The sequence below is a fragment of the Ambystoma mexicanum genome, chromosome 5q (assembly GCF_040938575.1).
Source record: "Ambystoma mexicanum isolate Mex_15411 chromosome 5q, UKY_AmexF1_1, whole genome shotgun sequence".
In the NCBI taxonomy this organism is placed as follows: Eukaryota; Metazoa; Chordata; class Amphibia; order Caudata; family Ambystomatidae; genus Ambystoma; species Ambystoma mexicanum.
Genome location: NC_090933.1, coordinates 90103490 through 90347282, shown reverse-complemented (window position 1 = coordinate 90347282; position 243793 = coordinate 90103490). Strand labels below are relative to the sequence as shown.

Sequence of the window (243793 nt, the reverse complement as noted above, 5' to 3'; positions counted from 1 at the left end):
GCCACCTCACCTTCCTGTGGATCCCCAGGGCCTCCGCCCTCTTGTCGTCCGGTAGGAAGTCCAGCATGGGGGGGCCCCCCATCTTGTACCACAACTCCCGGTCGTAGTGGGCCACAATCGCTAGGGCGTTGGCCGCCTTAATTGTCATCGCCGCGGACGAGATGACTCATCGTCCCATGGCGTCCAGTCTCTTTCCCTCACCGTCAGGTGGAGAGGTTGAAGTCGAAGCTGTCGCCCCCGCGCCTTCTTCTTGGTCGCCGCAAAGACGACCGAATCCGCGGTCAAAGGGGCGGAATTGGGGGCCCGGTACTTCTTCTCATACCGATCCCTCTTGGCAGGCGTCGTGGACGTGTTCTTCAGGAGAGCAAGTCCCTCGTCCCAGATGTCGTCAAGCAACGGCACCGCGAGATAGTCTTCCTCTTGGCCTCAAGCCGTTGCTAGAGAAAGTCTTCCTCCTTCTGTTCTTCGGGGCATAGCTGGAAAAGCTCGGATGCCCTGGAAATCATGGCGTGGAAGGAGCCAATTTCGTCGGGCGGGCAGGGCGGAGGGGGTGGTGATCAAAGGCCCATCCTGTCGTCACCACTCATCATCCGTCCCCGTTGTGGCCACATCTGTTCCCGTGTCATTCCTAGGATCAGGGGAAGGAGATGAAGGCTGAGCGCGCCGTAAGGGCTGGAAAGGCGGGGGCAATTAACTCTCCTCTGCTTGTTTGGAGGGCTTTCCGACAGGCCCGGTTCTGCTGGGTCGTCCGTTGGGGGTAGAGGCAACCACGTCCTCATCTCCGTGCATAAGGTTTGGATTGCCATCAAAATGGCCGCTGAGTTGTCGGGCACTGGCTGCGACGGGCGCGATGGTTGCTCCTCCTCAGGAGCCTCGTTGGCACCACTGTCGCTCTTCCTCCGCCTCCCCGGGATTCCTCCCGTGGAACCGGACCTCCTCAAACCTCTTGAGGCCGTACACGACTTCAACCAGCTCCTCCTCAGGGGTGTATCCGTATCCGTGATGGCCGCCGCCCCCCCTTTTTCCACCAGGTCTTATCGATGGACTGCAAAGAGGATTCCCTCTGCCGTGGCAGGGAAACTCTGGGGCCCGAGGTGGCCTCCACTGGGGTAGCCTCCACAGGCTTCGCCAGGGCTGTCACAACTCCCTCGATAGAATCAGGGCCTTCACGACCTTTGGCGTGCTTGAGGCCTTCCCCTTGGGGGGGCGGGACACTGTCTCGCTCCCCCTCGGCTGTTTCCGTCGGGATCGACTGGGGCTTCTCCAGAAGCTTACCCGGGATCTCAGACTTTCTCTTCCCCAAGCCAGAGCGTTGGCTCGTGGTTGATGGAGTCAGTGAAAGTGCGCCCTGCCTGGCAGCTGAGGAGCCCGACCATTCGCCGCCCCTGGTGCCCGCAAACTCGCAGTGCTTAGCCTTCTGTTGGGCCCCCGTCGCTGGAGCGGCCTCAAAGGACTTAGAAGACCACTCGGACCTCCTCTTCTCCTCACCTACCACTGGGCTCTTTCCTTCCAGCCAATTGGTGAGGCGGATCCGTCGATCCCTAATGGTCCGCTCCGACATGTTCTTGCAAGACGCATTCCTTCTCCACGTGCGTTTTGTCTTCGTGAAGGCAGTAGAGGCATCTAGAATGCCCGTCCTCCTTGAACACATTCTGCAATCCGCATCCAGGGCAGTTCCTGAACAGCTTGGATCTGGGCATCGAGCTTCCCTTGTCCTGGGACATGTCCATGGGGTAGGCCTCAAGGTCTTCTGGAATCCTCCAAGAAGCGTACTCGACGAAGACTTCGCCCTTGAGGGGCGTAGAGAATTCCGAAACTAGTCCCCTGTTGATCGTAAGTAGAAATGGTAGAACTTGAGGCTCGATTGACCGAAAAATGAGATGAAACTCTGAAAAATCGCAACATCCAGTAAAAGCTCAAGAGCTATAGCACGAGGACTCCCAACACTTGAACATGCGGTAAAAATCTGAGGATGGCTGCCAGGGTAGGGGTTTAGGGAGAGGGCAGTCATTGGCTGGGGGCAGTATGACCCTCAGACCAGAGATTGGTTATTAGGAGAAAGACAGTTCAGAAACGAAACTGATACTGATTTTTTTCTTTACCGAGGATTCCCAGCCTGACGACGGGGAATATTCATGAGCATGTGAATCCATGCCAGACCCCATGCTGGAGAAGGCTCCTTCCCTCAGTTTTCCTCCTCTGTCATGGTCAGAGGGCACGAAGTAGGGCCAAGTTGGCTTTCCAGCAACTTCGACCAACAATCGCCCTGGAGGGGCACGCAACTTCAGACAACAGATCCCTGTTGCCGGCCGATGAAGATAGGAGCACATGGGCTCAGATGGAACAAAAATTGAACTTTTCTGCAAAAAACTTGCAAAAAAAGTACAAAATAGTTTCAGAGAGCAACTCGAGGACTCCCAACAATGAAGCGTGCAGTAAAAATCTGAAGATGGCTGCCAGAGGCAGGGCTTAGGGAGAGGACTGTCATTGGATGGGGGGGCGGGCAGTAAGACCCAGGACAGTGATTGGTTTAGAGGAGAACACGTTACTTACCCCTGGTAACGTTCTTTCGACTGGATGTTTCTCCCACATATTCCTCATCTTTGATATTCAAAATCCAGCTTCAGCTGTTCGGAAACAATATTTCAGCAGAGGGCGCTGTGAGTCTTCAGTCAACTCCATGGCCCTCGAGGGCCTCCGTCTCGAGAATGATTTCATCAAAGGCATATATAGTATGCGTAGCGCCTGTTGACTTCAGTTCTGTTTTTTTCTTTCAGTAGAACTACCCGCATCAACACGGGTTTGACCGTACTAACAGCATGGGAAATTCTACTGTGGGGGTAGGCTGGGAATACGTGGGAGGAACATCCAGGCTAAGTAACTTGTTCTTTGAATGGATTGTGTCCAACCACGTATTCCTCATCTTTGATAGACTCCCAAAGCACTGTTTGTTTTGGTGGAGGGAGTAAAAATCCTCAATGAACAGAATGAAGGACAGCTTTTCCAAAGCTTCCATCCTGACTTGGGAACGAATCAAGGCATAATGCTTCGTTAAAGTGTGTATTGCAGACCACGTAGCTGCCTCACAAATGTTTTTAATCTGAACACCTATTGGCAGAGCCGAAAAAGGTAGCCTTGCCCCTGGTGGAATGGGCCCGCAAGCCTTCTGGAGGATCTTTGCCTGCCAGCCTGTAGCATTCTGAAATTGCTAGAATGATCCATCTTGATCAGGTCTGCTTTGTTACAGCCTTACCCAGTTTGTGACCTGTATAACCTATAAAATGTTGATCATCCAGACGAAGTTTGGACAATCTAGAAATGTAGAAGCTTAGAGCTCTATGTGGATCTAATCTGTGCAACCTCTCTTCCTCCTTGCCTGCATGAGGTGGAGGATAGAAAGTGGGTAACACAAACTTTTGCCCTACATGAAAATCAGAAATTATCTTAGGCAAAAATGAAGGGTTAACCCTCAGGACGACTTTGTCCTTGTGGAATACTGTGAAGGGTGGTTTAGATAGTGCCTGCAACTCACTATGGGCTGAAGTTCGTGCTACCAACAAAATGGTCTTGAGCGTTAGTAACCATAATGGACATTAATGTAGTTCAAATGGTTCAAATGGCGTACACAAGAAATTTGAACACCAGATTAAGGTCCCAAACTGGAACCTGAAAAGGAGATGGAGGGAACACATTGAAGAGCCTCCAGAAATTGTTATTACCAGTGGTATCTTAAAATATGAAGTTTCTTTAGACAACCGCTTAAAGATGGATAGCTCTGCCAAATAGCCTTTAATTGTTCCAACCTGGAGCCCCAGATTGGCTAGGTACAGTAGAAAAGATAACACCTCTGGTGTTTTGCATAATAAAGGGTCTACATTTTTCACCCTGCACCAGCTGCAGAATTTGTTCCAAAGGCAGTGATACAAAGACTTTGTTGCTGGCCTTCTGGCCGAAAGCAAAATCTCCATTACATCATTGGGTTAGGAAGGATAGCTTGGGGGCAATGTGTTTGTCTTGGAAGCAAGAGAACGCTTTGCAACACTGGTTCGAATCCAGATCCTGCACCTAAAACCACTCACTGGTATTAAACAGGCGTTATAAATTAACAATATAATATAACTACCCGAAATGTCCCAATCCTTATACCGCAGCCTCTCAGAAACCATAGTGTCTTGACCTCTGGATGGAGAACCCAACCCTCCTCTCGCAAGTGAAGGTCCTCTCTGTGGAAGATTTATTGAGGGAAGATAGACATGTCCAGAAGGTCCGGGTCCAATGTTCTACTGGCCCAATCCGGGCAATTAGGATCATGCGTTTCCCAAGATTTCTAAACCTCCTGATCACGCGAGGAATGACAGGGACTGGAGGAACAGAGTGGAAACTCCCAGCCAATCACAAATGCGTCTCCCAGAGCTCCTCGAGGGTAATTCCCTGGAGCAGTACAGTTGCCACTTCCTGTTGACACTCGTCATGAACAGATTCACTTGAAGGGTTCCCCAAAGGGTGAAGATCTCTTAAACTTCCTGAGCTAGTTCCCACTCATGGGAGACTGCTCTGCCTGTTCAGAGCGTCCGCTGCTGTGTTCTCTCCGGATAGGTGAACGGCCGACAGGAGATTCAGTCTTGAATTGCCTAGTACCAGAGCTGCATTGCCTCTCCGCACAGTGGTAGTGACCCTACAACCACTCCCTTGTTGAGGTAGTATATGGCCACTGTGATGTCCGTCATCATCAGGCCATTCTTTCCCCGAACAGAGGGCAGAAAAGCCTTCAGCGCAAGTCTGGACGTAGTTTGGACTCTGATGGAGACCAACGCCGCAGATTGTCAGATTGTTGGCGTGGCGTCACTTCTCTCCAGCCATGGTTGCCAAAAAGGTTCTCCCTTCATAATGTCCTTGCAGGCCCACCACAGGAGATGCTGTGCAACCCTGCTGGGAACCTGAATGAGGTATAATTGAGACCATTTTGTCCCGAGAGCCCATTGAAGCGATCTCATTCTCAGGCCGAGCAACCTCAAAAAGTCGAAGGCCCGGGAGATGCTGGGCAGAGACAATCTGCAGAATGTCTTGAGCCCTTTCCTTGGGTGGAGCGCTCTTTCCCAAGGTAAGCCTGAGTCAGTACGGCCCCAATGAACTGGAGCTTTTGAGATGGTGTCATATGGGACTTCTTGTAATTGAGGCAAAAGCCCAGTCTGTGAATAGAGTGGCAGGTGAAGTGAGATGATCAGGACTTGTTCAAGAGAATGTGCCCTGATCAGCCAATCATCCAGGTAGGGGTAGACGTGAATTCCCTCCACCTCCACCTCCCCCCACCCCTCTCATGAGACTCACTGCCACCATCCGTTTGGTGAAAATCCTTGGGCGGAGGAGTCAGCCCGAATGGCAGAACTTGAAACGGATAATGAGAAGCTCCAACTGTGAACCTCAGCTACTGCCTGTGCTTGAGATGGATTGGCACATTAAAATAAGCGTCCTGAAGGGCCAATGACACCATTCAATCCTGGAGTTGGAAGGCCTGAATTATCTGAGAAAGTGTGACCATCTTGAACTTGTCCTTCCGGAGATACTTTTAGTCCTCTGTCCTTCTTGGTGATTAGGAAATATGGAAGAAAGCCATCCTTTGTTCCTCTGTAGAGGTACCGGCTCTATAGCACCTTCCTCTAGCAGGGTCAAAATTTCCTGCACACCGAGCGGATCAGGATCTTTCAAAGAATTGCTCCCCGGTGGATGTTTGAGGTCTTTGAATAGAGGGAAGGCAGTAACCATGGGCTATGGTTTATAATGCCCAAGCGTCCGAAGTAATGTCTCGCCATTCTTTGAGATGCTGAGACGGTCTGCCTTCCACTGGGGTGTCGTGACCCAAGACCTCAGAGGTTTTGAGGCAGCTGAAGCAGTGCCTGTTGGTAAATATTCCCCTGCTTGATCGGGGTTTGCACCTCACCCTTGTCCACCACGAGGGAATCTTTGGCCTCTTTGACCATCCATTCCTCTTGCTCTTCCAGCTAAGTAGTAGCGAAAGGATCTACCCCTCCAAAAAGGGCCACTAAGGCGAAAAGGCAGAGGCTACCTAATAGCGGCACCCAAAGATTTGGCTGCCGCCTTCGAGGTCTGCAGCTTTCTCAAGGCTTTTGTCAGCCTTGCTACCAAAAAGACCAGTCAAAAGGCATGTTAGAGTCTCTAGACTGCATGTCTGGGGGCAAATCCAGATTTTCTTAACCACGCAAATCTGCGAATTACGGTGCTTGCTGCCATGGCTCTGCTGATGCGGTCAGCAGAATCCAGACTGGACTGAAGCGATGAACACATGGCTTCCTTGCCGTCCCCAACAATGGCCAAGAAACCATCTCTTTACTCCCCTTTGGGAATATGCTCAGCCGCAATAGACATGCAGTCCCATAGAGTATGAAAACTTTACTAAGGCACATATGGAGTTGGCTGACTTAAGAGCCATGCTCTGCGCAGAAAATACTTTCCTTGCCCATGCATCTACCCTTTTGTTATCCCTATCCGGTTGGATGGTTGGATAAGCTGCTTGTTTTGAGGTTGCAGTTGTTGCCTGCACCACCAGACTTTCTGGGGTGGAGTGTTTTGACAACTAGTTGGGGTCACTACTAGATGTGCAGTATTTTCTCCACAAGTTCTTGTTTACTGCTGGACTTGACTCCAGCTTCTCCAATTGGCACTCACCCTTTTCTGAAGAGCAATGTGAAAAGGTAAAATGGGACCCTTTTGTGGACCTTTATCAATGATGTCCGTTAGATCATCCTGCTCGAAGAGGAGGGTAGGTCTCCTCTATCCCATGTAATTTACAACCTTCGACATCAACTGCCTGTATGAGGCATCTGCATGTTTATCAGACTCAGGCTTACCAAATTCTAATTCTGGTGAATTGTCCATACCATTGGCTGTTTGCAAATTTTCATAAAGGTCCTTTAGCCTGGATTCCTCCGATATAAAACTATCAGGGACATTTGGTGCACCATACTGCAACCCAAATGATGCATCATTATCAGATGGCTCATTGCCCTCATAGGGGTTAGTGACCTAAAGTAATCCTTTCTTGGTAAAGGAGTGAAAGTTCTCATTGGTAAGGGCATCTAAGGTTTCAAAAATGTTGACCTCGACGCTCGAGGGGTCGTTGAGGTCTTCAATGAAGACGTTGGACTTAGATGGTACTGAAGGTTTCAATGACATTGGTGTCCATGGGCCGGCTGGCGCAGCTGGTGTCGAGTGTGCAGACGCCCTCAACTTAATTTTTGACTTGTGACTCGAAGGATCCTTTGATTTCTCGTGTCAAGGCATTGACGGCTCTTGATATGGATCTGGCTTTCGTCCTGGGCTCGAGTGCATGCAGGATTTGGCTCGAGCCCTTCCCTTCCCTGCTTTAGAAGGTGGAGTAGGAGCATGGCTTGTCGAGGGTTTTTGTTTTTCAAAAGTTGAGCCTTTCTAACCTGAATGCTTCCCATTCGGCAGTAGTGGAGGCCTTCGTGGGACAGGATATAGCTCTCTCAAAAGTGGACATTGAAGTGGGCGTCTTATGGTACCTCTTCGAGTTCCACAACTAGTGGTGGTAGCCACTTCTTGACCTGGACCTTTTTGCCTTCTTTCATCAAGGAGCATTGCCTCTCGCATCATTAGAGAGATTCTTCGCAGAGTAGTCGATGGGGATTTCTTAGGGTTTCTACCTACTGCCAATTTCACCTTACGCTCCTACAGAGCTTTTCCAGTCATCGATTGACATTATCGAGCAGGCCGAGGTCTTGTGCTCCAAACCAAGACACCACAAGCATACTCTATGCAGATCAGTTAGCGACATCTTGGAACCACAGTCGTGCCACTTCTTGAACCCGGTCTTCGGGGTAGACAGTGTCAAAGGTGAAGACATTTTCGTATACTTCACAAAGTAAATACTGAAGGATGCCATAGTTGAAGTGTAGGCTTACTCAAAAAAATCGGAACTGAAGCCAACGGGTACTGCGTATGCTATATATGCCTTTGATGACATCCGAAACGGACGCCCTCGAGGGACATTGAGTCAACTGCATCGACGCACAGAGCCCTCTGCCAAAAATTAATTGAAAGCAGCTGAAGCTGCGTACATCAAAGATGAGGAATACTTTGGAGGACACAATCCATTTGAAATACAGTTTAAGTGAAAGTTAAACTTTTCTTTTACTGAGGATTCCCAGCCTGACAGCGGGGGAATATTCATGAGCATGTAAATCCATGCCAGACCCCATGCTGGAGAAGAAAAAATAGACAATCGAATATGTAGAGGAGAGATCTCCAAAAACTTAACATGCAATAAAAAATAAATAATAAAAAATGTGATGGCCCCCAGGGGTGGAGCTAAGGGGATCTAATTGGCTGTGGGCATTATGACCCAAAATTACTCGGCGCACTAAAGTGACAAGCAGTTTAGAAATCTAAAGGTGCACTGCTTTTTCCATTACGGAGGAGTCCCAACCGGACGACGGAGAATATTCAAACACATGTGAATCCATAAAGGATCCCATGCTGGAGAAATTGGCACAGGGTCCAGGAGCGATTGCCTGCAGACACTGTGGAAGACAGCAATAACTGCATGCTCCGGTCTGAGCCTTTATTGCTGTGCGTCCTAATTTTATGTCAAACTGTTGAAGCATGCTGCTTTCCACACTCAACTTCGTAGATTTCTCTTGAAAGCCAACCACCTACTTTTCTGTTACACCACTCTGAAATAGCATCAATTGCTTGCTATACAATAACCTGTAAACATACTTAAATTCACTATGTAGGAAGTTTCCACAAGAATGTACGACTTGTCATAAGTGTGTAAGCATTGAACACAAGTCTATCATGCTTGCTACCCCCATTTAAAATCTCCCAGAACCTGTAAATCTGCACAAGACGTCAAGAAAAAGTATTGGGTAGAGTCCTCTTTTGTTACAGGAAGGGGAGGGCTGACTCAAGAGGGACCGATACATTCTCACGTCAACACCATTGAGCGCAGGATACATCACACAATATGGTTAGGTACCAACCTACAATATCACAAATGTTAACATGTCTAAAAACACAGGGTAGTTATTATGGGTGTTATTCTAAAAATCTGTCATATGTACAACGATTTCAGTGTTAGTAACAGTGTGATTGAGTACACTACGTTGGTCACCAACATCACTGATATCTTTGTACATATTTTTTGAGAATAACACCCATAATACGTGTTGTATTATTAACTATCCTGTGTTTAGACAGGTTAACATTTGTGATATAAAGTGTGAATACATTTTGTTGTAATGATTTTCACTGATTATAAACTAAATGAAGGGGAAATGTATACTCCGGTCTGGTTGTAGGTTGGTACCTAACCATATTGTGTGGAAGGGCGGGGTATCCTGTGCTCAATTGTGTTTACATGAGAATTCATCTGCACAACAGATGCATTAAAATGGTGTGAAAACTTTCGACTCAACAAACAAAATGACATACTATGGAATCATCTAAATGTCCTTGTAACAAGAAAAAGGCTTAATGTATTAATTCTTTATTTATCACGTGTGCTCCTAAAAACAGCAATATACAATAAAGAAATAATGGAACTCTAGGGCACACATTTGGAATGGTTCATTTGAGGAGCTGCGTAACAGTCCAAATTATTATTTTTTTTAACAAAAAATTACTTTCTGCCACATACAAAAAAGTTTTAATACAAAACAGTAAAAAATAAAAACATGAAAAGTGGAGTGAAAAACCTTATAAAAACAATACTATTGCATCCTTGTTCCTATTAAATCTAGGCTAATTATGCAAATTAGGATGACAAACGTAAACTTCTGGTACTTCTTAAAACCAACGTTTTTTTTCCAGTAGATAGTCCAGGTGAGGAAGAACACTGAAGGGAGGATGAAAGCAATCCAAATCGTTGATCTGAACAATATTCAAGGCACTGTGTTAACAAGCGGAGAGGATACACTGGCACGCGAAGGCTTGCGATCACGCATGCAGGGCATTCATTGGGCGTAATACTTCAAGACTTTGCTGCACATCTTCCAGAAAGCTACCCTTCAAAACAGAAAAAAACGACCAAAGCCCACATCCACCAAGTGGTTTACAGCACACGCTGTCTTACAACAACATTTCAGTTCCTTACAATCTATTTTAACTCACATTTTTGTTCAAGAAACTGTACACAAACATAAAAACACATGTAGTAATACAATTAGACAGTAATAATAACTGCCCCATAAATATTCACTTATAAAAAATACCTTATTTTACTTAGGGGTACCGGGTTTAGTAGTGATAAAGACAAGTGATCCTCTTTTCCGAATGGACATTTTCAACTAGGATTCTAATAATTATGCAGAACGGGGCTTGTAAGTGAACCACGTGGTGTGTAAGGAGGTGCAGCGCCAGTCAACGCAATACCATTGTTGGAGAGTAACACGAGGATTGGAGGTGGGGAAAACTGCCTGACCCTGCCTTGTGTGAAAGTTCGCATGCAGAAATGCAGCGGACCAGCAAGTGGCGCCAAACCTAAAGAAATATCAACCAGTGTCTCTCCATACGCTCCTGGCTCGCTTTCTTTCGAAGACGACATATTTAACACAGTTAATTTGGTCATAGTTTGTATGGCAAAAGCAGGGTAATTCTTTTCCATAGACATGTTTTGCTTCAAATTAAATTGGTCTGAATGAGACAAACAACTTTCAAAAACTGTGTAAACATACTGAACGCGTTAATGTCATGAAAAAAAAAACCATGGTGAGTGATGAGGTCCAAGCTTGGATAACTATAAAAGGACAGTCTTTCCCTGGGATAAACTCGTCTCTTGTTACCAAGTTAATTGAGATGCCAAGCTGGTATTAGAACCACATGACTGCCTCTATTTTTTTTATTGTGGGGGGCGGGAGGAGAGAGAGGAGACGGCAGGTCAAACAATTGTCGCCTCCCTTGCTTTTTCTTTGGCCACGAATACCACCAGTTTGGAATGCATGGTGACAAAAACGAAGCCATGACAAACATAGAATGGGTCACTACAATAATGGCCTGGGCCACACGTAACAGTAAATCCATTTTCTAACAATAGTGTAGGAGTGAATTATTTTCATTACAATGCACCTTAGGTGGGTGACGCACCGCATCAAAACCCACAATTTAGTGATTTTTAGGAATGAGATTTAAAAAAAAAAATGCACAAATAAAAAGGAACACTTCCATTGTCAGTTCTTTTAAAGCATGGGTTCTCGTACTGCTATTGAAACCATCGCATGTTTTGCATAACTTTCCCATCTCGGCTGGTTGAAGTCCAATGCAGAACTGGGCGCACCCCGGGAACCAAGACGAGTTCGACCCACAAACAATTGCCGAGAATCCATTTGCGTCTTTGTGTTCATAAAAGTATCAGGATTGTAATGGCACCCAGTTTCAGCACACACTATAGGGTTATCACCGTCCCATCCTCCTCTACGCCTCCTCTGGGGATAACCAGGCTGTGTCGTGGGTCAGATTTTAACGAGTTTAGTATTTTGTGGATACTACCATTGCTTTCTCGTCCCGAAAGGTTGCGCGCCAGTTCTCTCTGTAGCCTGTGGCTGAGGTTGCTGCCGTTGAGCCGCGTAAGGCTGTTGGAAGGAAGGCTGTGTGATTTTGGAATGTGCAACGGCTCTAGGCAACCCTCAATGACAATGTCCGCTTCTTCGTCACTCTCCATCTCATCCGGGTGGAAGTTCTGCAGAGCATGTGACGACGGCAAGCTGTGATGGCTGGCGGTGCTGTCCGTAGACTGCCCAGAGCTGCCGGACATCCTACTGCTTCGGATTATATTGTTTCTTTGGTTTGCTGGCTTGACTGTTATTATGAGGTTGTGACTGTTGGCAATCATCATGTCCGTCACCTGGTCGAGGGTTTTCCCGGCCACTTCTATGCCATTTACTTCCAACACCTCATCGTTGACAGCCAGAAGACCCGTGCTCTCCGCCAGGCCCCCGGGAACCATGCGAGAAATGAAAATGCCTGGCACTTTCTCCAGCCCCTGCGGAGTCACCCGGACGCTGGTTCCGTCCCGGATGTAGAACCCCAGCGGCTTCTCACAGCCGTGCCTGTAGAGGCGCACTCTGCGGTGCGTCTCGGGTAGGATGTCGACGTCAATGATGGAAGACACGGGTCTGAAGTCATGAGGCATACTGATGTTGATGTGAGGCCGCCTGCGTAGGTTGTCATTGCGCAGAGTTACCAGTGCCTTCTTCCTCCTGGTCAGGGTATTTGTCCCAAAATTACTGTAGTCCACTTCCTCTGCAAAAAGAAAAGAAGACCAACGTTAAAATGATGGTACTAAATACAGAGATTTATTCTATAGCAAGCAAGGCTTATAGAAAGCAGATTTGACGAGACTTGCACATTAATAAAGCCCCCCGTTGCCACCAAACGTCCACCAAAAGTACGTTAGCTTGACCAATTCTTAACTGCATGGCTTTTTTCCTAAAAAGGGTGAACCTCACCCATTAGCAGTGCATTTGCTGCCAGCTTTGTTTACTGGTTTCGCTTGAGAGCTACCAGCCACGTAGCAGTAGCCGCTGTAAACCCTTGATTTGTTCATAAAGGAAAACTAAAGGTGCTCTAATAAGAGCAGGCACATTAACTAACGTGAAGCTTTACAGAACGTGAACATAGGCATGTCATGTACAACCCACAGCAGCGAGATCGAAGGCTTTCACACACATCCACATCGAGGGGAAACGGGGACATAGCAATGTTGGGGAGAAAAAGGCCAATTAAAGGGCATACAGGGCAGCATAAAACCAATATACAGATTGAACCAATGAAAATAATACCGGATCAACACAAGTCTGCACACGTTTAGTAACTAGTATCAAAACGCATACTTGGAGGAAATAATTCTTACAAGAAGCATACAGATTCATGAAAGTTAACATCTACAACAGAGTTCTCTACATGATAATTAGAACTAGTAGATTATTTTTTTTTAACGAAAGCGAGCTTGATCACAGAGAACCTTAAATATGGTCTTGGTTTGGTGTGGTCAGATTCAGGAGGTACAAATGTAATAGGTAGTGGAACTGCAGCCCACCCTAGAGGCACAAAAAGGGTACAACATTTTAGGAGGCTAGAGGTGGGTGGGTAGATTGCCAATTGGTTGGGATGATTGTCATTTTCGGTGTAAACAGATGTCAAGTTGGATGCAACTACTTAAAGGGCTTTGGGAAGATATTTGCCTGCAAATTCTACCAAAAGAAACAGATGGCCCTTTAAAGGTTTCCTTCATGGTCACCCCATACTTGGCATTTTATTTTGTTCAATAGTCTTCTACACGCTTCAATTTATTATAATTTCATCTAGTGTTCTCCCACATTCTCTTTTCTTATAAATACATTTTCAATTGCAAGTGTATTCATAACAGACGGATTTAACCACATACTCGCCCAGTCACAGAGAAGGGAGTGGATGGCAGCGGGTCATTAAAATGCACGTTTTGAGGAAGAAGTAGAAAAACGCATTTAATCATGGACTCATTCTTTTTTTTCTTCAAACTTTTATTATTCATTCAAAATACCAAACACAAAATAACCAATCCCCTACCTCCCCCCACCCAAACCCCCAACTGCAGACTCACAACCATGCCATCCCAGAGCATAACCCATTCAGTGTCCATTTTAATACCACCTTAAGCCAACTTTACACTGTCTTATGTTGGCCATCAAATACACCGGACATTCCCCAATTGCTTATATATTCCGCCACCCTCTCAGCCGTCTGGAGCAGAATCAGGGGAGCAAACCGTTAGAGCCGTATCCATTTGATATTGTCTATAGGGGGTCCAGTAATCCAACGGCCGACTTACACCTGGAAGTGTAAAAGCGTACATGGTTTCCCGTCGTTCACATAAGTCCATACAGTCCAGCCATTTAGCGAAGGTGGGGGGGGCGGGGGGGAGACACCTTCCCCATGCTCTAGCCACAAGATATCTAGCCATCACAGATGCCATACCCAACAGTCTTTTTCTAGTACGAGTACCCCCTTCAATCAATGCCAAAAGCCACATTTCAGGAGAATATTCATACATCGATGGCAACATCAGCGACATGGCCTCTTCAATATTCCCCCAGAAAGTCCTAAGTCTTGGGCAGCTCCAACACACTTGATAGAAGCCTGCCCTCTCCGACCCACATCGTTTATATGCCGAGGAATGCTCCGGAAAGCATTTACTAAGAGTGAGCAGAGTGTGGGAGGCCTGGTGTATGTACTTGTAATGGATGAGACTATACCGGGAGTTCAACGAGATATGTCGCGTTTGTGTGCAAATATGCTTCCATTGCCCCTCCCCCAGAACCTTCCCAAGAGCAGCCTCCCAATTGGTTTTGACTGAGAGCTCTCGCATCACCCTCCCTTATCAGTTTATAGAGCGTAGATACTACCTTTACATATGTTGCTGGGCAAACTATAGAGCACAAAGCAGGATGGCGACGCAGAGCTTGTGGAAAACTCGGCCATTTAGCCTTAAGAATACTCTGCAGCCTATAGTACTGAAGCAGGGTCACTGCATCCATGTCACCTCTAGCCACAAGTTCGTCCCACAGTATAATCCGCCCATCCAGCACCAAATCTCCCAGGGTTTGCACTCCGAGTGCCTGGAACCGCTCCTTAAAGGATATCTCAAACGTAAGCGGAATCCCTATTACATTATACACTGGCAGCTCAGGCACACAATGCGGATCGGATTGCAATAATAAGATGATCCTTTCCCAGGCCCTAGAGGTAATCTCCACCGGCTGAACCTCCCCCCTCGGCACCGCGTCCCTGTTACCCCACAGTATACCCAAAAGAGTGGATGGATGAGCCAAAGCCTTGGCAAACCTAGCATGCAGAACCGCATTGTCCGGGGGATCCCAACCAGATATATATATATTGCACCTGTGCTGCTAAATAATAAAGATATACATCAGGGTATTCCAAGCCCCCTCCCCCGTAGGGTCTAGCGAGTAGCATATGCAATCCTGGCCTGCTTGCCCGCCCAAACCAATTTTCTCAGTAATTTCTTAATACGAGCCCAATAACTAATTAATTAATTCCTGTAACAGCGCCTCTATGCCTGCGGGCTGTGTGAGCGCTTTATAAATGTAAAATAAATAAATAAACTAGCAGGAGGCCATATCGGCACGTTATTATACACGTAAAGAAGTTTGGGCAGTATCACCATTTTCGCCAATGCGATCCGAGCGGCCTGTGACAAAGGGAGCCGTATCCACATCTCCGCTTTCTGTTCCAAGTTCTTTAACGGACAAAATTAGTTATCTTTATATAGCTTCTCCTTGACCAAGGACACCATAATACCAAGGTTACGGATACCATCTGGACACCACCGTAATTCCTTGCTCACCTGCGCCCTCTGAACCTCCTGGGTGAGAGGAAGCACCTCCGATTTCTCCCAATTAATCCTAACTCCAGATAGTTACCCAAACCTAGCCTCTTCCTGCATCAATGGGGGCAAGCTCTGTTGCAAATGCTTAATAGAGTAGAACATAGTCGGCATACAAAGATATAACAGACAGGTGCGTGTATGCATATATACCCCTCTGGGCATGAGATTCTCTAACATGACATGCAAGAGGCTCCATTGCCAGTGCAAATAACACCGGGGGGAAAAAGGACACCCCTGCCTCGTGAAGGCTATATCACCGCTGAGACTAGACCATTAGTGTATACCGCCGTCCTAGGCGCCGAGTACAGGAGCTTAATCCACTGAATATACCCGAGACCCAGGCCAGGCCACCGAAGGACTTCAAACAGAAAAGGCCACTCTACCGAATCAAACGCCTTTTCGGCGTCCAAGGCGGCCACAACCATTGGTATGTCCGGGTTAACGTTATGCATCAGGGTGATTAGGCGCCGTAGATTGTTTTGAGTAGACCACCCAGGGATAAATCCCGCCTGATCCGGCAATACCAAGGCAGGCATATGAAGAAGTAACCGCCTAACGAGGACCTTGGCCAGGATTTTGTTGTCTGTGTTCATAAGCAAGAGCGGTTGGTAAGATGATAAATGCTGGGGGTCCTTCTCGGGTTTCAACAGTACAGTGATCAGAGCAGATGTGGTGGATTCAGGAAGAGTACCGCTGGCCATAGGCCGTCATACATAGCCAGGAGATGGGGAGTAACCAAGTCTATGTAGGCCTTCTAAAACTCAGCCGTGATGCAATCTATACCCCGGAGCCTTCCCGTTGGGGAGCGACGTAGCCTCACAAACCTCCTCTTCCGTGATAGGCTCGGTAAGAGTGCCACCCTGTTCTGGATCCAGCCAGCCCAAGGCCACTTCATCTAAATACTGCAGTAACGCATCATGTCCTGGAGTGGGCCGTGACCTATATAACAATTCATAACACCACTGGAACCTCATTTATCCCCTCTACATCCCGTATACAACCCCCATCACCCCCTCTATTTCAGTTATACAGATAGATGGACTCTCTTTCCTAATAGCCCATGCCAGTGTCTTACTAGGTCTATCCCCTTCCCCAAATTTCAATGCTTGTATTGGGTCCCCCAGGTATCTATCCTCGCCAATCGCCAACTCCTGTAGTCTCTCCCTAAGTCGCTTCAGCTCCCTACTAAGTTCAGGAGTATCCCGGGTGCTCTGCTTCATTTCACCCTCCCTAATCTCACACTGTAGCTTCCTCATGGACCTTCTGATGGTTTTCAACACTCCCCCCCCCCCCCCTTCCTTAGAAATAAAGAACCCCCCGTATATAGACTTTAAATGCTTCCCACACTATGCCCTGATCTGGGACGGACCCTACATTGGACTGAAAAAAACATGTCGACATCATTCTCTATCTCGGACCGAAATACCCCATCTTGAAGCGCAGCTGTGCGGAATCGCCAGCGCAAGGAATTAGGTGCACGGGCCACGAAGTTAAACGTGACCACCACAGGAGAGTATTCCGACAAGGTTCGGGGCAGAATACGCGCCTCAGGCCGCACCCAACATGTGCCCGGAGGCCATCACATAATCTATACTGGTCGAGCTCCCATGCACTCCAGAATAGAACGTAAACTCCTTATCAGTGGGATGCAACTTGCACCATACATCATGCAAATCATGAGTCAATGCAATATTATTCCATGCACTAGCCGCATGCGGCAGGTTCCGCTGCATCAACATGGCTCTGTCCATATCTAGCGTGAGTGCCATATTAAAGTCACCAGCCCATACCGTGTCATACCCAGGAAACTTATGGAGATGACTTGCACACGTATGAAAAAACTCTGGAGATTCCATGTTTGGGGCATGCACATTCACAACCAGAAGCTTCAACCCCATTACTTCCCCTGCCAGTATTAAAAACCTGCCCTCCTCATCCAATATCAGATCATGAAATCTTTATTGCAGCGACCCATCTATGTATGTAGCAACTCCCCTGGAATGAGAAGAATAAGACGAATACCACCTATGAGAGCCCCAACCCGCCAAGCTCGGAGGTGTAATGCCTCTAGCTAGATGGGTCTCCTGAAGACATAATATATTCACCCCATGATTCCTACAGTAATGGCCTATCAACCGTGTCTTCTGGTTGGTGAAACCCCGGATGTTCAAGGACATCACCGCCACACCATTCCCGGGGCTACTACTTGTTGGAGCCAAAACCAAGCATCCAATATATAAGAAGCAGACCACTCTTTCCCGCATCAAAAACAATCAACCCCGATACAGCCTTTCCTATACCAATTACTTTCCTCAAGTACCCACCAGAGACCAAATACCACATGAACAACCACTTCCAGGTGGCTAGCCCCTGCAAACAAAGTCGCAGTCTCCCCCCCCCCCCAACCAACAACACTGGTAACCCACAACAAAACTCCCCTCCCTATCCCACACACGCCAGAAACAACCTACTGGCACTCCGACCCCTCCCCCCTACCAACCCAACTAAACCCAACACACCGCAGCATCTGCGGTAACTGGGGCACTGGGGGCAACTCAAGCGCTCCTTATGGCACGACCGACAAACAACTCATCTTCCCTACATCCCCCGCCACTCCAAGTTAAATCATGCAATAGCCTCCCACACATGCCAATTCACAAGCTGCAGGATATCAAAACCGTATCAAGGCGGGCGTCGTGGCGACCCCTTAGACTCGGGCAAATTCCTCGCAAATTGTTCCGCAGCCTCTGGTGCAGTAAAAAACACCACAGTCCCATTGTGCTGCACTCGCAATTTGGCCGGGTACATCATAGAGTACTTTATTTCTTTACGCCTCAGGGTACTCTTGGCCACTTGAAAGGATCCTTTGATCCTGAACTGCCGGACTGAAATCTGGAAACAGCCATATGGTGGAGCCCCCCCATTGCAGTGCCTCTTTCTCTCGGGCTGCTCGCAATATAACATCTCTATCGCAGTAACAAAAGATTCTCGCAATGATGGGGCATTGCGGGGCGCCCGGGGGCGGTCTGGCTGCCGAGGAACGATGGGCCCGCTTTACCATATACATATCAGACAGCGAAAGATTGTCGAGCACATCCAGCAACAATTGTTCCACAAATTTCTCAATGTTATCAATTTGTGTAGACTCCGGAACACTCACAACCCTAATGTTATTCCTCCTCGAGCGCCCTTCCAAATCCTCATTCTTGGCCGCTATCTTCTTCACCACTTGCTGCAGACTGGAGACCTCGCGCTGAAGGACTGCCACAGTATCTTCAGCGGTCCCGATTCTCTGCACCGCCTCCACCATACGCCCGCATAATTTCTCGATTTGCACCGCAGAGATATCCACCTTGCAAGTGAGGGCGTCTATTTTAACCCACCCCCAACATGTCCGTGCTCCCCGTAAGTGCCAGCAGGGACTGATTCAGGGCGGCCGCATCCACCTTTTCAGTAGCTGGCGCCCGTGACGCGGCAGCCTGGGCCTGGTCTGCGTGGGCGAACATATCCATTCTCACCCGATTCTTCTGATTGCCCATACCTCCCCCATGCAGGGCACAGCTGGCAGCCCCTCGCTCCGGACCTCCGTATACCTGAGCAATCACCCTACTGGGGCTGTGCCCAAGCGTACCTGTGCCTCCAATCAGGATATATCATAAGCCGCTCCCCGTGCCCCAAACGAAGAAGCCCACCACTGTCCAACCCCCCCGGCACTCCAAGTTATTCCGCACAACTCTCCCTGCTGTCCAGGGGTAATATCCAACAGGAGGCAGAGCACCCACCAGGGCCCACCCCAGTTCTTAGGGCAGTTAATCCTCTTTTAGAACAGAACGCTATATGGGCGCCAGTCCTGCCACCTGCCACTAATTCAGCAATCCATCACCAGCCTCCCGTCCATACAATGTTGCTGCCTGCAGTACCACTGTTCCCCCTCGGCCAACGATCACCGTTTCAAGCAGTTATGATAGCTTCTCCACCATCAATATTTGTCTCTATGGTTGTTTACCTAATAGCCATGCACTGAACACAGAAACAAGTGCTAAATATGGGAGGCGTAGTTCAGTGAATGACACTGCAGTTCAATTACCTCCTCGCTCAGAGCCAAGGTTGTATAATGTGGCCTGCAGGCACCCAGAGTCCACTAACACGTCACTTTGCGAGTCCTACTATCCGAAGCCCCATGGATATGCTGCTCCTCTGCGCATTAAGGGCCCACCTTCAACAACATTCTGCTCGTGAAGACGCTCCGCTACTCGCCTCCGTCCAGGCAGCCAGCAAATGCCCACCTGCAGGTTCGGAACAGACAGGACCATCTCAGATCCTCACCTGCACTATGGACTCCTTTTCAATTTTTTGACAACAGATTGTCAAAATGTTGAGTTTAACTGTTACAGCAGGACATCTCTCAAATTAAAGTTTTCACAGATGTCGCAAAAGGTAAATGTCAGAAGGGATGGAAACACTGGTAAACATATGGTGTTTGTAATGTTTGCTCTGAGTAAAGTATCTTCCTTTTGAGCAATGTCAGAAGGTCACCAGGGTAAAATAAGTTGCGAGCTCTCAGTTTGAAAACCTATGCCTTTAAACTGTATTGGTCTCTTTTTTGCGATTGTTTTATTTACCCCCCCTTTTTATTAACCCCCCACATCAGCGTCCACGGCTTTTCCAGGTCATCTGTCCTGATGTCCAAGTAAGTACAATTCTGTGCTACCCCTGCTCTAGGTTTGTCTTTGTCAAAGCGGTCATGAATTCTATGACTAATGGCATTCTCCGTGGGCATGGATGTATGAGGTATGTTCAGGTTTGATACCTCGTTGCTCCAAACAGACTCCATACCACTGCAAACTATCAGTTCCAACTCGGTTTACCCTGCTGATAGTTTGAAGCCTAGATTCGAAGATCTTTCTTTTCAGAGCATTTTGCATACCATAATGAATGCTTGCTCACTTCCCCCAAGTGGACTATTCCTCACTGTCCCCTTCCAGTTCTAAAAGGTCCATAGGCCCAGCAGTGCCGCTCCCCTCCCCCAATTCAGTTCTTTTAGGTGTACCTCATCTTGGCTACTAACTTTAAATAGGCTGTACTGCACCCAAGCCATCCAGGAAGGGGCTCAGACTACAGCAGAATCCTTCAGCTCTGTTGTTGCCGTTAAGTGATATATAACACTGAGATAGAGACTAGTTTAACAGTTCAAGATACTGGCGGCGAGGTTGAATGGTAATCCTTTGAGTTCTAATCAAACTGAACAAGAAGCCCATTATGTTGTGAACCTAATACATGTGTGTATACCTAAATTGAATTCACCATCGCTGATCGTTGTAACACAATCTACTAAACCCAAGTGCCTTGTATTTTAACATGGGTATGTATTTTAATAATTCCTTTTGATGTTTTGCGTTAATACATTTTATATATACACTGAAGGATTATCAATTAACCTTGCCAGTATCTTTAACTGTCAAACTAGTCATGGTTATATATAAATGCTACCACCCAGAAATAGATGGCGATAGCACTTAGTAATTAGCTCTACAAGTGCAGACCGGGTAGTTATCCATATCCAGTATTGGCATCGCTATGCACTAAATGCTCACAGAAGACCCCCCTCGCCTCACCTGCTCCCAAGGTTGCTATCATCATGCAATCAATATGAATAAGTGCCAATAACTGCAGTATGTTCATCTGCTAGCAGGCGCTAGGCTCTGGCATGTGTAATGGTGCAGAAGGAGGACAAAGGTGGCAGTGATTGTTATGGACTTCTTCACCGCGAAAATAGAGAGAAAACCTAACTTTCCTTACTTCCATGAGGGGTTTCCCTGCCTCAACTAAAATACTAAAGGGGACCGTCAGAATGTCCTTGTAAACTCAAGGGTCCACCGTCCTGTGCCAAATTCTCCAATTCTGTCCCTCACACTTATTCTCTTGGACCAAGAACTTTGACACAACCATCTAGTTTAGTTATGACTCCCTTCTCCTGGACTGGGTGGCACAGTTTTGATGGCAAGTTCGTAACTAGGGAGAATGATTCATTCCCCATGTTCCAATACTTCACAAAGGATTGCCTATCCTAGAACACACCATCAGAAAGTTCACAGTTTCTGCCCTACAGGGGGATTTATTCCTTTCCCCTGGTCTCAATGTTTGTACTCCATTCTCTTGATTGTCAAGAGAAGGGCTCCCTTCTCTTGACTGACTATTCTCTAACCTGGGGGAATGACTCCCTTCCCCAGGCATCTTGGCTTTTCCCTGTGGATGTAACGATACCAGGAGAATTACTCCCATCTCCTGCTATCTTGGTTTTACAGTCACTTTACCCTCAGCTATACTCGGGTGGAGGGGTGGGGGGGGTGTGGGGGGGGGGGGGAATGACTCCCGTCCTCTGAGGATCCTTGTTTCACCATTTTCCTTCCTTCTCAACAGTTCATGTACAAGTATGATATTTAGCCCAGGTTTCCCCAGTATAGCCCACTTGGTTTCCTACTTGCCAAGTGCAGCCACAAGGAAGACGGCTTGCATCTTTCTCCTTGTTTGGGTGCAGGTACCAAACCCACCTTTCTCGGTCCTTGTAGTTTGGTAGACTTGGTTCACTCTCCTGCCAAGTACTGCCACCAGGCAGATGGCTTGCCTCCAACTGTTAGGGTCCCAGACCCTTCTCCGTTAGGGTTTTCCCTACTCGCGTTAAATGTCCCACGTGCAACCTTAGCGCCTTTTTGCCTCTCCGGTGGGGCTATAGCCACCTGCTTCCTACTAGGCCGTGAGGGAGCCGCTTCCGCCCGCCTGGTGACGGTCCATGTGCCCCCTCTGGCTTTCCCGTACCGTCCTTTACCTTGCTTCGGGACTCGGTACCTTGCCAGGGATAGACTTGTGTCTGCTTCACCAGGCTCTTGTCGGCAGTATCTGTGGTCGCCTGGCTTCTCCTGTTCTCAGGCTGCTCAGCTTCCCTTCTTCTGAGCAGTTGACACGCCTCCACTCTGAAAAATTCCTCCAGGAATTCTAGCAGCTCCCCACCTGCATCCTCTGTTCCTGCGTCTGTTCCCAGACAGGATTGGATTCTCCCACACTTGCGATCCCTTGCGCCCGATGGCTCCTTCGGCTGGATTCGACAAAGGGTCTTGTCCTTTTTCGACCTTTATACTATGTTGCAAGCATACTCTTGATGAGTTAAGTCCTTCCGTTTCCCGGATGGGATCTTCATCGTTCCGCAGGACCAACTAGTTTCAATCCTAGACTGACTTGCATCGAGTATGTTCTTTCGTCCTAGTACTTCCCAGATAGACAAGCGGTTACAATAGTACATGTTTCTACAAGGTACCAAGCGCTCAGAAGGAGAAAAGAGTGAGTATGTGTGGTTGTGGTGTGCTGTCTCGGGCCATAACCTAGATGAGTGTCCCTGGTCCCAGGGGGAGGGTCTCTCCCCATGACATCCTCCCACTGTGCACCCCTCCACCCCCTAAGAGAATTGTTGGGCATCGGCCTTACCACCCTGGTCCCATGGGAAGGGGCTCCCCCTGGGGAGAGGTGACAGGATCTACGGATTCGCCACATGTGTTTAGTGCTGCATTTTTCCACAATTTTTGTGGTGGTGCTAGCCCTGCATACCCCTTGGTCTTCCTCCAACCCCTCTTTCCTAACACCTACCTCTTACGCTTTACCCACCTGTGGCAGTTTGCCATCTGGCAAGAGTGTGAAAGCCCTTGCTTTTTTTATTTGTATTCAAATAAAATGATGCTGGTAGTTCCATTTCTGAACAGGAGGCTTGCTAACCAGGCACCATTTTCATAAATGGAATTTTGATCTCGGGCCGTGTCTCCATGTTCTCCTTCGCCCTGCGTGCTGCCTCTGCTTCCCGACTCCCTCCCTTCCTCTTCCCCTCCCTCCACCCTTGATTGGTTGGCTCTCTCCTCTCAACTGAACCCTCGCATGGAAGCTATCTGCCTGGGAGCCCCAACGGCTAAGGGCCCAAGGCAAAGGGCGGCTCCAAGAAGTGTCTGCAGGGGAAGCCAGTGGCCAGCCAGCCGTCGACCAGCAGCAACTAGCATGATAGGACCAACCTATTGGGGGGGCGGGGGGGAAGAGTCATACACAAGTTGAATTACGAGGTCACTATGTTCAGTCTTGTACACAATCTGCGCTGTCAGGTGTAGACCTCTCTCCCACTATACGGGACTCAAATCTAGCTGTGTTTAGTCTTGCACACAAATTGCATTATGAGTTAGCTGTGTTTAGTCTGCTTATCATACGCTGATACCAGCTACAGCAGGTAACCTAGGCCCATCGTTACAGGACTTCCAACTCTAGACCCGGACAAACAAGCAATTCTCGCAGCCTATGGTACGTATAGCTCACACCACTTGCGTGGGCGGCCAATCCATGCACGCTAGAACAAGTCTACGGCTAAGCACATCTGGCCTAGTTTCACATATAGCCGTCCAGACTGAAACACTGGACTTACAACAACATCTCTGCCACTAGCATACAGCTACCACCACCCTGACTCTGAACAACAGCAATCTCTAACCCCAAGAGCACCCACGTGTCTCACCTCTATTTGGGCTGCTTAGTCGAGCGTTGCCAGCCACCCAAGTCTTAGAATGGCAAACATGCACACACGCATCTAAGCTCATCCCCTAGAAATGAACCACATCAACTTTGGTCACTAAGGGCGTTCAACCAAGGAAAAAGCACATCGAGGCCACACAAGTGGGGAAAGAGCACTATATAAATAACAAAATACAATAAATACTCCAATGCCGAAATTACAGTACAAACATGTGCCTTTACTGAGTCTCTAGAAACTTATAGATTGGGTGTTCCATGCGCTAGGACACCTGGTGAAATGAATAAGAATCTGCAAAAACAGTGTCTTACAACGTTATAATTCTTTAAAAATGAGTGAAAATATCCACAGGCACTCTGCTCTCAATGCGCAATAAATGTATTAATAAAATTAGACAAAATACCTAGAAAACAGAAATAAATAAGCAAATGCTTGTCAAAAATACAATAAGAAAACTTCATTAAATATAAACACAGATGATAAATTGCTTTATCTATGCAATTTTGTACAATGTGCAAACATCAAAGATTTGCAAAGTCGCATCATTGTGCAAATAATTGTAGGTACTATTCATCTGCCTGCAACTCAAAATGCTGAGTATTCAACCTTACATAAATATGCAATGTTGTCATAATCACCATGTGCAAAACAATTCCCATGTGCAAATATACATCTAAAGATAAAAGTCAATCACTCTGAACAGTGGTAGACTAGAGGGTGTTTCGAGCAACAAAAATTGCTTCTCAATTGTTCCCCATAGCATTATCTGGACCATCCCTTTTTCTAGTTCTACAGATTATTCATCTAGATATCGCTAGAACTGATGTCCGTCTTACTCAGGACCTGACTGTACCAGCAAATGATCCTTATATATTTCTTTCAGCACGGGTATATTATCACCGATCAAACATTATCTGTGGGTCATATTTAATGAAGTTCTTCTTACATTTTCGACAAGTATTTATGTATTTCTAAATGTTCTAGATTTTATTAACCCATTTATTGCGCATTGATTCACCTGCCCAAAATAGTTCATTGCTCCTTTTCAAACCCCAGTGGATATGCAATTTGAGAGAAATTACAAAATGACTCGTGAAACACTGTCTGAGGATTCTTTACTGAGTCCAGATGCCCTCGGCCCTGCTGTGGCACACAGAGGAGGTTCAAAGTGCCTGGTTGACTGCTGCATGAACACAGGTCAGGTGACTAATGATCTGCCACCCCACCTCTCTACCCCCCCCCCCCCCACCCCTGATCTAAATATAAATGGTATGCCCTCGTCTGGTGACATGTACATCTTTAAATTTAATAAACAACAAGGGGGTCCTGGGAGTCCCTCTGCCAGACATTAGTCCTTGTTACGAGAGCCTTACCCAGATTCTTTAGCTCACTATCTTTCACAGAGGAGAAATATCCAAAACGTAACAGTCTTAGTCCACCTCCACTCCTTCAGCCAGGGTTGGCAGGCCTAGCTAGTGGTGTGGAAGCCAGGGTCCCACCCTAGAGAGGTAATGTAGCAGTTGGGAGGGCCCTAGTTCCTGTGCCCCCCCCCTTTGTGGCTACATGAATGTAAAGAGTAAGATTTTTTCTTGCCAAAAATATTTCAACCAAGAAGCTGGCCAGTTTCTTTCTCCATTTCACAGGGAACTTCAAGGGCAGGCAGAGCAGCAGCAGCAGCGCCAAAACATCGCTGCAGCGAGCAAGAAGTCTGGGAGAATCAGTCATAGCGGGCTGGCATCTTCAACATCCTACGCGGAACAGATTTGGAAAATACTAAGCTGTAAGCAAAATGCATTGCACTCTGCTCTGCACAACGCCGAGCAAACAGTCTTACTGGCGACAAGTCTCCAGAGCGGTTCAACCCACTTGCTGGATGAGACACCAAATGCTCCTTGCACAAACTATGTTCTGACACGCCCCCTCAAGAGAAGGGCTACCAAATGGTCTCCACAACTAACTGGCAACATGCACCAGAGGACTAACACTGGGACACTACCATCAGTATAGCAGCCACCATTGACCAGACAGCAGGCCCACGTATGAAAAGTGGGTGGGGTTTAAACCCCTTATTGATTCTGATCATTGTAAACTGGCTCATGCGAGGATAAAAATGACAGTTGGCCCCAGGAACCAGAGGAAGGGTAGAGTCAACGGGTAGACAAAAAGGATGGATAAAGGGAAGTCAGGAAGCAGGAGGGTTTGGGTGAGGTCTTGCGAGGTGGAGGCAGATCAGGGGGAAGGATGGTGCAGAGGCGCGTGGAGGTGGATTATTAAGGCAGTGTGCAAGGCGAGGTATTGCTTGGTCAGAGAAATTGACACTTTGGTTCAAGTGGGTGTGTGTAAAGGGAGCAAATGAGAGGGTGATTGTGTGAAGGAGGGCGATTGAGGGAGAAGGTGTGGGCGGAGTAGCAGTAGTTGTATGCAGGAGGGGGCAGTAGTAGTGTGGAGGCAGGAGTAGCAGTATTGATTAGGATACGGAGGACGAAGTAGTGTGGTTTGTACAGAGGAGGAAGAAGTCATGCAGATGAGGGATAAGTAGCAGGAGTGGAGTGAAAAGAGTATTAAGGAGTAAGACCACAGGGTGAAGTAGACAATAGAGAGGCACATCAGAGGGATAGAATAGGGAGAGAGACAGACACGGTAGAGTAAGAGGGAGGAGGCAAGGGGGAGCAACAGCTAATCTAGGAAGAGGAAGAGTTTGGCATGTTAAGTGGGGCCCGAGTGTCTCAAGGCACCAAACCTACATCTTAACTCATTTGGGGGGTCTTTAGAATAGGAACCCCTAGATCGTTCTCAGAGTGAGTTTTAGACACACAAGGCTTTTGAATTTAGGCCATCACCTTGAGTTGGGCAGTTTTATTTTTTAGATGTAAGGGGTTACGGGTCTCTAGTCTACGGCTTGAGAGATACCTGGGTTACGGAGCAACTGCCCATTCCTAGGTTAGAGAGGAATGGGCCTTAGAGCCAATCTACTACAAAATCAAAATTACAAAATCCAAACCCTTGAACGTCTTTGTGAGTGTCTGTGTGTTGTTGAGCAATCTGCGAAACCATGTTGTAACCATTCCAAATTTGCGCAGTCGGGTAAATTTTTATAGCGAGGGAATCCTTTTAATCTGCAGAGATCATACCCAAACCTGGGGTTTCAGTATTCTGGGACTGCACTGCAATTATGAGAAGTTGGCCAGGTTTTCTCAAAAATGCCTGTGCATTTGAGAAACCCATTCGATATACGCGAGTGAGGCGGAAGACACGTTTCACGCTACTTTTAGCAAAAGTAGCGTGTACATGTTAAGGTTGGGGCCATCTCTGTAGTACGACCAGGGAGTTGAGGCCGACAGACGACCAACACTCCCCTCTTTCCAGCAGATCTTACATTCGCCCTAAGAAATGGGTTGTCTAAAGCAAATCAGAAAAATTGCACTTAAGCGTTATTTTCCTGCCGAACTGACCTTTACACAGTGGCTACCCACACCATAAAACTAGTCCTCGACCCAGTTCCTGCCGCTGCCCAAATCGGGTCCGAAGAGCAAAAGCAAAGTACAAGTTGCAAGTACTCTGCTGCATACCTACCAAATTAACGAATATTCTGCAGTTGCGCCCTTCGGCAAGCTCAATATCGGCTGACGAATCATTGAAGCAGCGAGGTGAACCAAAACATACTGATTAAAGAAGACATTTCTATATAGCAACCCATCAGTTACTTACAAATGTACTTTAAAGATTTTGTTTTAGAAAATATATGACCCGACTGAAGAGTGGGGGTTGCCTTGCACGGTATAAATATCTGGAGTCAGAGAACGAATAAGGCTGAACGACAGCTTCATTCGGTTTAAAAAGGATGACGGTCCTTGCAAGCCGCACTTTACCCAAAACAGCCGAGTTCTGCGCTACTTTAAACTCACATGAAAAGGAGAAACGAGGCACCAGGAGCGCCACTCCCATTGCTTGGACAGCTGCTTCCCATAGGTCCTGTCTGCCAGATGAAAATACCAATGGGTAGCCAGATAAGATTATATAAACAAACTGAATTCCTCAGAGAGGCAGGCTGCCAGACTCCTGCAGAACGGTTCATTTTGGACCTTTTTCCAGCCATGTGCACTGGGCCTTATTTCCTATGGGAACCGTGGAACATTCATTGACAGCTCTTGAAAGTACTTCAAAGAGAGAATTACTTCCACCAAGGAGCGCAGCACTTTGCACCAGCGTGACCTATTGTGGCAGTTCATCCAGTGACGTATCTACCCTTATTATAGATTACTGAAGTAATGGCGGAGGCAGGCAAGGCCTTTATTTGCTTGTGCAGACACCGTGCCCACACCGCTGAACAGATTAAAATATACTTCATGGCGGCAGAAGCACACACACACACACACACACACACACACACACACACACACACACACACACACACACACACACACACACACACACACACACACACACACACACACACACACACACACACACACACACACACACACACACACACACACACACACACACACACACACACACACACACACACACACACACACACACACACACACACACACACACACACACACACACACACACACACACACACACACACACACACACACACACACACACACACACACACACACACACACACACACACACACACACACACACACACACACACACACACACACACACACACACACACACACACACACACACACACACACACACACACACACACACACACACACACACACACACACACACACACACACACACACACACACACACACACACACACACACACACACACACACACACACACACACACACACACACACACACACACACACACACACACACACACACACACACACACACACACACACACACACACACACACACACACACACACACACACACACACACACACACCCCCCCCCCCCCCCCCCCCCCCCCCCCCCCCCCGACAGGAGGTACCCACACCCTCAATGGACGCACTCTATCACTATCAGATGCCTGAGGATCAAATTCCTCGGATGCCACACTCGCTCCATCCTCACGACTGTCACCAGCAGACACATCGTTACCTCCCACTTCCAACTCCCCGTGGACCCACCGACTTGCTGTTCCACAGAGAAATCACTGAACTGGAGATTCCAAATCAGAACCACCCTTAACACAACAACCCTTTTCTTGCTCCACCTTGTCCCATCGTCTAGACTCTAGAACCACATATGTCCCCACGCTCACCACCACACACAGGGACAAATGCACTCCCCTTTTGGGACAAACCTATGGTTCTTCACACAACGATCACCCACCCGACCTTAATGGGTCCTTCCTCACTCTGCTGTGCTCTCAAGCGATCCTGGTGTGCATGCACCCTTTGCAACACCCGGCATGTTCACATTCGTGATTACACCCCCACCAAGAGCAGCCGTCCTCAACCTTGAGCCAACCTTCCTAACCCTCATGCGTTCAAACAGTGATTTGCCCGTAAACATCGAAGGTGTCTGCCTATATGATGTCAAAGCCTCTGAAACAACCCTCCTGCCAACACAAACCATTGGCGATGGCCAGCTCAAAAGCTCTCTTCACAAAACCACTCATTCTTTCCACCAACCCATTGGCGCACAGATTACACACGGCTGTCCTATGGTGCCCGATACCATTGTTTCTCAGGAAATTCTGCATTTGATGGGACACAAATTGCACCCAGTTGTCTGTGACCATGCTCACGGGTACACCTTCCCAGTCAAATATCCTTTTGAGAAAAAGCAATCACCTTATCCGTGATTACGGTCTCAAAAGCAGCAACCTCTATAGTCAACCAGCACCACCATAAACTTCAAACATCCTTCTGAAACACTCCATGGGACCCATAATGTCCAATGCCTCCAAGGACCACACCTCAGTGGGAACATTCACTGGGTACACCGGGCGTACCACTCTGGTCTTATCACTCATGGCATATGCCACACTCCTTCACCACCCCCTACACCTCTTCATCCATAGCTGGCCACAAATACACCTCCTGCAACCTCCCTTTTGGTCAGGGATCTACCTAAATGCCCCTCATGCGCCAGCTCAACAAGTCTTGCTCTCACACTAACAGGAGGTACCAACATCTCTCCTCGTGTGACACCCAATGGTCCCTCTGCCAATTCACTGAAACCAGCATGTACCCCTTACCTTCCTCGCTACCCACCCGTGACCACTTCACAGCCATCACGCAGACCATCTCTGATCCACGCTAATTCCACATCTTTGGCCGATGCCCCCTCCCACTCAAACTAATCCACAGCAGGAAGCACACAAGCCACCTCAGTGCTTACATCACCCTCCCCCTGCACTTCCGGTGCCTCCACCGGCAATCGTGATACAATCTGTTACCACATTCTGTTTGCCTGGTAAGTACTCCACCCCAAAATAAAATTCTTGCAGATTCACCATCCACCTCGCAATCCTAGGGGACACCGACCCCACACCCTCGGGGGTGAGTACAAGTGGTTTGTGGTCCATCCCGATGACATATGGAATGCCCCACAAAAATGTCCCAAAATGCTTTCAGGCCCAAGAAGCAGCAAACGCCTCCCTCTCAATGACTGCATGCCGTTTCTCAGCATCCCCAAGCGCCCCGGACACAAATGCAATTGGCTTGCACACACCATCCTGCCACTGCTTCAAAACTGCCCCCAAGCCAACATTACTGGCATCCACAGTGAGCACAGTCGTGTTCTTTGGGTCAAACAACTTCAAAGATGGCTCCGTGTCTACATCCTCTTTCAATTGAACAAATTCATCCCGACACTTCTGAGACCATTCAAACCTAGCATTCTTCTTCAACAAAGCACGCATGCCCACACTTCTGCGCATACAGAAAGGTATGAACTTGACGTAATACTCTGTCATAACCAAGAATGACCCGAGTTGGTCCTTATTCACTTGGAAAGGGGCCTCCCTCATAACTTGAAGCAACCCTTATCTGGGCTTTATGCCACTGGCATAGAGTGTGTGCCTAAAATAAGTCACACTGGGCATCCCCACCTGACACTTCGAAAACTTAACCGGCAAACCACTCTGCTGCAGAATTTGCATGACCCGAAGCACCCTCTCATGTTCCCTTTTGTTCTTACCCCACACTAAAATGTGATCTTGAAAGTAGCTCGCACCGGCACACTTCCAAATAATTCCTGCATCAAACGCTGAAACACTGGAGAAGCAGATGCCAAACCGAATGGCATACAACGAAACCTGTAGGCCTTAAAAGGTGTCACAAATTAAGTCAACGGCCTCGATTCCTCATGCAGATTAATCTGATAAGCCGATGACAGATCAAAAGGGGAAAACCACTCTGCGCGTCCCATTGTCAACAGCAATTCATTGATGTTGGGGAGCAGATGAGATATATATGAATTAAGCTCCCCAAGGTCCACACACGTCCTTCAATTTGCACCTACTCATACCCCAATACCCTTATGGGTACTTGACCATACGCACTGGAATTAATGTCCGGAGGTTTGAGGGTAGATGCCTCTTTCCCAAAGTTCTCGCTATACACTTCTGGGGACATCATGGTATGAGGGGAACCAGAGTCCACCAACATTTTCAAACGCACACCATTCACCGTAAACATGTCCCATGGCCCTCTTCTTGGCACCCCCAAATCCTTTTGATATGCAATATCACCCCTTCCCTCAACACTGCTGTCCAGAACTCCAGCGCTCCCCTGACCACTGTCAGCTTCAATCATCCCGTCTTCCTTGGACATTACCCTCGCCTGCGTTCATTCTGCACATCCTGGCATAGTGTCCTTTTGTTTTACAACGCCTGCACTCAACTGCCCATGCAGGACACTCTTTGCCACAGTGGGATGACTCGACCAACCACATTTTTTACATGCCTCCCCTCACACCACCCCCATAGTTCATTCGACTCGGCCTGTTGGACTGCCCCTCAAACCTCTGACTTTCCCCAATGTCACTGCTACCCTTCTTGAATGGTAGCAACACTGCTTGAATTGCCTCTCCTTGGCCATGCCTGTCCGTCTTCTCAGTGACAACTTGAACGCTGGCACGTGACTCCTCTATGGCTCCCGCAATCTCTATTACTTTGTCCAAAGGTGGGTCTCCTATCCATAACCTTTGCCTGACTTTGGAATTGCTAGTTTTCATCATTATCTGGTCCCTGATGTACTCCTGCACACCAGTACATTTGCATGTAGCCAAAAGGGCCTGCAGTGCCGGAACATAGGCATCAATGCCTTCCCCAACTCCTTGTCCCATAGAAAAGAAATGGTATAGCTAGAGTACCACATCGGGTCTCTTCCCAAACTATCCTTGTTTATTGAGAGCTGTTTCATATGCGTTCAATACTCTCTCCCCTTCTCTGCCGCCTGAACATACACCTGACCAGGAAGATGTCTAAGACAGAGTCCCTCAGTGCCAAGAGAATTCAATAACGCCACCTCCTTTTCATCATCACTGTACCTCACTCCACCAGTTGCTCTCATGTAAACTTTGAATGTGTCCACCCATAAATCCCACAAAAAGGGGGGGGTTTAGGGGGGATGGATGAGTCACCTGGGGACATTAAAACTGCTGCAGGAGGCCTGGCGTTGCTGTGTTTTATGATGGCTTGGGGCCCCTCACAATACTATGAATCTGCAACACACCCACAGGTGCACTGTAGGTTAGTGCAGCTCACTGGCATCTTACAGTACACTTATGCGTCTCAAAATATGTTTCCGTTGTCACAATGCTTTCACTTAGCACTCAGATTCTGTAAATCATCACAGGCTATAGTGACTGTTGCTCGTGTGCCACCTTGTAATGCAGCGAAGAGAAAAAAAAAAAAAAAAAACGCTTCTCCTGTAGCAGTACCTACACTTCACTGCATGTAACATACTCCCAAAGCTGGCAATTAATAGGTTCCAAAACTGTTCCTCCACCTCTTGCAGCTATGGGATAACATTAAAATGCTTTTTAACAGTACCTGCACTAGTCAGTGGATATGACAAATCCCAAAGTCTGCTATTCACTGATTCCAACACAGCTTGTTTCGTCTGCCGTGCTCTGTTCAGACGTTGTTGAGATCTAAACAAAGCGTTGCCTGCAACCAAAAATGGCCACCGGGAGGGTCGACGTCGCTAGGTCCTTTCCTCTAGCAGTATTCCGTTGGTTTTCGGCTCCGATGACTTGGGCTGCTTGGTGTGGCCTGAAATTCGCCCCGTGCCCGGTCGCTGCCTGTTGGCCACCCTGCCTACTCCCTCTGCCACTGTCTGAGAACAGAGGAATCCACCAGAATCTGGTTGTGGCCGCCTGACTTGCCGGTGTGCTGAATCCCTGCACGCCTGAGTTTCACAGGGTCTGTCCCTCGCCGCCAGTGAAGTATTTTTGTCTGTGGAACAGCGTGGGTGGGTCCACAGGGGAAGTGGAAGGCAACTATGTGCCTGCTGGTGACAGTCATGAGGATGGAGTGAGTGTGGTGCCCAAGGAATGTGTTCCTCAGCCATCGGGTAGTGATGGGGTGTGTTCACATGAGGGTGCGGGTACCACCTGTCAGAAGAACAAGTTACTTCTTACCTTATAACGTTCTTTCCTCCGATGTATTCCTTATCGATGATACGTTTCCAGCTTGCTGGCCTTGGAAATTTTTTCTGTAGAGGGCGCTGCGTGTCGATGTCCGCCGAGTCGATGTCCCTCGACGGCCACTGTATCGGCGCCGACGTCACCATGCCCATAAATAGCCACGCGCTGCGTCCGTTGCTCAGTTCCGTTTTGTAGCATAAGAAAAGTCATGTCTGAATTGGTTATTGACCTTGAAGGAGCGTAAGCTGCAACCACAAGGGAAGTATCACTGCGGGGATGGATGGGAGGGGCAATAAGGAATACGTCGGAGGAACATCCCCTCGAAAGAACGTTACAAGGCAAGAAGTAACTTGTTCTTCGAAGGGATTGTGTCCTCCGACGTATTCCTCATCTTTGATAGACTCCCATAGCAGTGGCATGTAATTGGAGGTGGGAGTGAGAATGTTATGTATCCCTTTAGGGATGGACCGAATGTAATATGGCCTTGCCAAATCTGGTCTATTGACTAGTGGAGGAATCCAGATTGTAAAATTTTGTGAATGTATGTGCGGACGACAATGTGGGAGCCGCACATATGTCTCGGACCGGTACCCCTCTTTGGAGAGCCGAAGAGGCTGCGATACCCCTGGTTGAATGAGCCCTGAGATTTTGGGGTGGCTCTTTCCCTGCCAGTTTGTAACATTCCAGATTGGCCAAAATAATCCACCTGGAGTTGGTTTGTTTTGTTATGGGTAGTCCCAACTTGTGACCCGAGTATCCTACAAACAGTTGGTCTGCTTGCCTGATCCTAGCCATTCTGCTGATGTAAAAGCTGAGAGCTCGCCTTGGGTCCAGCCTATGTAGCCTTTCTTCCTCTTTCCCCGGATGGGGAGGAGGGTAGAACGAAGGTAAGGTAATTTTCTGAGTAATATGAAATTCAGAAACCACCTTTGGGAGGAAATTAGGCTTCATCTGTAGGACAACTTTGTCCTTGTGGAAAATTGTATGTGGGGGTTTATAGGAGAGAGCTTGTAGCTCGCTCACCCTCCTAGTAGATTTTATTGCTACCAATAGGACAGTTTTAAGCGTGAGAAATCTCACCGAGCAAGAGTGAAGTGGTTCGAATGGAGTGCCCATTAGGAAGTTTAAGACTAAATTTAAGTCCCATAAGGGAACCTGGAATGGTTTTGGAGGATAAACATTAGTTAATCCCTTGAGAAATTGTATCACTAGTTTGAAATATGATGGTTCCTCCGCAGTGCGCTTGAAGATAGAAAGCGCTGCGAGATAGCCTACAGTGCCAACTTGAAGGCCTGAGTTTGCCAAGTAGAGTAGAAATAACACAGTTGGTGTACCACATGAAAAAGGGTCGATATTGTCTTCCCTACACCAGCTGCAAAATTTGTTCCAACGGCAGCGGTATAAAGACTTTGTTGCTGGCCTTCTGGCCGAAAGCAACACCTTCATGACATCATCAGGGAGATCCCAATCCTTGTACCTCACCCTTTCAGAAGCCAAGCGTGAAGGTTGAGGGTTCTGGTGTCTGGATGGAGAACCTGACCTCCCTTCTGCGAGAGAAGATTCTCTTTGAGTGGAAGACGGATTGGAGGACAGATGGACATATCTAGAAGGTCCGGGTACCATGTTCTCCTGGCCCAATCCGGGGCAATTAGGATCATGGTTTTCCGGAATCTTCTCAACCTCCTGATCGTTTGAGGAATAACAGGGACTGGTGGGAACGCGTAAAGGAGTGGAAACTCCCAATCCACTGCGAACGCATCTCCCAGAGCTCCTCTCGGGGGAAATTCCCTTGAACAGAACAGATCACACTTCCTGTTGGTGCTTGTGGCGAACAGATCCACCTGAGGGGTTCCCCAAAGGGCGAAGATCTCTTGAAGGACTTCCTGAGCTAGCTCCCACTCATGGGAGACTGTGCTCTGCCTGCTCAGAGCGTCCGCTGTCAAGTTCTTCTCTCCGGCTAGGTGGACTGCCGAAAGAGATTCCTTCTTGGATTGCCCAAAACCAGAGCTGCATCACCTCTCTGCACAGTGGCAGTGATCCTACGCCTCCTCTTTTGATGAGGTAGTGCATGGCCACCGTGTAATCAGTCATTATCAGGACATTTCTCCCCTGTACTGATGGCAGGAAAGCTTTCAGCGCTAGTCTGATCGCTCTCAGCTCCAATAGGTTGATGTGTAGTCTGGACTCCGATGGAGACCAACGACCGATGATGGCCCAGTCGTTGGCATGGGCTCCCCACCCCGTGAGTGAGGCTTCTGTGACTACTGTTATCTCCGGCCATGGTTGCCAAAACAGTTCTCCTTTCAAGATGTTCTCTGGATAGGCCCACCATTGAAGGTCGCGGGCTACCTTGTCCGGAATCCGGAGGATATATGTCATTCTCCCTGAGAATTGCGACCACCGACTTCTCAGTGCCCACTGAAGAGATCTCATTATCAGGCGAGCCTCTGGCACAAGGAAGATGCAGGATGCCATGGGGCCTAGCAAACTCAAAAAGTCGAAGGCTGGGAGACGTTGGGCATTTTGAAACTTGGTGACCATCTGTAGAATATCTTGAGCCCTCACCTCTGGTGGCGAGGCTTTTCCCAGGGAAGTGTCCAGGACCGCTCCAATGAACTGGAGTCTCTGTGATGGTATCATCTGTGACTTCTTTAAATTCAGGGAGAAGCCCAGTTTGTGAAGGAAGTGGCAGACATAATTAGCTGGGCCTGGGCTTGTTTCGAAGATATAGCCCTGATCAGCCAATCGTCCAGGTAGGGGTAGACGTGGATCCCTTCCCCCAGACTCGCCGCCACTACCGACATCAGCTTGGTGAAGACCCTCGGTGCGGAGGTCAGCCCAAATGGCAGAACTCGAAATTGATAATGAGTCGCCAATTGCGAACCTCAGGTATTTCCTGTGTTTGAGATGGATTGGCACATGGAAAGAAGCATCCTGAAGGTCCAGAGATACCAGCCAGTCCTGGAGCTGGAGGGCCTGAAGGATCTGAGAGAGTTACCATCTTGAACTTGTCCTTCCTGAGGAACTTGTTCAATTCTCCTAAGTCCAGGATGGGTCTCAGTCCTCCGTCCTTCTTTGGTATGAGAAAGTAGGGGAGTACCAGCCCTTGTTCCTGTCCGCTACAGGTACCGGTTCTATGTCACCTTTCTCTAGCAGGTCTATAATTTCCTGCAAGAGGAGCGGATCTGGAACTTTTAGAGAGCTGTTCCCCGGTGGATGACTCTGAGGGATGTGTAGAAAGGGTAGGCAGTAACCCTGGGCAACTGTCTCCAATGCCCAAGCATCTGACGTTATAGCCTGCCATTCTGTCAGATGGTGAGTTAACCTGCCCCCTACAGGTGTATTGTGTGGAAAGGCCTCAGAGTGGTTTGGGGGTGGCTGATGCAGATGCCGAGGGTAAAGAGGCACCTCCTGCTGCTGCGGCCTTAGTACCTTTGACCCGTCCACCTCGGGTGGATCTCCTTTGGCCTCTTTGAGCTGGATGTCCTCTGCCTTTCCCGAATGCGGAATAATAGCGAAAGGACTTTCCTCTCCCAGAGCTTCCTGAGGGGCGAAAAAGAGTTTGGCGGATAGCAGCTCCTAAAGATTTTGCTGCTGCTTTAGAAGTCTGCAACTTTTCCAGACTGTCATCAGCCTTTTTCCCCGAATAGTGAAGAGCCGTCAAAGGGCATATTCAAAAGTCTGGCCTGTACATCTGGAGCAAAGCCAGACTTTCGCAACCACGCATGCCTGCGGATTGTTGTACTTGCCGCCATGGCCCTGCTGATACTGTCAGCGGAATCAATGCCAGTTTGAAGTGATTCGCACATAGCATCCTTTGCCATCTTTAATAATGTTAAGGAAGGCTTCCTTTTCCTCTCCTTCGGGTATGCAGTCAGCCGCCGCTGATGAAGCACACTCCCACAGTGTGTGACAACCTGGCGAGCGTACAGGTGGCGTTGATGGACTTCAACGCCATACTACAAGCAGAGAAGACTTTCTTCGCCATAGAATCATACCTCTTGTCATCTCCATCCTGTGGGACAGTAGGGTAAGCGGTCCTACTGCTAGATGAAGTTACCGCTTGAACCACCAAGCTCTCTGGAGTCGGGTGTTTTGATAAGTATTCAGGGTCAGCAGCCGCTACCCTATACTTGGCTGACAATCTTTTATTGACCGCAGGGATAACTTCAGGAGTTTCCCAATTAGATGTAATTTTCCTTTGTAAGGCTGCATGGAAGGGGACCACAGGGTCCTCCTGTGGACCTTTGTCTAATATGTCTGTTAGGTCATCCTGTTGAAAAACAGGAGAAGGCGCAGACCAACCCATAAATTCAATAATTCTTGCCATAATGGTTCTATAGGGTGTTGCGGCATGTTCCCCTGCGTCTGGCTTAACAAATTCCACTTCTGGGGAAGTGTCCAGCCTACTTGCCTCATGTATTGACTACTGTAGGTCCTTCAACCTTTTTTCCTCAAAGGTGAAATCCTCTGAAATAGGCAGTGTGGTCCTCTGTAACCCAAATGTTTCCTGGTCAGTATCTTCTCCCTCTTCATAAATTGAAGATGGTCCAGGGTACTCCGACCTCTGAAATGGTGTAAAACCCATCTCTAAAGGCAGAAGGAGCCAAACTCGTCATTATTGGACGAGAAAATGTCGATGTCATCGACACCGATGTGACAGGCTTCGAAGGCGCCGAGAAAACTGGAAGAGGTCTTGAAGAACTCGAGAGGATCGGGATCCTACTCGAGGACATCGACGACGGTCTCGGCGTCGTGCCGGAGGCCTTGGAATCACCGTTGGCTGTGGAGTAGCCTTGGTCTTCTCTTTCATCGGCGTCGATGTCGGCGCCGACGATGGCGTCGAGGAACCCTTCGACAACAGCGTTGATCCATGCGTCGAAGGAATCTTCGACGACGCCGAAGATGGTGTCTTCTTACCCGATGGCTCGCGGCGCTCTCCAATGGTATGTTTTGCCGGGTGCTGCGACTCGCGGAGTTTTGATTTTTTGGGGTTTTCACCCAGTGTATCACCCTCAGCTGTCTTCGAGGGGGTCGAGGCCGCTTTCTCGAAGACGCTTAACATTTTCTTTCTGAATTCCTCCCACTCAGCCTGAGAGCTGTGTTTTGTGGGACAGGAGACCCTTTCAGGGGAAACAGAAGACGAGGAAGGGGATCTTCGACGTCTCTTTTTTGAGTGTTTTGATCTCGACGAATGGTGGGAGCTACTTCAAGATCTAGAATGGGAATGTTTGACAGCGAGGAGACGAATGCCTCGACTCAGCCGAAGAAACCTTCGAGGTTTTGACTGACCTACCTCTCGAGCTTCCCCTTGCGCTCCTTCAAGGCTTTCGCTGTCATGGACATGCAGTCCTCACACTCCGAACAATGGTGCTCGGCTCCCAAGCAGATCCTGTGTGGATCCGTTATCGACATTTTTTTTACTGCAGTCTCGACATTTCTTGAAGCCGAGTCGTCGGTTCCGATGAAGATGCCATCGAGAACGAGTAGGTATTTATTCGAGTAGATATAGGGTTATCTTGACTGAACAACGAACGTTCCGAGGCCCCACGAAGCGCGGTAAAACAGAACTAAGCAACGGACGCAGCACATGGCTATTTATGGGCATGGTGACGTCAGCCGTTAAGAGACAGCGCCCTCTACAGAAAAAATTGCCAAGGCCAGCAAGCGTGTGTGTGTGTGTGTGCGTGCGTGCGTGCGTCCGCGGGCGTTTAGTGCGTGTGTGTGTGTTTAGTGCAATGCTTAAAAACAACCTGCCAATGAAAAAGCTCAAACATTTACTCTAACACGAAAATTGATTTCATACTCTAAATGACAGCCTTTACTTTTATTGGAAGGGTGGGATGAAGATGTACGTGCTCTTTATTTCATTTATACAGTTTTCTACAGCACACACCAGGCCCGTGGGATGTCTGAACACTGCACACTTATAGTCAATGGCAGTTAGACTTAAGACTAACGCATTATGCTTTACAGAACATATTCAGAATGCCTACATACATTAGACTAATGATTACAGTGGTATAAAAAGAATTGAGCGGGTACAGAGATTGGTTGCAGAGTGGACTAAGAAAGCTCCTGTGTCCCATTGATGGGCAGGAGGAGTTGTAATGAAGCCTCTCCATTAGGAGCCAATTGGTGTATCATCATCATCATCCTCTCAAAAGGCTCCACTGTGACTAATGGCACAAAGTGGATGGGTAGAGGAGGTTCTATCTGGCTTTGTGAGGAGCACTGTGGGTGGGAGGCGGAAGGGATGAGAAGCCAGGCGTGTAAAGGAAAGGGCCGAGCATGGTTTTCTACAGATTTGAAATTGGGGCGTTAAAGCAACGGTATGTGCGTTATGGTACCTTAGTCCAGGTAGAACTAGTGTATTGTTTGGGGCGTGTCTCTTTGTAGAAGGCCAGGGAGAGGGCTTCACAATACCGTGGCTAAGTGGACATCAAACATTTATGCGATGAGCCTTTCATATTATTCTTGCAGTCGGACTGGAGATTGCGTGGGTGCTGGCGGGAATGAGGGTTTCATGCAGATGGGCACCATGTGTTTGATTCCAGATGGATGGATTTGCATCTCGGGGAAAGATGTATAGTTTGCTGCAACCCTTGCATGTATTCCAAGAAGATTAAGGGAAGAGTATTGGAGGGTGTTTGGATTTGTGGAGCGGGTTTTGGGGAAGGGAAGAGGGTAGAATAGGCAACGTTGAAGCGTTGTTCAGGAATACGGTGGGAAGTATCAATCTTGTGGTCCTTTCATTTACTACTACAGAGGTACAGTGATGCCCATATGGACTAGAAACTAGATGCTAGTCAGCCTTTTGTTTTTTTAACTATGGTTCAAGTCCCTGCAGAACCAGATTAGGAAGCCCGGCATAGCTTTGGTGGAAGAGTTCAATATTGTTGGGGCGCATCCAGAGCAGGATTAACAGAGTTTGATACTTTGTGAAAAGTGGGATTGCCAAGAATAGTTTTTTCCTGTACACTAACCCAGATGCCTCATGAAATCAACAGTTTCTCTGCCGAGTACTGGTGTGTAGACTGATGCTTTGTGCAAGAGTCAGGCACTCCCTCAGACATGGGATTAAGATCAGGGGATGTGGTAAAAATGGGGAGTGCCAGAACACCCAGGTTGCTGAAGGTTTTATGGCTTTTTACCGGAGCATTTAGGAAGATAAACGAGAGCGTTGCCACAGCAAGTCCATGTAATCACTGGGACCTGTACCGCTAGTCGAATGTCTGGTCAGTGGAGGCACTCTGCATCCGACTCCCTCCACTAGGTTTTTCTCGCGTACGTGGAGATGAAGGATCCCGATGAATCCCACTGGTTTTACACTGGTACTATGGTTGGTGCCACTTTCTGCATGTGGTGCAGAGGGCTACATCTGAATCTGTGGTTGCTCTTGGCAGGAGAGGAGACACGTTTCTGCAGAAGTTGCTCTGCAAGTGATCTAGTGACATCACATCTGAATTTGCTGCAAGTAGCTCGTCAGATATTCAATGTTTTGTTCTGCTGAAACACTGAGATCTTGTGAGGTATTGTTAGTGTAATGGTTAATCGGCACCCATGTTGCATATCATGTCAACTAAGATTACCAATTTGAAGAGCTCGTGGGAAGAGGTTCTAGTACTGGGGTACAGGTTCTCCGTATGGTATTGGCACTGGAGCGGAGGAGGCATTATCACGTTTTGGGCTCCATTCTGCATGAAGGAAAACCAATTGATGACCGCTGGAAATGCCCATGGAAAACTGCATTAGGTTAGGGAGTGTAGTGCAGTCAGTGTTATAGGCTGCCAGGAGGTCGTAGGATAAGGCAGGCCTCTCCCATGTCCACAATACCGAGTCCTTTACCCACAGGTTGGAGGGTGGCAATTTGGTGCTAATGAAAGACCGTTTTGAGATCTGAGTGCTAATGCTGCACTTTTTTACATGCTCAGTTGAGAGGCTACACAGCTCAAATTTGTTTTTCTCATGAGGGCCCAACAGTAGCAGGCCAAATGTTTTAAACTTTGAGCATTGATGTTTTCATTAGAATTGTAACCTGTTCTGCCTTCAGGTTCTTTGAGAATACTGTAAGTTTCAGTAAATTACTAGGAGTATTTAGCCCAAACAGGCCAATGTTTTGTAAAGACTTTACTAAAGAAGGTGGCTGGGAATGGGTCGCCTATGAAGCAGGTCTCAAACTGGCAGCGGTTTGAGGACCTCTTGGCCGTTGTGCTGGTACAGGACGAGGGTATATCTCTCGCCTGACTTAGTGGGTTTCTTTGGCAAAGAATTCTGTGAACCCCAGACATTTTTCATGCGGGTGCTGGATTCTTTTGGTCGAGATGGGAGGGTCCTTGCTTAACTACAGTTGGGATTTAGGGATGCAGTTATTTCCTTTGATGGGTTTCAGGCAACTCCGTTGTTAGTGGGCTTGCGTTTGCTTGTTGCAGTGGCTTTTGCTCCACATTTAGTTCTGCAAAGAACCGAAAAGGCAGATTGTTGCCAGCTTGTCAATGAGGTCGGTCATCGTTTTATGGTTTTCTTCGACCATTGAGTTTGCAGCTGGACACTGCAATTTGGGACACACTGGACATCAAGCGCTGTAATTTCAGTTTGCATGTTTCATGCACTACAGCACATCTTAAACTGTAACTCTGCAAATGATGTGCTTGCTTATTATTCCTGTAAGGCTACGTTCAATAAAAATTATAACCTTAAGCTCCATGGTGATAGTTTGATTGGTATTTAGATAATATTCCTAGAGGGGGATTGCAAAAAACGACTAAAATCTAAATTCATCATGGACTTTCAGAAATCTGTGGTTTAATTTTCAATGCATGGACATTGGTGTGATCTTTTGCCGGCGACTGGTTTAGATTTGGTGGTGAAGCAAAACAAAAGAAGTGATGGCTAAGAGGTTTAGAATTCATCTTAACCTCTGGCATTGCTCTGGGCAACCCTCCAGACCATCATTCTTCGCCTGCCAAGCCAATACGAAATGGGAAAGACAATATGCAAATCAGGCTTGGTCCCACCCCAAAAGGGGCAGTCCAGCCTGCAATGCTGGGTCACATCCCTTCTGCACAAGACCACAAGCATCCCCAAACATGTTTAGGCCTTGTTGGGCCTCATCAGTGAGGAGTAGCTTGGGTCTCTAGGCCCAGCAGGCACGGGACCCACGTCTGGGCATACCCATCCCACTTGGGGTAACAAAGCATAAAACAAGAAAGAAAAGAAAGAGGTGATGCCTGGAAGGTTTAGAATTAATCCTAACCACTGGCATTGCTCTGGCCAACGCTCCAGACCATAGTTCCTCGCCTGCCAAGCAAATACAAAAGGGGAAAGACAATATGCAAATCAGGCTTGGTCGCACCCCAAAAGGGACGGTCCAGCCCAGGCATGTTTCGGTATCGTTGGGCCTCATCAGCGAGCAGCCGCTTGGTTTAGATTTGCTGGTGATGAGACTAGTCTGCTCTGTTGGGAATCTTGGGGTTTCTGGATTTGGTGGAGATCTAGTGTGGACCCTTTTATTATGGGTAAGGTTCAAGCAGTCGTATGGGAGTATATAGTCGATGAGTAAGCCTTCCAAGGTCACCACTGCACTCTGCACCTTCTCCCAGTGTAGCTTCAGAAATCCCAAAGAGACTAGACATACTTGCAACCAGTCCCCCACGCTCAATCACTTATGTTTTGAAATCTATGGATGGGTTTGTTAGTTTTCTAATTTTAGGGTCACAAATGTACCTAGTATCCATCAGGCGAGTGTTTAAGTGAAGACAGGGCACATCAGGCTAAGGTTCCCAACCCCCCCTACCCACCCACCCCCACCATTCGACAACTTTTTATTTTTTTTAATAGTGAAATACATTATGCATGCGATGTAGCGCAGCCCTAGCTGCAGTGCTACATTTTTGTAGCGAGCGCATGGGATGGCAATCTGGTTGATACCGAATTTTAGAAATCTGTAAAGAATGCAAAGGAAGGTAGACATCACGATGCTCAGTTGGCCTAACCATTTACACCACATTAGCCTATCAGAATTTTGAGGCAACGGATAACTAAATCTGGCTAGAATCAAACCGGTATCTCTGAAGCAGGCAGTTGGAACACCAGTGCGCAGACTACAGAGTTAATAAGTTAACCACTAGACCACTCCTTTGAGAGCACTTAGTTACAACGTAATAGAACACTGAAATTTCACATGTTGGACCAAATACGCACGGACTAAGATGTATTCTCACTCCAAGTCCCTTCTTGTTATGAGCAATACACAATATTTTAAAAAGCTGCTTTAAGGTCTACACAACCCATAAAGAAAAGAAAACGGTGAGGAGTAGGGGGATTGCCTTGCAATGCAATGCAACCTTATGATCTGGGGCAAGTTTAAATATGTGCAGGTATGACAGTATTACTGCACCCGTTACCCTTGTGCTTGCTTCATCTCAATGCACGGTCTGCAGTGGTAAGCAAAATTAGACCAGTAAATGCTGCGCCGTGCAGTGAAAAGGAAATACTTGTAACGACACCTGGCCGTGGTATATTTTCCCAGAAGTTTAAAATTCCATTGCTCCATGGGAAAGGCCACGTACTCGAATGTGAACACCATTTTTGCAGGCTGTTTTTATGATACCCTAGCAGAAGTAACTGTTCGAACAGGTTCTGTAGCCAGACATAACACTGATCCTGTAGGTCGCTGTTCAGATTCCCCTATTGCTTGATGTGCTTTGCACCCTGAAGTAAACTGCACCCAGGCAAGAGTTGGTGTGCGGCTGCATACTGGAACCTTCTCTGCTCCATCCCCACCTGTCGCCTCACCCAAGCGTGCTGCAGCTCATTGCAGTGCAAATATCTTGGAAACTGTGCATCCTAGGGCCTGGACCTAGAGTTTTTTTCCTCGTGTCGAGACAGGTCTTCTCCGACCACATTGATGTTTCGTCGATTTCAGGCAAGTCTCATGTGTGAAGGTGCTGAAATCCAGATAAGGAAAAGGGTGGGGTGTCCAAATGTGATGTAGCCAGTAATGTCCGGAGTTTCCAAACAGGCAACATTTGGCAATTATATACGATAGTGATTCAGATATATACGTTTGGGTTCAAGAGAGGACTATCCAGCCCTCCACACAATCCATGCCAGCATCTCACACCTAGTTCATAGCTATGTGCTGTTAAGGCACAATTTCTTTTTGGCAGACGACCAACCAATGAAGTGAATGGGTATATAGGGGGCTTAGTGGGTGAGTCAGCCTAGTACTCTGGCACACCACACCCTATGTGACGAAAGGAGTACTCTGTACAGGGACAAACAGTGGATAAAACGCCTACTTCACACCGTTATACTGCTAAACTTGAGTGATCCCCATCATAAAGGTGAAACAGACATCGCCTTCACCTGTGTGTAACCTGGGCAGAACACAAGCTCTACTCTCGGGGAGGGGTGTGAGCTGATAAAGTTACAATACAACCAAGGGTAAGCTGGCACCAAAAATTAAATGTTCGAGTGAGGCTTGATAAAAATAGGAACTATAAAAAAAAAAGAAAACCACCAACAACGCACACAACTAATTAAAAACAGTAAATACCAAACCCTGTAAAGCAGGCTTGTCCAACCTTGTTGAATGTGGGGCCGAAACATTAACTTTGTCACCCAGCCAGCCTTCGAGCCAAAATTCAACGACACCGAAAACAGTATTGCATTATAAAGCGATTGTATGACCGTTGACACAACAGCATCACAGGCAGTGATGTGCCATCCAGTCCCCAAGGATGGCTTTTGGTGTTGGCGGCAGTATCTAAGGGGGCCCTGCCATCATAAATGATCAAAGGTCAGTGGCTTGTGATTTCTTTCAGTGTGTGTAGGTGTTAATATTCTCCTGAAATAGTGGGATGACCGAGGATAGCGAGGGAGCTATAGGGATCTAGAGAGGTTTCGGGGGTGGGGCATTCCCTCACGAATGTCTCAAATATGGCATTGAAAAGGTGCATTTTACAGCAGACCACGCACAGCCAGCATGAAATTGTTATTATACTGGCATATGTTGTTGCCAAAGGCATAAAGAAAATGCGCTAGAAAGTGGTCGAGGTGGTAACCTGCATCTATTGGGTTTTTTCATGTTCAACCATATAAATGGATTGCAAACTCGTGCTGCACATTCCAGGCAAGTCAGACCACTCGTACCTTGCCCTTTTGCCTTCAGCACGACCCTAATCCGGCTACATAGGTGTACCTTACATATTCACACAACCCTGAATCTGTTTATCTTCTCCTTTTAGCACACAGGTTTCCACACTATCAACATGTTGGATAGTGTCCTTGTGCCACTCTGTTCATATTACAAGCATACCCAGAGGGTGTTGAACCTACAGCGCGTTGTTCCATACTAATGGTGAAAGGCGCTATATAAGTCACACACTACTACTACCTAGATCAGTAAGGTGCGTATGCAGTCCAGCATGGACCATATTACAAAAAAGATTGCTGGACCGGGAGGGACGTGTAAGGGTGAAAATACCAAATCTCACGCTCGCTTCTTTGTACATATTTATAAAGTACAATTATAAAGAAAGGCACAGCAGTATAAAATCATTTACACAGAATCATGCCTAAAAAATGCATTCTGATCAGAGAACTAACCCAGAGAAAAGAAAATGTAAGCTTAATATACAATGCAAGCAGCACTGCATAAATAGAATTATAAAAAAAAGACCAATGATATTATTAAAGTGTCATGGCAGCCATGATAATTTAATGTTTTTAAAGAACGGCAGCGCATTGCTAAGTGTCTTACATTTTGCCTGCCATGAATGAAAGTGAAGGCAAGTTAGGTGGGCAAAAATAATTATTCATGTTTATATTGAAGGAAATAAAAAACATTACCATGGGGCAGGCCCAAGCAGGACACCTGCTAAGGGGCCATCTGCTGCCAATCACAGCAGGACGTAAACAAATGAAAGCGAGGCATGCCCCTTGTCCTGCGAGCGTGAAATTGGGCCCTTTGTCTTTTTTTTATTATGGCCAGTTACAGTATGCAGAAAGCGAGAGGGATCTCAAAGCAGACTGAGGACGCATTTCAGCATACAGTGTATATTAAAGCCGGGCCCTGGAAATGTGCCCCTCTGAATGCAGCAAAATGTCTGCCACTTCCATGTGCACCACAGAGCAGTAATGAATGCATAGCGAATGACTGAAGGATGAGTGGACGCCAGACCAAAAGAAATAAAAATATATATTGTTTTCGGTAAAGCCATTGAGTAGCGAGCCACGGGCCACAGATGACAGCTTTGCGGCCTGCAAGTTGTATGGTGGACAAGCCTATTGTAAAGAAAACTCTGAAAATGAAGAAAGTGCAAAGTGGCACAGTGGATGAATGAAGACAGGGGTGCAGTCAATTTGAGAAAATGTTTAAAAAGTACTAAAAGGTGACTTGAAAAGTTTAAGAGTGGCGTTTTAGAAGTAAGTAGAGCCATTTAAGGTGGGCCAGGGGGACAGAATGATGACAAATACCTAGAGTTTGGTGCTCAACAGCAGAGTCCGGCTTCTTGGCACTTTACAGCAGTCAAGATCGTTGAGTATCTTTGCTCTAGTGGAGTGTGTCGAGTCAGTTTAGAGACTGGGCTCCAAGTGGATGAGCGCTCGAGACAATGGTTCCCAAAAAGGTTGGGTCTAAATGATGCATCCACAGGCCCAAGTAGGTGTTAGAGTAGGGTTCAGACAATGCTTTTGTTGGGTCAAGTCATCGCCCAGGATGTGGAGAGTCTGGTGTTCTTTTGAACTAAGTAAATGCAAGTTTGTAGAGTGACAAAAGCAGTACTGCAGGTTCTTTAGTGGTAGGGCTTTGAACTGGTAATGATGCCCTTGGATGACAAATCAGAAACCTCTGGTGTTTGATCAAAGGTGGTGTAGAAGTACACATCCTCCGAGACAAAGGTCACCGTCAAATCTCCTTCCTCTAGCTCGCTGAGCAAGTGCTGCAGCGCCAACCATCTTGAACATTTGGAATTTGAGGCGTCACAAGTCTATAATGGGTCTCCATCCTCCTGACTTCGTCCTTAACAGCAGGTATCTGGAGTACACTCTGAACCTTTGCTTAGCATAGCTTCAACCTCCTTCAGCAGCTGTGCCCCGTGAAGTTCTTGTCGCAGAACAGAAGGAATAGGAGGGCATTTGCCCTGGAATTCCAGAGCTTGCACCTGTTGAAGGGCATAGAGCATTCATTTGTCAGTGGAAATGTTTTGCCACTAGTCAAATTGCAATAACTGGCCTCCCACTGTGGTGCAGATGTGGGTGGGTGCGTGTCATGGTCCGGTTCAGGCCTGCTTTGGAGTTTGCATCCTGGATGGGGGGCAATGACGTTGGGTGCTCTTGCCGTAGGCATTGGTGCATCCCCTAGAAGCCTCCTGGGTGGTGAAGCGGGAGGGCTGACAATAGGAGTAGGGGGGAGGGTGTGTAGCCTTTGGATGACCTGGAGATTCCCTTTTGAGTAGCGAAAGGACGCCCTCTGCTGAAGGGTGCCCAGAGTGCGCAGTCTCTATGTCGGTCTTCATTGCCTGAAAAGTTTGGTCGACCCCCTTCCCAAACAGATTGTCGCCAGTGAACAGCATGCAGATTACTTTGGTCTGCATATATGTCTGGAAGTTGGTAGCCTTGAACCAACCCTGGCGGCGGAGGGCCACACCAATGCCCATCTGGCAAAAGCCAGAGTCTGCGATGTGAAGGGCAACAGTGACCGCATGGTCGGAAGCCGCCACCCCCTCCTGGAACAGCACTAGAGCTTCAGCATTCTGATCAGGGAGGAAGTCGAGGATGGGCCCCAACTTTTAACAACTCCCGGTCATACTTTGACAAAAGCCCACAGATCGTGGCTACCTGGCCAGGAGCTGGAGATGCTTGGCTTCGCTGAATGAAGAAGAGATGCGACTGCATGAAACACGGTTGGCTGGTGCCTGCTGTAACCGATGCCCAAGTCCCGTTGCAAACAAACGTGAAGCACAGAGGCCCACGCACCGACGTCGAAGAAGTCGGAACCGCGTTGCTGCATTTGCAGGGGAGCACCACAGTAACAAGCCAGGTACACAGTGCATTCAGGGAACAGGCGCTCAATAGCAGGCCAGAAGGCCTAGAGACATTTATAATTCCCTTGTGCCGTGGGCAGGTGGCCCTACAGAGAATGATTGAACATTTGGAAGACCGTGCAGTGCAAGGCAGAAACCAGCCATTTAGGCTAAAGGCCCTTTATTACTTTTGTGCTCCGATTTAGATTCTCTTATTTGTAGTGGTAGTGATCTGGATCATTTAGGTTTCTAGATTGTGGGCAGACTATTTAGGGGGATGACATCCTGATGTGCACCCTCTGAACACTTTTCTTTCTTTTAGTGCAGGGACCAAAGTCATAGGGCTAGTGTATCCCTTTTGGGAATGAAAATCAAAGCAGAGTATAAATCACAATGAGTTTTCCAATTCGGCCTTACCACAATACCTTAGAGATTTTGAGGCGAAGCACCAGTGCTCTGGCCAAAATGAGGAGAGGTTTCCCAACATGCTTAGATATTAGAAAGGCCATAAATATTGTACTTGGAGATAGAGTTAATTCCTACCTCAAAACGATGTCAACACTTTAAAGAAAACCATTGTGAATCAGAATACCAAATACGATGGTTGCGTCTGAAGCACGCTGAAAATGTGCAGGACAGGATTGCAGTATCTTATCGGCTATGGAATTTGATATATTGTGCACAGAACACTGCCCTGTGGTAACTTCACAAAAGTCAAACCATGAAGGAGATTGTGACCATCACATAAGCTACCATAAACATTGGAAAGAAGTTGCTTGACAAAAAGAAATTCCTCCTTTAGTCAGCATTCATCTACGTAAAGATAATGTTTAGATAAATATTTAAGTCAAAAGGTCAAGAACCTTCCTCCTGAATTCCTAGGTTCACCCCCCCTCTACACCCTGACCCTTACCCGAGACTGATCTGCTCCCCACTGTTTCCTCGCCTGGTTGCTTGTAGATCCCTTGCTCTAAATTGCCTGCCCCCCCACCCTCCCCTCAAGGGCCCCTTCCCCGTTAGCTAACTGTTCCGTTGTTTATCTGCTGCCATCACCGGTTCTTCCCAGATTATTGTAAAGCCCTCAAATTCAGAGTAAACATCTGTGAGCACAGAACAATCATTTTGACCGTAAAATGTTGCTCCTCTATAAAAAAATAAACCTAAAAGAATGTCAGCTTTCAGATCTAAACAGAGCGGTATAAGTTGGTAGGACGAATGCTAAAATGTAGCTACACACTTATCTCATAGCAACTCCACCAAAACGCGGTACTCCAAGTGCACCCCACCCTTGCAGCCTTTGGGAGCCACCGACAATGAACAGACCCATTACCAGTTTGTGTTTGCCAAGTTCGATTATGAACCATTTCGCTTTGTTCGGTAGTGAATACACCGGGCATCTCAAGATAGCATTCATTTGATACTTTCCACTTTAATCCATTAATGCATCCAGGAAATGCCCAAGACATCGAAACCGGTATTTACAGACTTTTATACTGAACCGGGAATGAACTTCAAAAAGAACATGTGGTTTGAGGCACTCTCAACGAACGTTTGAGGACTATGTGGGTGTAGTCTGTTTAAGTGAAAAACAAAACCTGTATGCTCATTTTCAGTTCTTTTGCGCCACAGGAATAGGGCTAACTTTTGCTTCACCGTGAAATCTAAAAACGCAATCATTCCAAACTGTACAAACATGGCCCATCATTACACATAATTTGAGGACGGAAAACGTATCCGGCTGTGGGGCAGGAGCTACAAGAGAGTTCAGGAAACAGGACTACCCAACTAGTCCGACCTGCCAGTTTCCTAATTTTGATGGCAACAATTGTAAAAAGATGGTTTAAATTGCAGTTTAAAAAAAAAGTTTAGATGTTTCTGTAAAACGATGCGTGGCACAAGCTGGTCTCCCCCTGAAAATAGTTCAGCCCTCGTTACAGTATCCAACTGCTTTTTGGGCCTCCGTGTTGGGGGAAAAAACAAAAGCAGGGAGTAGAGACTAAGTACAAGCCTTGAGGCAGGTGAAGGTGGTACTAGGAGTCGGAGAATAAAACTTCACTTGTTTGCTTGCTGGAAATAACGCATCACTTTCAGCACTTCCTCCTAGTTCTAAGAAAGAAAACAAAAAACCCACAATTTTCAACCTCCAAATAATGAAGGTACCCGTGTCATGAACTGGTGTAGTGCAAAGTGTTTCCAGAGGTTTGAGGTAATGGTGCACCTTGCTGGGATACCTTACAGAGTAATGTTTCGGTCCCAGGAGTACTTTGTCCAACACTCTAGCCGCTCCGACATCCCAGTCCACCATCTCCCAAGTAGGTGGCGAGGAAGAGGCACAGAGACTCTGGAAAGAGATGGATAGATGGAATCGGCACTCCCCGACATTCGCAATGCATGTCTTTGGCTCCATTACACATGGCACTCGTCTCCATCAGCCAACTTTCCTTTGCCAAGCACAGGGTGGGCACAGATCAGATTATCCATCGAAAGACTACGTAACCAGACTTTTGCTGAATCACCGTTTCTGACAATTCGTCCTAATTTTATCATGTGCTGCTTGTAAAGAGGGGCCGTGCAGAGATTGGGGGAGGGGAGGGGAGAAGCGAGTTAAGAGGGGAGCCTTGCAAGTCGTCTTTGCACTTGCACATGCCTAGAGGGGGGCTGCCTTGTGTTTGGTTGGACTTGCTCTGGTAGACTTCTTCTATATTACCACTTTTCAGCAAAATCCAGCATTTGTCCCCAGCAGAGATTAATTGGTGCTCAGAATAGAAAGAGTATATTTAGAACTGTGACACTTCTGCCCAAACCCTAGAGCTGGAGTCAATTTCTCTTGTTGATTGAAGTAATAAAATTCGCTTTAATTTTTAGTAAGAAAATGATGCCAGTAATTCTGCCCCCGAAGGCAAGCTTTGCTAATGAAATGCTTTCATTATTGCTCTATGCCAAAAAGCGTAGTGTGCCATGCACCAGGCTGTGACCATCTGGCATCACCCTGCAGCTACCAGAAAGTGGCAACAGGGCATGTTCAAAGGTCACACGATATTCCTGAATTCAGCTGAGGGAACCCAAAAGGTGAAAAAGGCAGAGGTTGCTTATTAATGGCAAACACCTCGGGTTTAAAAGGTAATATTTGCATGCCAAGTCAGCCCGGTGGCAGTGGATTTATAATTCAATATGAACCCAGTCTTGTTTGACATGGTGGCTACTGGGATCACAATTCTAAAGCCACAAGTATTTGCATGCCATATTATGCTCAACTTGGAGAGTTGACTAATTCATGACTGGACTGCGTGTGTATTTTCTATCTGGCCTCGGTATATCCATAACAACCACATAGGTCGCTGCTAGGAAGCTCCTTTGATTCCACTGAGAAGGGTCAACACATTCCTTCAGGAAACAGGAACACTCCCCAGGGAGGTTTCTTGGTAACCAATGCTTCAAAGATAGTCTTGATATGACAAAAGCCCTCACATGGTGGTGCCAATGACTAGAGTCCTTTTGAATTAGGTAGACAGAGAAAAGAGTGGAGTTAGAGTAGCCCACAGGAGAGGTTTAGTCCAGAGAGGGGGTCCCCTATCCTGGATTTTACAAGGGCTCTCGAAAATTCCTTCAGAAAAGGTGGCCGAGGTATGATACCTGCAGGCAAACCATCCCAAGGGCGCATTTGTGGTGGAACTGCTTTAGACCAAAGCCTCTCTGCTGACCGTGCCCTGGAAGCAGAATCTTGCTCACTAGAGGTGAAGGACACCTGCAGTTGCACAGCGATCTGCCTCGAGTGGGATTGTGGAACAAAGGACTTACCTCGCCACTACAGACCCCTCAACGGTTTTGCAGCAACTCAGAAGCTGCTCAGAACTGGATTTACTGCCATGAGATGGTAAGTAGTGTTGAGCCGGCTTGAATCGGATGGTGAATTTGCTCACTAGACAAAACTTTCCCCATCAAGGAGGGACACTTTTAGATGGGTTATCATTTTCTGGCACTCCTCTATCAAGCTCACAGTTAGCCTGAAGAGGGCTGGGTCTTTGTAAATCACTAACCCCACAAGCTGAAACTAGAGTTGGCAAGACTATTCATTGCAGAAAGTGGACAATGTATTTATGACCTTGGTTTAAGTTATTAGGCCCCATGTGCTGTCAGTAATTAACCAATGGCAATAATCAGTGGCACATGAATACAAGATATTACAGAGCCAGGCAGGATTAGATACTTGTGAAACGTATACTATATTGGCATGTTCGAGAAAGAGTGGGATGAAATCATTTTTTGGGGGTGTTCTATGGATAATGAGAAGTGAAGGACATTTAAGAAATGTCACTTTGTTGCTTGGTACAATTGGCCTGACTCGTATTGCAATTCATCCTTCAACGTCAGGTCTGCTTCAAGAGGATTGTTTTTCTCTGGGTACAAATGGGGTGGATGCCTGAATGTCTTTGGTACTGTCAACACCAAGTTATTCACACTAATGTCAAGGATCCAGTGTCTTCTGGTTCTGTGCTCCTCCTTGCGGCATTTTTTACGTCATCTGCAGAAAAGGGTGTCAACTTTCCTCTACTCCTCCGGCTCGCTCCACGGTGCCCATCAGTGTCATGAAGTTGTCCGGTAATTGGAATTCACCTCAGTGCAGAGTTGATCTCAGCCCATTAAATGACAGGTTCAGCCTTAACCTTAAGGGGACATTTTCTGCCCGTCCTTTGTTCACTAATTTGGAGTTTCCTTTTCTGCAAGTCTCCCAAAAACTCCACCAGCAATAATTTGGTACTCCGTATGGACACTTGCTCCATCCTGTGGGTTGCGGGCTCATTTCTTCAAACGGCTCATCATTTTCCTCCTTCCATAGAGGAAATATCTTTGAACTAGGAAGAATCTGGAATTAAGTGTTTTGTATGGTCGCAATATTAATCCCATTTTCTTTGTTGATAGTAGCTGAACATGCCAAGGATGTGGGTGGCAAGTTGTCCTACTCCAATGTGGGCAGACAGTTGATGCATGCCCTTATCCTCCAGGCTACAAGGACTGAGCATTGCGGGGTACTCCTTACAGCAGTTTGGCCTGCTACTGAACGGAAGGAAATGTGGGTGCTTTTATTCCTGGACCTCCAGCCTCATTAACAGGTTGAAATGGTAACCCTCCGGAAACATCAACTTGGGAACGGCGCTTGTTCCTGGGGCAATGGTGCTTCCCTCCGTCTCTTGGCTGTGGTTTCAGTCCTCGGCTGCACTCCAGAATTGTGGCTATATGGAGACTGCTGGCTAGTTTCTCTTTGGGAATGACAGTCTTCTGCCCACTGGAGGGGTTCGATGGTGGGGTGCAAAGGAACATCCAGCATGTTGGAACTAGAGCTAACCCATAATTTACTGCTTTTCCATCGCTACAGTAAATAGTTGGAACGCTAGCCTTGGGATTTGTGACAAGGAATGTGGGGGCAACTCCATGTCCCAGTCCCTGGACAGTGTGGCGAGATAGCAGATTGGCATTTTCTCTCTTTGCACAACATCCAGAAGGAGCTGGCTTTTCAAATGCAGGGGCTTTACTTTGACCGAGTTTGCTCTTCAAGTTTGTTTTAAGGATTTCAATTTTTGGGTCTGCATGGCAGCCCTCAAGGATAGACCTCGCTGCTAGCCATTAAGAGGGGTGGGGGGTGGGGATTGACGTTTAGAGATTGTAAAGTGGTTTGCTTTGTCCATGTGGAAAGCTGAAGGGGCAAAAGACTGCCTGGTTGGTAGCATGCAACTTGAAAGCTTTACCCATGCTAAAGCCACTGTTCAAGGGAATGCTGTTTGTTTCCGCGCAGCTTCACGCTCTTGGCTGTAACCATGCACCCTGCAGGACGGGCCGCTAGAGGCGCACCTGCACCAAAGCCATTGCAAAAGGAGCGCTGTTCTGTTGCGCCTCCTGGCGGTTCGTGAATGAGCCCAGAGTCTACACTGGAAAGCAGGTAGTCTGGTAGACTGCTGGTAAAGTATTGCACAGGCTGTCTTATCCTCTAGACTGGATTGATCTCTTTTTCTCGGTTATATTCATTTCCTTGCTGACACTGCGTATAGGGCCTTTGAAGGCAGCACTTTTGGGCCAATATGAGTTATTGTATTTCTTGTGTTTGTCAGCAGGGTTCTGCAACCTTTGGCTCTCCAGATATTTTGGACAACAACTCCTATGATCCCTCACCATTGCCTTTGCTGGCTAGCACAGATGTGAGTTGTGCAAAGAATCTGGAGAGCCAAAGTCTGCAGCTCCCTGGTTTAGTACCTTTTATTTTAGGTTGGTTTTATTGCTCTTCTATTTTAGATCGAGTCTGACTGCCTATGCCTCTGGGGTCTTCTTGTGCACATTTCTACTTTTAGACTGGGTTGTTTGAAGCATCAAAGTCTTCGAATATGATCAATCCTATGAACATTTCCATTATACCCATGATTGGAAAATGTGCAATCCAAAAGAATATGTTTGAGTGTGTATCAATGAACGCTTACTTTGCTGTATTACACGCTGCTGCAGTTTTTTCTAGGTCCTTGTACTAAATAATGTGATTTTCTTTCCATCACAGACATGGTTTCATGCACAAACACGCCCTTGAAGTTGATCTTGCTCCAAGATATGGAAGGGATAGTTGGTGGGGAGTAAGCATAATTTAAATTAAAAAAAAAAAAGTTTTACCTGTTTGCACTTTTGTTCTCCTTGTTCCTTTGAATGTATTGCTTCACAATGTTTAGTTTGGGCCTCCGACTTACCATATGTATGAAATGTATTATCCTCAAGCAATAATGAAGCGTTTGTTTCCTAACTGATGGATTTTATTAACAGTTTGCTCTCCCCTTAAACATTTTTTGGTCAGTGACTTTAATATAACCTGGGGAAAATAAAATAACTTCTGCCCTAATTTTAAGATTTTAGCACAATTTTTGTATTTATTGAATTTACAACATAATTGCACAGTGCCTACTCACGTTAAGGGTAACACCCTTGAGTGGGTGGTCAGCTCTTCAAGTTCTGTGATGAAGGTTTTGTTACAGAATGTGGATTAGTCTGATCTGCTGATCTTCTTTAATATTACAGCCTGGTATGGGCCAAGAGGAAAAATGCCACTGTGTTCAAACAGAATCTATGTTTAGTTATTAATCTGCCCTCCTTTGCCTTCTAGCATTTCAAGACCTGTAAGAACAAACTAGTCAGTGGATGATGGGTTTGATCATTTTAATGGGGAGATTTGTTCTGTAATGATATTATTGCCCCTCTGCAGTTGAACCATTCACACACCAAGGTGTCCAATCTTTGGTTCACTGAAGCTCTTAACTTAGAACGTTAATTCAGCACCTGGAGCAAGTTTAGCACTGATCGTCAGAAAGAAATTTGAGAGATTTTGAACAAGAGCAATGCTGATATTTCTGGGGTGAAATGCGTCTATTCTATGGCCGTTGAGTAGGCAGATAACCACTTTACTGCCCTTTTTTCCTACTGAAGGTCATGGGGAATCTTCGCTTACCAGAGCCCCTCCCCCCCCATTGCATGTTAGACAAGAAAAATGAGTTTTGATTCTATTCAGATTTGAGGTATTATTGAAGAGATTTCTCTGGCTCACTCTCAGAAGTGGGATTTAATGTGTACGACTCCCACGGTCTAAGAAGAACAAGTTACTTTCTTACCTGGTAACGTTCTTTCGATGGGATGGTCCGACGACATATTCCATATCTATGACATGTAATCACCACAGCTGTGCTGCTTCGGAAACTTTTTTCAGCATCTGCGTCCATGACGTCGATGCGCCGTCGTCGATGACCTCCTCCGACGTCATCCGATGTGATAAGTAGGACGCACGTAGCCTCAGTTGTAGTTTTTTCCCCCAGAACGTGTGACATTAGTCAACTGCCAGTCAGACACAAAGCCTTGCGGAACGTAAGCTGCAATCGCAAAAGAAATTCTGCAGCGGGGAAGGCAGGGCGGGAGCGATATGGAATACGTCGTCGGACCATCCCATCGAAAGAACGTTACCAGGTAAGAAAGTAACTTGTTCTTCGAGGGGATTGGGTCCTCCGACGTATTCCATATCTATGACAGACTCCCAAAGCAGTACCAGAGCAAGGAGGAGGGAAAGAATTTAGAATCAAAATTTAGAATAGCCAATCAAATAGCAGAACAAAGGACCGCCTTGCCAAAGGCCAGATCCTGTCCTCGGATGGAATCGAGGGAATAGTGACGTACAAATGTATGTACTGAAGCCCAGGTGGCTGCATCACAGATGTTGCGAATAGGAACACCCCTCTGCAGGGGGGTAGATGCAGCCATACCCCTGGTAGAATGGGCCCGCAAGCCAGCCGGTGGGTCCTTACCCGCCAAGCGGTAACACTCCGAGATGGCCAAAATAATCCAGCGAGACAAAGTCTGTTTCGTCACAGCTTGCCCCAAACGCTTTCCAGCGTAACCAATAAAGAGTTGATCGTCCACTCTGACCCGGGACATGCGTGAAACATAAAAGCTTAAAGCTCTCCTAGGATCAAGCCTATGGAGCCTCTCCTCTTCCTTACCAGGATGCGGAGGAGGATAGAATGCCGGAAGAACAACCTTCTGGGCCAAATGAAATTCCGTCACTACCTTCGGAAGAAAAGAAGGACGAACTCTAAGGACAACCCTGTCCTTGTGAAATACAGTGAAGGGTGGCTTAACTGAAAGTGCCTGTAACTCACTCCCACTGCGAGCGGAAGTAACCGCAACTAAAAACACAGTTTTCAGAGTTAACAGCCTCAAAGGGCAAGAATGTAAAGGCTCAAACGGAGCACCCATAAGAAACTTAAGAACAAGGTTTAAATCCCAACCGGGCACCAGGAAAGGTGACGGAGGGAACACATTAGTGAGCCCTTTCAGAAACTGTGAAATCAAAGGGATTTTAAAGTAAGAACACTCTTCAGACGAGCGCTTAAAGATGGACAGCGCCACCAGGTAACCTTTAATGGTACCCACTTGCAAGCCCCTGTGGGCCAAAGAAAGTAAAAAGGACAGAACCATGGGGATGCCACATGCAAAAGGATCCACATTCTGAACTCTGCACCAGTCGCAGAACTTACGCCAACGGCAACGGTACAGAGACTTTGTTGCTGGCCTTCGGGCCGAAAGCAACACCTCCATCACGTCTTCAGGGAGGTCCCTATCCTTATACCTCAACCTTTCAGAAGCCAAGCGTGAAGGTTGAGGTGTCTGACCTCTGGATGGAGAACCTGACCCCCCCCCTCCCGTGAGAGCAGATCGTCTCGGTAGGGAACACTACGTGGAGGGCAGATGGACAAGTCGAGAAGGTCCGGCTACCACGTCCTCCGAGCCCACGCCGGAGCAAGGAGGATCATCCGGGAACCGAACTTCCGTAACCTCCGCAGCACTTGCGGGATGACGGGGACTGGAGGAAACGCGTACAGCAGCGGGAATGACCACTCCACCACGAACGCGTCTCCTAAGGCTCCTTTTGGAGGAAATTCCCGCGAGCAAAACCTTTCGCACTTCCGGTTGACACTGGAGGCAAAGAGATCCACTTGAGGGGTCCCCCAAAGGGCGAAGATCTCCAGGAGAATCTCCTGAGCCAACTCCCACTCGTGAGAGATCGCGCTCTGCCTGCTCAGAGCGTCCGCCGTCACGTTTTTGTCTCCGGCCAGATGAACTGCAGAGATCGAAACTTCCTGCTGGATGGCCCAGAACTCGAGCTGCATCGCCTCCCTGCACAGAGGAAGTGACCCGCCCCCCCTCCCTTTTTGTTGAGGTAGTGCATGGCCACTGTGTTGTCCGTCAGGATCAGGACACTCTTTCCTCGCACAGTCGGCAGAAAAGCCTTCAGGGCTAGCCTGACGGCCCTCAGCTCCAACAGATTGATATGGAGTCTGGACTCAGACGGAGACCAACGACTGCTGACTGTCAGCCCGTTGGCATGAGCTCCCCATCCCGTGAGGGATGCATCCGTCACGATCGTCACCTCTGGCCAGGGAAGCCTAAATGGAGCCCCCTTCATCAAGTTGCCTTCGACGGCCCACCACAGAAGGTCCCGGGCGACCGAGGGCGGCACCTGAACCGGGTCAGACATCCTGCCGGAGGACTGCGACCATTGCGTCTTGAGTGCCCACTGCAAAGATCTCATCTGCAGGCGAGCCTCTGGCACCAGAGGAATGCAGGATGCCATGAGGCCGAGCAACCTCAAGAACTCGAACGCTGGGAGCGTCTGGGCATGCTGAAACTTGTGCACCATCTGCTGAATGTGAAGAGCCCTCACCTGGGGAGGAAAACACTGCCCCAGGGAAGTGTCGAGCACTGCTCCGATGTACTGGAGCTGCTGTGTTGGCGTCAAATGGGACTTCTTTAAATTGAGGGAGAAGCCCAGCCTGTGAAGGGAGTGGCAGGTGACGGACAGATGATCCAGGACTTGCTCTGGAGAGCTCCCCCTGATCAACCAATCGTCCAGGTAGGGGTAGATGTGAATCCCCCCCCTGCCTGAGATGCACTGCCACCACCACCATGAGCTTGGTGAAAACCCTCGGGGCGGAGGTCAATCCGAACGGCAGGACCCGAAACTGAAAGTGCGAGTCGCCAACCGCGAACCTCAGGTACTTCTTGTGCTTGGGATGGATCGGCACATGGAAGTAAGCATCCTTGAGGTCGAGCGACACCAACCAGTCCTGAAGCTGAAGGGCCTGGAGGACTCGAGAGAGAGTAACCATCTTGAACTTGTCCTTCCTGATGAGTATGTTCAAACCGCGCAAGCCCATGATGGGTCTCAATCCCCCGTCTTTCTTCGAAATCAAAAAAGAAGGGGAATACCATCCCTTGTTCCTCTCCGCTACAGGCACCTGTTCTATGGCGCCTTTCTCCAGCAGGGCTTGAATTTCCTGCACAAGGTGCGGATCCGGACTCTGCAAAGAGAGGTTCCCCGGTGGATTGTCACGAGGCCTGTGCCGAAAGGGAAGACAGTAGCCGTGGGTTATGATCTCCAGAACCCACACATCTGAAGTAATGGCTTGCCACTCTACAAGATGCTGCGCCAGCCTTCCCCCAACCGGCGAACCATGGGACATGGCCTCATGACTGAGTGGGAGCAGCTGCGGCGTTACCTGAGGGCAAAGAGGCAACTGCCCGAGCGGCCTTGGCACCACGGGTACCCTGTCGTCCACCTCTGGTACCCCTGCGTTGGCCTCTTTGACTGCCAGCTCCTCTCGCTTTACTGAAGGACGAGTAATAGCGAAAGGAACCACCCCTCCACTGCTGTCCCCTAGGACGAAAAGGCAGAGGTTGGCGAACTGCAGCGCCCAACGACTTCGCTGCAGCTTTTGAGGTCTGCAACCTCTCAAGGCTCTCGTCAGCCTTGCTGCCAAAAAGGTGTTCACCGTCAAAGGGCATGTTGAGGAGCCGGGACTGCACATTAGGAGCAAACCCCGACTTCCGCAACCACGCAAACCTGCGTATCACGGTGCTCGCCGCCATGGACCTACTGACGCATTCAGCTAAGTCCAAACCCGACTGAACGGACTCACACATGGCATCCTTACCATCCTGGACCATAGCAAGGAAACCATGCCGTTCGTCCCCTTCGGGAATATGTTCAGCCGCTAACGTAACATAGTTCCACAGAGTGTGTGTGAAACGAGACAAGGCACAAATGGAGTTGGCCGCCTGAAGCACCATACCACCAGAAGAAAACACTTTCTTCGCCCAGCAATCAAAACGTTTGTCGTCCCTATCAGGAGGGATGGTAGGGTACGAGGCCTGCTTTGCCGGGGCCGTGGCCGCCTGCACCACCAAACTCTCCGGAGTGGGGTGCCTGGTCAAGTAGCAGGGGTCGCTACTGGCTGGACGGTATTTTCGCGACAAGGATCTGCCCAACGCCGGGAGACTCTCCGGAGCAGTCCAAGCCGCCGCCACCCTTCTCTGTAAAGCCATATGGAACGGCAGTACCGGGTCAGTTGGGGGACCAACATCAAGGATGTCCGTCAGATCATCCTGCACAAACTCCCCTGGGGGAGCAGACCATCCCAAGTACTCAGAAACCCTAGCCATAAGGCGCCGTACGAGGAATCGGCATGAGAGCCAGGCTCAGGCCTACAAAACTCCACCTCCGGAGAGGTGTCCAGTCCACTGGCATCATGCAGTGACTGCCTCAAATCGTCAAACTGACTATGGCCCGAGACAATTTCATCTGGAACCTGACTAGGAACCAGGCCATCAGAATCCTCATCCGCCTCTGAAATATATTCCAGGTGGCGAAAAGAAGGCACCTGAGAGTGCTTGCTCTTAACCAGAGCCTTCTTAGGGGGTTCCCACGTGCCACGGGGTACCTCCGACACGAAAGGCGTCGATGGCGTCGAGCGAATCGGTGCCGAGAGAACAGGCATTGGCGCCGAGAGGATCGGCGTCGATGCCGAGGAAATCGGCGTCGACGTCGGATGCAGCGCCGCCAGCATCGACACAGCCCTCGAAGCCGGAGCCCCGAGCGTGTCCTTCGATGACCTGAGCATCGAAGGCTTCCTCGAAGCCAGAGCCTCGAGAAAGCCTGTCAACGCCCTCGACGCCTCAGACATCGATGTCTTCCTCGAAGACCTCACAGGTGCACACGGTCTCGAACGCGTCGAAGACCGGGACCTGGAACGGGTACGTCGAGAACGAGTCTCCTTGTCCGAACGGGACCTCTCCCGTGACTCGTGCTGACCACTCTTGCGAGCGGTGTCTCTCGATCTCTCACGACCGACCCCACTCGGGGCGCGGATGGCTTAGTACCCTGCGACTCGAGAATCGCCAGCATTTTCTTCCCGAAGGAAGCCCATTCCTCTGGCGTCGCACTCTGGCGTCGCACGGCTGGTGGGGTAAGCGACGTGCCGGGCAGAGTCCTCCGAAGAGGACCTGGCAGACGACCGGTGTCGGCGCTTCCGAGAATGCCTCGAAGAGGCTGAGTAGCGAGACCGACTCCTAGAAGGAGACCCACGAGACTTCCGACGATGAGGCGGAGAGTCACCCCTCGAATCATCCGTCGAAAGCCCCGCAGACTTCGACTTCCGGGGCTTGGACACCCGACCTACCGACAACTTCTTACGTTCACGTAAGGCTTTGGACGTGAGCGACTGGCAGTCGATAGTCATCCATGTCGTGGGCCTCCCCGAGGCACCAGAGGCAGGCGTTGTGCGAGTCCGTCACCGACATCTTGGACCCACACTCCCCGCACTTCTTGAAGCCCGGACGCGGGGTCGAAGACGAAGTAGAAGACATCTTCACACGAAGGATTTTCACAAAACGAACAGGTTCGAAGAACCGAGAAGAACAGAACTCCAAAGAGTCGAGGCGTTAACCGAGATTCACGAAGCAACACGTTCGCGGAAAAAACGGAACTGAGGCTACGGCGTTGTGCGTCCTATTTATCACATCGGATGACGTCGGAGGAGTTCCTCGACGACGGCGCATCGACGCAGATGCCGAAAAATGTTTCCGAAGCAGCACAGCTGTGGTGATTACATGTCATAGATATGGAATACGTCGGAGGACCCAATCCCCTCGAAAAGTTTATTCTCCCCGATATGGAGAACTTAAAACCCTCATGAGCAAAACAAAGCAAACTTGCTGCAGATGATCCTTGTCCCGCTTCCAATTTTAACAAGTGTTTTTCACTCGGTTTATTCTGCCATTCCTTTGGTGAATCTTTCCCTAAGAAAAGATTGTTTTTCAGATTCTTTAAAAATAGGTCATGTAAACCCTCCTAAACTCCTCTTGGTGCAGATTGGCTTTCTTATTTTCAGCCTGTAACCTTGTTGCCAGTTCTTTGCAAACTATTTTAAAGTGATTTCCGTCCAATTGAATCAGTGGATTACTGAGCAACAGCCTTTGGCCACTTTTCAATTGGCCTTATGTCAGGATTGCAGCATTGAAACTGCCAGGCTCTACATTTTGGAAAATTGATATCAGATCCTGAATAATGGGTCAAGAATGACCAATAAGCATGCGCACCCCATCTGCTGCATTTGACACCATGGACTAAGAGGTCCTTTAGCGACCTTGTCGCAGAGGATGGATATTAAGGGTCAGTTCTGGAGTGATTGCTGCTTTTTGTCTGATAGGTGGCAGTTGGTTGCCCTTGGGCGGGCCTGCTCTGACCTTTTTCATGCGCTGTTTGGAGTTCCCCAGGAGTCAATCCGGTCACCTATGCGCTTTCATTTGTATAGAGCATTTGGGTGAAATGAATATTCATCAATATGCTGATGACACACTAATATAAAGCGGAGGGTGATTATGCATCACTTCTGCGATTATAGGTCTACTCATTTTTTTGAAACGGAATCCTTTTAACTCATACAGATTCATCCTCCTCTATTGACAATTGTTTGGTATCAAATATTCAAGGAGCACAATCTGGTTTTGCCCACAATGCCAAAATATTAAGTTTCCTCTGCGATTCCCATTTGTCCATGAGCCCTCATTTTCATGCATTTTATTTAACAGCTATTAAACCTTCAGTTTCTCCCATTCGTTTATTGTTTAATCTTTAGTTTCGTCTTGTATTGTATTGTCTTTGGTCATTCTTTACTGGTGGGGCTTCCTCAATCTTCATTAACCCCTCTGAAGGCCGTTTCATGCTGCTGCCAGGTTGACATATGGTGCAATGAGGTTTGACAGAAGTAGCTGCATTGGCATACACTACAAGCAGGAATTTATTTCCCACTGATCTTTATCACCTTCAAATCCAGTCACAAGTCGGCCCCTCTAGAAGCTTAAGCAGTCAGTAGCTGTTGGGTCTCATGGTGCCTAGGTTTACACCATCTACCTCCTGTAAGAGATCCTTTTCACGTGGCGCAGTCTCACACTCCCTCCTGAAATATGTTATTCCAGATTACTTGGAAATTAGTAGTTTTAAAGTCCTGGTTTTGGAATTTAGTTAAAATGCATTTTAGTGTGTTTTGCCCATGTGTTTTAGATTGATATGTTTGACCTTATTGTATAGGTTTTATAGTACAGAGTTCAGATGCATTTTGTGCCTAGTTTGCCCTTCACAAAATGTTAGAATAAACATCTCTGCTCTACAGGTTTGCTACACCAGAAACCTTGTTTGGTTAGTTAGGCGCAAGATCTCAAATCGGCTTACTGTTATCGCATTTCCCTTCTCTACTGACCAGTCAGACATACTATGGAGTAAGCATGCTTCACTGTAGTTCCAGGTGGGTGCCAGGATTACTAGTTTACCCAGGCTTGATAGTGGGTTGATCCTCCTCCCCCGGCGTGCTGAATTTCCCTCCCCTTGAATCAGTTCATTCCACAGCTCCGAGTCTGGCGATTCAGGGGAATGGGTTTTCGGTAGCAGGATAAGGAAACCATGACATCCAACTACTTCGAGCATTACGGGATACACAGACCAATCTAGGTATGGTGTTAAATCTAATCTCAGCACGGCAATGCCGTGCCTTGCAGTTTTTGCTTTGCAGAGGCTTTCTAATCAGCTTTGAGCGTTGTGGAGAGTTTCCCCAGGTGGGCTAATTATGAGTGCATTATATTGCACAGTTTGGAGCTACTTTGCACAGTTTGGAGCTACTGAATCACTTTTTCTGTCTTTTCTGCATTGTTGGGATATATGGTTGGTGCTCATGCACCTCCCGTTCTCCACATTAGATACATCTGAGAAGGTCCTCTCTATGGCCTTTCCAGGGTGCGACATTCCTTGCAGCAATATCTTGTCATCATTGGCATGAATCATTGTGTTCCCCCTTCCTACCTCAGTTTCAGACAACAATGTTTGGCAGACTGTTTTGCCTACCCACATGTCTCGCCCCCTATTGTTTGTCCAGCCTCTGAGGTAGTAATACAACAGGGTCTTAAGAGTCTAGCGGTGTGACCCCCGATGAATGTTTGCAGAGCAGAGACTGCTCCCGTCAGTTTTATTTTCCATTATAGGATTAGGGAAAGACCATCCTTGGGAGTACATCTTTTATCTGCAGCATCACCTACATCTTCAAGATACATATATGTTTCACTAGAATATAATTACATGTTCTTCAAGCCGTTTCCATCCATTGCACCAAATTACATCTCGATGTCTCTAGGATTTGGTAATCCTTTAATAAGTAATGAAAGGGATATGTAAGAAGGTAAAACCGAGATTACAGACAGTAGTCTTTATTAGAGTACCACTTTTACTTGTAAAGTGGTACTGGCATGGCGTTTTTTCGGGTAGATAGCTTGATAACATACAGGAAGTGAATGGAGTGAGAGAGCCTCTCAATGTCCTGGGAGAGAGGGATAGGTTGGGGGAGGAGGAGAAATGGGGCCGCAAAACAGCGTTTTCACTAAAAGGGAATGTATCCCAGTGATACAGGGACAATGCCCGTCATGATTGGATATCCCTCCATAAGCAATGAATGTGACGAACAGTAGGACACTCCGTAATCAAGATCACAATATTTAATCAGGGCATTCCGGTGGTCAGAGGCTGTTTGCCAGCTGCTTAGTTTAAACATGCCTCCTAGTATTCTTTCATTGGGTCACTGATAAAAACAAGCAAGCCTCGCCCGGACCCCATTTTGGCCACACTACATCTCAGTATTGACAGTATTGATGAGAAAACTAGGCTTTCAATCAACGAAAACCCCTGCATTTCCTCAGAGATGCGACGAGAACGCAAAGCATAAATCATAATTGATTTAAAGCAGCAAATGACTAAGGTGGTTATTGAAATAAAATGGACTATTGCCTACCCCAGTATCAAATTATAAAGCAAACCTTGGTCGATTGCATCCCATCAGCGCTCTGGAAAAACGTCTCTCGGCTTCGTGAGACCCCCAAGGTACCACCGACCAGGACAAACGCATGTTTGCACTGGTGGGACACATGGGCCAGGGCTTCATTTGTAAAAACAAGTGTCAGGGCTCAAATATTTGCTAATACGCCCATGACACGTCAGGATGGACAGCTACCTACCCACTGTTGCCACCACCCATGGCTGCTGTAAACATATATGGAGTTAAAGCTGCAACTCCAACCAGTTTACATTTTGCTGTTATTTCATAGGCGTTCATTATGTGACTAGCAGTTACAATAATAAAGTTGCCAAAATACCCCCATCATAACCAAACTCGATGGTTATGATGGGGGTCCGAGACAATAAAGTGAGGCAGCCCAGAAATGGGTGCCACGGCGGAGCACACATGAAACACTGGTATGGAAGGAACTAGGAGCAACAACTACACTTGTACGGTTAGGAAAGTCTCACTGCCGGGAATTTAAGGACAAACTGACGAAACGCTGCAAGCAGATACAATGACACTGGCAGGCTCCTTTCCCTGCAGTCTGCAGCTCCCCCACAAGAACACGCCCGCCAACAAGAAAAGCCCAGTAGCCCGCGTAAAAACAGACGGCATTGCATTCCATTCCCTACCCTTCAAGGGTCACTGTGAAATTCAGCTGAGCGCTGCTTTTTCAAAACATTCGTAATTAAAAACGTGCCTGCGTGCTTTGCATCTTCCAAGTTGGGGAGGGATTCTTGTTGAAGGCGTCACCCCCAAAGCAGCAGGTGGTGCACGCATGCAAAATGTGCGTGGCGTGCTGCCTCCAGCAAGCGTGGGACGACTGGGTAGGCGCACTGCCGGAATAAGCAACGTCATCCTTAATCCGTGCTACAAACGGATCTTTATGCTCGCACTTGCATAACAAAGTCCAATTATTAAATAGGCAAAACTATTTTTGGAGTACCCCGGTTGGTCATATTTTGCTTACTTCCCCAGAATCATTGCAGCAAGTATTAACGCAGTCAATAGGCTGGGCTTTGCCGTAAAATGTAAAGATTTAGATTTGTTGAGCCCTAAATGTTTCAGTGTGCATTGACCGAAACAGTGTATAGTGGAGCGAGCAAAGAACCATATTGTTAAAGGCAAGTAGTATGGGAAATATGGTATGCAAGGATATATCCAGGTATCGTCATCGGTGCTCGCTCGTATTGCCTGTGCCAAATACAGCCTCACTGTGTGCAACCATCAACACATTAATAAAATTGCAGTAATGAACATGCAAAGGTGGAGCCCAGAAGGGATGAGGGGTTTGGTGGAAGTGTGTTCACTGCCGTCGCAGGTGAACTGCTTTCACCAGGTGATAAAAGGCAGCTGTGCTAACCTCTTGCCATGCAATGTGTTCTCACTGTGTGCAGCTCTTTGGATGAAGGGTTCCACCTAACGATCCCTTGAACAAGCACACACACACAACACCACTTCCACTTCCATAAAGCTCCCAGCAGGCCCCAAGAACTTCCAGCTAGTCCAGTCTAGAGCACTGCTCTCAGGGCAGGTAGTTCTTTGACATCCGTTCTTCAAATAAATACAATACAGATGTTGGAAGCATCCCCAATAGAATAAAAAATAAGTAGTGAGCACGTTTATGTGACTAACAAAATTAAGCAAACCCAAAAGGTGATGCCTGGAAGGTTTTGAATCAATCATGCTCACAAGCACAGCTCTGGCCAACCCTACAGTCCACCGTTTTCCAGTCTGCCAAGCCCTTAAAGAAGCAGAAAGACCATATGCAAATCAGGCCTGGTCCCACCCCCAAAGGGCAGACCAGCCGAAATGCGAGGTCACATTCCTTCTGTACGAGACCACGAGCATACACATATATTTTTTGGCCTAATTAGGCATCATCAGTGAGGAGTAACTTGAGTCTTTAGGCCCAGTAGTGTTAGAAAAAAATTAGGACATACTAGGAACAAAACAAGCAAAATGTATGTAAAGAAAACCAATAACATTCACCTAAGGGGCACGTGCTTCAAACTAAAGAGTACTAATTAAATATACAAAACATTAAGCGTCACTTGAGGAAGTGAGAGGCCCAGGTAGTGAAGATGAGGAAGAGGGCAGGTTCAAAGCCTGCACTCATGTAAGAGTAACTGTAGTTCCCCAGATCTTTACTACCTATAGAAGCTGGCTGTTCAAGGCCCAAGAGCTGGGTGAAAGTGTTTCACCTTGTGCTCCTCTGTTCTCTTGTGAATGGTTTCAAAACACCCATGCCAACAATGACACCTAAGCATTATGGATGGGCTCCAAGCCAGACTAACACGGAGCCAAATAAAAACATCACTAACATTTAACGCAAAGGGGTGCCACCCTGCATGCAAAAGGACAAACTATGGGCCTATGAATCTACTTCCCCTGTGCGTCTCCATCAACGTTTGCCAAGCTGAATGGCCAAGTCTAAAATAGACTGTGCTGGGCAGACTCAAAATTCCTAGTTTGGTCAGAGGATGTCAACTACTCTAGAGCAATAAGTAATTCAGAGTCTCCCACTACTTTTAGTAATGATCTCACTACTTTTTAGTAATGATACTGCACTTGGGTACATATTCCCTTGCAGAGTTGTCCAACTCCAGATCCTGAGGGTCAGAAACCTGTCAAATTTTCAGGATATCCCTCAATATTCATGAGATTCATTTGCATTCAGTTACCAACTTTGCAAATGTATCTCATGAATACGAATGAATGTTGAGGGATATCCTGAAAACCTATCAGGTTTGGACACCTACTTTGTGTTACACGAACGACCTCTTTTAATGTTCTTTTATAATACTAGACTATGATTGATTTACTTTGGCTAAAGCAACATGCATCCAAGCCAAACCAACAATCCTTCCCTTATCCGTACCAATTTCCCTCCACGCTTCCGTGATAACTCGAGCAGGCACAATAAGCAATCTTCCACGCGATTCCATGTTACATGCGATTAAAACTAATGAAAAAATAACGAATGCAAAATAACATTCTTTTTTTGTTGTTTTGGGGGGATTCCCTCCCTGAAAGCCCTACTCCTTCCCCCCCCCCCCCACCCTCAAAACCACTATTGCCCATCAACCCCATTTTTAGTTTTCTTTTCAAAGTTTGTTATTTTGGAATTAGTGGTTTTGTATTCGGGCACTCAATGAGAGGGGTTGCAAAATTCTACTGAAGGGTTTGACATATCCCACTGGTTTACATTGAGCATCTAATAAAAAAAAAAAAGGGTAGCACAAAACAAAAGGCCTGGCCAGCCTGCTGTGCACACTGCAGAGAAACACAAACCAAACATCATGACTAGCCTATTGACTCCACCGCCATCAGGCCTTTTTAAGTGTACAATCACTGCATCACAAGTGCCAACAAGAAATTAAGCAAGGTCTTTGCACACAAGGCCTCTCCTTGAGTCTCTCCAGCAGCTACAGACACCCCCCACAGGGTCCACTGTTCCACGATCGGAACAAGAATCAACTCACAGTAAGCTGGCCGCCACAGCCCCCACAGCCGCCACAGCCGCACTAGCTCGGCAGAACCCCCTGCAGCACCAGATGCGCCAGCATTCAGCTGGTTAGCTGAAGCGTGCATGCTACGGACCACAGGCACCTATCTGGAAGGCGACAATGGCCACCTCACAAGGCCACCACCTAAGGCCAAAGGAGTTGAGCTTGAATGCCTCTGTTGGTCTCCGCCAGGACCACACCGCATCCCATGTCATGTCGGTTCCATGTGTTAATATGCCCGCAAGGCATGGAACACCCCCGCAAACCCTGCATTATTTTTAAAGGAGCGGGGACACCCCTGCAACCCCCACTCCCAAAAAACACACTAAATACCCCCCACCAAAAAATATTGCCTATGGTTGTTCCAGACAACCATATATACAGCAATATTTTTGGTGGGGATAATATGTAGTGATAGTCATGTCATGGCTTCGGTTGAAGAAACCGTACAGCTGCACATTGCCTCCACATTGCCTGCAGCCACGAACTGTACTCCAACAATAGCCGTACCAGGATCGTAAACTGTGCTGAATCGACTACTGATTCCACTCATCTCTGGCTTGATTGGGAGGTTGCCATCTGTAAGGAAGGAAAGCACCACAGATCTCAAAAGATGTTTGTCCCCTCTGATCTCCCCTCCTCGCCAGAAGTCCGTCCTCATCTCAAGCTCTCCCATATTCTGGCCTCTCCAATTTGTGCCCGATTAGGAGCGATGCCGCCCATGACCATGCCCAATACCCCATTTGCTCACCTTGGCATCTCTCCAGCAGCACCCACCTGCACCCAGATCCCAACATATACCCCCCCCCATCAATTCCTCTACCTACTCATCCAATGCCCCACCTGGTGGCCATCAGTATGGCACGGAAGACTCCTACAACTCCTCTCACTAGAGGCCAAGCATTCCACTTGAATTGCTCTCCTAGGTGACCTTAACCTAGGCCTGAATGACCCCACAGATGTCCACGCACTCACTAACCAAATTCTTAAAAGCACTAGGATTTTCCCCAACACATTCTTGAGCCCACCCACAAAGGCTGTACCTTAGACTGTCTTGCGAATGCAACAGCAATATCAAGCTACTAGCTAATCGCCCATGCCCCCGATCAGATCCCAACGTGATTTCCTGCTCCATCCTGGTAAACAAAATCACCTGTGCAAGCTGCCCAGGAACTTTGCCATCCTCACGAGAAAAGCATGCAACATCACTCCTGCCAACATCCTACTACTCATCCCCCTCACCTCCTTCCAACCTCACTTTACTGACACCACCACTATGGTCAACTTCTACAACAATTCGCTCCTCCAGGCTATTGACAAAGTGGCCCCACTCGCTCCACGTAACCCTAAACCACCAGCTCACATGAACATGTGGTTCACCTCAAAGCTCAAATCTATTTGTGCCACGAAGGAAGCTGCTGAGACCATTTGGAAAAAAGATCCCACAGACTCCAACCAAGCCCTCTATACCAACTCAGCAACAACATACAAACAGGCCATACTCCAAGCAAAAAAGGCCACCTATAATGAGAGGATTTCAAAGCACAATCTGGACCAAGAGTTATAAAAGACGTCACTTGTTGCGCCAATATCCAAAACGCACTACTAGACAAAATCTCCTTACCCTCAGAACAAACCTCAGTGCCTCACGACCATATCACCCCCCCCCCCAACCCCAGCCATTCGAATTCTCCCAAGTCTCCAACGCAGAAGCCGCTAAAATCAAAGGTCCAAAACCTTCCAGATATCAAGGTGACATCTGTCCGGCCGCTGTCAGACTGCGCAAACGAATTAGCCCCTTTCATTGCTTCACTAATCAACACATCACTCACCACTGGTACGGTACCCATCTACCTTAAAGATGCTTGGGTCCTTCTGCTCCTTACGAAGCCAACACTCGACCTGTGCATACCTACTATCGCCCCATCACAACCGTCCACTTTCTCCTCAAAATCTTGGACAGAGCAGCGTACTTACAGATCCAAAACCACCTCGAAACTTGCAAGCTTCTAGTACTGCCCCAATTGGGCTTTCGTCCTGGCCATGGAACAGAATCTGCTCTCCTAGACCTTGAAAATAGAGATGGATGAATCAAAATACAATGGCAAATTAGTCGTCCTCCTGCTGTTCAATCCTTCGTCAGCCTTCGACCTGGTGGATCAAAAAATCCTTTGCCATCACCTTGCTTAGGCTGCCCACTTCTTCCCTGAAAGCCATAACCTGGATTGAACCATTCCTGTCCAATAGAATCCTGAGGGTCTTCTCACCTATGGCCTTGGTCCCACTAGCACCAGTCTCATGCGGAGCCCCCCCCCAAGGTTCCAGAGTCTCACCCCCACTTTACAATACGGACACAAAGCTGCTATTTGACCTCCTAGATTTGATGGACATCTCTTACACTAACTGCGTAGACAATACCCAGATCCTCTTGACTACCATCTATCAGAACATCCAGGCATGGATGGTCATGCACTCCCTGTGTTTGAACGATGAAAAAACAGAGCTGCTGGTCATCGGATCCCAAAAACTCCTAAACAAACTTGACAGTGCCTACACTTCTTTAGAAACTATGATGGAGTTGCCGTTGATGATGAAAGGTTAAAACCCTGGGAGTCTATCTGGACTCTGCCTTCGCGCTAACTAGACAAGTCAATGCCATAGCCTCATCCTCGGCCTACACAAGTAGGCTTATCAATGCCGGCAGACCCATCCTCTCTGCAAACAGCTGCCTCACCCTAGCCAGGGCCCTCATTGTCTCTAGATTAGACTATTGTAATTTGCTTGAACCACTATAGGCAATATAAACAAAAATTACAAGTCATTCAAAACAATGCCCTCAGACCAGCATTGTACATCCCAAAAACAGATCCCATTTCCTCTGCTAGAAGAAATGCTCATTGGCTCCCCATCCGGGATCAAATTCACTTTCAAAACCCCAACACATTGTCTGGCACACACTGCCCCTAAATACCAGTCTAATAAAATGAAATCTCAAACTAACAGACCAACCAGAGCCTCCACTCCCACCGTTTATAAATATGGGAAACGCCCTACCATCTCACTTCAGAGCTTAAACCTCCATCTGGTTCTTCCGTAAAGGCCTCCAAACTTAGCTCTTCTCTCAAGATGTATAACCTCCTCCTAGCCTTTTTTCAGTTCAGTCAATGCTACGGATTTATGTAATGGATTGCAAGCCATTGCAAATGTACCGGTACTGCATTGTTACTGCTCCTCAAACCTAACTGCTTTCTGTAACCCGCGCCTTGATTCCTTAGTGTTTGCTGCGCTCTACTAAATGACAAAAAATAAATCTCCTGAAAAGCATGTGCTGCTCACTTCCTTTCAGGCTAAATAAAATGGTCACTGTGCAAGGTGTACTCCTTTAGCGATATTAACACCTTCGTCAACCAACCCCACGAACAAGAAGCATCAATATAATAGCCATAATGTTTTACTTGGCCCCTCACGCCAGATTACTCCTAGGAGCTGCATTGCAGGATATAAGACATGGCAGCCAACAATATCTGTATAAAAGTCTGGAAATAATATTACAGGCTAGTTGTGACATCACAACTGTTATTTCACTTCACGTGTGACGTCACAATAACCGCTGCTTCAGCCAGCACAGAGCAGAACTCCAGCTGTCGCTGCAGCACTTAATCACATTCCTTCCTTGCTTGCAAAATAGTTTTCTGTGAAACTAAACAGGCAGTAACTGACAAGGAACTTTTTAATGGTAGATTTGTGCACTGCGGGAGATTAACACACGAGTAAGAATCAGCATATTTTTACTTATTTAAAAAGCAAAAGAGGAAACGTTTTTCAATTGCATTTTATTAAAGTGCTTAAACTGTTTTGCTGCAACAGTAGAAGCTAAATTGGCTTTTTTCAAAAAAAAAATCCATTCTACATTGATTATATAGAGCAGCAAATGGTATGTCAGATCAAGCAAGGGGCTAGGAAGTAAAGGAGAGGTCAGTGCGGGCCACTTATTATAAGGAATACAATACCTCCTAACGTGCAAAAGTACATTGCAAGTCACCTCACAGTTCCATAACCCTATAAAAAGGAACTCAGCCACTGGCCTCGTTGCTCTACGTGGTCACCAAACTCCTCAGCAATATCGTTATAAGATAGGGCGGGGTGTACATTATTCCATATATTACCCAATTCAATAACACTAAATCAGCTCTACAGCTAAAGGGGTGCATTGCCCACTTTTAATCTCCAAAAATTGGGCAACATTAAAAAAAATACAAATAGGGAGTAAAGGAAAAAGACATGTAGAATCTTGTTCCCCTGCTTGCACCCACACGGCTCAATGGATATGGTTGAACCAGTAGTGCTTGTAGTACCACAGAAACTGCTACTATTTTGACTGCCCGATTCCAAGTAGTAAACATGTATCGTCTTATGTGCATGAATAACTAGGTCCAAATAAATGCATATTACAAAAACATTTGTTTTTCAGTTAAAGCACTTTTTACTCGCTTACAAAATACGCATTGGGAATTGGACTTCCATTTACTCCCTTAAAAATAATTGTAATCCACTTCCAAATCAAGTAAAAAACCAAGTAACTGCATGCAAAGCTCATCGGGGCACATTTTGATGGAACAAAGTTTGAATATATAGATGTCCATCAAATACATTCGATTCAAAACTAATTTCCCTATATATGAAACTGGGACTCAAACAAAAAAAAGAATTCTACTGCATTCAAAGGGGCGCAGCTGACTATTCAATACAACATGAGAAAAAAAGGGTGCCGAATAGTTTTATTTATTTATTTTTTTTTTTTTAAGTACAAAATTAGCATATGCATGTACATGAAATTGGGGTAGGCGGGGCTGCACCGAAGCTGCTAGTTTAGGACGAGATGTAAAAGCAGTTCCAGTGGAATCCGTTTGTGATTGTCTGCAAATCACAAACACTGCCATGGGTACTACAGCATCAATTGTGTCAAATATGAACTCAGAACGCTTCCCAATAGGGGTATCTGTCCATTTCTCTTCACTCAATCCTTCGTGCACGTGATGCTAATCACCATACTCGTGCGAAGCGATCTTGATCAGCTGGAACAGTCAGAGCTTTCGACACAGCCAGAGGCAAAGGATGCGTCCTACCTCGTCAGCACCTACAATGAGTCACTTCCTCCTCGGCTCAGGAGTGGCATGATTTATAGAGATCTGCTGAGCAACCGAACGCACTGGAGAAACACGGAGCCGGCGGGCCGTTCATCCCAACAGGTTACCAACAGCGCTTGAGACAAGTTTTTCCTCGCACGTTCGCCCCTTAATTACCTTTCCGTGCATCCAAAAGCAAATAAAAAAAAGGCATACAGTCGACGCGGCAATCCAGGAGTGGCTCGGCAACAGGTCACGAGACCAGGCTGGTTAGGTAGGCTCAGGCGTGGTTAAAGTGCATTTTAAAAGGCAGACCTACAGGCGGCACCACACAATCCATGGAACAACGAAATACATAAAAAAAGTGGTACTGGTCATTAACTGCACATAATATTTCAGGAAAACCGATTACATTTGGGAAGGGAGTATGAAAACTGTTGCCTCTTCAGCTCAATTCTATGTCAAAGATAGGAGGCTTCATATTATGCAATCAATCTTTACTTACTGACACCACCAGCAAAGAAAAAAACGTTACACAAGTTTCTTTTAAAATAAAACTGAAAAAAACTATTTTAATGATAGCAAAGGATGGAATCCACCCAATCCAAGATGGACAGGTCATGCCCTGCTAGCAACCAATAGGCAGAGACCCTCCCCAATAAAAGTCCTTTCCTCTAAGATCATATCCTCTTTCTTTGCTGCGGACACCACAAGCTAAGTGCATTCCTTTCAGTCATGTACTTTGTTGCCAATGGGTTTTCAGCACTCCAATATTGTCTGTAATATCCCTGGGTTACTAACCGGGAGAAGAGCGTGTCACTACAAGCCCAGCGGGCCACCCTTATCCCTCATTCCAGTTCAGGTTTCTGTCGTTCGTAGGCAGCCACTGCAGTGCATACATTAAAGCAGTAGTCGCGCACGCACAGAGGCCCAGGCTTTCCAGCCGTGTGCGCAATCAATTAAGGCACTCGCACAGAGTTCTAGCTTTTGCTCTTGCCAGCGGGCAGCTCTGAAGAGAGCACGCAAGCCAGCTCGCCAGTGTCTGGGCAAGCACGGCCCCTCCCTCTCTGCATTGAATTACAAGCAGACATGCTTAGTCTGAGGTGCGACCTGCTCGGCTTCCAGGTTTTGCCTGGTTGGTTGTAAATCATAATAAAGCCCTAATTGCAACGTTCATTAGCCTGCTTACCTCAGCAAGAGGTACGGTGGAACACCTGCTCGACGTTCTTGTTCCTTTCTATGCTGCTATTACAATTATTCTGTCGCAGCCGTTACGCTGTGCTTTAGGGGCAATTGCTTGGGATTTTCAGGGTTTTGTTTACACGGTTCACTTTTCCTATATATTTTAAAATGGTTGCACCCAACGGGGGTGGGAGGAGGTCGATTACTCAGCTGATGCCAGTACCCAGGTTAGGCCTTGAAGTCTGGGGAGGATACCAATTTTAAGGTGTCTGGAGGTGTCCCTTTCTGCCCCTCCCTCTGTAACTAGGGCAGTTAGACCATGGACTCTGCCCTTCACAACCTTAACTCTACACTGGCCTCAGCTTTGATAGACTGATCAACCCTCAGGCTGACGTGGGCCCTGCCCTTGCAGTGCATGCCCCTAGAAAGTGTTCTGCCAAGTCCAGACATTTGGAAGAACAACTCAGTCCAGTTCCCCCAAGTCAAAGTCATTCCACTAGGAGAGCGTTGAAGTGTAAGTCGGGCATAGGGATCCCAGTGATCTATCCCAGGAAGCGGCTGGACCTTTATTGATGACAGCCGGGTGCTGTTCTTCGATCCCTCCCTCCTCCAGCACCCAACGTCCGCAGAGTTGCACCCATCTAATGAGTTCTCTACCTTTTTACATCAATGGATCAGGAAACCCTTACCCAAGGGGGACAGGAACAAGCTCCGTTCTGAATGTCCCAGGCCAGTTATCCCTGACAAGGTAGCACTTAACCCCAACATTCACCAGTCTATGGTCTCTTTCTTGTCCCAGAATGGTAAGGAGCCCAAGAAGGGCGTGGACAAAGCCTTGCGCAGTTGCCAGGATAAAATTCGTAGACATTCTGGGTCCCTTAACTCAGATTTTTGAATTAGCAGAGGAAGCTGTGCTGTCTAGTACCACCGTTGATGTACAAGCTCTGCAGGGCTGGATACAGAGGGCGGTTTGTCTCCTCTGCAATTCCAATGCCACCATTTCCAAAGAAAGGCAAACATTTCTTCTGATGTGCATTGACTCAAAGTTAGCAGATATGACAGAAGGTGAGACAAGCGCCAAATCGCAGGGCAACCTGTTTGGTGAAAGTTTGATCAAATATCTATCTGCTTATGTGCCTACCTTCACTGCCCTGCAAAAGGCTCAGGCTAACATCAGGAAGGTGGTCTCCCCTAAGGTTTCTGACAAGGCTGGATGAGATAGAGCCTTCTCCTCTGGCCGCTTCTCCCGGGGCTCGACACGTCCCAGCCAATATGCATCCAGAGGTGCACATCATTCCTCCTCTGCTCTAGGAGCCCAAACTGTTTTCTACCCCCAGCGGGGGTTCCAATGGAGAGGATGTGCCGGTAGAGGTGCTGGTAGAACAATGACAGCTCCAGGAATAGCCACATATTTTAAATGTTTTTTCCCGCAGAGGTTTTGGGGGCAGTTTGGGCAATATTCTTGGTGCACAAAGCTCACTTCAGATCCTTGGGTATTGCAAATAGTGCAGGGGTTCCAAATAGATATCTGTTCCCCTCCCTGCCAACTCACACCTCTTCCCCTCTCGTTCCACAAAGTCAAGCAAGGGTTAGTAGATCCAGCACCTTCAGAGCCTCCCAATTCCTCAGCACAATTTTGCTAGTCCCAAAACGAGAAAAGGGGTTTCGCCCAGTCATAAATCTACAAGCCCTGAACTCATTTGTAGTTTAACTTTTCAAGATGGAGAGCATACACCTCCTCAGGGACACTGCAGATTGGGTGGTCAAAATAAACCTCAAGCATGCGTACTTGGTAGTCCTGGACAGCCTCCCTCATCAAGAGTTTCTCCAGTTCCAATGGGAGGGTCGCATTTGGCAGTTTGCTCCAAAGCACTAGCGGATCTAGCAAGGGAGTTTCAGCATTTCTGCCTAGGTGGGGACATTCTTTTGAAGGCAGAACTATGAAGAGGACTCCCAGAAAAGCAGACCTGTAGCATAAAATGGATTTAGCCTGATGCGATTAAAGCCACCTCGGAAGGCCTCAAGAACTACCAGGCACCCTGGTCCAGAGCATTGCTCATTGGAGCTACAGTTCAAATATCACCCTCATACTAGACTGAAGCCTATACAAACTGGCCGTTCAGGGCCTAAGGTGCGAGTAGAAGGCAGATTACTTTTGGCTTGGTATTGCCAGAGCCATGTACCACCTTATTTCTCACAAATGAGCTGGTGTTAAGAATGTGTAGACATTGGGAGAGGTCCCACCTTGCCACTTTACATTTGGCCTGGCAACGGTCCTTTGTCGAATGCCTCCTAGTTACGCAAGCAAGAGAACCGGGCCGCCACTTCCCTCAGCTGAAGAACTAAGGCTCCACAATAAGGCAAACCGTCTCCTTCAAATAGCAGGTGAAATAGCCCATCAGGCGTTCCATTTGTGTTGTCAGGAAAAATAAGGCCAGACGTCCACATTGACAATCCAAATGGCTGACAAAGTCTTTGAAGTACCTACAGGACAACATGTATTGAGTGCTATACAAAACACCTTAATAAATCAATTCACATACTTCCACTGTAGTCGACTGAATAAAAAACAAACAATAAATAACATCCCAGGTTTGTGCAGCTATACTTCTACAACTTACACGTACTTGTGCACCAACTCTCATACTACAAACGAAACCAGTAATGTGCAGTAATTGGCCTATGACACGAGCTGTGCAGTTAAAATAAAACGTCACATTTAGTCCCTGTGCATAGAGGTGGGCTGCCTCAGGCCAAAAGGACGGTCAAGCTCGACTCCAGTTTGCGAGCAAGTGCTTATCTATCCTGGGCCGAGCCCCACCTGGTTGTGGGAGAAAAGAAAAGCTTGAGGACTAAGTGCAGCCATGCTATACAATTGGAGGCTGGCCAGTGTGGTTCAGATTGGCTGGGACAGAAGTCTAGCTGTTTGAGGCTGCAATGTAGGGAGTGTTGACCTGGCGAGGGAGTGCCACTATGCTGGCTGGCGAGTGTGGCAACATCTGTGTCCTAGTGTGGTCGTCTCACCCCACCACCCAGCAAACACCTCACCTGTGCCACATTGCAGATGTGTGCCACTCTGAACAATGACAACTGTCTGCCACGAAAATGTTTCGTCACTGGTGCACCATCTTCTCCCCTTGTTGTGGCCTGATACTTAAATCAAGTTTAGGGCAGGCAGGGTTCTCCAATTACCTTATTTTAGCATTGATTAGCAGTTTAACATAAAATGCATTTGAGGTTATGCCTTCGGTATGAAGACCTTCCCTGAATATAAAGCATTTACTGGCATTGGATGCAGTACTGGGGCTTCGATGATTGTGAGGCAGTGACTTGCATATGGTCATTCCTTCGCCAGCTTGGCTTCCATTTGATTTGTATAGCTGAGCCAGAAATTCCCCCCAACGCTCCCCCAACCCCCCCCCCCCCCCGAACAGGCCATAGTTCAGTCATACCATGAATTACCTGGCTTTCTAACCCCTGTGCATGCAAGAATACGATACCAACCAGGGATGGCTGCCATGGAGCTGGAATACAGGGCTCCATATAGAGCCCTTTCCATTTCAATGCAGCTGAGGAGGCGGGGTGGCGGTTGTGCCGTCGGCAAAAGAATAAGATGAATGGCGTTGGGGGGAGCTCGAACACTGGATTGGATCGTGGGATTCAGGCCATGATCCGTGCAACCCGATTGCTTGGCTCCCCCGTGCTAATCTCATACACTCGCATGGCCCTATGCAGTGACACTTACGTTGTGGAAATGGCTATGCATGGCTGTCATGTTTCCTGCTTTGCGGCTCCCGCCCCCCTGGAAAAGTGAGCGACACGGCGTACTTTGTTTTTCCTTCCAACATACCCTTGCTGTATATCTGTCAAGTGCCCTGTGTGTGTATTTTGTCCTGTTTTCACTGTGCTTGGTCCCCACAATGCCCGAGCACTATATTTTGTACTGGATTCTGGCACACTGGACAGTAAGCCTGCCAACTCCAGTTCTTGAAAAAACTGTTCTGCCACCTAGGACTGGATCTTTACTCTGCTCTCGTGAGACCCAGTGACAGTTGGTGCAGGGGAGGGGGTCTGGCAAGCCCACCCTGTAATTATCCTGAGTCACCAAGCTAGTCCCCGTTCTGGGAACATCCTCCATTCCCTATTCCAACAAGTAACCTCCCCTTTGGGACCTATTGCCCTGCACTGTGAATCCTACAATGAACTTCCACACCTCTGGGCTGAACTCCCCTGACCTGAGAATCACACAACATGTCCTAGCAACAGCCAAACACTCCTGGGTGTGGTGGCTGGCCCTGGAAACGACCCTGGCAACACTTGCATGGGTGAGAGGCCGGCACCGCAGCGGGTGGGAACAGCCTTATATAAGCCTGTGGAGAGTGGGCTGAAACGTTTTCCTTGGCTGCTGGTGGTGTGGTGTGCAGACGTGAGACGGGGCAGAGGCTGCAGAAGCCCTTCTAGCAGGTACCCTTCTTCCTGTTTGGCCTGATCATTCTCCCCCTGTTCCCTTCCTCCCCAACCCTGCTCTATTTTTCCACCAGTGGGTCTCCTGGCCTCTGTCTGTTCTTCCCCCATTTCTCTCCCCTGCCCCCCCCCCTCTGCACCAGTCTCATTTTCCTCCTCACCAGCTCTACCAGCCACCTTTCTCGCACCCCTTCCCTCGCACCCCTTCCCCAACCCCTTTATCCAAGGGTACTCCCCAGGCGCCGGGTTCCATATCAGTGGGTGTGCCTAGCTAATCCAGTGTGTCGAAGATATCTTGCTGGCAAGGTACTCTTCCTGTAATAAATCTGTTCCTGGTTTCTACAAAGACGTTGGTGCCTTCATTGCATTCCACTTTTCCATTAACCTGCCTGTTCTTACCAGATGGGGGACTCAATCTGTCTGCATAAACAACACACCTCCACTGGGTTTGTTGACTCCCTGGTCCAAAACAGTGTCTCTGAATGGTGTCTCCCACAGTGCCTTCATTTTGGCCTGCTTCCCACTTCCACAACGTAACAGTCCCCTGTGCAATAAGCACTGTATCACATGTATTGGTCGCCACTTCATTTGGAGAATGTGTTACAACTGTGCTGTATGTGGACATTGGGTAATTGCCAATCAATCCTTAGAGGCAGCAGAGGTCAAAATGGCCAACACTCAGGTTTTGAATGCATAACACTAGTATAGTGTCATGTGCAGAGTGCATCTCTGGCATGACCGCTCCCACACAAATACATCTACATCTAGGTAACTCCAACTCTCATACCTGCAGTCTTTCGGATGAGCATCGCCTGTCCTCACATTGGGGATGCTAGAAACCAAATATGACCCCGGCCTGCACTGCAGCAGTCACACAGATTGCTCTCCTCACAGCCTACCTCTGAAAAAACAAGCAGCACTAACAAGCGTAAGCACCAGTTCAGAGAGCCTGATGGACCACAAAAGCAATCCGTAGCGTAAAGTAACTTAACTATCACACTGCAAACAACCCTCTCCCAATGAGGGTGAAATGCATAGGCGGTTCTTGGATCATTGAGATCACAGTTTTGGGCTGAAAGGTAAGCATAAACATTGCAATGACATTGATCCAATATGCAGCAAAAACGCAAGCTGTGCATTTAATGGCTTCATTTCCATAGTGCTTTGCTCCGTGGCTTGGAGTTGGAGTTGAATTCTGAGGGATGGCAAATAGTTGGCACTAGCATGTGTAACTTGTTAACTGAAGAGGCCTAATCTACTCGCGTAACATGGAGTGATTTGTTTTTATTTTTTAAACCCACCATAACACTGATGGGGAAGAGGAAAAATATATTGCAACCAGGGTTTGAAACTTGCAAAACAAATTAAAGAGTCTGGTCTAAAGGCAGTTCAGAGGATTAACAGAGCTGGTTCATCAACTCGAGTAAACAGTCAAAGATCCAAGAGAGACCATAATAAACATTTATGTGTAAAACTACTAGACTTTCCTGGCTAGACTCCGCTCTACTTGAAAAGCACGAACTTCCACAACAGATTCCTAAAAAAAATGACAAAACATTACATCGGAATGTGCTTGAAGGCAGTTTACAAAAAAAGTATCAAGATGAACAACCCACATTTTTAAGTGATCTGCAAAGCTGGCACGAAGACTCACATTAAATCTCATTCCTAGACTGGATTTTATCTGTCTTGGTAATTTTAGGCAAAACTGAGGTCACGCTGCCCTATGCACTTATTCGAGCCAAAAGCAGGACGGAAACAATTGCATAGAGATGGTCAACATTCGCTCAAACCGCGAAGGAAATAAACCCTGCGATTGCCGAAAACAAGCTACGATCCGTGGGACAGGGGAAGAGGCCAGCAATAACCCGCAACTAAAATATCAGTTCTTTTCCAAAAGCGTGAGCGCCCTCGGACTGAGAGCGAATATGGCCAAATAACATGCTCTTTGGGATGGCGCCCACCGAGGAAGGTTTAACTTGTACTTCAGAAAATAGGTTTACAAAAATGAATACAAAATATAAGTTTATTGCTGTAGGTTCCTTCTACGGTGTAGCACCGAGAATGCAATTCGAAACAAATTAAAGAAACGCAGCAAATCTGAACTACAATATATAATTCGTGTTTTAGGAGCATATAAACTACCACCCAAAAAAAAAAAAAATAAGGTACCAAATACAAGAGCGGTAACGAGAACACCTCCGAAATCACATTTCAGTACCCAGGAGAAAATGTGGACATGGGTGTGAGTGTGCAGCACGAACATTAAGGAGTACCGTAAGGGTGCAGAAGTGAGACTGACACAGACTGGGTCATGTTAGTGGCTATAAACATGCAACAAAACCCTAACTTGGGTTTCCCTGCCTCAACGGAAATAACTAGTGTCAGAATGTCCAAAGTAAAGGTCCCACTGTCCAGTGTCAAAATCTTAATGCCACTTTCAGGCAAACCTAACTAAACAAAAAAGGATCCAGAGGGCTCCCTTCCCCTAGAAAAAAGGCAGTCTTCAGATTTAGTTCATCTGACTCCAGCCACTCCTTGGCCGTCAGAGAAATAGGTCTTTCCCAAGCCTTCCCTAGGCTTACAAATCCACCCATTGGGGACCCAGATTCTGGTTGGTAGCCTTGTCTTCCCTTTTTTAGCTACTGTACTTAAATGCTTTGGTCTTTTCCAAGCAGGAGTCCCCCCTGACCCTTAGGTGCAAAGCAGATTTCCTCTCAAATGATGATGCACTGTCCACGTGTTGCCTATATCATCTCTCCAAGCTGTAGACCTGGTTCACTCTCCGCCCAAGCCTCAATACATTCCCCATGTACGATTTGGGTGCAATTCCCAGACTCATTTCCGGCGTGTGTTGTGTCCTCCGAGCCCCCGCGTTTTTCTGCGTACCCCGGTTGCATGGTGTACGTGAGTGCTGGCTGCCTTGAGGCAGCTGGTCCCTCACGCTGAACCACGGTACCTTCCTGGTGCTCCTCTCCCCCTGAGGCAGCTCTGCAGGACTCTTCTCTGCAGGGCCGGCATGCTGGTTTGTGGCTCCCCAATCCTTGGTATGCCAGGAGGTTTGTGCCGCCTTTGGGCCACGCGATCCTTCCATCCTGGATCAGCACCCGATTCCTTCCTCAGCTTCATGGCGTCCCAGCCAGCACAGTTTACATGTTGCATTCGATTCGGCTATCGTGGTTTCTCTGGGAGGGCTTGTCAGGTTTTTCAAGTCCTTCTGTATTTATCATCATTCGGCCAATCATGGAGTATGAACCACTAGACTGTTGAAAGTGGTTCCAACGCGAGATGTAACTCACTATTATTTCTCCTGTCCCAATATCCTCTATTGGAGTTGCCCTAGCAAAATGGATGGGATGTGCCTAAGTGTGAAGGGGAGTGAGGAAAGGTGGGATAGCTTCAAAAAGGAGCATCAGGGTCATGTGGTTGGGTGGAAATCCCACGTTTCTCCCAGAAAGTCGTCACTGGTCCCAAAGGGGGACTTCCCCTTCCACGAGATCCACCCACTGGGTATCAACCCGCAGAGGCCCATCGGTAGCAGTCTCACCTCCCTGGCCCCATCGGATGGGGCTCCCGTATGGAAGCAGTGATGATACCCTGGGATGCGTCACAGTACATACCAAGAGAACATGCACCACAAGCTAACTAGGCAGCTATAGCACATCTAGCCAATCACACAGCCAAACACTATTACCTACCTATTGCTCTTTGAAACCGCCTCACAGTCCATAAGAGTCCAGATGGGTTAGAACAAAACATCCTTTCTGCAAGCCTTATTTATGGTCCACCTACTAAAAAGGATCTACATGCACTAACACCATCACAAAACATGAATTTCCCCTTTAACAGTATACCTTCCCTGTCTAATCATTTATACTAGTTACATGTGAATTAAAATTCAGAGTGGTAAGTTTTACTGGGGTAAATGCTGAAAAAAAATACCACCCCCCGTTTTCCTACCCTTTTGACCCCTTACCCCACTACCATATACATTTCACATTTTTGATATTTTTTACTTCGGTAAAGCTTGCCACTGACTTTTTCCTCAATAAAATGACTGGATACCATTTACACCCTCTTCCATTTATCTTCCTACTCCTTCTTCTCTGCAGACATATCTGGATAGCCAGGGAGGGGGGCACAATATGCCAACTTCCAAGCAGGCCTAGAAGCTCCCAGACACACATACATGTGATTTGAAGCAGTATGAAAGCCTTGTAATAGAACTCAAAGTTCACCAGAATGTGCAAAGGGATATTGCACTATTGCCATCAACGTGAATGTACCCATAAACTAGTCTCTGGCTTTAACACAGCACGCAAATAAGCAATAAGATCACCAATTTGAATATACTACATGAAGCACTTCAGTCATCTTTTAGACACCATTTCTGTCTGTTCATTGTCAAGCGGTTATACCAATCTATTAATCTTGGTCATCTACTGGCACAGGTTTGCTGCTTCAATGCATGGCAAATCAGTCACTACCCAATACTGCACAAGTCGTTTATTTTGCAGATATCTGACCCATGGTTGAACGAATACATCATTTGGTGGTTTATTCTGTGCTTTATGCCACAGTCCTCCAACTTCCAAGCACAGTAATAATTTGTGCCACTATTATCTACTCGTCGTACTCTATTTAGCAACATGAGGTGCTGATAAGGGCGGAGTCGACCAGATCGTGACGATAGGAAGTGGGTTACACAACTGAGAAAAAATGCATGGGCAATATGTGCAAATGGGCAGGTTCACAGGCCCCTCCGACAAGCGTCCCTGTGCCTACGGGGTTGTTGAGGACATCACACACTTTTTGTACCCACTACAGGTATTTGTATTTTATTAGAGCTTATATTTCTTTTATTTAAATTTATAAATCGTGCAACAGACCTGAGGCGTTGTGGCGCTGTTACAGAAGATTCCAGCAAGATTTACTTAAGAGACACAATATGGTACAGAATAAACAGGACAGGGCTGATATAGCGCTTTTGTCCAAAGCGCTGCACAACATTTTAAAACAGGACAAAAATATGAGAAAAGGGAGGTTCCAATATCAGTTCGGAAAGCAAACAAACAAACAATCATGTACAGTGGAGAAGATGATTTTTCAAGGACAGCCGAATCAGATAATAGAAAGTGATTGAACGAAGTGATAGGGGAAGAGTGTTCCAATGAAGAGGAGCAAGAAGCTGGCAAGAACGAAAGAGACTGAGCACATGGTGGACAAGGAACAGTCAATTTAAAAACACAAGAGGAACGAAGAGAACGAGAAGGAGTATAAAAGAACAGGAGTGCACCAAGGTAGTCTGGAGCTAACCCATAGAGAAATGTAAAGACTAAGCAGAGAAAATGGAATTTAATTTGAGAATGAAAAGGTAACCATCCAATAGATGCAAGTGAGACAAATAGAATCACGACAGGAGAGAAGACAGAGTAAACAAATAGAGGAGTGGTATATAGATTTCAAAGGAGCCAGACGAGATGAAGGGAGACCAAAGAGCGTAACAGAATAGAAAAATAAAAAAATACTAAAATATGTAGTTTCGTTGCACCGAAGGTAAGCAAACTTTGCGAATATTATACAAATTAAAACAGCAAGACCGGGATGTGAGAGAAATATGATGGGTAAAAGATAGATTAGAATCAAAATAAAAAACAAGATTTCACGCACTAAGAGAAAGAGGAAGGGTAAGAGAAAGAGGAAGGGTAAAGGGTGGAAAAGAAATAGATGGTGAAGGAGAGAGAAAAAGTTGGCAGGGAAAAATAGAAACTCCGTTTTCCCGGTGTTCAAGGTAAGACAGTACAAGGACATCCAAGATTTAATGGCGGAAAGACAAGGAGAGCGCAGTGAATTTCCTGTGTGAAAGACGATAGGAAAAGTTGTGTCATCAGCATAGAAGTGATATGATTCCAAAAGGAAGTTATCACAGGAGCAAGTAGTGAAGTATAAAGTGAAAATAGAAATGGAACCAAGACAGAACCTAGGGGAACACTGCTCGAGGGGGCGATATGAAGATGTTTTCCCACCCCACGAAACAGAAAGATAAGAGAACCAGGAAAGAACAGAACCACTGAAACCAAAAGAGGAAAGAGTCCAGAAGTAAAGAGTGATCAACAGTGATCAATCAAGAAGAATAAGAAAAGAAGAATGTTTAGAGTGACGGGCAGACAGAAGAGAATTAAGCACACACCAACGCAGTCTCTGTGGAGACACAGGGACGAAATACAGACTGAAAACTAGGGAGAAGAGATCATTTGTTAACAAGAGATCTGAAACTAGACAAGGCACTCCAGAAGCTTGTATAAATAGGGTAGAAGAGAAACAGGCGGAAATTAGAGAAAACAAGAGGATTGGCTGAGGGTTATTTTAGAATAGGAATAATAGCATGTTTGATCGCAGACGGAAAAATGGATGTGGAAAGACATGTTAAAGAATGAAAGAAAAGGTACGAAAGAGGGATAGATTATAGGAATAAGAGCAGATGGGGTGTGGTCCATAGGGGCTGCTGTTGGGTGGACTTTGATGTAACACTCCTGTTGGCCAGAGTTGGACACGGGAGCAAAGTCTGGCAGAAAGGTTAAGAGGTTTGCATGGAGGAGAAAATGCAATGGGATAGAAGGATGAATTAATATCCTGGCAGAGAAGAAACCCTAGAGAAAAAGAAAGAAGCAAAATCAGAGTCAGAAAGAGTGGAGTTAAAGGAAGGATCAAGAGAAGGAGGAGAGAGAGAGAGAGAGAAGACAGGTTAATGTTTGGAACAGACTTTAACCTGTAGGTAGGGTGCTCCTACCACAGAACGGCAGGGATTTCAAACTCAAAAACTAGTCTCAATTATTTCGCCTTGCGACATGTTATGTAAGCAGTGAGAGAAAGCAGAGCTTAAACAGAATTAATGAGCAAAAGCCATAGCAGATTGACCTCAAGATCGTTGGCACCCAGATTATTTCTCAAACGTAGGCCTATATTTAAGTGACACATTCTGGATGGATTCTGCTGGAGATGCAAGATTATAAAAAATAATGCATTCACAGGATATCCTGCCAGCTACCTTCATTCAGCTTTTTTACTCGGTCTTAAAACAGATGCCATAAAACTAGGATCTACTTGTGTACGGAGGAGGTCCTTAAACAGCAAGTTAATGCGGCACTAATAAAAATCACAACAAAGTAACAGTGTTAACTACTGCAAAATATATTAACCATTATACATATTTTCTGTCACAATTATTCCCCTATGAAATTCAGGCTGTGCGCTATACAAAAGCGCAAGTGACCTAATAAAGCAATCTTGCTCTCTCAATGTGGACAAGAACTGCTGTCTCCACTAGCCAGTCAGCTATGTTGGGCCATGGGAGCTATATTCCAAGAGATCTGGAGCGCCATTGGTTGCAGGCCCCTGTACAAGGGAGAACAGAGACCTTTAACCAGTACTAGGAGCCACAGTATTGAATGTGCCAGACTGTCACCATCTTTGCATGAGAACAGAAACCAAAGCTAAATCTCCCAATGACATGGTCATACTATCTGATATTTCACAAACTTCAGTCAAAACAGTAACCCATGACCCACATAGGCCAAGGGATAGCGAAATGCCGAATCTGAAGCGATGTTCAGTATGGCTTGGGGTAAGTCAAACATGTATAATCCACTCAAGTGACTTTCACTTTGCACCGGGAAGCCTAGCAACACTGCATTATACCGTTATTTATGGGTTTTACAATGTGCCAACACACAGGGTGTCACATCGAGGACCGTACAAAGGAGTGACATATATACCAGGAATAGGACGCATACTATCAGGTTACACATCTTGTACAATTCGTTCCAGCCAGTATTAGATCAGAACTGACAATTGGGTCACAGCGTGGTTGGCGTTCTGCTTGGGCACCATTGGTGACAAATTCCGGTGATTGCAGGTTATTCAGAGAAGCACAAACACAAACGCGGACAAGCAATGGCATGCAAATTCGAGGTCAAGTAAAGGCTAAATGTGGTCGTGGGGCAAAAGTGTTATTCAGAAAGTAGAATTGTTATCGAGTCAAGTATAGGAGTCATGGGGAAGAGGGGGCGGGGAGGGGAAGTGACAAAATGGTTACTGCTTTTCATGAGTACAGGGAGGAGTAGTGGATAAAACAGACTCGCCCTCGACTACTAATAAACCAGCAGTGATCCCAATGAAAGGTGAAATCGGTATACCCTCCTTTTCCTTTTGAGGTAACGCGGGCAGGTTATACTCTTCAGTAGGGATGCGAACTAGCAAACAATCTGCCCAAACAATATTACTAAAAAAAAAAGTAATGCCCAACTAAGGCTCTACTAAAATTAGGAGACTAAACTACAAACCCACTAATAGAAAAACAACGCCATTGAGAAGACACAAAATATGCCGACTTTATAAAGGGCAAGTCTGGCATGTAGACTGGATGCAGAGGCAATTCAGCAGCAAATTAAAGTTCAATGAAGGTTTTCAAAAGTTAAATAGTAGGGATTTAATAGTCACCAGGCCCCTTTAAAGGCACGCCTGATGGAAACCACCCCTTCAAATACCTTTTAGGCTAGTCACTGCGGCTAGCTAGATCGCAGCGAGCCAGGCTTCTAGGAGCTTTGCAATGGGAAGAATTTTAGTTGAGATGTTGCGCGTCTCTTGCTCCCAATGGATCTTGGGGAATCGAGACAGTCTAGTAGGCTCTAGACAGTCTTGCCTATAGCAGTGATCTGCTCTAATTGGGTGAATAGGCAGGCGATGAAAAAGTGGTCTCAAACTGGTTGATTCAACTCAAAGTCCAAGAGTGACATGTCTAAACTATACTTTTCAGCATGGAACATTATTGAATGGATATCAAAGTAGCAGATGTCACTTCCAGATACAGTTCGACGCACATCTTATATTTAAAAAGAAAATCTCAGGCTATTCCGCCCGCAGAGATGCTATTCTTTGACAGAAAGGCGATTTGTTTAATAAACATGGCCATATCAGAGTGTGATCATCAGTTCATGAAGCCAGATTTTCACATTCCTTTTGGACAAAGTTGTGTTCTATTCCCAGGGTTTAAGGGAGTTTGTTCAAGAATTGGGGACTTACTACAATGAGGGATCTCCCTTCAGGTCAGTCTTTTGAACCTGGCATTAGTTCAGTTAATATGCAATGATCCTAGTGGCCTCAAAGCCATTTATTTGATAGCAGCTAGAGAAATTGAACCAGTCTGCAAATGGCTAGGGATAGGAGTACATGGGTTCAAGTTGCTTTGCCTTGTAAAGTCTACTCCCGCCTTCCCCAGACTAAGCAGCCCACCCTAGGATCCACTACCACCTTACTACACAAACATACAAACTCTCCCATATGGCCACTACAGGCCATTACTACTATCCATTAGCATATCAACACTAACCAAGTCATAACTAAAGCTCTCCTCTTCAACCATGTTGTACTACCCCCCCCCCCCCCCCCCAACTCCCATCAGCAGCTAACCAGACCCAAAGGGTTGTAGTCTAATAGGTATTGGGCTCTTCCCTATGGATAACCTACTATCCATTGAAAGCAGATTGGCACTCAGGAACTGGCTACTTCCAACCTGCACACATCAACACAGCAGACTTCGCATCTGCCTTTCCCACTGTCCCACTAGTAAGCACCACCCCCAATTTTTTCCTTCCAGAGCCAAAATAGCAGGCCACCAACAGTGTTAGACTGTAGCTATAAAAGACAACACTTACATTAAAGAGCTCAGGTATGTAGGTGAAAATGTTATGGAAGTTGTAGAAAGTAATAGTAGATTGTGCGTCATTCTCCATGCATCGAGGAGCCAGGTGAGTTTTTGGTTTGTTTGGTTAGGCCTGGAGAGATGTGGTCTCAGGCCTTTAATCCCAAAATAAAGCTTCCACCTTTATTTTGGTAAAGTTGCAGTTGGTTACACTGGTATTGTCCTAGAGAATATTACAATCGTCTATGCGAAAGAGGACAACAACTGCGGTCAAGTGCCATTTCAGAGTATGGGACATTTGTCTTAATGATGTGGAGCTGGAAATGTGATGCGCTAGCGTGTATTTGTGGTTGCAGTGACTTTAGGAGTTCATGGATGAGCAGCAGCAAAAGAGCCTAGCTCAGCCCCACATTTCGGCAAAACCATCAGTGATCTCAGTCAAAGTGAAACAAGCCCACTCAACAGGTATACCTCCTTCAACTCTTGGTAACGTGAGCCAAGGGCAGGCTACACTCTGGAGGAGGGGTGTGAGCAGATACAATAGTACTGTGGTACCAATCTAAAATAAAGAGCAACTAAGTTTCTATAGAAAAGGATCTTTAACAAAAAATGCACACAACCAATTAAAAAAAAAACACTAGTGGTTAAACCCCTATAAAGGAAAAAGAGGAACCATTTCATAATAAAGAGGCACTTTGGGCTTATTGACAGGGGTGCTCAGACAAAGATGTAAGCAGCAAAATGTTGGGAGTTATTGAATGGGTATTTCAAAAGGTAGAGCAGGGGACTTCAAAGTCACAAGGGTCCTTTAAAGGGGACCAGTGGGACAGGGCCACTTTAAATACCTTTCAGTTATGGCCCCTCAGGCTTTTTTTGGCATCAAGTTGCTTTTGGCACGGGGCCGGGGTCCAATTGGAGAGTGCTGGAGACTGGTTCCAACAATACAGTGGAGTTCGGCAACAGCTTGAAGATGATGCGAATGGAAGGCAGTCCCAGGCCAACCGCATAGGAAGACTCTGCAGCCTCAGGATTGGAGGAGCAAATAAATGGTCTTTTGCAGGCTTGACTGGCTCAACAGTGCATTGTGGCATTGAAACAATGACTACTTGGCACTCAGAGGCTGGTGAGCAGGCAAGAGGCGTCAAGCTGGGGAAACTAGAAGACTCAGCTTGTCTCAGATGTGGAGATGAAGGAGCTTCGCCATCGACCGAAACTCACATGTGGAGGGTTAAAGTCAAGAGTACTATGGGGGTACTATGGGGGCTCCATTGAAGCAGCTGTGAAGGTGCTCAAACTGGAGTGGTGGCAGTTGGGAGATGCAGGAAGAGCCTGGGTAAGGTTTGCAGAGAGCACTTACAGGGTTCCACCACCTCCAGTGAGCAGGATCAAAAGTACCATTGTCAGTTGCAGTAGGCCTGGTCCAAACACTGCTCGTCCCAAATTGGCCCCTGGGAAGTTTGGGTGAGAAGCTTACCTCTTCCTTGGAGCACCTGTTGCTCTCTGGCAGGGGACTTTGGAATAGACTAACCCTAAAGGTTCCTGTACATATTTCTTAAAAAGTGTTCCAAATATGAAAAGACTAAGAGGAAGGCATCCCCATCACATAAGCAAAATGCTACCACAGAGTAGTCCACAGCAACGCCATTAGCAAAGGTCCAATTCTGGATGCTTTGCCTGCTGACATCACACCCAGAATGCCTCATCTCAAGGCAATGGGGAGGGGAAATGGGACGTTGCGGAGCTGTAGCAAAATACAAGATTGCGAAACTCCGACTGAAGATCTTCTCTGGGTTACACAAACTATGCCCCTTCCTCGGTCTGCCTACATCAAAAGGTTTCCAGTAATCAAAATCCTGATGAGAGATGGCCACTATCATGACTAGACAGTCTTTGAAGAACAGGTTCCTGTAAGACCTCCAAGGAAGGTTTATTGTGCACTGGAGGAAGCTTGTCAATCCCCATGGAGATCCAAGAGGAGCTGCCTGGTCTGGACCCCAACATATGTAGGCAAATCTAAGCAAGGTGGCTAAGACACACGAGGACCGGTCATGAATGAGGCACTGCTCGCCAAGCAGACATTAGGATATCCTATGTTTTTGGCTATAGAATTGCGTAAATAGCCACCATTTCATAACCAGACCTAGCTTACATTTATTGGTTTGTTAGTCTGTACACATGCGCTAAACTCACATACACTTGAAAGGCCTATCGGCATGTGCAAATGCAAGAAATTTAAATTTCTTGCATTTGCACATTCCAATAGGTCTTTGGAGTTAAGCACATGTGGGCAGACTAACAAACAAGTTTACTTGTGTGACGTTGGGCTTCAGTCACACTTCAAGTGTGCTCAATGCAGCTAACCCTTCCGTTAGGAATTATTTTTTTGAAGAATTTGATTTGCAAGATTTATTAAGGTAGGATAGCTCTAACCTGGAAGAAGCACTTCTCTTTGTGGAAGTCTAGGTTACATTTACATATTAACTGCCAGAGGGGCACACAATTATATTTTGAGCAGGCGGTGCAGACAGTTCCAGATGCTGGGCTGCGGAATGCACATGACCCTTCAACCTGCCCTTTTGCCATTTTGGGGCAGCTGTATGGGATGTCGGGTACATGCGTGCATTATGCTTTTCGGCATGGAACATTAAAGTGAGGTCTGGTTAGTAGATCTCTATTTCTTTATTTTATACAGTTCATTACAAACTTAAAATGTAGAACACAATTCATCAATATATTACAATCTCAGTCTAACTCAACGTCTTCAAACTAATCAGTCTTTGTCCACCTTCCATGTAGAACAATTCAAGAATAAGGCTCACACCAGGACGGTGAGGACAGAGTCCACATGATCATATTTTACACAATACTTGTCTTTTCAATCAAGCAAATTTCTAATTGTTCAAGTAAAATATTAGCGCACAGGTTAGCTTTTTATCAGATGCTTCCGCCATCACCTTCCACCAGTCTTCACCACTTAGATGTGGCCCGTTTCTGATTTCCTTACCCAAGCTTTTCTAAGGTCACTCAGCTTCTTGCAGTAGAATACTAGGTGCCTCAATGATTCAGTGCTTGACTCACAGAACCTACAACAATCATCTGCATTGCTCTCGTTGCTTCTTAGGCTCTGGACAATTTTTGTTTGAAATAATTTTAAATGAAACTTCAAGAAGGTCTTCCTCTTTTTAGCACATGGAAAGATGTTTAGGTATCCAGGTAATATGTTCATAGCTTTTGATTCAGGAACAGATTCGGCCATGCATCTATGCTGTGCTCTCTGGTCAGAGTTTTCTCACCAATCTTGGTCTCACAGTTTCTTTTTGACTGCAATCGTGCTTTGGATGAGAGTTAATTTGTCTACCTGCAATTGAGCGAGGACAGATTCACAAGATTGTTTCCATTTGTTCAGAATCGATTCAGCAGTTTTTTTGTGACCTTGAGCTCAGTATTCGATATTGCTGAAGATCTTCCGCTCTATACGCTTTCATATATGGTGAAAGCATGTGCCACATAACTCTCCTAGATCTCCATTTCAGAAACAGTTACGTACATCATTTTATCAACAACAAAAATGCTCAGGCTATTTCAACCTCGCAGACGGCATTCCAACACAGGACAGCACACTTTGAAAGAGGAAATGTGTTGAATGTTCACATTTCAACCATCAACTTGCGCTCGACGAGGTAGTTGGTGATTCACTACAATTCTAGGAAATCTGATGTATGCCGACTTGTGTAGTTCCAGAAAGGTTTCTCTACCCGCGATGCTTTTGGACGCGCCAAAGTACTCTAAAGTGGCTAATTATCATCAAACTAAGCAATTGCTGGCAAAAACATAAAAATAATTAAAAAAATAATAGCTCATCTGTCCAAGACCCCCAAACACCCCACTTCCCCAGGGATCTACCAATAAAATGCACGTTGGACACGCACAGGTGTCTTCATGGAGTCAAGGGATGCACAAGTTTGCCAACCGCTACTGTGTTCTTCAGCAATTGGGCACTTGGTGGAGAATAACCAGGTCACTCACCATAGTGACCACCTTACTCCTAGTCCATAGTCCCCTTTCCTCCATACGTAGGGACATTCCTCCGTCCTGTGGGATGAGACCAGAGCACTTTGTAAAAGCATCAACATTTAGCAGGAAATGTAGTCCTTCCTCTTTCTACGCGGGGTACTGCACGCAGCCGTAACCCCGCCCATTTCAGCTCCGCCCCGCACATCGCCCATCAGTCCTTCTCCATCGCCAGGTCAGAGACCTTTAAGCAATTATAGAGGAACCTTATTAGAGGGGACGCGGGCGTATGAAGGAAAGGGGACTATGGACTAGGAGTAAGGTAGTCACTACGGTGAGTAACCTGGTTATACTCATACTTCCCGTCCCCTTTCCTCCATACTAGTGGGAGATTCCCAAACACTCCTCACAGGAACTACGGGTGGATAGAAAATCCCTTATTGAAAAAGGTTCTTCAGCACAGCCTGGCCAAACCAAGCATCCGATCTGGAGCGCAGGTCTAGACAATAATGTTTACAAAAAGTCGATGGGGAGGCCCAAGTAGCCGCTTTTGCGATGGTCTCCCAGGGGACATATTTCTGAATGGCAACTGCGGCTGCCTTGTCCCGCACCATGTGTGCATGAATACCTTTAGGAGGCTGCAGTCCTTGGACAGTAAGACTCCCTAATACAGGCAGCGACCCATCTGGAGATAGTCACCTTAGAGGCCCGTTTACCTTGTGGATTACCAAAGGTCACCAACAGTTGAGACAAGCTCCTCAATTCAGTAGACCTTAAGAGCCCTTCGAACATCCAAACAATGTAGCACCCTTTCCGCTTCTGAAGCTGGGTTCAGAAAGAAGACCGGCAGGGAGATTGACTAATTCAGATGGAAATCAGAGACCACCTTTGGCAGGAAAGAAGGATTTGTCCGTAGGACCTCCTTATCCTTGTGGAAAAATAAAAAGGGGTGCTCCACCGACAGAGCTTGGAGCTCACTCACACGCCTTGCTGAAGTAATTGCAACCAAAAAAAAGACACCTTCCATGAAAGGTGCTTAAGGTCCACCGTGGCCATTGGTTCGAACTGTTTATGGCACAATGCCGTTAAGGACCACATTCAGATCCCACGTCGGGTGCGGCTTGCGAACCGGAGGATAAAGACACGTCAGTCCCACAAGGTGTCTCCTAATCACTGGATTTGACAGCAAAAAAGAGCACTGGTCCGTGGATAGGTAGGCAGCTACTGCCAAAGAAAAATTATGCTGGACAGAACATGAATGACTGATTCTGCTAGGTGAGAGACAAAAGGACAGCACCGTGTCAATCGTAGCCACCCTGGGGTCCAGCTGTTTAGCTAAGCACCAGTGACCGAACCAAAGCCACTTGCTCCTATACTGAGACCTCGAACGCTTCCTGGCTGCCTGAATTATTCGCATGTTATCAGCAGACAGGTTGAGATGCCCTAGAGATCTGAACTCATGCCGCCAAGTTGAACGATTGTGGGGAGGGGTGCCACAACTGTCGATTCCTCTGGTGAAGCAGATCAGGACTCACTGGTAGCCTGATCGGTGCACACACCGACAGTTGTTGGAAGTTCTGAGAACCAGAACCTGGCCAGCCACCACGGGGCTATGAGCAGAAGAGAACAGTTCTTGCAAAGCGCCCGATGAATCAGAGGCAGCGGCGGGAAAGCATAGGCCCTCATGTTGTGCCAAGAAATCTCGAGAGCATCCCCTAGACAGGAGGCTCCCAGACCATTTCTGGAGGCATACAGAGGAAGTTTGTTTGCCGACGTTGCGAAGAGGTCCACTTCCGGAGTGCCCCAACACAGGAATAACCAGGGGCGTTGCTAGGGTGGGGGGGTGGGCAAGGGGGGTATAGCCCCTGATCTTTTGGTTGTAGCCCCGGATAGAATCTCAGAAGCTACAGCCAAAAGACTAGCTAGCCCCCAGTCCCTACAGTTCCGACATCATTTTAGCCCCGGGTCTTTTCCAGACCTAGCAACTCCCCTGGGAATAACCATGAAAGGATTTCCGCCTTCAATTCCCACTCGTAGCTGACCATTGTCCACCGACTGAGGGCATCTGCCGTGACATTCAGCTGGCCCGGGATGTGTACTGCTACCAGCCAGACACGATGACGTACAGCCCACTCCCAAATCTGGATGTCAGATCCACAAGAGCAGAAGACTTGATGCCCCCCTGCTTGTTGATATAATAAATTGATACCACATTGTCCGTGCGGATACGACCACTTTGTTTGCAATGACCGGCCTGAAAGCCTTGAGTGCTAGAAAAATCTTCAGGAGGTCCAGATTATTTATGTGAAGGAGCTTGTCCTGAGGCGACCAAAGGTCTGAGACCTGAAGATCCAACGTCGCACCCCACGCCAGAAGGGAGGAGTCCATCGTGACCGTCGCCATCGGGGCTGGGTCTTGAAACCATGCACCTGCCGACAGGTTGCTGAGAGACGACCACCACGCCAGATGCGCTCTGGTGGAAGCAGGAATCAATATCATCTTGGAGTCCGGATCCACAGCCTGATGCCAAGAACTCTGAAGGAGCCATTTGAGATCGCCTCATCTTGAGATGAGCAAGAGGTAGAGCCAATATGCACAAGGCCATGAGGCCCAGAAGCCTCTGGAACCACCAGACCGACATGCACTCCGACTGCGCAAACATCTGACACGTGGCCAACAGATCCACCATTCTGTCCCCGGTCAAGTAAACTCTGCAGTCGATCATGTTCCAGCAAAAACCAAAATCAAGTCCTGAGAGACCGTCATGGAAGATTTCCGCCAGTTCACTGACAGCCCAAGGTGGAACAGGAGCTGGAGGAGAGACTGAAGATTGCACGTGGCTTTCCGTGGGCAAGGGCTGCGTAACAGCCAATCATCCAAGTACGGATACACATGGATACCCTGCAGACGAAGATAAACTGCAATCACCGACATAGTCTTCGTAAAGACACGCGGTGCTGAGCTGAGGCCAAAAGGAAGCACTCGAAACTGGAAAGGCTCCTCTCCCACAGAGAAACGCAGTTATCTCTGGTGTGGATACCAGATCAGAATATGCATGTACGCATCCTGAAGGTCCACCACGCTGAGCCAATCGCCCATCTGCAAAGAGGACTTTATCTGAGCAGGCGTGATCATCTTGAATTTCTCTTGTTGTAGGAAAAGATTGAACTGGGAAAGGTCTAGGATGGTACGCAGGCCAGCCTAGTTGGGTTTTGGCACCGTAAACAGTCGTGAGTAGAAGCCCTCCCCTCGTTCCCCTAGGGAACGGGTTCCACCGCTCTGAGATCCAGTAACTTCTGGATCTCGGCCCTGAGGGAGGGTGACCCAGACTGTTGGAAGGGAGGATTGATGGATGGGGTAAAGGGAGAAGTGGAAGCCCGCCCGAGCGACTGACAAGACCCACCGGTCTTCGGTGATGGTCTGCCAAACCTCCCAATGAGACGCAATGCGTCCTTCCACCGGGGTCTCGTGCGAGCGCAGAGAACCCTCATTTAGCTGCTTTTTCGGTGGCGGCGCCACCTGAACCTGAGGAGGAGGCTGAGGAGCGGGAGAAATATCGACTGTTGCTGCTTCTGGTGGGAATATCCCAAAGGGGTATCGACTCTGCAGGATTTTCAGTCCAGAAACCCCCTGAAACCAGAGGCGGGCCGGGGTTGTGACAACATTCTCTGTCCTAAAAGGTGGTTTCACCAGGACAGACAAGGTGTTGGCGGTCTGGGTGCTATGCTTCATTTTGGTCAGCTCCACATCCGTTGCGGAATGAAAAAGCTCCTTGACGTCAAACGGCAGGTCCAAAACCTTGTCCTGCACCTCCTTAGAGAACTTGGTGGCGTGCAGCCAAGCCTGACGAGAAGTATCCACTCCAAGCATAAGGCCCCGGGCCGAAGTATCGACATGATGAGCCGCAGCCTCCAGCAGATCCTGAGCCAAGACCCTGGCATCCGACAAACCTGCCTTGAAGTCCTCAAGCTTTTCAGCAGGGATGACCTCCTCAAACTCCGACAGACCTTTCCACATTTTCATATTTGCCCCCGCTAACACCATTTCTGCATTGGCCTGATGCAATTGTAGGGCCGAGTTAGCAAAAATCTTCCTCCCAAGGGAGTCCATAAGTTTATCCTCTTAACCCAGGACCTGTGTAGCCGAAGTGGAGGATGCCGCAGGTCTGGTCTGCAAAGTGGCCGCAGCCACAACCGTAAAGGGGGAGGAGGGGGTGGACACGACGCTAAGGCCACCTTTTCCGAAGAATGAAACCTGTAGCACGCGTACATTTTCTTATTGACAAACAGTCCAGAGTGTGGTTTTTCCCATACTCTACGGACCTCGGCCAAAACATCCTTCTGCAAGAACAAGCCGGTATGCTCCGAAGGCGACAAGGTGAACGCCCCCGAAAGCACGCCCTCCTGTGGAGCGGGTGCCTCAGGTACTGGAACATCCAACAGACACATGTCCAGCACCCGGTTGTGAAAGGCTCTGATAGCGGGGCTGGTCTTCGCGGTCCTGATCGCCCTGTACATCATCTGATAGATCCGGATCAGGTTCAGTCACGTCCAGAACCACAACCGCCTTGTCCACTGGGGACAATGGAGGTGGGGGAGGCCCAGCCGGCAAAGGCAGCGCCGGCACCAGCGGCATAGCCGGTACCGTTAGCGCAGGCAGGCATAGCTCCCTAAAAAGGCCCTTAAAGTAGTCCTTCATGGGGTCGGAACGCATACGTTTCTGAAACTTGCCGAAAAGACGTCCTCTGCCGATGACTTAGGCGTTACAGGAGGAGGATAATTCCACAGGCGCAGGAGAGAGGGTTGCCAAGAGGGCCCTTCCCCGCTGTTGTCCACATAAATCAAGGGCGCCGATGCAGTCGGCAGCGAGACATTGTGCGGTAAAGGCATCCGAGCCTTCCAGTCAAACTGGACGAAACGGATGTGCATAAGGAAACCGATGTTCACCTGAGAGAGCATCCCCTACACCTAAGGCCGATGGCGTAGTTGTAAGGGTTGTATCCAAAATGGCTGCTGTGGTCTTGGCGGGAACGGCCACTATTTTGTGTCGACACCTGAGGAGAACTGCGACACGTGTGGAAGTGAGGCAGGGGTCCCCACAAGTGGGTCAGGGGTCTTCATTTTAGCCTTAACACAAGGTACCTCGGCAGAGCCGGTACTGTGGCCTAGGATGTTTTTGTGACATGCCAACAGCCAAATTAGCCTTCGCAGGAAGGACCTCGGCACTGCCGGTAAAGGAGGATTTACGGTTTGAAACCTCACTCCTTGCCCCCTCAACAGTTCTGGGGTAACCACAAGAGCGGGAACGATGAGGAACACCCTTCACCGACAAGGCCTTAACAGGCCTCTCAGAACTGTTGGGTCACCTTAGCCTCTAAACGAGGGACCTAGGACCAGAGTCCGGTAGAAGCCTCTTCATGCCGGGCCTCGAACTTCTGTTCGGTACAAACAAGCCCAGCCGAGGCCTCGGGGCGCACCCCTGTACAAATGAGGGAATCTCCAATCAAGGAGGCCTCGGAGCAAGCTCTGGTTACCCACGATTCAGTAGAATTAGGTCTACAAACAGCCCCCACAGGAGGGGCCTCGGATCGTGATACGGTGTCCACAGGCCCCTTACGGAGACCCTCAGAGAAAACTCTGGTACACTTTAGGCCTAGACGGCACCTCAGGGCAAGCCCTAGTAAAAGAGCCCTTGACGCTCTTCCCAGAATGGGAAGACCCCTGGAAAGGAGTCCCTCGGCCGGGGTGCCCTAAAAAGTAAAGAACTTACCTGGCGTTTCTTCTTCTCGTTGATGAAAGATTGGAAATGCGCAGAAGGAGTGGGCTTAAACACCTCCCACCGTTCCAACCGACATTGAAGAGCCCGAACCGAAAGGGAATCGCAATAAAAACACGAGTCCCACTGGTGGTCTGGATCCAAACACTCTAAACAAAGAGGATGGGGATCCGCCCTAGCGAAGCGTTGCTGACAAGAACAATAATTTGGGAAGTCTAGCTGAAAAGGCATAGACAGACTATCGCACGATCGCAAGCGAGAGCCAGAGAGGAGGAAGTTGGAAGGAAAAAAAACCTTCCGCAGATGCTAAGTGCGTCCAGTCTTGAACGAGTGGAGAAAAGGACTGATGAGCGATGCAGTCTAAGATGGATGGGGTTATGGCCACGTGCGGTACCCCGCATAGAAAGAGGAAGGACAAAATAAAAGTGCACAATTTTGATGCTTTTAAAAAGTGCTCCGGTCTCGTCCCACAGGACAGAGGAATGTCCCCAAGTATGGAGGAAAGGGGACGGGCAGTAGGAGTAAGAAAAATACAAAAAAGCCCCACGTTGTAAATCATTTGGCACTGAAGTACTGGGCAATTGAGAAAAGTGGACCTTCAGTGAATCTCCAGGAGGGTGAGCCACTTTTATTTTTTTTTTTTTAACTATGATGGATTTTTTTTCTCCTCGATACACCACTACCAGAAGGCGATTTAAATGTTGCATTACTCGGTTTAGAAATTAAAAAAGGGACCACTAGAAACCGTTGTCAGGAGGTCAGATTTTTTTCTCGCCCCTTTCTCATATTATGGTTCTAATTGCATAATCCTTGACTAAATGCTCCTGCGCTGAAGACAATAAATTTTATTAACATGTTACAAATGCACGGAGGCTTCATATTATGCGTTACAATCTTTACTCCTGAACCACAGAAACAAAGAAAAAACTTTTGCAAACAAAAAGTTTAAACCATAAACTTCAAACACAGTTCAAATACAGTGGAAGGGGAAAACCCCAGTTCAACATGGAGGGCAGGTCATGCCCTGTGGATGACCAATGAGCTGAGACCCCACCCCCATAAAGGTCCATTACTCTAACACCAACTCCTCTTTCTTTGCTGCTGACGCCACAGCTAAGTCACTCCTAGTTGTTGCTTTGAAATTTTAGTCAGTGTTCCGTTGTTTGGAGTGTAGTGTTACTGTATTCTACTTGTGCAGTGACGCAGTCGCTTTGGAACGTTGTGTTCTTTTGAAGTCTACTGAGTTTCATATATTTTTCCCTTTAGTTTCCTTCAGGGGCATGTGTGAACTTCGCTTTGTACTGTAGTGTCTGGTTCAAACACGAGGCACTCCGCCTCCTGATGGACTGCGGTACTGTGTAAGCCCGGCGCGCACACACCTTTGAAGTCCTTGCTTCAGGCCTGTGGCACGCAGGCATTTTTCCCCCACATTATTGCTTCTATTCAGCACATGTGGGCCTGGTTGCTTTAGGCCCAGTGAGCGTTCAATTTTTGCATTCCTCTCTTCTTTGTGTGACGTGCGCGGCCTGTTTGGAAAGCTTCGCTTCAGGCTTGCCGCACGTCACAGCATTTGCAGATTTCCCCGTTTCCCTCAGGGGAATCGTCATTGTTGCGTTCCGTGCTGCTCGCGTGAAGGAGCCTGCTGGCATCAAGCTGTGCCTCACAGTTATGGCGAGGTGTGTATCCTCGTATGCTGCTGGTCTCCACACTCTGCTAGGGTGGGCAGCTTGGGTGTGTGCGTTCTCGGCTAATTTTCCCTCTAGTGAGGCAGAAAAGAGAAGCCATATGTTTAACACATTCACATTTTTCCTTTTGAACTGCTGTTTGTTACATATTTATTTCTATTTACTTCCGATGTTAGCATTGGGGGTCTGTTTGTGCTGTCATGGATAGAAGTTTGGAGGATTCCTCTTCTGCCGATGCCAGCACTCAGGTGCGCCCTTCTAAGAAAAGTGATAAATCGGGGTAGGGTTTGGAAGATCATTCCCATCATGGACAGCCATCTGTGGCTCAGGCTATTCAGTTGTCTTTGGACATGGCCTCAGACCTCTAATAACACCTCTCCTTGCCCCAGATTTTGACAGACTTATCAATAAAATAACTGATTTCCACCCGTCCCAGGAGGCGGGTCCCTCCATTAATGCTCAAACCCCTAAAAAATGTACTAGTAAGACCAAGCACTTTCAAGGACAACTCAGTCCATCCACTGTCCCGGATCAGATTTCTTCCCCGGGGAGGGGTCAGAAGCGCAAAATGGAAGAATCCCAACAGTCTCACTCTGTTCCCTCTTGGCCAGCCATCTCACAACTTCCTGCTTCTGCTCCTACAATTCCCATTTCTTCCTCGGATAGCTTGGAGAATTCTGATTCGCCTCCAAAAAGTTGCATAAGGAAGGTAGCCCTTGTCCCTCCAGAAAAAAAAGGCCTGTTCTGGACGTTAACGGGTCCCGTTTTTTGATCCTGCCCTCATTCAGGACCTCAGGTCTGCTGAATGGCATCCTTCAGAGGAGGCATCCGCTTTCTTGTGATATTGGGTCAGGCATCCCTTGCCTAAAGAGGACAGAAATAAATGTGTACTCTGAATGCCTAGGGCTGCTGGTTCCCGACAAGGGTGCCCTCACGTGAAATTGACCAGTCCATGGCCTCCTTTCTCTCCCCAAAAGGGAAAGACCCCAAGAAAGGGGTGGATCAGGCTTGGCGCAGCTGCCAAGACAAGTTATTGGACGTGTTGGGTCCGGTAACACATTTTTGACTTTGCAGAGGAGGCAGCAACCTCTAACATTCCTGTGGACGTTCACATCCTGAGAGGGTGGATTCAACGAACAGTTTGCCTGCTCAGCAATGCTAAAGCTTCCATCTCTAAAGAGAGGCGTAAATCCCTGCTCATGAGGTTCGATCCTAAGCTGGCTGAGATGTCAGAGAGAGAAGTGGGTCCTTCGGCTCAATGCAATTTATTTGGGGATAGGTTTCTGAAGGATCTTTCAGCCTATGTGCACACATTCACGGCTTTGGACAAAGTTCAAGCTAACATTAAGAAGGTCTTTGCCCCCAAGGTCTTCGACAAGGCTGGAAGAGGTAGAGCCTGCTCATCTGGCCATTTTTCCTCACGGCTCTACCCGTCCCAGTCGATACACGTCAAGAGGCGCGCATAATTCCTCTTCTGCTCGAGAGAGACTGCCGAGTTTTACCCTCAAGGAAATTCCAAATGGAGAGGAGGACGTGCTGGTAGATCAAGAGGAGCATCAGGTAATGTCTCATGTGATAAAGGTTTCTTCCCACAGAAATTTAGGGGGCAGGCTAGCCAGGTTTCTCCCTCAGTGGGAGGCCCTCACTTCGGAAAAGGGGTTTCAAAAGGTTTTATTCCCCACCTTTGCCAGTTCTCCTTTCCCCTTCCCTTAGTGTTCAATGAGGTCGAACAGAATATGATCGATGTGGAGGTCAGGGACCTCATTTCCACGGGAGCTGTAGTCCCAGCGTCTTCAGTTCCGGGAGGGGGGGGGGGTCAGGGTGCAGGGGGGGTTAGTTGGGCAGAGAAAAGTAAAATAAAATCGCGTTTGGCAGTTTGCCTCACTTCCGTTTGGCCTGTCAGCCCCATGGTGTTTCACCAAGTTAATGAAACCAGTGATGGCTCACCTCAGATGAAGTGGTCCGAGACGGAGAAAGAACTGCATATCAACTGTCTGGAGTGGTTAGCGGGGTCTTTCGAGTCAAGAGCCTTCTCACGGATATGGGGAGGTGTCCTCCTCCGCATGGACAATGTCTCGGCGGTGCGATACATCAATCACCTGGGGGGGGGGGGGGCACCAGGTTCAAGGCCGTAGCAGATCTAGCAAGGGAATTTTGGCATTTTTTCCCCTGGATCTGGATATTGTGTTAAGAGCAGACTGTCTTCCAGAGGTTAGCAACGCGGTTAAGGATTGGAACTCCAGGCATATCCAGGACAGAAGCGACGATGTTGGACAGGGTGCTCTGCGCCAAGATATCGTCTCTGGGGTCCGATTGCAGTGGATCCGTTTGCCTCGAGGCTAAACTGTCAGGTTCCCAGGTTTTACAGCTGGAGACCAGATCCCTCTGCTCTAGCTACCAACGCTTTCCTCCAGGATTGGTCGGGTCCTCTATTATATGCCTTCCCTCCCTTTGCCATGATAGCCAGGGTGCTAGTTCAAGTACGCAGGCAGGCGGCAACTCTGGTGTGGATTGCCCCCCTTTTGGCCTTCCCAGGTGTGGTTCCCAGCCCTTTTGGAGTTGGTGGTGGACATTGCTCGTCTTCTTCCTCTCTATCCCCAGCTGCTGTCAGATCCGGCGGGTCTCCCCCACGAGCTGGTCCCTCAGGGGCACCTCCCTTATGGCTTGGAAGATTTCAGCTCTTCCTGGTGCTTCCAAGGACTTTCGCAGGACTCGGTCGGTCATCAACGACTCCTGGGCGGTCTCTACTAAGTCGGGATACTCATCGGCATGGAACCGCTGGGTTGGCTGGTGTGTGGCTAGAAATCTTGATCCCGTTTCTGCCCCTCCAGTAGAGTTAGTTAATTTTCTGGTGGAGTTATTTAAAGAAGGTAAAGCTTACAGGAATATAAATGGGTTCAGGTCTGCTATTTCAGCAGGCACCTTTTGGTTAAAGGGGAACCTGTTGGTAAACATTTTTTGGTACGAAGAGCCCTAAAATCCATTTGCATTAAGGTCCCACCGAAAGCGAGGTATTCTGTTCTCTGGGATGTTAACATGGTGTTGGATCTCTTCCGAGCCTGGCCTCATAATGAAAACTTGTCTTTGCAGCAACTATTTTCCAAACTGGCAATGTTATGTCTGGTGTCTATTAAGATGGTGTCTGAGATCAGAGCATTGGATGTGGACAATAAAATGCTCACCCCTCAAGGGGTCACTTTATTTCAAAAAGAACTAAATGTTTGATTTCCTCAATAGCTTATCCAGCCTTTCCAGAAGATTGTAAACTATGTTATTAAGTTTTTTAAATGTTTTGAGTTGAAGCCTGAGGGTCTTAGACCTCTGAATAACTCAGCTGCTGATTTCCTATAGGAAGCCCCATAAGCCGGTGTCCCCTTCCACTTTGGCCAAATGGATTAAATGGATCATGCGGGAGGCGGGTGTTGACACATTTCCCCTTTGGTCCCCATTCAGTTAGGGGTGCTATTGCCTCTAAAGCCGCTTTCCTTGGGGGTAGTATAGAGCAAATACTGAAGGCAGCTGATGGTCAAGAGAATCGACTTTCAAAACGTTTGATCATAAGCATATTGCTCATGTTGTAATTGATGTAATGCAAGGGCTTTGAACTTGCATAATATGAAGCCTCCTGTCTTGCCATAGAATGGTTAATTCCTGCACTAACGTGAGAGGGGGTTTGGATTCCATAAAAGACAGGAGGCGATTATTAGCCTGCCCACCCACCCCTTTTCTGTTTCTTTTAACACCGACCCACCCTGTTCTGTTTTGTATTCGTTCAGCTTTCAGGTGAGAGGTCCTATTCAGAAGAATTTCGTCGTAGTTTCAGGCTGCAGAAAGGTCGAGATCCCTCCAGTTTCGTTGGATCTTTTCTCTGCGCTATGCGGTTGGATCGTTGCAGTGGGCGTCTGATGAAAGCTGCAGAAAGAAGTTGGTGTTAGAGTAATGGACCTTTATGGGGAGGGTCATCCACAGGATATGACCTGTCCTCCATGTTGGACTGGGTTTTCCCCCCTTTCACTTATTTGAACTGTGTTCTAAGCTTATGGTTTAAACTTTTTGTTTGCAAAAGTTTTCTTTGCTGCTGTGGTTCAGGAGTAAAGATTATAATGCTTAATACTTGCCTCCTGTCTTTAATAGACCCCCCTCTCACGTTAGTGTAGTGCGGGGGATTAACCATTCTGAAACTAAATTAGCATTTCTCAAATGCAAGTGTTTTGGAAAGCTCAAAACGATGGCAATGTTATAAATACAACAATTTTTTGGGGTTACTTTTACAATACATGTTCGCCATTTCAAGAGAGAATCCATACTTCCGAAAATCCAGCCATTGCTCACACGCGTCATAGCGGCTAACTGACGCACCACATGCCTACAGATGCACTTTCGTGAGGCAAGGGAAGCGACTACAGAAGTTGCCATAACGAACGCTTCGAGACACGGCAGCACATAGCTAGTCCTACATCCACCCCCAACGAGCTTCGTTTACATCGAGAGATTTGTCCGCTCACGATACAGGTCATGCCAGGGCGAATAAAGGGGAATTTAAACAAAACATCCCACAAGGAAAATCGGGTAACAACTCGGTTAACCTGCTGGTAATTCTGCATTCCCGCCCTCGAGCGCCCTAGGGCACTGCGAGCAGAAAATGTAAACGCTCGCATCACCCTTTTCTGGCAGGCCATGGCACACCTGCACGTGGGAGCGGGCGAATACAATGCAATCCTTTAATGTGTGGAAAGCCGCCTGCACTGGCCAAACCTTTCACGTTGCTTAGATCTGTCAGACCGACAAGCAGGTTCACGAGAAACCTGGGCAGGACGGACTAAAGCGGTATACCCACACGGCAAATCTTTATAATTATTTTTTTATTTTTAATGGAAGAGGTCCGTATGGAGTGAAGGACACCCACGAAAGTCATCATCACTTCAAGAAGGTTTTGCAAAAATCTAGGCTAAGAAAAAAGCTAAAATAGTCCTGGCATACCTATTATTCTTGGGGGCAAAAGTGTAGCAACTGCATGCCTCTTCACAAGTTATGGGCAGGTGCACAGAATGTAAGCGTTAACCATGTGCGCTCTAGTGCCAATTGCTGGGCAGGACATCTAGAAAATTGCACAGGCTACACGTTGGTTGGGGATTGGGGTGGAGGGGCTGAGAACATGCCCACCATCTTACTTTCAGCCTCCCCTCCAACCCATTAAAGCCTTGGCCTTCATGGGAGGGGGGGGGGCAGTAATATTGGTTAGACTTTAGGACCCGTCTGCCATTCAGGAGTGGCCAAGGTTAAACCAGTAGCAAGTAAGACATTATGTTGCTGCAGATTTGCCATTTACCCAGCAGTGACTCATTGACTCTAGCCCTAGGGGACCTCTTCAGGTCTAACCTTAAAGCAAATCGCTGAACTAGTAGCAAAGAGTCACTGAAGGTTTCCAGGGGAGACGACGTGATTTCTTCTATAGGTTCAAGACATTTAATCTTGTTAGTATTTTGCAAAAGACCAAAATATCCCAAAAGGCTGCTCCTTTCATACGTTTTTTGGCACCTTAACAAGTACATGTAGGACATCCTAATGGATGCACGTACCACAACTGTATACTAAGGGCTAAAATCGTGTTGAACAAAACACAAATTATTTCGTTTCCAGGGGCAAGGGGTGCGAAGGCTTGGTCATCCGTATCCTGTTGTGGCCCCTCCCTAGAACACAGTCCTTCCCTTCGGTTGTTCAGAACCGTTGGTATACGTGCGCTGTCCCTATGCAGACAATAGGCAACTCATCCAGGTCTTGGTGGTTGGTCGGGTTTTTCCAGCACAAATCCTACTCGCTACCCGGGCCTTCTTCTCAGGTTTCAAGATTAGCGATCAATGGCAAATCTTTTGTTTTTAAAGATGACTCACTCGGGAAGGGAGCTTGCTGGAAGGCCGTTAGGCTTTTTGAAATGGGAAGATGGCACTTGGTTTTAATAGAAAATGAGCAGTATTTTTGCTGAAGGGGTGCTGGAGAGCCATTATTAAAAAAAAGGCCTGGTAACCAGTAGTCTAGAAGTTGTCTTATTCGCGTGTTAAACGGGACCAATTATGCCACCTAAGCAAGGATTGCACATATCACTTCGGGGGATGGGTCTTGTGTGTACTTGTGCGAAATGAACTAACAACATACACAACACAAATTGAATTGTACGAGTGACTGCAGTAGTCATCAAAGTATGTACCAAGTTAATATCGCCATTGCCCTTGAAAGTTAGGCAAAATAAACCAACATATCGCTCTCCTGCCTCTCAGAAACATGGGCACCTAAGTATCCTCTGACACATGGCAGCTAAACCAGAGCTAGCCCAGCAGGTCAGGACCAGTCACCAGATAACTTTCTTTCTTGCAGGGATGCAAACAGGCCTAACCGTAACATGCTCACATCCGCACAGCAGCTCCTTCCCACCGCATAGATTGCACATCATGCCAGTGCCCACATTTACATATTGCGAGGGAACATTCAGCACCACCCATTTCTCTTTTTCCAAGTAAAATGGGACACGGGGTGAGTGATATGTGGCACGAACGTTCTCCTGCTCACCACATTAGCAAACGGGACAACAACTTGGTCTTTAGGACAGAGCTCCATAAGGACACTGCCTTCCTTTATAGAGGGTGCATGCACAATGCTGTCCGAGTTATGTAATTTATAGTTGCCTCCATTCCATTTCTAGATGTTTATCCATTTGAAACCAGGAAAGGGCACTGAGCCAATCAGGTGGCAGAACTGCAGGCGAGAACAGACATTCTCAGCCGGGTGTCCCAGTCACACAAGGCCCTTCCCCGGGTGGTGCCATCTTTTGGTTGTTAATGTGGGGAGGCATTGGGGCGTCTCTCCCTATTGCCTCCCCAATAGTCCCCATTGACCCATGAACCCCTTTCCAACCCCCTCCCTCCATTCCCACTTACCTGCGGGACAGAGCTCTGTGCTCCAGTCCCGGGACCCCTCCCATCTCCAAGCCACCACCATAGACAAGGAAAATGGACCAAGTCCCTTTTCCATATGGTGGCGGCCATCTTTTTTCCATTTTTTGTTTTTTTTCCCTCGAGAAATCTGACGCGCAAGCAGCACGAATCTTCCAGGAAAAAATTATAGCCATTCGCACCCCGGACAAACCCCGGGGTGTGAATGGCTTTTATACCTGCTCAGGAGGGCAGACAGGGCCGGTTATGGCCCACAGCCCGAGCAGAGGCCCTCTTATTCGCTCAGGCCTGCCTTAGCTCAGGCTAGCAGCCATGTCCGCCCTCCTGAGCGGGCATGAAAACCACAGTCCTGTTTTTTTCTTTGCATTCTCTGACTTTTAGTCAGAGTTTTGTAATGGGAAAAAAGCAGAACTACAGGTCCCAGAATACAAAGGAAACGATTAGGACTGTCTAAGCACCTACAGATTGGAATGGGTCATGTTGGCAACTATGGTTAATGCAGGATGGAATGGAGCCTCAAGGATCTGTGTGAACTTTACTGGGACAGACGTGGAAATGTCAAAGCAGGGCACGTTTGATAGCCCCGAGGGTCAAGGGGTTAGACGAAATTGTTTGTGCGTTTCATTCCCGTGACTAAACTATGAAAGATCAGATAGGCAATATCCTCCCCATCTCCCTCAAACAGACATCAGTCACCTGGTTTATTTGAAGCCAAGGTTGGCCAACAGTTTCTTGGCTCATTTATTTAGAATGAGGCACTCGCACTGAAAATCCCAGGAAAGCTAGAAAATCCTTGAGGCCCCCCAAAACGGAGTTTGTTGCTCACATAAGAGAAATATCTGCAGCCAAACCTCGCACACCAGAAAGAAGCCCTTTAGCCCAAGCAGGCTAAGAAAATGTGTAGTCTGCAACAGTCGGAAAACCCCTGTATAATGAAGTGGAGCCTCCACTGCGGCAGTGAGCACGCCCAAACCACAATACTCAGCACTACACTAATAGAGTGAATGCAGTTGGACGGAGGGGAACATAGCTTTCTCAAGTTATGGGGGAAATCCCAGGGAGTGACCAAATGTGAGGATTATGCTTTAAGCAACCAGGTCAGCGGATCCAAGAAGATATGGACCCCTCTGTCCTTCTCTGAGCAGCTACCACAGGCAGGACTTGGGAGAAAACTGTTGGAGCGGATGCCATCCCAAAAAGGCAGTGTAGCAAACTGAAAGTGCTTCTGTCTCGTAATAAATTGCAGATACCATCATTGGTTGCCATGGAAGGGAATACCAATTCAGAGGTCCCAGTGCTCCAGATAAGATTTTCAGGTGGGAGTATTTTATTCTCTATTTTAAACTTTGAGAGTAAATGTGATTTTAAGAGTAAAAATTACTTTTCTCCTTCGCAAGAGTAAAATGTATGCGACATCCAGCCGACGTGTGAAAAAACTGTATGGAAATCATCACTATGCGGCAGCTTTCTGCATTGTGACAGAATACACCTTTCATTATTTCTGGCCATTTGGTCTCTCCTATATATATTTAAATGTTGAAATCACAAAAACCTAGCCAATTATATAGTAAAGCATACATGAATTTGTATTGTGTGTTTTGAGATTCGATAGCAGAATTGTCTTTTGATGTTTACTGAAAGTACTGATTTCCTGGAGCTTTTACTACCTAATGGTATGCCAATGTTATGATACAACAGTGCAGAGAGGCAATGGCTCCATGCTAAATTCTATATCTAATTTAGTGGTCAAATGGTTATTTGGCAAAGCACTGTACATAACATATTTATCACAATTACCAAACCAAAGTCAGTACTCCTTATCGACCTCGAAAGTATGAAAGGATGAGTTGGACTTGCCGGGATTCAAACCTGCAACCCACAGATCACAAGATTGCAGCAACGAGTGCTCAACAGGCTGAGCTATTTCATTGGCTAACATCCTTCAGAGGTTGGTTAACTGAGTATTGACTGAGGTATAATGATCACAGTACCTAGATGTATGACAAACCATTTATGAAGCGCTACATTAAGTTCAATTCCTATCTGGATTATCACAGGGACAGGTTTTGCTGAGTTTCTATTTCAATTACCAATGTAACTTTAATTTGTTTGTTTTTGAACAGCGCTTGCACTTTGAGAATCAGGTTTTGGATGTTTTATTTGTAGTCTTGAGATTTGAGAGCCTAGGAGCAGTGTAATGACAATTATTCACCCTTGAGCAAAGACTGCTGCCACTGACCATTTATAGTAATGTACCCCGTTGACTTCAAGGATGAATGGATGTAAACTAGACTGTGCATAGTCATCATTTTACACCTGTTTTTATAATTAGACTGTAAATTAAATCTAAGTGTAAAAATGATCTGCCGCTACATGATTATGCACACAGCACCGGAACTCTGAAAAAAACAATAGTGCAATACTGGTTTGTTTTCACTGGAGGAAAAGCATAACTTTTTAAAAAAAGAAATAATTCTCAACTGCAACTTATTTTTCCATCTTATTAATTATACAATCCTAAAATTCTAGGAAAACATGCACAGTGCTTCTCAAGCTGAATGAAAAGAAACCATTCCTTTTATCAGTGTGCAGTTTATTTTTTTGAAAGGCTTCAGAGAAATACTGTTTCAGAGGTGGCTTGCAATTACATCCATGTAAATAAAAATCACAAGAAGCCTTCTGGTTTCTGTCAAGTAACCAGACCTTTACACTGCCCTCTGCTCTAAACCTGTGTGTAAATGTACCCAGGAAAATAATAAAGCTGGTGTATTTACAAGATGTTCATGCATAAAAAGGCCTAGTACGCACCTTATCTGGAGCACTGAGAGGTCCCCTCTGAAATCACTGCAGGTTCTGGGGAATAAGTACATTGGGAGCAACATTGTTTAATTTCTACATTTCAGAAGTTGGAGGGGCTTTGGATGGAGTAATATCATCGCCACCAAAGCTGAACGGAACTCAAATTTAGTTGGATCCTTTATGCGGATGATATAGTCATATTAGACTGACCCGATAGGATTACAACGAAAATTAAATGCACTGAAGACCTACATCGAGGATAATGGGCTAGAAATAAACATCGCAAAATCCGAGATCCTGGTGCTAGAAAATTTAAAAGGAAGGACAGCCAAAAAGAAATAATTTCGATGGACACTAGGAGTTGAGCAGCTAAGGCAAGTAGATTGTTGCCGGTACTTGGGAACATGTTATGTTATGTTACTTTGCATTTATATAGCGCCTTATATACCATTGGTATGGTCTGAAGGCACTGCTAGGTTGAACGCCCTCGGGAACCGAAGGTCAGGAAGTAGAGGGAGTCAAAGGTGCGTGTGAGCACCGGATGTGTGTTCAGCTAGTGCGGAATTCGTGTAGTAGCTGCTTCTTAGCGGTAGGTGTGGTGGTTGAGAGGTCAACAGTATGTGTTCGTTCTGGCAGGATTTATCCAGACCGATTGTGGCTGTGTTAGGCCTGAGGAGAACGCCAGGCTGGAGGGCAAGTAGCCAGCAGTGTTTAGTTAGAGTGATGGGGAGTATGAGGCAGATGTTGGTATGAGAACAGTTATACCGAATGGTGTCATAGTATCTCTGTGTTCTAGTTGAGTTGTGGTGTAAAGAAGAGAGTAAGCATGGTGATGTGAGATGGTGGGTTGTATGCTCAAAGTGTCATGCATTCCAAGCCATTCCATGTAAGTCGTGCAATTCTATGCCCTCCAGTCCGCTCCACGCCAGTTCTTTTATGCACTCACTCCTCATTTCACCTGTTCCTTCCACATATTTCATTTGTTCTATCCACATATTACACCCGTTCCATCCACATATTACACCCGTTCCATCCACATATTACACCCGTTCCATCCACATATTACACCCGTTCCATCCACATATTACACCCGTTCCATCCACATATTACACCCGTTCCATCCACATATTACACCCGTTCCATCCACATATTACACCCGTTCCATCCACATATTACACCCGTTCCATCCACATATTACACCCGTTCCATCCACATACGTCACCCGTTCCATCCACATACGTCACCCGTTCCATCCACATACGTCACCCGTTCCATCCACATACGTCACCCGTTCCATCCACATATGTCACCCGTTCCATCCACATACGTCACCCGTTCCATCCACATACGTCACCCGTTCCATCCACATACGTCACCCGTTCCATCCACATACGTCACCCATTCCTTCCAGGAGCTTCACCCGTTCTGTCCGCTCTGGGCGGTAGTCATCCGCTTTATGCACTCATCCGCTTTATGCACTCATCCGCTCTGCATGCTCTATGCATTCATCCGCCCTCATGCACCCCCTTCGCCCTCACGCACCCCTCCACCCTCAAGCATTCATTCACTGTTACGCATGTGTCTGCTCCATACACACGTGTGCTCTACCAACTAATCTGTCCTATGCACTCCTCCGTTCTACACACTCCTCTCCGCGCACCTATCACACTCTGCGCACCTATCCGTTTCTGGCACTCATTCGCTCTATGCACTTGTTCTTTCACACACTCATCTGCTCTACCAAGTCATTCGCTCATACGCATTCATCCGCTCTATACCCACACACATATCCGCTTTATATACACACACACACACATATATCCGCTTTATATACACACACACACACACACACACACACACACTATACTCAACCGCTCTATATACTCACGTCCATCCGCACAACACACATGCATTCTACACTCATCTGGTCAACACAGTCATCCGCTCAACGCATTCATCTGCTCAGCGCACTCCTCTCTTCCACACACTTCATTCATTCATTCTAACGATTTCATCCACTCCATTCACTTCGTTCATTCATCCATCCATGCATTATCGATTTCAGGGCATGTCACTCGTCATATGCACTGGATCCGTTCTGTGCTCTATTTTTCATGCACCACACTCGTCTTATGTACTTGAATTGTCTATTCTGTGTTTTCCATTTATGCCATGCATTCATACAGTCGGTGTCATCTGTCTGTGTACTCATTAGTCACTTCTATTCATCATTCTATCCTCTTCTCTTTATTCATTTCGCACTCATTACTTCCAAATATCAACTCAAGTATAAGCGATGAACCCATGGTAAACAAACGATAAGTAAATGTAATCAACTGACAGCCCAAGCCGTCATGATACAAAGAAGATATGGCAAATTTTCATACAAGCCTGTCATAGATTTGTATAAGAGTAAAATGGAACCAGCACTAATCTTCGGCGCAGAAAGTATGTTCGGCTGCGCAAATCAGATCTGGTCTAGGTGCAAAGGCATGTTCTGGAAGCGCATTTTACAACCCTCCCACCCCCCCAAGGATGTCCAACTGTATGTGTATTATACGAAGTGAGTATTGCCACCTTGAATGCTAGAATAATGTGGAACATGCTAATGCTCTACAGCAAAACAATTGAAGTCCCATATCCACAATTTGAATTAATGGCCGAGCAAAAAACAGGAATTAACCGGTACTACAAAAATGGAGACAAACATGTAAAGAGATCTTAAACCACATAGGGACAGATTAATAACATCCAATCCGACTGCAGTAAAAAAGAAATTATTCCAACTTGATTGAAACAGAGAAGAGACGGAACCATAAATGCATGGAAAACTCGCCTTTTGAGGCAAAGAACCTCAACAGTATACCGAAATATATGGAAGTGTTTCCGTGCAAGTATCGAAGGAAAAATTACCTGAAATTCAGGCTGAATCTCTATGAAACAAGAGAAATACAAAGACAAAGGCGGAATCCACAAGTGGTAGATCTCAAATGTCGTTTCTGCCAAAAAGAAACATTAAAACATTTGGGACTGTTCTGCTCGGAACTAAGAACGTTAAGAACCAAATACTTTGGCCAAGAGTTGAGCACCGGTGCGACATATAGCGCCGATGAATGTGGGTCAAAATGCACAGCAGCAACTGTAAAAATTTGACACTTGCTCTCACTGTTTCTGAAACAGCTTGAAAGGAAGATGAAGGAAGCTGTTTGATTAATTGATTGAATGAAACCGTTAATATAACAAGTAGTTTTGTTAAAATAGAAAATTGATTATCTTTTTAAAGTATAAATAAGGTGAGATATCCCAAAGTGATTTGTAAGTTTACTTTTATTTTATTTTTTCAAAAGTTTGTAATAAACTAAATAAAAAAAAATAAGTCTACATCTTGGATCCCTCCTGATGACACCTGTTCAGTAGGCCAAGATCGAATGGGGTCCGCAAATCACCTCACACTACCTGCGCATGAGGAAATTCCTCTAGTAGTAGAGCACCATTCCTTCTCAAGCCCCAGAGGAGGAATCTGTTACGGCAACTATAGTCTGCTATCTCTCCATGTGGAATCTAGTCTACAGGGGAAGATGAGGAATCTTGCGGGGAGTGCAGGGGGTACAGGTGGGGGGGTCAGGTAGAGGGGAGGTGAAGAGTAGTTGGACAAATGGAAGACCGTACACACTTGACATATACAGGAATCACAAGTCTGGGGTAACCTGCTCCCTTTCAGGGAAGTGGATGGGGAGTCAATGGATTCAATCAAGAGCACTGTAGCCGGAGTATGGCTAAGGGGAAAACCCATGCCTGCTGCTTTTGAGGCGGTTGTCAAAACTTGCAACCCTGGTTCCCCTCCTTTCCAACTCCTCCTCACCTGAATCACCAGCGGAATCTTCTGGGAGTTCCGTCTTCTTTTTTCTTCGTGTCTTTTTGGCTTTTTTACTCCTTTGATGCAAATACGAGCGTGACTCCCCGGAGGCCACTGTGACCGGATAGGAACCAAATCCCAGAAGCCTCCCAGGAGCCAACCCGCTGTTCCAGGGAAAAAGCCGTAAGCTGAAAAAACCCTGTGTGAATGGTCTTCTTCAGGTTGGATAGAAGAGTAGAAGCGAGTCCAGTCCTTTCTTCGGTGTAGTATGATCGAGAGAACTGAGAATTTGTGTCCAAAAGGCAGTTTATAGTAGCCGGTGGTGCCGAAGGAACTGAGGCACTCCAGGAGCACAGGAAAATGGCCGGATGGTAGAAGAACGCCAAGACAGCGAATCAGAGAAAGGTAGGAAAGGAGAAAGAAAACAAGGTACGTAGCAGGAAGGATAGATACACAGTCAGAGGAGTTAAAGAACTAACCTCAAAGTGTGATTATCAGGGATCCAACCGAATAAAGGAAAGCTACCCAAATAATAGTACGTAAACCTTGGTAGAAGAAGAGAGAAGAATAAACAGGAAGCAATAATAGGTAGCTAGAGATTCAGAAACAGCACTGGTAAGATACGAAAGTACTTTGATACAACGCATACGTGCTGGCGGCCATCTTGGATGATGCATAGAGCGCAACACGAAGCTTCCAGCATCCATGTTAGGTGTACTTCCATCGGTTCCAAACCTTCCAAGGTCGATGCATTACAGCGGTAGTTCTCTAGGTACAATTTGCCACAGAAGGAGCACCCTCCCCCCTCCTCCCAAAAAATACATGTAAGCAGAATCTGCAAGGTATAGTGGACAACCCCCAAACTACTTTCCTAGAATGCTTTTTTTTCTAAAGAATGCATTGTCCAAAACAAATGCATGGCATATTCAGGAGGTTGGTTTCAACATCAGCCAAAAGACTTGTATAAATCTAGGAATGTCACCAAAGGCAGCCGTTGCACTCATGTATCGCAGCAAGTCTTGTATGCATCATCTAAGTCAGTCTCAATGCCATCAGTAACACTTTCTATTAATGGGTTTTATATACGACACTCGCATACATATTTTATAGCGTGTCCCCCCCCCGCCCACCAAGCCTAAACCACCAACAGTAACATGCCAGAAACTAGACAAGGTCTTAGTCTTAAAGAGGGTGTGTGAAAATTCACCTTTTAATTGGTCTGTAAAGTGTCTTTCAGGCCAATGCAAGGTGTCAAATGCCCAAGCTAGCACAGTGCTGAACGAGGAACATTTAAGGTAATGAACCAAATACATGACAGGAATTTGGACAATTTAGACCTCAGTAAATGAGCAGCTCTGCCCAGAGTGGCTCAGCCCAGAGTGGGCAAACGTTTCTGAACCAACACTCGGGCGGAGAGACCTTTCTAGAGCACCAATATACTTCTACCAACCCCCACATGGTCACCATTGCTAAATCTACAACTGTGTGGAAAAGATAGTGGTTGTGTCTCTAATAATGACAATTTTAATAAAATTAGAAGTTACTACAGGAAGTGACACACCAACATCTCTCGAGTGAGGGGTTACATTCTGTGCTGCATGTGTACACGAGGGCCCAGTTCCCCCAGGCCTTATGGAAGACTTGCCGATATGTAGGAGTATTACAAAGTCCACCACCTCCTAATGGTCTACTCAATCATTTGTCTCAACATCTCCAAGAAGTGATGGCCCTAGCCATGAGGGAGCTATTAACCCTTAGTAACAAGTGGTGGTGTTTTTATATGCAGATAACCGGGGGTGGCGGGGGAGGTGGGGAGTGTTGGTTTTCCACGCATGGCTAGTAGTTTGCAAAGTCAAATGAGAACACATGCCCTTGGGTATAGCTCCTCCATGCAGTGATCATTACCCTTTCAAAAAGATCAGTGTTTTTTCATTAATCGAAAACCCACCCAAAGCAAGACAGGCATGAGGGAAAATAATCTTTTCCCATTTTCATGGTGGGGACAGGGCCCATGGGGAGGAGGAGTGCCTTAAGGCGGATGTATAGGGCAATGGTATCGCGTGTTTTTTCCGACAGTAATGACTTCAAAGTAATTTAATTCAAAGTAATTACTTTGAAAACACTTCGAATTATATAGGGGGTTAAGGGGTAAAAGGGGTAGGGAGGGTATTGGGTGGGGCAATTGGGGACTCCCCTGATGCCCCTCAAATAAAATATGAAGTGATTTGTTGAAGTAAATTACTTGGAAGTAATTTCGGAGGCAAAAGGCCATGGAACCTGGGGCCATACGTTAATTACTTATCAAATAAAACTAGTTTCAATTGACGGTGGGGGGGGCAAGCAGGGTTAGGCAGCTGCACCTGAACAAGTGGAGGAAGCAGGCATTATAGCAGTGAATAAAGTCTGTTCTGAACTTCATTACAGTCAGAGACAGCAGCCAGAGGATCTAATGTTACCCATTAACTTCCAAGGTGACTTTCCTGTCTAGTCCTGACCAACAGGATCTCTTGATGGGACCTCACCAACATTGGTGCCATTAAGAAAAGCAGGTTTATTTTGAGTTCACCAGCACTATACACTGAAAACCTAAAAACTTTTCTGTGGCCACAATTACAAAGTGGGACTTTTAAAAATAAATGCACCCATGTGGCACTCCCCATGACCTCGATCACAGAAAATGACACCAGAAAGCAAGCCTCATCTAGCTATGACCCCAAGACTATAGAACCTCCTCCCTGCCAGCATCAGACTCGAGCCCCACACTCCTACAATTTGGGAAAACTCAATACCCCACCTTTTCAAGGAATCTCCCTCCTCAACACCTAGGCCCTCACATCACCCCTCGCATCACCCGACTCTAGGTGCCTCATGACCCTCTCCTCCCCAGCTGTACCCCTCCTCTATGCCCCTCTGTATCATACTCTCCGTTGTAAATCTGCTGTTGTACCTCTGAAAAGCACTCTGTTATGCATCTGTAATGTTGTCCCCCTCTGTAAAGCACTTTGTTGCTTCTCAAAGCTACGTCAGCGCTCAGTAAATACCATAATAATGTAATCAAGTACTACACAGGCCTACGCCTTTCAGGCTGTCCTTCATGCCTGATGAGACTATTCAGTAATCTACTTCCAACTTTTGTGCAGGACTTACTATCCGGCCCTTTTAAAAGCAAGCACTGCCCTCTTAATTTAAGAATGGCTAACCTTGATGCACACATAGCTTCCCCATGTCCTCCAAAAGTACCCTTTAGTACCCAAAGCGTAGTCGGTGCCATCGAAAACTGGACTACACAGGCCCTCCTACGCAAATCACTGGCCTATTTTTTGAAAACTTAACTTCAACAAGTACAGATTGGGTATTCCGACATCTTCAGGTCAATGTCAGCCATGCATGGGGCACCAATGGAAAGAGAAACCAACAGTACTTGGTACGCAAACCGGGATTACGATAAAAACAAACTGGATTTGAGGAACTTGTTCCTGAGAACACCAACGGCCTAGAAAATGATGTACACCAAGCACCCAGCATCCATACAAGTTCAACAGAAATCTGTGTATTGAGAGCTATAACTGATCCAAAAGAAATAGTGGAAAGAACCGTTTCCTGGGATACCAGGGATTTGGAGGAGAAACAAATGGGCCATATAGATCGTGAAAACAAGTCCCTTTAGCACTACTGCATTATGCAGAGGTGTGGCGTATGGTGCAGCTCTGCATGCCTCAACTTGCAGACTACTCTTTGGATTCGCGGTCTGTTCCTGCACGAGACAAACTCACAGAATGCCATCATTTTGTCAGAAAGGGACCTTCTGATGGGCACAAGATCAATACTCAGAAATGCCAAAAATGGCTGCTTGAAAGAATCATTTGAAGCACCGTGCATACCTCTAAGCCCCGTGTCTGACTCCTTTCGGAATTATATACTGCAGTGGTTTATATTCTCACCGTCACATTTTAAACAAACATAATTGACATGACCCATTCCAGTCTTTTTCCATGCATTCTGAAATGTATAGATCTCTGTTTTCCATTTATAAAAACTCAGACTACAGGTCCCAGAAAAGAAAGCAGAAGAATAGGACTCTAGCACCTACAGATTGGAATGGGTCACGTTGGCAACTGTATTAATCAAGCACTCTGATTTCGCAAAACATGCACAGACACTCTTACTTTCACTACCTAGGAAATTGCTGATATGGTAATCACACGGGAAAAAGTTCAATTCAGAGACGAAACCAAGGCTGCATACTTGCTAACATGACCCGCCCTAATCTGATTGATTTTGACATTTCTAAAGCGCAACGTTCGCCCGCCCGTAAGCATCTTGGTGCTGGAGAGTGAAGGACCATTCAGATGAAGCCAGGAAGCCAACAGCTAAAACAGAAGTGTCTTAATCGCCTTCCTGAAGGCTATATGATTCGAGAGTCTTTGTGAAACTAGGTAGGTCGTTCCATAGCCTGGCTGTGGCCACAGAAAGCTCTGCCGCCAATCCTCATATGACGGTAAGGGGGTACTGTGAGCATGTCAGTAGAGACTGAGCAAAGTTGGCGATTAGGAAGAATTTAGCCTGTAAGAATTCCACGCCTAGGTCATGAGTGGCTCTTTGCACTATGCATAAGGCCTTAAATTGTATATGCTGGCTAAGAGGTAGCCAGTTTAGTGAACGATAGACCGGACATATGTGCGCTCCATAGGGTGTGCCGCCAGATTTTGCAGGCGTTGTAATCTTTGGATAAGGCCCTTGGGTTGGGATAAATACAAGGAGTTACAATAATTTAGCCGGGATAAAATCAGCATGGCCACCACAGGGGGGGGGGGGGGGGGGGGAAATCGGAGGGGTGCAGGAATCGGGGGGGAGGGGGGAGAACCCTTTTCAAAGTTATCAGCTGGAAGTGCCCCGTCTGGCATACAGTCGCGACTTGATTAGCCATTGAGAGAGAAGCAGATATAATTACACCCAGATTTTTTACTTTACTTACCGGAGATGGAGGAGCACCAAGAAAGGAAGGCCAGAAAGAAGAAATCCAAAGTGTAGGATCTGGGGGACACCACCAGGACTTCTGTCTTGTCTCCGTTCAGTTTGAGCCAGTTGTGGTTCATCCATTCACCCACGGCTGCCAGGCATCCCGACATCTCAGCCTGAACTAGATCTAGTTCAGGATCTGAGTGTCAGCATACGAGTAACACCTGACGCCCTAGGAGCAGATGAGACTCACAAGTGCCCAAATAAAGATCGGAGACAAGGAGCAGCCCTGAGGGACACCACACGTGAGGAGACAGGGGGCAGATAGAAACGCAGGCATGGAGAGGGGGTCTGGGTACGATCGGCCAGGAACGAGGTGAACCAAGCCAGTACCTGGCCCGATATCCCTATCTGGGCCAGTCGAGACAACAGAATGCAGTGGTCGACAGTGTCGAAGGCCGCTGACAGATCTAACAATATCAGGGCTCCAATCCCACCCAAGTCTACTAGCCTGGACATATCGTCCTGGACGGCGACCAGTACACTCTCCATTCCTCGACCAGGTCTGAAACGGCTTGTGCTGGGTCCAAAAGGGGAGAAGATTCAATAAATGAAGAGAGAAGAGGCGATACCAAAGATTCAAGTAGTTTAGAAAGGAAGGGAAGAAGAGAAATGGGATGAAATTAGCCAAAGTGGTAGGATCAAGTGATGGCTTTTTTAAAAGAGTAACAATTTTAGCCGCTTTAAGTTCAGGCGGAACTAATCCAGATTGACAGGAATAGTTTGCAGCAGCTGTGAGTACTGTCAAGAGGTCTGGGGAGATTATCTTCATGTCGATCGGGATAGCATCTGATGGGGAACAAGATTTAATCTTTTGAATTACTACTAACACGTTATCCTCTATAAACAGGGAAAAGGAGGACCATACCACAGAGTCAGCAGTAGGGGCCACAAGATCAACAGGACTGTTACTAGAAGAGGTCGCTTTAGCGCTTGCGACGGATGTCACCAATCTTTGTTATAAAAAATTGGGCTAGATTGTTGCATAGTTCTTGTGTAGGTCTAACCTTTGCTGTTAAAGCATCTGAAGACGAGCGACTTAACTGAGAACAGCGCTTTTGGTTTACATAAGGCAGCTTCGATCTTCTGAGAGAGTTGGCAGCCACAATGTCAGCATAAGTTGAGACATGCCTTATAAAGTTCCCTATACATAGGGTCATAGGATTTGCGCTTGGCCTGCCTTACTTTCAACCTAGTGCTTTTTAGTTTATCTGAATACCACAGTTCGGAGGGCAATCGGCATGGTTGCAAACAAAGGGGGGTCTGGGAATCTCTCTACCAGCACGAACACAGCCCAATGACCTGTTCTTGGGTGAATAACCCTTGGGAGAGACTCTACCAAGTCTTTAGCTCACTGTCCTTTTCACAGAGAAGAAATTTCCCCGCATATCAGCCTTTGTCCTGCCCAGGGGCAGTACAGCGCCGAAATGCTAGGCAATTCTCCTCTGAACAAGAGTACCATCAGTAACCCCATACACGTGTTTCAGCCTTGTTGGGCATCATCAGTGAGGTGAAACTGTTGCCTCTCTAAGAACAGTGAGCAAGGTTGTACAAACCTCAAAAGGCGCAAATTTATCTGCTGCCTTATCTGTAGGTGCTTCTCCAGTCCTGTTTTTTTTTGCATTCTGGGACTTGTTTTTAAAATTGGGGAAAAGTGGAACTACAAGTCCTAGAATGCAAAGAAAAACAGGACTGGAGAAGCACCTACACATTAGAAAGGGTCATGTTAGCAAGCATGGGGCTGGCTTGCATCACTCACACTGGTGGTCCTTACAGGGTAACAAACTACTGGCAGTCTTGTGTCAAGATTTGGCATGCAGAGGCCGTTTTGTTTTACAGTCGCCAGAGTAGAGAATCAGTGCATTCAAGCAACTGTGTTAGCAGGGTTAACAAGTACATTCTTTGTTGGCCTTGTAAAGTGCTCCAACGCTCTGTGGCTAGGTCAGCGCTTTATAAATTCACCAAATAACCAGACCTTGGAGTTACTTTCCAGCATGAGAAACGCAACAGCACGCTGCATACAGTTGTTGAAACGTGACAACAAAACTGTCATATTCACAGCAACATCTTTATCATTCTACTACAGATCTAGTTCATGCACGGATCAAAAGTCCAGGTTTTACAAAGAACAGGTAGTGATGGCTAGGGAGGTTGAGATGGTTGGGCTACCTCGCAGAGGACATTAGAAACCGGTTTATCCTTCGAGTGTGCACATACTCTGTCCCCAACACTCACTGCAATGGTGTGACCGCACAGTCAGGATATGGGCATGGAGCAGGAACCTTACTTAAGGCTAGCACCTGAAGGAAATGGTGGCGAAAGAAGGTGTCCCGTACCAACCCCCAGCCACTGAAGAGCCTTCTTCCAAACCTTGCATTTCACCTCAGATAAATCCGAACATATTTCATTAGTGAAGCTATTTCATATTCAAAAAACACATGGCATAAGTCACCACTGCAAAAATGTATATAAATAAAAGTGTCACCCTCTGCCAAACTGCGTGAACTGTCTGAAAGTCTGAGAATTAGGACAGCACAGCAGCTGGAGCTACAGCTACACAAATGCGGCAAAACCCCGTCAACAGTTGGAAAAAAAATAAAAAAGTTTGCCAAAAAGTTACTTAAATCCATGTGGTTTCTTGAAAACAGTGCAGGGAAGCAAGAGAGGTTTTTGTAGTCTAAAAAGCCCACATCACTGCAGGTCTAGTAAAGCGCCAACTTCTTCAATCAGTGCTCACCATCTGTCCAAACTGAACAGGGAGAGTAGATATTCTTGCAACCCAAGTGAAAGAAAACTAACATCACTTGAAGCAAAAAAAGGGGCTAGGGGCTGGAGAAATGTAGCAAACAGTAAACTGCTCCGATTTGTGCTCATGCACACACAACTTCCAGGAGCACAAAATCCAACCTATTGCTCTTTCCTAACCGGGAGAGCAATTTTAAAAACCAAGGCTCCCACAGCTACTCGATTGGGGTCCACATTTGGGCTCACGCAGGCAGCAAGAGCACTCCTAGTTCTTCCCCAATGTAGACGGTAACAGAGAAAGGATGCTGTTCTGCAAACCTAGCACTGCAACCACGGCTGGACTAAGCAAGCTGGGAAAGCCAGTGCACTGCAACCCCCTCAAAAGCGGAACGTTTGTATTGTAAGAAGTAGCTCTAGCCGTTCAAAGTGAGGTCGCTTAAGCCACAAAGATGTCACCTTAAGCGGCCTAGCCAAATTAATACTTACAGCAACATATTGTGAAATTTCTATTCTGGAGCTCGCCCCAAGACAAAGTCAAGAAAAAGGGCGTTATAAAGCAAAGAGGGTTTAAATTAGCTTTTTAAAAGTGGACAACCAGGAATGTAATCTGTAGCTATCCTCTGCTTTACTTCGCCACATGAAAAATGCTTTACAGAAGATCGGTTCGCGCTTGCACTTTACAAGTTCCACATGATTTGCTCGGAAAGGAATGAGCCCACATGCAAGCAACATGCACACGGCGCAAGGATGAGATGTAAAACATGAGGAGGCCACAGCGGCACATGTGTCTGGCGTGTCTTTGGTTTGGCTCCTTTCCTGGGGATCTGTGCCGACATGATTCAGCCTGCATACCAGCCAGTGTGGTTAAACGGAAAAGCAGCACTGTAATTTCAAGCACTGAAAATAACCATCCAGCAGAAGCTCTAGCATTTAGCCAGGCCAGATAACCACGCCCTACCGGAGGGGTCCTGAAGGGACTGCTGCCCCCATGGCCCTTCGTTTCTCAGCAAATAGGCAGCCAACTGTGGAGCAGATTTGCTTACAAGGTCGACTGGTTAAATACTTGAAATGAAAGGGCAAGCCGACCTACCACCACATGCTTTAGGGGCGAGTTCATACCAAAGACTTCGTAAATTGGCTCACCAGGGAAATGTATAATGGACATTTCACCTCTGGGTTTTCCCACATAGCAAGCTTGCAAGCGAGTTGAGCCTTGAAATGAGAGAGTTTTAGATCGGGTTAAACACTGTTGATGAGGTGCAGTGTTCTGAAAATAACACTGGGGAGAAAGGAGAGGCTGCCAAGCAGGAGATCACAAGGACCAGTCCATCTGCTGCTCATCAGCGCTGCGGCCACTCTTCCGAGTCCCCTGGGCCGTGTGCAGACCTGCTGCCGAGAACTTCCGCATTGGTAAATAGAGCAGACTGGCTACTACTCTGTATGCTTCTTTCCAGAGCGCCAGCCCAGATGTCCAGTGCCTTGAATAACTGCCGAATACAGCACTTCTGTGCCCAAGTCTTTAATGTGGACTTAAGAGACAATGCATAGAGGGAAATCCACTCCCAATGTCCACTACAAAAGCCAGATCGGTAGCCTCTCATACTTACTCCGGAAAGACCACTCGGTTTCAATAGGAGGGAACAGAGAAGGTGTGCAACTGGAACAACATTTAGGAAGGGGGAAATGTTGGGAGAGGTGGCAACTTCACAAATTGTGGGGGGGGGGCAAACTTACTTGGGAGGGGGGGCAAACTTACTTGGGGGCTGGGGCAATCAGACCTCTTTACACAATTTAATGAGCCTAAAATCAAATTCCGGGACACCAGTGGTCCAGAGGTGGATAACAGTTTTTAAACCATCAATCAGCCCCACACCTAACACATCAGAATGGACCTGAACAGAAATTACAATGATAAACCTCCTTGTCCAATTTTGGTAACGTGGATGGAACAGCAGGCTCATCTTCTCAACGTGGAAATGGCCATTGGGTTTAGTCCACTGTCCCCTGCACCTGGGGTGTGTGGTTGGGGGAGGGGGGAGGTAAGGGAGGTGGGTTCGGATTCCTCCAGCCCTCGGAAAGGACTCAAAAAACCAGTTAAACGTGCTCCCCGCACAGCTACCAGAATTCCAGAGCTAACAATCTGGCCTGACCTTTTTACCCACCTATCCTGTAATTTCCATCTCCCCTTTGTCCTGCCCTTCTGGACCTCTGCAAAACTAGTTCCACTTGTCTCCATCATTGCGGCGGGCTCTGGAAAGCCACTTGTCCCACTCTCAATTAACCATCCCTGGGGCCCCAACTGTCCTGCCCCTGACATGGGAATCGCACAGAATACCTGAAAAGGTGTGTCCAGCCCTGCATCCCATCTCTCCTAACAACCAAACAAAACGTGTCCTGGCAACAAACAAACTAGTTGCCTCGTCTCCCCTTCCCTGGAGACCACAAAACAAAATGTATCCCTGGCCAGCACGTGTTCCTGGGTGGGACCGACAGCCTTATACAAGACCTGTGAGAGAGAACCGGTCTCTTTTTGGCTGCTGGCGGTATGGTGTGCTGACTATGGGTTGGGGGGCAGAGGCTACTCAGAGGCCCTTGCCCTACTGGCAGGTACCCCCACCCCCCCAAACCGTCTGTCTGGCCTTCTCCTTCTCCCCTGGTTCCTTTCTTCCGCAACCTGCTCTATTTTTTCCACCAGTGGGTCTCCTGGCCTCACTGCCCGGCCCCCCCCACTTCTCTCTTGGCCTCAACCCCTGACCCCCCCCCTTCCTCAACCCACCTGCCGCTGCTCCAGTCCCCCTGTCCCTCCCAGTATATGTCTAATGAGTCTGCTTCTCTGCACCTGTCTTTTTCCTCCATCACCATCTCTACCAGCCCCCATTCTCCAACTCCCTTTCCACCTCTTCACCCCCCCCTCCCCATCCTCCCATGCATCCAAGGGTACTCCCCAGGCCCCATGCCATCGGGTGTGCCTAGCTAGCCCAGTGTGTCTAATGTTTACTGCTAGCAATGAGTTTACTCTCTTGCCGTAATAAATCTGTTCTTTGTTTCTACGAAGATGTTGGTGCCTTCATTGTGTTCACACTTTTCCACGTAACCTGCCTGTTATTACCAGATGGGGGACACAGTCTGTCTGCGTACTCGATGCACGCCCCACCGGGTCGGTTGACTCCCTAGTCCAAAACTGTGGCCCTGACTGATGTCTCCCACACGGCCTCCCTCATTTTGGCCTGCCTCCCACTTCCACACCATGGATCGTTGATTATTAGCAACACACAGAACATACAATTATTATCCATTGATAAAAGGAGTGTCCAGTCAAGGTTGTACACAAAGATCTACTTTACTATCACACCAGACAATCTAACACTACTGCAACCCACCCTCTAAAGGAATGCGGAGAACAACAGTTTCTACAAAAGGAAACTGATGCACTCTGGATACGGACAGGGGGGTGGTTGGTATGGTTAATAACCACAATAGTTTAAGGCTTCTTGGCATCAGCGGAAGGGAAGAATGGGGTCTTAAAATGCCTCTAGGGGCCTTCTGGACCATTTGCTCTATGTGTTCTTGGTGCTTGCCAGTGTCGAATCGGCTTCAGGGCGTTTTGCAGGCTTCTGCATCTCCAGCGGGTATCGGGCGGCAAGACGATTCATTGAGCAAAGCTTGATGAACAACTGCAGGCTGGCCTTCACGTCACAGGGTCTGGAATAGTCTACATGCTGATCAGCTGTTCTGAAGCACTGGTCGAGGCGTCTCTGGTTTCTCTCAGCGACTGCAGCTTGATGGCAGTAGCCCGAGGCTTAACAGCAGTCAGCATTTCAGTCGGTTGCGGATCGAGGAACTAGATGTCCCGAAATGTCTTTTAAGGCACACCGAGGTAGATTCTGGTCGTTGGCACTTCTCCCAGCTTCTTCAATGAGCTTGTATCATCCTTTGCGGCGGATGGACCATCTTCGGAGTGTGTTGCAGGCAACTGCCTTGTCCTTTGTTTTGCGTTCAGAAACATTCTGGCACTCCCTGTCCAGGGAGCTTGCTGCTGGGTACTGGTTCTGAAGCATCTGGAGGGTCCTCAAAGTCCTTTTCTCCCTCTGTTCCCTTGGAGAAGTTAAGGTGGAGGGATCTTGCTTCCATCTGGGGATTCTCTTGGCCTTCCTTCACTGGCAGAAGCTGTAAGGCAGATGGTACCCTGAGCCAGGGTTAAAGGACAAGTTCTTGCTGTTTCTTGCAAAGCCTTCAGATGATTTCCTAAAGAGGGGTGCCAGCATTTTTTTGTTTAAAGCCAAGTGGGCCACAATGATGGTGCAGGATAAGCCTACCTTAGTGAACCAAACCTGGGGCTCCTACCAATAATGTTTGGTATGCATGAGGTCATAACCAGAATGCTTTGCACCAGGAAAAAGGTAAAGGGGTGAAACTGGAACAAGGGTTGTCCCAGAACCAATAGTTTGGAAACCTCTCAACAGAAAGAGCTCTGGGATCACTCCATTGTGATACTAGGTCCCACCCATCTTGCTGTTGGCTGTGTTCAAAGAGTGTCTCGATAATGGGTCTCCATGTGTGGTCCCTGATTAAAGCAGCAGTTCTCTCGAAGATGCTGAGAGACCAGAGACTCGGGCTTCCATAAACCACATTCTGGTATCTTATGAATGGGGTACCCCATAGCAGGGGTGGCCTACTGCAACAAAAGGCCCAAAGATGCAAGTTCAGTCATTGATTCAGAGTGTCAGAGCTGGCTTTAGGTTGACACAGTTAGATATAACAGGTTGTTGGGTTTACAGTCTCCTTTGCTATACTCTGCAAGGGCCGGTTTGAAGTACCCTCTATTGATCTGTGAATCACTGCCACCAGCTGCAGGGCCTAACAAAAGAGCAGGGCGATTCCATAGATCCTTTGTCAATTAATCAGGCTTTCCATGGCAGGGAGGTGTTTGGGGAGGGGGGCGGGGAGGTGGTCCTCCATCTTCCTTGGATTGACATTGTGCCATCCTCTGCTGTCACATTCCAACTAAACAATGACAGGGTCGGGTGGTACCTGCAGGCGGTGTCCAGCCCAGAGTACACTGGTCTATGCTTTTGTTGTGGTGTGAGCATAGGAAAATGTATGTGGATTAGCCACACACATTTGCCCCGAGGTCGGTCTACCATCATCCATTTAAAACTTTCCAAAAAGCCTAGGCGAGCATGTGCACGCCCACCATGCAGCTGATCAAATTCCACAGAGACTATTCTGGTGACGCTTCAATGTTCCAAGCAGTTAACTCGCCACATTTGAAACACACTTAAGGACTGCTGCAAGAATGAACTGTCTACCTACACTTCCATTCACTCCCCTTATATGCAAGTGCTAAACACCCATCACAATTTCAATAGCCTATAAAATGTATGCATACGAATGCAGTTGCCAACAGTTAAATGTTTCACATTATTTATTGCTGGGCCTTTGTGAACTGTGCAGCCATAGTTTATGGTCTGTCCTTTTCTGTCCTGCCACGCCTCTGTAGGTCAGCCAGGCCCAATGAATATAACACAAAACGCAAAAGGGCAGGAGCTAAAGACCAAGGAGGAGCTAAACCCCAAAAGGTCACTGCACCACTGCAAAACTCCCATTAAACAAACTGAGGGAGGAAAAAAAGAAAATAAATTTTAAAAAAACACCTGAATCAGGAAAGCTGCAAGACCATTCAAAGAACCACGTACAGGACCATGCATGCACTTATGGCACAGTATCTACAAGGGTGTCCAGTCAAAAGGTCGAATGCATTGTTTCGAATTACAATAGATTCTAAACAAAAGGACCGGGGGGGGGGGGGGGCGGGGGGGGAGAGAAGAAAAAAAAAAAAAAAAAAAAAAAGTTTGGGCCCACCCTCCCCCCAAAAAAACTAACAAAAAAAAATTAATAAACCCTACAACCATCTACAAGAACAGTACAAGGTGAGAGTTAGAAGTCTTAATGGCCAACAAATAGAGGACTCTTACATTCCACCAAATAACGATGCACTGGAATAATTTGGTTGATAGGATGTCCAGAGACACATCCCTTGGCGGAACTGGTGTGATTGGAACACTAGACCCTGCACCGCTGTCATCCTCTTCAACATCCTTGTCGTGCAGGGACGACGTTTCCATGGCTTGGGCCACAGCCTGGGACTGATGCGGGGCCTCCTCTCTACTCCCCGCACCCACCTTTAGTTCCACCCTGAGGGGCTGGAACCAGGTTCTGAGGCGGTGTCCCCTTCTCTGGCGTGCCGTCAGACCGTGTGACGTCACCACAGCGTCCTCGTACCTCACAGGGAGGGATACCTTCAGCGCTGTGGGGGGCTACCTTCTCAGAGTCGGCCCCTTTAGCTAACAAGAAAATCCGCAACCAGCTCTATAGTCGACGACGACCTTTCCTGTGCTGCATGGGCCTTCTTGGGCAACTGGCCTTCTCCTCCGTCCGAGGCTTCTCAGGTTTCTCCCACAGCTTGAACAACTTTCTCTTCGAGGAGGAGCTCGATTGCCAGCAGGCAACGGAGGCGGAGGGTGACGCGATCACATCCAGTCTGCCGCAAGACCCCTTCTGTAGCGACCCCGGAGTAGTGGTGCTTGGCCTCATCTTGGGCCCCCACGGATGAGGCATCCTCACAGGACTTGGGAGTCAGCTTCTCGGACCGACCTGCCCTGGGTGAGGCATGCCCCTGCTGGCAGCAAGGCAGAGGCCTTGGCATTCAGCCAAGCAACCCGTTTACTGTGACTGGCCTTTGTAGTCTTCTTGTAGAATCTGCATCTTATCTCGCAGTCGCCTTCTTTGTGGTCTGGAAGCAGGCAGGAGAGGCATTGCAGGTGCTTGTCCTCCACAAACACATTTTTGAGCCCGCACTTGGTGCAGGACTTGAAGAGGGATCTTCCTTCAGTCATAGTCGGAGAGGGCGAAGTAGGCCCGATGGCCTTCTGGAAACTTGCAGATGTTCGCCCTTGAGGGGCGCTGAACTTCCACCAATAACAGATCCCTGCTGTCAGCAGATGGAGAGAAGAGCCCAGAGGCTCTTTTGGAACAAAAATAGAACCTTTTTCCATGAAAAAACATGAAGTAGCGCGCAGGACAAACTCGAGAACTCTCAACACTGAAGTACGCAGTAAAAATCTGAAGATGGCTGCCAGAGGAGGGGCTTAGGGAGCGTACACTCATTGGCTGGGGCAGTATGACCCAGAGGTTAGCGATTAGTTTAGGGGAGAAATACAGTAAGTGAAAGTGAAACTGTTGCGGAGTTGGCTGCAGAGTTGCAGTCTGTGGCAGTCACTCCAAACCTTTTCTCCAGAGACAGGAGTCTCTCTACCGTGTCTATCCGCATACGTGGGAGGACCCATAAAACCCCCACCCAGCCGCGGAGCGGCCGCGGAGTTGGCTGCAGAGTTGCAGTCTGTGGCAGTCTGTGCACGTCTGAAACAACGGAAATGGCGGCACCATCAGTGAACGCCACCTCCACAGTCACAATCACGGACCGAGACCCTAAGGACACACAGGAGGGTCGCCTGCTTCGAAGCGCGTACTCACGCCCCGCTGTAGAAAAAAACCTACAACACCACAGCGTACAACCTCATCCTATGCTGGGCCCACCCCATAAACATTTAAAAACCTTAACAGGTTCAACCGCAAACGCCCGTTGGAAACAGGACTCCCTAGAAAAACCCGGGCCCAGCACTTCAAAACCTGAAATAACTCACCAAAAGACAGGTTCAGGGGAGACAGAGGACCCGCACCGGCGGACATCAGAGGCTGTGTCTCCGGCGTCAGACCCATCGAGCCTGGATCTTGAGGGCGACCTGTCGGCGCTCCAGTGCCTGCGCCAACGAGCTCCTGACCTGGCCACGGCTGACACCAGCGGCTGCCAACCGCGGTCTCACCTGCGGCTCCCACCCCCACAGCCCCGGGACCCGATGGCCTCCGGAGGGAGGATCGAGGACCGAGAGCGGGGGGAGGGGCCCGCTTTGGTAGAGAGCGCGGATCGTGCGCCGCGAAGCGGCCTGGAGGACGAGCGAAGCCCTGCTCCCTCGGCAACGGCCTCCCCGGAAATGGCCCCAAGCGAGGCTGCGCACCCGCGGGTCTTTCTGGGGGAGGGGCCGGCTTCCATCGCCCACCCCACGGCAGGATGTGATGCACAGTGGGGAGGGCACGACGGCCAAATCGCCGAAGAGGACGCCCAATCATCTCGGCCAACACGAAATGGCCTAACAGACTCCTCAGTAGAGCACAGAGGCTCTGAAAGTCATGCAGATATAATTAAGGAAAACCAAGTCACTAATGCATCAACACAAATGAAACCTCAAGTGTTCTCAAGCAAGTCACCAAAAACGTTTCCTCGCCACTCAGCAGACGAGCACAGAGACTCAGGGATTATAGGAAATGAAGATCAGGTCCCAGCCCCGGAAGAGCCTATGCTACCACTGCCCGCGCCCCTGGCGGACTCGAAAAACAAAAAAAAACGCACCAGGAAAGAGACGGAGTCCTCTGACATAGGAAATGCAAGATCCACCTGGAAGAAAGCTCCCTCAAAAATTACAAAAAAAACACAAAAAAGTACAACTAGACCACATACGTCAAAAAATCAAAAAAATGGCCAAGTAACAAAAAATCACTGGGGCCTGAAATCAACAAAACCATCGGTCGCCACCCTCGTAACTGACTTCTTCCATGCTTTTGCGCCAGAGCCTCACTCCAGGCAAGCGGACCTTACCGACGAGGAAATACTGGAGGCAATAAAAACGTGCCAACCTCCAGAAAAAGCGAGGAAAATATTCGTCCCGACAAACCTGTGTGTTCAACATCAAAACCTCGCAAACGATATACAACCTGCTTCTCCCTTGAAACAGGCCCTACAGGCGGAATCAGCAAAGCAAATAGACCCGACTCTACATCAAATATCGGGACCCCAGCATACATCTAACAGGGAAATTACGCCGAAACAAACCACAGATTTCATCCGAGCTATCGTTTACACAGAAAAGCTCGTTGGCACGACGCAATCAGCCCTACCTAAGGAAAACTTGGCTCCGGCATTTTGCAAAGCCTTACAGCCAGCCAGTGAAGATCTCTTACAGTCAAATCAACCGAAATCAAACGCCCCCTCCGAAACTTCAGAACAGACAGGGCCTCAGCCTTCTCAAGACCCACCCACCGAACCACGAAAGCAAACCCCCCCGCAATCTGACCATAAGTTTGAAACATTCCCAAACAAAGCTGTAGCGACCAGCCAAACCAAGGAACGGCCGACTCGCACTAGGCAAGACAGAGTTTTCTCCGCCTTCCCCTCAAAATCACATCTACCTGGGCGACTCAGTGGTGGCCTTCCTGATCTTCCTCCTTCGCCTACAGTAAGACGGATCTTAAACGAGTCCAGTATACTTTCGCCTGCTCCTAAACAAGGCCCCCCACTCCAGGGTTCGCCAATGGAGCCTGCAACGCAACACAAGAGAGACCTTCTTCCAATAATGTCAGCTATCACCATCGCAATGAATCCGTTCACCAAATTATACGAAGGCATCAACGAAAATCTGAAAGACAACTCAGCTATCCAAGCTACAATGCTCTCGAAACTAACTTTTCTGGAAGGTTATATCACAGCCTTAGACGATAAATTCAAAACCCTAAAGCTAGCTACAGAAATTGGCCATAAAGGCACGGCAAACCTTCCCATCCCATCTTGCGCGGGGGATAAACTGGGAGTCCAAATTTCTTCAGTCCAACATTCATTTCCACCCCCCAGCACTCTCCCCAACAACCAACTGGTCCCCGGTCTACCAATTCCTGAACCACAAGAGGTGATTGACATCACAGAAGAAACAGTAAACGTTTCGCTCCCTTCGAATAAGCCAGTGAGCGAGACAGACCTCTCATACCCTTTGTTTACAGGCACGAGATTGGGAAAAAAAAACCAATCCCTGTGGAGGGAAAGCCGAAACCCAGAATCAAACCTCAGCAACGCGATTAAACTCATGGTTAGCAAAACAGAAAGAAAAAACAAGACCCTTGGCCCGGAGTCCGGCCGCAATCCAACCAACCCTAAAAGCTTCTCCTAGATCATTAGAAGACTTCTTAGAAGATGAGGTTCTGATGAATATCTCTCAACACCTTGAAGACATCGAAGACCCACCACCTGATAAAAATGAGAAAACGCCTAAACTATTAAAGCTGCAGTCCATTTCAACTAAAGTGGATCAAAATGCAAAAAAGAAAACCCAAAAGAATCGTCAGAAGAGGACGCTCCATACAACTTTATCACCTTGGAAGAGCGCAGGAAACTCCTCCATTGTCGGAAACCTGCTACCTCTCGTAGCCCAATGAGCTCTAGAGCGGTGTCATTCACATATCCTTCAGCTCGCGAGGGGCCAACTCGTAAAAAGCTAGCCTCTAGCACCCAACACAGCCCACAGGAAGCACGGCGATTTCAGGACCTCCACCAAAAGTCCAAAGAAAATACACACTCAGAATCAAGAAAATCTGACAATAGGGGGCAACATTTGCGGTCCCACTTTATTTCAAGGACTGAACAACACCGGAAAAGACATGACTCCACAAGGGAGTCCCCGATCAAGCTTGAACAACACGCTGAAAACGACGACATCATACTGAATAGAAGAGGGATCCTCACGCTATTCAGCCTGATACCGACCCTCCGGAAGATCAAGTCCACCGATCTAAAAATCATTGACCCATACCATTCCAACAAAAGAGCGAAAGCCTATATCTACCCAACCTCGAAGCACATAAGGACGAAAATTGTGGACGCAACAAGCGACCTGGCTGCGCTAGGCTATACAGTGCAAAGAGATCCTCAAAATCGGCACAACAGGGAAAAAACCAACCCAGAAAAAAAATCGGCCCGAAAGGACAAAATCTCTGGGAAAGAGCCAAAAGTGGAGCCACAAAGACTCTCAGTGCTAACCCGAACAGTGGTAAATTCATCCCCAAAGCTACCTGAGAGCCATCGAGAACTTAAACTCGCCATCCCTAGGTGTGACAAGCCGAACAAGTCCATAGAAGCGACGTCCTTGAAGCCTCAACACCCAAAAGTAGACCGACTTAACTTGACTAAGACTGTGCCTATAGCGGAAAATAATAGGACGAACACCAGAGCCCAAACAGAAAGCGCCTCTACAGTCTCAAAATCAACCGCGAAACTACAGGAGCTGTGGGCCTGGCTCCCTAAGGCCCTATCACACGGGTCTAAACACAAATAGCAATTCGCAGGCCACCCTGTAGAGCCCAAGGGAAAACGAAACGGCGACCGGCTCACATCATCACTACATCTCTGCTCATGGAACACGAGAGGTCACTTACATCTCACCACAACGGGCGATGCAAACTTAGCCTCATTTGACATCATCTGTCTTCAAGAGACCTGGCTCAGAAAAAATCCAGCTATGGACGGGTACGACATAATTCTGGCCCCAGCCAACAAAGGAGCCTTAGGTCGGCCGACTTCAGGTCTTCTTCTGGCCTGCCGACAGGGAATCGGGTTGACCCTCAAGTCTACCCTTCAAGCAAATCTGTCAATACTAGCAGTACTATGCGAATGGTCTGAAAAACCCCTCCCCAGTCCATCGCAAATAGTGGTGATTAACACCTACTGGAACCCGGCGGCAATAAACCACCAGTCCTACCTCTTAATGATGGAAAACCTGATCGATGAAATTCAAGCAACACGTCAGGTCTCTTCAATCATCTGTGGCGACCTGAACGCCAAATGTCCCAAAGAAATGCGAACACTGGATGCATCCTCGCAAACTACAACAGCATTGAAAAGAGGTCTCCTATGGTCTTCCTTGATGTCCTCTAGAAAATTCGAAAACTTGAATTTCGCCTTCCCAAATAAAAACCGTCTGCCAACCTGGGAACAAGGCCCACTAAAAGCGACCATTGATTACATCTATGTATCCAGACCTCTTCTGAACAAAGTCCAATCCTTCGAAGTCCGACAGACTACAGCCAGCGACCATAATCAGCTGACAATGTCGTTGGTAAACCACCACAAGGCGCCCGAACCCTATACCATGGAAGTAGAATCAAACGCCCGTGGAAATCGATTAAACCTGACAACCCGAGCGGTTAAAACTCTGCTGGCAAATTACACCGGGGAAGATAGACCCAAGGGCGTAAAGAGTCTTGATTACGTACCTCTGCTGTTAAAACACCGAACGAACGCAAAACAGAAAATCCCTGTCTATGCACCCCCAAAGCACGCTTATGATTCCACTCTGGTGGCAAAACGAAGGGAGCTGCGAAAACTCAAAAGACAATTAGGAAACGACTTGTCAAACAAAAAAAACTAAAATCGGCAACCGCAACCTATAAATCATGGGTGAAAGAACATCGTCACCGTCTATACCAACAAGACGCCGAAAATATGTTAAAAGCCATCAATGGTAACAAAGCCAAAGAATGTTGGTCTTTGTTGAATTCCACAGTGCCTTCAACGAACAACTCCACAATCAACGCCATGCCGGAGCACAAATGGATCACGCATTTCTCCTCGGTCTTCCGAGCCCCCGCTCAAATCATCCGCCGGGATCCCACAGCCCAGAAACCAGCCTGGATCCAACTGAATGACCGTCAAGAAATTAGCAATCATATTAAAAAACTGAAGATCTCCAGAGCAGCGGGCCCAGATGGGATCTCAAACATCGATTTGAAAAACAACTGCCAGGAATGGGCAACACTGTTAGCCTCCATCTTTCAGAAATGTTCTGAGCAGCAATCTCTGCCGCCGTCCTGGACAAAAGCTATCATCGTCCCCATCTATAAAAAGGGGGACATCACCGACCCCCGAAACTATCGTCCTATCGCGCTGTTGGATTGCATCGGCAAAGTCTTTGGAAGCTTACTCTTGAATCGTCTTCAATCCTGGGCTGAAACAGCCCCATGTAATGACAACAACCAATCGGGCTTCAAGAAAAACACGGGCACGATGGCGAACATCTTAGCGATCAGCACCCTAAAAAGTAAAGCTTGGGAAAAAAAATCAGGAATTTTCATCGCCTTCATCGATCTAACGCAGGCGTTCGACCTCGTCGACAGACACCGCTTATGGGAAAAACTGGAGAGATGGAGTTGCCCACAAGAAATACTTCAACCAATCAAAGCTCTCCACACAGACACTTCCCTCAGGGTTCGACTTTCCCAAAGAGGTGATCTATCAGACGAAATCCAGACTGGGCGAGGGGTAAAACAGGGATGCCCGCTAGCACCTGCCTTGTTTCTTGCATACCTCGGAGATTACGGCGACTCAGTAGATCTGGAGCATACGTTTCCGCCGTCTCTCGCATCCTCAAAAATAAGCTACCTTTTGTATGCGGACGACCTAATCCTCCTGGATCAGACCCAGATCGGTCTCCAGAGACAACTAACAAATCTCCTGAGCTACACAGCCGAAAACAACTTAAAAATAAACCAAGAAAAAACAAAAATAATGATTCTGGAAGGAGGACGGAAGAAAAATAAATCCTCTGAAAAATTCAAATGGCGCCTCGAGGGAAAAGAGATTGAGTCGGTCTCCGACTATAAATACCTAGGCGTCCAGATCGACTCCTCAAAAAACGAAATATCTATGCAGTTTGCCTTGGAAATAAAGTTGGGGAAACTAGCCTCACAAGCAAAGGCGATCGATACAAAATTTGGCAAATTCTCGTGTATTCCTGTAATAGACTTTTATAAGAAAAAAGTTGTTCCTTCAATTACCTATGGAGCTGAGGCCATGCCAACAATTCCAGAAAGAACTTGGCAAAAACTGGAGAGCAAGTTCTGGAAAACAGTCCTGAGTCTCCCAAAGTCTACATCTATTGCTGCAATCCGCCAGGAACTAAGCCTATTGTCACTAATAGCAATAGTAAACCTAAACTCACTTAGGTTATTCAGGAAATGCATTACGGCCGATAGTGAGCAAATCTTTGGCCTATTGAACAAAGAACTACAAAGCGGCAGAGTTAAAATGCTAAAAACCTGGAAAAACAAAATTACGTCCATCTTAGAATCGGTGACGTGCACGGAAGCTGACCTCATTACAAACCCTCTGAGAGTTTACAAGAAACTGAAAGAACTAGACTGGATCCAGACCCAAGACCTAGTCATCAAAAACAAACTCCTTCTCCATCTTCCCCCCTCGCTCTCCAAACTAAACGAGCCGATGCAATATCTCTGAAAATTCCCAAATAGGAGAGCAAGAAACTACATGTTAAGAATCCGGTTAAATCTGCTGGAAACAAACGAGATCCTGAATATCCGAGGCCTCTCTGACTCTAACATATGCCGTCTGTGCAACGTCGAAACTGAATCCATCAGGCACCTATTGATCTCATGCCCAGAAACCCTAGTCTTAAGATCGACCTACATAAAGCACTTTAGCCCAGAAGAATACGGGTGGGACGAAGTCACCTGCTGGAATAGACTGATAGGTGGGGACCGAAACTCCTGGTTACTAGCTTCAATCAAAATACTGCAACTCACCATGCAGAGGATAGAGGGCAGACGGCCCCATCCTTCGTGAAACCACTGGACTCTTTCTGGGCTACCCCTGTGCAAGTCATTTTCTCGCCTCTTCTTTTTTTCTTTTTTTTTTGTAAAGTTCTAAACGAACACATACAAATAATAATAAAAAAAAAAGTGAAACTTTCTTTTACCGAGGATTCCCAGCCCGACGGGGAATATTCATGAGCATGTGAATCCATGCTGGAGAAGTGGCTTTAGTCCCTCAATAATGTATGGTAATTCCCGGGGGAACAATCCACATCTCCTGGTCTTTCCTCTTACAAAGTCAGTAGTTTACAACTACTTAATTTGCCAACGGGACAACCCCCTTCATTGGACGGAATTCTTGCTCTGTTATATTTTTAACAATTACTCTGGTACTGTTCTTCTGTCAGGCAATGTCAAGTTATTTTGCTTAAGTATTGGATTACATGATCAGTGCCCAATTACTTACTCGCCCTCTAATGGGTTTTAAGTAACCCACAACCTTGTTGAACAAACAGAATGGCATTAATCATTTTCCTGCCTGTGGCAGAACTTGGTCTACTTCTCCATCAAAAGAATGTCAAGTAGATTTTTCCCCGAACTACTGGGATGAGGAAGAGCAGGGATGACCCGTTTTAGTCATTATCCATTTTAAACAGCTGAAAACCACTCTCCCCCCCCACCCTTCCCATGCGGTACCTCCGTTTGGGTTGCTCTGCTGTTTGCCTTGCTTTCCAGACCTCCAGTTTGCCACTGTAAAGCTTCCCGGAGCGTTGCCTCCCGCCTTGTGCCTCACATCGCTGGCCGCATTTAGTAAAAGGTCTTATATTTTGGCAGCATCACTGTACCAATCCCCGGTTTCCACCATCACTCGGGCTGGCAAAATGATCTCCTGCCGGTCCTTAGAAATAATCTATTTCTGTACTTCTGTCCCTTATCCATTCTTCCGGGGGCCAGTCAGCAGGATTGCTGCGGGTATGTGGCTCTGGGTCCTCTCCGCTTCTCTCTGCCAGCGAAGACATCAGCTGAGGAAACCTTCCTCCATTGGGCTCCTTCTCAGTGGTCATCCTTTATACCACCACAGACCAAGGCAGCAGCGTGTCTCCAAGCCTCTCCTCATTTCGGTGCCGCCTGATAGACCGCACCTCGGTCTGGCGCCGCACTTCATCTGCTCCTGTGTGCAGGCCTCCCACATTCCCGTGGGTCGCAGCACACAGTACTGCTGAATGCCTCTGGCGGTCAGGCCGGCTCTTCGGCTGCTGCAAAGAGGAAGAGCCCAGCAAGAATCCGGTGACTCGCTCAGCCTCCACTTCTTGGAGAACATGGTTTCTCTCCTGGTGTCTTCCGTGGCTCGTAACTTTTTCGAGCTGGTTATCTTACGAATGCTTTCTGCATTCAAGTGGGAAGGCCCATTTAAACACCAGATAATTTACAAATCTGGACTCTTGCTTCTGGCATTTGAATTACATGATGCTGTTGATAGACCAGATATTTTACAAATCTGAACATTTACTACAGGACTCAGATTGTTACATGTCCAGAATAGCGCTGAGCTATTGAAGCTCATGATCTCCAAATATTTCCCTCACAGATTATGTGATGCATTTGAAGAATACTATGCACTGTAGATCATTTTAAGTTTTTGATTTCACCATATGTCTGTATTAACAATGGTATATGTTGTTAAAATTGTTTGTTTTTTTCTTAATACAAATAATGTACATTCACAGCCCCTGATGTATGTGATTTTCTTTGTCCTTTCTGCAGTAATTTCATGGGCAATTTACTTAGGGATTTAGTCTATTAGTATCATAGAGAATGGTTCCCCAATATAACTTTATATGTGTTGTTCCATGTAATGACAACAATTGGAGTGAACCTTCAGAGTAGCAGTACTACCCCCTCTTTTTGATTTTCCATTTAAACACTTTGCCAGTTTTTCATTTCAGGTCTGCGTGTTCCTTCAATCTGCTTCCTATATCTCTGCCTCCACGACTTCACTGCTTCCCCACCATCAATGCTACTACTCCCACGACTTCAGCAACAACTTAACTGTGGTCCTTTCTTTTTATGGACGACGATAGAAAGGGGACTGTGTATCAATTCTGAACCTCTTATGTTCTTTCCTCTGCAAGTGGTTTCCTTGTTGTAGAACAACTGTTATAGCACTTCCTAGGACTTAGATATTCTGTCCTATTCACCTCAGAATCTTTAATATAATAATAATAATTTCGCATTTATATAGCGCTACGAACCCTCTGGTATCTGAGCGCTGCTTATTATTACCCACGGTGTGTGGTGCTCATTTATCGACCTCGGAAGGGTGAAAGGCTGAGTTTAGCCCTGCCGGGATTCGAACCTGCGTTAGCAGGCTCTGCACGGATGTCAAAGCAAGCGCTCTACTCGCTGTGCCAAGTGAATATGGGAGGTTGCATGACGTTTGAAGTGGATTTGCGGAACTGGTGCAGTATGCTTGAGCTGGCCATAAGGGCCATAACCCCTGGGTTCGTCACAGTTCTTTTGCATCAATCATTCCTTTCAGAAACTGAAAATACAAGTTTGCAATGCACGTCCTAGAAAGCAAAAGCTACTCTTCGATGTAGCCACACACAGCAAGCAACTCGGACATCCCCACACCCAGCTCTCACGCTTTACAATTCACACCAGTCTCCCTGGCAAACACCCTCTCCACCATCCCAAAGCCTCCAACTGCACAGGCAACATCTGCCCTGCCCACCTCATCAAGCTCTGTGTGGAACCCCTCACCCCAACCATTGCCAAATGCATCAACTCCTCCTTCAGTTCCTGTACTGTACTTCAAAGAAGCCTGGATTACACCAGAGCTTTAAAAAAAAAAAATATATATATATATATATATATATCCATTCTTCCTAAAGATTTGTGACTGCACGCCTACTTACAACTCCAAACCCACCCAGAAACCAACAACCTACTTGGCATGCATCAGTCTTTATTCAGACCCAGACATAGCACCGAATCCATCCTCCTTGAACTAAACATCCAGCTTAATCACCTCTGTGATAGCGGTGACCTTGCTATCCTATCGGTGGCCTTCGACCTAGTCAATCACATCCTCTGCGGCCGCCTCACCTCCAACCACTCACCTGAAACGGCTAGCTGGGTAAAGTCCTTCCTTAGAGAACGATCCACCGGGGTCATCAGAGCCGAAGCTGCTGACCACATTCAAGTCTCTTATGGGGTACCACAAGGATCTTGCTTCTCACCCATGATGTACAACACGTACACCACTCTTTAACCTCCTAGATAACCTCAACATACCCTGTACTAACTTTGCTGACGCCACGCAGATCCTGCTCAAATTCAAGGGTTCCCATGAGATCGACTGCCAACATTAACCACATTTACAGCATTATTGAGGTATGGATGGCTAACCAACATCTCTGCCTGAATGAAAAACAGAACTACTCATTTTTGGCTCTCCCCACTGCCTCAAACGCCTTGACCCCGCCTTCTTCCTCATCGATGCGAATAGTATCCCGGTTCTTCATGTCAACACCCTAGGGGTCTACCTCTATGCCGAACTTAAAATGCACAAACGTGATGGCGGTTGCTTCATCTGCGGTTTACTCAACTAATTAACCTCGCCAGAAAGTTTCTCAGCCCTAACAACTGCCTTACTCTAGCCAGAGGCGGCATCGGCAGCAACCTAGACAATTACAATGCCATCCTCGCAAGGACCTCATCCAAAAACCTCAACAAGTTACAGCTACCCCAAAACAATGTCCTCACAGCAGTGCAGGGCCTCAACGCCTCAGACATGAAGCACATGGACATCCTATTCAGGCTCGCAAAGAGTTTAAAATCCCATCCATCATGCATCAATTCATCAACAACACTGCCCCTCATTGCCTCACCCGCCATATCATCAAGGTCAAACTCACGCAAACTGCTCCACTCTCTAACCACCCCCAGATTCACCAGAAAAAGAGCAGGTGGATCAAGCTTCACTGTCATTGCGCCCGTTCTGTGGCACAACCTCCCTCCCTCTGAGAAATGAGGCCTACCCTGACCTTCCGTAAACAAAAATCAAAACTGTGCTCTTGTAGCAGTTGTTCCATATCTTTAATACCCTGTAACCTTGTACCTGCCTTTGTACTCCTGCTTATGCAATCTAGCGCTGTGATACATTCGGGTCTGGGCGAGATAAACAAATTCAGGAAACGCAAGCCAGGCTCGGGCCCTCGCATACAGACCACTCTCTCATACAGACCAAAGAATCCAAAACAGATCAGCTCAGGAGATGCTTTCAGCTGGTCTTAAAAAAACCTTAGAAAGCCAGCCAAAACATCCACGAAGCAAAGCAGCGATATTATTGTGACCTTCTCGGTGTTGTCATGGTCAGAGATTCCCAGACGTCACACGCTGCCATACGAAATCAACAGAAGGGGTTGCGGGAACACGGCTTCCCAAGCACAACCGTCTCAAGGCCACCTTGCCCTCCCCTCGGTGTCCTTCAGTGAGGAGCACATTGAGGCGTTGACTGGAAAGCGGTCTGCGACGTGATTTTTCTAGTTGGAAACTCGTGAGCGGTGCAGCGCTATAGTCTTATTTTTACGCCGGACCCTGAACCAGGAGAGTAATTATTCCTTCTCGGGGTAAAGGCCGACACAAAAACGAACAGGGTCATCAGATCACAAAGTTCCTGTGCCCCCTAGAAATATCAGGAAGACAGGTCCCGTGGGTGGCAAACGTGGTAGAAAACAGCCGCTGGGTTAATTCCTGCAATCAGGAATCCTCATGCGGTGGACAGCCGAAGAGATTATTAACAGTCTAGGGCAATCTCGAGGTCACGACCTTTCTGGTCTGACAAGCTGAGCTGGAACGAAAGCCAGCCCTCGTGTCATTAAACCGGAGAAAAGAAGCGGACTTGCGGCTTATTCGATAAAAGGCCGAGCACGCAAAGCATCTAATGGGTTGACTCAACTCCTGCCAAACCAGAGGAATAGTTCTCCACCGAGCCAGCCTACGATTGGACGGATCCTTTATCTGCCCCTGGGGAGATAAGGGGCGGCTCATTTATAGCGCCTCTCTCATCGACACTTGTCTGCCCGTCACGGAAAACCTCAAACGGCCATTTATTTTCCTTGCACACCCACGCACAGGATTCTGTCACGCTTATCGCATTTCCCGTTATCTTTGTGATCATGCAAGTCGCCCGCAGAAGTGAACAAACATCACCGCCAGTCGTCCAATTAGAAACTAGGTTTCTTCGCAGCCTTTGGCGTTACTGGCTTGGTAGTTGGTGTCCTGGCTAGGGCAACGACTTAAAATCGTGACAGAAAGGTGCAGTGATGGTCTCCGGAGAATATGAAATCAGTCCTAAACTGTCCAGCTGAGAAAATAAAGATGTCCCTCGACAAAGTAAAAATACAGCTGGGACTGAACACGGATGCAAACAATTTCTCAAGGAAGGAAGGAAGCAGCGATTACACATTGTAATTTGCATCTGGTTGTGTAGGTGTGTTGTCTGTTGGGAGTCTGTGGATCAGAGTTGTCTGGATGCAGGAAGAGCGTTTGTGTCCTCGTGTCTCGTGTGTGGCTGATTTGATTTATTTGTATAGCGCTCACCGGCCCGTAGGCATCTGGGCGCATTTCTTACATAGCGGTTGCATAGTTACAATGGTAAATCTACAGTATCACAAATTACAAAATGTACTTAAATAGCGAGAAAAGGCGCGGCAATATACAGATTGTACATAAATTACAGCGGTACATATCTTATACATTGCAAGAGAAGCACAAAGCGCAGCAACACGCAGAATTTACATTTTAATATGGGTAAGTGGGGGCTTGTGAAAGGATGTGTATGTTGTCGTGAAATGTTAGTTTACCTGTGTTCCAGGGGTGACAGTTGCTGAGCCACCGGTGGGTTGACCATCTATGTACTGCTGCAAAAAGGTTCTTTAAGAGCATACAAAAAAAAAAAAAATATACTAAACCTAGAACCCATGCTCTGCTGGTTCCTGCCTGGGCCAGTGCTCTGTGCGACTTTGGTCAAGTGGATATTGACTCATCCGAGGACCAGTGCGTGGTCACCAACTGTATAAGAAACCATCTTGTGCAGAGCAGATTTGACCACGGACTATTGTGCTTATAGACCGTTTCTTCAAGACTTTGATCCTGACTGATGACTTATTAGAGTGGAGGTCGTTTGGATCTGCTTAGTGTAGTGTGTTTTAGTATCTAGAGCGATTACGTAGAATCTAAAATAGCGTGGGTATATGTGGCGTGTGGTTGTTATGGTTAGAGGCTCATGTGTAGTGCAGTGTACCTGCTCTGAGCTGAAAACACATTTATGGGGTTGTTTTGGCAACGTTTGGTTCAGTGATAGGAACGGGTTTCATAGGGTTACACACATTTTAAGTTCTAGGTATTTTTACATGCAAATGTTGCGCCCTTTGATTTAATCTTTTCCCCCATAGATAAAGAGTAATGACTCCACAACAGAGTTAATCTTTTGAGTGCGCATCTTCATGTGTTATGCAGGCTGAGAGGGTGGCTACTTTTTGCCACTCATCCGTGCGTTCTGTGGGGCATTCCTGTTTTCCAACGTCTCAGGAATAATGCATTTTGGCAGCCGGGGTGAGGGCAGCAATCAATCACAACCAATCAGGTTGCTCGCAACACGGGCTACAACTACTGATCTAAGCCGACGTTCTGAGCAACCCAATAGCTGCATCCCTTGCCCAGCCATCTTCCATCCACCCTACCTTTAACACCCCCCAAGCCCTTCCATTTACCTGAGGTCTGTGGCAGCGGCACCCGCCGCCCCAGCTGCTGCCTCCTCCTGCTGTCACCATGGAAATGGAAGAGAGGCTGGGTCTTCCAGCTCCATGGCAGCCATCTTGCAAACGTATTTTGTTTGAATGAACAGGACGCCGCAAGGCAACCAGCTAATTCAAACAAAATACAATGCTCTCAGCACACCGGGTCAGGCGTTATTGGCCCGGGACCCTCAGTAAAAGCCCTTGCTGCGCTCAGCCTTTAACTTGGGCCCTGGGTCGATAAACAACCATTACGGCCTGCGGTCACTTGAAGGAATACCACTTGCTTCAAGCTCACCAAACTCTGAATCCTCTTGCTCCGTCAATCAGAGCATACCACGGTTGGTCTTGATTTACCAGAATTACTATACACTACTGAATTAATTTTAGATGGCTGTGAGGCATACACCTCTTATAAGTAGAATGCTTCATTAAAATTATGAAATTGTCAAATTACAATTAAAATTAATATTACCCAGATCAGAATGTTTCCAATCAGAAAAGAAGAGGAAGGTACAAAAATACTTCGTCAAAATACTTCTCTGCAAGGGTGACCAAAAAAAATGTGGATATCACTCTCCAGATATATTTTAAGTAAAAATGCAATGCTGACCAACTTCATGCCTCTTAAGAAAGCGCACTAAACTGTCTCACAAACAACTGTATGCACGCTCTGTATTTCCAAGTATCCCATCACTAGAAAAAAACAATCATACCATAAAAAGCACGTTCTACTTCAGCGACCGAACCTCTTTCCAGGCATACTCGATGGGTGGATATGTGTTCACGCTCTAAGAACTAATACAACACCGTTCATTCATTTCATATATTTGGGATATTTAGTCAAGCGTAAACCTAACCAAGAAGGTAACAGAGTGCAAAAGAGTAACAGAATCATCGCTACTACGGCCTAGGCTTACATCAACTAAAGCAAGCATGGATTTCCCCTCCCTCCCATCCCTCTAACCCCCCCAGCCCATTGCTCAGTAACATACAAAACAGTGTTGAAAGAAATAGACATATGCAACGCCGACAGTGAAAGATGGCTCGGTACGTTGCCAATTGTAACAAGGGTGAGGAGTTCCAGAAACTACGAGTTGCCATGAAAAGCCTGCTTGGTTGTACAGTCCACCTTCACCCAAAGGATTTGCTGAAGAAGAATCAAGTTTACTCCGTGTAAAACATGACCCCCCGGCTAAATGGATCATGAGCCAAATATAGGGAAGGCCAAGAACCACAGCCGCTGTGCATTACAGCCCACCTCGAACGGGATCCTACCACACAAAGCAACCAATGTAATTAACTGAAGATGGGAGATACGTGATCTCATTTTCTAGTATCCAACGCCAAACCGACAGCAGAATGAAGAGGACAGAAGTGGGTGCAATGCCGCCAATGGATTTGCTAACCTAGTTCTGCACTTTTTTTTTATCTATAAGATGGAACCGTATCAAACTATCAAATTGTTATATTCCACTGCAACATGACTTGGAGCCTTACTTTCCAGCATAGTTTTGATAAATGCAGCGATTCCTTTGGAATTACATTTTGTCATTGGTCGCCCAGACTAGACTCCCCAATGTCCCAGACATGCCATTTTTAGTCCAAATGAGTTAAGCAAAGCAACATGTACCACTCTACAAAACACCTAAATAAAAATAATATGCATCCATCACTGTGCTTGTAATGCTGGCAGTAACATCGCAAGCTGTGTGCAGGTATACAGACATTACCAAATGTGGAAGTTCAAGTAAAAAAAACAAAAAAAAAAAAAAAAAAAAAAAAAAAAACACCACCATCCCCTTTCTCCCACACTCTCGCACCTACCAACTCCAATAGAAGGGTCGGTAGGGAGGGAAAATCCTCTCAAACTCTTTTTGTGTTCCCCAGCCCCAATTCTGCACCCAACAAATTCCTGGTTCTGACACCCCGCGAGCGCGATCTTATCTAAGAGAACTCCCTCCGGTGATCTCTAGTAAGGAGATCATGATCCGATTAAAACCAACAAGTCCCAAGAACTTCAGCACACCAGGGCCATCTCAAATCCACATGACAAAGTAATAAACACATTAGTAACTGCCCTGAAGAATTTTCATGACGGCAATAAGCAGGGTTCGAAAAGTGCACTCACCACTAGCCACTGGCAAGCGATATTGGACTCTTGGCAACTAAGAAATAGTATAAGTGTGTATGTGCAGACCTGAAGGGGAAAGTGACCGTGTATGCCCGACTTCCCTTATAACATGACATTTGCATCCCAGCGAAAAGGGGAGCTGGTGTGCATTCTTTTAATTACACCTTCTAATTCATCCTAACTATCGTTCATCACCCACCCTTTCCCTACTAAATGTTGAGTCAAGTCTACCTTCTTCTCATGACTTTGCCACACTCCTTGTTCCAGTTTCCACAGACCAAGGTCTGGATGTTATCCCGGGCTGGGTCAAAACCTGCCTCTACATGTACGAGGCTCTGCGTTTGAAGACTACAGTGAAAATGTGCATAGTATAAAAAAAACAAATCAGTCTCACACCACATACGTAGCACCTATGTAACCCGCTTTCCTGCAAGTTCCCTTGGTACACAGATCTATGCAGCGACAAACATGCAATAAAGCCCTTTGTACCCCTCCACTTCGAGGCTATGCTGGACAGGGCTGTACCCTTCTTGTAGGCATGGCCTGGCCATCACAGAGGACCTCTATGCATAGAAGAAATGTCATGTACAGACCACCTCAGGCATCACCTATACCCCTCAATACCTGCTGACACGTCATCCTAGGTAAACCCAAACCTCAGCACGCCACACAATTGAGCCTGCAAAACGAATTATTTCCGAGGTCATAGGAGACAAAGTGCCGGGGCCCTGGGGTTCACCACATCCATTACTTTCCCAACAGCCGAGCTCTGCACAATTTTAGCTTCAGCTGCAAAACTGAAGCACTCTCCTGGCCTCGTATGGAGTCAAGGCATCACACGGGAGCAATCCATGTGCCATGCATCAAGACCCCAGACTACAGCCCATCAGGCAGCATAGCAGTAATGCACTGTTTGACTAAGACACAGTGCTCTGACACCATAACAACGGCAGCTATGAGCTATACCAAACGCATCCGACATTCCATCATCTGTGTTCCGGGTCTATGAAAGCCCATCTTGTTTGAAGCAATACCCCATAACAGTAAAAGTAGTATGGTCCCTGATACTTTGCACTCTTCGTTTGTATAAGATCAAAATCTAACTAGGCGAACCACAAACCCTGTATTAGCAGGTCTTGCTACATCTTCTTGCCTTAACCAATCAGGCTCACTCACCAGCACCAGACCTATACAGGGCCTCATGCTACAATCACAATAGGTAAGGACAGTAGAACAAAGGTGCCAGGAAGAACCACATTTAGTCAAATTGATAAACTAACCTCCACATACTAATCCTAGTCTTTCTCACCTCCCCCCACCCCCATGTCCCTTTTCCTCACTAATGATTCTCTCGAGTTACCACCTATGTCAAATGGATGCTTTGTTACTGCTAAATATGGTCTAAATATGCTTCATGTTGGTCCAACTTATGTAATAGGTAACACTGTATGACTGACATCCAATAATAGTTATTTAACTGGGGCCACTCCCTGCTTCGTTGCCCGTAATATATGAATGCTTTAAACTTACAATATCACCCAAAATCACGTCACCATCATCACGATGTCACATGTATGTTAAATGACAGCCTTGAGAATGACCCCAGTGGTCGAAACAAGTGTCGGCTGACTCGCAACCAAGACTACATGTCTTCACATGAATGAAACCACATTGGGCTTTCAATCAATTGACTGAGAAGATTTTATCCTATACAAACGAAGTGCGCAAGGCACCCAGGACCATACTACTCTAATACAACCAAGAGGAGGTGCAGGCATTACCTCCACCAACCTGTGACCTTGCTGCTACATTACCCATTCCTCAAATTATAGAGCGTAGCGCAAGAGCAGTTTTAAGATAGGGCCCATTGTGCTGAGGCCTCTCCCATCTACTGCATAGAGCCTTTAAAAACAGTGCCTAGTAGCCACCATGAATACTCCCCCATGATTAAGGTTGGGACTCGGAGATCCACCCCCATTAAACTTGTTCGAAGTAGACCAGAGAAGAACCCAGCCATACTCTATTTGAGGGTCAGTAAGCTAGTTCCCTTCCCATTTGTTACACTTCCAAGGCAGAAACCAATCGACAACCCAATATTCTGCTGCTCAGTGGACAGGCACCAAAGAAGAACCCTACAACTGTATGATGGCATAACCCCCACACAAATCCACGGACTTCCAGGACATCATTTCTCACTTTTTATCCCGGTTACTCTTCTATAAGCAATTGCAGACATCTTTTATAGTGTGCCAAACCACCATTGCAATGCTGGCAAAGCACAGAGGCCTGTCTGGCAGTTTGCGTATTGTTCCTCTACCCACGTTAACTAGACCATTGTCTGCAGAGGAAATGGATAGGGGTTAAGTGTTAAGAGAAAAAGGAGCAGAAAAAATAAAAAACAGGGATGTGCAAAGGCAGGAACTGCATTTGTGTAAATATTCCTTTTCTTTCAGTTTGTGAGAGGACTAGGTATTACTAAAAGTAGTGTGCAACAGCATGAAAGACAAGATGTGCTCAAGCAGACCATTCAAGCGCATCAGCATTTATTGCTCTGGAGTAGGTTAGATTTGTCCCACAAAAAAATCTGAAAAACAATTTTGGGAACGGCAAGAGTATGCGGCCAAAATTAAGAAAAAAATAAAAAATAAAAAAGGACTGAAAGGTGAACGTGGATCGAGACCAACAGTGCAAGTAAAGCGGGAAGGGCAGAAAATGGGGGGGGGACGGACTACAGGCACTCTGAACTGATCGTGGGCTTTGAATGGTGGCTCCACTGAGTACAAGGTAACTAAGTGGGATGGGTGGACAGATTACTCGAGCCCCGAGGCTCAACTCTTCTGGGAGATCATCTTAATAATCCGCTAGTTCTGCCCAGCTGGAACTGGGATGCAGTTGCCTGGTTCTGTTTAAAGAGGAACTGGGGATCTTGGGTCCAACATTTAAGGGTCTACTTGGGAGTTATGGTCCTTTGCATGACCAAAGTGCTTCCGACTTGTTATTTATTAGCTTGGGTGTTTTGTGAAGGGCTACCTACACAGGCCTCTTAGCGTCTTCAAGTGTGCTCGACATAACGCATGACTTAATATAAAATATAACTGCTATCAAATCCAAAGGAAGGGTTCGATAAAAAAGGATAAGACTTCCAGTAAACTGGAAAAGCAGTTTGGCAACAAGATAGAGTGAGAAGGGTGGAAAGGAAAATAAATAACTCACCCTGTCCCAACACATGGCCAATAACCCATTCCAACAGAAGCATCAGATTGGAGTCTGCCCTGCTCCTCTGCAATTTGGGCAGTAAAATCAGAACAGAGCTACAGAAGAGGCCCAGAAATATGTGAGGCCTGCACCTCACGTAGTCTTATGTTAGCACTCTTCACTCCCATCGGTCAAGAACAGCTCCTTAATATCCCACCCTCAGCTCCTTCATGTCAGGACGCTATACGGGTTCCACTACAACACAGAACAGTGCTAACAATCTGCAAATGGGTCGCAACTAGCCTAGAGTTGCATTTGCAAACTGCCAATGAAGACTGATGGATATAAAACACTCCACACCAAACTTCTCTCATGCCCCCCCCACACCCAACACCCAACACTTGTCTCCCATGTTCCCCCCACATGCCACCGAGTTTTTGATCCAACAAAAGGACTGCGGGCCTCTTTTGTACATGTTGGTATCTGGCCTGCGGCATCATGTGAACAGTGCAGGTAATCAACACTCTTCTTAAAGAGGAAGAATCAGAAGTATATTCTATACAAGGCAACACAATTAGTGAAAACAAAATGCATTTGTTTTATGTCAATGTTTGACTATTGACACGCTTCCTAAAAACCAACTTGTGGCTGGCAACGTACAGTACATGAGCATGCACAATCGAAACAGAATTATAGAAGTCGAAGTATCCACGATGAAGCACCGCAGTGGGCAAACTGAAATCTTTCTGTTCGTACAAAAGTGAATACTTAAAGGGTGGACTGCACGGTAGTGCAAAGCGATGCCTACGCTCATCACCACAATGACTTTGGACAGCAATCTCAAATAGCAATCGGACGAGATTATTCAACTTCGTGGACATGGATGAAGTGGAAGCAACTAATCCCACTGTAGTATTACAAATATAACAATTAAATAAACACTCGCCACAACCCAAGACATTCTAGAAAGGCGCGCCCGCAGATTAGAGATGTTACAAGCTTTGCGGCCTGCCTCGCCGCCCAAGGATGATTCAGGCAAAGTCCTCAGGAATCTTTCAAAGCTTCTGACAAGCTTGTCAATCCATAACAAGAGGTTTAAATAACTACCGGGGAAATCCTCCACACCTGCTGCAGACTGAGCCTAGCGAAGCAGCCCATATGCAGTGACCTGGTACAGAGGCACATTCGTGAGAAGTGTCCACAGAAGTGTCCACAGAGGCTGAACTCCTCATAGGCTCCCCGGAGCGACTGCAACAAGCCAGAGCAGAGGGAAGCCCAGCGAGAAGTGAAGCAACCTTTTCAAATCCAGGTTTGCCACCACTGCCAGAGAATGCCGGGTTCCCCCTCGATCCGCCCCCCCCCACATGTACAGGCGTGTTATAAATGACATAAAAAAAGTCCTCAAAAACATGAAATCAGACTTCCATATGCAAGATATTGCTAGTTTAGCCCTGCCACTAGCATTTGTTGAATCAGAAATTAACAACATCGCCCCTCAACCCCTCTCTTGGATGAGCTGGAAGGTTTTAAAGCAAAGAAAAGAAAACATTACAGCCAACCCTTCTGATTTAGGAAAGCGCAAGTTTGGGAATCATTTAAATTAGAGCATTCGAGGCTACTAGTTGAGCTTTCAACAAAATGTCTAAACTGTGGTGATTGCCATCTTGGCAATGGATGAAACCAAGAGGCTACCAGAGAAGCTTTCGAAGTCACACAGATTTAGTCGCAATGATCTGCGTCAACGTTGTGACGGTTTGAACGCCTATTTCACACTGGAGATAGACACCAACTGTGTAGTAACAAAATGGAAAATCGTAAAAAACGTTAAAAAAAATGTTTAACCTTTTCAAGTCCAACGTGCTGTGCCAAGCACATTTTTGCGGCAAACATGTAGACTTCTGTACACAACAAACGCAACGCAAAAGCGTAATTCAAATGGTTACACACTTTACTGGTTAGAATCCACTTCCGGCGATTATTCGGCTACTGTTTAATTTGAACTCTGAAGCAAGCCACTGCCAACTGCGTCAGGAATGCATGTCCACGCGGTCTTACCTGTGCGTGAAACTTGTGTGGAAAGTTGGGGGTGAACTGAGGGTTGGGCAGCAGCTGCCATCCATACAGCGGAGATGGCACTCGTCCCTCTATTTGTAAATAAAGCTAAGAACTTGCCTTACGTTGTCCATTTTCTCTCCCTCAGTCCCCCCCCACCCCTAATCCCCCCAAAACGTAAACCAGTCCCCAAGAAGAGTGCTATGAACAGGCAGCTGAAGAATCGGGTTACATGGCTCAAGTCTGGGGGCTTGCATGTCGCAGCGGAACAAACGAAATCCCAGTGTAGGTCACTAGAGCACAGGCCAGAGCATCAACTGGCTCCAAGACAGTAAGTACACATTCGAATACAAGTTTGAAAGGTTAATATTCCTTAAAACAGAGTTGACAATCAAGAATGAGTCAACGTGAAGTAATCACTAAAAATACTGGAGGAACACTTTCTCGTTTAAAGGCTTAAAAGTATACACCTTTGAAGGGCAATGAGGCTTTAATGGGAGTAGCCCCTCAATTAAAATGTTAATAAAAAGCATTATTTCAGCAACATGAAGAACGTAGGGTGGGAGCGGTCGTTGGGGATTGTTACGAGAACGCCAGAATGAAAAGCATTCACCCAAAAATGCATAAAAACAATAAATGTTCAAAGTTACATTTCTCAACATGCAAACTACATAAAAAGAGCCTTTTCGAAGACTATTTTGAGATTTAAAGAAAGTTTTCAAACTAAAGATTTGTTTTACTAAGCATAGCCGTGCCAGGCTAAGAACAGATGTAAAGATTTTTAAAATGTTCGTCGTCTACTGTACCGACGCACCCACCCTCGTAACCCAACCCCAAATGAGCACCTCGAGCTCAAAAAGGGAAAAATGTAGATCGATCGGTTTTATAAGACTGAGATCTAATCAATGATGGATATATCAAAATGTGGGTAAACTAACAGGGCAATGCCTTTTAGGACCGTTTTTTTTTTTAAAAAAAAAGTCCTCACTTGGGGGGCTGTTGCACAGCCGACATCTGCATTTTATTTTTTCACGTTCCATGCTCATCCCATAAAGAAACAAATGCCAATTTGTTCTGCATTCATTTTCTAGAATGCCTTTTTGGTTTTTATGATTTCCAATCTGTAGGCCCTTGTTAGTCTTGCTATGGTGGTTTTGATTTGGGTGGTTGAGCCGGTTCTCCAGGTCCTCTCCAGACGTGCTTGAGGGTTTTTAGCGATGTGTACCACCTGGGTGTGGGGCCCGATCTCAGAGCTGTTGGGGTGTGAGGGTGCTGGAGAGCCAGGAGGTTGAGGAGATGGATATGGTGTTGGGGCCCTTCCTGGACACAGCTCCCAAGTCTCATTTAGTATCTCGAGCCAGAGAATACAAACAGGGGACAAAGCTGGGAAATTAACAGAGGGCCACTTTTCCATGGTACATTCACAATGTCAAGACAGACAAAGATGGGAGTGCCATTAAAGATCAGGAGATTAGCGAGTTTATGCACGCCTCTACCAAATGCCGGCAGATTCGATAGAACCTGCATACAAGGATCTCTTAGAGGAGATCCTCTTCCTAATGTCACAAACCAACAGTGAGCAGTGCTGGAGTCTGACATTACGGCGGAAGCACTTCTGCTGGCGATTCAGACCTTCAGTCTGCACATCTCTTGGGATAAATGGGTTTCCAGCTGAACTCTGGAAGACGCTGAACGATATGGTCTCCAAACCTCTGCTATTGAGGTTTGTAGCATCCAAGAAAAGGGGCGAGCTGCCTCCACACACGCAGAGGCCTCATTGTACTGCCTAAGGCAGACAATCCGCCAGACAAATGCACCTCCTACAGACTGATCTTTCTTATTAACAGCAAGGCCAAAATATTGGCCAAGATCTTGGTTCGAAGCCTGACAGCAGTCCTCGCCAGGCCAAACCACGCAGATTAGTGCGTTTTTATGGCCTCCCACAGGACTCCATTTGGCGTTCGACATGGCAAAGGTCATCCGCAGCACTCCTGCAGTGTTGGCGATTGACTGATTGGGTGATTGCCATGGAAGCCCCCTATGCGTCAACCGGAACTTGCCAGAAGTCCGGAAACTACGTTTCGGGGAGTGTTGGTGGGTTAAGGGTATCCGACTGGCAGGGGAAGTGGTTACAGAAGGAAGGCTCAACACATTCAACAAACTTCTAAAGTGGCTATAAAGTGGCCTCGGCCAAGAAGAGCCACAGAGGGGAAGGAGGGAGGGTTTGCATGTGAATCATTCCAGATCCATGCTGGAGAACAAGTTACAGGCAAGTAATTTAAACCTTCTCCAGCATGAGGTCTGGCATGGATTCACATGCTATGAATAACAATTACAAAGCAGTACATATACACAACCACGCGAGGTGGCAGGGCTCAGCATAAGCAATAAACACTCACCCCTAGAACAGACGCACCTCAAGTGAACAGGTTGCGTAGCATTGCTTGGCTGACCCGGGACTCTTCCCTGGAATCCCGGTTGAGAGTTGAACCTCACACACCAGAGAAAGACTGTTGCTGAAATGGCTCTGGTGGAGTGAGTTCTCGGCCGGGCCGGAGTGGCCAGTTAGCCAGCCGATGATCATGCATGATGCAGCCTGAGAGCCACCTAGAAATGGAAGCCTTCGACGTGGCCTTTCCGTGATTCACAGGTCCAAAATTGACAAAACTGGGAAGTCACAGAAAACGTGCATGCCACGCAAAACTTCAAGGCACGAGCAACGTCCAGCGAATGCAATACCCTCTCCACTGGAGATGACTGATCCCCCTACTTAGCTTATTTCAGCGGAAGCAGCACTCCCCCGCCGCATCTGTTCCGTCCTTTCTGCTGCAGCAGGCGGTCATGGAAAGCGAAGCAGGGCTCCTGAAGAGTCCTGCTTCCCCTCCAATGGTGGCCATCCTGGAAAATAATTCATCCCTTCAACAGGATGCCACGCCAGTCCAGTTGAAGGAAGAATAATCCTTTTCAGCACACTGGGCTACCGCTTTAGTAGCCCAGGGTGCTAAAGGCCTTAAACCCCAGCTCCAAGTGCTGGAATAGGGTGGTAACATGCCAGAGCCTTTGTTAATGGCCCTCCCTTCAGGCCGTTAACTTGGGCTGCCAGGCCTTCACCCCCATTCTAACCCTTGGAATAGGGGCTTAACGCCACCGTAAATTTCACCTGCCCATCCCAAACACAACCGGACCACAGTATTGGGCCATGTAGGTCCACCACACAGGCACACATGAGGGATGGTACACACTCCCTATTATGGTTCTATTGTGCCCAATGCATTTGCTTTGCACCCAGTCCACTCTGTCACTTCCGACCGTTGGCTCAGCAATCCCAGATTTTCCTGTGTGGTGTGCGACAGGCTACCTGCATTACACCCAAGAGACAAACAAGCCTCCACACAGAGGGTGCGTTGGAGCTCAAGTCAAGGATATAAGGTAACCACTTAGAGTAGAAACTGCCCTCATCGCTTATAGCCATCTTTCGGATCAGTGGTAGGCTTGGATTACACTTCACTGATGCTACAGGCATGCAAGCTCCATCCCTACCTCCATCCACCAGTTACCTGTAACAAATCTCCACTCCTTTCATTCTTCCTCTCCTCAATTGCCTTTTTCCATTTCACTGCAGACAAAGGCCTGGATATCCATGGCTTGGTGCACAAACGCCCCTTTTCTGAGAGGTCCAGGCGTAGTCAGGCCATTTGGGTGAACGAGTATTAAAAAGAAAAAACGTATAAACATGTCTAGCTACGCCATCCTTATGAATTTGAGCGAACATACGGCCTAGTGCTCCCCTCATACCAGGTAATACCATAATTAAAATACCACAGTACTGCCACCACACACTAGATCTTTCAACAGGAGGAGTCTTCCCGACAATATTCATCTCATCAACAACCCTTTATTTCATCTATAGAGACGCTGTGAAATAGGTAGAACAATGCTCGAATTCCCCTCCACCCCACCTTAGGCAGTGTGAGCTTTTTTTCTTCAAAGCTAGGACGCTTTTGAAGCAACCACTTCCGTTTTACATATTCCAAATATATACATCAATACAATTAGCCGTTGTTCACCATTAGATGCCGGATATCCAGTAGCTCCTGCATATGAAAACATTTTGATCCCAGGTACTGGCTGCAATATTGCTGTGTAATAAGTGGTGTGCTTCATCCTATCGCGTAGACTAAACTAGATGCACCCAAAGGGCCCGGTTTCGTTTGATTTTTTAAGTCATGTACGCTGGGAGTCATAGCTCTTAAGGTCATACAAAACTACACGATTCTATGTATGCACCATGCCGGATAAGTGACTAGGGGCCATTTCAAAATTAGGCCAGGTAGAACCATATTGTGTTACATCGCCACTCAAGGTGTGACGTCATCCTTTTATGCTCCTCCACCTCCCTTACCCGAGAGCGCCTGCCTGATTCCCAGGCGTGGATGGTGGCGTGTTTAACTACCGCACGTAGATTGTAGTGAAAGAACTGATGTCTCATGGCGTGGTATACCGAGAAGCTTGCCAGCAGATTAGGCTGCCACAGCATCACCACCTCCAAGGACCCTGTGCGGAAATGCTTTTTCTTGGAAGCAAGGCTCCTTGTGGCATCGCCTACGGAAATGTCAGACCTGCTGTGTGCCTCCAGCAGACATAGAAGCGCATGGAGGTCTGCTGGCTTGGAAAACCAGGTCTGGTAGGGTGACCAGATTTTTGGGGGGAGGGTCGGGAGGAGAGGTGGACAAATACAGGGGCAGGCCACTGACAGAGGTAGGCCTTTAGCTTCAGCAGTGAAACTAGTCCTACTTATGTGGGTGGTCTGACCTGTGTCATGTTGAAGCAACAGAAAGCTTATAGGTACCTGGAGGAAGGTATGTGGGAGGGGGTGAATTTATATTAAAAACAAAATCCGGTGAGGTCGCGAGACAATTTAAAGTTTTAAAACCGCATCTGGAGCAGGTGTATACCATCCAGTTTTTTGGCAAAACCGATGGAAAAATCATGACATTTCAGGCCAAAAACCAGGATGGGATCTACCAGATCCCCAAATCCCGGGACAGGGTTTTAAAACTTAAAAAAAAAAAAAGTCTCAGGACCCCAGGACGGAGGCACAAATACCCGGACAGTCCCGGCAAAACCAGAACTTCTGGTCACCATAATGTCTGGATGCCTCCACTGGGAGCCGCAGTGCCCTTTTCTGCCATTTCACCAGCCACACTGCCGAAACAGAGCCGTACTATCAGAAGCGTTTACTACCTGCCGTAAAAACAAAGCATGCTCTAACGGGAGCAAACAAGATGGCAGCAAAAGAGGAAGGAAGGGGGACAAAGCAGAGGAGGAGATGGAAAGAGGGGGGTCAGCAGAGGAAGAGTGGTGGGAGCCAGGGATATTAAATTAAGCCAAAACGAGCAATGAGAGTTTGAGAAACACAGTGGAACCCAACAGTGTTCAGGCTAAAGTGACAGAACAAAAACTGTTGAAGCGCCAGCAGTAGTGCACTAATGTATCTGGCAAGGAGTGAAATTACGAATTTTGAAAACTGGCAGTTTTTTACTACAGGCCCATTTAGAGGCAATATTTTGCATTCATGAGGTAGTTATTTAGTGTACTGTTACTTGGGTTAAGGGCCCAGTATGTGCGATACATCAGTGGTAGTTGAGGTAAATATTAACAAATTGAAAGGAGAATTTGAAGACTTTGGATCCATTACTGTGCAGATAATATGGAATGGTCACCACAGATCACAATCAGAGTAACTCATCGTAATAGAAAAGCCAAAATGTTACACATCGCCTGGATTGGCACCATCCCTTCTTTCCCCATAGGAGGTTTTACCAGACTGTCTTGGGGCAAATTGACAATCATCCTCCATGAAAGAGCTAATTGGCCAACCAATTGTGCTCTGTATAGCCAGGATATTGCATTACAAAGTAAAAGGGGATTAGCATCTGCCTGTTGGGCGGAATCATTTAGGGAATGTGGGGGTGGGGCAGGGTCGCGAGAAAGGCAAAAAGGAAGGAGTTTAAACCTTAGTTCTCTCATTACAAATACATGACACAAGAAGAAAACAAGGCTGAAAACTTAATCCTCAAACTCAACCCTGGCAAATCAGAAATAATGGTTAAAACCAAAAATCGCGAAAACCACCACTGCATCCCATGGCCCACAAAACTAGGCATTGCACTGACGCGGTCGACAGTCAAAGAATCTTGGGAGTCCTGATCGACAACAAACTAACACTAGAACCACAAGTAGACTGAATAGGCAAGAAATGTTTCTTCCTCCTGCACGCAGTAAAAAAAGGATCCTACCATTCCTCTCTTTCACCCATAAAACTCACCATCATCCGCCTTATGTCCAGAATAGACTATGCCAACAGTCTATACCTTGGAACGCATACTAAAGAAACTGCAATGTATCCAAAACGCAGCAGCCAGGCTCCTGCACAGACTACCACGAAGGGATCCCAGCGCTAAAAATGCTACATTGGCTACCCATCAAACAACAAATAAGGTCTGAAACAATATGCAGAATGCACAGAGCAATCAACGGCCAAGGAGCAGAATCTGCTAAAGAAAACAACCATTTACCTTCTGGCAAGCCCACTTGGATTAGGCAACAACGTTAGTCTAGATCCAAAACCTTACAAAAAATGTGCGGGGTTGGGGGTTGGGTGGGTCATCATTCTCTCACCTGGCAGCAAAAGCATGAAACGGCCTCTCAAAAGAAACACAATACAAAGGATCACCTCAAATTGAGAAAACTACTTAAAACTAGGCTGTTCACCTCAGAAGCAGAAGGGAACGACTAGGAAAAAGAGACTATGCTATAAACAGAGCACACCTCAACAAGCTACAAGCAAGGAACAAGCCAGGGAGAGAGCCCAAGCAAGAACCACCCTCCTACAATATCCCACTCTAGTCATTACCCTAGAGGCAGGAACCACAGCTGCAGATGGCGAGTGTGGGGGGCATTAACCAACAACTGGCAACCCAGGAGGCCTTAGTGTGCCCGGTCTTCGGTAGGTGGGCACCCTACACTAGAATCCTGGTGAGGCAACCTAAACTTAGCCATCTCCGGGGCAGGGGGAGGCCGTCACAACCTCATGCCCACAAACCGCGAGACAATTCCAGAGGAAAGCCGCCACCATGCACAGTGCCCAGTGATTAAACTGCTACAATCCCCCCACAGCACACAGGATGGACAGAGATAATGAGCACAAAAGTCCAAAGCAACAAGGTAAACACAAAAAAAATATACACCGACCCAACTCCAAAATCTCAATAGATGTGTCAAACGCAAAACAACCACCCTTCTGCACAGCAATGCATACACACACACACTTCACCACACATTGCCATGCACAACATCACATGGGAATTGTACCAAGCCGTAATTCGCACCCAAGCTCAGCGAACAGTGCAAACCAAACTGAAGCTGTCAACAGGACATTTATTGTAACTTATTTTTTTGTTGTGCATTTGTAAGGCGCTTATACATCAAGAAAATTGTGTTTCAAAGCAGAGAGAAAGAGAAAGAGAGAGATTAAGTGCTGGGAGTGCCACGAAGGGCACTGCTAAGGAATAAGTTGCCAGCAACTGTTAAGTACCAGGCAGAGATCACTTGGTAAGAATGGGCAACTGACAATAAGTGCAGGCCTGTGAGATAGCACAGGCCAGTGGGGACCAAACGGCAAGTGCTGGGAGTCGGCATAAGGGTATTGGGGTGGGAAAGAGGCCCGGGAGCAGAAGGACACAAGGGCCCTGGCCACCAATATTAGCAACAGTGGGGTTAGCAAGGCAGGAAGAGCAGGGAGGAGGTGAAGAGGGAAGTCTTGAGGAGCTTCCAGAATGTGAGGAGATCCAGCTCAAGAAGCAGAGGAATGAGGAGGCTGTTCCAGAGGAGGGAGACAGTCGAAGAGAGAGATTGGCCACCAGATCGCTTTTTAAAGAACTTGACATGTAGAGAGTTGGAGCGTAAAGATCTGGAGAGAGAGCATTTGGTGAGAGCCAGTTGTAGATAACGTGGTCCCTAGCCTCAGACAGCCTTGTGGATGATGCAGAGGGATTCGAATTTGATCTTTGCAGCAACCGGGAGCCAGTGGAGAGATGTGGTCCCTGGGCTTGAAGCCAAGGATAAGCATGGGCTTGAAGCCAAGGATAAGCATTGCAGCCCTATTCTGGACAAGCTGGAGGAGGGTGGGGGTCAGAGAAGAGGGTTGATTTGGGAAGAGGATGTTGCAGTAGTCCAGCCTAGAGAATACCAGAGCTCTAGAGACATTGAACTTCTGGGGGAAGTGTGGAAAGGAAGGATTCCCTTGAGGAGGTAGAGTTGAAAGTGGGCCTTCTTGGAAAGGTCCTGGATGTGAGGGAGGAAGGAAAGAGGTGTTGAAGACCACTCCAAGGTTTCTGGCTTCAGAGGGGTTGGGGAGCCCATAGAGGGTGGCCAGAGTGAGGGAAAGAAAGAGGGAGCAGGAGTCCCAATGGGTAGGATCTCAGTCCTGCTGGCGTTGAGACAGAGATCATTGGAGGGACACCAGGACTGGATGGCAGATAGGCAAGTCAGGAATGATGGAGGCAGTAAGGAGAGGATCAGAGGGTAGTTTGAGGAAGAGTTGCGTGTCGTCTGCATAACACTGGTAATGAGGGGGGAAAAGTGGAAATTCGATGTGCAAGCGGAGCAAGATCAATGTTAAGGAGCCAGGGAGAAATGTTAAAGCCCTGGGGAACGCCATAAGTGGAAATGGAGGTGGGAGAAGCTTAAGTGCCCAGAATAATCTGGGACGGACGGTCATTGAGAAAGGCGATCAGCCAGACATCACAACTCTTGCTCTACCTATTCCTGCTATACCATACTAGCTCCCCCATGCCCGAAACCCTTACCTTTCAGATCTGCCAGAGCGCCGGGGGACCACTCCGGTGGTTGTAGTGCGCAGTACAAATGCTCTTTAACATATACATAACATGTGCGAGTTCTCCCCCAGCTCTGTCAAAAAATCCGTAAGGAAAAACAAGCTACAGAGATCTTTGAGTTATCTGCATTACATTTCTAGATTCTGCAGAGCCCACAGGTGCATTAGACTTTGCAGAGGTGGGATAACTAGCTCCAGTAACAACTCACTTTTGGGTGATGCCCAAATCCTGCTCATGTGCAACTACTCACTCATGCAAACATACCACTATATTGTGTATTGAATGAATTAAGGATATGTTTGCATGAGTGACCAGGCACAAAACATTTTTCAAAATGCTATGCTTCAATATGTATGGGCGCCTGTGCTACACAATTCCCCACGTCATGCAATAGTCTGCTTGATTGTGTAAAGCAATGTCAGTCCAAGGGCATAACTGTCAGTAGTGCTTTATAGACCATAAAGCACTAATTAAAACAACCCCAATCAACAACCAGAACCACCATCAAGCCCAGACCAACAAGGCAAAAACGGACTGAATGCACATATCCATACCCGAACCAAAAAACCATCCCACAACACTCGCACACACTGTGCAAGTTTAGTGCTCAATAGCTTGACTAGGAAGTGGAGAACAGATACAAAAGGTGATACTCAAAAGCAACATACCCAAGACAGTACGAGCACCTCATGATGAGCATAACAGACCAGAGATGGAATTAACATGGAACTGTAGCCAAGAACTGAAACTATGAAATGAATTAAATAAGTTGCAAGAGCATGAAGGAGTAAACTGCGTGGGATTGAGGAAAACGTAGGTAACCCTTCCACCCCCCCATGGCATAGACCGACTCAGTCACTGCCCACACATGGACGCCCAAAGCAACACTAGCCCACAGAGACTCCATGCAATCATTCTGCTCAGACATTACATAACTGAGCTCGATGAGATATGCAGCACGAGTGTGAACCTCTGGGTAAACGTAGGCCATATCCCACAGGGCTACACGCTAAACGCCTATAATCCGGCAAATAACCAATTTCTTACCTGCAAGCACCAACAATAAATCAATCTTTAACTGCTCCCTCTGCTCCTATGAATCAAACCCAATCCATTCTCCTTCAGGCCATAAGTGCCAAGAGAACATGAAAACTGCAGAAGCTGCTCCGTGTAAAATCAAATAACATACAGTGTAACGTAACTTAATAGGCCCAAGGTTGGCATATAACTGCCCCATTTCACATACTAGTGACCAGGGGTGTCCAGCTCCACGCCTCGAGGGACGGAAACATTTCAGAATACCCCCATTAATATTCATGAGAAACATTTGCAAACTAAGATTCTAATTGTCTGCACATTTTATTCTCATGAATATTAATTAGGATATCCTGAAAACCCATCAGGATTCGAGGTCTGGAGTTGGGCAACCGCAGACTATTCAATTAAGTAGTGAGGTGTGACAGCTTCAGACATGTGGTTGACCAGTGGGGGCCTGGCACAGATTTTGGGATTCAGGAGATAACTGCCACTGAGGGTATTGGTAACTGCTGCTGGGCACAAGAACTGGTTAGAGGTCAACTATGTGGTTAACTACTCGAACCTTTCTCTAAAAGTCTTTAACCCCTCTCTGGTGCAGACCAATGCTACTGGTACAAAAGTCTGCCAAGAAGATATTCAACCCTTTTGGATTAAAAGCACAAGGGGAAAAATGAGAAAAAGCCTGTGTATTTGGACCAGGCTCCTACAAAATGTTTTGCAGGATGTGTGTATGCTAGCCAGAGGGAACTATGCATAATACAATAGTTTATAAACAGATATTGTATATCTTCAAGACCTGCTTATATAAACAAAAGGGTCCTTCGATTTCATATGTACCAATTCAAACAAATCATGGGCAATACAGTAGTGCCGAGGACATGCATGTTCATCCCGAATTGCACAGAGAATCGGACCACCCCCCCCCCCTTCCTTCCCCCCTGCCCTCCACACACATTTCCGGACTTCTCTTACTCAGTCACAGTTGTGGTGTCTTGTCCTTAAATTTACATGAAGAAAACAAGTGGATGCAATGAGGTATATAGTCCAGGTGAATGTCCTATAAACACAAACTTTCAAACTAACCTATTTCAGATTTAGTGAAAGGTCAAGCCAAATCATAACTTCAACATATGTTAGAGAAATATAGCTCCAAGTAAGTGGGCAACATCAACTGCAATTCAAGTTGATCTAGAACCTTCACAAGCGCAGTCCGTAGCTACGTTCAATGTCCATTAGTGCGCTTGCACCCGGCAGTCTGCATTGGTGCTTCTGCATAGCAGTCAGTTTTCACATCGGCCAGTCTCTCTTATCACTGAATAACCTTGCAACATTATAGGCCCCACTAAATTGTTGTGGGGCATCTTCCCCAAAAGGGGTTAACCCCTTTTTGCCCCCCCTCTATTGCAACCACCAAGCCATGTTGCCCGTGCACTCCCTCTCCCAGCCATAATAGTCACCAATTATTTTCCTCAAAAAGCAGTCACACCCAGCCCACTCTTGCCTCGCACATACTTCACAGCCCCCTTGTCACCTTACGCCCCATGTACAGCTTCTGCTCGTCAGCCTGCACAGCAATCTCAGGAAGGAGTGGTCCCTTAATGTGTACTGGATCAACCAATCCAGGAAGACTTCTTGCCCCTCTGAAGGAACACTAGACGACATTACACTCTCCCACCCCACCCCACCCCACCTCCCCACCTGTCCACCATTTGCCCATGCATTTGTACTGGTGGCTTTCTACACTGTAGCTTTTCTGCCCCTCTGCTCTGCACCACGAAGGTAGCCATATAAAGACATGTCCCCCTTATCTGGAGGAAGAATAGACTTATAGTAGCCAAAACGGGAATGGTTTAGTTAACTTAGTAAAATAACAATTTAAACCTTTGACCTCCTGAAAGCAGTCTGCACTTTATGCAGAAATTCATAGCAAACCGTGTTCTGCCTATTCAGAACACCCTCCAGTCTCATTTAATCAATTATCCTCAAGCGGCATGCCACCATCTCCAAACAGATTTCACGGGAGAGAACTTGTGCAAGTTTGATTCATTGTACCCGTAACTCGTACATCAGTGCACACTTTGCATAAAAGTAATTAGCCACTATGCGGAGCATGCCAAACACCCACACTCCAACCCAAACATACCTTGTTTTTGTATAAAAACCCGAAGAAGAGGGATGGCACTCGTAACAGCTTTGACAAAGTTATCATCATTGTTGATGGGAAGGAGGTCTCCATGGACATCTGCATACCCCAGCATCACCTCAGTGTTGGCAATTTGGTGGATGTGAAGGATAAGCTTGTAGAAATCCTCAAACGTCCCAGGTTGATAACGATTCAACGAGAACCTTCGGAATTCAGCCCCAAACTGAAAAAAAAAGAAAAGAAAAAAAAAACATTGATGTACACTGCTTTTGTCCATGGCAGAGTATAGATTTTGCAACACCTTTTACGTCCTCCCAAAAAAATCGTTATTATTCGTTTTTTTTTGTTTTTCTTTTAAGTGTTTCAATCTACCCTCTGTGGTAGTCATATTTTTCAGCTATCCAGATACTGCTTTAAGCATAAAATTAAAGCATTTAGACAAATGGTTGCAAACACAAACACATTTGCATTCCAACCAAGCTCTCGGGCTTTAATTCCAAGACATACTGTAGAAATGCTTAAGTCAGTTGAGCAGTGAATATTGGACACAACATTAACAATGAATACTGCAGGCACAGCCAATCTTCAAGGCAGCAGTGGGATGCCACCATTTCAACTGCTACGCCTCCTAATGTTTGTCTGATCTCCCAGCCCTTAGGAATATTCATTATTGTGCATTGTTTGATTGTGTGGTGCACTGACAGTTCTGAAATTCTAGTCACGATAAATGAAGGTAGAAGGTCTTCAGGTGCGTTTCTATTGAAGATCCCTCATTCTAATGCAAGATCCACTATTTGTGGAGTAGGCTTGAGTGAACGGGAGTTTAGGCTCTTGCTTACACCCATCATAAGTGACTGAGCTCTATGAAGACTGGTTCGCTGTGTTGGCATGATAGAAGGTCCACCAATCTCCTACTGAGGCCACATGGGGACCTGAAGATTTTAGACTGACGCAGCATCAAGATAGAGTTTGTTGTTTGTTTTGTTTTAATACGTGGGCCAAAAATGTTTTTGCTCGTATTATGCGTTAATGAATTCAACAGTCTGGGGTAATCCTGAAAGCAACCCATACTTCATCAGAAGCACTATGCATGGTTATGTTATTTTGCATTTATATAGCGCCTTATGTACCATTGGTATGATCTCAAGGCACTGGTAGGTTGAACGCCCTCGGGAACCGAAGTTGAAGTCAGTAGAGAGAGGAGAGAGAGTCATAAGGTGCGTGTGAGCACAGGATATTTGTGCAGCAGTTGTGGCATTCGTGTGATAGCCGCTTCTTAGCAGTAGATGTGGTGGATGAGAGGTCAAGAGTATGTGTTCGTTCTGGGATGTTATTATCCAGACCGATTCTGGCTGCGTTAGGCCCGAGGAGAACACCCAGGCTGGAGGGTTTGCGACCAGCTGTGTTTAGTTTGGATGATGGGGAGTATGAAGCAAGTGATGGTATGAGAACAGCAATACCGAATGGTGTCATAGTATCGCTGTGTTCTAGTTGAGTAATGGTGTAAAGAAGAGAGTAATCGTAGAGATGTGATATGGTGGTTTACCTTAGGTGCTTGGGATCAAGCACACTCCAATAGTTCCATGCACGACCGTTTCAAGGACTCCAAGCCGTTCCATGCACAACAACCATTTTATGCACTCACGCCATTCTATGCACTTCAATCGTTTCATGCACTCCAGATCGTTCTATATAGTCTAGTCATTTTGTACTGTGTCATATCATGCTATCTGTTTTGTGCATTCTATCCGTTGCATGAACTCGCTCAGTTCTATGCACACTATCAGTTCAATCAATTCTATGTATTCCTTCTGATTCGATATTCGATCCATGCAGGTTATCCCTTCATCATTCGGTCTGCTCATTTCATTGATTCTACCGATGTCATCAGTTCTCCATGCATCATCAATCCACATACTTGACCCGTTTCATACACCCTGTTTCACTCGTTGCATCCACATACGACATCCGCTCGTCCACCCACTTTGCCCATCCGTTCCACCCACTTTGCCCATCCGTTCCACCCACTTTGCCCATCCGTTCCAACCCCATACTTCACCGATCCATCCACCCATTTCTCCCGATCCATCCACCTACTTAGTCCGTTTCACCCACTTAGTCCGTTCCAACCCCATACTTTGTCCGTTCCCGCTCCACTCTATACTCGCTCCACATCCTACATCTGCTCAACATCCCAACACCCTTCATACGCTCCACCGACCTTCATACGCTCCACCGACCTTCATCCATTCATCTTGCCTTTTTGGTTCAACCCATGGCACTTGTCGCACGCACTCGATCCGTTCCATGTTCTCCATCTGTCCCATGCACTACACCAGTCTAATGCACTTGAATCGTCGATTCTGTTCGTTCCATTTAAACCAAGCACTCATACATTCATGCCATCTGTCCGTTTCGTGCACTCTACCTGTTGCATGCACTTTGTGCACATATCCGTATCCTGTATTCATCTTTTCCATCCTCCCATTTTATTCCTTCCATCCATTTTGTTCCTCTCGGCCATTACTTTAATTTCATCCATTTTGTTAGTTTCAGCCACTTTAGTGCTTTCATACAATTTATTCTTTTTATTCACTTCACTGCTTTAATCCACTTTACTCATTCTATTCTGTTTGTCCTTTTTAGTTTACATTAGAAGTTATTAATTTTCGATTTCTCGCTTGGATCTTGATGTTGGATTGTTATTTATGTTATTGTTATTAATGTTATAGTCGTTTGGGCTTGTTGAATTTCTGTTATCCACTTTATTCTTCTTGTCCACTTTGATCCTCTTGTCCATTACATTTATTTCATCCATTTCATTAATATCAACCACATTACCACTCTTATACAACTTATTCTTTTTATCTACTTCAGTGCTTTGGTCCTTTTTACACATTCTATTTTGTTTGTCCTTCTTAGTTTACCTTAGAGGTTATTAGTTTACAATTTTTTGCTCGGAAACATGATACTGGATTGCTATTTATGATCTAGCATTTTGGGCTAATGTCATTGAGTTGCTGTTATCCAGTTTGAGTTAATTTGAGTTAGGGGTCGGTTTTAGGGGAAGAGCCATGTTTTCAGTAATTTGGGGAAAGACATGAGGTCCTCGGTGAGTCGGATGTGGGGTGGGAGTGCGTTGCACAGCGTGGGGGCCAAGGCTGAGAGTGATGATCCACCTAACCTGACAGTTTGTTTTTGGTATGACTAGGAGGCCGGCTGAGCTTGATTTTAGAGTACGTGCACAGTGATAGGGTTTTAGTTTGTCTTTAAGGTATTGAGGTCCAGTTTTATGCAGTGCTCGGTGAGAAATGCATAAGGTTTTGAAGGTCACCCGTCGGGCAACCGGAAGCCAGTGAAGAGTTTTGAGGGCTGGTGAGATGTGGTCTCTTGGGCCAAGCGCTAGTAGCAATTTGGCTGCAGCATTTTGTGCTCTTTGTAGTTTAGTCAATTGGTATGCGTGGACTCCGAGGTAGACGGGGTTGGCATAGTCCAATCTTGATATAACTATTGATTGGATCACGGAGAGTCTGTTGGGAAAGGAGAGGTATGGAAAAATGTGCCTAAGAGGTTTGAGGTGGTAGTGGTAGTGGCAGGACTTTGAGACGTTGTTGACTTGTAGCAAGAGGGTTAGGTCTGAGTCTAGGGTGCATCCAAGGTTTTTTACTCAATTAGAGGGTGTCGGCGAGTTGCCCATGGCAGATGGCCAGGGTATTGAGTGGGAAGAAGTTCGGTGTTGCCACATACCACGATTTCAGTTTTGGAGGGGTTTAGCAAGAGGTGGTTTGTGGTCATCCAGAGATCCATGTCGAGGAGGCAGGAAGCGAGGTCAGGTCGGCAGCTGGGTTTCGAGTTCAGAAGTCTTAGAGTTAGTTGAGATTCATCGGCGTAGTTGTAGCACAAGATGTTGTGCGAACAAATTATTCGTGGGAGGGTGGCCATTTAGAGGTTAAACAGGAGGGCTGATAGGCATGCTCCTTGTGGAACTCCAGCGTCGACTGGTCGGGCTTGGGAGGGATAGGTGGAGAGTAGGGTTATTTGGTTCCCATTATTGAGGAAGCATGCTATCCATTTGAGTGCGGTTCCACAAATTACTAGGGAGTGGTGGTGGTCAAGGAGGACTGAGTGGTTGATTGTGTCAAAGGCGGAGGATAGGTGAAGGATTAATGCGGCGCATCCAGCAGAGTCTTCCGTGTTTTTAAGGTCATCCCAGATTGAGGTTAGGGTGGTTTCGGTTCCGTGTCGGGCTCTGAAATCTGATTGAGCGGGGTCTAGGAGATTGGCTTCGACAAAGGCATTTAGTTGGGAGTAGACGGTTCGGTCAATGAGTTTGGCAAGGAACCTGGTGTTTGAGATGGGGCGGTAGTTTTTGGGCTAAAGAGGGTCGAGGGATAGTTTTTTTTATAAGAGGTTTGACATGAACCGTTTTGAATGTGTGAGGAAAAATTCCTGAGGAAAGGGAGTTATTTATGATGGTTCTTGCGTGTTCTCCTGCGCAGGTTGATGCGTAAATTTCTTTGAGGGTAGTTACTGGGCAAGGGAACAGCGGAGAGCCGGATGGTTTGCGGGCAGAGAGAAGTTTGAGAAATTGGTCGGTTCATAGTGGACTGAAGGAGTCGAACGTTGGTTGTGTAGTGGTTGCAGGCAGTGAGTTGGTCGGTATAGAGGGAGGATTGCCTGGTGGGTGTAAAAGAGCTAGTTTGTTGGTTAGAGCATTTGTTCTTTCGAGAGCTGTCGATTGTGAGGGGGTTGGAAGGGTGGTGGTGCAAGATGGTTTGGTGAATTCGGTGATTTTGTGGAGTTCTTTGCCGGGGTTTTTACAGTTTAGCATTCGGGAGTTGTAATGGGCTTTTTTTGCCTTCCAGATTTCAGCCTTGTACTGACGAGCCACGGTGGATCTGCTCATGGGTGTTTTGTCTTTCCGCCATTTCCGTTCTAGTGATTTATATAGTTGTTAGGTGGTCTTCAGTTCAGGTGTGAACCATCTAGGGAAAAGGCCACAGCGGGCTGATGGTTTGCAAGAGGGTGCGAGTGGCATTAGGGAGGTGTTGAGCCATGAGTCGAAGGCGTCGGGGGTTAGTTGTTCATTGAGTAAGCAGGTAGGGGGAGGAGACTGAAGGAGTGCGTCGGCTAGGTCAGGAAGGATTATTAGTTTCTTCCAGCATTTGCGTTGATTCGGAGGTTCGGGTAAGGGGAGCGGGTTGGGTGAACAAATGGCGAAAGAAACAATGAAGTGATCGGACCAGATGATAAGGGGGGGCAGGGGGATTTAGATTCATCAGGCTGTGGGAGCTGAAGATGGCATCAAGAGTATGTCCTTTATAGTGAGTCGGCCCGTTTATGTGGGATTGGAGGTTAATCGCGTGTAGGCCATCAACCAGAGTGTTTGTCATGGGGTTGGTGGGAATGTCAAGCCATATGTTGAAATCTCCTACAAGGGTGAGGTTAGGATGGTTTAGTTTGAGGGTGGCAATGGAGTCGCAGAGGTTGTTTGAGAATTGTCTATCGTAGCCAGGGAGTCAGTAGATTATTAGGAAGCTGTGGGAGAACGAAGGGGAGAGGTATAGTTTAACGAGGAGTGATTCGCAGGAAGGAATGGATGGATGGTTGGTTGTCGATGATTGAGGCGCGGAAGTGAGACTTGAAGGCGATTGCTATTCCTCCTCCTCTGGCACGGTTCAGTGGGATGAGGGAGTAGTCGGGCGGGGGGGGGGAGGGGGGGAGAGGGAGGCTTCATTGGCGCGAAGTCGTCAGAGAACCAGGTTTCGCTGATGAAGACCAGGTCTGGTTTGTCAGAGGCAAGTAGATCAAAAATGCTGTGTCTGCTTTTTGCTATGGATCGGGCATTAAAAAGGATGCAGTTCACTTCGGGAGAGTAGGATAATGGAGTGGCAGGGATGTGGGGGAGGGTGGAAACTGGAGAGGGATGGGGTGGTTGATGGTCAATGGGAAGAGTGGGCGAGCAGAGGAGTTGGTGGGTTTCGGGTGGGAGTGGATGGACATGTGTGCTGGGATGATTGGGTTTGGCACGGGGGATTTGAAGGTGGGTGTGGGGGTTAGGAGTTTCAGTTGTGGTCGGTGAGAAATTGAGGGAGAGGGGTTTCAGGCAGGGTGAGGCATGGGGGAGGGTGGTGATTGGGAGGGATGCGGTGGTGGGTCGAGACAGGAGAGGCGATGAGTACTGAGATTGGGGGACAAGGTACGTTTTCTCTTCAGCGTCTTTGTTGCGACTGTTGTGTGAGAGAGGTTGGGGGGGTCGGAGGGGGGAAAGGCACGAGGCTTCTTTTCTGCGAGGCGTGCAGTTTTAAGGGAGGGGAAAGAGTGTGGTCGGAGGGGGGATGATGGTAGGAGTTGATGAGGGAAGTGGGGGGTGAAAGGTTGTTGGGTCGGGTGTCACTGGGAGGGTGGGGAGGGGAGCAGTGGAGGGGATGGAGAAGCAGTGGTCTTAGGGTGGTTGGCTCGCCATCGAGCCCCTCTGGCTTGGTGTTTGGAAAGGGGAAAGGTAGGGGATGAGGTGGAGTGTGGGCTGATTTGGAGAGGGCTGGGCGGGTGGCAGCGCTGGCAGGAGGCGCACAGGGTTCAATTTCGGCAGACCTTGGTCGCTTGGGTGCACTCATGGTTCGAAACTATGATATATATGGGGTTAGAGGACTTTGTTCACACCATCCCACTTTAGCTATATCACTTGATGTTAATTGTTCATACTTTTATGATTAACAGTACTACAGCTGTACCTAGCGATTATTTGTACTCCAAGTTCAACTAATTCACCGGGTGAGGTTATTCACAGTTTCTAGGTTCAACTAAACATGGTGCTGTTATTCACGTATTCTAAGTATTATTGTTCCAAGTGTAAACTAGGCCGTAGAATGTTTTTAGGCAGATTTTCAAATGTAGCTAGATCACAGACTATTCTATTGGGCAGACCTTCAAAAATGTACTTAGCCACAGATAAACTGTTAGGCACACTTTCAAATGTAATTACTACATAGGTTTGTGGTTAGGTGGGTTTCCAAATCGAGCTGCACCACCAATATGCTATTGGGCACACTTTTCAGCGGAAGTACATCACAGACATTAGGTGGCCTTTCTAAGTGAAACTAGACCACAACTATGCCTTAGGCAGACTATCTAGTTGCAGCTACTGCACAGATACGTTATGAGTTAGTTTTTCTTCTAGCTAACTCGGATACAGGAATGATATTAGGCAGACTTTCAACTGTAAAAACACCACAGATCTGCTTTTAGGTGGCTTTTCAAGTGCACTAGATCACAGATATGCTATTAGGCATACTTTCTAAATGCAACTATTTCACAGATATGCTATTTGGCGGACTTTCTAGGCGCGGCTAAACCACAAATACGCTATTCAGCACTTTTTTTTTTTTTTAAGTGCGACTACACCACAGATATGCTAAATGCTAGAGGACACTTTCTAAATGCATTTAAACCGAAGGCAAGACTAGTCCACACATGCTATTAGGGGCCCTTCTGGACGCTATTTCACCACAGGTAACTTATAAGGGACCCTTTCTAGACACTATTTCACTACTGGTGTGCTATTCGGCACACTTTAAGTGCAATTACACCAGGAGCAAGACTAGACCACAGAAATGCTGTTAGGCACGTTTCAAATGCAATTATTCCACAGATGTGCTATTTGGAACACTTTTTAATTGCTCTTTCACCACAGGTAAGTTTTTTGGCACACTTCCAACTGTAATTACACCATAGAGAAGCTATTAGGGACTCTAACTGATATTTCACCAACAGATATGCTATTCGGCACGCTTTCAAGATGTAACTACACCGTGGATACTATTAGGACTTCCCAAATGCAATTAATCCATAGATGTGCTATTGGGAGACTTTCTAAATGCAATTAGGCCATAGATCTGCTATTTGGGGGATTATGTAGATGCAACTTTCTAAATGCAATTAGGCCACAGATATGCTATTGGGAGATTTTCAAATCCAATTGGGCCACAGATATGCTATTGGGAGAATATCTAATGCAACTTTCTAAATGCAATTAGGCCACAGATATGCTATTGGGAGAATTTCTAAATGCAAAAAATTCTACATTTAAACTGTACAGCGGATATGCGGTTAGGCGGTATTTCTATATGAATGGTACTAGGCAACAGATTAGTTTACTGGGTTGAGTGGTAGGGTAGTATGGCGTGAAGTAATTGCTTCAGTCCCCGCCCTTGCCACACTTATTGTTGGCTTCTTGCTTCCCCTGTGGATACCTGCAGATACGACCTGTAGGAGCAGTCATTTGCCTCGGGGTCCTTAGCCAATGGGGCTGCCGCCGGGCAGAGGGCTGCCCTGGGAGGGTCAGATATGACCGGGTGAGACAGCCAATCACGGCAGTGGGCAGGTTGGGAGGCGGGAAACCAGGAAGCGGGGGAAAATGGCGAGGGATGCAGGTAGAGGGACACTATCAAATTAGGGAGAATTTACCAGTTAAACAGGGCTCAGATGCACTCACCTGTACCTGCAGTCGCGGATGGCAAAGAGGGTCTGGGGCTGCCTACGGGTTGCTAGACTCGAGGGCTAACATATAGGAGGGCCAATCAGGGACAGTGGGCAGCCACAGGGGAGGGCTGAGAGAGGGGAAACCAGGAAGCGGGGGAAAATGGCAAGGGATGCGGGCTAGAGGGACGCTTTTTAACTAATTAGGGAGAATTTACCAGTTAAACAGAGCTCGGATGCACGCACCTGCAGTTGCGAATGTGTATGCATTGCTGTCTGTTGACATATCTAGTAAAACAAATTGTCTATCATTTGTCACTAATGCATGCCCGTTTTCCATGCTCAACTCAACTCATTGTTTGACTGCTCAGCGCTGACCATTCCGTTTCTGCACTGCGTGATGACAATGATATTCGTTCAAAACGTTCCCCTTTGTCCATCTGGCCGCATGCCACAATCCACGCTCTGTAGTGCTCCCGTCCATTTATTACATGCCTGCATTGAGTGATTGTTATACATTGTCCCCACCCTTGCTTCTAGGAGTGCATCCGAAGATTTTCGCTTTGTAGCTCTTGCCTTCTATCTCTTGCTTGTACCTGTCGTGGGGTCACCCTAAAGGCAATGAAACCCTCATTTGTAATAACTTAATGGCAATAGCCTAATCTATAGTCACCTAGCTTAACACTTGGTCAGACCATCGATATTTGGATCCTCGTGCGGCTCCAGCAAATATAAGTTCCCACTCATGACTTGCTCTAATGTATGCACCATAAGGCCACCAACAGCCAGACCTGCTGGTGTTGTCTATGTTTAGCCACACCCGAATCATATGCATGTGACCTGTATTTCATTTGTGACTGTTAACTATGCATGCCCCAAGCAAAATCCACAAGGTTGCACCTTGCCTTAATCTTCTAACAACCATCCTCGTGATAAAGTTAATCACATCCCTTTCTAAACCTTTGTCTGCCAACACCAGCTCAGTCACCTATAAGCCACAAGGTACTAGTACAATGCCGAAACCTACCCCTCAGGCATACGATGTCAAACCCACCTACTTCCTCCCGCCATTGACTGATGCTGCGGCAGATGGTACATATCTGTATCTCCTATATATGCTATGTACCTGTATCCCCATGTTATCTGTATCAGATGGAAAAGGTGGATGGAGCGGATGAAAAGGATAGAGTGGAGTGAATGGAAAGAACAGTAGATGGAGTGGATATGTCTCTGTATATCTCTGTATCTCCTATTTATGCTATGTATATGCTACGCACCTGTATCCCCCATGTTATCTGTATCACATGTTACCTTATCCATCCTGTTGCTTTGTGTGTGCTGCTATGTATGGCCCCTGTCCTGCTCTCGTGCTTGGTCGCAGGCGCTTTGCTTATAACCACCATCTCACACCACCACGCCTACTCTCTCCTATACATCACCATTCAACTAGAACACAGCTACGCCACTACACACTCAACCCAGCTGCTCCCAAACCGACACTACCCCACGAACACCTTATCATCCCAATATAACAGCTAGTTGAGCACATACCGGCCAGTTTAGGCGTCTCCACAGGCCGAACGCAGCCAAACTCAGTCTGTGTGTCCACACTCCAGATTGAACACATCCAACCGACCTCCCCAGCACCACACCCACCGCCAAGAAGCACCCATCACGCAATAACCACACCAGATGCACACACATCCGGTGCACCCACGCACCGTACAACACTCTCCCTCTACCGACTTGAACCGCGGCTCTCGAGGGCGTTCAGCCCACCAGCGCCCAGAGGTCACACCAATGATACACAAGGCACCACATAAATGCCAAGCAACACAACATAACATTGACGCTCAGACAGAATCAAGCCCACGCCTTTCCTGCCCCCATTGGTGCATTTGCATTCTGCTAGTCCTACTATAGATCCACCTCCCCTTAACGCCCCAGGTACTCCCCTGCATCCCAAGAGCAAGTACAGCCAAATAGGCATTGCACAAATTACTAAGTCTAACCACCATGACACGAAGCAAAATCCCTTACTAACTCTACCCACCTCGACCCGCCCTTGCCCAACACTAACAAGAAATATAAGACTCGGCACAAGACTAGGCAAAACTTATAAACCAAATCCTAGATCATTACCGCCCACCATTCTCACACCACTCACACAAAAAAAATATATATATTATAAAAAAAAAAAAAACTCAGAAAGCATCTAGGAATTCGAAATCTACTTCTACCTCACCTAATACGCATGGCCAGATAACAGCCCCACAACAATCCATGAAGCCCTGATTAATGCTAGGTCCCTGGTAGCACATGCAATCTACATCGCAGATCTTGTAGAGAAGAATCTGGACATCCTCGCCATCGCGAGAAATGGCTACACACAGCAGCAGGGCCATCCCTCCTCATTGCTACCCCAGACAAATACACTGTCCCCAGATCAGACAATCTTCCAAAGGAGGGGGCATCCCCTTTATTGCCATGGCCACCCTAGGACTTCATACCACACGATCTCATGACATCATAGAAGCTCACATAGTATTACAATACATCTAATCTACAGACCACCTGGGTCTTTAGGAGCCTTTGAAGAAGAAATGTAACACCTTATTATGTTACGTTAGGTTACTTTGCACCCATACAGCGCCCCATGTACCATTGGCACGGTCTCAAGGCGCTGGTAGGCTGAACGCCCTTGTGAACCGAAGCCCAAGTCAGCAGAGAGTAGAGGGAGTCAAAGGAGCGTGTGAGCACTGGACACGTGTGCAGCTGGTGTGGCATTCGCGTAACAGCTGCCTCCCAGCGGCAGGTGGGTGGTTGAGCGATCAAGAGGATGTGCTCGCTCTGGCAGGTTTTATCCAGACCGATTCTGGCTGCATTAGGCCCGAGGAGAATCAGCAGTGTTTAGTTGGAGTGATGGGTAGTATGAGGCAGATGTCTGCATGAGAACAGCTTTACCGAATGGTGTCATAGCATCTCTGTGTTCCAGCTGAATAGTGGTCCAAAGAAGAGAGTAAGTGCAGTGATGGGACATGATGGTTTACATGCTCTTTCAAACGTTCCACGCACTCCAATGCGTTCCACGTATTCCAAGTTGTTTTATGCACTCCATCCACATACGTCACCCATTCATCCACATGCTCTACACACTCCTGCGCTCTACACACCCATCCGCGTGGTGTTTAAGACAGCGAACAAGTATTACTTGTTCATTCATATTTTTCCTGTTTATGATAAAAGTATTCTGTTAATAGTTTCATTTTTTATGATGCACCCGTCGCCACTATAATGGTCTAACTGTGCACAGGCTCGTTAATAATTACAACAATCACCGCTAGTAAGTTTATTTCAAAAACGCATGACCGCTCCTTTTCCTTTTAGCCGACATTTGTAACAATATCGTGTGTCCAATAAAGCCAATTCAAATGTCTAAAATCTTCAGGTCCCCATGTGACTTCAGCAGAGATTGGTGAAGCTCCTAATCACATTTGCATCTGTTTGAGGGCATTATGTTCTGTGTATGCCGCCCCCGCACCACACCCACTCTGGGCCCCTTCATGCAAGGCCCTGAAAGGATATAAAGAAGAATTTTAACAAAACACTATTGTTTCATTACGAGTTGGTCATGAATTTAGTTCCAGAAAAGTTGTCTATATAATCACATCAGTGATGGGCAGCTAGTGAGATCAGTGTGTGAAAGTGATTGGTGTTCAGTCAACCAGACACTAACGGTTGGCAGAGTAGACTGGTACGATAAAATACATTTGTTCAAAGTTCGGTTTTTTACTCTGTATCCTTCGACAGAGGGAGTGTGGGGTGTGATTGGGCACCAGCGTTGTTCCGGAGGAGACCCTTAAAACGCAGAGTTGGAAGCTACTGGGAGTAATTGACATCCTTCTAGAGCCTGCTTGGCACCAACAACTACCAGAAGCTACTTTTGACTCCACAGACCAACTGGTGCCATACAAACGTACATATCCACATAAACAGTGTGCTTCGGAATGTAATAAAAACATTTGGACACCCTCAAGACATAATAGATCAATGCGAATCACATCTCGCAAGAGGTTACACTTGTGGCACTAGGTGCCAGCTCTCTGAGGCAGATAGCCCGTAGCTGCTTTTAGGCGCCTGCTCACTCCAATGTAGGATACCTGTGAGCGGCTTTTAGCTCCGGCTCATCAAATTCTTAATTCGATCCCTAAAATAGCTTCTCGGACATACCCAAGACAGAAGACACATGCAAGCGTGAAGATCATGTGTTGGAAGACTGGGGTAAATAGTTCATGTTGCCTGCTACTAGCCAGCCATAAACAAGTAATTTGCCAGCTGGATTCTACACATACACAGAGCACACCCTTTCTTACTCGCCAAGCGAATGAAGAAGTTGCACCCTGCTGGAGGGAATAAGCATGCAGTGCAGGTGGACAGCACATTCAAGTATCCAATCGGCTGTTGCTGGACTACTGGGTCGTATTTAAATGAGCAAGAAGTCGCATTGCCCGTTTTCAGAGGTGCTATTGAAGTTCCCAGTTTTACATTTAAGTTTTGTATTTGTTATTTTTAATCTAAGGTGAGGTGGTCCCCTAGAATTATTCTTTGGGTATCTAAAAACCAAGCTATTCATACTGGTTATGCTGCCGACTCAGGTTAGACCTAGAAACCTTAAGCCAGGAGTCTGCAACCTATCCCTAGCCAGCATAGTCAATGCTGACGGGTCATGCGAGCTGTAGTCCAACACACTACAGCTACAGGGTGCAGACCTCTGCCTTAAGCCAAAGACAGAACAGCATGCAGAGCACGCTAGTACATCTTGATGCTCCATGCACAACAGAGGCAATAACAAAAGCGGGTATAACAGTAAGGAATGGGATTTCTGGTATAAAACAGAAACCATAAACAAACAAGAACAGCACGACTGAAGAATGAGACAGCATGGGGAGGGTGGGGGGGGGGGGAGAATGTGATTGGGGTGTGCAGAGTACCTGAAGTAGCGACAGTACTGCTACAGAATCCTTGGTGCATTGCAGGCTGCAAGGATACAATTTTCTTGGTCAGCAGCGACAGTCTAAAGACATTTTACCTCCAGTACTAATAAACGTTAACACAACAAAAAGGCACAAGTCACACAATAACACAGAAAAAAAAGAAAGTTTCAATGTATAATTTAGTGCCAATTTTAACATAAGTTACTCGATTTGCACTGGACCACCATAACAAACAGTCTGCGAAGGGATGTGTGGTTCTCTTGCAACAGGAATAGAAGGTTTTAGGACCAATATAAAAATATCCGACATACATACATGAAAGCATGCCTGGAATTACATCATAAAGAAACTAGGGCTGGAACGAATACAGTGCTACCAGCAGGGTTACAGATATGAAGTTTCAAGCAAGAGGAGTGTACTGCCAATTATGGAAGAAGGGACTGTTTTTAGAGAGTAAACTGTTTACGCAAGATATATTTTTAAGCAAGTAAAAATATACTTGAATCTAGACATTTTACTTCTTGGTAGCTAGCAGGTCCCGCACATGAAAAACAGCATTATCATACAGGCAGCTCCATACATACGTCGATTTAGATAATTGAAACATTGGCTTGACACGTCTCAGATGTTTACCACTTCAGAAATCCCAAGGGACAAGTAAAGAGAGCAGCCCTGGACTGCTACAGATCAAGCTTCCTTTCGGGTCCACGCGACACATTTAAGGGACAAAGGACAGCCTATTCTACATGTTTAGGATGGGAATGGACACCGCTTGCTTAACACTAGCCACCAATGTCCCAGTGTACACGCTTTGCATTGTAAACTCTAGGCCACAGTAAGGCAGCATTTGCGGCAATCTGCTCTGCCAAACATACGTTTAAAGAGCGCCGAACATGTGCTTCCTGACAGAAGACCATCATTTTAAGTTCAGTAACACATAATAAAATTACAAACCTGTAGCGCCTTTTTTAGTTTGCATACTTATGTTGAATGCTGTGCAATGTGCGTGTACGTGGAAGGATAGACATTTTCTGTGGGTATATTCCGAGTGATTAGGTGGCATGGCAGCTCTGAGTGAGCAAGACTCGTCCATCAAGAGAGTTCAGAAGTCATGCACAACATTTCAAACACGCGCGTCTATAAATCTTGGAGAAGCTGGTGGCAGCTGCCTGCGCAAACTACCATTGCTGCTTTCAAACAGATTATTATTATTTTACAAGAAAGACAACGGACAAGATCACGCATCAGTTTAGCTCATGAAACAAAAACAGTATCCCCGCCCCCATGAGAAAACGTTCACAAATCCATGCACAAGACCTTCATCCACATCATTCTGTAGAGCACTGTAAAAGCAACGCTAAGATTTCCACAGAAGCCTGCGGCAGATGCATACACCCAGAGAATCTACAGTGTTCAAGGCTGGCATTACCAATCCCGTGTAGTTACCCTAGAAATAAAGAGGACTCCATTACTGCGTGCCTAGGAAGTTTGTGGACATCTTCTGACAAATACATTTATGTCCCATTTGGAAAAGCAATTCTCACTTAATGAACGCACATTCTTGCTCGTTAACCAACCTTCAGGGGTGAACAACATCACAACACTGCCAGTATGTTGAAGTCCTAAGCACCGAGTACATGGGAGCAGTGGACACCCGACTCCTTTTACCACAAGTGCCATTTTTACCCACCCCACGCCCCGTGGATGTTGTACATGCATTTGTATGGGGGCGACCACAAATGAAAAGAAGCGTTCGCATGCATCTGGCAAAATTAGCAAGTGCTGCTCGCTTCATGCACAGAGGTATCCTCATCAATGGATCACCTGAGCCTTAATCGCGGGGAGGATAGGGAATGAGAAGGGTGGACAAAGCTTTGACAGGTGCAAACCAATAGAGGGGTGGGAGGGGAGGATGGACTTTCCATTTCAAAATGTATAATGCACAAGCACTGGGGGGTGCACACGGGCAGACTAAACTGCATCTAGGCGCCAATGGAAGGACAAGTGCAGTGTCAGGAAACTGCTTGATAACAAGGCTCTTATATTAGTCCAGCTAGGAAAAAACGAATGTTTATAAGTTTACAAAAAGCGAGAGAATTCAGAGAACGCAGTGAAAGAGGGAGACCATTCCAGAGCTTGGGACCAAGAACAGAAAAACGTCAGTCGCCTCAGGTGGAATGGTGAATGCCGGGACAGCAAGTAAAAAAGTGTTAGATGATCGAAGGGACCGCGGTGCTTGGAAGAGTACACATTGCTCAACAAGGTAAGATGGATCAAATCCATTCACACCAAACAAAGGCTCATGAAAGTAACGCATGCATGAACGGGGTGCCAGTGAGGGCCACACGTCTTGCAAGAGAAATGGATGAGTCTCGCTTGAGTTTACAGACCAAACGAACCGCAGCGTTTTGGGCAACTTGAAGACGATGAACTAGGTATTTCAGAAGGCCCACACACAAGAAATTTGCATAGTCTACTCTTGTTTTGACCAATGCAGCAGCCACAGAAGCGCGGTCACTGTGTGCAAGAGAAGGAAGAAAGTCTCAAAGCAGTCCAACACTAAAAAGGCTTGCTTTGCACCGGCATTAGCTTGATAATGACATCGCAAAGGTCTAAAAGCACACCAAGATTTTTCACTTTAATAGAGTGGTCAGAAGGCTGAACAAAGAGGGAGGTAGCAGACACTGGTCCGAGTTTTGCAAAAGGTGTTTGGGAACAAGGAACATCGTTTCTGAAGATGGTTCTTGGCAAACCAGTTCTTAATTTGATCAAGACATAGCTGAAGCTGGCAGAAAGAATTATCTGGACCCGACACTTAAATGAAAAGCTGAATGTCGTCGAGTGGAAATTCATGGAAACGGACATTAGAGGGACAATATAAATATTGAAAAGGATATGATAGGTGACGAGTTTCAGCCCATGGGGACACTGCAGGTTACTCATGCAAGGGATGAAAAGGAACCCAGTCTCAGTTTGTGTCAGCCCAGCTAGGAAGCTCTTGAACCATTGAAAAGTTGTTTAATTGATCCCTAGGATGTGTGAAAGGCGTGATAGTTAGATGAGTGGTCCACCGTATCGAAAGTGCTGGGAGGCAGTTGCATAAGTGATCCATAGCTTCTGCCCGCCCCTGATCCAATACTGTACAAGTGAGAAACACTACTCATCAAGACAACCGTACCACCCTTGTCCCCAGACAGGAACAAGAGAGACAATCTAAGCTGAAGATGGCAAACGCCAACGTTGCAACCAGTTCCGTATTTAGGCTTTCTGCAGCCCTACGCCCACACATGTGCATGCGCCCCCAACTTTACTCCACCTCTGCCAGACTCTGCATTTTCAACAGATTCCTCCTCTTCGACAAATTATCCATGTTGTCCAAACTACACCCCTTTAACCCCATTGTGTCAGGGGCAATGTGCTTGTCTAGCAGCAAGGCAACACAGCTAACACTTTCAAATCCGGATCTGGCACTTAGAAACCACTCGCTGTATTAAGCGCATTATAAAACAAGTTATAATTATGTAATCATTTTGGCTCCATAACATATGGACGTTAAGGTTGCAGGATTAGAAAGTTATTGCTTCCGCTCTAATAATTGAAGCCTATCATCTACTAAAGTTGAAAAGGTGTTTTCAGATCTCTGCGTCCCACGATTTGGAGAAGGCAGTGTGTTCTACAGCCGAGTGCACTAGAGGTACTTGTTATGTCTAATTGTCTTTCGTTGAAGTCAAAAACAATCTTTTAGATGGTGTGAAAAGACCATACGCTGTCTGCCAACGGGACACAAGTGAGAGAAAGTTGAAATGAGGAATTTTGCATTCAATGCCAATATCGGATTTCTTTCACTAATTGCCGGCTGTCCCTCTATGAGAAGCACCTAGACTGGTCTGTAATATTAATGCAACACTACATTTCTACCTCCAATCCCTTGGGATGGAATGCCATTAAAATATGGCCAAAAACAAAAAAAAAAGTCACGTGAAATGTGTAAACTCTGCCTGGGCATAAACACCTCGTTAGAGCAAAGGCAGTTGGAGGAGGTTCTTGGAATCTTTGGCTGTGCATTCTCATGACGGATTAATGGATAAGGGTGAACCTGAACATTTGTGTGGGAAGCAACAGCAATCCACATAGCTGGACAATACAGGCACTTTTTATTAAAAGCAAATGAAGGGGGTACACACTGTTTATATCATTGCTGCTTGTGCAATTGTTCAAAATACCCAACACTCCAAGAGTGATTTTGAGCAATGGATCCAGCGTTCCAGCACAACATTACTTCTTTGGGTGCGTTTTAGGCTATGGGTCTTGCCAGCTTGTGGTCAAGGTCATTAAAAAAAATCTCCCAACTCTGTACATTTGGTTGGACTGTACAATTGACATGCTGCCCTAACTAGAACAAGGTATTACCAAAAAGGATACTGGTGTAGTTAACATTAAAGGATACAATATGGATCCAAATTCTTTCTTCTTAACCTTCACTGAAGAATCCTCAAAGAAGAATCCTTTCCATTGATTACACCCACTGCCCGATACAAAACACGGCCAGAGCCAGGAATCAATTGAAAGGATGAATAACTATGCACACTCTCCAATTTGTGTACAAAGAAGCATAAGTTAAGTAATAAGAAATTTCAGCTGCACTCCTTTAATCCCACTAATGCTACACTAACTTGTAGGAGTGGTTTGTCGAGTTGGGGTGAGCTCCGATGTTCCAAATGAATCCAAAACACCAACACAACGAAAAGGAAGGGGAAGGTTAGTAGGAAACTAATCCCGAACGGAACGAGGGCCGAACTAGAGTCGGGTAGGTGCACTCTGAATAGCGTCCTTTAGTTCGGTGCACTAAACATAACACAACATAATCCTGGTATCTCCAGCAGGGTGTAAATGGAAGAGTCTTCGGTTGGCAGAACGTAGATCACCTTTGATTAATATTGAAAAACAAATAGTCCTGGCATCTCCAGCAGTTCAAAAAGAAATCTTTCTCTAGTTTGTAGTGTGTTAAAAACCCTTGAAGCTTAAATTGGAAAATAATTAATCCCAAACGGGACACATTACTTATGAGTCTCAGTAAGTGAAAGTTTGTGGACACGGAAAAAAAAAAAAAAACACACAAGATGCTGTAATTACTCCTGTAGCTCCGAGAGTAGCATTGAAGGTTATAAGCAAATGACAACACACAGCAGTCGACGTGTGCTAGAAGTATACCTTACGGCAGGATCCATCCGTGACTGGTATGGAAGGACTCGGATGAAGATACAGTAAGGCGAAACACCTCGCGGGGAACAGCAATCGGCTTCGGGAAGCCGCCACAGGGTGCAGCAATGGCTTTGATGCTCAAGTCTCAGGAAAATAAGCGTGGAAAATGGCCCGGAAACCAAATATTGAAGAACAACAACTCCGTATAGACTTAGGAGCGGAAAAAGCTTTAAGAAGCTTAGCGCAGAAGGACGCGGTCCAAACGAAATCAAACCGCCAGCAGGAAACAAATTTGCAACAATCAGAAGCGTGGGGCGCTTGGAGAAAAGGACCTAAATACGTGCCAAAGCCACGTGACTGGCCCAAGGCGCGATCACGTGACTTTAGGAGCAGGAATGCAATGCCGTTTAGCGGGGAGTTTGGAAAATAGACTCCACCCGTTATAGAACGGTTTTGCTGCCGTTCTGAAAGTATATGGACTCCTGCTTCTATATGCAACAGGTGAGTGATGCATGACAAGAATACATAGGAACATTGTGAGAGGTGTGGGAATAGAAATAGATGTCCTGCTGCCATTTCAAGTAATGTCTCACAGTAAAAGTCCTCCCTTGTATTTAAAAATATAATGAACGTAGACATGACTTCTAAGCATCAGTTATGCATTGTGTGACATACTTTGCAGTTGGATCTCCTGGTAGTTCTGAGCGTGCAGCAGAATTTCAAAGCCGGTTTATAGTGACATTTTCGAATGTAATAATTTCGAATGCCTTAAGGTCGAAAATAAAATGTCACATTTTTTTTTTATTTATTTATTAATGGGGGTTCCCCCAATCCCCTGTTTATTTTATTGACCCTTTTTTAACTAAACCCAAAAAACCTATAAAATAAAAAAATATATATATGTGAAAAAAATGACTTTTCCCCCAACATTAATGCATTCGAAATTTTAACTGGATACTGTCAAAGCCACATGATAAACCCAGTAGGGGGGCCATTTGCCTCCTTAGCACTGAGCATCTGCTTTTAAAATGGCTGAATGAATATCTTTATGGGACACCTTTACAGCTGTGAACCAGTGTGTACCTTTGACACAGTCTTTGTTCACACCCTATGGCTTTGGGTATCCTTTCACAGGTTTGATGCACTTGCCCATTCAGATTTACTCGTCACCATTTTAAGCTTCTCTATGATCCATCACATGCTTGCACCTTTTGGCAGCCACAGGCCTCTGAAATGTGGGGCTGGGGAGGGCAAATTAGTGCAAGCTTCTGAACATAGTTTTAATGCCACCTGAGAACTCTGCTCGATTTAAGCATATGTATGCATTTAATATTGTAAAAGGATGCATCATTTTTAACTTTTACTTCTCTGAATGGAAAGCCATCGTTTTTGCAGCAGTTTAAAAATTGCATGCTGTGTATTTGAATATGAAAGTGATTGCTTAACACACTATGCTTGTATCGATTAGAGTGAACTCCAAAGATAACGTGAAGTGGCACCAATAACATCAGTGAGGTTTTGGCTGTTTTGCATGTTAAAGAGCATTTTAGGAAGATAAGATTGACTAAAGAGCTTTATATCGGTCGCATATGTCTGAATACCTAAAGCACGCTAGGTTCAGTACGAGTTTCCTTTAAAAAAATAAAATAAAAAACCTATGTCACCCTAACAAAAGAACTTTTGCAAATATAGTTTGGCCATCAAAGACTTTAGCTATCAGAGTGGAATAACTGCTAACAGCTCAAAATTACTTGAAGTGTCGTGGATCAGGCAAACAAACAAAATCGGCTTTATATATTAAATATGACAACCAGTAAATTGAAAATAAACTGCAATAAAATGCTGCTCCTCTTGACTGGGCCTAGTTGGCATTGTTGTAAATACATCAATGGTTGCAACAGTAACAGGCTCACACATTACACACAAAGTAGATATGCACTCCACACAAACATGTACACTAGGTCAAATACACATGAAAAATATTAACATAGCATCCACAAGACATGAAGAAAACAAACAGAACTAAAGTATACGTTGAATGCAACATGAACGACACAAGTGTATAGCTCACTAATATATAAACCAGAGTGCAATTGGGCAGCCATCTTCTTAAAAATGGAAACCGCAGCATGTTTTAAACAGAAAAAGGCCTCAAAAATTAGAGAGAACTTAGCTGAATCCACAGAAATACAGAGCTGGCCAGACCTCAGATGGTTGCCGACAGTTGTTGCCAAGGTTAGAATGAGATATAAAAGATGGGAACGAAGATGGGAACAACAGAACAAAGGCACAAGATAGCAGTTGCCAAGGCAAGCAGGTTACTCCCAAATTAATTAAAGTTTTGTAAGAATAAAACCAGTCTTCATTAGCCAGGTGCAGTGGAACAGCGAGCCAAAAAACTATGAACAAACAGGACAAGTTCATATTAGCTAAAATCTCAATAAACGCGAGCCAATTCCATGTCTTTCATGGTCCTTGAACACGTGATCTATGCTTGAAGAACACTTATTCATTAGGAGCCAGCACGAGATAGGACACCTGCAATACTCCCCAACAGCACACGCAGACACAAGATGCAGAGCAAGTACAAAGATTGACCGGTCTCATGGACTAGGTACGAGGGTCAGTAACTTCTTTAATTGAACTATGGACAGTCCATGAGGCTCTCCCCCTACACCCAGTCTGGCTCATATCTTGACGACCTGTCAAGTAAGGTTGGTTAGTAAAATGCCAACCTATCAAAACCTGTAGTGTTATGCCACCCATCAAAATATATGCTAAGCAAGCCGGCAACGTAGAAATGTATTTTTACCTATTTCGAAATAAGGGTGGTCTCAGGTGGAGCCATCAGATATGCCTAATCCAATCAAATGTTTAACCCCTATATGATATATATGTAGCCATACCCATTAACCAAACCGCATAGGGTTTTGTAACTGATTAGGTTATGGTGTCAGTTTGGAGGCGAAATTATGGTTTTGTATTAGCTCTCTGAGACAAGATTTTGATGCTTGGATGTTTTCCCTACTTTATTTGGATGATGGAAAGTTGTTTTTTTGCCTTGCTCTCTGTCCATTTAGTCATAAAGTCTGGTTTTGACAACCAGTTCCTCTGGTACATTTTGGACTTTTGGGCCCGCCTTTACAACAGCAAAAGATACCCAACTTAACTAAACGAGATGTCACCATGGTCAGCGTGATGGAATAAGTAGTCCCAGAAAGCAACCAAAGCGGTTTCTGTACCATGATTGGGGCGAAAGCCGGAGTGGAAATCATGAAGTATATGATTGTTACCCAACACACTTTATTAAGAACAGCCTTCTCCTGGATTTCATCCATCCAGGCTAGGCCTGCTATGGGGCATGACAGTAGGGTCCAGATGAGGTTCTCAATAGAAGGGTAAAAAGAGCACCTTTGAGGCCAGAAGGGAAAAGACCTTCCGCGAATGAGGTTGGTATAAAACTTTTTTTTTTTTTAAAGTGACAATCGGAAACGCTGGTAGTAAATCAATTTGAGCATGTGGGTTTAAGTGATTAGTAATTCAAAAATATCTTCTCTCTCAACTAAGTAAAGGAACAGAGGTGGGGAGAAGGATCAGTGGGAAAGACAGTAGGCTCATCAGATGCAGTCTTGTGGGGTAGATTGTGAATAGTGTTAATTTTATTAAGAAAGAAGAAGTTGTCATTTGCCTAGTCAGTTGTAGGACGAATTAGTCGATTTATTCTAGGAGGAAGAGTGCATTTCTGGACAATAGAAAAGAAAAAGAGAAGAGAAAAAAAAATGTGTAGCAGGCCCATTGATGGCTGTATTAATAAGTGTATGAAAAAAAAAGAATAGAAAAAATGGCTTTTATATGCGAGGAGAGCAGTGCTAATGGCTTGGATTTTTCGTTTTGCCTCATAGTTTTTCCAGGGAGGACGAGGAAAGTTAGGCATTCATGAATTAAGAACTGGTCTGCTAATCAGGAGAGCATCAGTGGATGAGAGTGGTGAAAAATCTGTAGAGCTAATGCCAAAGAGGTGGAGATCTAAAAGCAGAATGCCCGAAAAATAGACAGCTGAGCAGGTTGGGCGACTGTTGCTGACATTTATTTTAGACCATTCGTAAATCCTGTGCTTTTTTTTTTTAACAAATCTTGCAGCCAAATGTGCTCTAAAAGTGCGTTTCCAGCTAGGGGTGGGTATGGCTACCTCGCTTTGCCAGGTGTGGGAATTTCTGCTCTGCAGCAACAATCTAAAGTTGGCAACCACGACTGAGGTGATGCAGACAGAAGACAAAATGACTCAAAATGAACTTTTACAACTTAATTCGCACTGCCAAGTGGGCGAGTGGCAGCCTCGGCGCCCTGGCCTGGGAACCCAAGCAGAGGAGGCAACGTTGAACGGACCTGCTTTTGAGCGCGGAAAGCAATGCCAGTGATGAGAGCCTGCCGTTCTCACCCACTCAGGGGTCAGAGTATCACCAAGGGCGCTCAAGAAATACTTGCACTCTCTGTAGGGTACAACAGGGATGCTTGGTGGAAAAATCAACACAGCGGTTAAGGAGAAAAGATCAGACAAGACATACATAGTATTCCAAAGATACATGGCCACTGGGAAAATCGCAGCTCACAAATCATACATGTGTGGATTGTTGTAATATCTTGTCGAACGCACAGCAAATGAACTACAGTTGTGCATGTTCTTCGAATGTGAAAGAGGATCGTTTGGCCTCTTTTGGTTTAGGTTACGTGGCTCGATAGGATGAAGTTGCGATAATCTACAGTGCAGCACATGGGGTTAAAACGACGCAGAGCGGATCATAAGGTCGAGCCATCAACGTGCTCCGTGGCAAGCAGACCCGCGCCCGGCCTGTAAAAGGATCAGAGGCTTCCATGCATCTGGCAGGGTGGACAATTTATTCCCATCCAGGCGGATTTTAGAGCATTCCTTGCATTCCAATTGCCGCAAGACGATTAATCATTTTTTTAGGAATAGCTCATCAAGGCAGGCAGTTCCCAGAGATATCGGAGCCATTCTCAGGCTTCAAAGCGCAAGCGGCCGCTTGGGTGGAGGAGAAATGAAGATGGGTAAAAAAGGCAAGTTTACTTTTTCAAATATGTAAACATTCTCCACATATAAGCTCAAAGACGTGACAGGTACGCAACCTTTGGGAAACATCCACTGAACAGTCAATTAGGTCTTAGTAATTTATTTTTTATTTTTTTAAAGGGACAACCAGTCCAAACCGCGAACTCCTTCACAATGCTTAGCGCTGCTGCCACCGTCCTCCCTACGAGCTTCCACTGCCATTAAAGGCTACGAAAGGCCGTTTTCAAGAAACCGTAAGAATCGATTTTTAAGTCAGTAATATGAACATTAACTGCAATGGGCGGTAGTTCACACAATCATGTTGAGGAGGTGAGGCGAGAATATGTATATTTAATTGTTTATTTTTAAGGCACTTAAAACAGTTGGAGTGCTTCAAAGAGGGAAGAGAACAAGGGGATACAGAAATCATGCATCGCCCTTGATGTTTCCGAATGATCCAACATAAAAACTAGCATACTAAACCAGACAGCATTTCTACTAGGGCTTGTTTATTATTTTCTATAGCACGACTAACCCGGAGGTATCTGGGCGCATTTAGATCAAGGTTACAGTTACAATTTGGAACAGTACAGTTAGAACAATTGAACAGGTCACACATTATAGAATACAGTAGCATACTATACTGCATACTGCATACTGTACAGGAATGGGTAAATTGCAGGTAGTAGGAATTACACATAGGCAAGACCCAAGTTAAAGAATTTTGACATAGTTAAGAAATGGATGCTGACACAGAGTTAGAATCTATGGAACCCTTGGTCGTGTTAGGCTCCTACTATCTTGGTAGGTCTTTCGTTGTTAGCCATGTGATAGACGTTTTCCTGAAGCTCGTGAAGCACTGCGTCGTCTTGAGGGAAGGTGGGAGTGTATTCCATAGCTTGGCAGCCTTGACTGGGAAAGTTTGTACCTCAGTGCTATCTAATTGGAGGTATTGATGGACGTGGTGACCCATGAAGAAGATCTGAAGGTACATTTCTAGGTTAGGTATGGTGGGGCGGCCTTATTCAAGGATTTGAATGCAAGACAGTTTTCAGCTGAATGTTATCCTTGATGGATTGCCAATTATGTGGTCTAACTTCTGAAATGTGTTCTCTCCTTGAGATACAGCAGTCCTAAGAGCTTCATTTTCCAAAATGTGTAGTTTGAGAACAAACTTACTAGCGCTTACTAGTATACGTGCATGAATTGTTACAGAACAGACCAAGCTGGGGGGGAGGGGGGGGGTTGGGGGGGACGGGGTGGACACAAAAAGAAGGGGGAGGACAGACAAACTAGTACATTTAGGTCAAGCATGCAGACGGAGGTGCGAGGAAGGTGGGAGCAAACAAGTCCAGTCCAGCAGGGCCCTAGGTTAAGCGCAGAGAAGTTGCCCCGCTCGTCGAGTGCAAGCTGAAAGTGCCATAATGCTGAAACATAGCGCAGTGGCCCGGAGGAAAGTGCAAAAGACGTGACGGGGAGACTGGGACCTGTACGGCTCTGGAGGTGAACCAGGCAATTAGTCAGCAAAAAAAAAAAAACAGAGTTAAGGAGGGTCGAGAGGAAAAATAAAATTAAAAAACGGGCTAGCAGGGGAGAGGGAGAGAGAGAAGGAGGAACAGAAAAGGAAGGTCTGGAGTTTCTGGAACTTAAAGGTGCTCCAGTTCAAGACGCACAGAGGCTGTTCCAGAGGGAGGCACCTGCAGAGGATCAGGATCTACCCCCAAATCTCGGTTTGTGAAAGCGGCTCACCTGCAGAGAGTTGGAGGATGAGCGGAGGGCTCTAGAGGGATAGAGCATTTATTACTTTCTGCCATCAGTCCATTTTGGGCGCCCACAGCCCAATCCCTCAAATGTCACAATGAGCACAGTCTGCCCTGTGCAGAAAACAGAATCAGTCATGAAGGCTGTTTATTGAACAAGCATTGGCAATGCCAACAGTTTTGGGTTGTGTAGATATGGGAAAGTTATTTGCTGGGCATTGCCGCAATGGTACTAAGTGGCCATTAATGGTAGCAGCATGAAAAGGGTATATGTTATGCAGTCTTAAGACCACTTGAGTGGTCTCTTGGCGCTCTGGCAGAACAATGGAAGGAGGGTTGGGGGGTTTGTTAGCGGGATTGAGAGGGAGAACAGAACTTTGATGTGTTGTTGGCAGCTGCAGTTCGGAAAAAAACTCACCTGGCATTGCTGCGTTTTGATTGGAATCCGTCACGTGGTCATCGGGGTAGGATTGTGCACAGGTGCTTGTGTGCTTGCATTCGGTTTCATTTTGCGTGCGGTAGAGGTAGGGTTATGTTTAGAGTTGGAGGGTAAGCATGCAGAATGTAGGGCATTTAAGTAGACACAGAACGCCCAACAGCTGCTGGGAAGGTGAACTCTCAGGAGCAGCTTTGAGTCGGCGTCCAGTGAAAAGGTTGTCAACAAAAAGGTGAACAGTTCATGGTGAAAATACCTCTGCAAGCAAAACAGTGAATACATGCAGCTGAAAAGTAGCCAAAAATGTAGTGCCGCTAGGGGGATTGTTTGAATTAAGATGGGTTTAGCGGGCATATGATATCCTAACCCCGAACAGGCAAAGGGGTGGGGTAAGGATAGGGGTAAAAGTAAGGCAGTTGGGGTGGGGTTTGTTTAAGTGTCAGAATTGGTGTTAGGGTAGGGGTTATTGCAAGGTTAGGGCTAGTGTAATATTTTGCTAAGTGTTAAAGAAAAGGATGTTGAAAATGCCTGGTGATGTTGGCACAGGATAACGGTTAGGATAAACCTAGTGGTTTGGGTAAAGCAAGTATTAGGGTAAGTGGTATAGTTGCAGTTATGGTACGGTTAAGGTTAGTATTAGAGCACAGATTTCAATTAGGGCAAGGGCTATGCTCTTTGTGGTGAGCTGGTGATGGAGATAGAAAGTTAAGCCTTTTATTTTGTATTGAGTAACATGCAAATAGAATGCTTTTGCGTGCTGAACGACTGTTCTGTACAAGTTCAGGTTAGAAAAAGGGTTGTAATTAGAGTTAAGGGAAAGTTTAGGAACGAGTCTGGTTGATTGGTGAGGTTTGGGGCATATTTAGGGTTACATACTTACCAACATTTTCACACTTCGGATTGACTGTATTGAATGACATTTTTCAAACAGACTTTTTGCCGGCTACATTTTCCTCGGGACATTTCACTTCGAACCCTTTGAGGCCGGGCCCATTAACCTACCGCTCTGAGGAATTCTTTAGAATGGTGTGCTGTGAACATTTTACTGAAACAGTGTTGCATGATAGGCCAAAGTGGCTTAAAGAGTTACAATGGAACAACTTTTGTAGAATTAACAAGAAACTAGGTCAATAAACTCCCAAACCTATAAAATAATGAAGATCACGCTCCCTTATCACAAGATAGTAAAGCAGTGACACTTCAAAAATCAACACTATTTTGAAAACGATGGGCAGCTGTGCGGGAAAGCAGCAGGCATATCAAGGTTTGCCATGCAGTTACACATTTCTGAACTTTGTACCTGCATTCTGAAGGCCTGCTGCTCAAGGAAGGACAAGAGGACCAGCAGTAGACCAGTTGAGTGGGTAAGTGGTTCTGCCTTTATCCCCTCAGGAGGAGGGGCAGAGGGGCCTGGGGGAAAGAGAACAGCACCCAGTCTCACACCAAGCATAATTCAAACAGATGAATGGTCAGCCAATGGCAGACCCACTCTCCAAGCACAACCATGTATTCTGGAAGGGTCTCTCACAGAAAGGAAGTAATTCACACTGTCACAAGACAGGTATATGATAGTCAGAACTAGTTTCAGGTCAACTACAGCCCCTAGTTGAGAGATCCAGGTATTCATGTCCCAAGATGGCCACTTCCTCACACACACCAAGATGGCCAAGGAATAGTTTTTTTTTAAAGCATAAAGAACACAAAATCAACACGTCCGCACAGACGACAGCACCACCCCAGACATTACTTTTAAGGACAAACACAACCAAGGACAGCCAAGACAAATAATTTCCGAAATTAAGGCAGATTGGCGATCAGAAAAATCGCCCACCCCCTCCCCCCCCGCCGTAACGCGCTGATGCTATTCAACTGAAAATATGCAACATACAGTGCCCAAATGTCTTTCGGCTTCGAAGTCAGGTGTACAATAGACCCATAGTCCGTCTCCATTTCATAGCACTATAAGATATCCAATGTCCACCCTCATACACAGGAGGGAGGCCCCTCCCCCCCACACCACAGCCACTCCCCTCTTGGCCAACAGTAGTAACAGACCTAGAAGCTTTCCGACATGTTTAGGCAGCTCATGCGTGTGGCCCAGCAACACAACAATGGGAGACAGGGCTACCCCTACACCTGCATTTCCCTCGGTCATTTCAAACACTTGTGCCAAAAAGGAATGGATCAGGGGCAAGCCCAAGGCAAGTGTAAATAAATTGCTGGGCAAACAATGCATCTCTGGCACGAATGTGGCCCTTTGGGGAAGAAACTATGTATATCCAGTGGGGTTAGATAATACTGGTGCAAACATTTAAACTGTATTAGGTTGAAGCTGCTATTAATAGCCACCTTTCGTGTCTGCATACAACAGTAACTCTAGACGACCTCCGAAAACGGGAGCTCCAAGGGCGTACTCCCACTTAGCCCGAGAAGCCCCAGTCCACCCTGCAGCCTGTCAATTGTGGTGCCTGCAGACCAGTTTGAACCTAGTCCCCGTGCGGATCATCCCGTGCAATATCAGTGCTACAGGGGGCTCCCGTGGGAAATCTGCGGATCTGTCTTTCAGCGCAATTCATAACCTAAAATATATAAATATGTCTAGTACCTACACCTCCCCTTGCGCTTGAATTCTTCCAGCGTCAGGAACTGCCATTTGGGAAGCGATCCCTGCACACTACTAAACCCAGACTGTCTACAAAAACCTCTCCTGTGAGGGGTATCCCCGGTATATGCTTAATGGGGAGGAGCGGGGAATACAATAGCTCGTCACCTGTTTTGCCCTCTATCAGTTTCCAGGCACTACAAGTAAGCCTGAGCATATTATGTACCCTGGTGATTTGCTGCAGAGATGTAAGAACTGCCCAAAAAATAAAAAAGCTGCAACCACTGCTCTCTCAATTTGTATGTGTGCCCTGTCCGGTTTTAAATCATACTAATGTGGCAACAAGGATGCATGCCCTGCCGTCCAGCAGGCCTCCAAACAAGGAAGAGCAAGCGATCGCCTTTCCAACAGTGCTACCAACTTTTCACAAAGCCTGCTTTCCTTGCCATATGAAATGTATTATAACAGACTTCAAGAATACTTAGCAAGGTCGAAAACTGGGGTATACTACCATTTGAATTGCTGAAATTCGAACAAAGAGGGACAAAGGCAAATTCATCCATCTCCCAATGTGTGCCTCTGTGTGTGCGATCTTTACCCCCGTAATTCTCCTGGTAAAGTACCTCAAGTGACCTAGCCCACTGTCGCCCCGAGATAACTGGTGTGGTTGGGATGCCACAGGAAGTCAAACTCCTACTGGAACCTCTCGGTCCCGTCGGTCAAAGGAAACTGCACTGATTTTGTGGCATTGATATTGAGCCCCGAGAAGTGACCAAAAACCAGAATGTCCCTCGTGATGGGTGCTAGGTTAGTCACAGGGTCCTTAATGAAGAGGATTAAATCATCTGCATAAAGCGGAATCACAAAGCGAGGTGAACAGTTGTACTCACCCATTTAGGTGTCTAGAGCTGACCAGTTCCGCAAGGGGTTCCACAGCGAGTACAAATAGTAGAGGAGGGGGGGGGGGGGCAAATGGGCACCCCTGCCACGGCCTTCTTCCCATCTCAATGGAGGCTGAGAGCTTACCATTCACCCGAAGGCATGCCACTGGGCCTTCTTACAACAAGGAGACTATTCTTATGAATTCCTGCCCCATGATTCTCAGGACAGTGAAGAGAAATGACCACACAATCGAGTCAAACGCCTTATTGGCGTCGAAAAGGGCCACCACCAGCGAGGACTGCTGCTCCAGAACTGAGAGGAGACCGAAGAGTCTACGGAGCACATAAGATGTGAACCGCCCAGGAATAAACCCAGCCTGATCAGCCAGTAATCTAGGTATTATCGTGGCAAGCCCATTAGCCAACACACTAGCTGCCATTTTACTGTCCAGTATCATCAAGGCGATCGGGCAATAGGATGAGTTAGTTCTGCAAGTTCTACCCTGGCTTTAAGAGAAGGGCAAACACTGCTTCGCGCATGGACTCGGCAGTGCACCGTATCGCAGCAGCGGACATACGAAGCATGTGAGGGACCAATATACTTGCATAGGCTGTATAAAATCGACTGACAGTCAGGCTGGGCTGGGCTGGCAGCGTTCCCAGCAGGGAGCGCTTGGATAGCCTTGTGCAACACTGTTCTGGTAGCGGTCTGCCCATCCATTCCCTCTCCCCCTGTGCCACCCAATATAGACAAACCAGCACCAGGTACTAGTCTAGCGTGCCCCGTCCCCCAGTGGTCCTAGGTGAATACAAAGCCCTATACATATCCACAAATTCCCCCATTACCCCCTTGTCTGTCTGAAAGAGCCTCCCTGCCTGGTCTGTAATCATCACAATGTGCGACATGGAGCTTGCAGCATTAAATGGGCCAACAAAGACCCAGTCCTTTGTCCCTCCCCATATCTTCTCACCGCCGCACTCCTATAAAAAGGAACCCAACCTCCCGCCTCCCTAAACAACCGCAATGCCTCTAGGAATCTAGCCTGCATCCTACCATCTGCAAGGAACCCTGCAATAGAGTTTCTCAAGCAACCAGTTAAGCCCTTATACCGGGGACACCCGTTTCTTTGGCGATACAGACCTCTTATCACACACTTAAAGGCTTCTTAAAGGATGGAGTAAGAGGTTACAGAGCCCTCAATTCCTTGGAAAAAGTGGAGCACACCCTCCTGTACCTTCTCTCGAAAGTCTCACAAGCTCTCATTCTTAAGTACCAACTCCTGCCGCTTCCCAGAATTTACGAGATTTGCAAACACCAGAGCGTGGTTGGAAAGCGTGCGCGCTTGGATCTTACATTCCGAGAAACAACCACACCAGTGTGCTAAGTCAAAATGAGGTGAAACCTGGAAGCCAACCCATGCATAGAGGATCTGAATGTGTATCCCTTTCTGAACCGTGGCGAGCCCTCCATAGATCCACCAACCTCTCGTTAGCACAAACCTGCAGCAGTTTGCAGGTGGCCTTAATCACTCCCCTGGAGTTTCAATCTGGATCTCTAGGCGAGGACCTCCCCCGGCCGTTTCTGCTCCTTGCTGGTCCAGCTCCATTATCAGCGGCATCTAGATAGCCACTCGCCTCCTCTGGCGTTCGAAAGAAGATTTAAGTTACTAGTTAATAGAGCTTGTGACAAAACTACTGTTCTCCAGGAGTATAGGGGAGCGCAGTGGCTAAACTGCCTTCTCGTCCCCACAATATTACGAAATCAGCAGTGATTCCCCAATTATAAAAAGGTGAAACAGGCAATGAAATAGTCTTCCAGCTGCTTCCCGTTTCTTGTAGACCCAATCCAGGATCTCCAGGTACCAACGAGTTACGGCAACTAGTATCCTTTTATCTTCTGCCATCATACCCGGAGTGCTTTGTCTGTAGAACATGGGGGTAGGCAGGGAGTTTTAGATAGTCCGAGCGGAAGCCAGATGATGGGACCCCTCTCTCAGACTACCTCTTTTCTTCGGTTACTCCAACACTGCCCCCTTCCCAATTCCAGCTAATAGGTCTCCGATGATCAGCGCCCTGGGTGTTGGGGGTTGGTGGGGGGGGGGAAAGAGTCTGATATTAGGGCAGTGTTGCCTTGGAAGCACAAATTCCCAGGAGGAATCTCTTGGGTGCACCACTTACTGACCGTTTTTGGGGCAATTCACACACAATAAGGACTGCTCCGACCCCTGTTGGGGCAGTTATCTGTTTGGGCTAAGCAACAAAGCACAAGTACCCTGATCAGTTCTGTACTTCCATCATGGTGTTCTGTTCGACACAAAGATTTGTTCTTCTTCCTGTGCCATGAGGTTGGTATTACAATTCCTCAGAGATTCAAGTGGCAGCTTCCTGGCCATTGCCCCACATAGCTGTAGCAGAAACAGCCAGGCCAGAAAGCCAATATACATCCCCATTATAGCTGTGCCCTGCTTACCAAACTGACAATAGTACAATATCAAGTTGCTGTGGCTTTATACTTGTGCGATCCTAGTAACCACCATCTCATGTACATACAGACATGGCTTATTTTTATAGTTTAATGTACCAGCAGGGTACATAATTAATAATGACTATTTTTTTCAAATTGATTTTATACAGTTCATGACAAACTTTTAAAATATTGTCAATTTGTCTGTTATCGCTAGAGAAAAAAGAATGAAAAGAAAGCGAAACGAAAAACAAGAATCCTGACAGCCGATATTAACCTCGAGCTCAATAGAAATTCAGCATACTTTAGACAAGTTTCAGAGCACATCAGTTTGTTATTAGTTCATAATTAATCAAACTACTTTCTCAATTAGGCTATTGTTCAGTTGCTCCAAATAGAAAATTAAGGCAAATGTTAACTTCTTATCACTTCCTTCAGCCATCAAGCTCCACCATTCTTCTCCATTCATATGTGGCCTTTTAGTGATTTCCCTTCCCAGAGGTTTAGTTCTATGTTCGGTGAAGGAAAGACAATATAACACGAGGTGCTTCAAGGTTTCCTCAGTTCCGTCACATTTAAGGACTATATTTCATATAAGCACAGAAAACTTAAGCCACTCCTGTCTGCTGGAACGGTGTGTTGCAGCAGATGCTGGGAATGCACATGTCAATTGTTCTGCTGCCACTACAGGAGACTGTTAAAGCAAAGGCACATGACTGCACTATGCCTTTTGCATGGCGCTTTAGGGGAGACGGCGCAGGGCGGTCTATTTAGCAGACCTTGCATTCAGAAACAGATTTACGTAATCGAAAGATTATTTTTTTTTTTTTTAATTGTGCTATCCTGCCAACAGATTAGATTGGATAAGCAGGAGCTAAAAAGCAGCTCCTGAATATCCAGCATTAACCAGTGACCAGGAGCTACCACCTGGGAACGAGGAGCCAGTACATACAGTTGGGCAAATCTAAGAAGCAAAGTTATCATTTTGTCCATTATTTATGACCCCATATGCTTTAAATGTCGTACAGTTGTGCATGAATATTTATAGATTATACCAAATGTACAGAGTTAAATTCACATAGTTTTGTCCTGCATCAACTGGGCTGGGGAGACAAGGTAGCTGCTGCTAGCTGTTGGCGTCAAGCTAACAAAACTCGTTAAGGCCCTATCCAGGAGCCAAATAGCTCCCCTCAATTACAAACCCTGAGATTACCATTCTTCACCAAGCTTATATAATGGTACGGAGGGTGGGGGGGGGGTGGGTTGGAAGAGAAACCACATCTGGGATTGCTGTTGCAGCTTGCCCAGGTCTCCTTGGCCAGTGGGTACACATCACAAAGGAAGCTTGGCATGCAGCCTTTAGAAGAGATTGGTTGCAGCCTCCATTTTAAGTTTACTGATTGGCAAGACAGCAGGAAACGACGGGAAGACAAAAAGGAGAATGATTGAATGCAAGCTTAAATTGGTGGATATGAACTGCATTCTACACTGTCTAAAGCGAAAAAACCCTATTACTGCTGGTATTGTGCAATTACTGAAGCAGAAAAGTGATTGATGCAATTAACTCAAATGATTGGGTCATGTAACGTTTGACAAAATCTACACTAAAAATGATTCCTACATCAAACACTAAACGAATTAACAGATTCAGAAATCTGCTCTCCGGTGTAGCCGAATTTAGGTCAATTTTATCAAAGTAATCAAGTGTACATTCAGAGGCCAGCACGGAGCGTATTTTAGTTCAAAATATTCCAAGTTTCTGGTATCATACCTACCTTCTCAATTTGAACTGAAAAGTATTAATACCCTACACTACCGCCCCACCCCCTCTCCTCCAGCCCCGCTCCCCCACCGTCTAAAACCGTATCCAGTGAATGTCACTGCAACTTAGTACAGGAAAAAGGAATAATACAATGAGAGGGCTATTCCTAAACAAGCACTGCAGGTAGCCGATTGGGCTGCAATACAGTATCATAATTCCTAGGAGAAAGCCCACAGAGCGGAAAAAGCAGCATAACTCCTGGGGGCCTGCATTACCATCAGAAAGTTGAGATCCTATTTTTAACAAATTGAATAGTACGAAACAGAATCTGCATGCTTTAGCAATACGGATCACCACGAGTCATGTCAATAGAGCATTATTGTAGTCCTATCCATTGGTTTCCTAGTTTATAGCGGAAGGCAGCAACTATGTATGGCTAATGCAGACGTTCGGCGATAGCCTTGCTGGCATCTGAAAATAAAACATACATCTCCAACGGGCAGAAGTAGCTGAACAATACCAGGACTGCACAGATGCAAAATTAGGATCATGAGCACTGCAATAACCTAGCTCAGTACTTTTCCATTTTATGGCAAGCCCACCACATAAACACCGATGATGCCACCTCCACACCCCATTTTATCACCAAAACCCTGTGACGTAGAAAGGTCAATTTTTCGAAGCCTCATTTTATTATTATTATTTACATATAAATTATTATTTATTATTAAATTCATATAGGTGCGTTTGCTTGGCATCAGTTGGCCTAGGGAGCCAACAGAGGACTCCTGTTAGCTGTTGGTGTGAAGCTAACCAGGCTCTTATCTCCCAGCGCCCCTCAATTTCGAACCCTGCGCCTTTTATCTCCCAGCTCCCCTCAATTTCGAACCCTGCACCGTGATGCAATATTTAGGGGCAGGGCATAAAAAAAGGGCGCACAGTCTCAGATCCCAACTAGCTAATAAAGCTTTAGAAAAGGAGTGGCCTGTGAAATTAGAAGTGACATAACAGTCAATCGAGTTTACATATGTGGAATGAAAGGAGAATGTGTATTTAAATTTGGTTCATATGCATACAAATTTACCAAAATAAATATATTCAAATATGAAACCGATCAAATCAAAAGGGGTCAGTACACAACACAATCCAACAGCTATGAAATAAATCCATTATTCGTACATACTAATTAAAAAGCAACAAATGCTAATACTTTCATACAACACGAGGCAAAAATCAAAGTGTAGTCCCTTATAATTTCCCTTTCATGCTTGAAAATAACCACATTTTAAATTACTTTAACTGATGTTGTGGCTCAAAAGGCAATATTTGGAGAATGGCAGGGCTGAGCCCTTTCCCACTTTAGCCCTGGGGGTGACCGAATGCGCGTTTAGCAGTACATTTCCATTCAAAAGGCCAGCTTTCTGAAATTGTATTTAACCACCATTGTGCACCCATGCCACAAAAGAGTGGTTGTTTATATAGTGCGTTCACTGCCGGAGGCCCATCGCCGAGTGGGGTAAATTAGTTTCTTCTGAAACAGGGATGGGTGGCACCCCCAATCCCATTTTCTTACCCCAGTGGCTGCAATCAAAACCGGCTTCTTGTAACCCGTCCCTACTTCCTCTTCCACTACTGGTGGTTTATCCATCATGTCTTTACAGGCTACCCTCGGGCTATCTTATCCTACATCCTTATTTGGACTCATCTCCCCACAATGAGTGGCTTATACGAGTGTTCGTCTAGCCTGGCCCAGGAGGCAATGCAAACACAGGGGTCGGGAATGCACCCTTACCGTGAATGCTCGGCCGCCCTACTCCCTTCTTAATTACCACAAGCAAATATAGCCCTCCTTCCTACCCCTCTATTAAGGGCAGCAGAGCAACAAAATAGTGACAGATTAAGCAGCTACTTTACTCTGCAGGCCTCTGCACAAAAGAGATTTCCTCCCACGGAGGCATTGTGTGTAAACGCTCATAAAGGTTCAAAGCAAGGTACTTCCCGGGCAGGTAACACGATTGCATCGCTTGCTGCAAAGAGCACGACGTTTGCACTTCAAGAAACGTGGATTCGGAATCCTCGACAGATTACCAGGGGGTGCAGGCCCATTGCCAGGCTTTGGAGGCGCAAACAACATCTGCTCGGCTCAGATTAGTCACACGAATTAAGAAGCGGTTTGCGGATCACTGAAGAGCTCGAGATAAATAATTAACGAGCAGGAGACCAAAACCGTCGCTGGGCATCACAACACCCAGTAAACACTTCGCAAACCAACTTCCCCACGAGATGTATGCAAACCTTTCGTCGATTATATGATTAAGCTTCTAATGTACCCTTATGTGGGTCAAGTATTCTCCTTTTACACTCTTTGGCAAACATACAGGCCTCTCCTGGCTCGATTGGACCCCTAAAGCTTAAGGGGTAGCCCAACACCAACGTGGAAGAAACGCGCGTACCCCTCTCACTAAAAGAGACCTTTAAAGGTTGTGTTAGGCTTACGCGTTTACGGTGAGCTATTGACAGTTCGCTTGCATTACCATAAAGGCAGACTAGGATACATTCAATACCACGAACCCTCAGTGATCAGCACTAATAGACGGGGCCTGTGGGAGAAGAAGGGGAGGTCAGCCACATCAAGGGACGGCTTGCCTGCCTGGCCTGTTCAGGGGTCGAGAGGGCTGCCATAGGCCTAGCAATGGCAACCAGTCTCCACAAGGCGAACAGATGCTCTACTAGACCCCCAACAAGGCCCACCCATGACAGTCTTCATCAAGGCCACCATGGGGTGATGGGCGTTATGGACAATTCTCAAAAATCGTTGATTTCCCTTACCTAATGAGTCCCTCAGCAGCTTTGCTGGATTTCTAGGATTTATTTTTTCACCTGGTAAAAGTGTGAGCCTTTTTTTCCCACTATTACATGTGTTTTGCTATGTGTATTTCTACTTTGTGTAATCTTGGGCACTGGAGCCTCACCTACTCCATGTGCACCACTTTTTGTGTGCGTTACACAGCACCTTCAGTGCAGTGACACAGGGTTGTCTTTGAGACTTTCCAACTGACTCAATTTTTCTGGGGCTGACTACTGTCCCCCAGAAACAGGTAAAGTTGCCATTAACTTTATATAGTCACTTTAAACCACAGACCCAGTACACCCCATCTTACGTGGAGTATTGGAAAGGGTGAACTCTTATCCCTTTTTTGTCTGTGCCTCTTGGAGCCTCGTTTCGCTCCCTTAAAAGACTTGGCTGGTGGCATTGGTAACTACCCTAACTTTTCTACCGCGATTATATTATATAAACGTGGTATTGTTTTAGGCTATTATATTAGCCTCAAAAATAAACCCACTTGACCAAATACATTTTATTTGGGTTCCGGCTGGATTTTTTCGCCATTTCTTTTTGTTAAAGTCTCTCGCGTTTCTCTCTGCACGCCAAACCGGGGATAACTCCTTTGTCCGCTGTCTTTTCGCAGGCTTCTGCACAGAAGCCTGCCTTAAGGCGCCCGATAGTCTGGGTAGGCAGGATGGGAGGGATCGATCTTCGGACCCCTGCCATGGGTTCCCTTGGTAACCCAAGTCGCACTCTTGTCTGATTGGCTAAGGGGACTGGCCTTGCGTGATTGACAGCCAGGCTGTATGAATGGGGGAAACTGCATAAAAAGCAGGTCTCTGGGACTGGAAGAGCAGAGTCGCCACTGGAATGAAAGAACCAACGAGGAACTGGAAGAAGATGACCCCTACCACGACTGAACTGCCAGGTGAAGCCCTGCTGCATGTCCGAATCGCCAGAATCCGACGACAGAAAATCCTCCAGGAAACTTCTTCCCTTGAGCTGGTGGGACCAACCAGTTCGCCCAAACTACAAGCCAGGACCCCTCCTCTGGTTGAATTCGTTGTACAGAGCTACAGTGGGCCCGATAGCCAGGAAGGTCAGACCCCGCTTGGGTTTTAAGGAGCGCACCTTTTATTTGTTGTTTTGCTCTGCTGCTGGTTTCTTCCCTGGGTGGAGCAGGACCCTCCAGTGTTCCTACTTCGTGTCAGTCCGACAGTCGCTTCAGGAACCTTCAGGAACCACCAGGAACGTCCGCCTCAGCTACAGCTCCCTCTCAGTTTCAAGGTACTGTGCAAATCCGGTTGTCCGTTTCGTTCAACCGCGGTGAAAGTGAATCTTTCTCCAAACCGAGGGCTTGTCCTTCTCTTCTCTTTGAACTAACATTTCTACCAACCAACCTCGTCCAGAATCTGTGCCACGAACTTTACCGCAAACTATCCTGAACTGTGTGATCTTGAGCAAACGACTTTTGACCCATTGACTTTGGCACTAAGCCTTTTTAGCTGATCTCCTTACTGTAGTCTCTTGTTCAATTGCCCTCAGTACTTACCTGTTGGTTTTGCCTAATTTCTAATAACTTTTTCTTTCCCTCCCTTTTAAATTGCTCGAGTGCCATTTTTCTCCCACTTCATTTTGTGAGCTTAAATTGTCTGAAATTTAAAGGGAAGTGGTGTGGTGTATTTATGATTGTGATTTTTAGCTTGTTTAGAATAGTGAAATGTTATACAACTATTGAGTAAATAAATATATATTCTTTTACTTAGAAACCTTGAGACAGTGTTTGCCTGAATCATAGTAATTGCTGTCCTTTGTGTAACTCATTGTACTGCTCACTTACTCTTGAGATAAGTCTGACTGCTCCGCTACTGCTACCACTATAACTGTGTAGTACAAGCTTGTACCAAAGGTGAAATTGTACTGTCACTTGTAGTCTTAATTGTGTGTAATGTTCCCAAAGGGTACTGCATATAATTCTGCCTAACAATGGGTCTGGCATTACGGAGCCTGGGCTGAATGGGCCGGATGACCCAGGGGTGGCAACGAGGCTCCAGAGTCCCACGTTGCTGTGGTGTTGGTGGCCCAGGTGAACACCTAGTATTGTGTCCCACCCACTAGAAAGGCAGTGTGTTCCTGTGTGTAATGGTGTTAGGACTGGGCAGGCCGATGCAGCGAAGGACTGATGCGCTGAAGTGAACCACAGCAGAGACGCAAATTTGCTAGTGCTATTAAATCGCGTACAATAATGAGCAAGCATGGTTGGGTAGTATAAACTTGACGGTGTTACTACTTACGCCACACTATTGTTGAATGAGTCAGCATATTAAGTGGTTACTTTATCAAATGGCACAGGAGTCCTCTTAACCTGTATACTGAGGAGTTCTGTGCATGAACAAGATTGTGATGGGCTACTGCTAGATCTTCCATGTCACCTGACTTGACCTGCTCGCCCAATAATATCCTTTGATTCAGAGACTAGCACAGGTATGCCGGACTGTGGTAATAGTGCTCCACTGTTCTCATGGAATGACAAAGTGTAAACCGGATAGGTTCTCCTGTACACGTCTGGGTGAAGGATCCAAGTCGAACGTTGCTGATGTGATGCAGTATTGTTCTCATGCCTGGACTTCAACGCAAGCATATGCCCTTACAGTGCTACTTGAGGGCTTGTAATTCATGGGCAGGAAATATAGAAATGTCGACTGGGAAATAAAATTGTGTGCAAGACCAGTGTCTTCTCTTTTGAATCAGCTATCACTGCTTTTTTGCGTTTTCAGGCCGGGACCCCCAGGACTCCATTTCCACCGTGTAGGCTAGGCATTATGCAGTAATAGCTTGAAGTAAGGAACTCTGTTGTGTCCCACTCCTGCTAAGATCCTTTAAGGGAAGTAGCTTTAACAATCCTATATTACCAACCTAGCTGGTCTGTGGTGGCGAGTGTATGTAGGGCTCAACCCCACCTCATGGCAATGTCCAGTCCATGGGCCAGAGGAAAGACCTCAGCTACAAACCGTATCAAGAACCTTGCAATGTAACAGTCAATATCATTCAGGTACGTTTGTGTGCCATGCCAGTCGGCCTGGGGAGTCCAGAGTAGTCCCTGGTAGTTGCTTGTGTCATGCTGACCCTGCACGCCTATGCTAGAAACAAGAACAAAAAGCCATTTCAAACTATGCTTTGTTTGATGACCATCACCCACTTTGGGTTGTATTTTTTTTAACGCTCCAGCCACTGCTTTCTCTTCGTTGAAATTGGCTGTGACAGAGTGGGCATAAAGTTACGCATTAACTAGGCTAAAGCTCTGAATCAAGGGACATGGCACTTTCCACTAAACGGACTACACATTAGGCGATGTGAAACCAATCAATGTTTTATATGCTGCTTCATGCTGGATCCGTGCTGCTTCCAAGCACTAGAACGGTTATTACCAACTAACTCAATGATGCTCAGTTTATTGAATTGTTTTGGGGTTGGACAATTGATGAAAACCAGGCACACGCCCAATAAAGCCAACTTCAAATCTACAACCCTGCAAAAAGTTGACTCATCCAAGTGTTGCTTTCTTATCTTCTATTGCCTCCTGGTAAATTATCTCCCATCCTGCACAATCTCGCTACTTTTTAAAGCAGCTAATACAGTGAGCCAAGAGTAGGCGCCTTGCCCAATTTTACATCTCCGTAAAGAAAAAAAAAAAAACAAACAAACAAACAAACAAACAAACAAAAAAAAAAACACTAAAATGGCAAAGTCGACCCTGCCAAGTATCAAACCTCAACTGCTGGTTTCACAGGATCTCTCGAAGGAGAACGAAAAGACATGTCACAACTCTGGTCTGAGTAATGCTGTAGCGAGTGACAAATACATACACACTGGCCCAGGGCTGCAAATGGAAAACATACCGAACTCGTGTGGAGGGTAGGGGAGAGGAGGAAGTGCTCGAGTGATGATGGGGTTGTAGCTGCACACCTCCCCTTCCAATCTTATAAAGAAGCTTACAATTACTAGTAAAAAGGTTAATCCAACATTTCAAAATAATTTTAATCTGGGTTTTACAACTGTACTACTTAATCTTTAAACCTTCAGTAAGGACTGAACTGGCATTATGGGCCCGGAAGACCAAGTTACATGCTAGGCAGTAGAGCGGGCGCTTTATGAAGTCTTAAGGGTCCACAACAGCCGGAATGGACGAAGGCCTGGGTCTAAAAGCCACTCGTACTCTGACCCAATGCCTTTTAAAAAAATTGACCAGAGCACGTCTGAGTTTGAAAGTTAGTCTGCGTGATGAGAGCAGCCGATTCTATGGCCGAGGTAGCCAACTGCACACCTCAGAATTAACTATGCAGTTTACCAGCCCAATCCTCCTCGTCCTCCTCCCTCCCCCACCCCTCCCTCCGAAACCAAAATCTACAAAAGATTATTTTTGCAAGATTACGGTTTGAGGAGCAAAATCAGAAACCATGCCTGTACAGTGTTCGACTTCATACACATCTGACTGTTCCTTCAGCCTACAGGAACTCCCACACTCCTGTATGAGGTGGCAAGAAACAGAATGGCGGGGTTGACGCCAGGCTGCTAACCGATGTGGGCTCAGCGTATGATCGAATTAGAAGTGCACACCACTTCCTTGGGGAGTTCGACCCATAAAGCATTCATTATGGATCTACATCTCATATGGACAATGAGCATGGCTCTCAAGATGAATGACGAGACCATGAACGCAGGAGACCGTCAACCTAGTCACTGGCCAAAGCGCCACAACACAGTCACACTGGGCATTTTCAACTAACAATTCATCACCCAGATCTTCTTAACAGGTCCCATAACCCAGGAAGTCTGAATATAGGAGGTTGAGAAAGGCCCCGGACAAGGATATTCATGGCATGTAAATGATGCCATATCAGCAGAATGGTGCAGGCGAGTGCTAGAAAAAGTATACCAAGCTCCGAGAACTTACAACATCAGAAGCAGGCCATGAAGCAAATGCTTTTCGGCGACCAATTTGCTAAAGAACTGAGCACATTTGTCGACACTTATGGCTTTGGATAAAACACAAACCGCCATCCATAGTGGGTTCCCCTCTTGTGCTTTGGAGGGGCTGGTCAAAGATGGGGCGTTCGCCCAGCTGTCCATTCACACTGCGATAGGTTCTAAGAGATGCATGGACCGTTGATCAACTGGGACTCCTAACAAGATACTTTACTACTGTAATATAGAGGTCGCAGACACCCGTCCAAAAGCTGGAGCACACTAAGCTGCCAGTCATTACTGAAGGTGAAAGTTGCAAAGAATACCAGTCACCCCAGTGGCAGGGGCGGAAGAGGAAAGCTTGGGCAGCCCAGTTATTTCACAACTGGGCTCCAAAATCAGAATGCTTTAGGTGGTGTAGAAGGCACCAGGTTCTGCTTCGATTTATCTGGCCGTCCATATCAATAGGTTTCACCCAGTCGGATGCATTGCTCAGAAGAGGAGCAAGCATTTATAGATGGGGAACTGCAAAATTACATGGATCGTCAAAGGGCTTTTGAGCAGTGTGTTCCTGGTGCACATGAAGGAAAAACTGCTCCATTATAAAATATAAGGGATTCAACAACTGAGTAGTGTTTTGTCCTTTCAAGCGGGAAGGCGTTCAGATACTCGGGGACCTTCTTGGGAGACTCGTTAGTATGGCTCAATCTCGAAGATGCATAGCAACGGTTCCGATTTATCAAGCTCACGGGAAACACCTACAATTTTCTTGGAGGTACAAGACATGGGAATTTATCTACATTCAGCCTAGCCTCTGCCCCATAGTGCTTCACAAAGCTCATTAAAACCAGTTGAAGCCTCTAAGGGAGCGAGGATGATCATGCACCTGCACGACAATCCTCAGTATGCCAGCCTTCTGATGAACTGGGAGAAATTTTAGTGGGTCTCCTGCGCACAACCTGAAATTCAAGTTTCCAAGCGGAAATGCTGGTAGCAACTCTGCTCACCGACATGATGTGCTATTTGTATAGAGTTTACGCACAAGTGCTTTACATGGAACATCACCCATGTTGGTGCAAGTTACGAGATATAAAGAAAGATTAATCCAAGCTAAAACGAGTCAGTCTTCGTGCAAAAGTTAGGTTTGTGGGCATCTTGGCATACGACATCCTGGCCATATTTCCCACTTTGCGACAGGCCATTAAATGTGGACTTTACCTTGCCTCAAGTAGGTACACTGGATGTACAAGCGAGGACAGATGCAAAGAGGGCTATCGCAAAGAAAAAGGATGCAGAGCAAAGCACCACATTTAAAAACAAAACTGAGTTGTAGCCTGCGCACAACATTTGAAGAAGACAGGCGCAAAGAAATATGCAATGTTAACAGCCCAACTTTAAACAAGAGCATATGTCCAAAGTAAAAGATAGGCACAAAAAGAAACCTTTTTCAGTAAAAGGAAGAATCCAGCAATCTTAAAAAGTCCAATCTGAAACACAGAAAAATGTAGATAGGAATTCGAGTCCCAAAATGTTGTAATGTTGCCCTGTGATGTGGACATGTACAAAAAAGTGGGGAAAATAAAATGACTTTCAATGTTTTCGTTTGTGAATAAAGCCAGTAACCTGGCATTCCTTCACCCCGAGCTAAAGAAACACTAACAAAGAGGGACGGGCTTGCTTTCCCCATGTGAAAAGTATGAACACTGCATCTGAAGCTCCTATTGTATTGGCCAGACAATTTTCTGAGGACTAAGTAACAAACAAATGCTCCCTATTCACACATTTTATTTGTCCCCGAGTTTAGGCCAAAAAGCTAACCATTCAGTAAATAGCGCTCTGCAGCAGCCCTGCTCCACAAGTAAAACACCTCACCATCAGCCAGGCCTTCATATGAAGAGGGGACTCAGACCTTGGATAATTTATGTCTGGTACATGGATGAAGGGGCAAGGGGCAGCAAAGACCTGAGCAACTGGATTTCAAAGGACTTTTGCTATGAGGACAAGGCTTCTCTGGGCCATACATGCCCAGCCCTGAGCTTCAAAAGGAGCCGACATTACTTGGCTATACCAATCAGGAACTGAAGATGGCATTGCAGATTGCGATTCATCTCATTAAATGCAAAGGAAAAAAAAAATGTTTAAATGGCATGTAATCCTATTTCTGTTTATACCTTGAATGTAATGTCGTAGTTACTTTTCTAGTTAATTATTCAGGGTGAAAAGCTTGATCAGCCGAATGTGAGACGACATTTGACATTATGTTTATCATGCAAAATAGGCAAATATGGCTAATTTCACTTAGAAACAGAGCAAGTTAGTGATTCATATATCCTAGCCTCTGTGCTGGAGAGCCTGGTATTCGGAAATGGAGAGAGAGTGTGAGTGAGTGAGTGAGTGAGTGAGTGAGTGAGTGAGTGAGTGTGTGTGTGTGTATCAGCACAAAAGATAGAAAACTGTAGACCACACATCCAAGGTTGTGCTGCGATGAAAATCGCATTATTTGATGAGTGGCAGCAATTTAAACAATTTTAACGTCATGTTACTAATTGGTTTACTAATTTAGAAATCTTCAAGATCAAATGAGAGGGGAAACTGGGTTTAGACAACACTCCCATTAGACGGTCTTCTTCATTAATATTCCCAATGAGTAAGACGGGATGTTTTATTGCGATCTCTCTTTTGGAACATTGTCCAATAACACTAACCAATTAGATAAAAGAGAAATGATACAAACCTCTAAATTGAGTGGTTTCTGCTCTATAAAATGCCAAACCCTAGATTTGTGGTGGAGGAGGGTCAATTGTTTGTTGATGGTGGGGGAAGAAGGGGAGACCGGAGAATTGATAAAGGAAAGGAGAATGGAATAGATGGCCTTCCTTTGGACCCATTTTGGATTACCATTAGTAGACTGCAAAAGAAGCCTACCTGAAGTTAAAAGTCCCAGACCTTCTTCAGTTGAAGAGGCAGCAGACAGACCTCCATCTTGCCAACTGATGCCCACCTATAGCCTAGAAGATGAGAACCAGCCCTTAAGAGCAGAGCTCCGGATGAGATTTTTAAGTGGGCATATTGTACCCTCTTCTCTCAACCCCTCCCCCCCCGGAGTAAAAAGCTAAATCCAATTCCCAATGTGAGTAATTAATAAGAGTAAAATAGGTTTTGGCTGCAAAACAAAGTTTTGCAATAAGTATTTTTGTGCCTAGTAGGCGTCCAGATAAAGTTCGTACCAGGCCTTTTTATGCATTAAAATAGTGTACATATGGCAACTTTCTGTGCATATCAAGGCAGTGCAAAGGTCCGGTCACTTGACAGAAACCAGAACATCTTTATTGGTTTCAAACTAGATGAAACTGCAGGTCATAGAGAATTAGTTTGAAAACAAGACGCATGTTCTCCGAGCTGTGTGCATAAAGAAAGAGCACATATTGCTGAATGGTTATAGAGATAATGACTGGTTTGTTTTGTCCAACTTCTTCTGTGTCTGTATATGTCATCGAGGAGTATTATGCATGCATATTTATTTTCCTAGTATGTTGGGGTCCCATCAATAATAAAATGGAAAACTTTGTTTACCATTGGGAATTATTCTTGTGGCAATCAGATTACGCTTTAAGTGAATGCATGGTTACACTGCACAAAAGTATTTTTCAGAGTTCCTGCATTCATCTTCAAGATGTGGCATGTTATTTACATTAATCTGTAAAACAAGGTTCTCTACAAATGTAATCCATTGTTTGAAGCCAGACCCCTTTGCCACACAAATGTTTTGTTGATAATGTGTATTCTATTCATTTTCAAGCTCATTCATGTTTTGGTTGCCCAGCAAATACAACACATTTTTACTCTTACAATTGAATAAATATAGAATGGGTGCAAAATACTTTGGCTTCAAAACAAATACATCCAACAGAGGAGTATGGAATATATAGTTTAATCATCCACAAACCTCAACTTGGACCCAACGTGGTAAATGGCACAATAATTGGTCAGCGGCATCAAAATCAATCACAGAGTTCCCAACATATTTCAGATTTTCCAGATTACAATTCTAACATTCAAATCCTGACACTCCAGCCAGTGCAAGCACTGTTACAAAAGACATTTAAAAAAAATTAAAAAAAAGTTTCAAAACAGTTAATTCGTAACTGAAATAGAAATTAAGCAAGACATGTCCCTGCAGGGGTAATCCAGATAGGCATTCAACTTTATGTAGTCGTTCATGCAGGCTTCCTTCAACACCCAAGCACTGTGATCATTATTGACTTCTGAGGAATGCAAGGCTAACTGTCCAGCCAACCTTTGTGTAGTATGTAGTTAGCTGGAGCGTTATAGAAGGAATGCATTGTATGCCTGGAATGTAGGGTATGTAATAGAATGGGAGAGAGGAATGTTGTGGTTCAAGTGGGGACAGTTGAAGTAGTTGTTCCTGCTGCTGGATGCTGACGGAGTGGTGTCCGTGAGGTTCTTCATATTGACACAATTATGCTGATCTTTATTAAAACAAATTAAGGATCATACCAATCGACTGTGTCGTGGTCACTCACTTCATATGGCAACGAGCGGACAGTTCCCACAATCTTCGAGATATCAATGGCCATCCGTGCTGTGGGCTAATTATGCTGCTGAGTGAGGTAGTGGCTGCATGCTGAAGAGGCAACGTCAGATTTGGTGTTTTCCGAAGCAAGCCAGCTGTGACCAGAAGGCAGATTGAGGGAATCGATTTGGCCACACCCCGATTGAAGTCTAGACAGAGGCGCCGGAGTGCAGACCCCCCCCCCCCCATCAAGTAAGGAGCTGGTGGGGTGGGGGGTTCTCTCATTTGGACATCACGCGACAGATTTAGGGTGTCGTTTGAGTGCACCCTTGCACACGCTAAGGCGCGTGCCAAGTGCGACTGTTCCTAAGGCAACACTTCGATGCAGCTCAACCTACGAGGAAAGCACCTAGATATGCCGTGTACGCGAGGCAACCATTTTGAGAGTTATTTTGTGGTGGTCATGACAACCTTTGTTAAACATTGACCACGCAGCTACACAGAGCGCAATTGAGTGAATGTCAAGTACTTCACGCATCTATCAGAATACAGTAAAACATTTACTTCAGTGAAAATTGGTTTAAATATACTGCAGAATGTGACAGCGAGTGAAAAATGCAAGGAGTAACAATGCACCCTGCTCAACCATTTCTGGCTATAGCTGGTGGACTCCCCCATTCCCCCCAATTTCAGGGAGAGAATGGAAGTAATAATGAGGGAATTATATACAACAATTGAAAACGAAAACTTTACACCAGCTCTACATTCTTTGGGACCTGAGGGACATAGTTTTCTGTATATGCTACCACCATTGAGAATATGTGAAGGAGAAACCAAGTGCTAAAACGCTTGAACATATGTTACTACCCAAAAACTAATATGGCAGTTAATGGGCATTACTTGTAGACCAGGAACAAGAAGCAGATTAATCTGTTTGCACTCAAACAGTTAAATTGGACGTGCAATTTCAGAAGAGGGCTGACTCAAGAGAACCTCAGAGATCAAATCATAATACACACCAATAGCAACGTAGTGCAAGAAAGGCTTCAGATGTGCAGAGAACCCTCACTAGACGAAACAATCGCAAAAAAAGTGGAGCACACCATGATTTGTGCCAAAGCCATTAAGGAAAAAGAAAGCTACATTCTGGGGGAAAACAAAAAAAAACGCATCAGTAAAATAAAAGGAGCATAAAAATAAGGACTATAGTAAAGGAGACAAATCAGAAGCAGGACAACAAGGAGACAAAACAAGAACATTTCATGGAAAATGTCATCAATGTGGCAGAAAATGCCAACTCTGTTATGTCCAGCCTTGAAAATAAAATGTTCCAAATGCAGCACAATTTTGGTGTAGTGTGCCAAAATAAGAAACAATGAGGGGGGGGTTGAGTGAAATGTATACAAGAAGCAGAAAATTCAAATGATGAGCAAGGAGTGGAAGTAGTCACTATTGTAAAAAGGAAACAATAAAAATGGGCTACTAAGCACATTTAAGATTGATAGTATACATATGGAACTAATGGTGGACTCTGGCTCGCCATATACCATTATCACCAAGAGAAAGTGGGAGGAAATGTACAAAAAAGGATATCATTTGGAATTGAAGAAACCGGAATATAAGGAATCCTGGACCATTTGAAAGCTTGACGATTAAGTTGATGGGGTACAGAATGGCGATTGTGGAGTTCAAAGGAAGAGTAGCAAAAGTGAAGATGTGGCTAAAAAGAAGTGAATTTGTTAGGGTGGGAAGACCAAACGAAATTAAAAATCAAACTGATAAATATGTTCATGGTAAAGAAAGCATTGTTACCTGGAGTGTTCAGTGATGGCATTGGAAGACTCAAGGGATACTCACACAAGATTGAACTTAAGCCCGGCACAGAACCCATGTCACATAATGTAAGACATACCATGAGAGAAGAGGTAAAAGAAAAACTTTGTAGGCTTAAGAGAGAAGGTGTGATTAAGGAGGTGGATCCGTCAGAATGGACTTTACCCATCGCGGTGTCAAGAAAGGCGAATGGTAAAGTAAGAATTAGCATGGATGTCAGAGAATTGAATAAGGTGATCTGCAGTAGAAAACATCCTTTAACCGTTATATCGGAGATGTTAAATCTTGTAGTTGATGCCAACCTATTTTCCACAGTGGACATCTCCACAGTATCACCCGATACAATTACACACTGTATGCTACGTGGAAAATGCTTTTTGGATTATATTGTTATCTGCGTATGCCACTTGGTTTAGCATCAGCGACTGCTGTTTTTCAAAGAGTGATGACACTTGTTATACGGTATAGCAGGTGTGCAAGTCTTCCAAGACGACATCTTAGTGTATCGATTAGTTGACAAACAATACAAAAGGTTATGTAAGGGTTTAGAGAGATTAGAGGAAACAGGTTTGACTATTGAATATAGCAAATGTAAATTTGGCAAAAATAAGTAGACTATTTAGGGCACACTTTATCTAAGGGTGGTTATAAACCCAGATTCAAGGCGATGGAGGCAATTGAGAAAGCACCTTACTCGTGCAATAAGGAGTTAAGAGAAGTCTGCAGTAATTCCACACGCATTAAGGGAGCTCACAAAGTTAAAAACCAAATTTGAGTGGATGGACAAGCATAAGAATGCAGTTGATTGTGTAAAGAAATTTGTGAAGCTCCTTTACTGGGTGGTTTTGTTCCAGGGAGGAAATCCATAATTAGTGGATGCCAGCTGCAATGGTCGAGGTGCAGTATTATCGCAGAGGGATGGAGATCAAGAGAAAATGATGTTTGCATCCACAGCAGTAACCGATACAAGATACTCAGTAATAAATAGAGAATTGTCAGCATGTTGTTGGGGTGCAGAACGTTACAGGCAGTGATATGGGGTGATAAAAATGACCCCAGATTGTTGGTGGAAGTCTTGACAGTCAAAGACATGTCTAGTGCTACGTCCAGAATTGCACGTTTAAGTTTGAGGTTAATGGAATACAATTGGGAGGTAGAATATGCGCCAGGGAAAAGAAATTCCATTGCAGAATTGTTTGCCTCGTATGCAAAAAGAGTATGAGTCGAAAGAAGTGTTAACAGAAGTTGAGGAGCAAGTGCATGGAGTAACAATGGCTTTGAATGAGGAAGAATGGAAAATGCAAGTCAGGAAAGATTTTGTGGAGTATGGTGAAGGAATGGATTGTGAAGGGTTGGCTGGAAAAAGTACATGTAGAAGATACATTTGTTGGTTATTACATGGTAAGGGATGAATAGTCTTTTGGGGGTGATTGGATTTTGAAAGGTTTAAGGGTGATCCCTCCAAACAAGATGAGAGTGCACATTGTTCAATTGGCACATGAAGGTCATCCTGGTATCACTTACAAAGAAAAAAGTGAAATAAAGATGTTGGTGGCCAGCAATGCAGACTCAAATTGAGAAGACTCTTCAGCAATTGGTGCCATGTGGAAATTTTGATAAGAATACAACTACTAGGAAATTACTGTCAACACCTATTCCAGTACCTGAAGGACCTTGGTTGGAATCAAGTATGGACATTTGGGTCCATATGTAGGTTTAGGGCATGGCAATCGTTTTCTGATGGTAATGACGCAGTTACACAGGTTGGCCCGAAGTGGTGGTTGTGGACAGTAACTTCAAAGAAAGTAATAGAATTTTTGTAAACTATTTTTAGACCGCAAGGTGTGCCGAAGCAGATGCGGAGTGATCATGGTCCACAATTTGATTCCAGAGAAATAAGAGTTTGCCACTAAGAATGTTTTTTCTTGGACGCATTCTTCTGTATATCACCCAAAAACAAATGGGATGGTGGAAAAATTTAACAGGGTGGCGAGTGAATGTATAGAATGTATACAATTGGCTTTAGCCAATGGCCTCAATTGGAAAGATTTAGGTGGTCCGTTATGGAGTATAAGGGTGACACCCCAAAGTGCCATGCGTGTCACCTTTTCAGCTGATGAGGGGGCAGAGAGCCCACCAGTAAAGGGTGAATAAGAAATTGGGTATAAAGAGCATATGTGAAGGTTTTGTGGCCAAGAGCAATGTGGCCATGCAGAGGAAGAACAAAGTATATCATGATAAAAGATTTAAAGGTTGCATCAACAAGGGTGATACGGCAAAGGAAACTTATTTTGTGATTTTGAGAAAGGCAGAGAAGGTAGGAAAGGTATATCCCGGTTTTCTAGTCCTATGAAGGTTGTGCAATGTTTTAGAAGTGTTGTAAAAGGTGGAAGATGCAACGTTCTGGAATCTTCGTCGAGTCGTTAAATGTGGAAGAGGACAACGAGGCGGAGAGGAGTGAAAGGATGTGGGACCATTGGGATGATGTTCGCTGGAGAGGAAGTGGTGTAAATTTGGATGGGATTAACAGGAGGAGTGATATTTGCAAGGTAGTGGGATGAAAGAGTAATAATGGTAAGGCTGTTGGAGAAGTGAGAAAAAGTGAGAAGTAAAAGATTACGAAAGAAGTTTTAAGATTTTGTTGTCTACAATAGGTAAGGTAATGTAGAGTTGCAGCCAATCGCACATTAATTATATGTTGTGGTTTTGCAATTTGTATTTTGCTGTTAATTCATTTTTTTTAATTGTATTTCTTCGGGGGGGGTGTAGTATTTAGTTAGCTGGAGTCTTCTAGAAGGAATGCATTGTATGCATGGAATGTAGGGGGTGTAAAGAATCTGGAATGGGAGAGAAGAATGTTGTGGTTCAAGTGGGGATAGATGAAGCAGTTGTTCCTGCTGCTGGAGACTGACGGAGTTGTGTCCGTGGGGTTTTTCACTTTGAAAATTATATGCCAATTCTTAATAAAACAAATTAAGGGTAATACCAATCAACTGTGTCATGGTTACTCATTTCATTGTGACCATGATATTCTTTGAATGGAAGGGAAGCTCAGAGAGTTAGTGCTCATCTGTTACATTGGTGCAAGGGGGCTACTGCACAGTAGCAGTTAATTGTGAGAGAAAGTAGCTATGTGTCACAATGTGGACCACTGACGCGTGAGAATCGTTCCCATACAGTTCGTTTTTTTGCACACTTTGGCGGGATGTTACATCTGGCGAAGGAGAACCACTACTTCCTTGAAATTGTATTTACTCTCAAAATAAAAAAAAGTGAGTAAAAGACAGCCACTTCAATCTTTCTGGCACATTGAAAGTTGCTTGGCATGAATTCCTTGTCTCCATATGCACACACAGCACACCATTTTATACTTGGCAAGAATAAATTATCACTCGCCGATGGGGAATGCAATTCTGTGATGTGCATTTGGGATCGCCCCTTTCTAACATATATCAATGAACTCTTGCTCAGGTGTTGAGCTGACCAGCTCTGTGGCGCAAGCTGTAAAGCGATAAGGGTCCTTGTTGAATGCCACAGACTCAACCAATGCACCAAAGATGGTTGAAGGTCTGGGAAAAATCTCTGCCAGACAACTGCCTCTGCCCTAAATCACAGACAGAAGACTGGTGTCCTGCTTCCAGATATATATATATATATATATATATATATACACACCCGTATGTGTTAAAATGACAGACATTAAAACCATACTTGGAGAATAGCAATTATGAGGTTGTAGGATATTTGCTAGATCTGAATATGGTTCTCTAAATTAGCATATTGTAAATAATGGATGTGTTTTGTAAAAGCCTGTGGAGCATTTTAACTGGTAGTTTGAGCTTAATAATTAATTAGAATATGGATGTTTGTTTGGAGGCAAAAGGAAGCCATTGTGTTACCAGGGAACTTAAATCCCTTTAAAGAGTAAAATAAAGTGGACTGTGTCGACTGTTAAAGCCTCACTTTACAAGCCTATACAAGATCCTCATGGGTCTCCATACCCACCGCCCCTTAAAAATCCAGGTTCCAGAATAATATCTGAAATCAAATGACAGCAGGTCCCAATATGCATTCCATAAGTATAAGTTATTAAAGATCTGCAGATAGGGCTCTGGTAGAAATTAAATGTGAAACGGGTAAAAAATATGAGTACAACTGCAGGACCCTCTGCTTAACTGGGGAAATCCCTGTGACAAAGGTCCCTGCAAAATAAAACAAATAAATTCGATTTAAAACATGAAAATGAAAAGAACTGCTTCCCCCTGGTTCTGCTACCCGTCCACAGGAGCCTATCCGGTCTCCAACCAGTTTGCCCACATCTTTTTCTGAGGGCATCCCCTTTCTCTGTATACCCGTTTCTCAAGTTCCGCGCAATAGTCCATTTCCACCAGCCATCCCTGAAAACTAGGAGGTCTAGGGGTGCCACATTCCTTCAGCCACTTTTTACCCAATGTCAATGCCATCCAAAGCAGTGATTTTTCTCTTGCACTGATGCCAGAGTTCCTACACACGTTCAGCAAGATCAGCAAGATCAGCTTGGGAAAATACGGGGATCGCTCCCTCCCACCTGCCCTGCCATTTTCCCTCTCACGTTTTCCCCACAAGGATTTTAGCACAGGGGACTCCCAGACAATGTTAAAGAATGATCCTGCCCGCCCCCTTACAATAACTGCCTGGCCCATTTGGTGCAAGTGGTCCCTACTGTAGTACTGTGCAACACTTTGTACTGTATCAAGCGTAGCCTTAGCGTAATGCTTGCTTCCCATGGCAATCCCAGAGCCTCCACCCAGTCTTCTTCCTCCATACTCCCCAGGTTCCCTTCCCAAGACGCTGCAGTGGTTTTACATTTGATATAGTTGTGCGATTCCCTTTCCTTGATTTCACCCTCCATTAGGTTCGCCTCCAGTGATGACTTGGTAGGTCCCATGTTTCCAGTCCCTCCCGGGACATTGCACGATGCAACCGGATGCATGTGTACCGGTCCCTTTCTGTCAGATGATAGCCCTCTTGCAACTATCGGAAAGGGAGCGAGTTGGATTTCTATGTGCTACTCGTGGGATCTCTTTGTCCTGCCACTTCCGTTGTAGGCCTAATTTTGGCAAGTCTACATTGCCCCATAGAGGTGCTTCCATCGTTACTACCCCTCCCCACACCACAGCCTTCAAGGCAGCCCTACAGCACACGGACCCCAGCTCTAGGTAGCCCATGTTCCACCATACCTCAATATGTCACATGTAGAGGGGGGGAGGGGTGGGGTAACACCCATCCTGTCCAATTCCCAAGCTATTTGTGGTCCATTCCCCCTTCCAAACACCCACTCATTGATCACTTGTAATTGAGATGCCCAATAATAACGCTGCACATTTGGGACTCTCATTCCTTTGTCACACAGCGATCTGAACAGCGTCGCTATTCTTGGGTCCTTGCCTCCCCATTTGATCTCCCTTTGAAGACCCTCCATGACCCTGAAGACCCTAGAGGGAACCCTTGCTGGGGCATTTCAAAGAACATACAGCAGCCTCGGCAGCACCATCATTTTGAACACATTTGCTTTCCCTACCAAGGACAGCGGGAGCGTTGTGGAGTATTTTGCATCACTTCATAGCTGTTCTAATACTAGGTCCAGATGGTTCTTAAGGTACTGCACGCTCTACTCCCACCTTGATGCCCAAGTATTTAGAGTGGGACCATTCCATCACGAGGGGTCATCGCTCTGGGAATCGCTACATCCCCTCCTTTAACCAGCAGCAAAATTGATTTTCCCCAGTTCATCCTGAGCCCATCGACCTCCCCAAAATCTTGAAGATCTTAATCACTCGAGGTCCGGTACTTTCAGGATCCCTCATACAGATAAGGTTGTTGCTGGCATACAATGAAATTAAGCTTTTCCCCCGCCCCACACTTCAGGATCCAATTGAATTTGCGCCACCAGGGGTTCCATGGCCAGCAGAAAAAGCATTGGCGACAGCTGGCAGCCCTATCCTTTCCCCAGTTGAAGCAGGACGCTGCCCGAGATCCAGACATTCACTTTAACCCTTGCCTCTGGGACTTCCAGTAATTTGACCCACCCCACAAATCTGGGCCTGAACCCGAACTTGTCCATTACCACCCATAGGTATTCCCACCCCAAAAAGCCGTAAGCTTTTTCAGCACCCATCGCCAGGACCACGTGTGGACCCTTCAGGGAGGGGAATTGCACCCAGCATCTTGTGCAAGCAGCAAATTTTCATTCTGGTCGCTCTGCCCGCCATGAATCCCCATTGATCCGTGTGGATTAGCCCCCCCCCCCCAAATTAGTGGTAACATTTTATTGGCTTGAGCTTTCGCCAGAATGTTTTCTTCCCCATTTATCAGCGAGATTGGGGGTAGGCGCCACATTAGTCCGCTGGTCTCCCTTTTTTTAACGCAATACTACATCAAGGCTCGACATGGGTTCGCTGGCATCATTCCCTCCTCCACACTCTCCAGGAATATGGCCTGCATGACCTCTGCTGGCCCCTGTCCCACTAGCCTCCAAAGCACTGTAGGGAATCCATTTGGCCCCCAGCGATTTGTCCAGCTGTAGCTGTGACATAGCCACTATCTCCTCCAGGGTAGGATCGAGCTCCAACCTTTCCCTCTAGTCCGGGCAAGGCAGTTTCTTCAACCCATTGTGAAATCCTCACCAAATCCCCGAATGCAGCCTCCCCATAGATTCCCCCGATAATAGCTTGCAAACTACATTTCTCTCAGTAAGCCCTACGCCCCGACTCCGAGATTTCCCTCACCCATATATAAAAAGGACTAATGCAATACAATACTTCCACGATGGAGGCAATCAATTGGCCATTCTACAAAGCAGCGTTAAATACAAATGTTGCACTTGGACAAAAGCTCATTTAACACAAAATTACAGGGCCACGAACATAACACGCGTTTAGGCTTCGAGCATTTTTGCTCTCAGACTCCATGTTCTGTGGTTAGCAGATACCCCAGACTCCACCGCAGTCACCCCTCCTTCACAACCCTAACTCCCATGTATTGCTTTGAGGGTGAGCTTCTTTCTTTCATGGACTATAGATGTAGCTTGGCATTCACAGGTGGGCTCATTGGCAGCTTTGAACCGCACGTCACCAGGAGCCACTTCATTGCCTGGCAAGATTTAGAACAGTAAAAAAAAAAAAAAAAAAATTTAAAAAGAAAAAAAAAAAAAAATAAAATAAAGTCGCATCCGAGAAAGCAGGCATTATGCAACTGCCATCGATTCTCATATTGCATGCTGGTTCAGCTAAGGTCAGTCAATCGAAAATTATATGGACGAGTGCAGAAGATAGCTTGGCGTCACAATCTGCGTTCTCTGAGCCATTTGTCAGATTGCGCATTAGAAGTGGTCACTGCTCCATTTAGACATGTGTAGCATTTTTTCTCTGAGTGGATACTTTTAGCTAATAAAATAAATATATTTCATGCTCATTTGACAGAGTCTTCTATCCAAAGCTACATTTAGCACCACTTAACTATCGTGATTCGGGAAGAAAACGTTATTATGCGGACCTATAATCGCATTTTCTATGTTAAGAGAAAAGTAACAACTCAATGTATTCAGTTTCATTTCTGTTTGCAGACATCACAAACTGGACAACATCATCAGTTTGGTCCTGGGAGACTGTTCGGCTATCATTTGCTTGGAGGTGCAAGGGATGGGGCTTTTAAGAGAAAGTTTATTTGATGCATCGCCACCTACCAACGCGCTATGCAGCTTTCTTCCAGGTCCCCTCCCCCCCCGCCCCATTATCACGAAATGCTGAAAAGGAGCAAAGGCCTCCCACCACACATATGTAGAGCACCTTCCACCACCATCATCAACTCCCACAAAAGCCTCAAAACCTACTTCTTTCGCCCGCACGCAAACAGCCAGACCACCTCCCCTGCTATTCTTTGACTATACTAAATCTCCCCATCCAGTTCCGAAAACATCGTCCACTTCCTTTTCACCTGCTCACTTTTGAACTGGTTAAGGCACTCGAGGTCGTGGGGTCTAGCGTCACTACAGGACAAAACGGGTCTGTGGTTGCCGAAATGGTTTGAAGTGGCGCTTTCTTGTACTAGAAATCCTGCATAAAAAGCCACGGTTTGAAAATGGCTGCAGAGCACAAGGGTAGGCGTTCCTGAATTAATTCCTGCATTCCTAGATTTGCAGCATTGCACTCGAGCTCTTCATGGGAAATCCCGTGATAAAGGCTGAAGCGTAGGGCAGGCACTTGAGCGATAAAGACCAATGTTTCCTACACTACTGGTGAGCAGCGGTCGGTCGCCTAATAAACATCTCAAAAGAAACCAGGTCTGTAAAAAGACGTTTTTTGTTTTTTTTTAAGTGTAACCGGCGCAACAAAAATACGATAAACAAGCTAAAAGGCGGGCGTGATTCAATAGAAAACCAGCACACACAGAGCTCCGCCGCCTCCACTAACAAAAGACAAAACAACCTTTCTTTAAGCAGTGTTGACAAACTGCAGGCGATATGAACCGGAAGAAATGAAACACATGTGAAGGTAAAGACAATGCAAGGTTGGAGGTCTTACAGATCTACACGGACAAAAGTGGAGGGATAAGAAGAACAAATAAAAAAAGACACCTCAAATAAGTTGCATCAGAAACCAGAGAAGATGTACTGAGAGACAGCACGAACATCCAGCCCAACCTTCTGCTCAGCGGCGGAATGGCTTGGCTACCTTGCCGAGCTGACAAAAGCCATCGGATATTCGATGCACTTGCTTGTTCGTGGAAAGCCAGTGGGTAGGGGGTACACTCACGCTACGTGAAAGAACGGCTTTGTGGTCAGGGGGGGGGGCGCAGGGGATTCTGCTGCTAGCTCAAAAACATTGCGCGAACAGCATTCATTGCAGCTGTATTTTACAATACAGCAATCCTACTGGTTTAGGCTATATACTGTGCCATCTTCCAGGACAACTCATTGGCACCTCCCCAAAAGCCCTTAGACCGCGTGGCAGAAGATTCCCTGGTAAATCATCAGACAACAATACGCATGACTGGGCAGCCTAGAGGGAACACTGCTTCTAGGGGGACCATTGTAATCGCTGTAAGTGGACCCCACACATCGCATTGTTGAAAGCCCACAATTGTCCAACTAGAATTTGGTTTCGGTGCGTGTCATCGTAAAAAGGTCGGCCATTGGATGTTTAACGAGGACTGCATACGACAACATAACTAAAAACATCACTAGCCATGCGAATAGTGTCTAAATAATATCTGTGTATACCAGCCCATACTAAAGAACAAACAGACACACACATCAAGAAGTGAGGCAAGTGATCAACAATCTATTCGAAAATTAAAAGACTGAAATGCTGCATTGAATGGCAGATTCAGCAGTAAACTATATTTTAAAAAGAAGATATACCAATAGAGAGTCAATGTAGGCTAGCCTGGACTCAGAAGTCTACATTTGCCCGCCAGCCGAATAGGAAAATTCACATTCTAACATATGTACTCAGTGTGACAATACAGAGGCAGTTGTAGAAAGCAGGTTCTCTTCACAAAAGTATTTTCCAGTAGACACAAAGGAACCTTTGCAAGACATGCCATGCCTTGGTTTCAGAGAACAAAACACTATACAATTTGAACTTACTATGAACGGTGCAAAAATGTAAAGTTGAAAGCTACTAACCAGCCATAAAAAGCCACCTCAATTGTACACATACACACAGGACACCATTTCTTATTTGCCAAAAGTTGATTATCACTAGCTAGTGGAAAGTGTACATTTTGCACCCTCAACCTGTGGATGTACTTTTTATGTGCAGTTTGGTTGTATACATTTTGCATTGGGTAATAACATCAATTTATTTTATATTAATCGCATTGAACTAGGGCAATTTAAAATTTACGCTCGATAGGTCTACAAATTAGTGGCAAATCATTACAGGGTTCGAAATGGAGTTATTTAGCATCTGCCTGGTACCTAGAAGAGCCTGGTTAGCTTTCCCCCAACAGCTAGCAGGAGCTACATATGGCACCCAAGGCCAACGGATGTCGAACAAACCTATGTGAATTTAACTCTTGGTTTTCAGACAATTTATAAATAAACATTATGACACAGCTATAGAACATATAAAGCATAAGGGGTCATAAACAATTGACAAAATTATATGTTTACATCTTATGTGAAAGTTAAATTTGAGGACCGCTATGTACTAGCTCCTTGTTCCCCAGTGCCAGCTCCTGGTCAGTTAATGCTCGATACCCAGGAGCTACTTTTAGCTCCTGCTTATGCAATCTTAATTTTGATCCCCGTCATTACCAATGCATTGGTGAAGACATCACCACACTGCAGCAGCCTCGCAACTTGCCTTCCCGCTTCAGGGCTGTGAGAAGGAAGAGGGGGTGAAAATAATCATAACACCCCAAACATACTATTTACCCAGGAAAAACATATAGAATACCAACAGGGGTGAGCCTGGGAACAATTTATGTATGCTTGGGATATGCTGTATGCTTGGGATATGCAAAAGGTCAAATCATACAACATTGAGCAATGGCCATAGAAACTGCATTTGCCATAGCCCAAAGTCTTGACGAGAATTGATTATATCTTTGGGACTTGTATTATGTGATAATCCTTTCCTGTTATTTCTAATGAAAATAGTGAACACTCATATCTGGTATTAGTACCAATGTGGAGAGATTGTTTAAAATACAGCTTTAAGCAAAAGCAAAGAGGTGATGGCTGGAAGGTTTAGAATGAATCTTAACCACTGGCATTGCTCTGGGCAACGCTCCAGACCATCGTTCTTCGCCTGCCAAGCCATTACAGAAGGGGAAAGACCATATGCATATCAGGCTTGGTCCCACCCCAAAAGGGGCAGTCCAGCCCGAACTGCTAGGTCACATCCTTTCTGCACGAGACCACAAGGAAACAACAAACATGTTTTTTTTCAATTATATTTGTGATGTCATCTTTGATGTCCTGGGTGTTAGTTTTAGCAGAGCACGGTGGTGGCGCGAGTTATGGTTGCTTAGCTTACCATAACTGGCGAATTTCAGGGGTTTTTCGATTTTTACTTGTTAACCATAACGTCTTTTTAATGTTTTTTTTACTGAATTTCATAGGTTATTAGTGCAACTTAACCATAACGTCCCTTTAAAAAAGTTTTGAATTTCATAGTTTTTATTAGTGCAACTGTGTTTTTACCAGAGTATGCAATTTTCCTAATACTTGCTAATATCCTACTTATCAAATATAACAATATTTGTGTCCAATTTACAAAGTGTCATCTTAAAACCATTTCCCACCTTCTAGAATCATTTTCAACACTTTTTGCAACTATTCCAACTAGTTTTGCATCTGTAAACGTCTACGAACATCTGACTTCATTGCAGACCTTCGGGACAGCGCCACATGACCATGTGCTGGCGCACGGCATGATGGACGTATCCGAGAACCCATCTGCACTTCACGGTAAGATCTGTCCTTCGCGGACAGTTTGGAACTGCATTTTCTACTGATCTAGGAACTTCAACTTCAAAATTTCCCTTGCACACCTCCTACACCTGTTCATACTCATTATCCATTACTGATCTAGTACATAGCACATACTTGGAAGAATGTTATCAAAACTGCTATTTATCTTAAAAATGCCATTAGTTATTGCCATCCCACCTCCCCAAGAGCCACCACCAGCTGGAGGACCTTCACAACAAAAAAACTACAGTACTTTCAAAGACAATGAAGAGGACCAAGAAGATGAGGTAGAGGAAGTGCCTATGTCTAGCACCAAGATCGAATCATGGGTTTGCCAGTTCTTTGCAACTGTGGGGAGTGTACCAAAGGCTAAAGCTACCAAAGTGAAATGCACTTAGTGCACTCAGTCGCAGACTACCTGGACAGTACTCCTACAAGACCACCTCCATGCGCTGCCACACCAAATCCAATGACTGCAATGCTCTCAGAATGGTTGTTCCTTTCTCAGCAAGTGCTAAGCTGTCTTCCTCCACCTCATCTTCCTCAACAAATACTGCAACCACACAGCCTGATGTCTGCAGGCATTAGTGCGTTATAAATAAAATAAATAAGGAGGGTTACGGACCATTATCGTCCATTGCGCCCCCTGAAATGGGGGCGGGGGGGCGGAAAATCAAGGCCATTAGCACCCCTCGTTCCCAAAGCGGGAAACCAGGGTGCTAAAACATAGATTTGTCTTCCTATCCTTTTCCAAGACAGCCAACGTGGAAAGAGAAGGCGGGGCTCTGTACACAGCCCCTCTTCCCTTGCCATGGCAGACTGCAAAACCTTATGAACATATTACCACAAGCACTTTTTTCCCCCCTTCAAACCCATCCTACCTTCGAATAACTTTACCACAGAGCCGGTCCCAGGTAGACATAGCCACTTTAACACCATTTTTCGTCCCTAGTGGTCATGCCCAGTAGCCAGATTGTCCACGTCATGACCTTACTCCATGACCCAGACAATCTGGCTACTGCCGATGGCCACAGGCTACCTCAGTCACCAAAGGTATATGACTATTTTTTGTACCTACATTGTTACACTTGTTAAAAAATAAAACACGGCCACATTTGCAAAACCATGCTTTAATGTCCTTGCCAATGCTCCTCACGAGTTTGCTCAAAATCCGCCCATGTTTTATTTTTTAAAAAGTGTCAAAATGTATGCACATACAATAGTCATAACTTAGCCCCCACTTAAAATCCATTCCGTCTTTACACAAACATTGAAGGTTGGGTCTATAATCTTTCTCAAAACTTTTGTCCAAATTCGTCAAATAGCAACAAAGTTATAAGCCATCTAAAAATGTTAAGACCCCCCCTCTAATTTCGCCTCCTCTTGAGAAAATCTTTAGAAAACCATTTATATCTAGATCCAAAATCGTTTTTCGTCAAATGACACCAGATTTATATGCCTTTGCAATATTTTGCCACCTCTTGACAGATTCCCACAAAACTTTGCAAAAACATTCAAGATTAGTTCTAGAATAAAATTGCTAAATTACATGCAGTTTCATTAGATGGCGCAAAAGTTATAAGCCATCCAAAAACTGCTTTTTCCCCCCCAACCCTGAAATGCAGAAATAGGCACAGATGTCCCAGGACATCTGAAGTGTCCGCGCACACCACAGCACTGCCCCAGGAGTGTTCGCGGACATTGGGGGGGGGGGTGAAACACCCCGTTTTGTGGCTTCTTATGGCCATATCCAATCCAATCCAATCCTCACCCCCCACATCCCCAGAGATTGTTGAGTTTGTCAAGTGAAATGCTGCTTTTTAAAAAATGTTTTCTCTGCGCTGTCGGCGGACACCAAAAAAGTCAGCGAATCCAAGATGGCGTGCGCTTCGGGGAACCGACACATTTCACGTTTTCTCACCAGCCAATCGGCGGCCGCGTCCCGATGTCCGCGGACCACACAAAAGTCAGTTAATTTTCTGGCCAATCGGAGGCCAGTCCGCGGACCGAACAGGGAAGTGAGTCCACGGAGCGGATATAGACATCACCAATTTTTTGCCTCACGTTTTGGACATTTAAAAAAAAAAAAAAAAAAAAAAAACCACACTACTGGACAGATTTTCACCAAATTAACAAAAGCATGCTTTCGGGACCAAGACACTGCTCCTGCCACAAATTTGGTGAAAATCCGTCCAGCGGTTTGGGCTGTACGGATCCCCCCTCTATAACTTTGCAAAAAAATTCAGAGTGGGCCAAATACTTTGCAAAGTTTGGTGAGGATTCGTCCAGGGGGAGCAAAGTTATAAGCCGCCCAGAAAGTGCTCTTCCTATGGAAACAGCAACTTAACCATAACTACATGGACGCTACTGCGTCTATTTATATATACATACAGAGATAATACTGGTGAACATCTATAGAATGAAAAATAGTTCAGAGAATTTATGGGCTTGAGAGATCTTTTTAAAGGCTGGAATTGGCTAACAGTCAAAGAGGGGAATTTGGTGAAAACCTTACCAATACTTCCTTTCTCCATTCCACTGGCCCCAGTATGGTTGCCATCGGATCTCACTTTAAGAACTTTAGCGACATGGACTAAATTGACAAACCAGCTCAAGAGTAGATCACCCAGATGCAACTCTATATGCGTTTATCAGTATTCGAAATAGCTGGGAGCTATTTAGCTCCTGCTTCTAGTTTAGGAGAGTCTGCTTAGCTTGAAACCAACAGTTAGCAGGAGCTACTTTTTGACTCCCCAGGGCACCATACAAACATACACATGTGTTATTACGTCTGTGCGTTTGGTAATATGAATAACAGTGGTTAAAGAACCCATCCAAGTCAAACATAAAAGCCTCTACTGTGACATGGCTCTACAAGAGATCTTCACTTATAAGAAATGATGGGAATCAAGAATAGTGTGTTTTATTTACAACTATATTTGAAAAACTATCCCCTCTTCCTGTTATAAGTCTCCAATTCACGTGCTATACTAAAAGTAATGGGCCATCAGGAGACAAATAAAGAAGGAAAAAAGAACCTGCATGTTATGACAGCGCGACGAGAGGAAAAAGGCACCCCATCCTCGGGAACAGCAGCCCTCTTTCTATACGTCTTCATCCAGATCTCCTCAAGTTCCGCAAGCATCTCAAGGCTTTCCTTTACTCCTCCTCCTTTCCCTCCTGTGCTAAACCCCACAGTTGCTGAGATTGGCGGTTTAGGCCCTTCAGAATCGTACCGGGTCCTGGCCTTCTGTCCAATTGCCTACAGAAGCTTCCCTCCCCCCACACTTGCCTTCGGGCCTACAGTGGCCTGTGACATTTCTCAGGTCTGCACTTACTGTATTGGCAGGTGACCCCCCGCCCCCAACCCCACTCTTCCCTGTTTCCTTACATCTGGCTCTCTAGTACTTTCCCCTCTTCGGATCCCTCTAGCACTTACCCCGGTCCCCTCTCGCTCTCTGCAAGTGCACGCTCCAAATGTGCCATTTTCATTGTCTTATTGTTCCCTTGTGGGCGCCTTGAAACAATTCTTGCTGTATAAGCGCTTTACAAATGCCTTTAAAAGTAAAAGTGCAAAGCTAGCCTTCCTATTAGACGATCTATTTAAGTGTTTTGTGCATAATGCAGAACAATGTTGGGTTAGGGTAATGCAAGGACCACAGATGTTATCCCTCATAGCAGAAGTCAAAAATATAATTAAATATAGTTTTTGGGTGCAGGACCTCTACACCCACTATAAAGAGATAGCCAGGAATTTAATATATTATCCGTTTGAAATGTTGCTTTACATTTGAAGTGTAGAATATATTGCCAGATTATTATTATTTGCACCGAAACTTTGTAGATTACTGTTCCAATGTTTACATTGCGAGAGTAGCATGCATTACAACATCATAAGTGTATATTATATTATGATCTGGGATGACAGCTTTCCAACAGAAGTGTTGTTATTGTTACTCATATACAGATCTTGGAAAGCAGCAGCATTTAAATGAGTCGTGGCTAGGAGTTTTGTTAAGAGCATGATGTCTTAATCTGGATATTGATTTATATTATTTTATTGTGTAACGTTTGTTTTAAACCAATAATCACACCAATTACTTATAAGAAACCTGCTGCATAATTTGCCAAATATCTGCAGCAGAACCCAGACTACCCACCACCTACGGTAGGGGTTAGTACTGCCTGTATGCAAAAAAAATGTTTACTACTCATATGTCCCTAGCTTCCAACCACATCATTTGACAAAACCTGTAAAAACGTGAAGGGTCTTCCACTGGCTTACAGAGAGGAGTTAGAACCAGTGCATGACAAGAGGGAAGGGAAGTGTAAATTGTATATTTAGACGAACGTATAATAAGGACGTCAACTTGTGTTCTAAAGCAACGGTACACTTGATCTGTATACTACATGCCCTCAGGTTTAAAAGTTAGTTTCCATTCCCCAACTCGCAGGACTATGGCTCACTTATGCAAACTCCCAACAGTCATTGAGACCGACTTGGAAATGTAAGACTTTAGCAGGCAAGCCATGATCGAGTGTCAAGTTACTGTAAATAGTCAAATGTATTACAGTTTTGATTTCTGGAAGGCAGAGGAGCATGCTCAAATCACCCTGGGGAACCACACATTTAAACGTTTATGCCCCAGTGGCATTGTTTTGACTGGCATAAAGGAAAAACCGCTCAGTACAGGTTGGTACGGATGAAAAACGGCCATTCGCACATTAGGCCCGACTTGTGACGGACCAAGCCCTACCACCCTTTCAGAAGCGATTTGTCTAGGGGGCGGAGCCTTCTGATCTTTTTTTTACTGCTTACAGAAAATGCCCAACCATGCAAGAACTCCTCCTCGTTAAGCCGCCCTGATTGGATGGGACGTGCTCTTTAAAGGCAGCAAAGCAAAGAATGCCGAGGATGAGATCAGGTGATGAAGGCAAACATGTCTTAACAGGATCAGAGAACAGCCTAGTTAGGAGTCACGGCCTGAGTCATCTGGGGGCGGATGAACAGCTGCGGGGGTGAGGATAGGGGAGCGCCGAGCACAGCAGCCCCCCTGCACTTGGGAGGGGAATTCAGTACAGTGCTTTCTATGGGCGGGCACTGTCTGGATCGGACGACTGGCACTTATCAGCAGGGTCGATATACTTCGTTATGAGGCCCTCAACAAGACACGTTCTGCTGCATTTTAATCGACAATACAAGCTTGGCTGCAGATGGGTTACACTTTTCACAGGTTTATACTCCATAAAATCGATAAAGTTTTAATGCAAAAGCAAGTCCTTCTGCGCAGGATGTCTATACTAGCGGTCCAGCTACTTCTCGGCATGGCTGAGGTTTACAACTTATCATATTTGGGTATGGCTGATGTTTCATTGTATAATATTTGCACATGGCGACGTCTGCCAAAGACAGTCAAACACATACGTACACAATTGGGTGGCAGTAGGCCAAGGTTGAGCATTATGGAACTATTCATTTTTATAAAGATGGCCATTAAAAGCTATCGGTGGCGGTGCATAGACCGGTCTGCGGGGATGTTATACTTTGGACGATACAGTCTCATTACTACAAGGACGATATAGCTGCATCGCTTTATCTGCTTTCAAGAACTGAAAACGACAGCCCTGGACACACGTGCATTTCTGCTGCGCTCTTCTGAAACGTCTCCGTCCTGCAAAGCACAGCAACACCCTCAGGTGTATAGCATAGACATACGGGCCATTTAAAAAGCGTGGATAGTTGGCTACCTTAACTTGGGGCGGGAGGAACGATTCCCAATAAACATACCTACTCGTTGTTGACAGAGGCCGTTAAACAGCCTTTACTTATTTTTACTGGGCAAGGGACGGTATTAGGCTAGTGTGCAAACATCGGGTTAGTGACAGTAACTTGCGATTGATGGTCACAAAACCTTTGTAGCAAGTTAGAAAAACCTACGGCGCATAGTTACTTACAAGTCTCCACGTACTATGCAAGTACAGTGACGTCCGCTGCCATGTCCCCCAGTAAGAAAGTAAATGGCAATTGATCTCATTGTTACTGGGTGGCTCACAAACATGCCATTTACAGAACAACACAGCAATAAGCACCGCTCTCTGCCCTCAATTAAACTTTTTCACAAAAGTGATCTTTTGGGGGAAGAGAAGGAGCATGCACACAAAATGGCTAAATCCAAATCTATTGCAAAGACGATCTAGTAGGTGAAACAAGGTGGTGTGTTGGTGTCGGGGTGCAGGTGTTGGCTTGAACGAGAAGATACAGTGCCCCCTCTCGTCCCCCCCCCATCTGGGGGATGCTTACCTTGCTCTTCACCTCCACCGTGCTGCTGCCCTCCAGGAAGCGCAGGTTCTGCGACCTGCTGAAGCTGCGGTTCATGGCCCCTTCTGCTGATGCCGCCTTCGCTCCCGTTGCTTCGCTGGCAGGGGTGCCCGTTCCCCTCCCGAGTGGGGAGCTGTTGCGAGGCGGCCTCTCCCCGCGGGCTCTGCAGCTGCTTCCCCTGGGCCGGACACTCCTGGTGTTGCACTCCCCTGTGCAGACCTCTGATGCTACACGTTCGCCGCCTCCGCACAATCCAGAATTCATTTAACTGCCTTCTACAGCAGCTTACCAACACAGACGAAGGACCAGACTAGACTAGAGTTTGTTTGATAGACACAGAGGAGGGACAATTAAATTTAACAAAGTTTGCAACTAGTAGACACTATAAAAGGACACACATTTAAAAAAGTCGGAAGCGAGGTAGCCATCTTTGAATTTAAAGTACTTAAAGCACGTGTCCATAATTTGTCCCATATGAGTATGGGGCGCTTGTGGAATCGTTTGATGGCATGTCACCAAATAGCGTTAATAATTTCACTAGTGAAGGCCCTTTATCATTTGCGGAAATCATGCAGGTAAACCTGATGTTTTAATTGTTTTCCTTATTAAGTTGTGAGTGTAATTGTAGGCATTATAACAATTGTATTTGTATTCTATGTCAAGACATGGAGGCTCCTATTATGTCTCTTCCTTTACTAAAAAATCGAGCAGTATTAAAATGTAACATTCATACTTGTCAACCCTACCGATTTAGGCGGTAGAATACCGCTTTTTAAGCAGTTCTACCGCCTACTAATTTAGTGGCAACAAATACCGATTTTTTTTAAAAGAAAAAAAATATATATATATATATATATATTTTTTTTTTTTGGGCTGGATTTAGCAGCCTGTTCAGCCATGGTGGCAGGGTGCGCAAGTACACAGAATCCGAGGAACGTTCTTCAGTGGGGATGTGTCCAAGCTGCTGCTTTTATAATGGTGTGTTCTTACTGGCAGCAGTTAGCAAACCAGTGCGCCAGTGCAACCTCCCCAGACTGTCAGAGACGCCTGTGAGATCCGCTCCAGCACTTCTGGATATCAACAGCCACATGGTTCACCGTACCTCAGCTCCCCGGTGCCAGTTTCTACATGCTGGGGTGAGCTGCTGAAGCAATGGCGAGCCACTCCTCCTAATGAGTTCTGGCAGGTGTGAGCTTGCATAGCTCTCAACCATTTGTATCACAAAGGCGGGTGAAAACACCCAATTTTATTTTTGGCGGGTGAGAGGCTCATTGAAATGAATGGGCGTGCTGGAGGCTTGGCGGGTGAATCAGCTGTTTACAAGGCGGGTGACACCCGCCAAAAGCGTGTGAGTTGAGAGCTATGAGCTTGCGCCAGGAGGCGAGGGAAACTGCACGTTTCAGCCCCGCCCTGCGCACGTCTTGCCACTTCCACCCGCCTGCAAATGCACTATGCTATTTCTTCAGCGTAGCTGCACAACTCAGCGCCCCTCTCTCCGGCACCTGCTACATACTTGCCAAACCTACCGATTTAGGTGGTAAGATACCGCTTTTTAAGCAGTCCTACCGCGTACCGATTTAGTGGCAACAAAAACCGTTTTTTTTCAATATTTTTGAAACTTTAAGATTCCTACAGATTTTTGGTCACAGAATGTTGGCATGTATGAACATTTCAACCATAAAAATAACATCCTCAAAAATACATTTCCCAATAAAGTCTTTGACTATAGTTCATTCTTTTGTATTCATGAAAACAGTCCATTATCCACCTCCACAATCCTGTGTCCTTCGTCTTTCTTTGCTGTTCGGGCAGCCAGTTAAGTACTTAGGACTATGTTACTTGTATTGAGAATGTTAAGGATGGTGTTTATATAATTGTAAGGATTATATAAGCGCAGCGAGTAAACGCGCAGCGAGTAAATGCACAGCGTTCTATTGAAGTGGCGGATCATATCCGCAGGGGTTTTTTGAAACATTAATGTTGTCTAAAGTGTGAATGCGATGGGACAAACATTCCGGCGTAGACTTTAGAGGGCACTGTAGTCACTGAAGTTAGAGGAGCACGACAGTGACTCTTTAGAGTTCCGGTGCTCCTCGTCAGTTAATTCTGTGACATTTATTTTCAGAGAACACCCAAAATTCACATCAGGCAGTCAAAGCAGAGCTTCTCCAAGAGACTCTGTTCAGTTTCAAACGTTCGCAAGGAGCGAACGCATTAAACTTCAATTACACAGAACGCTTGAGAAGGACCGTATAAACGCTACAACAGCGCCAACTAGTGGCCAAAAGGGATAACAAGCATTGAACACACCAGAAAAAAATCAGCTTGCCCTGAGAATAATAATAAAAGGGGTACAGGTCCAAGACACCTGCTTTTTGAGTTAATAAAGTGGCACTCCAGTTAAACCCATCATGTCCAGCTCGAGTGAGGAAAGCAGGGCTCAGGTGAGCCAGAAAAGACTGCAACCTCAACCTGGCATGGGAGAGATACTGCAACAGGCCCTGAGTCACTCCATGGGGCACAGTTCTCAACAAATGGCAGTCATGGAGGACTGGATTAAGTTCTCCAGAGGAATGTAAGAGCTGAAGGGGTTAAGGGGTATAGGACTGGATAAAGGGGTAAAGAAAAAAGCCTGCAAGGCCGAGAAAGGCAAGACCCCGTGCTCGCCATGGAAAAGCAAGGGAAAAAGCAAGGCTATAAGCCGGAAAAGAAAAGAACATAAATCGCGTGATGACAGCTCAGAGGACTATGATGGAGATGATTGGGGGAGGCCATCATCGGAGGAAGAGGTAGAAGTGATATCTTCAGAAGAAGAAGAAGATAGAGCTCCTAAGAAAAACAGAACAGAGGACAAGGAGGAGGCCAGAGACAAATTCGATCCGTACACACTCATTCACCGTAGGTCCTCAGAATGGGAACCTCCGGCCAAGATTGGGCGTATATAAAAAAAGAGGGTACGAACACCGCTGGCAAAAGAAGCCAGAATCAAACTGAGGGCTGAATGCCCAAGGCCACACCTGCCAGAAGTGATAGCAGAGACCTCAGAAATTGCTGACCGCATGGTCACGTTCATGGGGAGGTACGTGAAGGATATAAAGAAAGGATTAGACAGATCCTGGCAATCATGTCAAGACGTAATGTTAGATGTGGATGGACCAATTAGAAACATAATTGAGATGGCCGGAGAGGCGAAAGGTTCATATAGACCCAACCATTTTATCGGGTTGGGCCCAGAGGGCTATATGACTACTGGGTAACGGCAAAAGCGCGATTATGGCGGAAAGGAGAAGGTCAATTCTGGTCAAGATTGATCACAAACTGAGTGAGATGGCCACATCTGAGGCAGCAGCTTCAGCGAAAGGGAATCTCTTTGGAGATGCCTTTATTAAAGTGCTAACGAAATTCGCTAACTCTTATGTGGCGATTGACAAAGCGCAAGCCTCTCTGAAGAGAGTATTTGGCAGACAGGCTTTTGACGGGGCTGGAAGAGGCAGGGGCCGCTCCGCCAGCCGTTTCTACAGTAACAGGTTCCAAAGTGACAGAGAACACTGGGAACAGGACGAAAGAAAGCCAAACCCTTTCTTCCCGTCAAGAGGAAGAGGACAAGGATGAGGATGGAGACACTGTGGAAACCAACACCAGCCTTACACAGGTGAGAAAAAATGTGCAGGCGCAGAAAACACAAACGCATATTCCCACAGTAGTGGGAGATTAGCGAAATGTGTAGAGAAATAGAGATTAATCTCTCCAGATGCTTAGGTTTTAGACACCGTACAGGGCTTCCACATAGATTGGATAAGCTTACCAAAACAAGAGAGGTGGCTGAAAATATTAAGGCTCAGCACAACAGACGAAGAGTTATTAGATACAGAAATAATAGAGCTAGCGCAGAAAGGTGCTGTAAAGCAGTTAAGAAGTATAGGAGACAGCTTCATGAGCAACATGTTTATAGTGAGCGGCAGTCACAAGACAAGGTCGATAATAAACTTAAGAGAACTAAACACATTCGTAGTCTACAAACATTTCAAAATGGAGGGCATACACTTGCTGAGAGACATTCTGCAACAAGGGGATTGGCTGGCAAGAATAGATCTCAAAGACGCCTATCTGGCCATTCCTATGGCAGCGGAACAACAGAGATGTATGAGGTTTCAATGGCAGGGGCAAGTTTTGGAATTCACCTGCCTGCCATTCGGTCTAGCATCGGCCCCTTAGTGCTTTACAAAGGTGATGAAACCGGTAGTAACTTTCCTCAGAGAGAGAGGGATCAGACTAATCATTTATCTGGACGACATTTGTATAATGAGCCAGGACAAAACGCTGATCAAGGAACAAATAGAAATTACTATAGATCTGTTACAACAACTGGGCTTCCTCATAAACTGGGAGAAGTCAGACCTACAGGCAGAACAGAACATGGAATTTCTGGGTTTCATATTAAACACAGTGCAGGGAAAGTTAAACCTCCCTCTGAGCAAGGTGAACAACATAAAGAAAGCGATACAGAACAGGTTAACATCAGAGATGATATCCCTGAGAGAATTAGCGAGAATAGTGGTACGTCTAGCTTCGACAATACCAGTGATATTCCCGGGACCTCTACATTACAGGGCGCTACAGAGATTGAAAATACAACACCTCAGGAGGGGAGCATCCTATGAACAAAGGATACCCCTGTCTATAGAGGCGAAAGAGGAACTGCAATGGTAGTTGCAACACATGGATGCCTGGAATGGAAGGGCAATATTTGACTCATCCCCGGACCTCTGAAACACTTGTGTATGAGCGCGATGTAAATAAAATATCATATCATATATCATACCTAGTGATTAGAATCCGATGCCAGCAGGTGGGGATGGGCAGCCAGATGCAGGGATCCGTCCACAGGGGGCAGATGGTCAGGAGAAGAATTAAATCTCCTCATAAATTGCCTAGAGGTGCTAGCAGGATCCTTTGCGGTACTCCTCAAGATGGACAACGTGTCAGCAGTTTGATATATATATATAAACAGACTGGGAGGCACAAGGTCAAGAATGTTAGTGGTACTAGCGAAATAATTTTGGCATCTGTGCCTACAGAGAGGGATATTAGTGACGGCAGAATACCTGCCAGGCCATTAGAACGAGGTAGCAGATTGGAACTCCAGATTTATCAGGGATGCCAGTGATTGAAAGCTGGACAAGAATGTTTTTCAGGCACTGATGGAGAGATGGGGTCCATGGAGGACAGACTTCTTTGCGACGAGGTTGAACAAGCAACATGCTCGATTTTTCAGCTGGAGACCGGACCCGGAGGCGGAAGCGATAGACGCTTTTCTGCAACTGTGAAGTCCGAGCAAAGAATACACTTTCCCTCCCTTCGCAATGATCGTGAGGACTCTAGTGCAGGTGAGGAGACAGCCAGTATCCATGGTAATAATTACGCCAGATTGGAGGGGCCAAGAATAGTTCCCAGACGTGCTAGAGATGACCTACGACAATCCGATAGCTCTGCCGAGATTAGATCTCATAGTGAGGGAACCCACAGGAGAATGTCACCTGCTAGTGAGGACAGGCAGCCTCAGTTACATTGCATGGGCAATTTCAGGGGAGCCTGTACTAGGCCAGGATTATCGGAAGAGGCTGAACAGATTATCGATGAGGGTTGGTCACCTAGAACCAAGAAGGCATATAGAACAGCCTGGTCAGGTTGGCAAAATTGGTGTGTGGAAAGGGACATACATCCCTCTAGAACAGATGTATTATATGTAGTTAATTATTTAGCAGGACGATTAATACAGCCCGCTCAGCTATTTTGGCGGGACACCCGAGAATTGAGGGGTTAACCGTAGGGGAGCACTCTTTAGTTTGCAAACTGTTGAAAGGGGTTAGGATAATTAGACCTCCAAAACATAAATATGAACTGGTATGGGACGTAGATAAAGTCAAGACAATGTTCCTATCATGGGCGGACAATGACGAACTGACTAGGAAGGCATTATCAGCTTAGCTAGCTATGTTATTATGTTTACTGTCATGCAAGAGGGTATCAGACGTAAAGGCGCTGGGGATAAATAGGAAGTCACAAACGCCTCAGGGTATAACCTTTGATATAGTGAAGAGGACCAAAACGTTGTTGAGATCATTATCATATCAGACATTCCCAGAACAACCAAAATTATGTCCAGTGAGATGAATTACAGCATATGAGTCCATGACTAAGGGAAGGAGACCCCCAGGAGTAAACCAGTTATTCATAGCCATAAGGAAACCCTTTGGGGCAGTAGCATCAGCCACACTAGCGAGATGGATTACATGGGTGATGTCACATGCTGGAGTAGACACAGATGTCTATGGGTCTCACTCAGTGAGAGGAGCAATAGCCTTTAAAGCTTTCCTTGCAGGGGCCAGACTAGAGGACATCATGAAGGCAGCAGACTGGTCGAAAGAATCGACGTTTAAGACCTTTTATTTTAAGCCAGTGGAACAAATAGCTACGTTGGTGGTAAGTAAGCTTTAAACAAGCATAATACGAGCCTCTGTGTCTTGACATAGAATTCAGATTTTCCATACATATGTTACAGAAATTCATTATTCTATTAAAGACACAGAGGCGAAGGATTATCCCACCCAATAATCGAAGTTATAAAAGTGAATGTATTGCATTCTGTGATGATAATAATGTTAATGAAAATAGATTGTTGTATAAGGTATACGGAAAAGTGATAATCATGTCGATTACCCACCCACCCATTGGACAGTGTCTGAAATATGTTTTGTGTTTCAGGTTCTACATTGGAGAAGAAATCTACTGGTTCATAAAGTCTAATTTGTTGGACAGCGTTTAACGGTTGGGACGCAAAGTTGAAGTTTATGGGACACGTACAAAGAAAGAGGAAGGACGCAGGATTGTGAAGGAGGATAATGGACTGTTTATGTGGTGATTGATGGACATAATCACGTGGTTTTTGTTTTCATGAACACAAAAGAATGAACTACACTCAAAGACTTTGTTGGGAAATGCAGTTTTGGAGATGTTATTCTTTTATGGTTGACATGTAAAATTTGAAAGCTGCTTGATTTTTTTTTTTTTAGTAAAGTAAGAGAAGCATAATCCTTCGCCTCCGTGTCTTTAATAGAATTATGACTTTCTGTAACGTATGTATGGAAAATCTGAATTTCCAGACACTGCACAGTTACTGCATAGTTTCCTGTGGTCATACACAAGACCAGTCCTGGTTTATTCGGAATTCTGAGACCTGAAGTTTTCTTATACTTTAAATGAGAAAGAAAAACTACAAGTGCCAGAATCCAGAGGGGAAAAAGAAGTCAGTTCTAGATGGTCGTCTCACACATTAGAGCTCTGGACACTGCCATAATGGTAATGCCTTCTCATAATGTCCGCCTGGCACCTCAGCCCTGCCGCTGGCACACTTTCCCTTGAGACAGACTACTCAATAATGAGGTGCTTTTGTTTTTGTAGCATTTACAGCGTGAGCATCATTTATTTTGTTTGTGAGGTTGAGCGTGACGTGCCGACGCATATAACGGCTTGGATCCCAAGCACCATTGTAGTGGCAGCAGTTGCATTAGCGGGCAGTATCTCTGCAGGGCCGAGTGGGTGGCGCAAGTGAGTTCTTTTGAACACCCAGCTTCCCAGTGTATATTCTATGAGGGTCAGCCTTCACGGGAGAACACGGGCTGAAGGGAGCCACACACAGAACTGGCACAAAACACTTTCAGCCTGGAAACTATTTTGTACTCCAGAGTGCTTGAAAGTTAAAGCAGTTCTTTAAGTGGGTTGGTAAATTGAGGGGAGCTCTCATTAGGTCGTGTGGTCTAACTATGAGTGCCACCGCTGCACCCCCCCCCAACAAGGGACACCCCCCAGCACTTGCATTCAAGTAGCCATGGTAAAAAAAAATCCTGAGAGGGCCACTGACCCTCCCAGGCAACCCTTTAAACACAAAGCTTTTTGGATGCAATGGTCTGCCTGCTGCGTGATGTCTCTGTATTCTGAAACGGGGATGGCTGGGTTGGCCAGCCTCTCCTTTTGTTTCTGAGTAAAGAGTTAAAATGCAGTGGAATCCCTTTAACCAAGCACCGTTAATGGGCTTCCTGCTGCATTACTCCTGGTCCATCTTTTAGCTTGGGCTTCTACAATAAAGTGCCTGAGTAAGTTCCAAACAGGCTTACGGAAATATTACTGTACATCCATGAAAGGCCTGATCGTCAACTTGCTCCATAACCATTATTTTGGTTGAGTCAGGGAAACCCTTCTTAGAGTTAGGGCAAGATAGGGTTTTCTTTTCATTTAGCACTTTGAGGAAAAGATTATGCCAATTCCCAGGACCCCTACATATTAGAGTCTTACTTCTGTGCCCTTACAACATTAATTCTAGACCAGTTTCCATTTGACACAGTATCAGGTGATACTTACGGAGTATTTCCTTCCTTGCAGGAGATAACCCTTAAGTGAGGGAAGACATGGAAAAGATTTAACACAACTTTCCTGTTAAGAAATTGACTATCATACATGGTGAAAAGGTCTGTGACCATTATCACTAACTCCTCTGAGCTGGACAGTTTGTTTCCTGCAAGCGCATGGGACACAGTTTCCACATAGGAAGGTTCACTAAGCAGTATCTGTGTGATTTATTTGAGGCAAAATTTCCTGCGACGGAAATCTCTACATTTAAAAGTTCTGTTATTTTTTTCTGGGTTAGCTGCGGGTTTTCCCCCGCAACCCCCACTCACTGTACTGTAAAGTATGGTGCGCAGGGTGTTGCGGGGGGCAGCCCCTGTTACAACCTGCTATAAACGTTGGTCCTTGTGGCATCGCGGCAGGACATGCCGTTCCGCATTTGTGAATCCCCCCAGCATGGTGGCGTATCTTTCTTGCTATTCTTTGAGTGCCGGCCTAGTTGTTTCACATACTTCTCAGACGCCGCCAGTGGGTCATGTGACCGGATATAAGGAACCGATTGCTTTGCCTCCGCGCGTCGCAACTCCTTTAGCCCAGACGCTTCGTAAGTGATCGCCTTCTAGGGATCTTTACTCTCTGACTATGTTCGATTGCTAACTATTTTCCCTCTTGTGTGCTTTAGCATTGAATCTTCCAGAATTCAGGGATTCTTTGATTCCACCCGCCGAGACACCCTGCAGTGTATCTCCGGACCTCTATCTGAATCTAGTACAATCGCTTTCATTCTATGGTACTTACTTTAAGGTCCTTTCCTCTTCTCTCTTCCTAGCCCCGCCATTCTGCTACTATTCTACTAACCATCCTCCTCTTCCGTACCTTCCAGGAGTGTTCCTTCCATCCCTTCAGCCTTCCGAGTTCCTTGATACACGGAGTGCAATTTGTCTGCATTAGAACATCCGAGGCAGATATAGGTAGGTGCAGGGTTTCTGTGGGACTCTCCTCTTCCGACCTTTACCTCTCTCATCAGCTTTTTCTCATTTCTACAGAACTCTTCCCAACCGAACTCGTACTTCAGCATCACAGTTCCCGAAAGATTCCAGGACATTGAATCCAGCCCAGAACCAGTGTCTTCAGTGCCACGCAGGTTTTTTTCCCATAGAGGGTTTCCCTGGGGGCACAGTCCTCCCTTCTCCTGGTTGTTCAATCCGGGTGGGGAGTGATTGGGCTTATAGGGAAGCCTCCGCAGTCGTCAGTACCTTTGCCCTTCCTGGTTACAGCTTGATGTGCACGTTAGTGCGTTTTTCTTTATATCTCTAACTGAGCTAATCGCTAATCAGATAACAGCCCCTGCAGTAATATTTTTTTTTTACGACCCCATTAAAACATACATACCACCAAAGGTTCAAACTTTTAGTAGTTAGAACTTTTTGTGGTATGCTTTTTAGCTCTTTTGGTCGGTAATTTTAACTCAGTAATTTCGTCCTATACCCACTAAGCACACCCTTCTGAACACTTGCAATGGCTATCCTTTCTGTGCAAGTTCTGGACTGAGGCACAGATTGGTTGGCGGGTACGATAGAGCTGTCACAGTCAACAAGATGCACAGAGGCTGCCTCTTGTACTCAGTCACTCTTATCTAGAATGTTAGGTTGTGCCTTATCCCACACATCTAAGGTGTTACACATTGTTTCTGAGTTCTTCTTAGGTTGGGCTACAGGACCTCTTCTATCACTCCGAGCCAGTTTGAGGTCATATTTATCATCTGTGATCACATAGATGTGTTGAGTTTCATCAGTCTGTGCCAAAGTCACATTATTTTTACAATAAGATGCCTGCCTTTTCTTTTTAGGCTTAGTAGGGGCTTTATGCACCTTCTTTCTTCTCCTTCTTCTCTTGCGAAGACAATGAAAGTCGTTGTCTGATTCAGGGCAGCACTCGACTAACTGCGGAGGAGAAGTTGCCCTAACTACAGCAGAAACCGAGTACTCATCATGTCATCATGCTCCACCACACCATTATTTCCTGCACAGGAGGTTTGATCCACAACAGTCTCCATTTCTTCATTTTCCAATTGGCTCAGGATGGTCTCTGAGTCTGCCTCACATTTTTCAGTTACTGTCTATGAGTCCCTTTCAGATATTTTTAAGGAGGCTTCAATTATTTTAAGAAGGGTATTGGTCTGTTTATAGTCTTCAAACTGTTTGGTACACAATTCAAGGACAGCTTTTATAAGGGAATGTATTTTTGTGATCTCAGAAATAAGACCTGTGTACCTAGTGCTTGATGGATCTGAAGTGTCAGCCCCCTAACTGTCACTTTGTGAGATTAATCTTTCCAAATTAGGTGAGGCAGACAGGCGCATCCCAATCCAGATTAGGATGAGAAGCCAGTAGCTTGCTAGGACCAGCCAAACTCCTCACTATTTGAGCCTCTCTGTGAAGGCTACAACAAAGGTAAGAAGAGAGTTATTATCGATTAGGACAATCATTTAGATGATTCTCTGCCCTCATGGTTTTCCAGTGCCAGGCTTTCATGTGTTTGACCCGCCGGTTTCTCTCCGACTTCCTCAATCTGATGTATTATCAGGAAAAAGGTAGTGGATCACTTTCACCTACAACTGTATTGGCCAGTGGGATATTTCAGAAGTGTTTGTCTTGGAAGCAAGACAACGCAGAGCAACACAGGTTTGAATCCCGGTCCTGTGCTTAGAGACTAGTCTCTGGTATTAAGCGCATTATGAAAGATTAATTAATTAAGAAGCCTTTCAAAAAGTCCAAAAAGAAGAAACTATCTAAAACGTTCCCAAACTAAACAACTTGAAAAAGGACAATTGTAAACTGGGGAAAATTTGAAGGAAAAACAAACTATAGACCTGCAAATTCACTTATTAGTAACAGTTACACTTTCATTGGGTCAAAGAAGTCAAATCAAATAAATCACACTGCTCCAAAATCGCAGGAAAAAGGAAATGCATAAGATTATCCAACAATCCGACAGCTTGCAACACAACTCCTACTCTGACTCAAGAACATGCTCATCAGATTGCTGCACATTTCAACAAAAAGATCCTCCCCGTTCATGAACACCTTGACAATAAAGGACTCTTACATTCATATGTCACCAATGACTTATCAATGATGTCTTTCTCCACCTCTTCTCTAACCACCTTTCGCCTTCTCGCTGCAGGGGAACTACTCTTTACCATTAACTCATGCAATCCTACCAGATTTCTAGAGGATCTGTGCTTCCAATTTTTACAAATCCATTATGGAATATTCAGAGCTAATGCCTATTTTCCCATCCTTCCTCAATCACTCCATCAGCATTAGATGTGTCCCAGCTCTGTTGAAATCTCCACACATCAGACCTCTGGTCAGAAAACTCACAGCTGACCCAGATGGCGAATGCCCATTCCCATCCTCCCCATACATCGAAAATCTAAGGAAAAGAGTCATATACAGTAAACTCCAGAACTTTATTGAACTTAACCTCCTGGCTGGATGAGGCACAGCATGGATTCAGACCATTCAGGGGTACAGAATTGGCTCTGTGTTCAATCTTAGACAAACTTAAAAACAAAGCAGATTACATTCTGAGAGGGCTCTCTCAACCCGTTGGACATCTCAGCTGCTTTCAGCACCATCAGTCACACTATCCTTCTAAGAACACTGGAACACATTGGAAGTAGAGAAACACCTCTATAATGGATCACCTCCTTCTTCATGGATAGAATCAAAGCCACTATAATGGGCCAGTACAAATCTCTGCATCACTCATTAATCTGCAGTGTAGTCCAAGAAGCAACACTCTCACCTCTTCTTTTCAACATCTGCGTGACGCCTCTAATACACCTCATCAGCGGATCTGTCATCACCTGATATAGCCTGCGTGGATGACACACACATAATCTACGAACTTGTGAACAATCTGTCAACAAACACTCCAGATATTAAAACATGCCTTGAACTATTGGAAGCTTGAATCACGGCAATCAGATTATAACTCAACCTTACCAAAACGGAACTGATGCGCTGCAATCCAACAACTTCCAGCACCACCACAATCCCTTAACCTGGCCACACGGGCCCATGACCAGTACCATTCACTGCAGAAATACATCTTGGTATCACTATGGCGAACACCCTCACACTTGAACTTTAGGTCAGAACCATTGTCAGAAACGACCTTTCCCAACACTGCACTAGATACCACATTTTACCCTACTGAACATTCACCCACAGAACCATGGCCATGATTTTACTAGTACTATTCAGATCAGACAATGCTAACAGCCTCTATCTCAGACACAAAGACTACATGATGAGAAAACTACACAGATTACAAAATGCAATGGTGAGACTGCTCCTGAGAATGAAAGGATTTAAACATGTCACTACCTCACCATGTACTCTCAACTGGCTGCCCATCAAGAAAATTATTCTTTTCAAAACCTTGTGCATCGCCCATAGCTCCTACCATGGAAGGGGCCACCTCTCCTTCAGAAGGAAGTTCCAGCACCACACTCCTTGCTGAACACTCTCATCTAGCAACGCTGCATAACTACTAGCCTCTAACTTCAATAAGAAAAACCAAGGGTGGTTCCTCATTCTCCTTTCTGGCCGCAACACTCTGGAACATCCTACCTAAACGTCTCTTCCTGGAAGCAAACAACCTAATGTTGGGGAAACATCTCAAGATTTTCTCTGCAACCAATCAGCACACCATGCTGAGTAATCTGACAAGTGGTCCGGCATGTTGCAAAAACACGTCATATTTGGAGAGAAACTGTCTTTTGCCTCCCATTATTAAAGAGCATTCACATGCAGCTATTCAATCCTAATACAAATAGGAGTTCTATTACCCCATTAAATTATTCCCTTTATACTTTGAATCGGAATTCTCTTGAAATGTTGACTACTGTACTTCAAGCAACACACACCTCTCTAGACTACCATTTGTGGGATACCCCAATCATTTGTGTCTCCCCTGCTGCTTGTCACTAGACTGCACTGGTATCACTGAACAAATCTACAAAAAGACCCAGGAAGTGACCATGCCCTAACCCCTTCACCTTCACTCACACATCTCATTCCTCCACTAACCCCTGGTTACTAACATTTTGCAACCTAGCTCTTCACTCCCTTCAGATGACCCACCAAGTCTGCTGTACGTAACATACTCCTACCCATCTTCTGTCAACAGCCACTATGTAATAATGTTTTGCAACCAAGGAGCTGCCCTTACGGCTAACCTGTGCCCATCACAAAAAACACAGAGATTTCAAATCAGCACACAGGTAAACACAGCTGCTTCTGACCTGCACCCTTCAACACAAAAGTTTTTTTTTGCATCGTACTAACACCCATCATCTGCCTTTCTTACAAATCCATGTACAGCAAGGCCATCATTATTGCCAGAAGGGTGCTATATAAGACCACTTAACTTATCTTTCTTTACTTTACCATAAGATGGCAACCTCGATCAAATGGTGCCTTTATCTGGGTATATTGCGGCAGTGCTTGGCAAGTGGAAATTGTCTATCTAATGCCTGCACAAGAGCCAAAACATTTTGCTTTGCCAATGCTTGTGTTAATAGGAATCCAGTACCCAGAACAGATGCAAGGATACGCATATTGCTCATAAATCAAGTGACAGAAAACCTACCTGGTTAAGACTTTTTGAATTACACCAGGATCTAGTTTACAGCTGCAACTAAGCCTTTAACTTCCGAAGACGACTTAGCAGTAACATTGTCATCCCCTTAAAAGCACCTAACTAGCTCAATGTCTTCTGAGATATGTGTTTTGGGTGGGGAACGGCAGGTATTGGGTGGGAATGGCCTGGGCACTAGCATGGTCAATGTGCTGGTAAAAATCAAAACAACACCCCAGTGGCGATTCCAAACTATCCTTGGTTCACTCTCCTCGACTGACTGGCAGAGGTGGAGGCGTCGGACACCTACTCTCTTCCTGCCTGAATGCCTCACAAATCTCCACTGCCACGTTCTCTCCTACCTCTTTTGAATTCAACATCTTTAATGTTACTCTGCCTCACTCAGTTCACATCATCTCCATCTATCGTCCTCCTGGTCCCACTAGACCATTCTTTGATGACCTTGGGCAACTCCCTGATAATCATTCCACTACATATCACCTAACTCTGTTTATTAATTTGCAACAGCAAAGATACAATAAAAAATGTAATCTTACAAAGCTTTACCAATTCCACTCCCCGTCCCTCCATCCCCCCGCTATCTCCCTCCTCCGCAGGTAAGTACAGTCATGCAACCTGGAAGAAAAACAAGAGGGGCCCAACAAGCAGCTCAAGATAAGTCTAGCAGTTTCAGGCGCTGAAGGCACCATTGGGCTCTAAAGCCTTCCTTGAGGAAGGTGATGATTTGCCCCCAATCTGTAGTGAAGCGTGTTAAGTTATTGCTCATTGCATACGTTGCCCACTCAAGTGCCACAATCGCCCAGATTTTCTGTATCCAGCCTTGCACTGTGGGGGTGTCTGCCCCTTTCCAACGCTGCACCATAAGGAGCATTGCTGCCAAAGGGAGCACTGTTGTGGCCTTCCTCTGACCCCTGGGTTCTTCCCCCTGCATCCCAACATCCACCCCTAGTATACCTTCCTCTCCTCAGGGGGCACCCTTACAGCTTCGCCAAAGATTCCCTTTTGAGCATCCCTCATTTCCCCCCAGAATGGTTCAATTATAGGGCATCTTTACCATATGTGGGACCAGGAGTCATTCCCCCGGCAACCCCTCCAACACACCTTCGATAACTCAGGGTATATTCTGTGGAGACAGACCGGCGCATTGAAAATCAGTTTGTGCCACCTGAAAATCAGTTTGTGCCAACACTCCTGAAGCTGAGAAGCCTTAACCACCTCGGGCACCAGTGACCACAGCCTT

The 243793-nt window shown here is 46.2% G+C and overlaps 1 protein-coding gene across 1 annotated transcript; it reads right to left on the bottom strand.

Moving 5' to 3' along the window:
• Nucleotides 1-9510: 9510 nt before the first annotated feature.
• On the bottom strand, nt 9511-228808 carry PARD6G (par-6 family cell polarity regulator gamma). The gene is made up of 3 exons (XM_069620570.1): nt 228460-228808; nt 162892-163114; nt 9511-12276 (listed from the first exon to the last, which is right to left on the bottom strand). The coding sequence occupies exons 1-3, from the start codon at nt 228739-228741 to the stop codon at nt 11420-11422; spliced, it is 1362 nt and encodes a 453-aa protein (XP_069476671.1). The 5' UTR covers nt 228742-228808; the 3' UTR covers nt 9511-11419.
• Nucleotides 228809-243793: the final 14985 nt, after the last annotated feature.

What these genes read in the sequence shown, in the direction of transcription:
- PARD6G (XM_069620570.1), bottom strand. Translation starts at nt 228,741, where the DNA reads ATGAATTCTGGATTGTGCGGAGGCGGCGAACGTGTAGCATCAGAGGTC. An exon ending in CGGTGGAGGTGAAGAGCAAG is followed by an intron (nt 163,115 to 228,459) that starts GTAAGCATCCCC and finishes TTTTTTTTTCAG; the next exon opens with TTTGGGGCTGAATTCCGAAG. An exon ending in GGTTTTTATACAAAAACAAG is followed by an intron (nt 12,277 to 162,891) that starts GTATGTTTGGGT and finishes TTCTTTTTGCAG; the next exon opens with AGGAAGTGGACTACAGTAAT.